This window comes from Oryctolagus cuniculus, chromosome 9, assembly GCF_051225735.1.
Source record: "Oryctolagus cuniculus isolate XC-2025 breed Fujian yellow rabbit chromosome 9, ASM5122573v1, whole genome shotgun sequence".
In the NCBI taxonomy this organism is placed as follows: Eukaryota; Metazoa; Chordata; class Mammalia; order Lagomorpha; family Leporidae; genus Oryctolagus; species Oryctolagus cuniculus.
This window is the reverse complement of record NC_142875.1, coordinates 123,369,172-123,611,694: the sequence shown is the minus strand read 5'-3', so window position 1 is coordinate 123,611,694 and position 242,523 is coordinate 123,369,172. Positions and strand designations below refer to the sequence as shown.

The 242,523-nt window shown below is 48.8% G+C and overlaps 1 protein-coding gene, 5 long non-coding RNA genes and 1 other non-coding gene across 23 annotated transcripts; 6 read left to right on the top strand and 1 right to left on the bottom strand.

The window, feature by feature from the left end:
* The first annotated feature begins 2,825 nt into the window (after positions 1 to 2,825).
* Positions 2,826 to 20,038, top strand: LOC149124753 (uncharacterized). Of its 6 annotated transcripts, none has more exons than XR_016213606.1 (5): positions 2,826 to 3,014; positions 6,328 to 7,065; positions 7,537 to 7,733; positions 18,765 to 18,951; positions 19,066 to 20,038. It is a non-coding gene; the product is annotated as an uncharacterized LOC149124753 (long non-coding RNA). The 6 variants fall into 6 exon arrangements; XR_016213604.1 differs by having other exon boundaries at positions 2,826 to 3,325; XR_016213605.1 differs by having other exon boundaries at positions 2,826 to 3,607.
* A 15,478-nt stretch (positions 20,039 to 35,516) lies between these two features.
* RASSF8 (Ras association domain family member 8) lies at positions 35,517 to 130,165 on the bottom strand. Of its 9 annotated transcripts, none has more exons than XM_051850353.3 (5): positions 129,975 to 130,165; positions 54,979 to 55,185; positions 41,899 to 42,788; positions 40,291 to 40,435; positions 35,517 to 39,397 (listed from the first exon to the last, which is right to left on the bottom strand). In XM_051850353.3, the coding sequence occupies exons 2-5, from the start codon at positions 55,079 to 55,081 to the stop codon at positions 39,276 to 39,278; spliced, it is 1,260 nt and encodes a 419-aa protein (XP_051706313.1). In that variant the 5' UTR covers positions 55,082 to 55,185; positions 129,975 to 130,165; the 3' UTR covers positions 35,517 to 39,275. The 9 variants fall into 9 exon arrangements, with proteins under 9 accessions (XP_051706313.1, XP_089160841.1, XP_051706311.1 ...); XM_089304715.1 differs by having other exon boundaries at positions 54,979 to 55,180; positions 129,975 to 130,124; XM_051850351.3 differs by lacking the exon at positions 129,975 to 130,165 and adding an exon at positions 129,326 to 129,681.
* Positions 46,906 to 52,586, top strand: LOC149124752 (uncharacterized). Its single transcript, XR_016213618.1, has 2 exons — positions 46,906 to 47,083; positions 48,889 to 52,586. It is a non-coding gene; the product is annotated as an uncharacterized LOC149124752 (long non-coding RNA).
* LOC149124750 (uncharacterized) lies at positions 129,075 to 151,081 on the top strand. The gene is made up of 3 exons (XR_016213620.1): positions 129,075 to 129,197; positions 134,638 to 134,765; positions 150,720 to 151,081. It is a non-coding gene; the product is annotated as an uncharacterized LOC149124750 (long non-coding RNA).
* On the top strand, positions 130,312 to 133,451 carry LOC149124751 (uncharacterized). Its single transcript, XR_016213614.1, has 2 exons — positions 130,312 to 130,935; positions 132,092 to 133,451. It is a non-coding gene; the product is annotated as an uncharacterized LOC149124751 (long non-coding RNA).
* Positions 151,082 to 164,935: 13,854 nt separating the features above from the next.
* Positions 164,936 to 207,827, top strand: LOC138843660 (uncharacterized). Of its 4 annotated transcripts, none has more exons than XR_016213612.1 (7): positions 164,936 to 165,245; positions 165,722 to 166,386; positions 167,206 to 167,832; positions 168,130 to 168,291; positions 168,622 to 169,172; positions 169,328 to 169,456; positions 205,742 to 207,827. It is a non-coding gene; the product is annotated as an uncharacterized LOC138843660 (transcript). The 4 variants fall into 4 exon arrangements; XR_016213611.1 differs by lacking the exon at positions 168,130 to 168,291 and having other exon boundaries at positions 164,949 to 165,245; positions 165,722 to 165,965; positions 166,147 to 166,386; positions 205,742 to 207,824; XR_016213613.1 differs by lacking the exon at positions 168,130 to 168,291 and having other exon boundaries at positions 164,945 to 165,245; positions 168,622 to 168,744; positions 205,742 to 207,826.
* Positions 207,828 to 207,993: 166 nt separating this feature from the next.
* LOC149124749 (uncharacterized) lies at positions 207,994 to 211,410 on the top strand. Its single transcript, XR_016213621.1, has 3 exons — positions 207,994 to 209,586; positions 209,889 to 210,032; positions 210,536 to 211,410. It is a non-coding gene; the product is annotated as an uncharacterized LOC149124749 (long non-coding RNA).
* The last annotated feature ends 31,113 nt before the right edge of the window (positions 211,411 to 242,523 follow it).

The following is a 242,523-nucleotide window of genomic DNA, read 5'->3' as shown; positions in this document are numbered from 1 at the left end:
TGGAAGTCAGCTGTGTGAACTTGTAGGTTCTGAGACTGCGGTTCTCTGCCTAAGCTTTACTTGTTGCCTTTAACTTCCAGATCGTCAGCAAGGTCCCATGCAAGATCATTTATGCCAAAACCTTCAAATACTGCATGTACTTCTCCATCATTTTATTACAGAAAAGCAACTTGCTAATGGCTTTAGTGCACAGAGAACGACTCAGTAAATTTTTTCTCATAAATAAATTTGTGATGGGGAGAATACTACTTTCTTTCAGGTTGATAAGGAGACCAGAACAAGCACTCAGCATTTTCATCATGGTTAGCTCTGGCCTCTGTCTCTAGTGTGTAAGCCTCACAGACTCAGCTTTGGGCACCCTGAGGGGTGGGGGTCAGCAAACAAGTTCTGAACTGGGTGCCACCTGGGAAGTTGCCACACCCAGAGGCCAGCCTGGGTGCGAGGTCCCGGCCTCCCCAGGGGTTGCAACACACAACTTCCTGGGCCTCTGGGGTCTGTCAGCATCTGGCTCCGCTTGTCTGCGGGGTGCTGTGGCGAGTGCAGGAGCGTCAGCCATGACTGAAGAGCTGCAAGTCCAGGGGGTGACAGGCCCCTAGGTGCCGTAAAGGAATGGGTACAATGGGAGCCTGATCTGAGTCAGAGGCCTGGAAAGTAGCTGGGTTTTGCAGAACCAAGAGCAGGGCGAGTGCCTGGGGCCGTCTCCAAGGAGAAGGTTCTGGCACAAGTGTGGTCCTGGGCTGAGCTGCAGGACAGTTTCACTGGTTCTGTTCGACTTGAGGTCAAAGGAAGGATTTCCTGACTTCTCAGTCTGCCGAGCTCAGCTGCCACGTGGGCTCTGGCCAGTGCCTCCTGAGGATCCGAAGCGTGGGCTGGGGCCGGGGCCACTTCCCACTGCAGAGGGAGGCATCCCCAGCACATCTCCCACCGCAGTGGGAGAGACAGGAACGCCTGCCGGGCAGCTGGCTCACCCCTCTGCCCACCGTTCTGTGCAGAAACTCGGATTCTGACTGCCTCCCCGCCAAGTAAAGGAGAGATAACCCACGTTCCCTACTTGGTACCCAGAAGGAAAATGGGGGGGGGGGGGGACGAGGCATGCTAAGGCCAGCTTTTCAAAGCCTCTTGGAGGAAGCTGATGCAAGCAACAAGTCCAAGGTCACATACGTTCTAGCAAGAAACCGATTTTCGGTTCTAACACTCTTAGTACCATGACACCATCGTTTGAGCAGTGAGGAGAGACAGGCTGAGGCTTTCTTACAGTGACTTGAGCTAGTGCACGCGACATCCTGGAAGGCAGAGTGTGGTCACTGGTGGAGAAGGAATTATCCCTGCGATCGCCTTATGGCATAGAGCATGCAATAATCACGAGACACAGAATGACAGTTCTGGGGAAATAATATTCAACGCCCCGTGCAAAACAAAACAAAACCAAACCAAAAAACCCACCAATCTGCTGCCTGCTCACTCTGGAGGCATCCAGAAATGTGCCCTTCCTGGCCTGGACGACCCCACGTGACCTGGGGAGCTTTCGACCCCTGCCTCTGCCTTCTCTGGCTGTGCTCTCAGGGTGGTCCGTGAAAGAAGAGACCTAGGACCACCGCACTCCAGGCGGCCGGGGGCGCGGGCAGCGTCCAGCACGGAGCAAGCAGGACGAGGAGCCACGTGCTGCGGCTTTCCCCCGGGGCATTTTCAGGGCGGTGTAAACTTCAGCCAAGGCTTCCATTTTGGGGCCTTTTCCGCACGGGTGCGCACAGAGACTATGGCGTGCCGCACCCCAGGGGCACTGCGTATAAGCCACGGAGCTCCGTAGTAACTTGTGCCTGTGTACGCAGCTTTAGAGAAACAGCCTGAACGCGGGAGAGCACCCGTCTCCGACTCCCGGAGACCCAGCAAACCGCACCTCAGGCCTCCGCGGACCTGCAGAGCCCCGAGGTCGCTGTGCAAGCCGCCCGTGACGGGCCCGCACCCGCGGCGGGCTCTGTGGACACGGGCCGGGGCGGCCCACCTGCGGGCTCCGTGCGTGCGCGCTTCTCAGCGGCAGAGGCTGGCACGCGGGGCCGCTGCGTGGCGGGCGCACGGAGGCAGGGGCTCCGGTCCTCAGCCCCGACAGCGTCAGCGCGCGCCACGACTGCCAAGCGAGAAGCCCTCTCAGGTTGCCTAGCGATAAAGCTGCCGATGATATCATCCTCCCGCGGGCCCGCCCGGCTCTCCCACGCCCGGGTTCAAAGTACAGCCGCGCGGGGCGAGGGCGCCGGGGCCGGCCGCGGCGCTGTCACGCGCGCGCGCACATGTCCGGGCGCACGCTGAGCAGCACGTGAGAGGGGGGCGGGGCGGCGTGTGCGCATGCGCGCTGGCCCTCGGCGCCCCGGGGCGCTCCAGACGCGCCGGCCTCCGGGAGTCCAGCCGGGCCGGGGGGTGGGGGACGCGGGGCTTGCTTCCCGGACAGCTGCGCCACACCCTTCCCCGCGGCGGCCTAGGGTAGTCATTCCTCCGGAATTAGCCCTGGCTCTGGGACGGGGGACTCCTCTGACACAGCAGTTTCCGAGCCGCCGTCCCGGGCGCGGGTTAGAGGAAGGTCGAGGGCAGCCGGGGGCGCGTCGGGGCCCGGACGTGTGGGGGAACCCCCGGCGGGGGGAGGGGAGGGTGGGCGTCAGGAGAAAGTGCTGGAGCGGCGTCCTTGGCAGGCGCGTGGCCGCCGCGGCTGGCGGAGGCGTGGCGACTTGCACCGGGTGCTGCAAATTGAATGGTGGCTAATGCAGCGCCAGGGGGGTGGGTTGGTTGGGAGGAGGTGCGCCGGGACTTTGCCGCCAGAGCGTGAGGTAAAAGAAGGGGTTTGATGGCGCTCAGGGGTTGTGCGCGATTTGGAACGATGCGGGGGGGTGGGGCGAGGGGACGGCTCTTGAATAATTACGGTTTAATAAGCTGTTCTCAGACCCCTTCTCTTAGCGACAGTGAGCGTGGATTTTTAGGTCTGGTTTCACACTTCCCGACACGTGCCTATGGATCCAGGGCCCCCAGTGAGTAATCGGTTTGCAGGAAGTTGGAGTTGCCCGTGTTGGAGGTGTGCGTGTGCGTGTGCGTGTGTGCGGGGGGGGGGGAGTGTTGCACAAGTAGGGACGCTCCCCTCCCCCGCGAGCCTGGTTTGGGTCACGTGGTGGAAAGGGCTCCCAGGTGCTGGCGTCGCGCTGGGACAGGTCAGGTGCTGGTGTTTGCTGCGGAGTTGCCGGATGGCGGTGCGCTCTCCGGCCTGAGGGGTCCGGAGGCGCCGGGCTTCCGCTGTGTGCTTTGCAGTGACGTGTCTGCGCGGTGCAAAGATGTTTTGAAAGCCGTAAGTATCAGAGGTTTCAGAAGTTCACAGACAATGCAGATAATGAAAACACTGTGCATGGGCTTTCAAAAATTTTTTGCCCCCAAATTCACTTAAGTTTTAATCCATTTCCCATTGACTTTCTCAGATCCTCTGGTCTTTCTTCAGGACCTAATACAGTTCCTGGCACACAGCAGGCACTCAGAAAATGACTGTGGAATCCAAACCTCCTCCCTGTTCCCACCGTTATTCTCTTGGTTCAGACCTTTTCCAGTCTCTCTGCTGGCCCTTTCCATGAACCTTGTGAGTGGCCTCTGTCCAGCATGTCTTCCCCAGGGCGTGGGCCACATGGCCACCACAGCTAACTTTCCAAACCCAGAAGGTGCCTTCAAGAACAGTCAGTGGCTTTCTGCCACCAGGACCTGGGGTTCAAGTACAGCAGGGAAAGCACCCATCCAAAATTCTTGTGAGTGTGCAGGTGTGCTGCTTGTATCCCTGCCGTGTCGGCCACTCGCTGGGCAGCAGCTCCAGGCCTTAAGGGCATCAAGGCCCCAAGCCCCTCTGGGGCTTTGCAGGAGGGAGCTGCCTGCTGATGACCCCACAGTCTCACAGCCTGTGCCCCAGCCCCTTAGCCTGGATAACATCTCCAACTTCAGAGAGTGTTGCAGGACCAAGCGGTTAACCTAACACAGCTGTGAAGCCTAGTGACAAAGTACATCCCTTACAGCAAGAGAGTCTGGTTTTCCCAGGGGAAGCTGAGATCTAAATTTTAGGTGAACACTGCTTTCAACAAGCTGACAACTACTTTTTAAAACTTGAAAGCACTGAGCATTGCAGAAGGGACAGACCTGCAGAGGTGCCTCGCAGTCTGGAGGGGGCCATTTGGAGATCTCTGCTTTAAAGGATGGAAAAAATACAAAAAGACCTGCCATGGGGCTTCTTCAGGGCCCAGACCCCGGGATGCAAGTAGCCCTGCTGCCATTCTTATGGGTGGAGGATAGACTGGGATTCCTCTCTGTCAGTGATGCTGTCACAGTGGGTCTCTTCACACGGGATTGTAGTTAGCGGGGCTCTGGCTCCTGGACTTGCCAACGCTGCCGTGTCACATAGACTGGTGGCCTTCAGGGCGCTTGGTCAGGGTCAGACTGTTTACTCATTCTTAGTTCTTCCTCATGTTTCCTTTGTGAGCCCCCCATTCATCTGTCTCCCAGCTCTGCTTCCCTCCACACACGGCTGTAGGAACCCTGACAACCCCTTCATCAGAAGGCCTTGGAGTGGGCAGAAATCTCCCCTGTTCTCTCCCTTCCTTGCTGGCAGTGGCAGAGGGATAGGTGTCCAGAGCCAGCCCCTCACACAGTGGCTTGCCTATGAAGTTCTGAGACTGTTGGAACTTCCCACGGTCTCCTCTCAGGGAGACGGGGCTCCCAGGGCTCTGGGTTCAGCCATCACGGCACTCCTGGAGTCTGGAACATTGGCTCGGACAGGGAGGACCCAGGACGCCATATGGATGCAGTCCCCTTGTAAGCCCAGTCTCTGAAACATAGCTCTAGAGGCCAGACGACTGCTGGAAGCAGATGCTTCATGGGGCATTGATCTAGAAGGAGTGGTTTCCCTCACCCTGAGGGAGGCTAAATTTGGAGGAGATAATCCAGGGACGAATGGGGCTGGCAGGCCACGGAGGCCTCCCGGGTCAGGCTGGTGCCATCCAGCTGTGAGCCTGTCTGCTCTGATGACAGCTGGTGAGGCCAGCCTTGTGGGACTTGCCCAGGGGCACAGAGGGAGGCCTCCCTGCCAAGGTGTCATACGGGTCCCGTCCTCTTCCCCAGGACCCCAGTGAGAGCCTGCTGTTGTGGGAAGGTGGCTAAGCTAAGCCCTCTCACCTGTTTCAGGGCATTTGTTTCCTGTAACTTTTTAAATGTTTATTTTAAATATTTTGATAGTATTTTAATAACTGTATAAATCATCTTATATTGATCTTTAATCTGACCCTTATGTTTTAAATTAGTATTTCATATCCTGTTTGAGTTTATTTGATATCTTATTACCCTACTGACTTTAAACCTTTGCTTATTTAGAATTTCATTAGTTTTAATTTCACAGATTACTTAATTTTAATATTATTTTTTATTAAAGATTAAAAAAAAGGTTTATTTATTTGTTTTAGTTTGAAAGGCAGAGACAGGGAGAGAAAAACGAGCTTCCTTCTGCTGCCTCACTCCCCAAGTGCCAGCAATAGCTAGGGTTGGACCAAGTCAAAGCTGGGAGCCAAGAGCTCCATCTGGGTCTTGCATGTGCGTGCAGGGCACCAGCACGTGGGCCACCTTTAGCTGCCTCCCAGGGTGTGCGTTAGCAGGGAGCTGGTTGGAAGTGAATGGAAGATCTCTCCTCTGTTTCTTTCCCCCTCTCTCTGTAGCTCTGTCTCTCAAATAAATAAATATTTTTAAATAACTACTTATTTTAAAAGAGGAGGGAGTGGAGGGGAGTGGAGCAAGAGAAAGAGAGAGAGAATGTCTCCCATCCATTCGTTTACTCCTATGAGTCATTACCTTCTGCCTCCCAGGGTGTGTATTAGTAGGAAGCTGGAGAGTGAAGCTGGGACTCAAACCTAGTTCCTCCCAAATGGGACGCAGGCATCCCCAGATCCCCAGCTCTGGCTTCACTGCTATGCCAAATGCCCGCCCTTCATGTTGCTTTAGACACAGCATTCTATGGAGTCTTTATTTTGATGCTATGTCATTTAAAATTTGTAGTTTCTAATTGTTTTAATTTATTTTGGCTGCAAGAAACAAACTCATTCTAATGACACCAAGGGATGGACATTTAATTCTAATGACTATGCAGATAAGAACCTGGAGTCCCAGCCAGGATGGGAGGGCCTCGGGAGGAGCTGGAACCCTTGTGGTGTCAGCTGTCATAGGCGCCAGGACCATGCCTCGCCCCAGTTATTTTAAAGGTTCAGAAGCAGATGCATTGTCTGTGTTGGAATCTTTATTCTGTACTCTCTTAACATATGTGACCTACAGCATTTGACCTTCAAAGGCAAGAGGAGAATTATATGGCATCCAGGAATAAGAAACCGCCACTCCGGTTGCCCCAAATGCTGCCTTAGCGGTCATCATAGAAGCCAGAGGAGCAGGGATTGTGCTGCGCTCTTCCCACTGTGGCCCAGCAGCCGGCAGCGTCGGCCTGGCTCCGGTGCTCCTCAGACATTCTCCATCTCAGTTGCCACCCCGGGTCTGTGGAATCCTAGTCTGCACTTGGACCTGATGGACAGGAGCATCCTGTACGTGTTAAATTGAACTGCACAGATCCATACAGTTCTGAAGCGAAGAAAGCTGTAATGCAGTGTTTACACACCCAGCCAACCACTTTCCCTCGCATAAATGCAACAGATTTAACCTTCTCAGAGCTGAAAGAACTAAGGCGGGGTTCTCAACCCAGGCTGCTGCCTTGAACCTGGCAGCTTTCTTGGTTTCCCTCGCCCCCCCTTACAAAGCTCCTTTGTACATAAGGATGATCAAGGATCTTTAGAGAGAATGCTATTGCATGGATCCTGCCCCTTGGACCTCCTGATTGAATCGATCTAGGATGATGCATGGAGTTCAGTAGTTTGTCGGACGCTCCCAGGGTCATTGCGATATGTGGCCAAGGGTGAGAATCCTGGAACCAAAGGAAACCAGATCCATGAACCCTTCTTGAAAAGAGTCCACATGGATAGACATCAGACAACAAAGAAATGACTCAAACTAAACAGGAGTGAAGTAAGTTTGAATAAATTTTAAAATAAGCCACAACTAAGTAACTAGGTCTTTTGGTTAAAGAATATAACAATTGGAACTTTAGAAGGCACAACTCAGGCTGTCCATCCCCTAAATTTCTATGTATGCTTGTTCTCTCTCACTAACTGTATTTTTTTTTTTTTTTTTGGTTTTATACCATCAGCTTTCTGAGTTTCAAACCACTGATTCTTGCTCCCCCTCTTCCCATCTCACCAGTGGCAGGCTTACTTGACAGTGGAAATGAACTTGCCTGTCTGTCCTCAGACTGGTTTTCTAGAAGGGACCAGAAATCTGAGGGGAAGCTTTGTGCTATAGAATCGGAGTGCGAGGCATCAGTGTGAGCTCACGATTGTACTCGTGTTTGTGTTATTATGTCGCGTCATCCATCTCAGCGGGTCCCGCCTTGCAGATTCCCTCACGTCAGCTGCCCCAACCTCTGATTTCTTCCTCCAGGGCTTGGCAGGATATTCGTGCTCTGCTCAGATTCCAGATCACTACGCTGCAGTCAGGACGATGTCTGCAAGCAGAGTGCCAGGGCCATCATGGGGCTCCCTCTAAGGTTTCCCTGCTTCAGGGATCGATTGCAGACTTGCGCCGCCCATGCTCCAACGTCTGTGAGCTCTCGCCTTACGTTCTGTCCAGTTTTACAGGTAAGGCAAGAGATTCCCCATCACAGACAAGTGCAAGTGTCGGGCTATGTGCTTGTAGTTGATAATAGTATTATATTAAAGTTAAGTGTCCTGAAATTGACCATCGCACTGTGGTGATGAAAGTATTCCTAGGATATACAGGATGAAGTACTTTGGATAAAAGGTTATGATGTCTGCAACTTATTCTCCAACGGTCCAGTGAATCTACTAGTATAAATAGCAGTAACATGTAGATGGATAGGGAACAAGAGGGATGTTGACAGAGCATATATGGAACTTGCTATCTGTGGTGAACCTGGGTGAACTGTATTTGGGAGTCTTTGATGCTATTTTAGATTTGCTCTATAAATTCAAAATTTTTTCTGAAATAAAGAGTAAATAAAACATCCTCTAGAGTATGGACAGGACTTGAAGACTCATTTCAAAAGGTTAAGGGTATGAAAGAAAAAAAGAAGTAGGATTGCAGTGTAGAAGCCTTGTGGAGCCCACCTTACTCAAGGGATCCGGTGACAGCCGTGGGCTGCCAGGCACCCAGTGAAGTTAAGTGATGAGAAGGGCTCTTGTCCCTCGTGATTTTCTCACATGGATAACTCAAATTAACAACTAATGGGTGTCTTTAATATACCATTCTCTAAGTACCTTTTTTTTTAAATAAAATATTTATTTGTTATTTGAAGGCAGAGTTACAGAGAGGCAGAGGCAGGAGGGGTAGGGGAGGTCTTCCATCTACCAGTTCATTCCCCAGATGGCCACAATGACAAGAGCTGCACCCATCCGACGCCAGGAGCATTTTCTGGGTCTACCACATGGGTGTAGGGGTCCAAGGACTTGGGCCATCTTCTACTGCTTTCCCAGGCCATAGCAGAGAGCTGGATTGGAATTGGAGCAGCCAGGACTCGAACTGGTGCCCATATGGGATGCTGGCCCTGCTTTACCAGCTATGCCATGGTGCTGGCCCCTCTAAGTACCTTGGGGTAGGTCTTCCATCTGCTGGTTCACTCCCTAATTGGCTCCAATGGCCCAAGCTGTGCTGTTCCAAAGCCAGGATCCAGGAGCTTCCTCCAGGTCTTCCCACGCAGGTGCAGGGGCCCAAGGAGTTGGGCGATCTTCCACTGCTTTCCCAGGCCATAGCAGAGAGCTGGGTCAGAAGTGGAGCAGCTGGGACTCTACCCAGCTGCTCATACGAGATGGTAGTGTCCCAGGTGGTGGCTTAATTGTGATGCCACAACATCGGCCCCTGCCTACTGTTATATCTTGTGTTCTCTAGTCAAAGAATTACTGGATTGACAGCCCTTGAATAAAGTTCCCTTTCTACTATTATCAGCTGTGACCAAGAGAAAGGCTCGCTGGAGTACACCATGGCAGCCCCACTCATCACTTGTTGAGGACAGGAGAATTTTCCTCAGAAATGGCCCTGTGCATGGGAAAGATCATTGCTGACACAGCCAGCACCACAAGTCACATGTTGCATGCAACTGGGGGCAAACTCAGACCACTGGAGAGAGTGGATAATCCTGAGTGGTATTTTTAACCAAAGTGATTCTCTTGCTGGGTGACTCTACTAAGTTGTCATTATTTTTAATACGTTCAGTGCTCTCTCCTTGCTCCCTACCCGCACCCTAATCTGTGGCCCTGTGAATATGTTTCCCTTAAAGGAAAGAAAAATTGCAAGATGGGAAATGGGGAGATGATCTCAGATTATCCAGGTGTGCCCAGCTAATCCAGGAGTCCTTCAAAAGTGGAGAGCCTTTCCTGGGTCAGTGAGAAGAGACGGAAGGAGGAGAGGGGGAGCTTTGGAGTGCTAGGACAACTCAAGCTGTCATTGCTGGCTTGCAGATGGAGGTGGGAGGCCCAGAAACAGACCTCCGTCCTACAACCCCAAGGCTGGAGTTCAGCCAATGGCCAGAATGAGGAAGTGAGGGATCGCCCCCTGTGGCCTTCAGAAAGAAATGCAGACTGCCGTTCCCTCACTGCAGTTTGCTGGGACCCACCGAGGCCCTCCAACCTACAGAGTTATGAGATAATGAACTTGCACTGCTTTTCGCTGTGTGAAGTGTATGGGAATTCATCCTATACATACCAGGCCAATAAGTTTATGCTAATTCATCATGGCTGTAGTTGAAAACCAATACAGTAGGTCTCGTAGGAAGATGGCATTTTGTTTTACTTTTTATGAATTAATTTTAATTGTTTGCAAGCCAGTGAGTTAGAGTCAGGGAGAGACCTTCTCTTCACTGGTTCACTCCCCAAATGCCCACAATGGCCAGGGCTGGGCCAAACTGAAGCCAGAAGCCGGGAACTCAATCTGGGTCTCCCATGTGGGTGGCAGGGATCCAGGTACTTTAGCCATCACCTGCTGCCTCCTGGGTTGTGCACTAGCAGGATGCTGGAGTCAGGGTCAGAGCTGGGATTTGAACCCAGGTACTTTGATAATGGGATTTGGGAGCCTGAACTCTTAGGCTAACGATTGTCCCAGAAGGTGACATGTCAGTGAAGACTTGAAGGAGGTGAGAAAGGGAGTCTTGAGCAGATCTAAGGAAAGAGCATTGCAGACCCAGAAAACAGCAAGTGCAAGGGCCCTGAGTTAGAAGCTTGTGCAGCATGTCCTTGAAGAGTAAGGAGGCCAGTAAGCCTAGTACAGAGTGAGCTGGGAAGAGAGGCAGGGAGAGGACGTGAGAACAGGAGGGTTTGCCCTCTGTGCTGTGAAATCAGACTGCCTGCACTTCCTGCCCTGTGTGGAGCCAGGTGTCCACCTTGACCTTCTTCTGATGGAGAAATAGGGCACTCAGCCCACTGCACCTGCTGCCCGACTCCATCCACCAGTGGTAGTTTTCAGCATCCTCACTGCTTGGTTCCCTCACCTCTGATACCACGTCCTACCACTGGCCTAACAAGGCATCCCCAATGGCCTTGTGTTCCGGAACTGGTTCTCAGACCTAAGGAGTGGCTGCCTGTGGATCTGGTCACTCTGAAAATCAGCGTGGCTCAGATGCTGTGCAACCAGCATGGTTTCTGAGCCTGATTTTCAGATATTAGGATTCCTGTCATGGAAAGTTGGTCGTGGCGAAATCAGGTGTGCTGACTTTTTCATAGGACCGAGTGTCACAGCCTAAAGGACATCTGGGATTTTCAGTGCTCACCGCCCCACCTTCACGGTTTCCGTTGTTGAGCTGAGAGTCTGAGGATATATTATTTTGGCAGCCGTTAGGTGAATTGGCCACGTTTATATCTGTCAAGCTCCAGAGCACTGTTAGCAAGCATTGCAGGTCACATTTCAGGAAACTTTTTTTCTGCTTCATGTGGGTCTACAGTAGAGTGGGTGTGATTTGTCTGAACACTGACAGTTTCTGCCCAAGGCCCCTGAGGTTCGTTGGCCTATCCTTCCTCATCACAGTGGAGAATATGTGATTTCCTGCTTGCACAGTAAAGAGAGTAACTGAGTCAGAGTAGGACAAAAACATTGTCTCCTCATTTCTACTTGTGCGTTGTCCTCAGCAGTCCCTACCCATGATAGTTCTGACATATTACATTTACTGCTCCTGGTGGGGAAATTGTATTGATGTCGGGCGTGGATCACTAGATCCTGGTTGATTTTATTAATCCAGGTGTCCCCGTGAATCCAAGTATCCCCAGTACCCAGCACCATGCCTGGCATTCCATAAATATTTTAAAAATTCACTCCTCCACCTATCTTGTCATAAAATGAATGGCCCTTGTAAAGTTTTTAGACTTTCAATATTGAAAATAAGTAAAATGTTGTGGCATTGACAATTTTATGCAGTTGAGAAAAGTGTTGCCTTATCTCTTAAATTTATCTATCAATCGATCTACATTTCATTTGTGGGGGGGGGGGAAGGGATAGATATCTTTCATCCATTGCTTCACCCTCCAAATGCCCACAACAGCTGGGGCTAGACCAGGCCAAAGCCAGGAGCTGTCATTTGGGTGACAGGGGCCCAAACACTTGGGCTGTCTCCTCTGCTTTCCTAGGCGTATTAGCAGGAAGCTGTATTGGAAATGGAACAGCTGGGATATGAACTAGCACCCATATAGGATGCCGGTGTTGTAGTTGGCAGCTTTACCTGCTGTGTCTCAGCGATGACCCCCCAGGTGATGGCTTAACTGCTGTGCCAAATACCTGGCCTGCATTATGTTACCTTTTACTTCATTCATTGTTGGAAAATATTGTTGAGAAACTTGAGTCTCATGGGAATAATAGACTGGACATATATTAAAAATGGGTTGTAAATTAACTAGAGAAAACTGAAATTTAAAAGGGGGCCTAAAGAGATAAATTGATGAAATGTTTTGTAACTGGAAAAAAAAGACAACCTTCTAGATGGATTGGTTCAGTCGCTTGTAGTCTGAGGTTTTAGTAGTGGAGGCCTCTGATTGAAGACATTGACAGCTCTCAAAACTTGTTTGTCGTGCTTGTCGGTGTCAGGAGAGCAAGCCACACAGTGTCTCCGGGCTGGTTCAGTGCAGTGGGCCTGGGCAGAGAGCCATCCAAGTCACTGGATTCCTCACCTTGCACAATCTCCTATTGACTGAGCTACCTTCTATGGCCAGATCATCCGAAATCCATAATGCCAGTAGCCGACTGGATGAAAGTAAAAAAAAAAAAAAAAAAAAAAAAAAAAAAGCCTGCAAATGATATTTTCCCCACATGCAGAGATGTCTGTCCTGCAGGAGGCCTGTCCTGCTGCAGCACAGCTCCTTAGGTGCAGTGCCTTGAACAGCAGACCTTTATTTCTGACAGTTCCTGGAGCTTGGAAGTGTCCATCAGGGTGCCAGCAGGGTTGGGTGCTTAGGGAAGGCCTCTTCCAGGTTGCAGGCTGCTGACTTCTCCTGGAGGCACACACAGTGGGAAGAGGCTGATCGGCGTCTCTGGGCTCTTCTCCTAAGGTCATGGTCCCAATCCTGGGGTCTCTACCCTCATGACCCGGCTGTCTTCCAAATCCCACTTCTTCACACCATCTTATTGGGGCTTAGATTTCATCACATGAGTGTGGGGGTGGGGTGTAAACATTCAGTCCATTCCGAGGAGGATGGCAGGTTCTCTTTGATCTCTCTGTGGGTCTTGGCATCTAGGACAAAGTATTTATTTATTAAACCTGGGAGTACTTCCAAGTGGAGCCGAGTATTCTTGACATACTATTTTAAGGATATTGCTTAAATCCAAATGTGCTCTCTCCAGTATTCACTGTTAAAGAGAAGACATATCCGGATTATACAGATCCTGCACATCCAATGAAAGGCATGTATCCGGAATGTGTGAGTGCAGAATCTAAATCCACGAGATCCACAGGTAGTTGTACAGCCCTGCTTTGTCACCTAGTAGCAGAATGTGTTCTGAGAAATGCATTTTTTTGAAATGTTTACTTATTTTTTTTTGAAAGTCCGAGTTACACAGAGGAAAGAGAGAGAGAGACAGACAGACAGAGAGGTTGGTCTTCCAACCGCTGGTTTACTCCTCAGTTGGCTGCAATGGCCAGAGCTATGCCGATTCAAAGCTGGGAACCAGGAACTTCTTTTGGGTCTCCCACATGTGTGCAGAGGCCCAAGGACTGGGGCCATCTTCTGCTGCTTTCCCAGGCCATAGCAGAGAGCTGGATTGGAAGTGGAGCAGCTGGGATTCAAACCACTGCAGACAGTGGCTTTACCTACTATGCCACGGCGCCGGCCCCGAGAAGTGCATTGTTCAGGTGGTTTGATGATTGCGTGGACGTTGCAGAATGTACTTAGGCAAACCGGGAAGGTCTAGCCTTCCACACATCCCAGCTGTGCGGTATAGCCTGTTGCTCTGAGCCCTTACTGCGTGGTACCATGTTGAAGAGTGTCAGCTGTTGTAACATGCAGTGTCTGTGTATCTGATCATAGAAAAGGTGCAGTAAAGGTATGGTGTAACAGTAAGTGACACCTGTGGAAGACGCATATTAGGAACGGAGCTTACAGGCCCGCAAGCCTGGCTGTGGGCGAGTCTGTGAATGTGAACGCCAAGGGTACTGCTGGTCCCTGCTGCCGCCTTTACAAACACTGGACGCTCAGGGCACACTGAATTCTTCAACTTTGCTCCTTTCTTCAGTAATAAATTGGCCTCATCTTACTGTAACCTTTTTCCTTTGTAGCCTTTATGGTTTTTTTTTTTAACTTTCTGACTCTTTTGTAATTACACTGAACTTAAAACACACACATTGTCTGGCTGCACAAAAATGTTTTTCCCTTATATTCTTATTTGAGGAGCTTTTTCTGTATTTAAATTATTTGATTTGATTTTTTATTATCATTATATTTTTTTGTTAACTAAGTGAAGACATACACACATGAGCCTAGGCCCTTGTAGGGCTGAAATCTTGTTCACTGTCTCCACCCCCACATCTGTTCCCACTGGAAGGGGCTTTAGCCCCAGGAGCTGCCTGTGTGTGAGGACAACTCCTCCTCCTGGACACTCGCAGAACCTGCCTGCAGCGCTTGTCAGCAAGCTATCCACAGCAGTTTCCTCAGTGTCTTCATCAGCGATCTGCCCAGAAGCAGGAGAGGCACCGTGCACTTTCTTGGTGTTTGTGAGAACCTTTGCTGTTGGAGATCCCTGTTGCCTAAGATTTTGTGAGAAGGCCTGCAAGGGCTCATGCAGCAGCACCATCTGCAAAGACAAAAACAAAGGCAAAAACAGGCTGAGTGCCTGACCCCGGTGCTCTGCCGCCCTAAGCTTCGTGCTCAGTACAGGTCTTCTTGCAGGTTCTTCTTGTAAAATTCACCTCGCTACAAAAGACCTGGGGTTGGCAGTCCTGGGCTGCCCCCCTAGCTGTGTACACCTGGGAAAATCACTCCATCTTTCTGTTTCCTTATCTCAGTAATGGGAGTGGTTATGGGATAAGATGCGCCATAGAGTGTTGAGTGAAAGTTAAAGCCCTAAACAAACATTACTTGTGATTTGCTTAGGAGGCAGCCTAGCACTGGGATTGAGAGCGTGGATTTGAAATGAGGCGTCTTGGTTGCTGTGACCTTAAGCAAGTTGCTTCTCTATATTTATGTTGTCTTGTCTGACTAAGGGGACAGTTTTCATGAGGGTAGCATCCTTGTGTGATGTTACAAGGATCAGGTGACAGAATGTGAGACCTCCCTGTATGTGCTCGTCTTTCTGGCTGAGATCGGTGGTCACGCAGCGGTGTGGAAAGATGAGAAGGAGGGAAGACGGGGTGGCTTCTGTCGGGCCCGTGGCCGTGTGCCCCTGCTTCACTGCACCTCTCTTGGGAGCAGCGTTTCCATTGTATGCTGGGGCCCTCCGGGAGACGTGTCCCTGATCTTCTTACCCGCCCCAGTGTGGCCAGACTTTAGCCCCTGTCACTTGCTTAACTGGTGGGTGTTAAAACTGTCCGGTTAGGACTGTGTCTCCATTAGACAGTTTTTCCCCTGAGTGATGTTAATGTGTTTGATTCAGAAAGGAGACAGGAGAGTGATGTGTGCCTCTACCTATGAAAACAATGCACTGTTCTACGCATGTATGTATACTGATTCACTGAATTTGTGAGGGAAGTCTACCATTACCTGGGTGCTGAGAAGTTAAGCAACTTGGCTCCTGTTCAGGCCGCCAACCCTCACCAGGCTGTTTTGCCTTTGCTGTTACCAACAGTGTGCAGGGGCCTCCATAGTAACATTTAATTATTTGAAAAAATAGCAGAGGGTCATTTCTTTCTATTTAAAAAACTTACTAAGAAGACTGATTGCAAACAGTTTTTCTTTTTTTGGTTAAAGATTTTACTTACTTATTTGAGAGAGTTACAGAGAGAGGGAGAGACCGAGAGAGGTCTTCCATCTGCTGGTTTATTCCCCACATGGCCACAATGGCCGGAGCTGAGCCGATCCAAAGCTAGGACCCAGAGCTGCTTCTGGGTCTGCCATGTGGGTGCAGGGGCCCAAGGAGTTGGGCCATCTTCTGTTGGTTTCCCAGGCCATAGCAGAGAGTTGGATTGGAAGAGGAGCAGCCGGGACATAAACTGGCAGCCATATCGGATGCCAGTGCCACAAGTGGAGACTTGGCCCACTATACCACAGCGCCAGCCCCATGATTACAAACAGTTTTTAAGATCACATTAATTTAACAGCCATGCAATTCTGATTCTTAAAAAAATAGGTGTATTTAGGTTAGAAATAAAGAGCGTCTCACCATTATTTTTTTCATATTGGAAGAGATTTTTAAATAAGTTGCTTAATCCCCCTCTAATGTGTACTTTATATATCTTTTAATCTTTAGCATTTTTTTCCCTTGCATATCAACTCAGATTTGGCTTATTGGGATCTACACTGCCCAGTATGGTTGGAGTACACCTTGAATGCTTCTGAACTATCCGGTTGAAAGTTTCGCTCTGTCAGTTGCTTTTTTTGCATGTTGTAATACCAGTTTTCCCTAGAAAGAGATTTTCTTTAGTTTAGCAATGACTTTGGTAATATTTAGACATTATCTGTTTAACAGCAAAATGCCTTGATCCTAGTGGGTACTTAAGAAGAAATAACTGATTAATAGGTACTTATGACAAAGTCTGTATAAATATCTATAAATATCTGTGTTTATATCATATCAGAATACTCAGCTTACAACTGACTTTTAAGAAAATTATTGATCAGAAACACATTTACCCCATGGCCCTAGCTAATGATAACTTTCTGTTGCCATTTCCTGCTGTTCAAGTAGCAGGGGTCTGGGAGGGGGGAAAGGGTAGGGACCCACACGTGGCAGGAGAACCCCTAAAACCTTAGCTCTCAGACCTAGGAAACTGAAAGGCCCCTGTTTTCCTGGCTGGAGTTGTAGCATAGTGGATGAAGCCACTGCCAGTGATTCTGGCATCCCATATGAGTGCCAGTTCACGTCCTGGCTACTCCACTTCCAATCTAGCTTCCTGTTGATGACCTGGGAAAGCAGTAGAGGATGGCCCAGGTGCTTGGGCCCCTGTCACTCACATGGGAGGTCTGGATGAAACTCCGGGGTCCTGGCTTCTGGCTTCAGCCTGGGCCAGTGCTAGCTGTGGCAGCCATCTGGGGAGTGAATCAGCAAATGGAAGATTTCTCTCTCTCTCACTCTTGTTCTGCAACTGACTTTGAAAATAAATGATAAATCTTAAAAAATAAAAAGCTCCCTTTTTATAATTAAAAAAAAATTGAGAGGGAAACACACAGAGAGAAACAGAGACATACACATAGACACACAGAGACAGCTCCCCTCTGCTGGTTCACTTATCAATGCCTGCAAGCACCAGGTGGGAGCTAGGGCTGAAGACTGGAGCTGGGAACTAGATTCAGCTCTCCCCCTGGGTGGTAGGGACTGAATTCCTGGAGCCATGGCTGCTGCCTCCCGAGGTCTGTGTTGGCAGAATGCTGGAGTCAGGATCTGGAGCTGGCAGTTGTTGAACCTAAGTGCTCTGCTGTATGTTAACCATGAGGCTAAGCACTGCTCCAACCCCCCTTTTTATTTTTTAAAAGATTTTATATATTTATTTGAGATGTAGAGTTACATACAGTGAGAGGTAGAGACAGAGAGAAAAGTCTTCCCTCCATTGGTTCACTCCCCAGATGGCCGCAATGGCCAGAGCTGCGCCGATCTGAAGCCAGGAGCCAGGTGCCTCCTCCAGGTCTCCCATGCAGGTGCAGGGGCTCAAGGACCTGGGCCATCTTCCACTGCTTTCCCAGGCCACAGCAGAGATCTGGACTGAAGAGGGGCAGCCAGGACTAGAACTGGTGCCCATATGGGATGCCGGAGCTGCAGGCGGAGGATTAACCTACTGTGCCACGAAGCTGACCCCAAACCCCTTTTTATAAAAAATATTGTAATAGGCTTCTTTGGTAGCCTTAAATGAAATTCATAGAAAATATAGTCTATAATATACATTAAAAATAATATACCTACACTTTGGTTAAAAGCAGAATTAAAAGGCTGTAGATTAGAAGGTCTTCAAAAATTCATGAAAAAAATGCATCTAAAAAACTATGCATGGATTTCAGTTTTTTTTGCAGCCAAAGAGACTTACATTTTAATTCCATTGTCTACCACGTCTTTGAAGTGCACTTGTGCATGTTTATGTGTTGTGTATACATTTCTCTATGGAAATGTACATATGTTGCTATACTGTAATGCATAATAAAGTAGTCACATGCTTAGATTGATAATATATTTGAATTTAAAAAATACTGGAAAATCTTTGAATTTTTTTATATTTGACAATTTTCTTGAAAGGTTTATTTATTTGAAAGGCAGAGTTACGAGAGGGAGAGGCAGAGAGAGATACTTTTCTTGCACTGGCTCACTCTCTTAAGTGTCTGCAATGGCCAGGTCTGGGCAAAACTGAAGCAAGGAGCCAGGAGCTTCATCCCTGTCTCCATGTGAGTGCTTGGTGTCCAAGCACTTGGGGCATCTTCCACTGCTTTCCCAGGCACATTTGTAGGGAGCTGGATCGGAAGTGGAGAAGCTGGCTCTTGAACCACTGTCTGTATGCAATGCTGGTGCTGCGGTTGGCGACTTTACCTGCTATACCACAGCTCTGACCCCTATATCTGATGTTTTGAATGAAGACTAAGAAGGTATATTTAAATGTACACTTAGAATGCCTGTGAATCAAGAGTGATAAACAAATTGAAGTGACTCAATGTCATTTGTGGAAATGCTGCTAGTGACATCAGCACCAAAGAGGGGTTGACAAAGCTTTGTAAAGATCTCAGTGAAATAAACACGCTCTTCCCTCAACTCACCTGAACACTCAGTTTTACTAAAACAATGCTAAAAATATTTTGCACTTGTATGTGAAATAGATGTGGTATTCAATGTTGTAAGTGACATGGGACAATAATTGTTCATTGCTTTGGGTTGAACTGTGAGATTTTTAACATATTTGACTTCCTACCATATTTTGAAAATTAGGATTTTTAACAGATAAATCATGATAAAAAATGTGTTGATATATGTCCACAATGTGGAGTAGTTAAACCAAGCTTTTTAGCATACCCATCACCTCACTAATTTTTTGTGGTGAAACATTTCAGGTTTCCTTTTAGCCATTTCGAAGTAGTAATGCATTTGCAATATGCAGTACTTTACCCATAGTCATCCTGCTACGCAGTGCATCTCAGAACCTTACCTCTGCTGTCTGGCTGGAACCTGGTGCTCTGTGACCAGCATCTCCCCACTGCCGCCCAGCCCGAGCCTCTGCTAAGCACCGTTCTAGCCTCTGTGAGTTTGACTTTTAAAAATTCTACACTTAAGTGAGATCCTATGGTATTTGTCTTTCTGTGGCTGACATTTCTTTACATTGTTTTTAATTCTTTCTTTTTTTCTTCCACTTAGGTTGACTTATTTCATGTAGTATAATGTCCTCCAGATTCATCCGTGCCATCACAAATGACAGAATCCCTTCTTTTTAAAGGCTGAATAATAATACAATCCCATCAAGGTGGCATGTACCAATGCCATCTCATAGTCCAAGTGATCAATTTCAGTTCACAATTGATCACACTGATAGGTCTAAGAGTCAAAGGGATCACACAAACAAGACTAGTGTCTGCTAGTACTGAGTGATAGAATCAAAAAGGGAAGCGGGATACACAGCAGACTCATAGAATGGCAGATGTCCTAAATAGCACTCTGTCCTCAGAATCAGCCCTTAAGGCATTCGGATATGGCTGAAGAGTCCATGAGAGTATTTTAGGCATGGAAAGCCAAGACACTCTGGAAAAAAAAAAAAAAAAAAGACCTAAATGGAAGATCTCCGCGAGTGAGATCCCAGTGGAAAGAACGGGGCCATCAAAGAAGGAGGTACCTTTCTCTGAAGGGAGGAGAGAACTTCCACTTTGACTATGACCCTGTCAGAATAAGATCGAAGTTGGTGAACTCAAAAGGCTTCCATAGCTTTGGCAACTCATGACTAGAGCCTAGGGAGATTACTGACGCCATAAACAAGAGTGTCAAATTGTTAAGTCAACAATAGGAGTCACTGTGTACTTACTCCTCATGTGGGATCTGTCCTTAGTGTGTTGTCCAATGTGAAGTAATGCTATAACTAGTACTGAAACAGTATTTTACACTTTGTGTTTCTGTGTGGGTGCAAACTGATGTAATCTTTACTTAATATATACTAAATCGATCTTCTGTATATAAAGATAATTGAAAATGAATCTTGATGTGAACGGAATGGGAGAGGGAGCGGGAGATGGGAGGGGTGTGAGTGGGAGGGAAATTATGGGGGGGGGAAGCCATTGTAATCCATTAACTGTACTTTGGAAATTTATATTTACTAAATAAAAAAATTTCATTAAAAAAAGGCTGAATAATATTCCATTGTGTGTGTGGGTGTGTGTGTATGTGTGTGTGTTTTAAAGATTTATCTTTATTTACTTGAAAGAGTTACAGAGAAAGGTAGAGACAGAGAGAGAGGTCTTCCATCCGCAGGTTCATTCCCCAGATGGCTACAATGGCCGGAGCTGAGCCAATCCGAAGTCAGGAGGCAGGCGCTTCTTCTAGCTCTCCCACGCGGGTGCTGGGGCCCAAGGACTTGGGCCATCTTCTGGTTTCCCAGGCCATAGCAGAGAGCTGGATCGGAAGTGGAGCAGCTGGAACTAGAACCAGCACCCATATGGGATGCTAGCACTGCAGGCTGGGGCTTTAACCCGCTGCGCCACAGCGCCAGCTCCTCCATTGTGTATTTACACCACGTTTTCTTCATGTATTCATCTGTTGATGGATACTTCAAATTGATTCTGTATCTTGGCTTGTTGTAAACAGTGCTGTGGTAAACACAGAAGTACAGCTCTCTGATATATTGATTTCATTCCCTTTGGATATATACTCAGTAGTGAGATGGCTGGATTAAGGTAGACCTATCTCTGGTTTTCTGAGGCCCCATCATACTGGTTTCCTTAGTGGCTCTAAGAATTGACGTTCTTACCACCAGTGCACAAGAGTTCTCTCCCTCCGCATCCTTGTGGTGCTGGTGTTTTTCCTAACCACCATCCTTGCAGGTGTGTGGTGGCACCTCATTGTGGTTTTAATCTGCCTTTGCATGATGATTAGTGATACAGAGCAGTTTTTCATCAGCCCATTAGATTTGTGTGTCTTCATTTGAGAAATGTCTGCCCAGGTCCTTTGTTCACTTTTTAATCTGATTATTTGTTTTCTTGCTATTTTATTTCCTCACTGTATTACATGGAAATTGCTTCTTATCCTTGGAACTACCAGAAAGATCCTTGCAAACTCCCACATGCCCCTAGTGGGTGGAATTGGCTCCACTGCGAACCACCATCCTGGAGGTTTGTGGTAAACTGGAATAGAAGGAATTTTATTAAGTCTTACCAGAGACTCTGGATGGAATTCACAGTGGCTTTCTAGCACATCATTCCATGGAACTTTGAGGCTATTATTTTTTTTATAAAATTTGTATTTGGAAAATGGAACATTGCAAGTCATCTGTAGTGCAATGCTGTTCTTTGCTTTGACGGAATAACTTTCCGTGACCTTGCAAATATACCTATCTTTGCAAACAGATTCTTGTCAAGTCTAGACTTTCAGATTCTGGTTCATATTTAGGACATTCTGAATCCTGAGTGACTCAAGTCACATTACATGAGCCAAGTGTGGATTTTGTACTGGCTCCCTAATCCCTAATGTGGTATTATCTCTCCAAAAGTCTCACTCTTCATGAATGAGAAAATTGTTATCACTTGATAGATGCCTGGTGGCCTTAGTGAAACGAGTTGTTCCTTTTGGTCAAATTCTCATCAGATAATAATGACCAATTACTACTAGACTGAACAGAGAAACTAAGTTTAACGAGGTCTATACAGCTATAAAAGGACATTTCATAAAGTTTCGGGACAGTATATTTTATGAAAGAACTGTGTGGCTCTCAAAATATTTTTGCATCAAAAGAAACATCATTTAATTACGTTTTCCACAAATAACTTAAAAATTTAAAAAAAAAAATGAGAGGCAGGCAGACCGATGGCTCTCCAAATGCCCACAGTAACTGCGATGTGTCATGGCCGGAAGCTAGGAGCTGGGAATGCAACCTGGGCCTCTCCTGTGGGTTGTAGGAATGCAATCGTGCGAGCCATCACGGCCACCTCCCAGCCTCATCAGCAGGAACTCCTGCGTGGCCTGGGGGTGTCTTAACCATTGGGCTAAATACATGCCTCTCTGTGAACTTCCTGAATGGCACCGTGACTCTGTTGCATTAGAAATGATCTTTGGAAATGAGCAGATGAAATATATTCAATTCTATTTCTTTTGGGGAGGGGGGGCAAAGTCATTCCTTAAGCCCTTGGAGTAAGTGGCTAATTCTCTTTCAAAAACAACATGGCAAAGGAATGAAAATAAAGTTAAAAAGCAAACTTGTTAAGTGATGAGTATCTGTATTTTCTCAGGGTCTCCCTCAAGTCAGGGTTCCCTTGATACTGCTTTGGAAACCTGAAAGTTTGACGGGCGGTAGCTGCTGCCCCCTAGTGGAAGACTCCTTGATACTGCAGACATCAGTAACCAGGGAAGCCACAGCCAAATGAATGGGAAATAAATTAAAGTGCCTTGTTGAAACGATGCAGATACTTTAGAAAGTTATAGTATGTGTTATTTCAGAATGAGTATTAGAACACCTTTTTCTATAATTGCTTGCAGTAATAGTCATTTAATGTTTTTCTGTCATTGCTTCAAGTTGGACTTTATTAACATCACTCTCAGTTTTACCCACTTGCTGGCTGGCTGTGTCATTTGCAGCACCCAGTGCTAAATGAAAATATGGTACCCTTGTATAACAAACAAGGGGAAAGTTGCTGCTAAAGGTACCTTTAGGATGCCTTTTCTTTTCCTTTGCAGTCTTTCTCTCGGCTTCTTAAATTTTTTAAAATTAGCTGTTTAATGCCATTCAAAAGAAAAATTGGAATTTTAATTATTGATATGTATTTTACCATACATCTTTATGTTGTGGAATGCCAGTTAGTACAAATAGAAGAGCAAATGTAACTTGTATTAAGTGCAAAAATCACTTTTGTTTTGGAATTACTGGAATTACACAGATTTGTATTTTGTAGCTCACATATGTATTTATATATATATTATATATAATATATGTGTATTTTCCTTCTTATCAGCAGAGTGGAAATACTGTACAAAACGACTCTCCACTGTTTTTATTTCACTTCTTGACTTATACACGTTCAACCCAACGGTCCGTACCTCTGGCTCCCTGGTGAGGAAGGACTTAAAGACAAAGGCCTGTTGGCTTCCCTGTCCATCTGTCCCTTTCCTTCTATGCCCACGTTTTTGGCATAAGTGGTTGGATAAGTAGCAGAATTAAGAAAGCAGGTGATGGGGCTTCTAGAGCCTTTATATTTCTGGAACAGCTTAGTCTTCTCTCTCTGTTAGAAATAAGTTGTGGTTCAGGAGGGAAGAGTGGCCTCTTGTGGCTCTGCTTCTGCTGTGGTTGTGGGGGTTAATGCCCCCTTGCACTGGCTTTAAGTCCTGCTGAATTCTCCTGCTCTGTGGGCCCCCTGGGACTCTGTGTTCTTGGAAGATGGTGAACTCCATCTGCAGGTGGGGAGGCAAGGAACGGTGGAATTGAATTGCGTGCATCTCTGCTCTCAACATGCCCTGTGTCCCACCAGACTCCACTTAAAAACACAAGTTCATAAATAAAATTACTGAGAATTTTATGTTGCTGATAGCAGAGTGTCAAACCAAGCACAGGAGCTTTCTGAGTGCAGGCCCTTGTACAGTTGCACAGGGTGTTTGGGCAAGCTGTGTAAGCTGTGTAACTTCAGTCAGTTACAAAAAAAGAACAGCCCCAGTCTGTTGCTGCTTGTGTGCACATCCATCAGTTTCAAGTAGGACTGTGCAAATCAGGCTGTTTGGAAGATTAAGGAGGGACTTTTCTTGTACACATCCAGTGGTTAACAGTTACCCACAGGCAGAGACAGCTGACCTGGGATTCTGTTGTAGGAGTCACGTGCTTGGGTCCTGGCCTCCATGACGCCGACTTGCACTCTGGTTCAAGGTCAGAGCCATTGCTTTGAGGTGAGGATAGAGATGTTAAGAGCATTCTTGACTATATCTAACGAGGTGTTTTGAAGGACTGAACAACTGCAGGGTATTTTCTGTAACAAAGCCAGACAAGGTTTTCTGATTCCTAAGCATGAACACTTAACAAGAGGCAGAATTGGTTCACTTTCATTTATACCATACTTTTAACTACACAGAGTAATTAACATACTTAAGCGGGTAGAGAGTGGAATTTTGTACCTGGATACAATATGTAATGATCAGATCAGAGGAACTGGCATATTTGTAGTCTCAGGTACATTTCTTTGTGTTGGAGACGTTCGAAAGCCTGTCCATTAGGTACTCTGAAATAGCCAGTAAATGGTAGTCAACTACTGCAGGTACAGAAGTCAGTCCTCCTGTCCCTCTGCGCCTCTGCCCGTTGACCACCCACTCTCCCTGCCTTCCCCTGCTCTTCCCAGGCTCCGGTGACTGCTCTTCTGTTCCCTGCTTCTTTGAAATCAGCTTTGGATTTCTCATGTATGTTTTAGCTTTCCGTGCTTGCCGAACTGCCCTTAACCTAATACCCTCTGATTGCATCCATGTCACTGCAAAGAACAGACTGCCTTTCTTTTTAAAGGCTTAATAATATTCCAGTGCCTATAGGTAGCACAGTTTCTGTATCCATTCATCTATCAATGGATACCTTAAGTCACTTTTAAAACTTGGTCATACTTAAGAATAGACAAAGAGATTTTTCTTTAGCTTTTTAAAAAGTGTGTTAGGTATGCTTTCCAAGAGGACTGATTTTTAGTTGAATATTTGCACCTTATCAAAGAGTCTATCACAGTGCATTTGTTCTGAAAGTGCCGCCTTTGGAGGATGTGTGAGTGAAGGAAGGGAGAAGGTCGAGGTCCCTGCCTTCCAGGACCCTTCTGGTTGGTCAGAACAGAACCCAAGAGATAATCAGAAACTTGTTATCCAGCTTAGATTGCTTTACTAGTCAGTACTAACAATCGGCTTTTCCCAAGTCATACAAAAGTCTTTTTACAAACATGGCTCATCCCTTATGTCTTCTCAAAGAGCAACCTGATTCTCAGTCGACACTTTATTGATTGACACTAGTCCCTGGGAAACTGAATTATTTCCCCTGCTCTCTCCACTGTATCTCCTTTCTTTGGGATGCTGATTTTATGTCCACCTGACTGGATCGTGGGTGCCCGGAATAAGGGCCAACCGTCAGTTCCAGATGTTTGTCTGAGGGTGGTCCAGAGGAGATTACCAGTTGCATTGGTGGGCTGAGGAAAGCACGTTGCCTTCCCCAAGTATTAATGGTTATCACTGGTTAAGAGACGCTGAACACTGAGACATCTAGAGTGAAAATCCATCTAAGTTGTGATTTGGGAACGGACAACAAAAGAAAATTTTTGGATGCAAAATTTTGACTGTAATAACTTTGTCTTTCATAGAAGTTTAATGTGCAAAGTCATTGATTTTGGCTGAAGAAAACACAGCAGATACAAAAGAGCCAAAGATAGAAAGTTCCTCCAAAAGTTCATGGAGAACGGCAGTTAAAAGTTAATGCCAGGCCGGCGCCGTGGCTCACTAGGCTAATCCTCCGCCTTGCGGCACCAGCACACCAGCTTCTAGTCCCGGTCGGGGTGCCGGATTCTGTCCCGGTTGCCCCTCTTCCAGGCCAGCTCTCTGCTGTGGCCCGGGAGTGCAGTGGAGGATGGCCCAAGTGCTTGGGCCCTGCACCCCATGGGAGACCAGGAGAAGCACCTGGCTCCTGCCATCGGATCAGCACGGTGCGCCTGCTGCAGCGCGCCGGCAGCGGCGGCCATTGGAGGGTGAACCAACAGCAAAGGAAGACCTTTCTCTCTGTCTCTCTCTCTCTCTCACTATCTATTCTGCCTGTCAATAAATAAATAAATAAATAAATAAATAAATAAAAGTTAATGCCCATTCTCATGAGCTCTCTGAACAACCTTTGCATGACCATGGAGAATCACAAAAAATGCAGTAGGAAATAAAAGTAAAGAGTAAGGTTTAAAAAGCAGTCAGCACTAACAAAGAAGGGCGAGCTTTGAGTAAACCGCTTCTCAGAGCTGAGAGGAACCACAGGCCTCATGAGGGCCGGCCTCTGTGTTTTGCAGAAGATGGGGATGCCAAAGCCCACGGGAGTGAAGTGGCTCTCCCTCCTTCCTCCCTCTCTCCCTCCCTGCCTTCTCTCTGTCTGGATTTTTATTTATTTACTTGAGAGGCAGAGGTATAGACGGAGAGAGGGCGAGACAGAGAAAAAGGTCTTTCAACTGCTGGTTTGCTCCACAAATGGCTGCAGTGGCTGGAGCTGGGTCGATGTGGAGCCAGGAGCTTCTTGAGGGTCTCCCACGTGGGTGCAGGGGCTCAAGCATTTGGAGCATCTTCTGCTTTCACAGGCCATAAGCTGAGCTGGATGAGAAGATGAGCGGCTGGGACATGAACCTGGTGCCCATATGGGATGCCGTCTCCGCAGGCAAATGCTTAGCCTACTATGCTACAGTGCTGGCCCTGAAATGGCTTTTCTTTGCTTTTTTTAAAAAAGATTTTATTTATTTATTTGAAAGAGTTACACAGAGAGAGGAGAGGCAGATAAAGAGAGAGAGGTCTTCCGTCCACTGGTTCACTCCCCAACCGGCCGCAGTGGCCGCAGCTGCACCAATCCGAAGCCAGGAACCTCCTCTGGGTCTCCCACGTGGGTGCAGGGGCCCACGGACTTGGGCCATCCTCCACTGCTTCCGCAGGCCATAGCAGAGAGCTGGATCGGAAGTGGAGCAGCTGGCTCTCTAACCGGCACCCATATGGGATGCTGGCACTTCAGGCCGGGGCGTTAACCTGCTGCGCCACAGCGCCAGCCCATGAAATGGCTTTTCAATGCCACACAGTAAGGGGCAGAAAATTGGATCTGGAACCTGTTATTTTTCATGGTAACTTCTATTCTTTAACCTCACCTGCTCCAAATGTTTCCTTTTCAGTGTGGAGGATTGGTAGTCAGCTCTGCGTCGCTGTGATGAAACACCTGAGGTAGAGAGAAGAGGTTGATTTGGGGTCGTGGTTCTGGAAGTACGACGCACAGACAGCGTGGTACGGGCGGTCCTGAGGGCCTGCTGGATGGCTGCACATCATGGCGGGAGGGTGCATGCTTGTCTGTGTCTGTGAGCTCATTCTGCATCCTTAGAGAGCCACCAGGGTTCAGTTCCAGGCTCCCAGCCTAATGGCCTAATTCTAGTTCAACCACTTCCCAAGGCCTTGTCCCTAGACATCATAGTTAGATTAAATTTATCTTCTCTGAGTACCATTAATGTGAGACTTTGGAGAGTAAAGTATGTGAACTCGGGGTTAAGTATTCACATAAATGGCAGGGGTCAAATAAAAATAGAGGATTGAGGGCAAAGGTCCTGAATACAGGGAAAACCAGGTGGTGATTAATTGTATATGAAAGGGCTTTACACGAATGAAAACCAGAATATTAATATTCATATCAGCATTACCCCCCAAATTTGAAAGCCTTCCAGATATCAGAGTCTCTCAGTGTAGAGAGAAATGTTTTTTGTTGACGTTGAGTATCAGGAAGCCAGATCCTAAGCTTTAAACAGATGGGACTGTGTGGGCTACTTACAGATAAGGTTTATAGTGTCATTGGAGCAAGCTCTGACTTTGTAAACACCGAAGGGTGTAGCAGTCAGCTCTCCATACAAGAGAACCAAAGGCGGGTCCTCCTGCAGAGGGCATAGATGACCAGGCAGAGAGGAGAGGCAGCTGTACGTGCAGCGAGTAATCCTGCAGGGCGGCTGCGTGGGGGGCTGGAGGAGACGCAGCGCCAGGCTTTCACTGCCGGCACCACCAGGCCAAGGCTGCGGCTCCTTCTGCACACCCACCACTAGCTCTGGGCCACTTCGGGGAGGGGGTAGCCCTTTTTCCAAATCAAGTGCTTGGTCAACAAAGGTTGAGGAAAGTCTGTTAAGCATGGATGTCTCTGAGTTGTGAGAGAACAGACAAGTAAAAGAATCGTTAAAAAAAAGTTCTTTGAGTTGTTCAATCTTGGAGGATTTATTTTAATGCCCTCGTATCATCCTGTTGTCTGTATACAATTCTGTTTTAGACAGGAATCCTTGCGAATCCACCTGTTATTAGGCAGTGACTTCTATAGTCTGAATGTTTATGTTTAAACTTCACGTTGGGTAAGTGTAAATAGCCAGTGGGTGTCAGTGAGTTGGTTTTCATTTTTAAGTTTTTTAAAGCACAGGTGCAAGGCCAGTACTGTGGTATAGTAGGCTAAGCTTCCACCTGCAGCACTGGCATCCCACATGGGTGCTGGCTCATGTCCCTGCTAATCCTCTTCTGATCCAGCTTTCTGCTATGGCCTGGGAAAGCAGTGGATGATGGTTCAGTGCTTGGGCCCTTGTACTCTTGTGGGAGACCCAGAAAAATCTCCTGGCTCCTGGCTCCGGATCAGCCCAGTTCTGGCCATTGCAGCCATTTGGGGAGTGAACCAGCAGATGGGATACCTTTCTTTCTGTCTCTGTCTGTAACTCTACCTCTCAAATAAATGAAATATTAAAAGTACAGGTGCATGTATCCTGGTATTCCCTTGTCTTAGTGGAGTCCTTGGATAGGTTCTCTAAATTTTTGCTACAGTGTGAATTGGGTAAAGAAATCCTTAGCCTGGACAACAATGCTGCTTGACAGTATCATCAACACCATGGGACATTTTTAAGAGCTTAAGATTGGCAATTGTCAAAAGGCATGGAAAGGAGTGATATGGTGCCTAAGGTGCTTAATCTTCTTCCTGGTTTAATCCAAATAGCAATTCAGCACCAGAAATGTACAAAACCAACCGCCCCCGCCCGTCACTGCTGCGTACTCCAGCATCGCCCAATTCCACTCCCTGTCTGGATTCTAAAGGCAATTCATCGTCTTGTGCCTTTTACTGTCACATGCTATGTTGGTTGCTATAGCCAAACATCAAAAATGTGAAAAATGTGTATATTTGTGTGTAAGGATAGATCAGTAGATACACTGATATATAGTAGGTTTCTCCAGAGAGTCTTTGTCTTTGTCTATTGAACATCACAGCTTAGCCTCGCCCACTGAAACGTGCTCTTACATTGGCCTACATTAGGGAAAAATCACCTGGCATAAAACCTATTTTAGAATAGTGCTGTCTCGTGTAATTTATTGAATATTATTTCGGAAGTGAAAAATAGAGTGGTTGTATAGGTACACTTTTTTAAAAAAGGATTTATTTATTTGAAAGGCAGAGATAAAAGGAGGGAGGGGGAAAGAGAGAGAGAGATACCTGTCTTCCATCTGCTGGTTCATCCCCCAAATGGCAATAACAGCCAGGTCTGGGCCAGGCCACGCCAGAAACCAGGAGCTTCTTCCAGGTCTTCCACACGGGTGCAGGGGCCTAAACCCTTGGACCGTCTTCTACTGATTTCCCAGGTGCACTTCCAGGAGCTAGATCAAAAGTGGAGCATCCAGGACTTGAACTGACACCCATGTGGATGCCAGCCCCGTATAGGTACTCTTTCACAACATTAAGTAAAAAAATAGTAAGTCGTGGACTCTGTGTATGTGTGTTTGTATATAAATATATACATGCTTATGTATATATATAGATATACATAAATACGTATGGAAAATTAGGAACACATTTATGGATGCGTACACATCTGTATATCTATACATTATAATATATCTGCTTTGTACATATGTGCATAGAGAAGGGGGAGATTTATTATAAGGAATTGGCTAATGTTATTGGAGGCTGGCACATCCAGGATTTGCAGAGACATGTCCAAGTTGAAGTCTGAGGCAGGAGACTGCTTTAGAAACAGGGAGAGCTGGTGTTGCAGTTCTAAGGCCACCAGGCACAAGATTCCTCCTGGACTCCGCGAAGGGCCATCTTTTTGCCCTATTTAGGCCTTCAACTGATCAGACAAGGCCCATTGGCTTGACAGAAGCATTCTGCTTGAGCTGGGCTGTTGACTGAAGTGTTAATCTCTGAATTACTTCCCTTAGCACTCGCACCCCCAGGATCACCCCTGCTGTTGAAAATGGCAGGTCTCCTTTTGTAAAGGCAGAATAACACTCTGCATATGTTGGTGTGTGCATATACATACACACACATACACATTTCTGTACATATTTCTATAAAATCTGTGGCAGACACTTAGGACATTGCAAAGGATGTGGAAGTGCGGGTGTCCTTCACAGGTGGTGACTTCACTCTCTGTGGGGAATGCGACCAGCAGGCGGATTGTTATACAAGGTAGTTCTGGTTTTACAGAAAGGAAAATACTACATGATCTCACTTGTATGTGAGATCTAAAAATAAAAACCACAAAAATAGAAAAATGGTAGTTGCTGGAATCGGGGGAAGGATGGAAAGTTACACGTCAAAGGTTACAGGGTTGCAATTATATAGGACTGTTAGCAGAAAAGATCTACTATACAATGGGAGTGCTTAAGTTAATATTATATTGTATTGGCCGGTGCCGTGGCTCACTAGGCTAATCCTCTGCCTTGCGGTGCCGGCACACCGGGTTCTAGTCCCAGTTGCCAGATTCTGTCCCGGTTGCCCCTCTTCCAGGCCAGCTCTCTGCTGTGGCCCGGGAGTGCAGTGGAGGATGGCCCAAGTGCTTGGGCCCTGCACCCCATGGGAGACCAGGAGAAGCACCTGGCTCCTGCCTTCGGATTAGTGCGGTGTGCCAGCCGCAGTGCACCGGCCGCGGTGGCCATTGGAGGGTGAACCAATGGCAAAGGAAGACATTTCTGTCTCTCTCTCTCACTGTCCACTGTGCTTGTCAAAAAAAAAAATATTGTATGGTGCTGATTTGCCAAAAGAGATTATAGGCATGGTGGTAGAAATACAGGTAACTACATGGGATGATGGGTATGTCCATTTGCTAATTTCTGCACTAACCATGCCACTATGGTATAAGGGTACTCCACAAAGTTCATGGAAAAATGGAATCAAAAGTCTGGGTTTATATTGGTGCGAATTATTTGAAATCCAGGTATGGGTTTTTTGTAATAGGCATTTTTCATGATCTTTTTCAAGATCCCCTCTATGTAAGGGGGGATGATGCCTGTGGTGCCAGCATCTCAGACGGGCATATCCTGATGGTTCATATCCTGGCTGCCTTCTCCTCTGATCCAGCTCTCCACTATGGCCTGATAAAGTAGTGGAGGATGGCCCAAGTGCTTGGGCCCCTGCACCCACATGGGAGACCTGGAGAAAGCCCCTGTCTTCTAGTATCAGATCAGGCCAGCTCCGGCCATAGTGGCCATTTGGGGACTGAACCGGTGGATGGAAGACCTTTCTCTCTGTCCCTCTATCTGTAACTCTACCTCTCACATAAATAAATCTTTAAAAAAAGTTTTTGCAGCATAATAAACTTAATGTTGTAGGCCAGTTTTTCAGGATCTTTCTGAAGTACCCTTGCATGTAGTTTTTACATCTCTTCCTGGTTTCTTCACTTAGGATAATATTCTCTCATGTTCGTCTGTATTGTCCCAAATGGCAAGATTGCTAGTTTACAGGCTGTACACTATTCTACTGCATAAATACCATCATTTCTGTTTCCATTCATCCAGATGGACACTTGGGTTGATTTCATATCTTAGCTATAACAAATAGCGTTGCAATGAATATGGAAGTGCAGATGTGTAAGGAAGTTGATTTAATTTCCTTTGGGTGTATACCCAGCAGAAGGGATTGCTGGATCATATGATAGTGGTCTTTTTTTTTTGGGGGGGGGGTGGCAATACTGTATATTGCTTTCCATAATGCAATTTATGTTCCTTCTCCCAGAGTTGCCTTTTCTCCATACTCTTGCCAACACTTGTTATCTCTTAAAAATCTTATTGAGGGAGAGGAATAGGAAATGGGAGGGGAGAAACAGAAGAGGAGAGAAGCCAGGGGGAAGGGATAGAAGGTAAAGGAAGACAGGTACAGGGGAGAGGGCGAGGGCTCCTATCTGCTGGTTCACTCCCCATGTGAGTCAGGAACTTACTCCAGGTCCCCCACATGGGTGGCAGGGAACTTGCAGGAAGCTGGAATCCGAAGCATGGCTCAAGATTTGAACCCAGGCACTCAGATATGCGACATGGGTGTCCTAGTTGGTGTCTTCACCACTCGGCTAAACACCTGTCCCTCTCTTAGCTTTTTTTTTTTATTATAAATCTTTTTTTTTTTTAAGATTTTATTTATTTGAGAGGCAGAGTTAGAGAGAGAGGGGGAGACAGAAAGAAAGGTCTTCCCTATCCACTGGTTCACTCCCCAAATGGACACAAAGGCTGGAGCTGGGCCATTCTGAAGCCAGGAGCCAGGAGCTTCTTCCAGATCTCCCATGCAGGTGCAGGGGCCCGAGCTCTTGGGCCATCTTCCACTGCTTTCCCAGGCCATAAGCAGAGATCTGGATCGGAAGAGGAGCAGCCAGGACTTGAAGTGGCAACTGTGTGGGTGCTGCAGGTCGAGGGTTATCCGATTACACCACAGGGCCAACCCCTACTCCAGCTCATTTAATTTTATGAAAGTACCTGACAACGGTTTATTTTGTGAAAGATCTTCAATCTAAAAATTCTTATCTATAGGTTAAAAAGGCACATTAAGTCTGGAGGGGACAGCTAGCAAGAAGCAGCATCTGTTTATCTCAGGGTTGTTCCTTTTAGCTCCTATTTTGGAAAACAGAGCAGGCTCAGTTTGTGTGTATTCATAGAAGGACATTTTACCTTGAATTTTCATTTGGGAAGGATTAAAGGTAATTCAATTCGGATCTTAAACATTTGTTTACGATCTTTAACATAGCCTCTTCCTGCACTCTGTTAGATTAGAGCTTGACTGAAGCAGTCGTTGGTGGAAGGGTCCTGGCTGGCGGCCAGGAAGGCCTGCACATCCTGAGTCAGTGGCTTGCACACAGAGCCAGACCTCGGGGTTTCCAGGCCCTTCCGAGAGTCGCCTCCTGCAGCCCGACGCTCCCTCCTTGTCTGCGCCACCTGCCCACACGTCAGGGCTGTATTCCAGGGTCGTCTTGGAAGAGGCCTCCACAAACCGCCCAGGTAAAGCCCAGTGCTCCCCCCAGCTGCTGGCTCTTCCTGCCCGTGGTACAGACAGCAGGCTCTCCACCAACACGACTGAATGGAAACCCGTCTCCTCTTCCAGAGCCGAATCCGCCTCCTCTACGGAGCTGCTCCGGTTTTCCCAGTCTCTCCCTTCCTGACTGCTATTTATCCCACTCTGCCCTCAACAAAACTGACCTCATTTTTCACCCGACATTAAAGACCATACCATCTTCCTTAGTAAAGTGTTCAGAGATAGTCTTGATAGAGTAAGATCTTGTACATGTATTTTGAAACCCAGCTGCATACCTAGAAGTTAGGAGAGATTTCACCGACAGCAGAAAATGGGAAGAAGACAGGCTTGAGTGAATCGTCAGGTCAGTGATTCCATTAAGATGAGGTCTCAAAAAAGCCTAACCAACCCCCTCCGTTCAGGTTTAGGTTGTAGCGGATCATGTTCCTCCATGCTGGATTGATCAAATCACAAATGTACTTTCCTGGTCCCTCCTGGTAGTGGGCTACAGTGTGTTCAGGAGCGAGGAGGCTGGACCCTGGCAAGAATGGGGAGCATTTCATCTCAGGAAGTGAAGATGAGAAGGTCTACCTCATGTTTTCAGGTATCTGAGTGTTGTTATGTGGGTGAGAAATTGTTTCTCTGCGTGGCTTTGCGCCGAGCTGAAATGACGAGACCTCTTTGGCTCAGTGAAATGGAGTTTGTGGAGGTGGGTGGGGTGGCACTGGTGGGCTCAGGTGGAAGTGGTCTGCCGCTCTGCTCGCTGCGCTCCCCCGTGAGTGCAGTTGTAGCTGGCCCGTAGTCTGCGCTCGCTGCTTGCTCCAGCTCCCTTTGCATGGGACTTGCTGCTCGTTTTCATGCTTTGCTTAAAGTGTCTCTGACTTGCTTTGTGCCTTCAGTATTTTGCTACTGAGAATTCAGTTTATTCATTGGGTTTTCTCGGCCTCTGCTCAGGGAGCTTGTAGACATGGGCTTTGCCTAGTCTGAGCCTGCGTGGCCGCCTTCCCTCCTCCCTTTCGGGGTCACTGCACATCCTCCCCTCACTGTGGATGTGTACCCGTGGCAGAGGAGCAGGAGTGCTGGAGGCACACACAGACCTGAGCATGGCTGGGCACACAGTTCTGCATCACAGTGGGTGGAGACTAACCTCGTGCTCAGAGCACGTCCCGAAGTGCTGGCCGTTCCTGCAGGGAGCAGGGAGCGCGCCAGGGACACTCCCCAGGAGGGTGCTGCTTTGAAAGCCCCCCAGCCTCTTGTATATTCTCTCCTCCCTTCCTCCTGCGCCTTGCCCTTGCTCACCAGTGCCCAGGACAGAGTCTCTCTGAGCACTCGTCACCGTGAGAGCCCCGGCACCGTTCCGCCACCACCTACGCGGGCAGGTAGCGGACAGACCCCATTCTGCACCCCCGTGTGAACAGCAGGCTCCTTTGCCACGGTCTCCTTAGGATGTCCACAACCTGTTGCTCTTCATTGCTTGGCATAAAGTAGGTGCTCAATACAAATTTGTTACAAGAAAAACTCCAACAGCTACTTTGCTACTTCAGGTGACCGTCACTCTGGCCTGGACTCCTCTAGGCCTCTCATTGTGACCCTCTTCCAGTGAGTTCTCCATGGCGCCAGCAACAAGGCTTCCTGATGGGCTAACCTGACGCTTTCATTTCCACGCTCACCTCCCACCCCCATGGCTCTCAGCATCAGGTGAGGCCTTCCTGCTCTGATGTCCCTGCTCCTGGCCCTTCCTGGCTCTCCTCTTCCACAGGGTCGTCCCACGCCCTGGGCGGTGTGTGTATTTCCAGAGCTCTCTATAGCCTTGTCTCTGACGCTACGTAACATGCTGTACTGAGTGTCATCTCACATGTGAGCCTGTGAGCACCTTAAGGTGCAGAGTAAGGCGCAGTAACTTCTGCCCAGTGTCGCCTACAGGAGGGACACATCACAAATACACGGAGAGCAGCAGGCCAAGAGCCCAGTGGACAGGAGTGCGTATCCTGCACTACCACTGAAAGACACGTGAGTTCAGGGGACAGGACAGACACATGGAGAACTACGGTTCCCCAGCGATGACGCAGAATGATGAATATTCTAAGTTTCTCACTTACTTATCAGAAAGGGTGTAATGTTTTGATGGAGATGTGATTTCTACTTGAAGACATCCCTGTCAAATGCGCACACCTCCCCACTGACGGGGGCAAGGAAGCGCACAGGCTTGGCACTGTGAAGGCCGTGGAGGCCTCCGAGGCTGCAGCGCGACGGCTGTGTGAGCCACTGCTCGCTCTGTGACCTGGGGGACAGGACAGTCCCCGGACGGCTGTGGACGTCAGCGTGGGACCCGCTCCTCACACGGCCCCTGGCACGCAGTGACTGCTGCGACGGCGGTTCTCTTCCTCTCACCTCCAGTTTTAAGCAGAGTTGAGAATTCAGAGATACGGAACAGATTTTTCATTTCATTTTAGAGATAGTTTCATCATTCAGTTTGACTTGGTTGAAGCAGTTACTTTTTGAGATAATTCTTGAGGTACAATAACGCCATATGTAGAAAAAGTTAATTTGTGTCATTGATGTGCAGGTCTTTTCTCTTTGGCGTCTCTTTAAAAAGGAAGTAAAATTATACTTTAAAATGTTAGGTAGATAAGAAGCAAACCAACAACCGCAATGCTTCAATGAGTCCTGAAAATTTATTTGGGAGAATATCATATATTGATCTTCTGTTTTACAGCTCATGATAATCATCCGAAAATACACGTTTTGAAACGAAAGTCCAAAGAAAATAATTACATACAGTACATGTTTTATTTGTACATAAGCAAAGCAGTTGCTAAGAGCATATTTCTGTGTCCACCGTGGTGGACGTGGCAATTCTCTGTTCAAAGCTGCGGCGGCTCACGTCCTCCGCGGGTACACGAGGAGCGACAGGCTGGGAAGGGCGCACAGGGCCGTCACCAGGTCTGGCTGTAAACTGACTTTTTAAAATCTTTTCCCTCCCCCCATATATATGTATATACTTTATTGCCTTTATATTTCTGCTGGTTTAATATAATTAGTATACTAAATAGTGATCTGCATTTATTTGGTTTCTAAAAATATATAAAATGCCTTGGAAGGAGCTCCTGCAGCTTTCAGGTGGCCCCGGGGCTGGCCCGGGGAAGCCAGCCTGGGACCCGGGAAGCAGCAACACTGAATAAATAGCGATTGTTTCTCGATTCCATACAGCTGATGGCCTTTGCCCCAAACTGAAAAATACTGTCACAAAGAGTATAAAAACACAGCTTAAAAAAACTGACATAAGGGAAAAGTAATACTTACGAGCTGAACTTGAACACAGTATCCAGAACTACTACACACAGCGCCAGGGACAGGAGGAACGTGGACAGAGTGCGTATTTACATATAATTTAAGGCCCAGTTACTCAAAGGCAATGAGCAGGGGAACTGACCATCCGCCCGTGCCCCTTTCCATAGTCAGTCCTCAGCCCAGTCCAGTTCTGACCTGCAAAGATACTCACAGAAACTTGGCTTCAAATGAAGAGCTCTTTTTTTGCTAAACACTTTTTTGTTCTTATTCACAAAGAAAACTGTCTTTAACTGCAGGGGTGCATTTATGTCTGCTGTGGAAGTTCATGTTTACTCTCAGGCGTTACTCTCTTTCACAGTGCATACTATAACTTCTCTGATATTTGTACTGCATTACATAGGCATGTGTGTATTTCATCCTGTCCATCTTGGTTTAGCTGTTGTCTGTGACGAATTCGGACCACAGGGATTGTTTTACCTCATGGGTGCTTGAGGGAATTTAATGGGTAGTTCTACTGATAAGAACAGAAATCTCACAAAAAAATTCCCTGTGCATCAAGATCAAACAGCAAATGGCAACAAACCAAAATCTCTCTCGAGGGCAATGCCACAGCCCACTCCAGAGCATTCTCTGAGGATGACAGATACTCAGGAAGGTCAAACAGCTCAATGCTATTTCAATTTATTCCTTGGTAGGAAAAGAAAATATTTTTAAATATTTTTAATACTTGTAGAAAATCACAAAACTTTTTGCACTATGATTTTAAAAAAACATACAAATTTATAATCCATTTTAGTATGTAGAATCTGAGTATTTCCCCCAGATGCAAAATTTTATATTTGGTATTTCTACATACCATTGTCTGCTCTCCCCTCCAAAATGTATCCAAAGATGTGGCACTTAATCTCAGTTGTATTCACAAGTAGACTAAAATATTTGAACATGTTCCAACAGTAATGAGTTTTTCTCCCCTGTTTTAAAAAAGAGGCTTAGAAAATACTCCTTCGAGATGTGCTTCCGGAAGCCATGGAACTGGTTGAAGAGTGCAGCTGCTCAGCGTTCCCCCCAGTTCACACGTGTGTCCCCCTCCCTGCAGGACATGGCACTCGCACAGGACGCCTGGGCAGCCTGCAGCTTCTGCTGAAGTCGTCAGGGTAACGGACAGAATCCAGGCCTGCCGCAGTGGGCAGCACGCTGCTTGCCCTTCTGTACGGTGAGGAGGTGCGTCCTAAGAGCACTGCTGTAAAATACTGACGTGTGTGTCACAGTATGCAAAGGTAAACTGTGCAACCGCAATACGCCTATAATTGAACGTTTCTGATTTAAATAGAACACAATTTATAAAATGGTTTTCTTTGTGAACAAGGTCTCAGTTTCTCTAAACAACAAAATGACTGTATAGGATGGGACCTTTTAAAAGTAAGGCATATACTGGGTGTACATAAATCACTATTATCAAAAAAGCTACAAATTATTTAAACTTTTAAATTATCCTAATTTTAAAATATATGTAGATATGAAATAACTTACCAACTGAGAGCAAATGTGTACAGGTTGTGGTTACTTAGGTAAGAATCATTTATTTCCCAAGTTATTTGCAAAATAGTATAATGGCAAGATCAACTCAGTAACTCCAAGAACCCAGAGAAAACGGTATCTTCAGTTGAGGTCTACTGTTCAGCTGGACCAGAAAAGGCAATACTGCATTTTTACTTTCAATTCTCTAAAAGCTTCTATATATTTAAAATAGCCATTCTCAGAATTTTTCATAGGAAACCTAAATAAAGCAGCATTCTCAGCATTCATTAAACCAAAAATAAGTCAACTATGAGAAAACATCCAAAGTTGCCTTCATGCATAAGACCTATCTTTTTGTTACCGTGACATTACTATATTAATCCACTTTTATTTTATTGCATGTAAATAATACAGAGAATGTATTTCTTTCAGAGTTAAAAACTACTTTAAATTTCAGAGTAAGGTCTTAATCCCGTTGTACCAAGTCTGATCAGAGGGAGAGTGAAAATGGCTCAGAGTTGACGGCATCTGTCTGATATTCTTTCTGAATTTTAGTCACAAAGCCACCACTCACGGGAGAGGTGCTGACTCATTTTTGGTTTTATAAATGAAAAGTATCTGTTAAGAATGGAGAGTAACTCCTGTTAGAGTCAGAAAATGCAAGCACCTTCTAAACCTGGCTCCCTTTCCTTATACAGCATGGTCCACTGTCCTCTACCTTCCCTGTGTCCCAGTGACGGGGACATCAGCCTGTCCACTGACAGACCACACCTAAAACGTGGGCTCTTCTCAGAGATGTCACTGCCCTGGTCCTCAAACGTGCGGCACCTGGATGTTACAGGTCATCGCTGAGTGCCCAGCAGTGACAAGGCAGGGTAGAAGCAGGTATGAGTGGGACCCCCCACGCCTGCTTGGATACATGTTTGAAAATAACCTTTTCCTTCTATAGTATCTGAAACACTGCATACCTTTTACACATACAGTTCATCTCATGGAAAAATACTTCTGTTCTGCTTTGTGATCCCTTAAATATTTGGCAAACAGCATAGAGCAAAGGTTGAATTCCAGAATACAAAGAAATCCGAATGATTCTGCCTAGCGCTGCAGTGCTCGGGCAGGTTCACAGACGTGAATGCGAGTGGGTTCTCGTGGAGGTGGCTGCGATGGCGGAGCACCCCACGACTCCACGTGCGTAGCTGTACGTCAGCAATGCATGGACGGAGTCTGGCAGCGTGCACTCAGTCACACAGTACGTAAGGTAACTAAGTCACAGGATAAAGTGATACAAAAATATTACAACATGGACATTTATACGCTTCATCAATGAAATGGAATAAATTAAACTAAGCCAGTCACATGTTTATTTATGTGTTCACACAGAATACTACTTCTCCATTGCTCTCAGAACGCTACACGTAAACCTGAAGGCTTTGCTTCACAGCTGCTGGCAGGACAGGTCAACGCTGTGGGTGTGTGCAGACGCAGCCGCTCCGAGTGGTACGCAGTGTAGGAGAGAGCAAAGACATAGATCCTCCGTTCATCATTGGCACAAAGCAAAGAAGGGATCTGACCGTCCTCGGTACCTCTGTTCTCCCGACAGCCGGCGTTATACGTAGATGCCTTCGGGATTAAAGCCGGCCGAGATGGGGTTCTGCAGGATCCGAAGGTTACTGGGCAGCTGCCGCGAGGAGCCAGGGCGCTTCAGGGACCCAGACTGCAGCGGTGGCTCTAGACAGCAAACAGAGTCCCTGGGTGAACGCGCCGCCCCGCAGCGCTCTGCAGCGTTTCCCCAAGGGGCGCCCGTACTGCCCTGGGCTGGACAAGGTAAGGCCCCTCTTGGAGGGAAGTTTATTTTTTAAATAATTGATTGAAAGGCAGAGAGAGAGCACAAGTGAGACAGACAGTGAGGGATCTGCCATCTGCTTGTTCTCTCCCCTGATGCCCCCAACCGCTAGGGCTAGGCCAGGCCAGGGAGAACAAGCAGCCTGGTCTCCAGCCAGGTCTCCCACAGCAGAGGCAGCAACCCGGACTCGGGACCTGCAACACAGACAGGACGCAGGTGTCTGCACCAAACGTCTGACGGAAATCAGGTTCTGTTGAGCTGGACAGTGCCGTGAGCACTGTGCTGCTTTTCACTGGGGGTTCAGACCATGTGCACAAGTTGCCTTGTACATACCAGTACAAATTAATAATAAAGACTTTAGGGCAAGAAGGGGCTTAGGAACTGAGAAAAGCTAAAATCCAAATTAACAGGCTATGACTCATACACATCAGAAAAAAGTTTCCTAGAGGCCCATCAGGAAGCAGGCGTTCCGGAGCAGTGAGAGAAGCCGCCCCCCAGTGTGCTGGACTGCTGGCTCAACTTCCAGTTGTTCTGCTCCGAGGGCCCGAGTGCTTGGGCCTAGTGACCACAGGAGAGTGAGCTGGCAGATGGAGGACAACGCCCCCTCATGCTGTATGGGACAGGTTTTCCCAAGCCATAGGAAGCATGCCAGCTTTATTTTCCAGCGACCCACTTGGGAATGAGGTGAGAAGGGCAGAACACTATTCTGAATGCAAACAGTGCTTCCAGGTTAACCCGTGCAAACGCAGAGGCAGAAGCACACTCATCAGCTACTTACCTCTCTCCACGTCTGCATGGGACGCCTCTATCTCGATGGGCTCGGCTGGCAGCACTGTGACTTTCGTGCCTGTCTGCTGGATGAACTGCTGGAGGTTGACCTGCCGCAACTCTTTGGTCAGCTGCTCCAGTTCCTGCTCTCTGTCCTAGATGGAAAGGATTTTAACGTTGACTGTTACTGCTGGCCAGTTGAAGACACGCTGATGACAGCGCACCTGCTCCAGGGAGGGAAGCTGGGGTAGCTGCCTCCTGCAGATCTGGCATGGTCATAGCACAGGCCAAGGAGGCTGCCACCGCTGTGCTGCGGCAGGTGCCAAATACTAGCAACTTCAGTCTGTCCTCCCACAAGTGACGCTTTGCCAGGACAGGCCGCCCACTGTCTGAGTGGCTCGGCTCCTCGCCCTCCCCTCTGCCACACTGACAGAGAAAAGAGCTGTCCCCAGCCCGGCTGAGTGTGTCTGCAGGGTCCTGGAGCAGACATCGCAAGCACGGGGTTGTCCCAGTGGTCATGTGAGCAATCTGGTCCTCAGGCCCTCGTCAGTGCCGGGTGGGATTCTCCCGGCTGCACTCTCCTTAAACAGCCTTCTGCATGACACATTCCTGGTGGCCACAGTTTTGATGGTGGATTTACCCCTCTCACACCAGGTCTTCCTAGAACCTCAGCTTTCTCGGGTTCTGGAAGTGGTCGTATCCTAAAGCTGCTCCTCTCTGGCACTGGGACGTGCGCAAGTGCCACGTGGGCATCGAGGCAGGAGTGCACCCAGAGGCCGCCTGGCACGGACTGCATTTTGAACAGTAAACACCGGCACGGTCCAGGGCTGCTTCCGCATCAGACATGTTCTGTGCTGCACCCCCAACAACGTGGTGGCCACATGTGCTATGGAGCACTTGAAATGGGGCCAAGGGTAATGAACAACAGAGTACATTTTAACATTATTTCATATTTCAGACTGCCTTGATTAATTTTCATTGAAAGTGTAAATAGCCACATTCTCGTCCATCCTGTCTGTGTGTCATCTCACCTGCGAGGCCAAACACATGAACACATGTTTGCAACTCCTGTGACACAATCAGTGTTTGAGAACGGGAACCCAAGAAATCCAAGCTGCGTGGTCAGGGTGGGGGTGGTGAGAGAGCAGTGTTTCTGTGTCCAGTGAGGGCAAAAATGAGCGCATCATTTGTGTCCCTGTCCTTGGGAATGCAAAGGATGGTGCTGTGGGGGTAAGGGGAGGGGGAAGGGCCTAGAAACATCTGGAAAGCAGCTGGGAGTGGCCATAGCAGAGAGGTAAAGGAGAGGCAGGCGGGCAGCCAGCCCCACAGTCCTTGGTGAGCCCCTTTTGGCTTCTGAAAGGTCAGAGTCAGGTCACACTGGTGCTCTCACCCTCCGTGGCCAAGTCCAGCTACCCGGTGTTGTGTGCAGAAGCCTCTGCCATGGAGCAGGGCGTGGTATGGCCTTGGTGCCCCTCGGGGTTTGGTCTCACCAAGCCTGGTCCTAAGTCACAAGGAGCCCACGAGACTTCTAGGCAAAGCTGGGATTTCTACTCCTTGACATACAAGGAGGGCAGACTGTTTCGGAGAGTTGAGACGCTGTGTACAGAAAGGCTCTTACCTGCAGCCGCTTGGTCGCCTGTCCCAGCGATCTTTCCACAGCTCTGATGCCGTTCTCCAGCCGCAGGCTCTGCTGCCCTTGGATGTCAATCTCCCCTCTGACCTTGCCGATCTTGCCCTTGACCTCTTCCTCATTGACCTGGGCCTCCTGGACTTCCCGCTGCAGTTGCTCTGCCTCCAGGCCGCTCTCCATGGCCTGGATCTGGGCCAGGTGGTCCTTCAGTTGGCTTTCGCAGTCGGCTATTTTCTGTCTGATTTCTCGGAGCTGATCCTTCAGCTGCTTCTCATTTTCCTGTTCAATCTGTAATTCATTTTCCCAGAATTCCTCCTCCTCAATTTCTACATCGTTCCTTTTGATCTTTTGCTCCAGGCGGACAATTTCCTCCTCGAGGTTAGAACTGTATTTTTGCTCCCAGAATCGTATTTCTATTTCATTGGATTCCAGCTGTTTCTCAATCGACTGCAGCTTCTCGGTCTGCAGCCGGATCAGCTTCTTCAGCTCGTCGGCTGTCGTCTTGCAGTTATTCAGCACCTTTTGCTTAAATTCCGTTTCTTTGCCTTTTCCGAAAATGTCCATTAATCCTTTGGCACCTCCTGTGAATGTCAGTGATTTCCTTTTGGGTTCTCGCCTTTTGATGGACTTGTCAATCTGGGGCCTCAGTTTGGCTAAGGGGGGCAAACTCTGCCGGTACAAAGTCCTCTCGGGAACGCGAGCCACACTGTCCGAAGTGGGTCGCTCGCTCAGAGACGGCCCTGTGCGCCGCAGGATGAGCTGGACGTCACTCGCGTACTGCCCCCACTTGTTCAGGGAGATGATCGGGTTCTCGTGAGGGGCCAGGTGTCTCTCGGTATCTCTCCATTTCTCTATGAGAGTGTACCTTCCAGTTCGACCTGGGCAAACAAGACAGTAATGTGGTGTCAGAAGGGGATACAAAACAGCCACAGATGCGACAGAGGACACCCCCCGCTACCTGTGTGCTGACTCTTACTTATTTGAGAGGCAGGAGACTGAGCGCACACACAGAGTTCCCATCTGCTGGTTTTCTTCTCAGATGCCCACCATGGGTGGGGCTGGGCCAGGATCAACACACTGCAGGTCTCCCATGTGGGTGGCAGGAACCCAATTACATTAGCCATGGTCAGGGTCTACACTGGCAGAAGGGTGGAGTGAGGACCCAGAGCAGGGAGTGGAACCCAGGCCCTTGAATCTGGGGTGTGGGCCTCGTAAGCACTAGCTGAAAAGTTTGCTCTAAGTGTGTGCTGCTCACTGGCACCAAGGGCCAGGTTTCAGAATTGAGCCCACACTGCCTTTAAACCTTCATGGACAACACAGAACCTTTCAGGATATGAAACAGTATAAAACTCTAGGGTATGAACTGCATGTACTCTTCAGACTTGCTTAAAAATTCAACGCTGGGGGCTGTAGTGGGTAAAGCTTCTGCCTGTGATGCCAGCATCCTGTATGGGCACCTGTTCAAGTCCTGGCAGCCCTACTTCTGCTCTAGGTCCCTATTAATGGCCTGGGAAAGCAGCAGAGGATGACCCAAGTTCTCGGGCACCTGCACCCATGAGGGGGACCCAGAGGAAGCATCTGGCTCCTAGCTTCGGTCTGGCCCGGCTCTGGCCATTTTGTGTCTCAAATCTTTAAAAAAAAAAAAAAAAAATTCTGCACTTCAAACTTGAGCAAGACTCTTACATGCTTGTCAGATGCCTGAGTGTCTAGAACTTTGGGACAGCACTGAAACAGCCTGGTTCCAGTGCAGACAGAGGGCCAGAAAGCTTCACATGCAGCCATGAGGAGCTGGTCCCAGGAACTAGGTAAAACCTCAGAGGTGGGCTACACCGCCACCGCGCAAGTCCCTCTGCTTGCTTTGCACGTCAGCACCAGGGAGGATGGAGGCCTCACGTCACCCAAAGGGACACAGGACCCAAGGGAGAACCAGCTCAGAGCAGCTGCCCGAGTCTCCTCTGTCTCCCCCGGTGGGCGTGGCCATCCCACAGCTCACCCCGGAAACCAGCTGGGTGCCAACAACCCTCTGAGAGTGTATACCAAAAGGGGTCTGACGAGGATAGACATGTTTAGTTTTGAGAGTAACAGTTTCAAAGATTTCTCTTTAAAAAAAAATAAAGCAAAATGATATTCTTATAAACAAAAACAATAAAGTCACATCTATAAGTTTAAAAATAGTGATTCTAAAAAGTAATTATGGGGCCGGTGCTGCGGCTCACTGGGCTAATCCTCCGCCTGCGGCGCCGGCACCCGGGGTTCTAGTTCCAGTTGGGGCACCGGGTTCTAGTCCCGGCTGTTCCTCTTCCAGGCCAGCTCTCTGCTGTGGTCAGAAAGGCAGTGGAGGATGGCCTAAGTGCTTGGGTCCTGCACCCGCATGGGAGACCAGGAGGAAGTACCCGGTCCCTGGCTTCAGATTGGCGCAGGGGAGTGAACCAACGGAAGGAAGACCTTTCTTTCTGTATCTAACTCTGCCTGTCAAAAAAAAAAAAAAAAAAAATAAGATGAAGTCTCAGGAGACAGTGTCACGTCCTAAGACTGAAAAAACTTGCCTAAATGTATCCATGTGGGGTGGGGTGGGCGGTCAGATGGATTCTCCCTGTTTTGTTCGAAGTGTACGTGAATAGTTAACATTATTACAAGCAGTTGCACGTGCCCTGACCCTGCCAGCCAGCAGGTACATCAGCGTGTGTAGCTACTGAATGATGGCCCCCGCTATTTTTCTTAAGCTTCAGGAGCCTCTGAGCCGACCACAGTTTTCCTTAATTGCAGTGTCCACGAGCAGAGATTTGGATACGTACAGATAGACACGCGCTTTGCCACTCGGAAGCAGCTCTCAGGAAGGATCACTCGGCTTTAAGCTCCAAGCCACAGCCTTGAGGCAAGCTTTTTTTTTTTTTAAGGATTTACTTGAAAAGCAATTATGGAGAAGGAGAAGGGAAGGGGGTGGGTAGAGAGATCCTCATTCTGCGATTTGCTCTCCAAATGGCTGTAAAGGCTGGGGCTGGGTCAGATCACAACTAGGAGTCCAGAACTCCATCTGGGTCCCCATGGGGGCAGCATGAACCCAAACACTTGGGCCATCACTCACTGCTTTCCCAGGCACATTAGCAGGGAGCTGGATGGGAAGCAGAGCAGCCGGGAATTGAACCAGCGCCCCTACGGGATGCTGATGGCGGTTTCAAAGCTGGGTGAATGACTTTCTGGGTGAGTGCTGTCACTTCACTCCTACAGCGTCCCGCAGATTCTGAAGGGCAGGCATTCGTGAGCACAGGCTGCATCTAACCTGCGGCTTAATGTAAGACATTTTTTCTGCACACACAAAGGGCTGATCCGGGACACGCTTTAAATAGTGATGTGTCGTGGCAATCATCTGACTTTAAACAAATCCTTCTAAGCCATTTCCAATGGTGTGTAGAGCTGCACACAGGAGTGGAGGCAGGGTACTGGAGCCGGAAGCCTGTTCCGGTTCAGCTCTGTCACCTATTTGCACGATTTGAAACAATTAAATTTCCCTTAACCAAACCCTGCTTGCTCTGCATAGGCTGAAGGCAGCACCTCTTTCTTTAACAAGGTGCTTCTCAGAGTCAAATGAGATGGTACAATTTCACAGTGCTTGGGGCTGGTGTTGTGGCATAGCAGGTTAAGCCACTGCTTGGGGTGCAAGCTTCCCATATTGGAGGACTGGTTCGAGTCCCAGCTGCTCTGTTTCCTAGCCAGCTCCCTGCTGATGTGCCTGGGACAGTACAAGTCTCGGGCCCCTGCCACCCACATGGGAGACCAGAATGGAGTTCCTGTCTCTTGGCTTTGGCCTGCCCCAGCCCTGGCTGCGGTGGCCACTTAAGAAGCAAATCAGATATCTTCCTGTCTGTGTCTCCCTCTCTCTGTTGCTCTGCCTTTCAAATAAATACTAAAAAAGAAAAAGTTTTGGGGAAAGGTTAAAAAAAAAAAAGCTATACAGTGATGTGTGACTATCATCAAAATACCCAGGCAAAGGAGAATGAAGAAGCGAGCTTGCCCTGCATCGAGGTTTTAGAATTAAAAAAAAAAAAAAAAAAGTGTTCCTAACAGTTTCCAGGTTAAAAATGAGTGTAACTGCTCCAAGCCAAACCACGCGACACATGTGCAAGGTTAAGGCTGCTCACTTCCCCTCAGGTGGGATGCAGCCTCTCCCTCCGTGACCCGAGGGGCTGCCCTGCACCGTGGAGCCCCTTCAGGTCTAACAGCCCAGGAAGCATCTTCCAGAAGGAACCGCAGCATTCCATTACCCAGGCTACATTCACATTTCTAAAGCCCCTCATTTGAGATCATAATGAAATATAGGGCCCATTTCCAATGCTTAATGGCACAGTTGTTCTCTGAGAATGTGGAAGATACAAAATTATTTAGAATTGCTTTTACTGCCTGTGTTTCCTCTCTGTTACATAATGCACATTTAGCACTATTAAGCAGAAAGAAAAAAATTCCATTTGGCAATATAAAACTTTTTTGCAAAAAAAATGTAAATGAACAGATTTGATTCTATTATAGAAATTGGATTTTAAATATTTCATATAGGAATTAAATCCCATAATCATCATTTTTAATACCAACACTTGGCAAGGCCTTACCGATCCTATTTCATTAAGATAGATCTGGATTCCTCCTGCAACACTACACAGGATTTTATTAAACGAGTACATTTAGTTCTACCTTGCACACTGACTTGAAGTAGCCTTGAAACTAACAAAAAGGACCATCTAACCTACCTCGCCAGCCACCCAGCCAGCCAGCCAGCCCGCCCACGGCATTTGTAGTTTAAGCCGTTTGAGCTATCCTGGACTATGTGCTGCTGTCAGGTAACTGCAATTGCATTAAAAAAAAAATGATAAATAAAATACTCATTACAACTTTAAGCAGCTGAAGCACATGAAACTAATCCAATAATCATTAACTTCATATAATGAGAAAACCCGCAAGTTTTAACACATCTATGGAATCTTACTGGATGATCAAGATAAACAGGATAATGGATTACTTTCACCTAATTAAAAAATCTTTACTTATTTTCATTATATTTGAAAGGCACAGAGACAGAAACAGAGAAGAGAGATCTCCCATTCACTGGTTTACTTCCACAGATGCCCACAAAAGCCAATGTTGGTTCAGGCCCAAGCCAAGAGCCTGAGACTCAATCCAGGTAAGGACCCAAGCACTTGGGTCATCATGTGCTGCCTTCACAGTGGGCACTGGCAGGAAGCTGGATCAGAGGAGTAGCCAGGCCTGGAACCAGGCACTCCAATATGAGATGCGGCCATCCCAGTGGGATGTATCCTAACCACTGTGCCAAATGCTGGCCCTTTCTTTCACCTAATTTCAAGTAGAATTTTGGGGGCCAGTCCTCTGGCAAAGTAGGTTAACCCTCCTTCTGCAGCCCCAGCACCCCCATATGGGCACTAGTTTGAGTCCTGGCTGCTCCATTTCCAATCCAGCTCCCTGCCAATATGCCTGGGAAAACAGCAGAAGATGGCCCAAGTGCTTGGACCCCTGCACCCACATGGAAGCCCATTGCGGTCATTTGGGGAGGGAACCAGCACATGGAAGACCTTTCTGTCTCTCCCTCTGTCTCTAACTCTGCCCCTCGAATACATAGATCTTTTAAACAATAAAGTGAAATTTTGGCAATGTCTCAGGCATGCCATCTCAAACATACAGCTCCTAAAATGCTAAGTGTCTTTTCTCATGGCAATGAGTTGACAGATGGCTGGCAGCATCAGGATGGGGGCCGGGCACCAGGAGGACCACAGGACAGGACTGGAGAACTGGGACCTTCAGCTCCAGGCCCCATCCTCGTGGAAGGCTGGGCCAGCACCAACAATGATTCCATCCATTGTGCCAGCATAAGTAAATTCCCACAAAAACCCAAGAGCACTGGCTTGGGGAGCTTCTTCTAGAGGGTTGTCCATGTGGAGGTTCCTGGAGGGTGACCTGGAAAGGGCATGAGAGTCTGGACCCCTTCCCACACATCTCACCCTCTGAGTGCCTCCACGCGGGTCCCAGTAGCCCTTAGAATAAACCAGCACACTTGTTTCCCTGGCTGCTTTGAGCGGCTCTAGTCAGTCACTCAGATCCCATAACTGGTCCTGGGAACCTGATTTAGAGCCAGCCGGTCAGAAGCACAGGCCAAACAACCTGGGCTCCTGATTAGCGTGTGGAGTGGGCGTGGTCTCGGCAGAGCCACGTCCAGGCAGACAGCGCCAGGACTGAGCTAAAGTCCAGGACACAGCAGGTGTCGCTGCTGAGGGGCGACTTGCTTGCGGGTGAGGAGCCCTCCCTGCCACATGTGGTCACAGGCCTTCCGTGCTGACTGCTGATTGTGTCACTCTTCCGTTCTAAGACAACGTGGGTACTTTGCAAATGCACGCCCACACTCAAACATGCGATATGGGCTGCCTACAAACTGTGTGCCCTTATTTCAAATCATTTTTTTTTGACAGAGTCATAGACAGAGAGAGAGAGAAAGGTCTTCCTTTTTCTGTTGGTTCAACCCCCCAAATGGCCCCCATGGCCGGCGCACTGCGCTGATCTGAAGCCAGGAGCCAGGTGCTTCTCCTGGTCTCCGATGGGGTGCAGGGCCCAAGGACATGGGCCATCCTCCACTGCACTCCCAGGCCACAGCAGAGAGCTGGACTGGAAGAGGGGCAACCGGGACTAGAGCCTGGCACCCACAGGCGCAGGACTAACCAAGTGAGCCACGGCCCCGGTCCCTCAAATCATTTTTTTAAAAAAATGCAACCGTTTTTACAATGTTAGGAAACTTCTCTTTAGAGTCATAAAATCATGATCCCCAAAGTAACATTATTTAGTTGACAAATCTATATCAAACATCAAATATTTCTCACAAATAGTGCCAGACCCTGGGGATATGGATTCTGGGAAACACCCTGATCGCTCTCTTCGTAGGTCTTAGTTTTAATTACTGACATCTGAGTTTATCTTCCGTAGCAAATCCTCCCCATGCCATAGGCGAACCCTGGACATTATTCCAAAGCATATGACGCAGCTGGCACGAACCACTTCAGAACTTAATGCTAGCACAGCGCCACGTTTTTGGACATATTAGAAAGAATGCTGGTAACACCCGACCTGCCCTTTCTCTAGTGAATATGGGACCTACGGCACCGAGTCTTCCTGCTGACAGCGCTCTACTTGAGCTGCAGACACTGCCGTGACAATTTCCTCAGACCCAGGCCCATCCCCGCATCGGACACAGGCTAGGGAGCGTAAGCAATCTCTCCTCTCAGGTCTCACGCTGGCTGTGATGGAACTCGCCTGCGTCGTTCTCAGTCTACAACATGCTTCTGTGTTATTTTCACTGCACAAACACTGCACATCCTCACCTATTAATGAAGACATCAAAGCTTGAAGAATTTTAAGCAATTTCTGGATGACATATATTCTGCAAATATGTCCATGATTTTTCTACTGTTTTATTCAAGCCCTGATTGCCAGTATTAGGAAAACTACCATCCAGGAATGACCTTACCTCAGTGATAGCACAAAAGGTCATTTCGGAGTACACCTGTGAGTTATGCATTCAGCCCACAGCTAAATCAGTTACAATGTATTGAAATAATGAAAGGAGCACCTATGATTTGTTAGGCACTGTGCCGGCTACTTTACATAAATAACAGGAAGCGCACCACTGTAAACCAGTGTGGGTTAGGGGCTACTGGTCATGCAGCAGAATCTAACCCATCCTGATGCATGCCTTGAATTACATGTACTCATAGTTATTAAAATAATTTCATAACTTCAAAATATAGAAGCTTCTTAGAGCTGATTAGACTATCATAACTATTAAAATTACATACATGGCTATAAAACAGGAGTATACTAAGATTCTATTTACTTGTTTCACTATGATTCAATCCATGACTTTCTAATAGCTGTCCACTGAGATTCAGGGGCTAAAAGTAATACAACACAACAGTAGCTAAGAGCAGACTTCTTGCCACAGTGCCAGCCCCAACCCTGGGGGTTTTCTGTGTGACAGAGGTGATCAAGTTCATTTATAATGAGCCCCTTTCAGCCATGCCTGGGTCTATGCTAAGAAGGTGGCTCTGGGTGGACTCCTGGGTGGCTTCAGAATACGACTCTTGCTGGGAGAATCAACCATGCGAACAGAGCAGCCTGGATCTTTCCGTCCCTCTTCCTACCTCCAGGAAGGGGAAAGGAGGTAATTATCAATGGGCGATGACTTCCTCCAGCATGGTCATGTCAAAGGGCCCCTGTGAGAACTTCCACAGGGTGAGAGAACATTGAGGAAACCCTGCAAGATATAGGCACAGGCAAAGGCTTCCTGGAAAAGACCCCAGAGGCACAGGCAGTCAAAGCCAAAGTTAACAAATGTGATTACTTCAAATTGAGAAGCTTCTGTATGGCAAAAGAAACAGGAAAGTGAAGAGGCAACCGACAGAATTGGAGAAATTACTTGCAAGCTGTGCAACTGAAAAGAGAATTAATAACCAGAATCTACAAAGAGATCAAGAAACTCCACTGCAACAAAACAAACAACTCAGTTAAGAGATGGGCAAAAGACTCAAACAGACATTTTTCAAAAGAGGAAATCCAAATGGCCAACAGATACGTGAAAAAATGTTCAGGGTCACTACAATCAGGGAAATGCAAATCAAAACCACAATGAGGTTTCACCTCACCCAGGTTAGAATGGCTCACATTCAGAAATCTACCAACAACAGATGCTGGAGAGAATGTGGGGGAAAAGGCACACTAATGCACTGTTGGTGGGTGGGAATGCGAATTGGTAAAGCCACTATGGAAGATAGTATGGTGACACCTCAAAAACCTGAATATACACTTATCATATGACCCAGCCATACCACTCCTGGGAATTTACCCAAAGGAAATGAAATCAGTAAACAAAAGAGCTATCTGCACCTCCATATTTATTATAGCTTAATTCACAATAGGTAAGACATGGAATCAACCTAAATGCCCGTCAACAGAAGACTGGATAAAGACATTATGGGATATGTACACTATGGAATACTTTGAAACCCGGTCATTGGCAAAAAATGGATGTATATGCAAAATATCATACTTAGTGAAATAAGCCAATTCCAAAGGGACAAATTCTGTATGTCGTCCCTGATCTGTAAGAACTAATAGTGCACATAAAACAAAAGCTGTAGAAGTGAAATTGACACTTTGAGAAACAATGACTTGAACAGCCCTCATATTGACTGTCGAGGAACAGTTTTTATTTTTTAATTTTTTTCTCTTCTTCATACTCTATGTTGAATTCTTTTTTTATTTGACAGGTAGAGATATAGACAGTGAGAGAGAGAGAGACAGAGAGAAAGGTCTTCCTTCCACTGGTTCACTCTCCAAATGGATGCCACAGCCGGTGCTGTGCCGATCCGAAGCCAGGAGCCAAGTGCTTCCTCCTGGTCTCCATGCGGGTGAAGGGCCCAAGCACTTGGGGCATCCTCCACTGCACTCCCGGGCCACAGCAGAGAGCTGGCCTGGAAGAGGGGCAACCAGGACTAGAACCCGGCACCCATATAGGATGCCGGTGCCGCAGGTGGAGGATTAACCAAGTGAGACACGGCGCCGGCCCCTATATGTTGAATTCTTAACATAGAGTTAATCATATGTATATATAGTCAACTGAAAATAGATCTCAGTAAAAAATACAAGGGGGAATAAGCGGAGAAGGAGGAAGTTTGTAACTGTAAAGCTGTATAGGTCTGTATATAGTCCTACAGATTTACTTCTAAGGGTACAGTTAAAAACTTGTCATGGAACCCCAAATCTCATTAAAATTGGTGGTGAAAATGCCATCTGAATTGTTAAAGTGATCATATAGATAGGATTAAATATTAAAGAGATCATATAAATAGCATTAAGTGCCTGGTAATAACAGAATTAAAAAAGGGAATGTCCAACATGGGAAGTAGTCCACACAGCAGACTCATAGAAAGACAATTGCTTTAAGTACACTCTGACCTCAGAATCGGCACTTAAGGCATTTGGATGTGGCTGAAAAGCCCATGAGAGCAAGTCAGGCATGGAAAGCCAAGACGCTGTGCCAAAAAATATCCTACATCATGAAGGATCTCTGTGAGTGAAACCCAGTGGAAAGAAGGGGCCATCAAAGGAGGATGTACTTTTCTCTGAAGGGAGGAGAGAATTTCCACTCTGCTTATGGCCTTGTCTAAATATTAACAGAGTTTGTGGATTCAAAATGCTTCCATAGCCTTGGTGGCTCATAAAAGAGCCTCGGGTGATCACTGACATCATATATAAGAGTGTCAATTGTTAAATTAACAACAGGAGTCACTGTGCACTTACTCCCCATATTGGACCTCTGTCCTTAATGAGTTGTACTATGAAAATTAATGGTAAAACTTGTCTTCAAATAGTACTTTATACGTTGTGTGTCTGTGTGGGTGCAAACTGCTGAAATCTTCACTTAGTACAGAGTTGGTCTTTTGTATATAAAGTTAATTAAAAATGAATCTTAAAGAAGAATGTGATGGGAGTGAGAGTGGGAGGTGGGATGGGAGGGTGGGTATGGGGGGAAGAATCACTATACTCCTAAAGCTGTACCTATGAAATTTTCATTCATTAAGTCAAAGCTTTAAAAAAAAAAATAAAAAAAGAGTGCCCAGGTTTCATTCCTGGCTCCGCTCCTTGCCAGGTTCCTGCCGATGCACACCCAGGGGGCAGTGGTATGGCCCTCTGGGACTGTTGTTACAGCAGCAGTTCCCCTGACACACTCTGTGATTTCTGATATAGGCTGAGCATCCCACATCCAAAAACCCCAAATCCTCTAAACTCTGAAACACTTTGGACACGACGACACCACGAGCAGAAACCGCCACACCATGAAAGCTCTGTTTCAGTACAAAAGGACTGAACATATCGTAGAAAATTATCTGCACAAAAGGCTCTGCACATAAGCTGTTCACAAAACATGAATGAACTCCATGCTTAGCCTTGGGTCTTATCCCCAGGATACCTCATTATGTATATGCAAATATCCCTCCCCTCACCAAAACACAGTCCAAAACAAATCTGAAATCTGAAATACGTACGGTCGACGCTTTTTGGATAAGAGATATTCAACCTGTAGTATAAACAACGTCAACATACTCTCCAATTTTTTTGTTAGTGTTTAGACTGTAAATACTAAAAGCTCTCATTACTAGACAGACAAATAGCCAGGTGTGTATCAGAAGCGCAGTGAGCTGGATGCAGAACAGAAGCCAGGAGAAACGGCAGCTCTTGGCTGGCTGCTGCCTCAGTCATTTTTTCTGATGAATTCTGAATTCAGCGAAGTATTTATGATACTGAATGGAGCTGTTTTAGTCAAGCTTGGAGGAATATCATAATACATCTACATTCAAGTTGCTAACTTCTCAAAATAAGTCTTGGACTGAGTAATTGAGGCGACAAAAATGGGAGGTTTCATTCCGTTAAAATTTGAGCGTGTGCACAAACAAGGCCACACCTTAGTCCAGATGGGAAAAACACAGACCTGGCACATGTGCACATTTTCCCCCTCGACATTCTGCAAAACACAGGTGGTCATCTTGTGGACAGGTGCAGTGAGAGCCACTCACTACTCGGACTTTTTCTGCAACAACTACTCATTGCTCACTGTGATTATTTTGCTGGGCACTGCCCATGGCTGTGGCACCTGGTAATCCCAGACTTCACAGGAAACAGATACACTGCAGACAAAGTGTGTGCAGCTCTTAAAGGGGCAGTTACCCAGAGCTGGCACAAGGGAATACGCCATCTGAGTACACGCCCTGTTTCCCCCTCGCTCTAATAATGAAACCTAAGTCTACATATCTATTCAGGTGCCAGGGGACTTCGTTGGTGTGAAGCCTAGCATTTCCGGCATTCCTTGCCTCTGCTAGTGCGCTACAGCACTGCAGGAGAACATCCAGAGATGCCAGCTTTATAAGAACACCCGCATCTAGAGCAGAGTCTTGTCAACTTCCGGCAGTAGGTCGGCCCCCAGGCAGGTGGCACAGTCACCTCCACCCACGGCTGGGGTGCCTGAGCTAACCAGGCACGCTTCCACTTTACACCAGCCAGCAAGGCACGCGATAAACTTGAGCTAAGAACCTCAAAAATTAAGAGGCACTGAGCACCGTGCACGGTGCTGGACACAGGGTTCCTCTTGCTGCACGTCTGCGGAATGAAGGACTTTAGATGCAAATGCAGACCCTCACCCGCTTTACCCGCTTCACCGAGCTAAGTAGGCCTCCTCGCGTACTACAAGGACTTCCCGCAGCAAGGAAGCAAAATAGAAGCACGGCTGAAATGAAAGAACTCGATAGAACCAAGAGGGGGCGCTAGCAAACACGCCGGACAACCTCACCCTCGCTGTGTGCCATTTTCAAAGCACACAGGATCGTTCCCGAAGGACTCACGTTGTTCATTTTGTTGTGTTTTCTCGTCTAAAAGTACTCAGGGGTAACAACTTGGGCTTTTTTTCGCCTACTAGCTGGCACAGGTCAGGCCAGCATTCGGGAAACCCACATGCCGCAGCGGAGTGCAGCCTTGAGTCCTGACGACGCCCCTTCTGATCCAGCTCCCTGCTCCTGCACCTGGCCGCCGCCTCCCCACAAGGGACACCTGGATGGAGTTCCAGGCTCCTGGCTTTGGCCTGGCCCAGCCCTGGGTGTTGCAGCCGTCTGGCAAGCAAACCAGCGGATGGAAGATCTTTCTCTCTCTGCCTTTCAAATGATTCCATGAATGAGTGAACAAGCAAATAATAAAAGCAATGAAGAACACACCTGTAGTTGCAGAAATCACAGGTTAGAACAAGCAGCAGGAGAGAAGACGGAGCAGATTCTAGATTTAAAATCACTGCGATCTGGAGGGACGCAGGGAACCAGCATCCTCACGGGTGTGCCTGTGCTCACCATGGAAACGAGCGGGCAGCATCCGCAGAGACCTGCATCACTCAGACACACACACACACACACATGCACACACACGTGCGTGCGCACGCGCACTGTCGCCGCCCCACACAGTGCACAGTCCACGTACCTATTGCTTGAGCTAAGGCTATCACGACCTCCTGGCAGGTCGTGACTTCGGTGACCCCACACACAATCCTCTGGACTCCGTCCACCCATACTTTCAGTTCCATGGTGCACCGCTCACACGAGGGCCGGGAGAGGGCTCATCGGGCTGTCAGGTCATGTCTCTGGCTACGGGAACAAGGCGGAGGCAGAGGCGGTGCCGTCAGCTGGACTAGGGGGAAAGAAAAAAGATGGTTAATAACAAGGAACCTCAGCATCTCTCACACAGTACTATCATGTATAAACATTACACAGAGCACATCACATGTCAATACATCAAATCCTGCCTCTGTGCCGGGCCCAGAACGCACAGGCGTGGCTGCACACACCTGGCGCGGCGCGGCGCCGTTTCACACGTGTGACCACTGCAGGCATTAACACGTCACGCTCCGCTGAGTTAAACAGCCTCGTTTACTTAACCAGCCTCGCGCCTTTTATCTTTTGGAAATTTTTCATTCGGGTAACTTCTGAGGTTGAGAAAAAACCAGGAGAGCAACAGTTTCTGTCACTGTAGGGAGCGTGAGTAACGCAGCCCAACCCCACGAGCCTCGCCATCCTGTCCAGGGAGACGGCTACCTCCACGTGCCCTCCCGGCCCTCCGTTCCCAGGTCTGGCGCTGTCCCCCCTGCCCGGAAGACGCCGACGCCAAGCTCGGCCTGTCGACGAGGCGCTTACAGGAGCTCGGTGGAAGGAATGGGATCTCGAGCCCACGGCTGGCAGCTCCCCCCTCCATGGACCTGCTGGCCTGGACACTTTTCTGCACTCCGAAGTTACTCCGACGACATACACCGTCACTTCGCGCGTTTCTCACTTGGCTGCGGCAGCGCATGCCAGGCAGAGAGTGGCATTCTCACGCGCTCGATACAAAGCTGCCTTTCTTGTATTTGTCAGAATGCTACTGGCCTGCGAAACATCAGTTACACAGCCGGCTTCCCCGTGGGCTTTCAGAATCCCAGTTGTCCCTGTGCTCAATCCTTAACTGACCTGCGATTTACTTGTTTGTTGTCGTTTTGTTGTTTCTTTTATAAAATACCTAATGGTTTTGAGATGTAAGGAACACTGATGTGATTAAGAGAATACATGGGTGTGTTTTAGGGTTTGCAATGGCATGGATGCTTCAGAATGAATTATTAAAAAATTTAAACAATTATTAAATCATTGCTCCTGCCATCGGATCAGCGCGGTGCGCCGGCCGCGGCGGCCATTGGAGAGTGAACCAACGGCAAAAGGAAGACCTTTCTCTCTGTCTCTCTCTCTCACTGTCCACTCTGCCTGTCAAAAAAAAAAAAAAATTTAAACAATTATTAAATCATTAAAAAGCTTATTAAACACACTGGACACCTTTCTTGCGAAACCTCATTCACTACAGACTGGAGCTTAGGCCTGTGCCTTCTCTGAAGGGACCTTGCCCACTTCTGGGTCACCTGCTCATTGGGGTGGACGAGCCAGAACACAGGTGCTGGGAGACTCGGCCTGACGCCGCTCCCCAGGGCAGGTGCACACTTTCTGTCACCTGGCAAACAGCACAGGCCCGGCTGCAGGCCCACTTCCCCGGGCACCGAGTCAGCGTGGCTTCCCCAACTCCCGTCTGCGCGGACCGAGAAGAGGCCATCCTCCCACTTCGGGACAAAGGGGCGCCGCAGCCAGACACAGCAGAAAGCCAGTCAACAGTTCCACCAGTTCCCTCGTGGCTGGAGCTCCCAAGCCTTTTACATCTCGAGAAAGAGCTGCACGCGGGGCTTCAGACAGTTCACGGAGCAGGCGACGGAACCCGCCACGCGGGCGCACTCGTTCCATGACACCACGGACTTGGACCTCTTCCACGACCTCTCATATTACTGATTCTCGGGAAGAAAATTAAGGTTGCAAAGAAAAGGCCACACATGACTATATCGCTTTACTAAATTAAAAAAAACCAAACAGCTGAGTATTTAAAATCTACTTACAATCCAGTCCCTTATTTTTCACTAAAAAGACTTCATCTCAGGAAACCTGCACAGGGAGGCCGCAGCTCTCCCCGGGAGCCCCTCCTCCCAGACGGAGCAACCTGTCACTCAACAGGAACCCGTGAGACGCGTTTTTCTCCGCGTCGCTGAAGAGCGCTCAGCCTGAGATCTCCCTGCTTGACGCGTTCTTCAGTGCACACAGCACAGGCGCAAGGTCCCCCAGCCACCCACCAGAGCACCCTCATCTCCTACAAGAGACGTCCCCGCACCGCACACTCAGCTCCTACAACAGACGTCACCAGCACCTGCCACTTCCCCCACAGTCTTCTCTGCTTCTGTGAGTTTGACCACTTTAAATACCGCATACAAGTTCTCCATCCCTTTTTTAGGTTTTACAATAGGACCAAATGCTCTCCTATCAGAAATATCATTATTTCCCTTTGACCTTTTAAATGAGTAAATACAAACCAACACCCCCCCCCACACACACACGTGTTAACTGTTACAGGGTACCGTCAACCCTCGTGAAAACACTGAGCATCCATAAGGCTGCTTAGTCACATAAGCGTGCAGGACCCCAGCCCCATCACACCTCCCACGGCAGCTCAGCGCCCAGAGACGACTGGCACCTGCGGCTGTGTCTTCTCACCACCAGCAGCATCTTCCAAACCTGGAACCTTCAGAGGTGGGAAATGTCTCAACAGTTCAGAGCAGTGGGCCAGCCGGCCCCCTGTCTTTGGGAGGACCACTGATTTTTTAGGGAGAACATGGCTTCTCCAGGTTTTGGGCCATACTGACCATCATCCCCCACAAAGTCACAGTCACTCCCGAGTTGTTGGAGGGGCCTGTCCCTCCGTCTCCCCAGCAGGAGCCCCCGGCACTCCCCTGTTGGAGCTGCAACCCCGACGTTCCCAATTCCCACAGCGGCACACCCAGCCCCAGCACACCCCAGAGGAAGACGGAGGCCTACGCTGTGGGTGTAGATGGTGCATCAGCCCGCACTGCAGCCGACGACCCAGGAAGCGAAAGGGCTGGTGTTCTAGCCGGAATTTGGAACACATTGCCCCGTGGAGACAGTGGTGTAGACACAGTAAGATTCTACTGCAAACGTATGTATTTTTAAACATTTATTTATATTCTTTGAGAGGCAGAGAGAGAGTAGATAGAGAGCAAAGAGGAACAGTGAGAAAAACTGGGATCCTACCTATTGGTTCACTCTCCAAATGCCTGTAAACACTCCAGTTTGGGCTGCAGCCAGGAACTGGGTCTTAGGTCTCCCCCGTGGGTGGCAGGGACCCATGTACTTGAGCCATCCATCACTTGCTATTTCCCAGGGTGCATATTAGCAGGAAGCTGGAAGCAGGAGTGGAGCTGGACTTGAACCCTGGCACTCGATGTGCGATGTGGGTGTCCCAAGCGGTGTGCTCACTGCCAGCGTAAACGACCCAGGCGCTGCTTTGACGATGAGGTTCCTGCACTCACGTCACTGTAGGTGAATCTTACTGATTTGGGCGCACGCTGGCAGGGAACACACCCACTTCTGATGTCCAAGTGCCCCGAATGAAGCGCCTGCGTTTGCAGACGCAGCCTCGTCCGCTTCAGCCTGCTGCCGGCCAGCTCTGGTTATCTGCAGAGTCCACGCGGGGTGAACTTGCCCACTTGCTGACATGTGGAACCCTCCAGTCAGCGGTGCTCTCCTGCTCCTGGCGTGGGCACAGGAGCAGGCCGTGGAGTCCCCGACTGAGACTGGACGAGGGGACACTGCTCCCAGGACCTGCCGTGTGCTGACGAGGGTCCCGCGTTGCGCCTGCGCGGTGCTGTGTGGCACGTTTCGCTGGTGGTGTCGCTGCTTCCCCAGCCCCTGGCACAGTGCGGGGCCGAGGGGCTGCCCAGCGCTCCCGACGCAGGGAGGCCGCGATGGGTCTGCGGGAGGAAACCAGCGGAGCTCGTGCGGGCCGCAGCTGTGGCTCTGGTGGCTGGGAGAGCAGCAAGCGTGGAGCAACGGCGCAGGCTGACGGGCTGCCTCCACGGGGCCATGTGCACCGAACGTCAAAAAGTACACGGAAAATGGACACCATGAAAACACTAGGCCTGGAGTCCCAAGGTGTCTTTTTTTTCCTCTTAAAGCACCACAAGTAACCTAGCATAGAATTCCACTTCCACCAGCTTTCTGAAGGGTTCTCTTCCTGAGTGGTTCGGACTCCCTGCGGCCAAGGCTCGTGGAGACCCGCCCTGTGCTTCCCCAGCGGCAGACGGTCAGCACGTGCTGATCCGGTGTTCACCGGAACCTGACGAACACAGCTCCTGTGAATAATGACCGACTGCCTATTTTTTAAAGATTTATTTTCATTTTATTTAAAAGGCAGAGTCAGAGAGGGCAGAGAGCATGCTTCCATCTGCTGGTTCACTCCCCAGATGGCCACGATGGTCAGGGCTGGGCTAGGCCCAAGCCAGGAGCCTCCTCCGGGTCTCCCACGTGGGTGCAGAGGCCCAACGACTTGGGCCATCTTGCGCTGCTTTCCCAGGTGCATTAGCAGGGAGTTGGATCAGAAGGGCCGGAACCAGTGCCCATGTGGGACGCCAGCACGGCAGGTGGCAGCTTTCATCCACTGAGCCACAGTTCCAGCCCCCAACTGTGTATTTTTAAAGACTTTTTCTTATGATAGTAACCACCAGGCTACTGAGGAAATTCTATCACTCACTAGAGACTAGAAGCAAACTCACAGGTGGCTTATGGCCAACTGTGATACTTTGTTCATTGCTACTTTCACTCATTGTGTATCGGAGCATTCTTCTTAAAAACAGCAAAGAGACAGCTTGGCCTGAGTTAGACCTTCACAGGCAGGCTGGTGCTGTAACAAAAGAACACTGATACCGGCTGCCAGTGCTTCTGGCCTCACAGAGAAAGACGCTCAGCACAAGGAACCTGGTGTACACAGCACCGTAGTTATTGCAACTATTAATAACCAGATAGTAAAATCCTCATTGAAATAGAAAACCGATCACAACAAAAACAAACAGAGAAAAACCCAAGTCCTTAAGGACATGGGCGTCTGGCCTACCAGCTGGAGACGCTATGTCTCCCAGCCGTGGCCCCTGCCTCTGGCTGCCTGCTAGCATAGCCCAGGGAGGCAGCGGGTTACGGCCATGTCCAAGACCTGAACTGAGGTCCTGGCTCCCGTCTTCAGCCCAGCCCAGACCTGGCCACTGCAGGCATCTGGGCAGTACTCCAGGAGATGGGAGCTTGCTCTGAAAACAAACACAGAGACGTACAAAGAACCCACCAAAAACAGCAACAAAACCCCTGGAGCTCAGTCCGCCTCACCCTAAAACCAGGCCCGCACGTGAGCTTATGCAGAAGAGCTGTTGCAGTGAAACCAGTCTTAGTTCGGGAACGTTCAGTCAATCCGAGAGGCCGGGGACTGCCAGTGGGTACGAGTTTCCCGTGGGAGGTAGGACCGAGCACGTTGTGGGAGGACAAGTACAGAGAGTGAAATAACCAGGAAAAAGTGGCAGGAAGGTAAGAAACCCACCCTGGTCCACACAGGGAGTTTGTGAAGACCTGCCCCAGGTGCCGGTCACCGGTCACCTGCCCTCGAACCACAGCGCTCAGGACAAACGCTGACCACACGCTGGTTCCGGAGAATTCTGGAAACCCAATCACACACGATTCCCCGTTAGGAAAGCCACTGTTTTGCTCCAGTGCAGTCCTGCAGCGTGGGTGTCAGAGTGTGCTGTTATAAGAAGGTGGAGGGCAAACCCGGCGCGGGGTGCGGACCTCAAACCTGGGCTGTACAGAGAGAGTGCTTCCCGAAGTGCGGGCCTGGGAACAGAAGCGCTGGCAGGGCCCCGCAGGGGAGCTGGGCTCCATCGTCCTGTCCCGCGGCTCTGGGGGGTGGTGCACAACGCACAGCCAGACGCAGACCCCACTCACCAGCTCACAGTCACTCAGCCCATCTGGGACTCCGCGTGGCGGCGGTGCTTGCAAACAAGGCACACAACATCCACAGAATGTCCCGTGGAGGCATGGGAGACACACTGCCAGCCGTGAGCAGGTGGAGAGGGGTAAGCTCGGTCAGGTCTCATTTGCAGCGACAATGAGAACAAAAGAGAAAGCAGAGCCAGCCTCTTCTTTAACGTGAAAAGTCCTCACTGGCACCATTACGCATTTCCTCTAAAGACACTTGTGCACGTCTTCCTTTCAGAGATTTGTCTACATCACAGTACTTCTTCTTCGACTGACTGTCTTAAAAAGTTCACCGCTGAGGGGCTGGTGCTGTGGTGTAGCAGGTAAAGCCGCAGCCTGCAGTGCAGGCATCCCACAAGGGGCACTGGTTCCAGTCCCAGATGCTCCACTTCCCATCCAGCTCTCTGCTATGGCCTGGGAAAGCAGTAGAAGATGGCCCAAGTCCTTGGGCTCCTGCATCTGTGTGGGAGACCCGGAAGAAGCTCCTGGCTACTGGTTTCGGATCGGTGCAGCTTTGGCTGCTGTGGCCATTTGGGGAGTGAACCAGTGGATGGAAGATCTCTCTCTCTCTCTCTCTCTCTGTCTCTCCATCTTTTTTTTAACTCTTTTAAATAAATAAGTCTTAACAAAAAGTAAGGATACAAAAGCTGACAATTCTAAACACTGCACATCCCATTGATTAAATCAAGTACACCCGAGCCTTTTCCTGCCTACTGTCATCCTCAGGTTTCAGGTTTTAGACAGACCCTAGGACTGGACTCAGTGACTCTGGTGGGGCCAGCCTCCACGGCGGGGGCCCCGAGCGAGGCACACAGACCGCACCCTGATCAGTACATGCGACTTGCTTCTCTCTCCCCTTTCTCTCCACCATTCCAGCTTTGCCGTATTCTTCAATCACGACTCCGCCTGGGAGGCGCTAGGGAAGCTGAGGACATCCAACCTGGGGGGGGGCACGTGGCGCCCTCTCTCCAGCTGCGTGAGGTCACTCATGTCAGTTCAGTGAGACCAAATGGGTGAGACAGCTTGGCTTTCAGAGCCGGCAACCCTCTCGCCACCAACCAGTACCCGTCCCCTCACCGAGCAGACAATGCTGAGGCCTGGCCCAAGTACCCCCCGCAAGCACGGCGCGTGCCCAGGCGCCGGCAGGGACACTCTACAATCACCCCGCTCCGCACGTCGCTCACACCAGTGAAGCGGAACGATCAAGTTCTGCACATACTGAGGTGAAGCGCGCAGTACAGAAGGCGCTGAGGGAGCTGCTCCTGTGAACAACTGTGCAAGCTGAGCCTGCAAGGGGTGACTACGCACAGACGCAGCACTAACATGCACAAACTGCCCGGTTGGGGCCGGCGCTGTGGCGCAGCGGGCAAAGCTACCACCTGCAGTAACGGCATCCCATATGGGCGCCGGTTCAGGTTTCGGCTATTCCTCTTCCAGTCCAGCTCTCTGCTGTGGCCTGGGAAGGCAGTGGAGGATGGCCAAGTGCTTGGGCCCTGCACCCTCATGGGAGACCAGGAGGAAGCTCCTGGCTCCTGGCTTCGGATCGGTGCAGCTCCGGCCATTGCGGCCAATTGGGGAGTGAACCAGTGGATGGAAGACCTCTCTCTCTCTCTCTCTCTCTCTGTCTCTCTCTCTGCCTCTCTTCTCTGTGTAACTCTGACTTTCAAATAAATAAATAGATAAATAAATCTTTAAACAAACAAAAATCATGCCTGATCCACTCTTACTAATTGTTGCTGATGCTTACAGCAGGCAGAACAAGATGGCATCCTACAATCTGACTTCTGAAAATCTTTTTTAAAAGATCTTTATTTGAAAGGCAGAATTATACACAGAGAGGGATAGAGAGATGGGTCTTGCACCCTCTGGTTCCCTCTCCAAGTGCAGTGATGGCTAGGGCTGGGCCAGGCTGAAGCCAGGAGCTTCATCCGGGTCTCCCACACGGGTGCAGGGGCCCAAGTACTCAGGCTGTCTTCCACTGCTTTCCCAGGGTCACTAGCAGCAAGCTGGGGCTGACCCCCGGGCTCATGGGATGCTGGCGTCCAGTCCCACAACTTGACTTTATAAAAACTCTTAAACAAGGAACATAAAAAGAGTATATTATTAGGGTCTATTTCTTGCTGTAGAATTTTTAAAAAACCAAACGAACCCACAAGAAGCCATCTGCTTTGCAATGAAACCTCCTGTGCTGGTCCCAGCCTGCTCTGTGGCCCTCCAGAGATACCTGAGCACCTGTGAAGTCCCAGTGCTCCCATCATGCCCTGACGCCAGCTGCACTGCTCAAGACAGGCATTACTGTCCAAGTCTTCCTGCAGAAAACCCGAGCTGCTGCCGGCACCGTGGCGTGGCAGGTAAAGCCACCACCCACAGTGCTGGCATCCCATACAGGCACTGGTTTGCATTCTGGCTGCTCCACGCCGATCTGGCCCCCTGCGAATGTGCCTGGGAAAGCAATGAAGGATGGCCCAACTGCTTGGGCCCCCGTACCCACATGGGGGACCCAGAAGAAGCTCCTGGCTTCGGATCAGCCCAGCCCTGGCCGTTGGGGCCAATTGGAGAGTGAATCAGAGGTTGGAAGATCTCTCTATCTCTCCTCTCTCTCTGTAACTCTGCCTTTCAAATAAAAATTAAATATTAAAACAAACAAACAAACAAAACCACATGCTTTCTGCTCCATGTGCCAGCACACGGCTTGCTCTGAGCAACCATTAGGGAGCTGTAGCAAGCAGTGGTGTCATGTTCTTCTGCTGAGCAAAGTTGCTGGGAGCTCATGACAGCTGTCAAAGGTAGACGCATGCGCAGATCTGTGACACTGCTCCGTGAGCAGCTGCCTTGGCCCCTGTACTATAACGCAGGCAACACCTGCGAGTTAGCCCCCAGCAACCACAGCTCCCATGGTCGTGGCAGAGACAAAACGTCAACCACTGCATATAGGACGGTGCCTCCCAAAGTGTGCAGAAAACCCCCCTTCAACACCTGTGTTAATTCTGTCCTAACTTCTGAGGTCTAGTAGGAACTGTACACTTGGACCCAGGAGTCAGCCACTCAAACTTTCCTTAGCCTGTCATATATTTGTTTCTTTCTACTATTTCATCACAGAATTAGTTTATGTTGTGGCTTCCACATGAGCTGATGTAAAATAGCTAACTGAAATAATTTTATGGATATTATTTTTTAAATAATCAGTGAAGGCAATGCTCAAGGACTTCATGGTTAGGGAAGAGCAGACAGAAAAATTATACAAAGTGATGTCTGCTGTAGCTTAGAAATGGAAAAAAAAAAAAAAAACACAACCAGTGAAGTCTAAATCTCTCCTGACACAGCTGTTAACACCTTATCACGTAAGCCCAGCTCCTTCCTCCCTAAAAATAAATTAATCAACACAGACACAATGTCACCAAGTTAAGATAGACACACGCTACCCCAGAAATGCAGGAGGGTTTTAATAAAAAGAATGTGAGGCATTTAATGAAATCAAAACAGAGGAATCGAGAAAGTAAACAGCACTGACTCTGCACACCTCGCTCAGGCTTGCGTTTGTAAATTACCTCCTGAGGAACTCCTCCAAGATTATGAAGACAAATCGACACCCGGAGGCTCCCACCCCTCAGCCCGGGAACACACGGACGCGCTGTTTCAAATTTATCCACATACGTTCCGTGTTGCCCAGATGACGGATTCTTAGAGTGCTAGGTGTCCTCCTTTACCCGGAAAACCGACAGCAAACCAACTTTGACCGACCAAGAGCCCTCGGAGAGCACTTCCCAACTGCGGAAAGCGGAACTGCAAGACGAAGGCTGACTCTGGTGCCACGTTGTTTTGAAACCCACGCACAGTGTTATACTACACACTTTGCACGGATGTGGGGGACCCCCTGCATTTATTCCAGAAGACAGTTCCACTAACCCAGCGGGCTTCCACGCGCAGCTGCTCCCGCAAGCGCAGGGGAAGCGGCAGATCTGACCTCCTCTCCCGCGTTCCTGCGGCACAAATCCACCAGCAAAGGCAGCTCCTCCTCTGCTCTGCCCCTTCCAAGGCCAGACCAACACCTGGCCCTCTCCCAGGTGAGAGTCCCTTCAGCACCCCCTCCCACCCGCCCGGCTCAGACCTCGCGGGGCCATCCTGGAAGCTTCCCACTGCTCAGAATTTCCCCTCCGTGTGGCAGAGCGACGGTGAGAGTCAAATTGTTCAATTTTGGGGGCCCAAAGGCAAGGAATCAACTATCTGTGCTTAGCCACTGAATAAAAAAATCCTATTTAGGGAGATAGATTTTTTCTTTTTTTGTACATCAATACGAACATATTTAAGGTTATGATTACACAACCAGAAAAGCAGAAGCATAAGAACATTACCAAAAACATAATAGAAAACAGACACTGTTAATGAGCAGCACTCAGAGAAACACACTGGGAGAATGATGAAAGCCAAGAAGACAAATTCCGATTTCCTGTGAGATGTGACGTCAGCCGCAAGCGTGGTGTCCGTTACAGCGCCACCACGTCAGCCTGTGATGCTCGACTACACAGGAAAGAAACACGAACGCCAAAGAGGCCTCTCTCTCTCTGCCTGTCAAGTCAAGAAATAAATGCAAACTATAAAAGAAATTCACACGGTGAGAAGAACCAACGGAGGTCGCCGACTGTTCCTGTCTGTACCGGGCCCGCCGAGAGGTTCCGCCCAGCGAGCCAGTTCCTTCTCCTTTCTCTCTCCCCAGGAAAATTCAAATATGGGTAAGTCAACGCGCAGAGAATTCACCAAGGTAGGCAAAGCAGCTGCCGCCGTCATTCTGTGACCCCCACACTCTTCTCCCTGCCCTCCCACCCCCCAAAAAAACCACCCACCAGACATTTGAGGTTAACTGGCCCAACGGGTGTGCTCTGGAGTTAAGGCACAGGAAGGCGACGGAGTCTCGGGCTGCTGCAGCCCTAGCTTCTTGAACACCCAGCTTCCCTGGGGGGGCGGTCTGCACTGAGGTCAGAGCTCTGCCCCCCTGCATGCCCACCAGCCCGAGGCACGACAGAGCAGCCAGCCCAGAGGTCAGAGAGACCGAGACAGACAGACAGGGCAGATTCTACGGAGAGGGAGGGGCGGTCTCATGCACCTAGCAAAGCTGATTTTTCCAGGGATGCCAGGCTGAGCGACCGTCGGAACACGGTCTCTGAACCTGACCCGGGCAGCCAGCCAGGGAACACCCACAGCGTTCAGTTCTAGGCTCCTAAGGCCTCACGTCCTGGGTGCCGTCTAAACACGAAGAAAAGGAAAAAAACGAGAGCAAGTGAGCTCAAAACCCAGTGAGGGAAGGTGGTCTGGCAGCTGCAGGGGCTCCACCAAGCTCTGAGAGGCGGCGGGGACGCAGCTCGGCACCTCCGCAAGCCCAGGAGGCTCCAAGGTCAGAGTGGGAGAAAGCAAGCGGAGGCAGAGCAGCGGCCCAGGCTGGCCAACCACACCACCGGGCTCTGCCTGGGAACCGGGCACACCCAACGGGCTCGCTTTCAGATCCCTGTGTGTGTTTACAAGACATTGTAACACAGTGCCCTGAATTATTTCCCCAAACTGATTGAGGGCATTTATTTTTTAAGATTTATTTATTTAATTTATTTGAATGGCAGAGTGAGAGCGAGAGGAAGAGATGAGAAGAGAGAGTGAGAGAGAGAGAGAGAGATCTTCCATCCACTCGCTCACTCCCCAAGTTGGCGCCAACAGCCAGCGCTGAGCCACACTGAAGCCCGGAGCCCGGAACTCCATCCGGGTCTCCCACGTGGGTGCAGGGGCCCAGCACTGGGGCCATTGTCTACTGCTTTCCCAGGTGCCTTAGTGGGGAGCTCGATGGGAACTGGAGTGGCTGGGACTTGATCACTGCTCATCTTGGACGCTGGCCTTGCAGGTGGCGGCTTAACCCACTGCACACAACGCCTGCCCCCATGGTGCCATGACACCATGGTGATGTGAGTCTGTGTGTGTGCATGCGTGTGCATGTCCTGGGGCGCAGTGATGGTGTGTGCTGCAGAGGCACCAACACGCCAAACACCTGGTTCTAGACGGATCAGCTCAGAAGCCAGGGTTCCCGGGGAGAGCCCGAGAGCACGCAGGTGGAACCGGGCGGAATTTATGGGCGCTCGCCACCGGGGAATGTAAAATGCTTGCAGGAAATGCTCAGATCCACACTTCCAGGCTTATTTATTTTTGTGGTCTTCAATACTTTGTTTCTAACCTGTAGTCAGTTTTATTTCCAGAGGGACTGAGGCTGCTCTCCCTGGTCACGAGGTCCTGACACCAAACCTGACTCCACGAATTAAAGGTGCCACCTGCAGGGGAGGCCTCCGGGGCAAACTGCTGTCACCGCGGGCCGGGGCCAATCAGAGCGGGAACACACGGCAGCCGTGGGGTGCAGGACCCAGCCCTTGCTCAGCTCGGAGGCTCCTTCCCGGCATCCACGCCACCCTGCCGCCTGTGTGCGTCCTCGCTGGGCCCACAGAGGCATCCTGGCAGCCACCGGCACGGGAGGGCTGTCCAGGCCACCAGGCTTGCCTGCTTGGGGCAACTCTCACCTGAGGCCACTGAGCCAGCGGGTGCCAACGCTCATCTCACTGCTGGTCATACACACGCGAAAAAACAACGCACGAGAGTCACTCAGTAAGTACAACTTAGGAATACATGCTGCGAGTGGGATGTTCAAAGTTGGTATTTATTTGAAAGGCAGAAACACACACACACACACACACACACACACACACACACGGAGAGAGAAGGGAGGAGAGAGGCAGAGAGACACACGCACTTCCCATCCACCTGTTTGCTGCCCAATTGCCTGCACTAGCCAGGACTGTGCCAGGCCAAAGCTGGCCGCTGGGAACTTGACGTGGGCCTCCTGCCCGGGCAGGGAGGCAGGTACCTGAGCCACCACTTGCTGTCTCTGAGTGTGCACATTAGCAGAAGCTGAACAGACGGTGGAGCTGGGGCTGGAACCCAGGCATTCCACTACGGGATGCACGTGTCCCACGTTGGTGGCTTAGGTGCTGTGTGAATACCTACCCTGGGTTCTTGGTAGTTAAAACCTACATACTCTACCCTATTTCTTTTTTCTTTCTTTTTTTTTTTTTGACAGGCAGAGTGGACAGTGAGAGAGAAAGAGACAGAGAGGAAGGTCTTCCTTTGCCGTTGGTTCACCCTCCAATGGCCGCCACGGCCGGCGCACCGCGCTGACCTGATGGCAGGAGCCAGGTGCTTCTCCTGGTCTCCCATGGGGTGCAGGGCCCAAGCACTTGGGCCATCCTCCACTGCACTCCCGGGCCATAGCAGAGAGCTGGCCTGGAAGAGGGGCAACCGGGACAGAATCCGATGCCCCGACTGGGACTAGAACCTGGTGTGCTGGCGCCGCAGGCGGAGGATTAGCCTAGTGAGCTGTGGCGCCGGCCACTCTACCCTATTTCTATGAATAAGCCTGGGGCCAGTGCTGTGGCTCAGTAAGTTAATCCTCCACCTGCAGTGCCGGCATCCCATATGGGCTCCAGTTCTAGTCCCAGCTGCCCGTCTTCCACTCCAGCTCTCTGCTATGGCCTGGGAAAGCAGCAGAACACGGCCCAAGTCCTTGGTACCCTGCACCTGCATAGGAAACCCGGAAGAAGCTCCTGGATTCCGATCAGTTTAGCTCCGGCCGTTGTGGCCATTTGGAGAGTGAACCAGCAGATGGAAGACCTTTCTCTCTGTCCCTTCTCACTGTCTGTAACTCTACCTCTCAAATAAATAAATGTTAAAAAAAAAAAAAGCCCCAACTTACAAGATACAAGTTCATATTCCACAACTGCTCAATTTTGCATTTATTTCTAAGGAGCTCACTTTCTCCAGGGCATAGGGACCAAAGCGGGCGAGGTGTGGCGGCGGCGCGGTGGGACCGCTGGGTGAGCAGGAGCCGCAGCTTGACCGCCTAGTGCAGAATCTGCCAGAGGCCGGCGTTCAGGACCCTGGGACTCCGGGCTGCTCTGCCCTTCCCCACGGACAGCACAGCCCTCAAGGCCGCCTCACACCCCGGGCCCTGAGGGCGGTCTCCCAGCTGTGACTCCTGTGCCAATCAAAAGGGATTTAAAGACACAATCTGGCAACCCACCGGAGCCCTAGGAGCACAAAACCCGAGATAAAAACCAAAAAACTGTCAACTCCTTATCCCTGCGATACCACTTAACACACAGACACATTTTAAAAATTCAGGTTCTCCTGGACTCTACTGCATATTAATTTCATGGTGATCTTGGCTCTTTTAAATAAGACTAAGACCTCCTCACATTAAAATTAAAAAAAAACAAGCTATTCTAAACTGTTTATATACGAAAACTTTCTAAAAATTACTACTGAAAAAGTATCTAATTTATAACAACAGATCAAAGGTAGAGTGACAGAGAAAGCCCAGAGAACAAGATCCATCCAACAATGGATCCTCAAACAGCTGGGGCTGTGCCAGGACAAAGCCAGGAACCCCATTTGGATCTCTCACACGGGTGGCAGGGACCTGAGTACCTGGGCCATTTTACACTGTATTCACAGGCTTATATATATTTTTAAAGATTTATTTATTTATTTGAAAGGCAGAGTTACACAGAGAGAGAAAGAGAGGCAGATAGAGAGAGAGGTCTTCTACCTACTGGTTCACTTCCCAACTGGCTGCACCAATCGAAGCCAGGAGCCAGGAGCCAGGAGCTTCTTCCGGGTCTCCCATGTGGGTGCGGGGGCCCAAGGACTTGGGCCATCTTCTACTGCTTTCCCAGGCCATAGTAGAGAGCTGGATCAGAAGTGGAGCAGCTGGGACTAGAACTGGTGCCCATATGGGAGGCCGGCATTACAGGCGGCAGCTTTACCTGCTATGCCACAGCGCCCACCCCCTTCGCAGGCATATTAGCAGGAAGCCGGATCAGGAGAGCAGCGGGGACTGGCACCAAACTGGAACTCCAATATGCAGTGCCCGTGCATGGGCAGTGGCTGAAGCCACAGTTAACGCAGTACTGCCCACCACAGCCGCTCCGCTGTGCAAGAGCCCTAGAGCTTGTTCCTCCTGTCTAACTGGAGCACTGCACCTGCTGACCAGCCCCTCCCCTCCCCCGCCTCTGCTGCCCACTCCTCCACTCTCCACCTAGGAGACCAGCTTCTTGAGATGCCACACGAGTGAGATCATGCATACTTGTCTTTTTTTGTTCTTGTTGTTAAATAACTTTCTACTTACTGCTTGGTAAGTATTTTTCAGTTAAGCTATTTTGCCAAAAGCTTTAAGCCAGATCGGTAACCAGAGTCACAGACTTCCCCCTGATGTGCCTTTGCATCACAGAGATGGGATTCAAAGAGGGTTCGGAACCGGTTTTGGGAGGTTTTTCCTATGGTCACAGCGTCAGAGGCTTGCTTTGTACACATATCCCACAGTTCCTCGCCAAGATGGACAGCCTACCACGGAGACACACACAGAGTTCAGCGCACAACCCTAACCCCAAGGTCTCCCACCTCGTTTCAGGAAAAACAGCAGCAGTACCTACAACACTGCCCCGGATTTCTAAAAGGCATGGGAATGGCTTATGCATGAAAATGCAAATGAGCGAACCGTGACACGCAGGGATGAGCTCGGGCAGCCGTGACACGCAGGGATGAGCTCGGGCAGCCGTGACACGCAGGGATGAGCTCGGGCAGCCGTGACACGCAGGGATGAGCTCGGGCAGCGAGGTGCTACCGACTCCCTGGGAAGAGGGACCCTGCAAGCAAAACAAGCTCAGCAGAAAACTCCCCAGGGCAGGCCAGAGAGTTCCCGGATACGCGCTGCCCAAGCATCCCCGGATGCTGCGTGAGTCGCTCCCTCCCCAGGACAGGGGAAGTTGCTCCAGGTACGCAGGCTGCTGGCTTTATGCCCGTGGGCGTCTTGGGCCCACGCATTCACACGCCACACACACAGGCAGGGCCCAGTGTGCGGCGCTGACTTAGCTTCAGCTCCACGTTTCCATGACTGTGTGCGAGGGGCCGGCACGTGACAGGCTCACCGGCGTACACGGGTGAGAGGGGAGTAGTGGCACAGAGTGCGCAGCCTGCAAAGTCTGGAATATTCCCTGCGGTCCTCTCCCTGGGCGACAACGCGGAAGGGGGAACTCTGACATCCGGGGCCCAGAGCCGAGGCTGCTCCTCTGAGTTCTCCATCACAAAGGCGGCCGTGGCACCTGTCTCCCTGCATGAATGAATACTGAGGAGTTTCCGATACTATCTATTTTGTTTAAGATTTATTTTATTTATTTGAAAGAGTTACAGAGGGGCCATTGCTGTGCCATAGCAGGTAAAGCTGCTGGCTACATTGCCGGCATCCCATATGGGCGCCAGTTCAAGTCCCAGCTGCTCCACTTCCGATCCAGCTCTCTGCTATGGCCTTGGAAAGCAGAAGATGGCCCAAGTCCTTGGGCCCCCGCACCCACATGGGAGACCCAGAAGAAGCTCCTGGCTCCGGATCAGCACAGCTGTGGCCATTGTGACCAATTGGGGAATAGACCATTGGATGGAAGACCTCTCTCTCTCTCCTTCTCTGTGTAACTCTTTCAAATAAATAAATACATAAATCTTTTTAAAAAAAAAAAGTTATAGAGAGAGGCAGAGGCAGAGAGAGAGAGTCTTCACTCCCCAAATGGCTGCAATGGCCAGAGCTGAGCAGATCCAAAGCCAGGAGCCAGCAGCTTCTTCAGTGTCTCCCACGTGGGTGGAGGGGCCCAAGCACTTGGGCCATCCTCCACTGCCTTCCCAGGCCACAGCAGAGAGCTGGATCAGAAGTGGAGCAGCCGGGACTTAAACTGGCGCAGAGAAGGAATCCCGGCACTGCAGGCCAGGGCTTTAACTCATAGCGCCACAGCGCCAGCCCCTCCAATGGATACTTTGATAGCAAACACTTTTGTCAAGGACAGGAAAGCAGTGACACACACACTGGCTACTGCTGATCTGCTGAATTTCTGTCGCCACTGCTCGTCTGTGCTCAGCCTACACTGCAGCGTTAGGAGTTCTGGACAGGACTGCGTCTCAGGACGGCACCAATCCTTTATAAAGCTCTTCTGGGAACAGCAGTGAGCAATCAGCGTTTCCCTACAATCCACAGAACCTCCGCATTATTTAGTACTGTAGGCCACTGAGACACTGTTTCGATGGGATGTATCTGCACTGCAGTAGTGCAGCCAGGGCGTGTCCGATCCTGCACAGACCAGTGGCGAGCTCACCCCGCAGTCACCGAGCCCACAGAGCTCGAGAACAAGGATGCAGGGCCGGGTCATCTCTGCTCCTCACGGTCCCCCTGCCTGGGACTGTGAGTGATGACAAACACGGCAGGATTTACTCCATCAGGGAAAAACCCTGAAAATCGTGTCTGCAACAAAACTGGGTTTCCTTTTCTCCTGAATAAAACAGTTTTACTCATGGGGACTAAACTTTTTTATCACTAAGCGCAACTAACAATCACTATAATGCCTTTTCAATTCATGTCCAAGAACAAATGAATTAAAATCGGCTGAAAAAATTCAGACTCCTATAGTAATCTGCATCCCAGGAGGGAGACACTCTACCCCTCTCTCTCATTTTTACCTTTTTATTCCCTTAACAGAATGCCTCTCTGTAAGTTGCCCTAAATCCTTTTCAAACAAATTGAGGGACAAATAACGCAGCCAGCAAAGACTGACATGAAGACGAAACTGACAAGTGTGCTGTCATACAATGACAGACTAAGCAAGCTCAGAGTACACGCCTCTGAGAGGTAACCAATTCGATACTGCTTAGACGGCTGTTCAACAGAAAGGACCAGGGGCTGCCCGCAGTGCCGGCACCCATATGGACTACAGTTCGAGTCCCGGCTGCTCCACTTCCCATGCAGCTCCCTGCAACTGGCCTGGGAAAGCAGCGGAAGATGGCCCAAGTCCTTGGGCCCCTGCACCCATGTGGGAGACCTGGGTGAAGCTCCTGGATGTGGCCTGGCTGAGCTCCAGCCATAGTGGCCATCTGGGGGGAATGAACCAGTGGATGGAAGATCACTCTGCCACTCAAAAAAATCAGTCTTTTTAAAAAGAGGACTATAAGGGCACAGCCTGAGGCCGACAGCTTCTTTCAGCAACAGGCAAGATTGTTCTAACAGAATGAGCACATTTAAAGCCACCGGGAAGGTTTTGAGTTTTAATAACATAAACAGTGCTAGGGAGTTGGGCTGGTTAAGAAAGCACGTTGAGAAAAGATTTTTTGGGTATTGTGTTAAGGTGAATCATGAATACTGGGGTCCCCTGGTGTGGGACAAGGGACAAAGGAAGCAGCGTTAACCAAGGCAGCAAAAGAACCCGGCACATCGCGGAAAGGGGCAAGACACCAACCGAGGAACGCCACTGGAGCCCAGAAGCAACCGCCTCTTGAACTTGGGCCTTGCGGTTTTAGCCACCAGGGGTCGCCCTCCCCCAGAGAGATGGCAAGCAGGGCTTCTGAAGCGCCTGCTGCCGACTGTGTTACTTGTCGGGGGGCACAGACCCAGGGGCCGGCAATACCCCGGTGGTCTCCCCACCGGAAGCCTTCTGAGGACGGCCCCCCTCCGCCCCCCGAGAGCAGACAGCGCCGGGAGTGTAAGACGGGAGCACTGAGAGTAGCCTGGGAGGCCGACGGGCTGGGGATGCGGGTCCCCGGGGGGGACACAGACTCGCAGAGCCGCCGCCGCCCTGTGGGAGACAGGACGGAGAGATCTGGAGGGGGTTTCCAGGCATGCGACTGCTTTATCAACGTAACCACCCCTGACACTCTGAAGTTCTAACCCAACAGTGCTTCTTCCAATTGGTTCTGCAGGTCGGATTGAAGCTCTGTGTAGCCAACGTGGCTTTAAGGCTCTTCCAAGGCTCACTGTCCTTGTCTGGTGGAGAGGGAGAGACTGGAGTCCAAGGGGGCTAGACCACCGAGTTTCCAGTCTCTCAAGTCAAGTCCCGTAGGGACGGGCGCGTCCACCTTCTCTTCTGTTGGTTCAACTTCCTCGGCTATGGGCAGAAGGAAAATCTCAGGGCTGCAGCGCTGGGTCGTAATGTCACGTGTGCAGCCAAGGGACGGTTCTGCAAGGGCTCTCACGGTTACCAAGGGGTTAAGCCCTGGCAAACCACTCTTCACTTCTCAACCCCTGAGCACCAAAGCGAATTCCAAGAGGCAGAGTACTGAGCAGGGCGGTGGCAGGTGTGGTCAGGGCACCGGAGAGGTGCCGGCTTCCCAGCGACTTTCTTCCCCAAGAACAGAGGGAAAAAAACACGGTCTACACACAACACTCGAGACGGGAAAAGGCTCAGAAAACAAAATCACCAACAATCCCACAGAACCCTGGGAAGGAGAACGCGCTCCCTGGACAACGACTGTACTCACCAGAAGTTAAACTCCCACACGGTGGCCACCGAGTGTGTGTGTCTGCCTTCAGCCCAGTCGGCCAGGTCTCTCCGTGGCTCCCCACTGACACGGCTGGAACGGCTGCACTGGCACCTGAGGCCACGCCATCCGGCGTATTCTGCCCTTCTCGGCCCCAGAGAACCGCACCAGCGCCTTGCTCGCTGGCCAACACCCTCAGTCTTCTAACCCCGCACTCTTCCGTGGCTTCTCCTGCCTTTCCGGTCACTGTCTGTCCCCGTCTGGGGCTGCTCTCCTATAGGCCGACGTCAGCGCTGTCCTGGGTCCTTCTCCCAGCGCCTCTCCTGGGTCACCCAAGGTGCTGCCGCGGCATCCCCTTACTAGCTACGGGTCCACGTGGCAGCCAGTGCTGGGTTTTTCTGAACCATTTAATGACAAATGACTTTCACACAGTCTCCGGGAAGTTCCCAGCTCCAAGGTCACGACCATACGGCAGAAGCATGACAAGGAGATACTTCATAGGTTAAACTTTAACCCAACACATGCCCATTCATTTGCCCATGTTTTTAAATTGAAATCCGTCTCTTTAAGCAAAGGCCTGCTGACCTGCCACCTCCTTGCTGCTGAAATCACACCTGGTGGTGAACTGCCTGTGCTGTTTGTTTCAACAGCTCTGCTGAGGTATCACTAGCAGGCCCCGTAATTCACCCATTTAGAGCACATAACTTGATCGTTTTTAAACTATCCCTAACACTGAGCAACCGTCACCGCGGCCGCGGCCATGTCAAAAATCCTCATTATCCACCAGCCCAAGGACAACAACAAACCTCACACCCACTGGCTCCTTTCACTTCCCACCAGCACTCCAGCCCCTATGACCTGCCTCCCACAGACACTGTGTGGGAACGGAAGCGCGTGACTTGTGGCCACAAGTGACTGGTTTCTTTAACCGGGAATGCTTTCAAGGTGTGCTGATGCTGCATCACATGTCAACAACTCACTCTTTTCTATGGCCAGATAACCTTCCAGAGGGTGGCTGTTCCACACCGATTTATCCGTTCAGGGCATCTGGGTTGCTCCCCTGTTTTGGCTGTTAGGAATCATGCTACTCTGAGCACCCGTGTACAGCCTTTGCCATGGATCTGTGTTTTACCTGCACTTGAGTCCATGCCTACGGGTACAAGCGCTGGGCCCTACGGGAACTCTGCTTCACATCCCGAGTGAGTGCCAAAGTGGCTGCACCACCTTATATACCCACTCTTTCCACCGGATGTCACCATCACTTGCTATTTTCTATTATAGCCAGTGTGGAGGCATGAAGTGGTCTCTCACTTTGGTTTGGATTTGCCATCTGCCTGAGGGCTAAGAAGGTAAACATATTTTCACTGCCGCATTGGCTATTTGGGTCTTTTTTGGGGAAACGGGTGTTTAGATCCATTGCCTTTTTTTCTAACTGGACTATTTATCATTTTTTTCTCTTTTTTCCACTGAGCTGTCTTACACACTCTAGAGATGAGACTATGCACAGCTGATGTCTAGTTGATCTATTTTTTCTTTTGTTGCTTGTACTTTTGATGTCTTACCTAAAGAACCACCACCTAATTCAGAGACAAGAGGGTTTATTTCTATAAGTTTTATCATTTTACTTCTTACATTTAAATCTTTGATCACTTAATTTTCAAATATGGTGTGAGACAGGAGTCCAACTTCTTTTGCATGTGGACATCCAGTGTATCCATGAACATGGGATATGTTTTCCTTATTTGCGTCTTCTTTAATTTCTTTCAGCAAATTTTCAGTGTGTACCTTCTAAAATCCTTGTATGAAACTCATCCCTAAGCATTTTTTCCCTGGTTTTGATACTACTACAAATGGAAATGTTTTCTGAATTTCATCTATTGTTTGTTCAATGAACATGTACTGTACAGTCTCTCTAGAGAATTCTCTATTTCTGTTGTTATACTTTTGAATTTGTTCAATCTGCTCCCTTTTGGTAATGTCCATCTCTCTGTTGATGGGGTCACTTTGGTCAAATGCTGTTGTAACAGCTTCCCTGCCTTCTGCAAGCGTGATTTTCTTCTGTTCTCACTGTCTACGTAATGGCCTCCTGTGACCCTTTTATGTTAAACTTGACTTCTGGATGCCTTCACAGATACTTTCTGACATGCACTGGTTTTCTTGTGCAAGGGGCATACTCTCCTCTTTTTGCTGAAACCTGGACATTTTAGCTAACATACTGCATCTGCTCTAGATGCTGACACCCTTCCTCCCCCTCTCGGCTTGTTTCTGTTTGTTCATTTGTTATGTGACTATTTATTTTGGGAAATCTCTTCACGCTGTGTGAAGCCTGGGGGGGGGGGGGCCTCCCAAGAGGGCACGGCCTTGGGTCTGCACACAGGCACCAGGAATGGCAGTCTCTTTGCACATCTCTCCCGCTGAGCTGCCTGCCCCACAGGGTACCATGCCAGCTCTGGGGCTCTGCTAATGGCTGGCTGATTCGTTTTCCGCCTTGCTCGCTGTGTAACTTGCTTCCAGTCCGATCCAACCAGACCCACGTAGGGGCGGGGGCAGCTCTCTCAGGTCAGTCTTTTGAGGTTTGTGCTGACCCCAGGAGGGCTCTTTTGAGCTCCTTCCCCGATTTTCTCTTTGTGACCTGATGGCCTGTGCTGAATGCAGCCACAGAGGAGCAGCAGCCACCTCTTATTTGCTTACCACCCACATGCCCCTTGCTTTGTGAAGCACACTGCGTCTCAATTAGAGCCAGTTCCTCTGGGGAGCGCTTAGCGCTCTCTCTTCTCACGGACTGACCCATGCACTGACCGCCTCCCTCACTGGGCAGAATCTCTGAACCACGGCTCTGAGGCCTGCAGGGGCATCTGTGGCTTTCTCCTCCTGGAGTGCAACTTCTGCCTTGTGAGCAAGGTGGGGGCAGGTGGCTGGGGTCCCTGAGCTGGGGCCTGGGCGAAGACGGGAAGCCATATTCACCTGGAACGTAGTCTCCATGGCCCGAAGCTGGAGGGTACAGTCTGTCTGCACCGGGCTCCACGAGAAGAAAGCCCATCTTCTTAGCTATGCTTGCTGGGAGGGGAGCGCCTGTCCCGCTGGGGTGGGGGGTGTGGTGCAGGGATGGAGCCTGACTCAGTACCCTGTGTGCTGCGGGAAGAGAACACCTGACACTGGGCAACCTGCAACACACAGAACGCTCCTGGCTCATAGCACTGGCGGCTGGGAAGCCCAGGACCAGAGCAGCAACGTGGGAGAGGGCGCTGCTGCAGCGCCCTCATGTGGTGGAGGGGAGAAAGGCAGGAGAGGCTAAGGCGGCACAGGAACCTGGCCTTCAAGGGCATCAACCTGCCTGCTGCAGGTCTGCCCTCTTCTACCATTACAGCGGCAATTGAATTTCGCCATCAGTCATGGAAAGGACAAACTCCAATCGTCGCAGAGTGGGGGGCGTGGCTTATGCGCCAGGCTCACTGTTCTCACTGTGTGTTACGTTTTCTTCATTTGCTGTATGCCCTTAGGAGAATTTCCAGGGACTTCAATTTTTCCCTCCTCGAACAGTTTTCACTAAATTTATCTGCTTTGCCGTGAAGCGTCCCTTCTTGCCAGTCTCAAAGTAGAGCTCCAGTTTCTGCACTTTTTGCTTTTCAAGATTTATTTATGGTGCTGTAGCGGGTAAAGCCACCACCTGTGGCACTGTCATCCCATATGTGCACCTGTTTGGGTCCTGGCTGCTCCACTTCCAATCCAGCTTCCTGCCAACATGCCTGGGAAAGCAGTGGAAGATGACCCAAGTGCTTTGACCCCTGCACCCACATGGGAGACAGGGATGAAGCTCCTGGCTCCTGGCTTCAGCTCAGCTCAGCTCTGGCTGTTGGGGCCATTTGGGGAGTGAACCAGCGGATGGAATATGTCTCTTTCTCTCTTCTCTCTTTCTGCCTCTCTTTCTCTGTAACATTGACTTTCAAATAAATAAATCTTCAAAAAATATTTATTTATCTGAAAGGCAGACTTACAGATAGAGGGGGAAGAAGTCTTTCACCCGCTGGTTTATTCCCTAAATGGCCACAATGGCTTGGGCTGGGCCAGGCTGGAGCCAGGAGCCAGGAACTCCATCCGGGTCTCCCACATGGGTGGCAGGGGCACAAACACATGGGCCTTTTTCTGCTGCTCTCAGGCACGTTAGCAGGGAGCAGGATAGGAGATGGAGCAGCTGAAACTCAGATGCTGGCGCTGCAGGTGGCCGCTTTACCCGCTGGGCCGCAGTCAGCGCTGGCCCCTCGTTTCTGTATTTCAAGGTAGGAGGAAGAAGCTTCTAGAAGTAAACAGCGTGACTAATTCTCCTAGGTTTTCAAATGTATCCCAATATTTGTTATAAATAAACATGACTGTATACAGCTCCACATTTCCACACCCGTTTATGCATGAAGGACACTCACATGGTTCTGTCTGCTCGGAGAGGCACAAAGCACTGAGGCTGTGCTGCACTGACATCCTTTCTAAGAGTGATGGCTACAATGCGCCAGACTCCATTCTTCTCTAGCGCCTAATTTCATAACTTTTGCATGCAAATGGCTGCTGCGCTCATTAAGGTCGGCAATTTAGGAAATACACATATTCCGATTATTGCTAATTCTCAGAAACATTCTTGAACTCCTCTTTTACTAGTTCCTGCTGTGTTTATTATACCATTAAAAAGTCTTACTTTTCATGACCCTACTTTCTTAAGGAAAAAAAAAAAAACCGCATTCCTAGACTCACTCAGGAGCAACGCTCTACTCGTGCTGGTGGCTGCCGTCCTGGCCCCAGGGACATGCCAGTGCTCTCAGCCAGGCTGCTCCGAAGGCACACCCACAGCGGGAGCTCCCCATCCCGGCGGGCGAGCCGCCTCCGCTGACCCTCTGCAGTCTGCGGGTCACCAGGAGCCACCGACCTAGGCACAGGGGTGACCGCCCCGCGATAACCTGAGCCGACCAGCTCCCCACGGTCCCTTCTGTGTCACCCACAGGGGACCCGGGAGACCGGCTGGACGTCACCACCCTAGCAGTCTCATTGTGCCAGAAGGCATGGATGGATGGCATTCGCCAGCATTCGGGCCACTGCTGACAAGAGGCAAGCTTACTGGGTGTGCCTGCACGTAGTTTCTCAAGCCAATCAACAAGCAGTTCTCTCGCCAAGAGGCCACCAACGGACACACAGCCTGGCACCAGATCAAAGCCGCCAGCACCCTGTAGATGTCTTCAGGGCGCGCGCGGGGGGGGGGGGGGTGTGACAATGCCCCCAGCCTGGCCCAGCCCATTCGAGGCCATCTTCCCTTGGAGTGGCACGGGCCCAGCACGGCCAGCACGGCTCCGCCCGCAGCCCTACCCTGCTGGTTCTGCTCAGGAGTTCCCAGTCTCCGTGCAACTGCACCTCCCTCTGAGGGGTCGCAGGCACACTCCGGCTGCTAAGGCTGGGGCCGTGGCTGCCTTTATCAAGTGCTCTTGCGTTGTGCTTTGCGTTTTCAAGGGCACGGATTTTGCTTCTGCTTTCTGTCTAGCAGTTCTCGCAGCTCCCAGTTCAGGAGAAAGCAATCAAGCTGTGTCCCACCCAGGAGCAGAGCCCACAGGGAAGTGGGACGTTGCTTTCATCCGGGGACCTCTGAGACCGGGCTGGATGCCCACCACGGCCTCCCGGCGCCGGCTTCGTCCTTTCTGCCTCTCCTAGGGAAGCGACCTGGACAGGCACGTACCCGCCCAGCACGGGCCGCGCGGGCCGTCCCGTCCCCAGCGGACGGGGTTCTGCTTCCACAGCACCTGCTCAGCTGCTCCAGAGGCGCCGGGGGTGGCGGCCCCAGCACCCGCTCGTGCAGTGTACAAAAGCCAGCAACGAGCAGAGGGCTCCCGGCTCCCGGCGTGGGTGGCTTTTGCAGGATGTGTCTCTGGCGAGCTGCACGGCTGGTGAGTTCCGTCAGCAAAAGGCCCTGCTGGGACCTCCCTGCCATCTCGGGAGCCACAGCCGGGCCCTCTCGCCAGACACCGGGTCCTGTCTGCTGAGTGTTCGCTCCCAGCCCCGGGGCGGTGGCTGCTGAGACCCCAGCCCACACACTGCACCTGATGGTGCTTCTCTCGCTAGAGCACTCTTCCCCTCTTACCTACCTATCTCTAACTCTCCATCGCCTGTCACAGGTACAGACTTTTATACTAGATACTCCCTGTCCCAACTGCCACGTGGTTTCTCCCCTGGACAGGCCCTAATCCGATGCACAGGCATATGCAATGGATGCGTGGTGGAAATCTGTCTTCAAACTGCTCAATGTGCACCTTACGATAAACATCCCTACCAGCAACCAACAGGACTGAATTAATAAAAAGAGAAAGAACCCGGAAAATCTCTGTGGTTAACGAAGTTTACTTATAGCTGTATAGATTTTCATTCCCATAGGAAAAGCCAAAATATCAAAAACCAGAAGAGTTTCTAGATTTAAAAGATATTCACCTAGAGAAAACAATTCCAGCTGAAAATACTAAATCTAAAAGTACGAAGCAAAAACGTATACTTTCATGAAAAAAGAAAAACCTACGTAGGATGAACACAGCAGAGGAAGCGAAGGGTTGGGTCCCTTTACCAACTGCTAGAAACCAAAAAAGAAAAAAGGACAGTTCTCAACCACTGAGCTGCAGACAGCATTTTCATTATCTATGCAGTCTTGTTAATGCAAGTACAGAAAAATGATGTCCTTGTACATGAACTTCCACGCCACAGGATGGACACAAACCACGTAGCATCACGCAATGTGAAGAAACAGAAGCCATCTCCACACATCATCTGGACTGGCATGGACAGGGGCCAGCAAACAACCTGCCCAGCAACTGAACGCTCGGATAGAGGTTGTGGATGATTTTCCCCCATTTTTGTATTTTGTCTCAGTAAGGACCTAGCACGGCTGCCCAGCTGCCCACTCAGTGTACACCCGTGCAGCGCCTGGCAGCCGATAACGCTCTTTCTCGCAGACCTGACAGGGACGACCAGCAGCAAGAAGGAGCCCTGTCCGACCAGGGCTCCAGACTGCGACTTTCTGCAATGGAACATGAGATCAGTTAACTGCCAGGAAATACCCGGATGGGACGGGACACTCCAAGGTTACTGGAGTGAGCTCTTGAAAACCTGAGGCCAGGGAGAAGCTAAAGGACCTACTCTCTGGTGACAACGCCAAGTAAGCTCTGGTAAGAGCTCCCGGCCAGGCAGACCTGGCCGATAACCCAACCCAAACGCAACGAGACAAACAGAAAACAGAGAGCCAACAGCCCTCAACCTCCAGGGTTTTCAAAGTGCAAACCAAACGCGAAATGAATGAATTTCCCATGCTCCCCAGCAGAGGCTCTGCCTGCCGCTAGTTAAGCAAACTCTTTCGCTGAGGTCCTGACCTTCCCATCTGGGGGAATATGACCGCTAGACAGATGAAATACAGGACGAAAATAAAGATAATCAGTGATCTGGGAACAAATTATAAGCCCCGGCCGGCCACGGGCACTTGGAAGTCGTCATTAGTCAGAGCCGTGGGGTCTGTGGTGGGGGCAGGGAAGCAGTGCCTCCTGATTTCAAGCAAGCAGAGCCAGGCCCACCGTCATCAGGGAGCGAGCGAGCCGGCCTCCCCGAGGACAGGCGGAGTGCAGCTAGGGACGCACTCATGCACCCTCCCACTTAATTTCACTTATTTTTTCCAAAACACACTTAAATCGGCATTTCTTCCAAAGCAAAGCTCTATGTTCCTCCCTCAACAACATTACTATAAAAATAAGCTGGGGGAAAAAAATCTCCATTTCTTTGCAAGCTGCAGTGTGTAACTTAAGGCAGAAGGTTACAGGCCTTAGAGATAACACACGGAAGATAAAAGCAGTTTTCCGGGGCCTCGCACAAGAGCCGGGACTAAAGCTCACCTCGGGCTCTCTGCTGGCCGGCTGGCCTGTCGATGAGTGTGTGTCATCTGCTGCTTCTCCGTGCTGTGTCAGATTTCAGGGGACAACCGTGGAGAGAGTACTGTAAGAAATCCACACACCAGGCAGCAGGCAGGGACCAGGATTTACGAGCCTGGGTACGGCTGGCGCTGCCTCGACCCCTTCGCCCGATCCCTGTGCCAAGAGTAGCCCTCGTAGCAAGGGATCTGCAGAGAGGCCGGGACATCGCGCTGGCCATATATGGGATTTTTAAAAAATGCCGTCTTCAAACGATATCCACGCTGGCACATTTCAAAAGAAACAGAATCAAGAGAGGAAGGAGGCAGAGAGAGGGTACTCCCAATTCGAACGAGTTTTTATTTCCACAATGAATGCCATCACATGGGGTTTTCAGTCAAGTCTTAAAGGATTACTATCTCAGTCTATCCCTAGAATGCCATGACTTCACAGCCAGTTCCTGCTGGCTACAGAAAAAAAGACCTAATTCTCCTTGTAACAACCCTCTGGCACTGCCAAAATTTGTTTATTTCAAATATGCAGATGAGAAACCATCTTCAGCTAAACACACGTGATGACTCAGTAATTTTTCAGGCTTGCCCTGAAAAACTCTACATCCCCGGGACTGCTACAATGTTACCAAACTCGGAGGTGCCTGTGTTAAACTCAGCTGTCACACACACGCGTTTCTTCCTCCTATGAAACAAAGCACTAATTAATCTTTTTTATTGTTTTCCCAATGAAATTTAGGAGAAAGTTCATCACGAGACAGCCAGCCAAGGATGGTGCCTATGTTTTGACTCTTGCCTAGCAACTCTGGCTGAAACGGATTATCAGGCTTAGCAAGGACACGCACCGTGATCAATTGGTCATGTCTGCCACGGCACAGGCAAACAGCAAACACGTGACTCACTTTTACCATCCCTAGTACGGAAGATGTTGGTTAAGAACGCAATGCAGTGGTCAGTTCAAGTCCTGCCAATACCACTCTGTAGATGTAGGACTATAAACAAGTTACTAGTTTTCCTTGGCTCTAAAACGTGAATAATGATTCTTCAATTTGTTAGGGCTAAGGAACAGTGAACACAAAGAGTCAAAAAAGGGTCTAGGGGCCGGTGCTGTGGCATAGCGGGTAAAGCCACCGCCCCAGTGCTGGCATCCCATATGGGTACCAGTGTGCACCCCGGCTGCTCCACTTCCAATCCAGCTCCTTGCTAATGCACCTGGGAAAACAGCAGAAGATGGCCCAAGTGCTTGCTTGGGTCCCTTGCATCTACGAGAGTGGGAATAATCTCTTGGCTCCTGGATTTCGTTCAGCCCAGCTCTGGCCGTTGCAGCCTTTTAGGGAGTGAACCAGAGGATGGAAGATGTTTCCCTCTCTCTCTGTGCAGCTCTGCCTTTCAACGTAGTTGCTTTTGGATTCTCAAAGATGCACTCTTGTTTTGATTCTACAGGTTTGGGGGTAGGAATGGAACCAAAAGATGGGGCACAGCACACCGCCTCCGAGTCCCAAGGAAAGAGACATCACTCTGACACAACTCCTGGACAGCACGGATCTCCGTGCCAGTCGGAGCCCCTGCATGGAACCAGGAATCCCATGCTCACGATGCTAAATAACCTATTTATGTTAGCACAGCTACGCTTAAGTGCCACGAGATGTTGGGGATGTGATGTGTTTTCCAGGCCACACAACCGCAGTCCACGCAGCCCACACCCACACGGCCCTCTGCAGCCGCGGTGTTACCTTCGGGCAGCGCAGGCACTTGGTTTTCCCACTTCCCCCCACCTGAAGGCCTGGCAGCTCGTGGCAGGCAGGCGGTGAGTGTTCACACCCTGTGCCGGGCACCGGTCCAAGACTCCAGAGGGATCAGCGTGCTGCATTTTCCGAGAGGAAGTCACAGCGCAGGGCAGTTGCAAAAGCCTGCCCCAGATCCCACAGCTGGGTGGAGCCAACGCCAAGCCCTCCCGACAGGCGATTCTGGAAGCCGGGTTTCAGCACAGTCACACGCTCGCCATCCAAGCAAACAGAACGGCAGGCAGAGCGCGTATGGCACCTGCGTGTGTCAAGACCCACGTGCGGTGCCCACAACGACAAGAGCTGTGTAGACGCCGCGCTGGAACGGAAGCTCGTGAGTCCAGGTTCGCCCTTACCCACCACTGCCACTCCCTTCTCACAGGTCCCAGGGCATGGGACGCGGGGTCTGGTGCGGGGATGGCACCTTGTATCCCGGCCCTCACGTGGTGGAGGCCTCTCTATGTGAGGCACCAACCCCCCTCACGCGGGCTCCATCTTCATGACTCCGCACCAGGATGTGACGACCCCTTCGAGGCCCCACGTCTGCCCTCCACCATCCCGCGTGGCTCAGTGCCCTCGGGTGGCAGGGGGACTGCAGGGACAGGGAACCCGAGCCCGTGTGGGTAACCCACCACCACCGCAAGGGGCTCTGCCCACCAGGAAAGGCAGCGCTCTCCGGGAGGCGCCCGAGTCCTCTTTCTGCAGAACAAGTTCTGAGTAAATGCTCCAAGGAGCCGGATCCTGCGCTCCTGGCTGCTGTCGGCATGCGCTGACTCCACGGTCACTGCCTGCTCCGTGTGGTTTCGGCAAGGATTCCATCCCACGGGCACGTGGCTGACCCAGGTCTCGGGGTCGCTGGGGCCAAGGAAAACCCAAACAGCACCAGGGCTCATCCCGAAGAAACTGCAGCAAAAACTGGGTCTCCCCTGGGAGTCTTCTACGAGCTGCAGGGGGTCTGGGGGGGTCTCCTTAGCTCTGCACTGGGCAGAGCCCCCGGATCCCAGGGGATCCTGACAATACCCAAAAATGACAAATGAACTCCTTCAACGGCTCTTTCTGGCCGCATGACCACGAGGCACCCTCGCTTCCCCACCCCTGTCCCCAGTCCCTGCCTCCTGCGTTGGGGGTACCCCCAAGTCCCTCATGCTGCCCCTTGGTTGTTTGGAGGCCCCCAAGGCACTCATTCCTGCTCCCTGCTCCCTCCCATGAGCAGCGACACTGTGCTCTGGCCCAGAAGTCTCCGTCTCCCCCACGTCCTGCTCCGGCCCCGCAGGTGGTAAGGGAAGCGGACTCTCACGGTCAGCTACAGCCCGTGCAATGGGTCTCCAAGCCGGAACGTGAGAAGAGATACTCGGAAAAGAGGGCTTCCTATCACCCTGTACACAAACCGTGGTGTCCGTTTCCAGGTACGAACTCCAGGAGGCAGGGCTCTGGGATGCCAGCGCACGCCCTCCTGGGGTCTCCCTCGCATCCCTCCATGGGGCCTGCGCCACTTGGTGCACGTGGTCCCCGAGGGTGAACTGAGAAACCCAGCTGCCACCCAGTTGCTGCTGACAGGGCTCAGGCCACGGCTTCTTCCCTCCACGCGGAACCTCCCACTCGTTTCCCACTAAAACCCAGACCAGTGGCTGTGCCGGACTGACTCCCTTACACGGGGAGCAGTGAAAACCTGCGGAGGGGGAGGCGTCTGGCCCCAAGGCCACGCACGTGGCCTCCCGGGCAGCCGGCACTGCAGGCCCAGCACCTTGGACGGGCCTTCTCGCCATCATGTTCTCTCCTGGGTCCAGGAACCAGACAGAGCAGCTCCCTCCAACCCCCTTCCCGCCACCTGCCGCTCCACTCTGCAGCCAAGCTCTGGAGAGCTGGCCACACCTGCCATCTTCACTCCCCGTCCCTCATTCCTGCCTGACCACAGCCCATCGTCCCACCAATCACTCTCACCAAGGCCGCCCGGGCCCCGCCCCCGCTGACGGTCCAAGCGTCACTCCCTCCTCCTGCTGCCAGGGGCACTGCCCCTTCCTGCTTTCCTCCTGCTGGCCTGTGCCTCCTCTGCCCCTGGACATGGTAAGGTTTGAGGATCCCACGTCTCAGAGACTGGCCCTTGCGTCTTTGTCTTCATTCTCGGGGTGGTCTCATGCTGTTTCATGACTTGAAATGCAGACACCTGCCCAGTCTCTCACTTGTCCTTCCAGTTGGAATTCTGTTCCCCGACTGCAACCTCACACTCGGGGGCTTGTTCACTTTTGCCACGCTGATACCCACTAGACATGTCAAAATAAACACGGCCAAAGAAGAACTCCCCATCCCATAAGCTGCCCTAGTCCACTGCACCCACAGACTTCTCTCTGCTCAAAGCAACAAAAAGGCATCTTTTCAGGCGCTCGGTGCAGAATGTCGGGGGTTACCCGTCACCCCTCCCACAGCCAGGAAACCCTGCTGGCACCGCCTCTGCCTACCCTGCCCTCAGCTTTGTCTGAACTGCTGCAGCAGCCTCCTATCCGGTTTTCTGCTTCTGCCTTTGAGCTGTCCCTACCCCCAAATAGTCTATCAACACAGAGGCCAGAGAGAAGAGAAACTAAAGAAAACTAAGACGCAACGAAGCAACCTGGGCTTCAGTGCAGCAGAGACAAAACGGCATGAAGCAGCCGATGCCTGCACCTAACCCACGGAAATGCAGCACTTCTATTTCTATATTTTTTTAAGAAGATTTATTGAAGAGTAGAGTTGAAAGAGATCGGCCGCAACAGCCAGAGGTGGGCCGATCCAAAGCCAGGAGCCAGGAGCTTCCTTTCATGTCCCACGTAGGTACAGTGGCCCAAACACTTTGGCCATCCTCCACTGCCCTCCCAGGCCACCAGCAAGGAACTGGATGAGACATGGAGCAGCCGGGATTCCAACCACAGCACACATGGGAAGCCAATGTTGCAGGCGGCAGCTGTACCAGCCACACCACGGGTCCCGGGGCATCAGTTCTAAGTGCATATTGCTAACAGGTGTGTTGACAGGCAGCTCAAATACTACAATACAGAGCACTGCTGCCTGTGATGGTTTTCCAAGGCGGGGGACAATTGTTCAAGTTCAGAACCAAAGACGCTTCATCCCTTCAGGTCACAGCTGTAATCCTACCACGCTCATATGACAACCATGTGAAAGTGCTTTGTAGATACATGTAAAAAGCTACATGCAACTGAGGGCTTCTCACTAGGAGCAGGGTGGGGCACTGTGAAGTCACTGTGTAGAACTGCTCTGAGCACTACAGGACGCGTGGCGTCTGCCACCATCCAGTCAACGCCAGGAGCGACCGTTCAATCCCTGTGACAGCCCCAACGGCCCTCACCGATCTCCCAAATGTGGCTGATGGTGCGATCACCCCTGCTTAAAAACACTCTTGTAGAGATACCGCCAGTGATCCTGCGGACATTTCTTGACTCTGCAGTTGGATGCACAGAGGTAAGAGCGACATGTTGAAAAGCACGAAGACCCGTCCTGAGTGCAGGATTACAGCTCCTTCCCTAGAAGCCCCGGAAGCTCCTTCTCCTGACCTGCTGGGGAGCTGCGATTTCCTGTGGAAAGGCCGGGGAGATGAGAGCAGGCAGCTAAGCATGCCAGGTAACGCCACATCTTGGGGACGCTGCAGCAGGACACACATGGGGAACAACCAGCACGTAGGAAAGAGCGCGGCATGGTTAAAAATCCAAAGATCTGGGCCCTGCGTTGTAGCACAGCAGGCTAAGCCGCCACCTGTGATGCCAGCATCTCATATGGATGCCGGTTCAAGTCCTGGCTGCCCCACTTCCAATTCAGCTCCCTGCTAATGCGCCTGAGAAAACAGCAGAAGATGGCCTTGGGCCTTGGGCCCCTGCCACCCACATGGGAGACCTGGAAGAAGCACCTGGTTTTGGCCTGGCCCTGCCCTGGCAGTTGAAGCCACCTGGGTAGTAAACCAGCAGATGGGAGATCTGCCTCCCCTGCCCTTCTCTCTCTTTCCCCCACCCTCCCTTCAACTCCACTATGCAAATAAATAAATAAAATCTTTCCCAAAAAAAGATCCAAAGATGCGGCTTCTCCCCGAGGCTCTATGAGTAAGGACATTTTCATCCACTCCACAGGCTTTATTTACTGGCCATGCACTGGGACCCCCAGGATAAACGGCAGAGTTTTTCTGACCCAGGAGAGAGGGAGTAAATCAGTCTCTGGCTATGCCTTGGAAGACTTAGAGAATCTCAAGTCTGATGTTCAGAGCACCTTCCACGTACAACAGGAAGCGAAGCGTCCGTGTGTCTGCTCGCAACACGCCCACGGGCAGCACGGGGAAGATGCAAACAGAAGCGGACGTCCTGGTGGCAGAGAAGCAAAGCCAACCCGCCCCTGGAGCTCTATTTCATTTCCCACATAAGAATGTAAATATTACTGGAGGAAATTACTATGTTATTAACAGCAAAATCACCTCTTCGGCTTCCTGATGTAATAAAAACGGGCATACAGCCAAATGACCCTGGCGCAAGACGGAACAGAAGTGGTCGTTAATACCAACCCCGATTTTTCTGACCGCGTTATTTGTTGTACCAGAAACGCCGGGATCTGTAATCAGTTTATTCCTTACATAATTCCTGTCCTGGCACGGCAGCAGGCGCAAAGAAGTCACGTGGCGAAATCACCCAGTGGCTGGGGCAGCGCACAGGAGAGCGGCTCGCACGTGACGGGGGCCACCACCAACGGCTCCCGGTGCTCTCCCCCCACAGCCGGTTCTTAAAGCGAGAACAGTTCAAAGCAGCAGTATCCTGCTGAAGAACAAGGCTACGTCCAGCATGTAACTTCTCGACATCACAAAGGAACTACCGAGGACAGGAGCCGTAACTTCCCTCCTTACAGGCATCTGTCAAGTTTACTGCAAACCGCCAACATCTCTACTTATCCTCCAACCTGAACTTGGCTCACGTGTATGCTTCTGATCCCTCTGATGAACCGCGAGGTCCAGTGGCCCTAAAACGAAAGGCTGCTTCCAGCAAACTAGAGGCAGAGGATTTTTTCATTTCAGCCGCCTCCTGCTTGTCCACACTCACATCCAGCCCCGCTGTACTCGGCTCTCCCCCAACACCCACGCTTCTGGGGCTGCCCGGGCTGCGCACCTGCTCCTTCCTGTCTCTCAGAGGTCTTGTAACTCTTCAGACACCTGCGACTCCCTTTTGATCCCTGTCTCCAGGGACACCCACAGATGCCTTCCACGGCCTCTGCAGTCACCCAGGGGCGCCCACAGCAGTGCTGCCTTCCTCCTGCTGCTCCTGAAGTCACGACAGGATCGTAACCATTCACTCGCTCCTCCCCGAAAGCCTGACTGTGAGGTCACGCCAGGTCTGAATACGGAACAACAAGGGCATGCGATGGCGGCAAAGGCTTTGTTCCTTTTACAGAAGCCCCAGATCTTCAGGTGTGCAGCTCCCTCCACTTTGATGCTATCAGACATCATTTACATATGACAAGGAACGCGTGTCTGGAACCCCCCGTGTCTATACGTACCACAGCAGTATCCGTGTTACATGCAATAAGGAAAATATACCTGCGTGTAGGTGACCGACCAGCCTAGCAACTTCAAGGTGCAGGGAGATGTTCTTCCCAAGGAACCCATCTCTGCAGCTGATGCAGGACACAAGCGCCTCTGATTCACGCACACTCTTTCGACTAAATGCATATTAAACTCCATACTGAAATATTTTACCAGGAAACAAAGCATGCCACAAAAGGAGATTTTATGGGGCGGGGAGGTGTATTAATGAACAGCACAGCCCACACTTCTCAGTGTCAGAAAGCGCTACCGTGGACAGTGCAGCCCAAGCCTAGGCTGCGAGTGGAGGGGCCGTGTGTGCAGCTCACTCTACCACCGGCAGCGCCCAGGAAAGCGGACCACGGAGGAACACTACGGACCATGGGAAAGACACGTGGCAGAGGTGTGTGTGCTCCAGACTGAGCTATCAGCACAGGGAATCCACAGGGAGGAGAGGAAATTAACAAGTGTACAGACAAATTCATCGGAGACAGGTATTTTGTTTTTTTAAGGAATTTATTTACTAGGACCAGTGCTGTGTCCAGCGTAGAAGGTTAAGCCTCCTCCTACAGCGCTGGCATCCCATGTAGGTGCCGGTTCCAGTTCTATCTGCTCCACTTCTGATCCAGCTTCCTGCTAATCGTGCCGGGGAAAGCAGAGGATGATAGCACAAGTACTTGGACCTCTGTACCCTCGTGGGAGACCTGGATGAAGCTCCTGGCTCTTGCCTTTGGATAGCCCCAGCTCTGGCCATTGCAGCCATTTGAGAATGAACCAGCGGATGGAAGACCTCTCAGTCTCTGTCTCTGTCTCTCTCTGCATTTCTAATAAAGTAAAAATAAGTATCTCTAGAGAGGGAGAGGGAAGAGGGGAGAAGGGAGAGCTGAGAGAAGAGAGGGGAGAGAAGGAGAGGGAGACAGAGACCTCCCTCAAAGGGCTACAGCTGGACAAGGCCAAAGCCAGGAGCCAGGATGGCAGGGGCCCAAAGGACGGGGTCCATCTTCTGCTGCCTTCCCAGGTGCATTAGCAGGGAGCTGGATCAGAAGTCGAGCAGTTTGAAAAAATAAAACTGACACATCACTGGCCCAACTAACCAGAAAAAGAGAGAAGACCCAAATCAATAAAAGGAAATATAACAACAGATACCATAGAAATAAAAACAATCATTAGAAATTATTACAAAGAGCTTTATGCCAATAAACTGGGAAACCTAGAAGAAATGCATAGATTCCTGGACACATAAAGCCTACCTAAACTGAGCCATGAAGACACAGAAAATCTAAACAGACCCATTACCGAGAAGGAAACTGAATCAGTAATAAAGGCCCTCCCAACTGAGAAAAGCCCAGGACCAGAAGGCTTCACTACTGAATTCTACCAGACATTTAAATAACTCTTCTCAAGTTATTCAAAACAATTGAAAGGGAGGGAATCCTCCAAAATTCTTTCTATGAAGCCAGCATCACCTTAATTCCTAAACCTGAAAAAGCTATAACAGAGAAAGAGAATTACAGACCAATTCCCCTGATGAACACAGATGCAAAAATCCTCAACAAAATTCTGGCCAACAGCATCCAACAACACATCAGAAAGATCATTCACGCTGACCAAGTGGGATTTATCCCTGGTGTGGAAGGATGGTTCAATGTTCGCAAATCAATCAATGTGATATATCACATTAAGAAACTTCTGAACAAAAACCGTATGATTACTTGAATAGATGCAGAGAAGGCATTTGATAAAATACAGCACCCTTTCATGATGAAAACTCTAAGAAAACTGGGCATAGAAGGAATAGTCCTTAACACAATCAAGGCAGTTTGTAACAAACCCACCGCCGTAGTCCTAGTGAATGGGGAAAAGTTGGGAGCATTCACACCGAGATCCAGAACCAGACACGGATGTCCACTCTCACCACTGCCATTCAATGCAGTCCTGGAAGTTCAAGCCAGACAAATAAATCAAAGGGACTCAAATTGGGAAAGAAGAAATCAAACCATCCCTATTCGCAGATACATGATTCCATATGTAGAGGATTCCAAAAGACTCCAAACCAAGAGACTACTGGAACTCACCGAAGACTTTGGTAAAGTAGCAGGATATAAAATCAACACACAAATCAACAGACTATATACACAGACAATGCAATAGCTTAAGAAGAACTTCTACGATCGATCCCATTAACAATAGCCACAAAAGAAAATCATATACCTTGGAATAAACTCAACCAAGGATGTCAAAGATCTCTACGATGAGAATTACAAAACATTAAAGAAATAGAAGATAAAAGAAAATGGAAAAATCTTCCATGTTCATGGATTGGAAGAATCAATATCACAAAAATGTCCATTTTTCCAAAAGCAATCTACAGATTCAATGCAATACGAACCAAAGAATCAAAGAAATTTTTCTCAGGTCTAGAAAAAAATGCTGAAATTCATATGGAAACACGTTAGACCTCAAACAGCTAAAGCAATCTTGTATAACAAAAACAAAGCCGGAGGCATCACGATACTAGATTTCAAGACATACTACAAGGCAGTTGTAATCAAAACAGCCATGTACTGGTACAAAAACAGATGGATAGACCAATGGAACAGAAGAGAAACACCAGAAATCAACCCAAACATCTACAACCAATTTATATTTGATAAGGAGCTAAAAGCAATCCCTAGAGCAAGGACAGTCTCTTCAACAAATGGTGCTGGGAAAACTGGATTTCCACATGCAGAGGTATGGAGTAGGACCCCTACCTTACACCTTACACAAAAACCTGTTCCAAATGGATTAAAGACATAAACCTACAACCTGGTACTATCAAATTATTAGAGAGCATTGGGGAAACCCTGCAAGACATCGGCACAGGCAAAGAGTTCTTGGAAAAGACCCCAGAGGCACAGGCAGTCAAAGCCAAAATTAACAAATGTGATTACTTCAAACTGAGAAGCTTCTGTACTGCAAAAGAAACAGTCAGGAAAGTGAAGAGGCAATGGACAGAATGGGAGAAATTATATGCAAGCTATGCAACTGATAAAGGATTAATAACCAGAATCTACAAAGAGATCAAGAAACTCCACTGTAACAAAACAACCAACCCAGTTAAGATATGGGCCACGGACTTAAACGGCATTTCTCAAAAGAGGAAATCCAAATGGCCAACAGACATGTGAAAAAATGTTCAGGATCACTAGCAATCAGGGAAATGCAAATCAAAACCACAATGAGGTTTCACCTCACCCTGGTTAGAATGGCTTTCATAAAAAAATCAACAAACAAAAAATGCTGGCAAATATGTGAGGTGGGAATGTAAATTGGTAAAGCCACTATGGAAAACACTTTGGAGATACCTCAGAAATCTGAATATACCTCCCATATGACCCAGCCATCGCACTCCTGGGAATTTACCCAAGGGAAATTAAATCAGCAAATAAAAGAGCAATTTGCACTCCCATGTTTTTTGAAGCTCAATTCATAATAGCTAAGACATGGAATCATCCTAAATGCCCATCAACAGAAGACTGGATAAAGAAATTATGAGATATGCAGTCTTTGGAATACTACACAGCGGTAAAAAAAATGAAATCCGGTCATTTGCAATAAAATGGATGAATCTGTAAAACATCATACTTAGTGAAATAAACCAGTCCCAAAGGGACAAATACCCTATGTTCTCCCTGATCTGTGTTAACTAACAGAGCACCTAAAAGGAACCTGTAGAAGTCAAACTGACACTTTGAGTAGCAACGACTTGAACAGCCCTTGTCTTGACTATAGAAAAATCCACTGGTTCATTCCCCAAATGCCTGCACCAGCCAGCTCTGGGCCAGGCTGAAGCTGGGAGCCAGGAACTCAATCCAGGTCTCCCATGTGGGTGGCAGGGACCCAAGCATTGGAGCCTGCTGCTTCCTGGGCTGCGCATCAGCAGGAAGCTGGAACCGGGACCCAAAGCCAGAGACTTCTAATACAGAATGCAGGCACCTCAGGTGGATCCTTGATCACCGTGCCAAAAGCCTGCCCCAGTGAACATTCAGACATGAACGCTCACATGTACACATCTCGTTTTCTGCAAAGACACCCAAGAAACCACCGACAATCATTATCTCTGGGTAGAGGAAACACGATGAGCAAGGAATTATCTCACTTGACCCATATTCTGTAAACCTACGATAACAGGTTTTTTTTTTTTTTATTTAGTAAATATAAATTTACAAAATACAGTTTATGGAATACAATGGCTTCCCGCCCCCCATAATTTCCCTCCCACTCACACCCCTCCCATCTCCCACTCCCTCTCCTATTCCATTCACATCAAGATTCATTTTCAATTATCTTTATATACAGAAGATCGATTTAGTATATATTAAGTAAAGATTTCATCAGTTTGCACCCACACAGAAACACAAAGTGTAAAATACTGTTTCAGTACTAGTTATAGCATTACTTCACATTGGACAACACATTAAGGACAGATCCCACATGAGAAGTAAGTACGCAGTGACTCTTATTGTTGACTTAACAATTTGACACTCTTGTTTATGGCGTCAGTAATCTCCCTAGGCTCTAGTCATGAGTTGCCAAGGCTATGGAAGCCTTTTGCGTTCCCCGACTTCGATCTTATTCTGACATGGTCATAGTCAAAGTGGATGTTCTCTCCTCCCTTCAGAGAAAGGTACCTCCTTCTTTGCCCTGTTCTTTCCACTGGGATCTCACTCGCGGAGATCTTCCATTTAGGTCTTCCCCCGCCCCCCCCCCCCCCGAGTGTCTTGGCTTTCCATGCCTAAAATACTCTCATGGGCTCTTCAGCCAGATCTGAATGCCTTAAGGGCTGATTCTAAGGCCAGAGTGCTATTTAGGACATCTGCCATTCTATGAGTCTGCTGTGTATCCCGCTTCCCATGAGGATCGTTCTCTCCCTTTTTGATTCTATCAGTTAGTATTAGCAGACACTAGTCTTGTTTGTGTGATCCCTTTGACTCTTAGACCTATCAGTGTGATCAATTGTGAACTGAAATTGATCACTTGGACTAGTGAGACCAGGAAGAAGCTGCTGGCTGCTTGTGGCCATTTGGGAAGTGAACCAGTGGATGGAAGATCTCTCCTTCTCTCTTTTGCCTTTCAAAATAAATAAAAAACAACGTAAGAAAAAAACAAAAAACTGAACAAATTTTTCATTCTACATCAGTTTGTGTTCTTTTTAGAGCCAGTAAAAAGTATTTTAATTGGGTAATGTTTTCTTACTGACTTGAATTCTTTATGCATTCACTTTGTGAAACATTATGCTGCTATGCGTTGTATTTACACGGATTATAATGTAACCATATAAAATGTAACACACAGAGATATGAATGAATGCATGAAGACTACTGGGCGACTGCATTTTGCGATCTGATACATGTGAAACAATTATTTTATTTATTGCTAATGCATTTACTTGAGTCATTCCCTTACTTTACCCTTTTTTTTTTTTTTTGCATATTTTGGTATCTCCTTAAGCCAAGACCAGATTATAAGTACCTTCTCTTCTAGTATATTTCTTACTATATTTTAAAAATATTTTCTTTAGTATTCAAATTTTGTTTGACAGAGTAGAGAGTATGAATGAGAGAGAGAGAGAGAGACAGAAAGAGACAGAGAGAGGGGAAGATAGAGAGAGACTGATTGATTTTCCATCTGCAAGTTCACTCCTCAAATGCCCACAACAGCTGGGACGGGGCCAGGCTGAGGCCAGGAGATCCATCCAAGTCTCCACCTGTGCCCACCCGTGCGGCAGGGACCCAGGCATTGGAACCACCCGTCACCCCTGCCTCCCGGGGTGTTGGCAGGGAACTGCAGTGAGTCAGCCAGTTCTCCCGCCCAGGCCTCCCACAGAGGATGTGGGCGCCCCAAGCAGTGTCTCGGCCACCACACCGAACACCCCGGTTATTTCTGCATTTTTATATTCATTATTCGCACTGCGACTTTTCAGCAGTACAACATTGCTCTGAGCTTTCTCTTTTATTCCAAGATTCTGACTATTTGATCAGCATCTACTGTGTGTAATCAACACCCAGCATTACAATTCTTCCTTCATCAACATTTTTGATGCTTCCTATGTCAAAGTCAAATTTGGAGTTACTGACCTGTGAGAAATTCCTGCTGGCACTTCAATAAACATTAAACTTGCAAATCAATATCCAGTGGTTAGAAATCCGCAACAGCCTTCCCAGTCTTCCCCAGAAACACGGAAGCTCCACCCGCTCACGGTGGCTCCATCTCTCTTATGAGCTGCCTGCATTCCTGACGAAGTCCCGTCCTCAGCTGTTTCCTGCTGCTGTATGGAGGGGGCTTTTCTTCCCATTCTTTAAGTATTTTTTCTATACAAAAACGCCATGATACTTACATTATTGGCCCTGCAATCTTCCTAAAATGCTATAGTTGATTGTTTTGGAAATTTTTTATCTTCCTTTCCAATAATTTCAAATACCTTTTCTTCCTTTCCAATAGTTCTTCAATCCCTGTTGTCTTTTCTTAATACACTGCTTAGATATTGGTGTTTCTTATAATCAGAGCGATGACAGCTAACGCATAATTAGGAAGCTGCTCATTCTAACAGACAAAATGCTACTGCTGGGGCTAGCACCGTGGTGTAGTAGGTTAAACCTCTGCCTGTGGCACCGGCATCCCACATGGGTGCAGGTTCCTGGTCCGGCTGCCTCTCTTCCAATCCAGCTCTATGCTATGGCCTGGGAAAGCGGTGGAAGATGACCCAAGTGCTTGGGCCCCTGCACGCCTGCACCCTGGCTTCTGGCTTCAGATCAACCCAGCTCCACCTGTTGTGGTCATTTGGGGAGTGAACCAGTGGATGGAAGACCTTTTGGTCTGTCTCTGTGACTCTGCCTCTCACATAAATAAATAAAATTTTAAAAAAAAAATGCTAGTGTTGCCGGCGCCACGGCTCAATAGGCTAATCCTCCGCCTTGTGGCACCAGCACACCGGGTTCTAGTCCCAGTTGGGGCGCCGGATTCTGTCCCGGTTGCCCCTCTTCCAGGCCAGCTCTCTGCTGTGGCCAGGGAGTGCAGTGGAGGATGGCCCAAGTGCTTGGGTCCTGCACTCCATGGGAGACCAGGATAAGCACCTGGCTCCTACCTTCGGATCAGCACGGTGCACCAGCCGTGGCAGCCATTGGAGAGTGAACCAATGGCAAAGGAAGACCTTTCTCTCTGTCTCTCTCTCTCACTGTCCACTCTGCCTATTGAAAATAAAAAAAAAAATAAATAAATAAAAATGCTAGTGTTTCACCATTATTAGTGTTTTGGCTGTTGGTAGAATTTTTTATTTTGATCCAAATCTTGTTTATAAGATTATTAGTACTTCCTATAAAATATTAAAGAAGGATATCTCTACACAATGAGATAAAGGATTTCCCTTACATCCTCCCAAGTACATGGATATGTGTATTTTTAAATTAGTTTGCCCATTAACTCTTCTGATTTATTTTCCAAGTTTTCTAAATTAATTACACAGATACCCTTACACACATTCCCATACTCTCACCCTTATTTCTCTGATTTCTCCTACAGTTTGACTTATTCATTGTTTGGACAATGTCTTTAATTCCCAATCATCTTGACTAGCGTTAGTATCTTGGAGAAGGCAAAAGAGAAGCAAAGACTAAACAAAGCTGTTTCCTGAAAAACCACATCCTACTGTCCTTTGTGGAAGAAACCCTCGGAATAACGTCTGGAGGTAAAAACTCAGATAATGAAAGAGGACACCCCACCCTATTCACTGCAATCATCAAGACTGCAACACACAATGTCTTAAAACAACAAGGCTGGGAGAGGCCGAGCATCCCCAAACTTGCGCTTCCTGGAGGCCAGCTTCCAAGACTCTCCACACAACACTAGCCGGCCAGTAACTGCGTGTGACAAGTTCTTCCGTGTCCACCCAGCTCTTTCCTGCCTATTGCATTAGGCAACCACCAACCCAAGCGAACCTGGAAATCTTAACAAACGGTTCGTGATACATTCTCAGAACACGTCAATCACAAATACAGAGAAACTTCACGTTCACTCCTCCCCGGCAGTTTCCAAGGGCTTAAACTGCTACCCATCTCTACAAACAAATAAAATAATGAGGTCACAATGGATGGCTGCTCTCCTGGCCAAAAAAAAAGGGGGGGGGGCGGCTGGTGTTGGTGGATGATGAATGCCATCGGAATGCTTATTGTCACAGGAATTCTTCAGGCCTGGATTCCAAGTAGCGGCTTGATGCAGGTTACCATGACAACGTAAATGACAGAAAATGTGCCCCCTCTTCTACCAAAGTTGTTTTCTCTGCAAGCTCATTTCGAGCCTTCCAGAAATGTGCGTCCTCAAATGATCTAAACAACCACAAACACATCTTGACAAGTTTCGTTCAGAACTGACCCTACCCAAAACCCTTAAAACCAAGTAGAAGCACGTTGAAAAAAAAACACATAAATTCCATTCAGAAACCTAACTTGAATGAACGAACACACACACACACACACACACACACACCCCGCTTAAACCATCCAGTGCTGAGAGTGTTATGAAACTGCCAGCTACCCACAGAGGTGCAACCCATCAGCACCACATGGAAGATGAGGGAGCTAAGTCCTGTTTATCATTATTGCCACTCCACGAATGCTTTTTATGGGAAGGCACCAGGAAGAGGGGCAGGGGAAGACAGCAGTCCTGCTCTGTGCAGAAAGACAAGCAAACAATCTGTGAAATTCATTGTTTTACCCAATCAGTGTTTTCACACAGAATACAGGCTTTATAGGTTGTTCTTCTGCAGCTTCCCATTGGCTAAACAAAGGTGCCTTGTCATACAGCGGAGTGTGAATTACTCTGTCACTCTCTAAGGGAAACACAGGCTCAGCAGAAACCACACCATTATGGAGAAAATGGGATTTAGTGGCAAGAGAGATGCTGATGGCCAGACATCAAAAATTCAGAGACGCTCCAAGGAAACACGACTTTAAGACGGCTTCCGAGGGTGGCAACGTCCTGACTTCAAAGCTGGGGTTGCGGCCCAGCCGAGGCACGGGGGCCACACGTGCACACTTCCTGCACCAGGGCTTGGGGCGGTGGCTCCTCCGCCTCCCTCAGCCCGCACAGACAGGACGTCTAACTGCTCAAGGGCAGCTCTACCCCAGACCCTGCCTTCATTCCCAACAAACAAACCAACTTCATGCGAGAAACGGAAGCCAAGCAGGAAGCTCCAGGAGTCTTCCCACTGCTGCTCAAGGAGCTGAGGCTGCCCATTTTGTGCATGTGGGGCGTTTGAGAAGACAAAGCCCAAGGATGCGAGATCCAAGCAGCTCACAGGCTCCCACCTGTCTTAGCGACGCCTCCGGTGAGCAGACTCAAAGGAACAGGAACGTTCACAGTCACGCTCGCAGTCCCGCACTGAGCCCGAGTCCAGCTGCCCCGAGTGCAGCCGACAGGTGAACCCTCTGAAGTGGAACATCACGGGTGCATGACAGCCAGCTTCACGGCACGGCCTGATCGGGAGTGAAAGCTAAAACTGAGACCAGAGTCCCCTCCAGCCCCAGGGAGGACTTCAGTGAGGGGAGACCCACGGGACACTGCTCTCCTCACGCCGTCAGGCCTGTTAGGAACGGCGGCAGTACGTTAGCAGCAGGCCGTGAACGGGACTTCTCAGCTCCGACAGGCACACGGCAGGACGGCCTGGCAGGGCGCAGACGACAGAACCAGGAGGAGCCCAGTCTCTCTACGTGATCTAGCCATTTCTAGAAGGTTCTACGGTGCACTTTAATTCACGGAGAGACCCACCGTCTAGTCCAACAGGCAAGCCGCTAACTTCTGCAGGACAGAAGCGTCCGAAGCAGCAGCATGCGGCCTGGTGCCCTTGAAGAGCACGTGTACCCCCAAACTGTGAGCGACAGTTACCTGCCCACGGCAACAAGGTCAAGGGATCATCCCTCCTGGAACCAGGAGTCGGTCAGATGTCCAGAGGGCCAGCAAGCACGGCAAAGGCAAAGTGACCCAGAACCGGCCCGTGTCTCCTCAACCAAGGGACCCCTCCTTACTCAATGGAGCCGGCCTGGGCGTTACGGAAGAGATGAGACTCGCGCTGCAGGGACTCCAGACGTCCCATGGCTACTACGGAGAACAGTCAGACCGAGCAGCTGCCCATCAAACCCTTCCGACCTCCCCCTGCAGGAACCCCTTCTCTGCTCCCAGAGGCTGCACATTAACACCCTAGAAGCCCGAGAGCAGAGCGAGAGAGGAAGTTTGCTTCTGACTCCCGATCTCCAGCCTCAGGCAGGTTTTAGGGATGTTTCTGATGTCCACCCACACGCGGACCTGGGAGCCACACACGCCGAAACTGAAAGCAGCCCTTTGCCAGAGTTACAGACAAGGATGCTCCGGAGGCCTTCGCTGGTGTACGCAGGCTGTGCAAACCTCCGCAACCGTGGAAGACGTTTGTCCAGGGCCCCTGAAGGGCTCAGCACTCTTCTGGGATGCAGGCAAGGGGCACAGCCCTCCCGATGCACCTGCCACGCTGCAGGTCATTGTCGGAGGGCGGGCGGCGGCACACCAGGCGCTGCACCAAGGTCCACCCCGGCACCTGAACAGGCACACGGCCTTCTCGACCATCCTGGCTCATCTTCGACTTGCACATTTTCACGTCCACTCATCAGGGAGCAAAATACTCAAGCCCGGGAGTTCAGACGGTTCTCCCCTCCACTCACTCCCCTCTGAGTCCCCTGCGCCCTGGCACTTGGGGCCTCGCCTTACTGTTTGGTTTCAAAGAGCATGTCTGTGCCTTTGACAAAGGACTTTTGAGTTGTTTCTAAAAAGCCATCCCTGGACGTGCCCATCCCACCGCTGCCTTCTACTGAGATGTTCACAGCAGCTTCCTGCAAGCAGACGGCACGCAGATGCTGGGAACACGGCCTGCAGCGGGGGCTAATGACAGATCTCGGGCTTATCTGTCCCCGAGAATAAAAACAAAGACACACCAGGGTCTTCCCTGAGGAGCGTGGCTCAGGACCCCTGGCAAACCCCAGGAAGCGGGTAATTCCCCGCCGCTTCTTTGGCCACTTTGCTGCCTGATGCTGGGACAACGTGGGACGTTGGCCACGACGCTCCTTACAGACGAAGCCTAAGCAAGCCATCTTGGCCACGGGGCTGGAATTGACGCGCTCTGTGTCTGCCACGTTCAGACTGTGCCCTTCGCAGATGCGTCTGTGTTTATTTATGGAAAGGTTTACTTTAGCAACAAGACCAGCCTCCATCAGCCATTTTTAAAAATACGCCCAGACACATTATGAACAGAAAAATACCACCTCGAAATGTTATGATTCTTACATTCTTGGTCACGAAGCGAGACATCAAATGGGAGACAGCACAGGGAGAAAGAACTTCTGGGCCCAAACCTGGTGCACCGTGTTGGAAGACGGATGCATTTCTGACGTAACTCAGGAAGGGGGAGGCTGTCCAAAGCTCCCCACTTCTGCAGCCGGGTTAACACCTGGATGGCAACGTTGTCTCCGAATCCGGTTACTGCACTAACACTTCACGAACCTTAACAGCGGTTATAAAAAATGCCATCGGCTTTCTGATTGTTACAGCTGCCAGGCAAAGGTGCATTAGTGCATGCCTGCATGTGTTACAAAGAGTGGCGGCCACATGAAACTCCTCTTCTACAGAAGAGAAACAGTCCTTGAGCCTACGAGATACTATAGAGCTCCGGCTCCATCGGCTACACCAGGTGCTGAGGTAGGGCCTCTGGCTTCAGGTGGATCTCCCTGCCTCCCGCAGGACCGGCTCCCTGTGCTGACAGCGCCTGCCCCAGGGCACTGCCATCGGGACAGGACGGCTGGGTCAGCTCTGCTGGGTGAGAACTGAGAACCAGGTGAGCGGAGGCTACCGAGGCAGCCATCTGGAATCCTGCTCAAAGTCCCCACACAACAGCTATGCAAGGTTTTCTTTTCTTGATTTTTGTTCAACTGAGAGACGATGTGAGTGAGCGAGTGAGCTCTCAGTACTGACGCACTCCCCAGGTGCCTGCAACACGCAGGGCCGGGCTGGCTAAGTCCGTCTCCTGCGTGCGGGCTAAGAACCCAACCTCTTGAGCTATCACCACTGCTGTGGTCTGCACTGGTGAGGAGCTGGAGCCAGAGTCAGGACCTGAACCTGACACCCCAGGGTGGGGCACAGGTGTCTTACTGCAAAGTCAAATGCCTGCCTGCCCCCAACTCCTTTTGTTATATGAAGGGTAGAGACACACTATTCCTGACTGCGAATACACACGCAAGATCTGGCAACTGTGAGAGTCCTTAGCAGACAATGAGACACACACCAGCTTAAAGCGGGATGGGCACAGGGGTGTGCAGGGCACTCCCATGAGACCCTGGCATCCGGTCAGACCACCGTGGAGGCTGCAGCCCATGCACGGCACACCCAGCCCCACCCCACCACTTGGAGCCCGTCCTGGCTGAACTCCAACTCACTGCACGAGAGAAAGCCCCAGCTGCAGCCAGGGAATCACCAGAAAGGAAACCGAAGAGAAAGGTTATGGAACTAAGCAGCCCTGGAGCCAGGACGTGAACTCAGAGCCCGGGACGGCCCACCGGGTACCTCTGCGACAGCACCCAGCCTAACCCAGGCATTTAGCACTGCCACCTGCCACCTGCAGCCTAAGAGGTGTTCAAGAGAGGCTGCTGATGGTGCGCAGAATTCGAGTGTTTCAAAGAATGGCAGGCAGAGTCCTACCCAGCTACGTGATTCTGCTCACCCACGGCCATGTCCAAGAAACAGACACCCACTGTGCAAACGAGTAGTGGCTGAAATGGACCCATAACCAATGTACACCAGCAAGCCCCATTCTGGGGAAAAGAGGGAGACGAGCAGTGGGGGCCGGGACTCTCCAGTAGTTACTTTGGGTAAAATTTAAACTGCGGCTATGAGACCCTAACAAGAAGGTCGGGGATCCTCCCATCTCTGGACTCAGCAAGGGGGCCCCCTGGGGTCCTGGCTTCCTGTCTCTCACACTCTTCCTCCCTCCATGACCGGAGCGAGGCTGCACAGCCAGCAAGGTACGGCCGAGATGACATCAGCAAAGACACGCAGCTTCTGCCTAGCTCGTCCTCGCCCTGAGATAAGCCAGTCCACACGAGGGACAGGCATCCCAGTGGCCCTCTGAAGAGGCCTCCTGCCGACAAGCAGCACAAATGTGGCCGGCGTGGGGGTGAACCACTTTGAAAGGGGAGCTGCAGCCTTAGCTGTGTAGACCTGCAACCCTAGCTGTGTGGACCACACACAACACACCTGGGCTGCAGTCTCATGCCACTCACCTAGGCCCTTCCTGGACACCTGATTCCAAGAGGCCAGCTGAGATCCAGGGAGGCAGAGAGGGAAGGGAGGGATGGAGACAGCTACTTGTTAAGTCCTAGGTTGTGGGCAACTTGTTATACAGCAGTAGATAACGGATACACCTACTGTGAGCCCCACAGCCTTTGTAAAATAGTCTGCATGAACACACTCAGAGCTTCCTGATGTCAATTTAATACAGTACCAGCATCGTTTCTGCTACAGCACCTGGACAGACACATTTTGTGAACCTTACTAGACAGGACAGGAGGACTGTTTGGATAGGGGCTCCTTCCCAGGTAATACTTCAACGTCCACACCAGAGAGCTGTGTTCACAAGGCTCACCTCTGGGTCTAGGTGTTCATCAAATTGCCTAGGTATCTTCTGTTGAAGTTTTATTGTATTACTTTATGTGAATCAGAGAGAGAGAGAAAGGAAGAGGGAAGGGACCTGCACTGTGGCACAGTAGGTTCGGTCTCCGCCTGCAGTACCTGCACCCCATATGGCCGCCGGTTCGAGTCCTGGCTGCTCCACTTCCGATCCAACTTACTGCTAATCGCCTGGGAAAGCAGAAGATGGCCCAAGTGCTTGGGCCCCTGCACCCACGTGGGAGACCCAAAAGAAGCTCCTGGCTTTGGATTGGCCCAGCTCCAGACACCGTGGCCATCTGGGGAGTGAACCAGCGGACGGAAGACCTCTGTCTTTCCCTCTCTCTGTGTGTAACTCTGTCTCTGAAATAAATAGATCTTAGAGAGACAGACAGACAGACATGAGGGAATAAGGACGAAAGAAGAGAAGCCAACATTGTGGCGCAGGTTAAGCCACCACCTGCAGCAGGCATCCCATATGAGCACTGGTTCAAGTCCCGGCTGCCCCACTTGTGACCCAGCTCCCTGCTGATGTCCCTGGAAAAGCAGCAGAGAATGGCCCAAACACCTGGGCCCCTGCACCCACCTGGGGACCGGGATGCAGCTCCTGGCTCCTGCCTTTGGCTGGTGCCAGCCCTGGCCACTGTGGCCAGCAGGGCGTGATCCAGCGGATGGATGCAAGAGCTCTCTTTGCCTGTCTCTTTTTCTTTCAAATAAACAAAAATAAATCTAAAAAAAAAAAAAAAAAAAAAAAAAGAGGGGGAAAAGACAAAGTAAGGAAGGGATGAAGGGAGGGAGGGAGCAGACACAGATGAGAACACAGCCAAGCACGTTAACACAAACTGTTGCCCTCCAGACCCACAAACAGGTGGTGCCGCCACCCCCGCCCACGGAGGAGGAGGGCCTGCTCCTGGGATTACAAAACACAGGCCTGGGCCAAGGCTTTAAGATAAAACACTCGGAAGACCCCACGGGCAGGCCAGGAGGCACAGAAAGCTGAGGAGGACACAGATAAGGAAGGGCGTGGCCCTCCCACAGGGGACCCCCTGAAACTCCAGGGCACCAGGCTTAGGGCAGGGGGCGCTCTCTGCTCCCCGGGAGTCGGTGTGGTCAGCGCAGGTCCACTCTCCTGCTGTTCCCCCGGACCTCCTGGAGGGTTCCAGTGGGGAGCACAGAGCCTGGCGACCCCCACACAGCCAGACGGCAGCCAGCTGCTCCCAGCATCCCTGCCCACAAGCACTGAGCTCACCCCCCAACTCTCCTCTCCTGCTCCCCCCACAAAGAAAAGGACTGTTGGGGGACGAGGAGAATTTTTTTTTTTTAAGGAAAGAAAAACACCTAATTAAAACCAAGCAGCTTGCAGCTCCACCCTGTACTTTCACATTGGCGTACGTGAAACCCCCAGCACTGACGGCAGTCACCGCTCCCCCAGGGCTCGGGCATTTTCCGGCATGAAGCTCTGTGTCGTGGGGCACCCACCGGCTCAGCAGCCCCTCGGCCACCCGGCGAGCGACAGGAGACGGCTCCAGGAGACTGGCAGTTCCTGCCGGAAGGCTGCCTACACGGATGTTTTTAAACTTCCCCCTATTTTTTTTTCTTCCCTAACAGTCTCAGAAAACTAATAAACTAATTTGAAAATAAAAAAAAAAAGAAAGAGAGAGAGAGTCTATACCACAGAGATGAGCCAAATGTCAGAGAGGGAATTCACTTTTAAAAATAGCATTCATTGATTTCAAGGACACATAATGACTTCCATTCTCCTTTGCAAATGAGCGCTGCCTGAAAATCTAAAGCACGCATTTTAAAAAGCAAACAACAGAAACCTAGAAAGCGAAGAGTGTTGCACTGTAACAACTTTAACAGTGGAACAAGCATTTGGGGCAGTGGTTAAGACGCTGTTGTGGATGGCCAAACCCCACATGGAAGACCCGGGTTCCAGTCCGGACTCTGCACTCGAAAGTGCATCCAAGTACCTGGATGTCTGTCACCCTCCAGGGAGTCCAGGATGAAGCTCCGGGCTCCTGATCTGGGCCTGGCCCAGCCCCAGCTGTTGTGCGCATTTAGGGAGTGACCCAGTGGATGGAAGACTTCTCTCTGCCTTTCAAGTAAAGTGAAAACAAATAAATTTAAATTCAAAAGAGACAAGACCCTTACTTAGGTATACTGGCATGACTAAGTATATTTCAAGGAATCTCCTAAACTGAGCCACTTCATAATGTGTGTGAGTCTTGAACAAACATCTCATCTCGGCCGGCGCCGTGGCTCAATAGGCTAATCCTCCACCTTGCGGCGCCGGCACACCGGGTTCTAGTCCCGGTCGGGGCGCCGGATTCTGTCCCGGTTGCCCCTCTTCCAGGCCAGCTCTCTGCTATGGCCAGGGAGTGCAGTGGAGGATGGCCCAGGTGCTTGGGCCCTGCACCCCATGGGAGACCAGGAAAAGCACCTGGATCCTGGCTCCTGCCATCGGATCAGCGCGGTGCGCCGGCTGCAGCGGCGGCCATTGGAGGGTGAACCAACGGCAAAGGAAGACCTTTCTCTCTGTCTCTCTCTCTCTCACTGTCCACTCTGCCTGTCAAAAAAAAAAAAAAAAAATCTCATCTCCATTCAAGAGCAGGAGCACCTGAGCCCCACCAGGCTGCAGGGGGCATGGGCCGCCCTGCTGAGGTCTGAAGGCCACGTCAGCCTGGGCCTCATGCAGACCATACTGCACCTGTAACCCGAACCCCAAGGTCTCCTGCCTGCCCCTGACAGCTCCGGAACCACAGCGGTCCAGGGCTCTCTCTCCCCTATCAAAACCTGGTACTGCCTGAGCGGCTGTGCTGCTCATGCCCAGCGTGGCCGCCTGCTGGTGGAGAAGCCCAAGGGGCAGGACTGTGCAGTTCATGAGGTGCCCACCGGATCTTGGTCCATGCACAGCGTGAACCACTGTTCTCAGGACAAGCAGCACAGCGGAAACACGCAGGGGCGGGTGCGTCAGAACACCTAAGGGGCAGAAGGGACTAAAGGCAGGAACGCGGGGAACTGGGAACCTCGTCAGGGTTGCGAGAGGCCAGAGAGGGCCGCCAAAGCTGCATCAGACTACAGGAGGCGAGTGCAAGAGGATGTCCATGGAGCTGAGCTCTCCATGGTCCAGAGAGGAACAGTGTGGAGAGGAGCAGCAAAGCTGCCCTGGTGTGCCCTGGAGATGGGGAGGGGAGAGCCTTACCCCATGCGCTGCAGTGAGGCACAAGAACCCACAGGCCTGCACAACCCAGCCTGCTCTGGCAGCGTGAGGTCATCCATGCTGCATGAAACCCAGCGGCCGTGGCCTGCGTACGTGCCAGGGCTGGTGCAGACCACAACAAGCGGTCTGGCCCGAGCTGTGCCCTGATGTGAGCCTGGGACACCCTCAGGGTTAGAAACACGTCACTGGCACGGCCCCTTCTGTGTGCTCCATCGTCCAAAATGCTTTATGCACATCAATGCATTCGATTCCTTTAATAATCCAGGAAGAGGGAGTTTTCTCCTTTCCAGAAGGGGCAGGAGGCCCAGGGTGGTGCAAGAGCTCCTGGTCGGGGGGGCCCCCAGCTGAGCGACAGTGGCTGCACCTGAATCCAGCGGATCCTGAAGAAGCCACTCGTCCCTAAATCCCACATCTGCAGGATGGAGGTGAGGTCCTCATCCTCCCAAAGGGAGCCAGCCTCTCCTCTGCAAAGCACCTGCCAGCCCCTCGCTGGACGCTGTGTCAATCTAGAGGCGCTTCCAGGAGCTCTGGACGGCAGACGGCTTGTCTGGCCCCACGGTGGCCGTCTGCTAGGCTCTGAGCTGTGCCTTGGTGTACTCACGGGCCGGCAGTTACGGCATCACAAACACACACACACACCCTTCCAGCAACCTTCCAGGCTGTGGGAAAGTCTCACAACTCATTTCTCACGGGCGCAGCAAAGAAGCGCATTTTCTGGGAGGGAACAGGGTTTGCGCTTCTCACTAATCGGACAGTAGTCGCCGCCTGCCTACATGGTCTGCATCCGGAAGACACAAGGCTCGGGACCAGGTGTGGGGCTCCTGTTGCCACCTGGGACGCGTCCCCTGGACACACTTCTGCGTGTTACCATCAAAAAGTCAGCACCCGAAACTAACCAAAAATGGCTTCTCAACGAGCCCCCGAGACCGATTTCCTGTGCCAATGCCGCCTTGCCTTTCAAAAAAACTCATTTTCATTGGATGTTGGACACATACAAGAATACTGAAAAACATGAATAAACCATAAAGAATGAAAAGGAAAACAATTCAAGTTTCCACAACTAATTATAAGAAGAAAAAGCCAATTAGTATTACTGCCGAAGCTCCCTTTGCCACTCCTCCTAACCTACCCCTTTCGCACCCCTAAAAGGCAAAAAGTCTCCTAGATTCTGGGTGTAGCCTTGGCCTTTCAAAATTAGTCTGTACCCACGTTTGGATCTCTAAACACTGCCAACGATGCAGTCTTGCCCGCATGTCTGAACGTCACGTAAATGGAATCCGACCGCGTAAGCTCCTGGGGAGTTCGCTTTCTTGCTCAGTACCACGTGGGTGCATGGACCAGCAGCTAGTATTCACCTGCAACGGTGCAGGAGCTGGCCGCTGGCCGACACACAGGTGTGGGCTGAGGCTCGCTGGACGAGCCTCCGCTCTGACCCACAGGTGACCACACTGTGCTGGGTGCTCCTTATTTTTCAGGACCACTACATCAACCCACCCTATGGGTGACCTATGCCATACTATGTTTTCCATAATTGGTGCTCTGCTTTTTCTCCCAGCTTCCTGTTTGTTTCTTTTGGCTTGGTTTTTGGCCACCCAGAGGGCTCTGGACCATGGTGGATGTGTGCAGGGTTGTAGGGTATATATAGCTCCAATTGCACTAAAATTAGTTTTTGTCAAAGTTGTGGTCATGAACCACTGTGGTTCATAAAAGCTTCTGGTCAGTTCCAACAACATATTTTTTTAAACAGCCACAAACAAATTAGAAAGGAAACACAGCAGAGGACATAATCCTTAGTGGCATGAGAGCAGTTTCTGGAAACCCTGGCTTAAATTGTATACATGCAGCATAGCCTACACCTATCAGTATCAGCAAATGAATTTCTCACTGTGGGTTGCAGTCCACTTGGTTAACTCTCTCTTTCGCTATATCTAATCTGCATTAAACTTTTCACTCATTTTTCATTCCAAGGATATGCTTAGTATCTCCAGGCTTTAGGGTTTTTCCTGGACTTCTTGTCCTTTTTATATCTGTTTGCTGTTTACTCATCTTTTTAAATCTTGGGTGTTGAAAATTATTTTTCATTCTTTGACAACTACAATATTTGAGACGGCCGGAGGTCTCACTCTGTGACCGCTCCTTGAGCTGGTTCTATGCGTGACATCTTGCGTCTCCAACTACAAACCTACGAGAACATGAGCGGTTTCTGCGGCGAGCTGCCGGGCACTGGGAGGAGGCCAGGTAAACAGCGGGGATTGCAGGTCTCCATCTGTGAAGGCGGCCATCGCTGGGCGCCACAGCTTTTCGGAGGTATCCACTAAGCTCTGTTCCCAAGGCAGGATGTGGGCTTCATTGCCTGTGTCCAGACAACAGGAGACCAAGAGCAACAAGGCCCAAGGAGCGGCATTCAGCAAGCGTCTCCCACAGTGGGCCGGCCTCGCCCCTGCGTCCTCACGCTCACCCGCAGGCCGACGTTGGGTCCTTCTGTAACTTCCTGAAGTTTCAAGCTGCCGCTTTATAGAACGCAGCCAGTACTCTGCTCGATTCACAGCTGATGCAACAGCCGCTCACCGTCTCTGGTCTCACGGGCTCCCAGAAGTACAACGCAGCAACCTGTCCCATAGCCACCTATGCCTGTGACAGCTGACAGCACGCTCCGGCCCTCTTCACAGGAACCACGCTGAGACAGCTTTCCTCGTTCCCCTGCGCCTCGCTGCTGTCTCGAATCCAAATGCAGAAATCCAAACTCTGACGCATTACGTTTTAGCCCTTTTAAAAAATTTTTTTAATGTTTCAAGCTGTTGTAAGGATTCTGAGTCTCTCATTTGACAACACTGCCTACACCTTGGCACGTTTCATTCGCAAACGTGACTGCCATGCGTGCGCATTTTCATCCCCCGTTGAAAAGGACGGGGCTTGTGGCTGCCAGGCACGGGCTCTGCACAAAACCAGATTCCTGCGCAGAGCGGCGCCAGCTCGCCCACTTCCACCCAAGATGCCTGCCTGGCAACGAGCAGCTAAGAAACAAAAACCGACGTTATTTTACCTTACCCTAGGCGTCATTTATGGCTGATCACAAAGATGACCGCAGTCTACAGCCTCGAAACAGAGACTGCAATGGCTCTCTGCCGCAGCACAAATTAAACCTGACATGAAGCACGAGGATGGCTTTGAGGGACGATCACAGGGAACGGGCCGACCCTGCTGCCGACGGCGCTGGCGGCCACAGCCGGGGCCCTCGGGAGACTCGTCCCGAGGGTGGTGCTTGCCTGGTGGGTTGACTTGACGAGAAACAGCCAGGCATCCCGGCCTCAACCTGGCTTGGTGAGAGAGGGTCCAACACTACAGAACACATTCACGCTACGGGGGGCGACTGCGGGATTTGCCAGCTGGGACAGAGTGGCCTGGGACAGTGCCGGAGCAACAGGAGGGCGCCAGCACTGACCCCGGAATGCAGGACACGTTGTCCCCTCCAGAGGCAGCTACCTCAAGTGTCTCCCTACACTGCCTGAGGAAGGCCCCCACCCACTGCGTCTCCACTGCCGGCCAGGATCCATGCTCGTAGGCTAACACACTCATGACGCCGCCCAGCCCCTGGCCCAATGCTGTGTTTAACATGTCGGTAACTCAGACAGCTTGATACAGTCCGTTTTCAAAAATATCTTAATCATCTGAAAAGCAGAGTTACAGAGGGAGTTAGGTGCAGAGGGTGCTGGTTCACTCCCCAAATAGCCATAATGGCTGGGCCAGGTCTCCCACATGAGTGCAGGGGTCCAAGCACTTGGGCCACCCTCTGCTTTTCCCAGGCCATTAGCAGGGAGGAGCTGGATCTGAAGAGCAGCAGCCGAGAGTTGAACCAGCGCCCTAAGGATGCCATAAAGTGCAAGTGGCGGTTTGCCCCACTCAGCTACAACACTGGCCCTGATCCAGTCATTCTTACATGGAAAGTTTTAGAAATTTAAGTCATCTAATCTAAAAACATTCACTGACTTGAAATATCTCATGTCATGTTTCTTTTTTCTTTAATTAGAGCCATTTACAATTACCCTTATAATCAGAAATTTCAACAATCTTTCTGGCATCTACATGCCCTGGGACACTAGCATATAAGCGAGGACATTAATGACTGAGGCCCCAGCCACGGCTCAGTTTACCCGCTGTTCCCCAGATACTCAAGTATTCGCTGCTCCCAGGCCTCAAAGCCACCTGCCACACCCACTCCATTCGAAGGGCCAACATGAAGACACCATTCGAATGCACAAATCCAGCTTCCAGAAAGTGCTTTCCTTGGCCAACACAGTGCTGGGATATTTTTAAGGAATGGAAATCACCCCAGACACTCAGATGTCACTTCTCTGGAAAACCCCCTGAGCTCTTCCAAGCCCTGGCCCACCCACATTTCCTGCGGGCGAGAGCCTGCCGGAGCCGCAGCAGCTGGCCCCTTGGCCACAGTACTAACTGTTCACACTGCATCCTCAGGTCACTCCCCCTCAGGGAGTGTGCACACCTTGCCATGACACACACACATCCCACTTAACACACAGGAGGCCAAGAGCCCCAAGACAAGGCACTGTGCACGCAGGGTCCCCAGCACCGCAGCAGCTGGTCCGGTGGCTGGCAGGCCAGCGACACTCTCGGTTCCCTGTTCTGGGCACGGCCGCCCTCCCTGTCCCACAAGGCGCTTGGCTCGGTTTCCGCAGCCTGCAACGCATCTCCATGTGGACAGGGAGTCGAGGTCCAGTGCACGTGAACATGAAAAAAAAAAAAAAACACGTGTGAAGGACCTCCCACGGCCCCTCAACCTGCCCACGGCACGCCTCTGGGTGGAACCATGGTGCCCTGGGTCTGGAATGAATACAACGGAAAGTTACAAGGAGGTCGCTTTTAAAGAACAGGGACCCAAGGGTGAGTCAACGAGCAAATGACAAATGCAGCTGGGCTGTGCGGCCTCTGAGTGGCCTACAGGAGCCACCAGGAGCCACCTGCAGGATTTCCAAAGCACTGCCCTGCCCTCCCCGCCGGGCTGGGCAACAAGGTGCTCGGATGCTTTTGCTGAGCAAGCAGAAGCCATGGGCAAGACGCAGCCTCTCACCCTGCGCAGGAAGCCTAGTGGTTAGGGTGCTCAATTTTTAAATTAAGTTCTACATTTAAACAGAAGATGATGGCCACTGCTGTGATAAGTAATGCTTTTGTAGTTGCTGCTGAAAGCGACTGTGCAAGTTTTGGTTTTCCCTCTTGAGACAAAAGACAAAATTATGTTCTGACTGTGACAGCTCAGGGGGCTCCCCCTGGAGACCCCTAGAAACAAGCCAGAATTGCCTCCATGGGCTTCCAGCCCACAGGGGAGGGGACCTAGAAAGCTGGAGGACTGAGCCCAGCACCTCCTGCCTGGCTGGTTTACCCAGCACCTTTCTCTGCCACCTTTCCCAGAGACCTTGCTGCACCTACCTCCGCCTTCCCACCATTCCCTGGAGGACCCCCCCACTGCAGATCGTCCGCCCCGCCCCCACCAGACTCCCCAAGGGCAGGGAAAGTCCTGCAGCCCTGCCCCGGGCGGCACATAGGTTCTCCCCTCCAGGGAGGCCAGAGCAGTGCTGGGGCTGCCCTGCGGGGAGAAGTGGCTCCCTCTCCACCTGGGCTGGGCGGCTGCAGAGGGGACAGCCGGGGATAAAGAAGTCTAGGCTTCAGGACGGGCAGTGGGATGCAGGTGCGCTAATCCAGGACAGGTGCTCGGGGCTGGCACGCCACCAGCACTCAGACTGTGTCACTGCTACGGCGACGTGAAAACCAATCCCCAGCTCCTCACACTCCTCGCTTCCCACCCTGCTCTGAGCACACAGCCAAGCCTTCCCCTGGGCCAGCTCCTCCGCCCTTGACCAGGGCTCCCTCGTGCCTGGACAACGCCCTCTTGCCCCGGGCTGCTACAGGGCAGGCTCTGGAGGGCGGTGTGGGTTGAGCACGGGAAGCAGGAGTGGGCTGCGCGGGTGCCTGCGGTCAGCTCCCCTGTAAGCGCCTGCTTCCAGGTCATCCCCTTCTGGGGCCCCGCCTACGACCTGCCCCTTTTCCACACCCTGCAGCTCACTCCAGACCTGGTGTCCTGTCAGCCATTGGAGCCTTCAGACTCCCAGAGAGCAGGCACAGGTCTCCATCACCACGGCAAAATCCTGCCACTGTGGTGTAAGTAAGCAGCTGCACTAGTGTTGCTGTGTACACAACTCCCCGGCAGGAGGTAGGGAGGCCCTGGCCCCAGAGCCAAGGCTGGCAGCAAGCCCGCCCCACTCCCCCAGCCTGGCTGAACACCGCGCCCTGACCCACGTGTGCTCGCTGAGGACCACCATCCATCCAAGAGCACCTATTTAATGGGTGCCTCCCATGCTCCATAAAGCCCCAGGTCCCCAAGCGTTTAGATCCCATACGGGTGCAGGTTTGAGTCCCTGCTGCTCCACTTCTGATCCAACCCTCTGCTAATGCTCCTGGGAAAGCAACTGAAGATGGCCCAAGAGTCTGGGCCCCTGGGAGACCCAGAAGCAGCTCCTGACTCCTGGCTCCGGTCTGGCCCAGCCCTGGCCATTGCAGACATCTAGGAAGTGAACCAGCAGATGGAAGATCTCTGCCTCTCTGGAACTGTGCCTTTCAAATAAATAAATTAAAACTTAGAAAAAAAAAAAAACCCATACTTTAAAAAAAATCTTTTTCATTCTAGGACCTAATGGCTTTACTACTGAATTCTACAAAATATTTAAAGAGGAATTAACTCCAGTACTTTTCAGACTATTCCAAAATGTTGAACAGTATGGAGCTCTGCCAAACTGTTTATGAGGCCAGCATCATTCTGATGCCAAAAGCGAACAAAGAAAACTACAGACCCACATCCTTGATAAACAAGGACACAAAGGCTCCCAGCAAAATACTAGCAACCAACTCCAAAACCACATCAAAACAGGCACCTATCACTACCAAATGGGATCTATCCCCAAGAGGCCAGGATGGTACAACATTTGCAAATCAATAAACATCATAAATCACATCAACAGAAGGAAGAACAGAAACCCAGCTGTTATCTCAGACAAAGCACTTGATAAGATTTGACATCCCTTCACGAGAAGAACCCTGCACAAATTAGGTATGGAAGAAACAGGCCTAAAAGCTGCAAGTACTTCCCCTCAGATCTGGAACAAGGCAAGGAAGTCCACGTACACCACTCTGATTCAGTATGGAACTGCAAGTGTTGGCAAGCGCAAACAGGAGAAAGCTCATCAAAACCGGAGAGGAGGAAGCTACACAATCCAAGTTTGCAGATGACACGATCTTGCACGTGGAAAACCCTGAACACTCCAGCAGAAAGCTGTCAGAGCTGACAAGCCACAGTAAACAGAGACAGCATATTCTGCATGTTTCAAAATAAACACACCGAAACCAATCGCTTTTTCATATGCTAATGATGAACTTACTGAAAGAGACATCAAGGAACAAATTCCATTCACAACAGCCATACACACAAATCAGAAATATACTAATGAATTTAAGCAAAGAAGTAAAAGATCTCCACAATGAAAATTATAAAATACCAAAGAAAGAAATCACCACGGACACAGAAAAACGCAAAGATGTGCCTTGCTTAGTGATCGGAAGAATCTGTATCATTAAAATGTCTGCACTACCTGAAGAAATCTAAGCTTCAATGCAACCCCTAAAAAACACCAATGACATACTTCACATCTTTTTAAAAAGAATTCTTTATTTCAAAGGCAGAATTAGAGGGCTGCTGCAGTAGTGTAGCATGCTAAGCCTGTGCCTGAGGCACTGGCATCCCATATGGGCGCCGGTTCTAGTCCTGCCTGCCCCTCTTCAGATCCAGCTCTCTGCTATGGCCTGGGTAAGCAGTGGAGGATGGCACAAGTGCTTGGGTCCCTGCACCCACCATGGGAGAGCTAGAAAAAGTTCCTGGCTCCTGGCTTCAGACTGGCGCAGCTCCGGCTGTTGCGGCCATTTGGGGAGTGAATCAGTGGATGGAAGACGTCTCTCTCTCTCTCTCTCTACTCCTGTCTGTAACTCTGCCTCTCAAATAAATAAAAATTTTAAAATATTAAAATATTTTAATTTGTACACTAAGCTGACAAGTCATATTTACTAAAACAGTAAACAGTGAACTTACATCTCAAGCTTGCTGAATGCCCGAGAGACAGAACATAGTTTTCCTGCTCAACATATGAGGTCAAGGACAAAAACTGCAATCATCCAGGTTACCTCCGGGGACAAAAATCAAAATGATCAGCTGAGTGAAAGGCCTACCAGGAAGTCAGGCTGCCTGTGCACAAGCTCCCGCCTTTGGGTAACTTAGGCACCTGGGGAGGGGGTAGCACATCACAGCAGAGCCACAGCAGACCCCTCTTCTTGGTCAGCTGCCCGCCTCAGGTGTCTCCTTACAGGACAGAAAGGTGGCTGATGGAATAAGGGACGCCAGGGCGGCTGAGGGGCTACCTCGCGCTTGCTCAGATGAGAGGAAGCGACAGAGAGGGGCTGTGCTGAGGAGGGGGCAGCTTCAAAGGTCACCAACCAAGTCACAGCTTCCTGGGTAACCTGTGCCAAACCCCAGGCGGGAGCGTCCTTGTCAGGCGGGGGGGGGGGGGGGGGGTCAGCACTGCACACAACACAGCAGAGGGGGCGAGACTGCGGGGAGGGGCCGCCTGGGACCAAGTGCCTGGGGAAGAGGTTCCCGTTCTCGGTGACGCAGACAAGAGCCTTCCGCCCGGCTCCGGCCACACCAGCAGCCCCGCTTCTCCCCACTCCCAGCAGCGTAGCTACCCTCACTGACTCGGGACGCTGTGCTGCTTCCCAAAGCGACTGTGCACGGCTGTGCTCCCAGGCCAGCCCCGCCAAGCTCCTCCGGCTGCGGTGGGCTCTCCCGGGGCCCCCACCGCCTCCTGCCTACCCTCACTCGCTGTCCACAGTCATGCATCTTTATCTTCCAGGTAGCCTCTGCTCCCTGCAGTGACAAGACCTCCCTCCCTCCCTCCCGCTGCTGCAGTACCTTCTCTCCTCCAACAGGGCTTTCTCTTGTCCAACTCTGCTTCGCTCAGGGGCCACTCTTACCTTGCTGGTACCGACTGCTACAGGCACTGTGGAGTGACTACAGACAGGGAGGCACGCCAGTGCGCGGAGCTACGGGACAGGAGCAGCACCCCAGTCCCAGGTTCACCCAAGGCAATCCCAGCATCCCAATGTAAAATCTGTCCCTAACTCAGGACAAAGGCAGAGACGGAGGTTCTCACAACCCAGCTTGCCACCAACCCCCGGACCACGTGACACCCTTTCAGTGGAGACGGGGCGGGGCTTTGGTGGTACCACTTCTAACCTTGACCCCTGCTCCCTGTGCGCAGCTCCCGTCAGTGACACACCTGTGCCCTACGTCTTCTGTTCCACCGTCCTTGACGCACACTCTGCTTCCTCGGGCGGACCTGGGAGGATCTTCCCAGCAGACTCACTTCCCGTGGCGTCCAAGGAGCCTTATCTCTGTTTCTATCTGACAGCACACTCCCAGAGGTTTCATTTAGATGCCCCGCCCCTCCTTCTAACCAAGGATCTGGGAGATAAGACCGCTTTTCACCGAGCTAGCAGAGAGCACTCTGCAGATACCCTTGGAATGAACCAGTGCGAGGACGTCAAGGCACCGCCCAAGTGCAGCTCCGTGCTGGGCGCGCAGGGCCAAGGGCTCCCCGTCACTGGGTGTGAGGGCGGCTGACGAGCAGCCAGGCAGGGCTCAGCTGTCACTGGGGCGCTCCTCCTCCTCTGCTCTGTTTTTCCCTCTTCCCTGGATCAAGACAAAATCAGGGCCCTCCTTCCCCAGGTAAAACAGGGTCAGCAAGTCTTCCGGGTGAAAACGCACACGCGTGCTCGTGTTCCTGCTGCCACCTTGGCTGGGCCCTCCCTTCACTCCCCTGGAACCCCCGAGCCACCACCTTCTCAGGAATCTCACCCCAAAATGACGCCTGCAGAAAATACACCCCCCACCCCCGGCCTCTCAGTTCACAGAGACACAGGTGGCCATGGGACAGGGGCTCCATCTCTGCTGGTTCCAACTGCTCCGACAAAACACTTAGACTGGACAGCTAAGGGGCAGCCAGAGCTTTGCTTCTCACAGGTCTGGAGCTGGGAGGTCCACGGGGTGAGACCTCACTCAGATTCAGGGTCCGGTTCTGACGCCACCTTCTCCCGGCATCCTGTCACGGCAGGAAGGAGGACTGGCCAGCTCTCAGGGCCTGACTGCCAGGGCCCTGCTCCCGTGACCTCACCTCCTCCCACAGCCTCACCTCCTAATGCTATCCCGGAGGTCAGGATTTCCACGCAGGAATCCAGGGGAACACAAACACTTGGGGGTCCCACCTTTCTCTCCCACTGCTTGAGAAAGGGCTGCACTATCTCGCAGGTTATCTCAGGCCAACACTCACCATCGGTTTATCAGGAAGATAGCATCACACCCAGCTGACCCACTGAGGAGCAAACCAAGGGTCAAGGGACTCACTGTCGGCATGCGGCGCCATGGGTGCTGTCCTGGCCCCAGTGACAGCGGCCAGCGTGGGGTCTGGCCAAACCTCCTGTCCAGTAAGCTGGCCTTTGCCTCTTTGCAAGAACAAATGCCAGGGCCTCCATTGTGGCGCAGTGGGCTAAGCCACCGCCTGCAGCGCCAGCTTCCCAGAGTCCCGGCTGCTCCACTTCCGATCCAGCTCTCCGCTACGGCCTAGGAAAGCAGAAGATGGCCCAAGTGCTCTGGCCCCTGCACCTGCATGGAAAACCTAGAAGCTCCTGGCTCCTGTCTTTGGATCTGCTCAGCTCCAGCCATTGCTGCCATTTGGGGAGTGAACCAGTGGACTGAAGACCTCTCTCTCTGTCTCTCTTTAACTCCTTCAAGTAAACAAATAGAATCTTAACAAAACAAAACAAAACAAAAACAACTGCCATCCTTCTAGAACAATACATGTTCAGTACTGAAAATTTTAGGCAAACACAGAAAGATCAAAGAGGAAGACTCAAAGTTATCTGTAAGTCTAAGAATGACCAATCTATAACTGTACAACTGCATCCTACAGTGGCGGGTGTGAGGGTTCAGGCACAAAGGAGTGCAGCTGCGGTTTGGTTTATGTAAGGAACAACAACAGCAACACCCAGGCAGAACTAAGCAGTCATCAGAAGTTAGGAGCACAGGGACCGTTGGGGACACCGACAATGTTTACTGCTTCATCTAGGCACTTGTTGCACAAGTGTGCTCGGTTGTGAAAATTCTGTTAACTATGTATTTTCAAAATTAATCCACTGACGTATTACCACGTTACAGGCAGAGGGAGGAACACAGAGCTATCTTCCATCTGCTGGTTCATTCCCCAGGTGCTCTTGACAGCCAGGGCTGGCCAGGCTGGAGGCAGGGGTGCAGCAGGGACACATGTGCTTGGGCCATCACCTACCAGAACCTTACAGTGGCTGGGGCTGGGCAAAGCCAAGTCAGGAGCCCAGGAGTCAACACAGGTGTCCCATGTGGGAGGCAGGGACCCAGTGACTTTGAGCCACCACCTGGTGCCACACAGAGTGTGCACTGACAGGAAGTTGGAGCCCAGAGTGAGAAGCAGGACAAACAGCCAGGAACTCTGCTAAGGGCTGTGGGTGTCCCAAGTGGGACCTCAACTGCTGCACTAAATGTCCACCCTAGAACTGTGTAGCCAGGCATGTGTGTATCTCTGCACACAAAAACATACAACTATACATGAACACACACGTAACATGTTCAGTCGCCACCCGCGCCTCGTGCCCCTCGGCCTGTGTTTGAGTTACGGCCTTCTGTGGTCATTTACTTACCAACAGCAGCCTCATGGCTTGATGAGAGGCTGTCCCGGGGCAGGCACAGTGCTCCAAGGGGCTAAGCAGGCACTGGTGATGCCAGCATCCCCTTATTAGAGCGCTGGTTTGAATCCTGCTTCCTGCTAATCCACCTGCGCTAAGTACTTGAGCCCCTGCCACCCAGGGAGACCCAGATGGAATTCCTGGCATCTGGCTTCAGCCTGGCTCAGCCCCAAGACAGGAGGCCACTTGGGGAGTGAACCAATGGCTGGAACGCCTGTCACTGTTGCAAATAATTAAATCTTCAAAACAAAAATTAAAAAGCAGCAGCCTCCCCAAATCACAGAGCACATCAGGCCCCCGCTGAGGGACCTCCACGCCTAGCCACGTGAGGTCCACGCAATCCCAATGCTGCTGTCGGTGACACTGCCAACTCCCAGGGTCCTCCACGCTGCTGGGTGCTGATGGGCAGCGGGGCACGGCTCTGCTTGACGGTGGACACACCCCACAGCACAGGGCAGTCTCAGCTCCAGCCAGGCTGAGCCCGGGAACCCAAGGGGATGCCGACGAGGGCCTGACAGCGAAGCCGGATTCTGTGTTCAAGGCCAGCCCGGGCCTGCAGCGAAGGCAGCGAGAGGCAGACGTGGAATCCCACCCTCCCCAGACCCCAGATCCTAGCGACACCACCACCAGCAAACACCAGGCCCAGAGCCAAACTCCATGAGTGAGGCCTGGCTGGGGGCGCTGGTTCCGTTGTGTTTGCTGGACTTGGAATACCACCGAGAAGCGGCGTTTCACCTGTCCCAAGTAATGGGGAGAAATCAGGTTGGCCTTCAAGGTGTTAAGGGATTGTAACAGGAACAAGAGGAGGCCCAAAGGAGACAGCTGAGAGCAGCGATGATACACTATGATTCAGGGACCACACTGGACGACTGGGGCGGGAACTGGGCAGTCATGGTCAGCAGGGACACAGAAGTGACATCTTCACAAATGTCCCCATTTTAGGGGCCGGTGCTATGGCAAGGCAGGTTTAGCTGCTGCCTGTGGCGCCAGCATCCCACTGGGCACCGGTTCCGGCTCTGCTGCTCCAGCTCCCTGCTAATGCACCTGGGAAGGCAGCGGAGGGTGGAGGAGACAGCTCGGCTGCGCAGGCCCCTCACGTCAGAGACCAGGCTCCTGGCTTTGCCTGGCTCAGCCCTGGCCGTTGCAGCCATTAGGGAGTGAACCAGAGGGAAGATCTCTGTTTCCCCTACCTTTCTGTAACTCTTTCAAATACATAAATAGAATTATAAGAAGAAAAAAAAGAACAAACAGACATGTTCCCACTTTGATTGTGCAACAAGATAATCAGTGCCAAAGACCGAAACCCAGCCAAGTGTGGGCTCAGAGGGCTGCCTCAGGGGCTCCCCAAGGCCCCAAAGACACCGTGGAGGAGTCCCTGGCCTCAAGGGGCCCTGAAGGTGGATAAATCCGCTGTGGGTTAGGAAAAGATGCCCCCTGGGCACCAGCAAGGGCGCGAGTGCCTGCACAGCTTCAAAGAACCCCCGACCCTCCTCGAGCCGCACTGGGGGCAGCCAAGTGCAAAGCCTGGCAGTCACTTTGAACCTGTGTGCCTCTCCAAAGCTCACCTGCGTGAAGTGCGGGGCTGTGAAAGCGACAGCGCCAAGCGGAAGATGCACGAGGCTGCCCCACGGGCTCCCCCAGGAGTCAGCTGCTCCTCCCGTGAGGGGACAGCCAGGCTGGCTGCAGGCCGAAGAGAGGCTGGGCCATTTGCTTTTCTCCCATGTGATGCAACAGCGCGTCCAGACGTTTCAGCATCAACGCGCAAGACGACTTAACTATCAAAGTCTTGCTGGACCCCACATCCGACGGTGGAGAGGCCAAAGGGCACACAGGCAGGGAGGAGGGACAGCCACCCAGCTGGCCCCGGGGCAGCGGAAAAAGCCAGGTGTCAGAAGACCCGCGTGCCCTGCTGGCCCCGGCTCGGCGCAGCTTCAAGAGGTCAGCAGCAACAGTGTCACCTGGTGACACACGGAGGACGGGGCCCAGCAGGCAGGAGTGGTCAGGGGAGACGATGGACTGGAGGCAGGGCGCTGGAGGCAGGCACAGGGCTCCAGCTGTGCAGGGGGTAAAGCCGGCAGCATGTGCATCAGGAAGAGGCACGTGACTTGGGGGCAGGGCCACGCGGGCGGGGGCAGGAACAAGCAGAGTGAGTGAGACCACGCGCCCCAGGATCCCGACACTCGCAGGACTTGAAACTTGGAAAGACAAGCAACAGCGCAGACGCAGACGTTCACGGGGTCGGGGGTGGGGACGCCAGGATGCGTGCAGGCCCCCTGCTACCCAGTCCAGGGACCGCACGCTAGGAACCCGTGGGCCTGGGGGCAGGGCAGGGGCGAGCTGGGAGTAAGGTCAAGGGCAGCGGCTCCCAGCCAGGACACTCCTGGCCAATGTGAGGGACCGGTCGGCACCATCCACAGAGTGCTGGAAACACCCACGCCTCAGTCTCCCTAACAACCAAAACATAACCCCTCCACATTCCCAAACATCCCCCGCCCCCGAGAACCCTGGCCGAGGGGAGGGGAGGGGAGGACGCGGCAGACGACCAGGGGAGATCAGAGAGCAGAGCAAAAGGAAACCCAGTCCTCCTGCCCGCAGGGCAGCCTGCTCCCCCTGCCCCACCTCCTCTCCCCGGCCTGCACCTGTCTGGGCTGCCGCTCAGATGCAACGCTGCGTGCTTCTTTCCAGCGGGACTCCTGGCTCTGTCCCTGCTCCCCCTACAGGCCCCTTCCCATGTGCCTCCTTTTACTTAACAAACACTTGAACAATGAATGCTACCTGCCACGCTCTGGTCTTCACAAGCATTCGCTTAGTTAATCCTCAGAATCCCACCGGGGGCAGCATCCCCATGATCCACGGTTCCCGGCAACGCACGGGGAAGTCACAGTACTCACCCAAGGTCACAGTGCCGCTGGCAAACGCAGGGCTGTGGCTTTAACCGTGGCAACCGGCCCCGGAGTCTGCTCCTTCCTAGCTTTGCACCAGATGCTCGGCGGCTTCTTCTTCCTCTGTTCCAGACTCGCGACTGGCCTTCCACGGTAACAGCCAAGACCCTGAATCCAGCATCCTGCAACTGGGGGCCCCAGGGCCTCCTCACCCCACCTCCAGGCACCGCCCCTTGCTCCCCTCCTGCTGCCCACGTCTGAGGCACCTGTACGTACCTGCCCCAGGGCCTTGGCACGCACGGCATCCTCATTCCTGCTGCACCTGCCCCTTCACTTCACTGCACCTGTGCTCGCCTGAGAGCGGACTTCTGCCCACGCAACACCTCCACCTCCTCCCAGCGTCCCCAGCCACACCCCTTGCTGTGTTTCTATCCCTGAAGCATTTCTCATGTTGTAACGACGGGGAATTCCTTGTCCATTTACTCTCTGACTCCCCCCTAGGAGAGTGTGCTCCCCCTGGGAAAAGCAGTGTCCTGTCTGTGTTCTCTGCTGCGTTCCTGCGCTGCGAGGGGCGTGGGGTCCCGTTCTGAACCAATGACTACAGGAAACTCGAAGGAGAGCGAGGAGGAGCCGCGAGCAGAGGGAGCCAGCCCCCTGGCGTGGGGCGGGCTGCAGCCACCTCAGCTACAGAGGCACCCCTGGCGCTGGCATGCAGGTGCTGGGGCCGGCCCTGGCGTGAGCTGGCGGTGGTGAAGCTCCTGGCTTCAACCTGACTGCTGCAGGCATTTGGGGAGTGAATCGGCATGGAAAGGTGATCCCTGGCACATTGTGAAAGAAGTGTTTTATGTAGTTGGAAGGCCGGGTTATACAGATAGAGGGAGAGACAGAGATCGTCCATCTGCTGGTTCACTGCCCAAATGGCCGCAACTGCCAGGGCTGGGCCAGGCCAAAGCCAGGAGCCTGGAGCTCCACCCGCATCCCCCATGCGGGTGGCAGGGTCCAAGTGCCTCGGTCACCTTCTTCTGTTGCTTTCCCAGAGGCACTAGCAGCGAGCTGGATCAGAAAGGGAGCTGCCGGGATTCGAACAGGCACTCCCACTGGAGGCCACTGCACCACAATGCCAGCCCCAGCAGACAGACAGACGCTCTTTCAAGCACATGAAAATAAACAAATATACTTAAAAAAAAAAAGCCACCAATTAGGAGAAAAATCTTTACACAGCATGTATTTGACGAAGGGTGTAGACCCAAAATCCAAAATATTAAGAACTCTCAAAATGCAACGATAAGAAAACAATCAGCCCAATAAAAATAAGGGCAGAACAACTGAACAGATGCATCACCAAAGTTATAGACAGTAAAGTGAAAGACCACACACACACACATACACACACGGCACAACATCACCAGTCATGGGGAAATGCAAATTAAAACCACAAAGAAGTGCCACACAGGACTGGAATTAAGAAGCCTGACGACACCCAGTGGTGGCACGGACACGAAGGAACTGGCACGCGTCTCAGGACGGCAAGGACACCAAGCGGCACAGTCACGGCGGCAAACAGTTGGCCGGTGCTTAAACAGCGCAGTCCTCACCCACGCTGTGACCCAGCCACCCCACGCCTGGGGAGGCACCCGAGACAGACCAAAGCCTAGACCCACACGAAGGCACTCTACAAGAGGAGGCCACTCTGCAAAGTTTAGGGCGAGCAGGATGCAGAACAGGAGCTCACGGTGATGCTTCAAAAAAACTGGGTGGGTACACACATCAGGAAAGAACTACGCGCTGGCGCCGGGGCTCACTTGGTTAATTCTTCGCCTGTGGCGCCGGCATCCCATATGCAGGTTCAGGTCCCGGCTGCTCCACTTCCGATCCAGCTCTCTGCTATGGCCTGGGAAAGCAGTGGAAGATGGCCCAAGTGCTTGGACCCCTGTACCCACGTGGGAGACCCGGAAGAAGCTCCTGGCTCCTGGCTTCGGGTCAGCACAGCTCCAGCTGTTGCGGTCATCTATGGGGTGAACCAGAGGATGGAAGACCTCTCTGTCTCTATCTCTGTAACTCTTCTTCTCAAATCAATAAATAAAATCTTAAAAAAAAAAAAACTACATGTAGATTTCCAACTTTTTTTTGCATCAAAGCAAACCCACACTTTCAATTCCATTTTCCACAAGCTTTTGAAAATGTCCTCATACTCATAAAAGTGTTGTTTTTAATAGCCAAATTAGAAACAATTCAAATATCTGTCAACAGATGAAGACATACATCACTGCTATTTAGTCACAGAATAGAGTACTACTCAGCAATGAAAAATAAATTACTGCTGCATATATAGCAGCATCAATCAATCGCCAAATAATTACTGAATAGAACAAGTGGAAACAACAAAAAAATAAGAACAGTAAAAATTAAACGATTCCATCAATGTAGAATTCTGGACTATGCAAGCTACTCCCAGTTACAAAGCACAGTGGTTCTGAAGGCCAGAGAGGCTGGGAAAGGGGAGACGCTCTGGAGGATAATGACAGCACCTGCATGACGGTGGACACGCTTATGACCTTGACCGAGGCGGGGGCTGCACGCTGCGTGTACAGAGCTCAAAGCCTGCAAGGCCCCAAAGTTACATACGTGCAGCTTGCTGCATGTCAACCGGAGCTCAACAAAGCCTTAAGAAAAAGAAAACAGGAAGGAAGTCACTCCAGACCTCAAAATAAGGAAAATACAACACAGTGTTTTCTGGTATCTAATGCGTCCCGTGTTAGAATCTCCTGTAGAAATGGCCAAGCTCCCAAGTCCTCAGGCCCCTGCACCCACATGGGAGACCCAGAGGAAGCTCCTGGCTCTGAACTGGCCCAGCTCCGGCCCTTTCAGCCATTTGGGGAGTGAAGCAGCGGACAGAAGACGTCTCTCGTTCTCTCTCTCCTGCCTCTGTTTCTCTAACTCTGCCTTTCAAATAAATAAATAAACAAATCTTAAAAAAAAGAAATGGCCAAGCTTTATCTTAAACATTACAAAATATTCCCAACCTTGCTTCTCAATGGTATTTCTGCAGTAGGGCCTCACAGATTACAAATCCAAAAATTTAAGTAAAAATGAGAGTAAAATCTTACTTTCCTGTCCAGTGTCTATCCATTAAGGAAATTCTACTTTTTCAGACACAGACTTACATTTGGACGAGTACTTGAGTCTTCAGTGACTTCCCCATAATAAAATTACTATAATTAAGGATAAGCGTGGTTTAGCACTCGTAAGTCAGTGACAGGCAACCAGACTGACAAAATACATCCCTCACACACACATAAGTCCTGGGAGAAAATTATCACCGTCTGCTCTTGCTACAGCCTGCACTTACACCTGATTTCTCTACAAAGAATAAAATACACTACTGAATAAGAAAACATTTTCTAACACATAAAACTTGGGCAGCCCTGGAGTTCATCATAATGAGCTCTGTGATATATTTGAATGTTTAAAAAAAAAATCCCTGCCAAAAAATATGTTTTAAATACCATAGTAAGGTTGTGAAATCCATGGCTAATCATTATTATTGGTGCTAAAAAGCTCTGGGCATTTGTTCAAGGTCAGCCAGGTAACCCGTGGGCGAATACAAAGGCTCCCAGCAGGGATGCCTCTCTTTCCCCCACAGTGGTGACTCTGGATGCCAATGTCCTGGGGCCACAGAGGGCCTGCACAAAACAAAGCACACGTGTGCCTCTCCCGGCCTCACTCCCGGGATGCCTGTGTGTGGGTGATGGGGCAAAGGGTGCGGCTACATGACGCCATTGGGCTAGAACACGGGGGTGGGCAGAACACGGGGTGGGCGTCCAGCGAGTGCGGCAGCTTCGGGTGTTTGGCTGTGAGCAGGGGAGCCGTGCATGCCTCCTTTGAGTGCAGGGAGCTCACGACACTCTTCTCAACTTCGCTGCTCCCTGGGACGCACAGCACCCAGGCCAAACCCAGTCTCCAGGCCACTCAGGGCGGGGACTAGCAGCTGAGCGCCCAGGGTCAGTGCTGCCGGGCCTAGAATCCACTCCCAAGTCTCCGTAGACCTCGTGACTCAAGAGACACAAAACCAGCGGCGTGGAGGGCAACGCTGCTGCTTGGGATGCCTGCATTCTAAATCGCAGTGCTGGTTCGAGTCCCGGCTACTCCGCTTCCCCTCCAGCTCCCTGCTAATGTGACTCTGGCAGGCAGCAGGGGATGGCTCACCTCACGTGGCTGAGTCCCTGCCCCCAAGGGAGAGACGCAGGCTCCCCCCCCCCCCCGGCCCAGCCCTGGCTGTCACAGGCAACTGGGGCGCAAACCAGTAGATGGAAACTCCGCCGGCTCTCCCTCCCTCCCTCGTCACTCTGTCTTTGGAATAAATAAACTTTAATAACGGAGCTCTGGGAGTGCACCTGTTCTGAGAGTGAAGGGGACTCCAAGCCAAGTCACGGCCCCACGCGGCCCCACGCCACTCACAGAGCCCTGTGGACACCACAGTCACAGCACAGCACCTCGAGTATCTTCAGAGCCCAAGCACAGCACAAAAGCCCTCAAACCAACCTTTACGCCTTCCGTGGCCTGGGAGGGTCATGGGAATTTTTTTTTTTTTTTGCTACGACAAGGAATGGTTTGGTGAGCAAGAAAAAAATAAATTCCAGGCCTCCAGGTAGCTCCCACATTTCGATGATGGCTTCCCTCGTGCACCTGTGCGGCCATAAGCGGTCCGCGGCCAGGTGGGCGGCCTGACCATCACCAGCCTCCCGCCTGCTCCCGGCGCTGGGCAGGCACCAGCAGCGCACTAATGCTGGCCGTGTTTTCCTTTCAGTAATCCTATCTGATTAAAACAAAAACCAAAAAACAAAAACCAAGGGTCATTATTTTAATGATGTGCTTAGAAAAAGGATTACCCGCAACAGCAAATCACAAGGGCGGCGCTGATTAGAAGGTGTCTTGCGGTACCACTAACCCCGAGCCAGTGCTCCTCGCCTGGACCCCAGGTGTCTTCCTACTCCACCCCGAGCAGCGAAGCCGGCAGGAGGGAGCCGCGGGGCTCACTCGCCTGTCCCGAAAAGCAGCTCCAACAGCCAAAGAAGGCCATGAAGACACCAACGGAACCCTGCTATTTCTACCTTAGTCCTTCCGGAGAGCACCTGTTACCTTCACCCGGCACTGCTCCATCCACCAGGAACTATCCCCGTCCTCAAGGGCAAAAGGAAGCCATCAAGCAAATGGCACATGACTGTCCATGGCGGTGAGTATTAAGTGAAAGATGATTGCTGCATTAAGGCGGCTGACCTGAGGACAGGGTGACTTTCCCAGAGAAGACAGCAAACTTGAGTGGCCAGCCAGTGGGGTGGGGGTGAGGCATGAGAAATTACCCCAGGAGGGGGCCCTGACCCCAGGGCCAAAGCATGAGCAACAGCCCTGGGGCCAACCTGCAGCAGATCCAGCTGGGGGCAGGGGTCAAGTCAGGCCCGCCCTGCAAGTCACGTGGCAGGTTTTGTATCTAAACCCGGGAGTCTGTGTGCTTCCAGACAGCTCTGAAGACTGGAGAAGAGGAAGTGCCTCTCCCCTACCCCCTTTCTTCTTCAGGCAGGAAAACAGGCGGACAGGGGTGCAGGAAGTCAGGCCCCAGGGACAAGTCCAGGTGGCTCAGACTGGGATGGCAGCACAGTGGAGACGGAACTTGGCACAGGTTTCAAAGAGATTTTTGAGAGAAAAAAGGACCAGACTTTGGGACAAACTGGTTTGGTGGGGCTGACAGAAGAGACAAGGGGGGAGAGATAGGCTACACCTTGGATGGAACATGCAGGAACAGCTGGAAAGTCTGGGCGACCCAGGGCTCCGCTCTGCGGAGTGCCAGGCCGGTCCGTCTTCTTGCGGCCCCTCTTTTAGAAGGGGGCACCTGCAATGCAGAGAACACAAACTGTGGACCACAGGCGCCCAAGTACCACGGCCACGCTCACACACTGTGGAGTGACAAAGTCACACCTGCCACTGGATCTGGCTGGATGCCTGTGAGGCCAGCCCTCCTTCCCCGGTACGACCCGGGCGTCTGCAAACTGCACTCTGGAGTTTTCTGTGCTCCTGAACCGGACGGAGCAAGCTAGCACCGAGCATCAGGACACTGGCGCTCCGTTATAAACAGACAGTTCCCAAGTCCTCTGACCTGCAACGGGCTTCACAATGATTCACGCACAAGCCCGATACCAAGGACCTCAATGTCTTGTCATGAACCAGCAAAGCCACAACACCAGGAGTAAGCCGTAACAAAGAGCAACAAAATCCTATAGCAGACGGCATTCTCAGCCCTCCTCATTTAACCACCAAGGTAAGAGAGATCACTTCGTAAGGAACCCCGAAGAATGAGCCATTTCCCAGAACGCATGGCACTGAGGTCAAAACTGATACAAGCCACCAAATACCAAGGCCACAAAACAATAACGCCATAAAGAAACAAGCCTACACCATGTCGGACTTTCAACGTGTAATTTCTAAATAGCTTGACCAGGTGCCCAATTCGGTCACCACCAAGGGCTGCCACACTGTCTTTGCGGCTGCTTTCACCTGCAACACTAACACTTCTGCAGACCCAAACGCCCCCTCCTACCCGCACAGGTTTTAATCTGTTCCCTCTTGGGGGCTCTCTCCTTTCTCGCCCGCTGGGGAAGCTCAGGAACCAGGCGTGCGCCCCGCACCTGGAAAGAACTTAACGCATCACAGCTGATTAATGGTGCGTGTTGGGCGAAGTGCCGCCCAGCGATCATGAGGAGGAGGAGCGGAAGCGGGAGGCGAGATGTTCTCAAAGGTTTAATCATCTCCAATATGATGCGGCTGGGTGTGATCCTTCCAGGGGACACCAGCCTTCCTCTTTAAGAAGGAAAAGGTCACGTGGAATTCTCACGGCTGGGGAGGCGAGTTTCCCATGCCCGTGCACAAAAAGTGCCATTGCCAATGCCTGCTAAGTGATAAAAGTCACACACGCACACTCACTGGCGTGCGTCCTGGTCCTGCCTGCTGATCGCCTGTGCTCGGCGCGCACCTCCCCTGCAGCCCGCGGGCTGCGCTCACTACCGCCCCACCCGGCCCCCGACGACCCCTTTGCAGCAAGATTTCAACTCCCGGCACACCCAGGCATGCAAGACCGAAACCACAACTCCCCGGACGACACACGGGAGAGCGGTTAGCCCCGGGCACAGCAGAGATCCGGTAGTTGGCATCGAGGCCTCCCGGGGACCCCGCCGGTCCATCGGCGAACGGCCGAGCCGGGAAAACGCACGCACCAGGCTAGGGCAATTTTTTACTGCCAAGCCTTGAGGTCTGGACGGGGCCACGCCGACAGGTTCGAGTGCACTGCGAGGCGTGCCCTGCACCCATTTCCCCTCCAGGTCCCTCCAGGGCGGGGGAGGCAACACGGACCCGCAACTCCATCCTGCGACTGCACGGCTCCGGACGCCAGCTCACGCCGGGAGCGTGGTGGTGTAGCAACACCAAGCGGCTCGACCGTGCCAACCCAACAGCGCCACGCTCCGAGACCGGCGACCCAGGCCGCACACGCGCCCGCAGCCGGCAAAGTTCACTCGCGCCGACCTCTCCGCCTGCGACCCCCCAGCAAAGTTTCCAGCCCACAAAGCCAGCTCGAGTCCGGGTCCCCTCCTCCCGATTCCCCCTGCCCAGGGGCGCCGGGGTGGGGGTGGGGGCGCAATCCAAGCCCCACACCCTCCACGCCCCATCCCGCCCGAGAACGCAGCTCCCCCTAAGCCGCCAGCCCGCAAGCGAGCTGGATTTCCACCCAGAGCAAAGGAAAAAAAAAAAAAAAAAGCCAGACAGACATTTCCCTTCGCAACAAAAGTGGCCTCCAAAGTCCCCTTGCCAAGGACACCGAGAGGAAGGCGCCGAGCAACCAGAGACTCGCACTTGTGGAGGAGGCGCACACGGGCGACGCCAGGCAAAAGGTGACCGCCGAGCGGGGCTTGGGGGGCGGCGCGGGCGCCCCGCGGCTCCCCGAGGCCGGCGAGGCTCGCAGGGAGGCTGCCCGGGGCCGCGGCCGCCGCCGCCGCCGCCGCAGAAAGTTAATACTCACTCAGTTTCGCAACTGCGCCGCCCCCGCAGGCCCCCGGCGGGCCCGGCCCGGGCGCTGGGGACGCGGCGGCGGCGCCCGGAGCCCGTCCCCGGGCTGCGCGCTCCGCGCCGGCCGGAGGCCCCGGCTCCGCGGCGTCCTCTCTCTCTCTCTCCCTCAGTGTCTCTCTCGGAAGGCGTCCTGCCGGGCCGGCGCTAGCTGAGCCTCGGCCGCCGGGGCTCGAGCGCGCGGGCAGCGGCCGAGCCGCCGCGGACCGGCCGGCGAGGCTCGGCGAGGCGGGCGCTGCGCGGGGAGCCGGACGGAGCGCGGGCGGCCGAGGCGCGGGCGGCTCGCTCCCGCGGCCGGTGCCTCCGGGCTGGGGGCCGGGCTGGGGGCCGGGCCAGGCCGGGCCGGGCCGGGCGGCTCCGCCCCTCGGCCGGGCCGCGGGCTGAGCGCGCGAGAGGCGCCCCCCTCGGCCGCGCTCGGGTCGCCGCGGCCGCCGCGGGTCTCGCGGGCCCGCGGCGCGGGGAGCGAGCCGGTAACGGAACTGGGACGCGGCGCTGCATTGTGGGAGCTCCGAGGGCCCCGGGGGCCAGCGCTCGGCCGGCCACGGCGGCGCGCCCCCTGCGCCGGGGCCGAGCGGACGTGGCGGGAGGGCGCGCGCTGCACTGACCGTGGCCGGAGCCCAGCCTCCGCGGCGGCGGCCCGGGGCCGGGACTCGCTCGAGCTGCCCTCTGCGGGCTCCCCGGGAAGCCGGCGGCTCGTTCCGCGGCCGAGGGAGAAGAAACGAGAGCGAGGGCGCGCGCCCTTCCATCTCCGCCCCGGACTGGGTTTGCGCTGCGGTGCACGCCGAGTGGCTGTGATTGCGCGGCCCCCTGCGCAGCAGGCGGTGACAGAGGCCGGGCGGGGGTGGACACACACACACACACACACGCACGCACACGCATGAATCAGCTGTGAGTAACAGAAGTTTAGAACGAGCCGGGCCGGGCTTGGCTTGGCTTCAGACGGAAATCGGTGCTTGAGTGTGGCCCCGCAGGTCCGTGCGTCAGCTTCACTAGTCCGCTGCATGCTTTGGGGACAGCACGCGACGCGTGCTGCCGCTGGCCGGCTCGCAGCCTTGGGTATGGGCTTGGACGCCCGCGCGCCCGCCGGCCCGCCGCAGCAGCGGCCGTTCAATCGGCTGGGGTTGGGGTTGGGGTTGGGAGTGCCGCGCGTGGGGGAGCTGCGAGACGCGGCCCCGGCCCCCTTAATTCTCCAGGCACTGATTCTTCTCCCAGACACGGATGGCAGACTTGCACAGCTCACTGCAGCGCGCGTCCGCCTCAGGACCTGGGGTGTGTTTTTGTTTTAATTTTTTTTTTTTTCTTTTTGACCCTGGGTTTGGTTCTCTGGGTTTTTGACGTTTCCTGATTCCACAGCCCATTGATTTCCTCCACCTCGCAGGTGCGCCGGGGAGGGCGGGCTGGTAAGACCTGAATGTTGGCGGATCCACGTTTGGCGGATCTGGGGAGAGGAGAGCTTTGTGGCCCCAGTGTGCACCCTAAGGCGACGCCACGCGAAGGGGCTCTGTGGGCCACGGGGTGGCCTTTGACCCCGGGTGACTCTTGTCAAAGGAGTTGTTTAGCCCTCAGGTGAGCCTGTCCTGGCCTCTCACTCCCTTGCCGACTCTTCCCTCCACTGCACACCGATTGCCCAATTGGATGGAAAAATTCGGTCCCCATCTTGCTGTGGCCCCTGGCGGCCTGTGGCCGTGCTGACTGGCTGTTCCTCCTTGGAACTGCCTTCTTGGGCTGGGCAGCCCTTGTGGTGAACGGTCTCCCAGGGGGGGGTGTGGGGGGCGGTGGGTGGCAGACAGCACTGTGGCTGCTATCGGACCAAGATGTATGATCTCCAGGAGCAGCTGGGCCTTAATCGAGTTTCTGTTGATCCCTGGGTTTCGTCACACAGCCAGAGGTGGACGGGTTGATGGAGGCAGGCACCCATCTGCCGCGTGACCGGCATTTAAATCCGGGTAAATTTATGATGCCTGGCTAGCCACGCCCACTCGCAGAGAAGCGCTTGCAGGCACCGATGACCACTCCACAGCACGGTGGACCTCACTGGCAGCTGTCGAAGTCTGGGAATTGGCTTCGGTGGAGGCTGGACAGACCACCTGCCCCAGCCTCTCTGGTGTGTTCTGTTGTGAGCGGTGCACAGCTTGCTTGACGCTCCCTCACCTATGCTGGGATCTGGGATCCCTGATAGCCGTCCTGGGATCACACCCCTGGCCCTTGATGGGATTCGCCCATACCTCTTCCTCCTGGTTTCTAATTTTTTTTTTTAAAAGATTTATTTATTTATTTGCAAGTCAGAGTTACACAGAGAGAGGAGAGGCAGAGAGAGAGAGAGAGAGAGAGAGGTCTTCCATCTGCTGGTTCACTCCCCAATTGGCTGCATCGGCCAGAGCTGCGCCGATCTGAAGCCAGGAGCCAGAAGCTTCTTCTGGGTCTCCCACGCGGGTGCAGGGGCCCAAGGACTTGGGCCATCTTCCACTGCTTTCCCAGGCTGCAATGGCTGGAACTGTGCCAATCCAAACCCAGGAGCTTTTTCAGGTCTCCCACGTGGGTGCAGGGCCCCAAGGACTTGGGCCATCTTCTACTGCTTTCCCAGGCCATAGCAGAGAGCTGGAGTGGAAGTGGAGCAGCCGGCTCTCCAACTGGTGCCCATGTGGGATGCCTGCACTGCAGGCCAGGGCATTAACCCACTGTGCCACAGTGCCAGCCCCTCTAGTTTTGTTTTTTTTTCCAGAAAGGAAACTGAGTGGCTCCTTCAAGCCTTGCCATATTTGATTTGTAAGAAAACAACTTGATGCTTGGACACCTGCACCTGCATGGGAGACCCAGAGGAAGCTCCTGGCCCCTGGCTTCGGATCGGCCCAGCTCTGGCCATTGTGGCCAAATAGGGAGTGAACCACTGGATGGAAGACCTTTCTTTCTGTCTATCCCTCTACTTTGTCTGTAACTCTGCCTCTCAAATAAATAAATTGGAAAAAAAAAAAAAAAACCTTGAGAGGATGGGTTCAGAAAAGAGGTGAATCCGAAAGGAGAGACAGAGACAGACCCAGCAGTGTGACAGCATGGGGGTGCCGCGGGAGGAGGCGGCCCCGGGTGCTGGGCCCATGTGTGTGTGGAAGAGCCCTGTTGCTACTCTAAGGAATCACCACAATCCTAGGGACGTGAAGGGGTTGCTCGTCTTCCAGGCCCGGAGGTCAGAAGGCTACAGATCAAGGCGTGTGCTGTGTTCTTCCTGTGGCTCCGGGGAATCCACCTCCTCGCCTTTGCCAGCTCGTAGGGCTCACACCTGCACTCCTGGGCTTGTGGGGCTTTCCAAGGCCTGAGCAGAGCGTCTCCAAGTGCCTCTCTCTCCCGCACCTGCTTCATGGTGCGTGTGTCGGGGGATATCGCTAAGAACAGAACTTGGTGTCCATCTACTGAGAAGAGAATAGTCGTGGACGCATGTCTAGCCGTACGTGTGTGGGCTGGACTGAAGTATTTGAGCAAAGAGACAGGAAGTGGCTTTGCTGCTTGCCAGATCGTCACTGGGATACCTGGTTTGACTGAGATGGCGTCACAGCAACTGGTGACCTCAACTAAATACACACGCACGCCAGGGCCCGTGTCCCAGGTTGGTGCTACCAGGTGCTAACATGCCAAGGAAACCTCCTGTGCACCTGCAGGTCCTGAGGGAAAATCGTCCCCCTCCTTTGCAGGCCAGGCAACTGTTCTTTGATGTCCTGCAGAGGCCTTGTGCGTCTTGAGGCCGGAGACTGTGTGGTATGGGTTCTGTATTCCCCATGCCTGGCGAGGGCCTGGCCCAGCCCATGAGCTAGATAACTACTTGAGGGATGCACATGTGACCATGGCGGTTAAGACGTTTCTTGGGATGCCTGCAGCCCATATCAGAGGGCCTGGGTTCGAGCCCTGGCTCTGCCCCCGCTTCCAGCTTGCACCCTGGGAAGCAGCAGACGATGGCTCAAATGACGGGGTCCCTGCCACCCACGTGGGAAGCCCAGATTGAGTTCCTAGCTCCTGTACATTTGGACATTGACCTGGAGGTGAGGAGGGCTCCCTGTATGTCTCTGCCTCTCAAATAAATATTTAAAGTTCTACTACTGTCAATGATGAAGGAGTGCTAATACAACAGAATGAACTTACGCGACCCACTCCTTCATTTTATCTTTGTTCTTTCAGCTTCTGAACCAACTGGGATCTCCATTCTCCTCTCAATGAATAACATAATTTTTAAAAATGTAACAAGCTATGCTAACTAAAAAATAATAGAAACATAATGGTGCTACTCTAGGCCCTGGAATTAGAGATTAGAGCAATGAATGTGGTGTCACCTTGGCCTGCGAACTCACAGTGAGTGCATCCAAGGAAATAGATGTGCAAGAAAGGAAGGGAAGAAGGGAGGGGGAAGAAGGAAAAGGAGGCAGAGCAAGCTGGCCTATCCCATCCTCTCTTTCTTTCCAACAGAAATCTAATGGTAGGCCCACCTGAAAATTTTCATTGCACTACCTTCTTTGCAGATGGGGTTGACCGAGTACCAGTTGGTGGTATTTGGAGGGAAGTTATATGGAATGCCCAGAAAGACTCCTGTGTTTATGAGTGGTGGGGTACTGGCAGGGCTGGCAAAAGCCCTATTGTCTGGAGCATGGATGTAATCGCTGGAGCTACAGCCACAATCTTGTGACATCGAGACTACCATGAAGTCCAAAGTCATATGCTAAAGAAGACAGCAGACAGGTGAACTAGAGCTATTCCTGCGAGACCTGTACCACATACCTTGGGATTCCTTTTATGGGAGAGAAAAATTGCAGGCTGCTCAATGATGAGCACACGCAGTTGCCAACTGATTGAACAGACAAGCTCGGCATGGGGACATGGGGGTCTAACACAGTGTGAAGTTCTCTGAGTGTTCATTTGAGAAAAGGGTGGTGTTTACCTGGAAAGGGGAAGCTGCTCCGGGGCTGGGAAGCAGGGGTCCAGCACGCATGTTCCAGGCCCTGTTTGCAGAGGTAGAGCTGATGCACCTGGGACGGTAGAGGATGGCGTTCAGTTCTGGGGTTCTTGTTTTTCTGATTACCGAAAGAGAAGACGTGGTAAAGCCCAGGAAGACGTGGGCGCGCTGAAGGCCAATGGCAGGAGGGATTTGTGGACGTACTGATTACTGGAGCAGTTGGAGTGATTTATAATCTCTATGTGGCCTTCTCTTCTTGAGAAAATAATATATTATGCGTGTCTTCATGTGTTTAGGTCTATTCCTTCTAACGGTTGGTGATTTTATTTTTTCAGTTTATACGAATGGGGTCATTTGGAATTCTTTGGCTTCTCATCCCAAGCAGCCATTTAACCACTGCTGGTGATACGTTTAGAAGGCAAGAGGCACGATTCTCAGCTGTCGCCCTCAGCGCCTGTGTGTGGTAAGCAAATGCAGTGTCCCTTCGCAGTGCCAACAAGCGTCTTGTTCACATCCTGTAAATACTGTCGCTGTTTGGTCAGTATGAAGGCTTCTTCAGGCACAACTGACAATTTTCAGATTCGCGGGAATTTCCGATTTAATGATAGTTTCTTCTTTCAAGATGGGCTTTTCACTTTTTATTCATTGACTCTTTAGTAGAGCAATATGCTTTTGACTGTAATGTAAATTTAAAAGCTATGTTATCTCAAAAATAATAGAGATCTTTTTACAAGCTAAAAAAGGAACCCAAGTAACATTTCAGTTACTAAATCGTAACAACCCCTTAAAAGACCTGCAGTAGGCCGGCGCGGCGGCTCACTAGGCTAATCCTCCACCTTGCGGCGCCGGCACACCAGGTTCTAGTCCCGGTCGGGGCGCCGGATTCTGTCCCGGTTGCCCCTCTTCCAGGCCAGCTCTCTGCTGTGGCCAGGGAGTGCAGTGGAGGATGGCCCAAGTGCTTGGGCCCGGCACCCCATGGGAGACCAGGATAAGCACCTGGCTCCTGCCTTCGGATCAGTGCGGTGCGCCGGCCGCAGTGGCCATTGGAGGGTGAACCAACGGCAAAGGAAGACCTTTCTCACTGTCTCTCTCTCTCTCACTGTCCACTCTGCCTGTCCAAAAAAAAAAAAAAAAAAAAAGGACCTGCAGTAATCTGGTGAGACAACAAGACAATGATCAGTATATTTTGTTAAATAATCAGATACCACATAAAAAGCATAAGGTATAAATGGAAGTTATAATAGGTTATGCAGAAGGAATACATCCAAATATATTTGGACATGGCTTTAAAATGACTGGGTCTTTAAGTGGAAGTTATTTAAAATGATAATCTCATGAAAATTTTAAAAACCTTGTTTTTTTTTTGGGGGGTGGGGTGGACTGGAAGAATCGATTTAGCGAGCTGAGATTAGACCAGGAGGTGCTGATGCTAGGGGAAGTGCACTGGGGGCGACAGGGGTGAGGCCCCAGATGTCAGGGACTTGTTATCTTCCTGAGTACGGGCAGTGCAGTCTGGCCAGCCTGGCGTGCTTCCAGCCTCGGTGCCATTCGCCGTTTCCCTGCGCTTCCGCAACGCCCTAATTGAGGCTTCCAGTGATGACTCGAGCCTGAACTCTGAATCAGAGCAGGAAGATCAGATTATGTGGTGCTTTGCCTTCATGTATTTCATTATAGTTTTATTAGTTGCACGCCGGAAACCTGATCTGTGCTGTAACACTGTTAGATGAACCAGGGTTTCCGGATTAGGCAGAGTTTACTACTCACGAGGAAGCAATCCCCAGACAAAAACCCCAGGCACATTTAGAATGTGGAACTTAAGGGTCCGAGTGTGCAGTTAAGATGCCCACATCCCATATCAGAGTCCCCGGGCTCAATACCTGGCTCTGGTTCCAGACTCCAGCTTCCTGCCAACGCAGTTGCTGGGAGGCACCAGTGAGGCCTCAAGTAGTTGGGTGGGAGAGACCCGGATGGAATCCCTACCTCCTTAGCATTTGGGGAGTGAAGCAGCAGATAGGAGAGCTCTCTCTTTCTCTCTCACTCACTCTGTGTGTGTGTGTGTGTGTCTGCCTCTCATGTAAAATACATAAAAAATGTTTACAAATGTGATCCCTATACTTCTATAGGAAGAATAATTATCACAACGTAATTTGGAATCATCCAGCCACATTTTCGAGAATACTGACGATGTGTTGGTTAATAATAAATGCAGTGCACTACTTCTTTGGAGAAGTATAATAACTCACGTTCTGTAGTAAAAACAAATGACCTTAGAGTGTAAATAAATAAATCTTCCATTTCGGAGCTGGTGGAATGCTGGTGGCCTATTGCACACTGACTGGCATTAGTGTGAGGGCCCCAGACTGCCTCCCAGGAGCCAACGACAATGGAAGGTCACTACTCAGAGTTCTGCCGAAGCTGCTTACGACCTGTGTGACCTTGTTTCTCGAGGGGCGTGTATTCAGAGTTCGACTAGGGATGCTAGGACATTCCTCCTCTTCCAGCAGTGGGCTTGGGGGCTGCCCTCTCTTCATTTACCCTTGTTGCCAAGTGGTAGCCAGTAAGGGAGGAAGCAGGGATGCTGGGGAGATAGACCTACATTGTTGGGGTGGGAGGAGGGTCCCCTTGGCCTCTGTCTGAAGCTCACTCACCTGTCTGTCTCTGCTGTGGTTTGAGCATAGTTTGTCCTCACCTAAACTCTCATTGTGACTCGGTGCCCATGTGATGGTGTTGAGAGCTAGTGTATTATTTTTTTTGTAAGATTTTTTGTATTTGAAAGGCAGAGTTACAGAGAGACAGAGGAAGAGACAGAAACAGAGATCTTCCTGCCGGCGCCGCGGCTCACTAGGCTAATCCTCCACCTGCAGCACCGGCACACCGGGTTCTAGTCCCGGTCGGGGCGCTGGATTCTGTCCCGGTTGCCCCTCTTCCAGGCCAGCTCTCTGCTGTGGCCCGGGAGTGCAGTGGAGGATGGCCCAAGTGCTTGGGCCCTGCACCCGCATGGGAGACCAAGAGAAGCACCTGGCGCCTGGCTTCAGATCAGTGTGGTGCGCCAGTCGCAGTGGCCATTGGGAAGTGAATCAATGGAAGACCTTTCTCTCTGTCTCTCTCTCTCTCTCGCTGTCCACTCTGCTTGTCAAAATAAAAAAAAAAAAAATCCACTGGTTCACTCTCCAAATAGCTGCAACAGCTGGAGCTAGTACGAGCTGAAGCCAGGAGCCAGGAGCTTCCTCTGGGCCTCCCACATGAGTATAGGGGCCCAAGCACTTGGGGCATCTTCCACTGCTTTCCCAGGCACATTAGCAGGGAGCTGATTTACGAGTGGAGCAGCCAGGACTTGAACCTGCACCCACATGGGACGCCGGCACTGCAGGCGGTGACTTTACCTTATGCCACAACACCAGGTCTGAGATGGTGGATCTTTAGGAGATGGGGGCCTGGTGGGGCGTGGTTAGGTTGCAGGAGTGCCACCCTCACAAGGGATTCAGGTAGGTCCTATGGAACCAGGTCTGTGCCCGGGAGAGCGGGCTGGCACACGTGTGAAAGAGCAAGCCTGCCCCCTTTCTGTCCTGGACAGATCCGCTCCTGCCCTGTGATGTTGTCTGCCGTGTGCAATGCAGCTGGAAGGCCCTCATCAGAGACCAACCACTGGCCCACCCGATCTTGGGCTTCCAAGCCTCCAGAGCTGAGTTACACAAACATCTCTGGGAAGTGCCCAGCCCCAGGGGGTTTGTTACAGGAGCACAAAACCAACAAAGATGCTCCTTTCTTGTGTCCCACCTGTGTGCTTAGCTGGTCCTGGCCAGGACTCTGCTGCCCCCCAAGATTCCTACTTCCCTGGCCTCCCCACCATCGCTCGGCTCCCCCTACAGACAGATGGCTTTTCCACCCTTCTGTTCGGTGATTGTTCAACTTCATCTCTGACATCTTCAAATGAGCGTTTGATGGCTAAATAGGATGGCAGGCATGGTGGGTGGGGATAGACTCAGAATCCTCCCACGTTCCCCTTTCTGAATTCACCTGAGGGGCCCTGCCCAGCAGGGATGCTGAGGGTGGCCTTTGGAGGAAACGTGCCCTCTCCTGCATTGCAGGGCAGCGGCCAGCACAGGTGCTGGGGATGAAGACGGCGGCAGGGAACACCACAGGTGCTCCGGGTGCAGCACCGCTGGGAGGGGCACTCCGAGGTCACAGGTGCTTCCTTCTCTGCCCTTCCCAGGCCCTTCAGCAGTGAAGACACTGCTGTAGGCTAATGGGAGATCTGTCAAGGAGAGAAGTGAATGGTGCCATCGTCCCATCTCTGCCGCCTCCCCAGGCCGCCCTCCCCTCCCTGTGCCTCTGTGGAGGTCCCAGCTTTCCAGATTTCATGGAGGAGCCAACTAATGCAAGAAAGAGAGAAAACCAAGAACTTGAACCCTAAGGCCTCGTTCTGAGAGAAGTAGGGAAGACAACAGGGCAGACCTGGGGTGGAATCCTGGCCTTGATCCTTACTGCCTGGGTGCCTGTGGACTGGCTGCCGCTTTGCGGAACAATCAGGGCATAGCGTGCAGGGGGAGGAAGTTGGTAGCACACCAGGGCTCCTGTGAGGCACAGTGCCTGGGATATACGTGTTGTCATCATAGTTAGGATGCAATCATCGTTACTATAGTCATTATCTGGGGGGCTTTCATCTTAGCCGGGAATTAGAATCTCCTCTTTCAGTAGGCTCTGTGCTAGCATATTCCATCCGGGGTTCCCTCCACGAGCGCCTGCAGCCCAGGGTGCATATTGAAATCGACATGCTCAAATATTAGCCTTTGAAAAATCCTCACAGGAGGAGCCCGCATCGTGACACTGCAGGTTACGCCGCTGCCTGCAGCTCCAGCGTCCAGTGCCAGTGCAGGTTTGAGTCCTGGCCACTCCGCTTCCAGGCCAGCTTCCTGCAGCAGATGATGGCCCAAGTACACAGGCCCTCTGCTGCTCATGGGGGAGGCCAGGGTGGGGTTCCAGGCTCCTGGCCTTGGACTGGCCCACAGCTGGCTGTTATGGCCATTTAGGGAGCGAGCCAGCAGACGAAGTTCTTTACTTTTCCTGCTCACCCTCTGTAACTCTGCATTTCACACACATAAACAGTATTTTACAAACATCCCAGAAGGACCCTGTAAAGGAGGTGCTGCTGTTACACCTGTGTTACAAAGCAGGAGGCCAAGGCTCCCCCTGGACAGATGACGTAACTTGCCCCGGGGTCCATGCTTGGATAGTGGCAGAGCCGGGATTTCACCCCAGGAGGTCAGGCTTCAAGCTCTCCCCTCGGCCAGTATGCAGTTGAAGAGTGAGGCTGAAAGAAGAAAGCCTAGGAAGGATGCTGGCTCGAGGGGGAAGATGGAAAATTGGATTTTTGGCCAGATGCACCGAGGGCGAGCAGTGAGACAGGATAGGGCAGGTACAGTGGCATCCAGGCTGCATCATACACTGGGCACCTTGCTGAGTTAATTGACCTCCTAGATCATTTGTGCATCATCGATACGTTTCCAAGTCGATTTCTGAGCATATGGGGAAAGTCGCTTGGAGATGCCTCTGACAGAGAACTCCATGCCTTTGAGAGAACTCTCTTCCCAGTCTTTTTGTCAGTTACCAGCCCAGGAACCCTCCTAGGAAATGAACTGCTGAGTGCTAGCTCGAGTTCACAAGTTAGCTCTGTGACCCTGGGCAGGTGCCTTTGCCAAACTGCACCTCTCTGGGGAGCAAGGATGCTCTGACAGTGGTGGCTCCCCGTGGAGCCCCAGCCCTGACTGGCAGCCCTGGCTGACTAGTTGGCAGTCCCCTTGCCTGGTCCACTGCTCTCGGCATGTTTCTCCATCCCCTCTCTGGGACTATGTGCTCAAGCCGTGTGAACACACTTCCGGGGTGAGGAGCGGGGCATTGTCCTTTCAAGAATGGCTTACAGAACTACCTCAAGTCTCACGTCTCCCTCTAACATTCTGATTTGGTGCCTTTTGGGGCAGAGGAGGCAAAGTGGAATGGACTTCTGCTCTCGTAGGCACCTGAGTGGCAGTATTAATGATGCCTGTGAAAAGCCAGGAAAAACCTTGGAAAAGGCGTTCGGTAGACTTGTACTAGGAGCAGAATCCTCACCGAGTTTAATCCTGTCGTGTATTTTCAGACTTAATTTTGTGAGTTCACTTGTAGCATTCCATTTATGTGTCCATTTCTGAGCACTGTTTTCCAAAACGCACTAATAGCCATGAGAACTTTATAATCAGGAATGAAGAAAGAATTGCTAGCCTAGGAAGAGAGCCTCGTGTCACTTGACATACTTTGTCACTAGAAACCCAGAAGTTGGTGTGCTGATAGGGGGCCATGACTGCGTGGCACCCTGAAGAAAACTGAGCAATCTGCCAGTGACTGTAGATGGCAGTGGATCATGAATTCAGCCCTGGGTGCTGTCGGCAAACCAAGAAAAGGAAATTGTTCTCTTCTGCTAGGGAAGAGATGTTTTCGGTTTTATCTCTTAACTTTAGCCCTTGATATTCTAGGGAAGTGATGGTTAAAACAAAAAATGCCACTTATCAGCATCCAAGGAGCAGAAGTGAATCAGAGGGAGAACAGCATGCCAGTCGCCCTTCTCATTGGTATTAAAGGAATAATATGGATTGTGCCAGGGAAATTCTTGTGGGGGAAGGGTTTTTTTTTAAATCTATCTTCTTTTTTAAAAATATGTATTTATTTATTATTTGAAAGGAAGAGTTAAAGAGAGGCGGAGAGAGAAAGAGAGAGAGGTCTTCCATCTGCTGGTTCACTCCCCAAATGGCTGCTCCAGCTGCAGCTGGGTCTAGCTGAAGCCAGGAGCCAGGAGCTTCTTCCAGTCTCCCACGCGGGTGCAGGGGCCCAGTGACTCGGGTTATCTTGTACTGCTTTCCCAGGCCATAGTAGAGAGTAGAGAGCTAGATCAGAATTGGAGCAGCCAGGATTCAAACTGGCACCTCTGTGGGATGCCTGCACTGCAGGGGCTGGCTTTACCCACTATGCCTGCCTGCCTGGGGAAGGGCTCTAATCCTGTCTGGCCACAGTATCCAGAGCAAAAAGAAAAAAAAAAAAAGGAGGGGGATGGGGAAGGGAATTTTTAGGGAAAAAACAACAAAAACATAAAATGAGATACAGGAGCTGAAATTCCTGACCTTGGCAGTCAACACCCAAAACACATGTTGTGCAGACAAAGGAAGCCAACAGAGGCCCAATGTATTTATTTTATTTGTAAGGGGTGGGGATTTCCCATCTACTGGTTCACTCGTCCAAATGCCCCTGATAGCCAGGGCTGGGCCAGACTGATGCCAGGAGCTAAGAACTCAGTCCAGGTCTCCCATGCAGGTGGCACGGACACAAGTGCTGGACCCATCGCTGCTGCCTCCAGGATGTCCATTTTCAGGAAACAGAGTCAGAGCAGAGCCGGCACACAAGCCCAGGCACTCCGATATGGGGTGGCAGCATTGCGACCTGGCTCTTAACTGCTGTACCAAATGCCCGACACCTCCTCACTCCCCACTCCCCCCAACAAAGGCGGGCAGTTTTCATCACTCTGGGGCTCGTAGGCTGGGATGAGCAAAGGGAGGACGTGGTGATTTGGAAGAGGAACTACTTTGCATGTAAATATTTTACTGGGAGAGTTCAAAGACATCTTCAAGTTGTGTTTCAGACATAGCACACGACGAACAAGAAGGTTGAAATTCAAGTCTGTAAAGCTGAGGAAAAATAGGTTACAGGTGATCTCCTGACTTTCTTCATTTAGACAGAACTTTCCAGGCAGAGGAGAAGGTGCATTTGGCGGTAAAACGGGTTTGGAAGAGGTTTGAAGGGCCGTAAGTACTGGATTATATTCCTTCTAGGCCCTGGACAAGCCCCGAGGACGCGTCTCTGTTCCTTCAAACCTGCTCTGCGAGAGGCACTGCATCTTTCCATTCGGTAACTGCAAGGCAGTTGTCAGCGCTTGAGTCAGAGGTCTGAGCCCAAGCAAGACAGCCACACAGAGGACAGAATAGTGGGTGGTGAGCAGGGCTGTAGCTGCAGATGCCGCTGGTCCCCTTTCATCCCTTCCTCCCTCCCGGCTTTCCCAGCGCTTCCCAGGAAGGCCGCAGAGCGAGCACCTGGCGCAGGCACGTGGCGCAGTGCAAGGTGCGTGGTGTGGCTGTCTGTCCGCAGCGGGGACGCGGGTGCTGGCTTTGGGAGACTGGTTTCCTCTCCTGGGGCCCGGTCTGTGAATGTATGGAAGGCGATGACAATAGTGAGCATTGCCTGTGTCTGCGAGTTGAGGGCTTAGCTGTGGCTGCCGCAGGGAGGCCTCCGTGGTGGTCCCTGTTCCTCCTGGTCTGTTTCAGGCTGATGTGGACACTCTAGTGAGGTGCTCTCCTGTGGGTGGTATTTGTGGTGGTGACAAGGAGTTAGGTGGGAGATCAGAAACCCAACCCCCCAGTTAAGGGTAGGGAAAGACGGGGAATGACACCCTGGCTGTGATTCTGGGATGAGTCCCAGCACCCAGTGCAGCTGCTAGTCCCCAGGCAGTGAACAGCGGGCAGAAACCGTGCACCCTGCAAAAGTGTGTGTGTGTGCGCATGTGTATGTGTGTTTTGTCCATTCTGGTGATAAATCTCTTCACTAAGAGGTTACTACTGCAAGTGAAAGCCAGGTAATCCAGGCTGTGGAAATCCATGTCGTGGAAAAAGCGGTGGGGGGAAGCAGTGTGTTATTCAAAATCTCAGCCTGAACTTGGCATGTTATTCTAATGGGAGGTCTGTGGGGCAGGGCAGAGGCTGAGCTGGGGAGAACTTCGAAGGATTTCTTGGTGTTGCCCGTGAATGCCTGCTTGTCACTCGGTTATGTTGGCCCCAGGGTCACCAGACTGTGTAGGACAGCCGTCTCCCTAAGTCACGTGCCAGCTTCTCCCCACTCTTTTATTGCTGAGTGCGGAATTTCACAGCAGGGCAGCTATGAGATGCCCGCTCAGGGCAGTCTTGCATGTGTTGCATAGTCACGAAGTCACCAAAGACTGCCCTGGACATCTGCCTCGCAGCCCAACCTAAGGGGCAAAAATTCACATTTTTCTAGCATGTAGAGGTGCAAGAGGACTCAATGCTTCATTTTCCAGTGGAGGAAGCAAATCTGATGGGGACTGGCATTTGCTGCTCAACTTCATGCTGATAATTAGGGTCAGAGTTAAGGCTTGAGATAGGATGCAAACCATAAAAAAAAGAACCTTCTATATGGTATTCATTTTCATTAAACTTCACTTCTCGCCCTTGTCTCATCAACTCTGATCTCTCTGCAAAACGGTTACTGCGCTGTGCCACAACACCGGCCCCCGACTGTTTATTTTCAAATGAAAACGGAGACATTGCTGAAGCCGAACCCAGCTCCTAGTGTGGATGGAGCACGCGGACGAGCAGCACAGGTGTTCTGGGGGTGACTCTAGGATGGGGCTGGCATCTGGATCCAGATGACCCCTCGTTGTTCCAAAGCCTGGAGTGGCCTCTACACTTAGCAAAGCTGTGTTAATCCAGAGAAACTTTTCTGACACATGAAAATTACATGAAATTGCAACATCGGTGTCTATCATGAGAGTCTGGTGCACAGCCGCGCTCATTTGTGGTTGCGCTGCCGCGGGCTACTGACTTGTGGCGTTCAGCAGCTGTGACAGTGAGCTTCAGTATCTTATCTAGTTGTCTTTTTAAAAAAGATTTATTTATTTATTTGAAAGGCAGAGTTACAGAGAGAGAGAGAAAGAGAGGTCTTCCATCCTCTGGTTCACTCCCCAAATGGCCGCAGTAGTTGGAGCTGAGCCAGTGTAAAGTCAGGAGCCAGGCGCTTCCTCCAGATGTCCCAAGTGAGTGCAGGGGCCCAAGCCTGTGCACTGATGGCTCATACAGGGTGCCAGTGTCGCAGGCAGCGGTTTAACCTGTTATGCCGCAGCGCCGGCCCTGAGATGCTAGATCCTCAGTTTAAAGGCAATGGTGGGCCACAAGGCAGAGGATTAGCCTATTGAGCCATGGCGCCAGCACACCGGGTTCTAGTCCCGGTCGGGGTGCCGGATTCTGTCCCGGTTGCCCTCTTCCAGGCCAGCTCTCTGCTATGGCCCGGGAGTACAGTGGAGGATGGCCCAAGTTCTTGGGCCCTGCTCCCGCAAGGGAGACCAGGAGCAGCACCTGGCTCCTGCCATCCGATCAGTGTGGTGCGCCGGCCGCAGCGCGCTGGCCACGGCGGCCATTGGAGGGTGAACCAATGGCAAAAGGAAGACCTTTCTCTCTCTCTCTCTCTCTCTCTCTCTCTCTCTCTCACTGTCTACTCTGCCTGTCAAAAAAAAAAAAAAAAAAAAAAAAGGCAATGGTGAGCAGCTTGATCCAAATAAATAATTTTTTTTAAGAGCTCTATTTTGTGAAATTTCCTTCAGCCCCAGATTTGTTCTAGAGTGGGACCAGGGAAAACAAATATGAATACAGAATTCCCATTCTTTGCCAAGGCAGTGGAGGCTGATCTTGGGATTTATCATGGAATTAAGTAGGGCCAAAGTCAGCATGAGAACTCAAATTTCTTTTTTTATTTCTTTTTTGTTTATAAAGCAGGGCTACTTTTTTTAAAAATATATTTTTAAGAGATCTATTTATTTATTTGAGAGGCAGAAAGGGAAAGGCAGAAGCAGAGAGAGATAAGTCTTCCATCTGCTGGTTCACTCCTTAAATTTCCGCAATGGCCAGTGCTGGGCCAGACTGGGACCAGGAGCCAGGAGCTTCATCTGGGTCTCCCACAAGGGTGCAGGGACCCAAGTGCTTGAGCCATCACGTGCTGCCTCCTGGGCTCATTAGCAGGGAGCTGGTTTGGAAGTGGTGTAGCTGAAGATTCAGGACTGTCACCATCATCCTGATGTGGGAAGCAGGTGACCCAGCTATTCCAATAATGCCCATCGCTGGTTTACCTCTTTCAAAACAGAGTGAGAACTAGTTGGAAAAGTCATCAACATTTATTTCCGATCCATGATCCAAATTTAATTGCTTCACATCTGCTATAAGCATGTTCTCTTGTCAGTCTGATGCCTGGTTACGGAGTCAGGCAGCCAGGAACTGGTAGAAAAGGGGGACAGTGTTCAGTGAGGCATAAGGCAGGTCGTGCAGGTGCCAGCTGAAAGCCGAAGCTGAAACCTGCATGCACTGATGAAGGTCTAGGTAAAAGCTTTCGTCATAATTTCGGTTCAGGAGGGAGACTGACAGTGCATTATTGCATTAAAAAGAGAGAGGCGGTCAGGCACCTGGCACAGTAAACATGCCACTTAGGGTGCCTGCACCCCGTGTCTGAGTGCCTGGGTTCAAGTCCTGGTGCTGTTTCCAATTCCAGCTTCCTGCTAATGCACACTCTGGGAGGCAGCAGGTGACGGCTCAAGGACTTAGGACCCTGCTACCCGTTGGGGGAAACTGGGTGGAGTTCCAGGCTCCTGGCTTTGGCTTGGCTTGGTCCAGCCAGGGCTCTGTGTGCATCTGGGAGTGAACCATCGGATGGGAGATCTCTGTCTCTCTGGCTTTCAAATAAATGAAAAAAGAAAAAGTGAAAGGCATTTACTATTAGTTCCAAATATGTCAAAAGAAAATTATTTTTCTGTAGTTAATACCTATTGTATCCTTTTAAGTGTGTTTTGTAAGAAATCATTCAGGATTATGAGTTCCACTAAGAATATTGTAACACCTACATTTTATAAGGCTATTAAGGTTACAAGTTCTTTTTTTTAAAAAAATAGTTATTTATTTATTTGAGAGATAGAGTTACAGACAGTCAAAGGGAGAGACAGAGAGAGAGAGGTCTTCCTTCTGTTGGTTCACTCCCTAGGTGGCCGCAACAGCTGGAGCTGTGCCGATCCGAAGCCAGGAGCCAGGTGCTTCTTCCCAGTCTCCCACGTGGGTGCAGGGGCCCAAGGACTTGGGCCATCTTCAACTGCTTTCCGAGGCCACAGCAGAGAGCTGGACTGAAAGAGGTGTAGCCGGGACTAGAACCAGCGGCCATAGGGGATGCCGGCGCTGCAGGCAGAGGATTAACCTACTGTGCCATGGCGCTGGTCCTACAAAGTTCTTTTGTGACCCTTTTCCCTACCTCTAAAATGTTCCGATTACGAGAAATGAATTCATTCTTGCTGTGTTCTGAGTCTATTTTTGTTTTTTAGCCATGGGCCCCTCTTTTAACGTTCATATTTTATAAAACAAAATAACACATCATTTTGTTGACATCTATTTTTTATTCAAGAAGCATACAAATATCTAAATGACAAATGTTATTTTTGCCTTGTGAGAAAAACAAGGCAAACCAACAGATATGCAAACAAAAATATTTGGCAGTTTGTAAGAAGTACCATTTGTGCTCTCATCGCTCAGGGCTGTAAGAAGCAGAGTGTGGACGGTATGATTCTATCCTCACTCGACTTACATCAGTGATGTTAACCTTGCTTTCTGCTGCTTCTGTTACCGTCTTATCATGTGCCCCTGGAAGAGTTTTTTTTTCCCTGAAGGTACATTTCATCATAAGCAGAATTTGATTTGAATTAAAATGGGATTATCCTGGGACACTATACCCCAGAAATGTGCTTCTGAGGGGGTATTGTGTTTCTTGTTTTCCTCTAATAGACATATCGAAGGGCAGAATAAATTATCACCCTTTTGGAAAATAGCAACCTTTGGAAATACATCTGGCTTTGGTAAAGACATGTTTATGTTTGAATGGAAGATCAAATGAGCCTTGTACATTTATTAACATTTAGAGAAACTCCCTTTCAGAACCAAAGCAAAAACAGTTGAAAATATCTGGACTTTTGTTTTTGGAATTCCTTTTGCTTGCCTAGTTTATTTACTATATTAAGGTAAAATACTTTACAACAAGACATTCTGTAGATTAACTTTTGTAGCAGGGTTACAGGTAGGTTGAAAGGCTATGAGAAAGAGAGCCCATGGGTGAGCGTTTGGTGTACTGAGGTTAAGAGACCTGCGTCCATGCATGAGAGCCTGCGTTCCAGCTTCTTGCCAGTGTGCACCCTAGGAGGCAGCAGGTGATGGCCCAAGTACTTGAGTCCCTGCCGCCCACATGGGAGACCCGGATGGAGTTCCTGGCTCCTGGCTTTGGCTTCATCCGGCCTCAGTCGTTGCAGGCATTGGAGGAGTGAACCAATCGGTGGCTCAAAGAAGGAAGTTATCTGTCTCCCAGCTAGCAGTGGCAGCTGGTGGGCAGCTCGGCTTCAGAAGGTCATTGGCGACCCAGGCTGGCAGTGGCTGTGCCATCAACAGTTGACCTCTGGGGTTACAATTGTCGTCTCTCCCGCTGGCCGCACAGGAGGGAGGGAGGGCGTCCCTCGACCGACATTTCCTCTTCCCCAAACAAGGCAGAAGTTCCTGGAGTCACCTGCACTCCTGCTCCCCTGGGAAAGGCCGGTCACAAGGCCGCAGGAGGCACAAAGCAGACCCGAAAACACAGCCAGTCCACGTGAGCAGGAAGAGGGGAAGAACGGGAATGATGGAAATGGAGGCCTTGGCTACTCTATGTGAAAGACTGTAAAAACCACCGCCAGCATTGCCAAATCTGTAGACAGTTATGCAAACACACTAAAAAGACGTAGGAAATAAACAGGTTAATTTTTTTTTTCCTGCTATGAAAATACAATGTTCTTACAAGGTAAGAACCAAAGCAGTGCGCCCTGCTTTTATGTCGCCACATCTAAAAGGTTTGTCACCAGACACTCAGAGGAAGGAGCCAACTTAAAGTAAATCATGTTCAATAGCTGGAAATTCATTGCAGAAACAATGATCTGAAAAAGGCCAAGTTCCAGCATTATTTCCAAAGGACCCGGGTGCCTTACCTGGTACATCCGCAGTGATCGGCCGTGGACGACAGCACTGTCCCCCAGTCCTCGAAATGGAAAAGAGGTGCACTAGAAACCATTTGAAACCACATTTTTAATGGGGAAATTAATTTTAATTAGAGAAGGATGCAGGGAAGCCTGGGCAGGGAAATGAATTCTTTAAGTGAGGTCAAAGTCAATGTTCCAAAACGCGGTGCAGTGGTTCTGAACTTGGTACATGCACCAGAATGTGTGCCTCGTCCTTTCTCTCCATCAAGGTTTAATACAAGGCCCATGAGGATGCCGGCTCAGACCTGCGTTACAGGAAGGTTAGGGGAGCCAAACAGGAGGGAGAAAGCAACCGGCAGGAGCATGGCAGGGGAGGATTCTACTCAGCCAGCAGGGAGGAGTCCCCCTGCCTCTGTGTCGCCATGCACTTGGAGAGGAGCCGAGGGCAGGAGCAAGGCGAGGGAGGCGGAGGGCAGAGGCTGACCCATGGGCGAGCTCTTGGAGGCGTGAGGATGACTGGAAAGGAGTTTTCCCGTGGTCCAGCCACTGTCTGCAACGAGGGTCCCAGATCAAGAGAGGCAGCGTGCAAGTGACCACACGTCCAGAAGGAATGTTCAGGAGCTGGGGGAGTTCAGGGAGACTGCCCGCTGTTCCGCCTTCCTTTCATTGGCACAGAGAATGCCCGTAGTTTAAAATTAGGAAATGGGGGGAGGATCTCAAATGAACACTAGACAAATCTTTACAGCAGAAGATTCTTATTTTTATTTATTTATTTTTTGACAGGCAGAGTGGATAGTGAGAGAGAGAGACAGAGAGAAAGGTCTTCCTTTGCCGTTGGTTCACCCTCCAATGGCCACCGTGGCTGGCACGCTGCGGCCGGCGCACCGCGCTGATCCAAAGGCAGGAGCCAGGTGCTTCTCCTGGTCTCCCATGGGGTGCAGGGCCCAAGCACTTGGGCCATCCTCCACTGCACTCCCTGGCCACAGCAGAGAGCTGGCTTGGAAGAGGGGCAACTGGGACAGAATCCGGTGCCTTGACCGGGACTAGAACCCGGTGTGCCGGCGCCGCAAGGTGGAGGATTAGCCTATTGAGCCGCGGCGCCGGCTAGCAGGAGATTCTTAAATTAATTGAGGAGAAATCAAAGATCCCTCTGAACAGGGCCCGAATGCAGATACCAGCCCTGTTGCGTCTTCTTTTAGCTGTTCTGTTTCTGTTCAGTTTAATAGTTCCTCTTGTGCTCACAATGTGACTTGGAAATGCTGGATCGATCTCTCTTTTTTAAAGATTTATTGGATTATTTGAAAGGCAGAGTTACAGGGAGGGGGTGTTGGGGAGTAGGGGAGGAGAGAGCTTCCATCCACTGGTTCACTCCCCAAATGGCTGCAATAGCCAGGGCTGGGCCAGAGCAAAGCCAGGAGCCGGGAGCTTATTCCCAGTCTCCCACATGCGTGCACAGGTCCAAGCACTTGGGCCATCCTCCACTGCTTTCCCAGGCCATCTGCAGGGAGCTGGATCAGAACTGGACCAGCTGGGACTTGAACCGGTGTCCATGTGGAAGTCAAGTGTTGCAGGCGGCAGTTTTACCCTCTACACCGCAGTGCTAGACCCTCTATTTGTCTTTTATAGAAAAAGCTTGCAGCCAGTTCTCTAGAATATTTACAGTAAGCATGTCCAGTGGGCAACTGGATTCAGTTTTGCGGGTTATCCCCAAGAGCCAATAGTTTCAAATGTGGGACTAGACAAGAAATTTAGAGAAAAGAGATGGACAGTCAGCTGGTGGAGAATCATGTAGCACACGTTGGGAGAGGAGAGTGTCACACCAGGGAGGCAGCAAAGGCCCAGGAGGAGCCTGGTGGGTTTTCCAAAAGACAAGCCAGGAGTGAGCTCTGGATGAGTCTGTGAGTGCAAACATCTCAGAGGGATGAGCTGAATGGAATCGTTAAGAGAGGCGTTGGATCTGGTCTGAGAGTCCAGTGGTAGCCTCTGGGAAGGGAATTTCTATGAAACAACACGAGAACTGAAGCCCATCTCAAGAGCTCAAGCAGCCAGCATATTTACCTCGGAAAGAAGACCAAGAAGATAATCATCGGAAGGAATTGCAAAACCGAGGGAGCTGACTTCGGTTTGCTTGCATTTTTCTCATTCTTCCTAGCAGAGCACTGTGTTGCAGGCCCAGCACCAGCATCCGTGGATAGAGGTGAAAGGGGAGACCCGGCAGAGCCAAGACCCAGGGGTGTGAGGAGGAAATATGGGTAGGGCGACCCTGCTGAGCAGGGCACAGTTGCCTTGCTCTCTGGGGCGATAGCAAGGAGGACAGGCAAAAGCCCAAGGGAGACACGCGGCTGGATGTGGAAGGGCCTGCGATGCTGGCGAGAGCAAGCCCAGCAGCCTGGGATGAAGGAGCGGAGACTGTGCTGGGCGCCTCGGGGGCTTTGCCAAGGACCGACCTACGTGAAGCCATAGGAGGCCCACCGTTAGGGCCCAGGGAGGCTCCTGAGGAGATGCACTTGAAATGGATTTATAACCAGATCTCTTTTCTCTAAAGCATCTCTTTTGTAACCTTTCCCTCCAAATTGGTAGCTTATGTACGGAGATGGCAGAAGATGAGATGTCGAGGGGCTGGAAGTCATGTGGAAGACTCAAGAGAAGCCAAAGGGTGGAACAGGGTTCCAGAAAACAGCGTGGGCCAGGCCTTCTGGCACAGCCGGTGAAGCCACCGATTGGGACACCACATCCTGTAGGATGCCTGGTTGGAGTCTGGCTATTTGCTGCTTCTGATGCAGCCTCCCACTGATGCATCTGGGAGGAAGTCGATGACCCAAGTACTTGAGATCCTGCCACCCCCATGGGAGTCCCTAATGGAGTTTCTGGTTTCTGGTTTTGGCCTAGCTTAACTCTGGTTGTTTAGGGCATTTGGGAAATAAACCAGAAGATGGAAGGGCTGTCTTTGTCTCTCTCTTTGATACTCTGCTGTTCACTAACAATCTTCTCTATTTAAAAAAGAAGACAATGTTGAAATGACTTATCCTAGAGCCCAGTTGTTGGTGTGGTAATATCCAATTCGTGGGACTTCATGGGGGGCAAGGGAAATGGGAAAGACATGATTAGCTAGGACTGGAAAAAAGAAGAGAGCAGAGAGACCAGAGATGAGATCTGTAAGAGGAGACAGAGCTTAAGGAAGGCAAAAACCAAGGAGGACTTCTCTCGTCACCACCACCAAGTGTAAGGCTTTGGCGCATTGCTGGGAAGGTGCGGGCGTGGCCATGCTGGAGGGTGCTGTGGGGGTTCAGAAATCACCTGAAGATGCCTTTGTCCCCCAGGGAGACTCGTTGTCCCCTGGAGGCCTCCTGGGGTCCTGCAGGTGGAAGGAGTGGACAGGTGATGTCTGAGATGCGTCGTTGGGAGCAGATGACAAAGAGCCTTCACGAGGGAACCCTAAATTGGACCTCAGGGTTTAGCTGAAACTGAGTAGTGCTGAGGAATGGGGCTCGACAATGACTCAACTCATTGATTTTGGTTCCCTGGACTCCCTCCCTCGCTCTCAGAGAAGCTGAGATTGAATGAGTAACAGCTGTGAAATACTCCCTTGAGAAAGAGACTCCTACACACTAGTAAAAACTAAATGCTGTCCATTACAGTTTAGGTGAGTGGTTTGCTTCACCCTTCAAGATGAATGGCATGAGGAAGAGTGACATTTCTCCCCAAAATGTTGCATATTAATATTTATGGTAGAATCAGGAATGTCTACACATTTTGTTGATTGAAAATTAATTTGCATAAGTGTGGTGTCCCAGGAGGGAAGTTAATGAATACCTGAGCTGTTTAATTATTTGAAGTAGCTATGTGTTGGCTCACTCTTGCTAGAGGATAATGTACAAGCATATTGAACAAATTAAATAATTGAACCCATGATTTGGGGGCCCTTTGAAATGAAAAACATCTTTTTCTCAGATTCCATTTCACCTTCCTGCTCCTGCCCCAGCCCCGGACTCCCCCATCCCTGCTGCTCCTAAATATTTTTTCCAGAGATTCAGCAAAAATAGGAAGGGAAAAAATTCACATATTCCCGAAAGCAGCTAATTTCCAGGTTTTCATGACATCAGACTCGTAGCTCTCCCACAGAGAAACAAATTGGATGACAATTTTAGGATAATTGAATTGCTTGATGCTTTTCAAGTTGTTAGAAAATCAATGTTGTGAAAACTAGTTTTTATTTTCTTCAGTGCTACCTGTAGTGTCCTGTGTTAGGAGATTTTCTGTTTACCCATTAAAGACCAGACGCAGAGTGAAGACTTGCAGATCCGTAAGAGGTTTCTGTTATGCAATGGCTATGAAAAGGAACGCCTGGTAAACAAAATGAAAGTTTTGTTAAAGTAGGAAGTTAAAGTAGGAAGGATCACTAAAATTGAAAAATCGAAAGGGAAGGTCAACTTCATGAATAGCCAAGCTTTCGTTCACCATCGTACTGGGTAAAAAACAACAACAAAACCATCCAGAAAAGGAGTCAGAAGATGATGAAAAGCTTAACAAATACAGGTGGAAGCGATGATGGTAGCAAGAACACTTCCCAAGGTCAGGGTGATTAAGACGTGGTCTTGAGGTCTGAGCCACTTACGAGACAAGAAACAGGACAGATGGGGATCAAAACACTACACACATTGCAGATGATGGCTGCAGGGGCACCGTGGCTTGGGAGCGCAGTGACTGTGAGCTTCTTAATCCTGCGTCTCGGACACAGATCGCTCCACCGTCTAGCCAGATGGCCACATGCTTCCTCCTCAGGGGTGAGGGCTCTCCTTGCTGAGCTTCCAGTGTGGGGGAGAAGACACCCATCTGTGTCTCAGTGGGGGCTCTTCCCCAAAGCAGGGGCGTCTGGCTGGCTTCCCCCACTGCCCTACCTACTCTGCTCGGATTTACCAACCCCAGAATCTACTCCTCATTCCCCGAGGCCATGGAGAAGGGGCAGAGAGGCCAGCGGGGCCACCCTCCCTGAGGCTGCCAGCTCCAGGGACACATCAGGATCCAACCAATGTCCCCTCGCTACAGGTGCGAGAACCTAAGTTAAAAACAGGCTGTTTTGCTCCACAGCTTGGCCCCTCTCAATGGTTCTGTTACTTCCAGAAACAAAACTCACCAGAGATCGGGGAGTGAACTTAGATTCGCCATGGACTGCATTTCTTGGGCCTGCTGATTTGAATCACCGGTGCTGGACAAGTGTCCACTGCCTGCAAGACTTAGGGTTAGAACTGGGCCTGGCTGGGGCTGGGTCCACGTCCCCAGGATAGACTGGTTGATCTAAATTTCACACATGGCCTCCAAATCTGCCTCTCTCTAATTAGGAACATTTTGTAGTCTTCTGGCTACAAAATGATGACTGATGTCCATGATTTTCTCCTAAGGAAATTGTGTGCGATTGACATTTGCACACATTCAGAAAGAGAACAAAGTTAAAGAGCAGGATGCTTCTACCCAAACAGAACGTGCGCTCAGGCTGAGCTCTCGAGCGGGCGGGAACACCTGCTCAGAGCCCCGGCTCATCACATGGTTGAAGGTTGGGCTCTGCCTTCCTAGGTCAGGAGTCTCTTCAGTTCCCCCCAGGATCAGTGTTCCACTGCACGCTGACAGCTCCGTTAGTGGCACAGTTGCCGTCACAGGTGCAGGGCGTCTCCTGGTTCCATCTCAGTCAGGCACCTCCTTGGCGCAGGGAAAGGTCTTTAAATTGGAGTTGCTGGGGACCGCCTTGGGATGCCTGCACCCCACCTCGGGCTACTTTGGGTTTGAGTCCCAGCGCTGCTCTGGATTCCAGCTTCCTGCTCATGCACCCCTGGGAGGCAGCCAGCGATGGGTGAGATGGCTGGATCTCTGCTTCTGACTTCAGCTTGGCCCAGCCCAGCCCCAGCTGTTAGGGGCGTCTGAGTAGTTAGCCAGTGAGAGGAGCTCTCTGTATTTTCAAAATTAAAAAAAAAATAGGTTATAAAATGCAATATGGGTATATACAAATCATCTCTAGGGGCACATTTCAAGCCTGATATTCTTTTTATTTGACAGGTGGAGTTATAGATAGTGAGAAAGAGAGAGAGACAAAGAGAAAGGTCTTCCTTCCGTTGGTTCACCCCCAAATGGCCGCTACAGCTGGCATGCTGTGCCGATTTGAAGCCAGGAGCCAGGTGGTTCTCCTGGTCTCCCATGCGGGTGCAGGGCCCAAGCACTCGGGCCATCCTCCACTGTCCTCCCGGGCCACAGCAGAGAGCTGGACTGGAAGAGGAACAACTGGGACTAGAACCTGGTGCCCGTAAGGGATGAGGGCGCTGCAGGCGAAGTGAGCCACGGCGCCGGCCAGCTGTTTTACTCATTCAGATTTTGTTCCTGCACTGCTACCTTACGTCACTTGACTCTTACACCAGGGCCTCCTTTCAGCTCCAAGGCCGTGCTTGTGCCCCTGCACTGCGCGCTCCCCGCTCTGGGAGGCAGGCACCCGCCGCTGCACTTCCGAGCCCTGCTCCTGCCTCTGACTTGCGAAGTGTTTCACTCCCACTTCCAACAAGCTGCTCTATGTGTCCCTGCTGCAAGCAACTCGGATATTTTGGAAAGAGGTTACCTCATAACCAAACAGCTAAATCCATGCACTCGCTGGTCCTCTCTCGCCTTCAACTCTGCAGCTACAGAGAAATGACAGAATTTCACGTGTTGGACTCAGTATCATGCTGTTACTAACCACTGGTTACTCGATTGTTCCGCCTCTCTCAAAATGTTCATGCGGATGATGGTGTTGTTATCTTTTTCTTAACAAGGAAGTTACTTAGCTGGGCTATGAACTCACTTTTTCTGTCATTTAAATCTATTTAAGAATATCTCGGCCGGCACCACAGCTCACTTGGCTTAATCCTCCACCTTGTGGCGCCGGCACACCGGGTTCTAGTCCTGGTCGGGGCGCCGGATTCTGTCCCAGTTGCTCCTCTTCCAGGCCAGCTCTCTGCTGTGGCCCGGGAGTGCAGTGGAGGATGGCCCAAGTCTTTGGGCCCTGCACCCACATGGGAGACCAGGAGGAAGCACCTGGCTCCTGGCTTCAGATCGGCACAGCGTGCCGGCCGTAGCGGCCATTTGGGGGTGAACCAATGGCAAAGGAAGACCTTTCTCTCTGTCTCTCTCTCTCTCTGTCTCTCTCTCTCTCTCTCACTGTCTAACTCTGCCTGTAAAAAAAAAAAAAGAATATCTCATTTTATAGATAATTTCCTACTTTTTCCCTGCCTCCGTGACGTTTTTTACCTTTAAGGTGTATTGTGGTTTTAAGAAGTGGCATGAAGTCTTTCAAGCAGTGTCAGTGGCAGGTTTACAACTGACTTTTGGTGCTACCTTAAAGTATAGGATTTTATTCTGAGTGTCTGTTTAATTTTTATTTATTTAGTTTTATTATTTGCAAGGCAGTGGGGGAGAGAGAGACAGAGAGAGAGATGTCTTCCATTTGTTGGTGTATTTCCTGGATTCTCCTAACAGCCATGATGGGGCCAGCTGAAGACAGGAGCTGGAACTCATCCCGGGTCTGCAGACTGATATGTGTGCAGGGGCCTGAGTCCTTGAGCCGCCCCTGCTGCCGCCCAGGGTGCACTTCAGCAGGAAGCTGGAATCAGAAGCAGAGCCAGGGCTGAGACCCAGACACTCTGAAATTAGACGCAGGTGTCCTGAATATTGTTTTAACTGCTGCTCCGAATGCCTTCCCTAAAAATACGGCATTTTAGAGTATGATAATAACAAGTATGACTGTGAAAAATGACAGTCTAGTTTCCTGTATACTTCTTGCTTGCTTGCTTCCTGGCCAAATTTACTAATTAGTTTTGTAAATAAAATTTTTAATTGAATCCACTGCTGCCAAGTTCCCTGGGATTTCAAACCTCTCTGCTTCTTAGGCCTCTTACATAGATTTTTTTAAATAAACAACTTTTTAAGGCTATAATAGTGATTCATGGACCAAATTTAGGTAAGCTTAATTTTCTATGATCAATTGGGGAGAACAAAAAGTTCAAATCCTCTCATTGACGTTTAAAAACAGAAAGGTTGCAAGTACATAATTAGTTTTAGGTTTATTTTGATGTTTTTTAAATCATATACTTTAAAAAAAGGATATTTCTTTTTTTTAAAAAAAGATTTATTTATTTATTTATTTTAAAGAGTTACACAGAGAGAGAAGGAGAGGTAGACAGAGAGAGGGGTCTTCCACTCTGTGGTTCACTCCCCAATTGGCTGCAATGGCTGGAGCTGTGCTGATTGGAAGCCAGGAGCCAGGAGCTTCTTCCAGGTCTCCCCTGTGGGTGCAGGGGCCCAAGGACTTGGGCCATCTTCTACTGCTTTCCCAGGCCATAGCAGAGAGCTGGATCGGAAATGGAGCAGCCAGGACTAGAACCTGCGCTCATATAGGATGCTGGTGCTGCAGGTGGCAGCTTTGTCCACTACACCACAGCGCCGGCCCCTAAAAATTTTTATTTCTAAAGCAAAGAAATATTCCCCTTTGTAATTGACATATGAAGAGATACTTTGAGAGTAGGTAAAAATCCTATTTCTCATCAAAGTTTTTATCCACTCATTTTAATACCCATTGATGATTTTCTACTTTCATAGTTTTTTCCTATATTCACTGGTTGGTATTCTACCAGAGGAAGCACTTTGTCTTCTCACGCATTTAGTTATTTGTATGGCTGTTGATTCACATTCCTGTTCCGATCCATGCAATAGATTGTTGTTCATTGCTATTGTAATATATTTTTCTGCTCAAATTATTCTAGATTGGGCCCTGTGAAAGCCCTTAATGATGGTCCTTTTGATATATTTCAGCAGATTTTGAGGGGAGGAGTCATTATATTCTGGTGAAACAGGGTGCTCCAGGTTCTTCCTGAACTTCTTCTGGTCCAGCCCTGAAGTCAGCCGTTGCTTTAAGTAGCAATGGTTCCCTTTAATAACAAAAGGTCAAGATCTGGGTATTAGGTGTGCCCGTGGCTGGCGGTATGTCACTGTCTCTAGGTGCTTTCAGAGAATAAGATAGACAGATACAGAGACAGAAATATAAATATAATATATGATAGGTGAGAGCCGATTGAGATCAAACCATAAGTTCACAGATTGGAACGTGATATCTCTAATTCCAGGCCAGTATCACAAGCTGTGTTGTAGTCCAGCGGTGTACAGTAGACACAATATGAGACACAGGTGTAGTTATAAACTTTCCAGTTGCCATGTTTAGAAAAGTAAAAGAAACAGTTGAGATCAGTGGTAATACAAATATTTCTTTAACCTGATATATCCAACATTGTCTCAACATGACACGTTACTAATGCAGTATTTCCCTTTTTTTGCACAAAGCCTTCCGAATCCAGCATGCATTGGACAGTTACCCACGTGTCCCGAGTTTGCTGTCGTCCGGTCAGGCATTCAGTGCCATGTGCTGCTGATGACCGTCTTCCCGGACAGTGCACTGTCTTCCTCTTTGACGTATTTGTTCTTCCAGACTCTGACAATGAAAAACGTGGCTTCTATTGCTTTCAAAATATTGCCTGATTTTTTTCAAGCCTATAATACAAAGAAGGTAGATCAGGTTGGCCAATTTATACAATAGGGAGAAAAATAAAACCTATTAAAATTTAATTTTTAGGCCGGCGCCACGGCTCACTAGGCTAATCCTCCGCCCCGGGTTATAGTCCTGGTTGGGGCCCCGGTTCTGTCCCGGTTGATCCTCTTCCAGTCCAGCTCTCTGCTGTGGCCTGTGAAGGCAGTGGAGGATGGCCCAAGTGCTTGGGCCCCTGCACCTGCATGGAAGCACCTGGCTCCTGGCTTTCAGCACAGCGCATCAGCCGTAGCGGCCATTTGAGGGGTGAACCAATGGAAGGAAGACCTTTCTCTCTGTCTCTCTCTCTCTCATTGTCTAACTCTGCCTGTCAAAAAAATTTAATTTTTAAAAATTGTTCTAGGTGAAGACCATGCAGTAAGAGCTTTACATCTTGACTGTGCCATTCAGTGGATTCTCACCGATGCGTGCACCTCTGATTGCCAAAGCCCCAGCCTCTCATCACCCCAGAAATTTCCCCCTTGCTCTCAGAGAAAACCTCCATTGGCCTTGTTACATGGTTAAATGTTGTCAATACTGACATAAGGGAGTTTAGTAGGGGGTTAAGCTGCTACTTGGGATGCTGGCATCACATATCTGAGTCCTGGCTGCTCTGCTTCTAATCCAGCTCCCTGCAAATGAGCCTGGGAAAGCAGCAGAGGATCACCCAAGGGCTTGTGTCCCTGTCACCCATGTGGGAGATCTGGATGGAGTTCCAGGCTTTTGGTTTTGGCTTGGCCCAGCCCTGGCCGTTGTGGCCATTGGGGGTGAAATCAGCAGATGGAAGATCCATTGATCTCTCTGTCTTTTTCTCTTTCTCTATAACTCTGTCAAATAATTAATCTGAGAGGAAAAAACACTTAAAGTGTTACTGACTACTCTATGCTATGCTGAAGCCAACAGTAATACTTTTAACTACAGATTGACGTGAGAGCTCATCACTGGTGTCTGTATTGTTTTGGTTATTTTTTCACGCTGACATCTTCCTTCTAAGCTCACTGTTATTATTTTTCTCCTTCCTCTCTCTGATTGGCTGTTTTTGACTCCTCCTCCTCCAGCCGTCACCTCAGACTCGCTTCCTCCTGGAAGCCCACTCTGACCTTCCACCGTGATGACCAACTGGAGGCCAGATGGACACTCCAAGTGTCCATCCATCTCTCCCAGCACGACTGGCGTCGCTTGGCCTTGTGGGCTCTGGTGTCTTGGTCCCTCTTCTCCTCCATCCTGAGCGCACTGAGATCCAGAATCCCTTCTCACTTTCCTTTGTGTCCCTGTTGCCAAAGCAGGTGTGGCACAGTAGGACCTTGGCAAGCACTGGTCGAATGAATAGTGACAGGTGAGATAACTTACGCCAGGTCCATAGTGAGGAACAGGCAGAGCGAGAGTATGAACTGAGTTTGTTTTTTAACTTAATTGCTTGCTGAATTTCTCTGGTGTGTTTTACTTGAACTGAGAGAAAAGCCGAAGAGATTGTTCATGGTCCGTTTGGTTAAAGAAAGGAGTTAGTATATCTCTAGAGATCTGAGCGATTATTGCAGAAACACGTAGTTGGGGCCATCGCTCGATCCTGGTGCAGGTGGACGGCAGAACCCAGAGACTCCCGAAAGCCTGCCGAGCTGGGGCAGGTGCAAGGTGAGAGCAGGACTGGTGGAGATGGGGGAGGCTGGGACCCTCCCTGCCTGGGGGGGGGGGGGCTGTTCTTTGTCATCAGTAGGCCAGAGCACTGGCATCAGTCACAGCACAGAGAGTAACATGATTTCACCCCTAATCTACATTTTAGGTCATTTTGCCAGACTTTTCCGTCTCCATGGTGACGAGTCGATCTATTTCCATGCCTGGGTTATACTCGATACACTGCAGTATTTATAGACAGACAGATGAGGACAGTAGTCATTGCTAGTCACTGTCAAACAAAAGAAAGTTCGCTGTTTTCCCTCTCCAGCTATCGTCCCCCGTGACAGCTCAAGCTTCCTGCTCCAGGAGTTCTAGCCGTCAAGTTGCAGAGTGAGGGCAAACACTGAATCAAAGCGGCAACAGCAGCACACCCACCATGCCCACGCAGCACCAGCATTCCCCATCAGTTCGCACTGTCTCAGCACGTGGAGCGTCTGGCTGTTACCCAGACTGGTGCATGTGGGTGAGAATGGCACTGGCGGTAACCCCAGGTTCTTGGGGTTACCCCTTGGTGTGTTTCTGTTTCCTGGGCACAGCAGCAGGAGCCGCACGCAGACTGGGGACAGATGGCCGACTGGGCAAGATTATGTTCTTATCTCCCGCCACGCTGACAGTCAACAGCCACAAGCTTTGCCCATGGGATGGGCTTTTACCTTTCCTAAGCACGAAGACCTCGCCTGCTGGCCGCCCTTCGGCTGGGTTTCTGTTTGGTCTTGCCGTCTTTCTGGTTCAGTTCAGTTTTCCAAGTAATGTGGATAAAGTGGGATCAGATTTCATCTCAAGAATATATTGTGTGATTACAAAACATTTTAAAATCAGATACCTAAACATTTCAACAGCGTTATCAAATTTCTTTGCAGGAGTAATACGGAATTGTTTCATAGCCTTAATCCAAAATGGCAAATTATGGTTTTAAATGATTAAAAAGGAAATTCTGTTGAATCTCCTATAAGAACAAATAATTTAAAACTATAGTAAAACTGGTTCGTGTTCTCCTGCGACATCACAAGTTAATTTACTGATTTAAAAAAAAAAACTGGCGCCCTTGTGGTGCTATTCATCCAATTTAGATATAGACATGGACTTTGCTAGTTCAAACTTTATTAATACATTTAATCTTACATTTGTATTAATAAGATCATGGTATTTTTTGATGGATTTTAATTTGAAAGAGAGAGATCTCAAAATCAGGATATTAAAAAGGTAGATATTAATGTTACAAGTGAGTCAGGATCCGCGTCTGCAGAGCTGGAGAGCCAATATCAGCCCTGCATTTGTGTGCACAGGTGCGCTCTTCATTAGTGAGGTCGGGTCTGATCACCCTGCTCCCAGGGGCCCCCTGCATGGGCAATAGTGATCTGTGAGAGTTCAGAAGCAGAGGGGCTGACCTACTGCGGGCCCCAGCTGGGCATGTGGGCAGATTCGCTGGCAGCCTTAAGCTGTGAGTGCTGGTTTAACCTCTCCCTCGATTGTTGGTGACTTCCAGATGCCATACAGAGGATGTATTCTATAGGGCACGGCCGTAGGAAGACCAGTCATGACTTTGCTCAGATTGTGAGAAGTGCGTGTGAACTGGTTTCTTTGTGTGTTATTATATGATTTATCTGTCTACAGTGTACAGGTAAGGGATGTAGACATGAGATGCCGGCTGTTTGAGTTGTTTTTCCACATGTATAGATATATAGAAAAATAATAAATGGACTCTTCATTTGAGATCTCTTGAAAAAAAATTTCAAGTATGTTTTCAGTTAATAAATAAATAATTAAATTCAGATTTTTATAAAGCTATCACTTCATTTACAGATATTTCAGTATGTAGCTCTGAAAATGACTTTGTAAAGAATACCTTTTATAATTATAATTCTCATCCCTGAGACCTTGCTAGTATGAATTTAAATTTTGAAAACTTGGGCAATAAATCAGGCTATCACTATAATTTTAAATAATAATACTGTCTGAGTGCTAGAAAAGTTGCCAAAAGCAGTGTTTAAAGAGAAATTTATAGCACAAAATGCTTACGTTAGAGAAGAACATCTGTCTCCTGTCAGTGACCTTACGAAGCTAGTAACAATCAGAGCAAACGATTCAGAATAAGCAGGAAAAGGAAATAATGAGAGTAAGGGGGTGGGCATTTGGCCCAGAGATGAGGAAGTCTGCAGCTGCCGTCAGAATGCCGAGTTCTGGTCCCGGCTTGGTCCCCCGTCCCAGCTTCTCATCAGTGCAGGTCCTGAGCGGTGGCCCAGGAGGACTCAGTGGATTGATGGATTGAGTTCCTTCCACCTGCACGGGAGACCTGAATTGTGTTCCCAGCTGCTAGCTCAGGTCCCTAGCCCAAGTCTACCTGTTGCAGGCATTTTGGGAGTGAATCAGCTGATGGGCTCCCTGTCTGTCATACTGTCTGTCTCTTTCTCTCTTTTACTGCCTCTCAGATAAATTTTAAAAAGAAAAAAAGAACAGAATTAATGAAAGAGTAAGCAGAAAAATAATAGAGAAATTCAGTCAAACTAAAAGCTTGCTCTTTGAAAACATCAATACAATTGATAAGACTTATCCAGACTGAACAGGGGAGAGAGAGAGAGAGGGAGGAAGGGGGAGAGAGAGAAAGAGATACTGATGACCAGTGATACAAATCAGCAAGGAAGCATCATTACAGATTCGATGAAATAAACTATATTTCTTCGGCACTCAATGAGTCTATCCTTAATTTTGGTTTCCATCAGCACCAACATATAAAGGATAATAAAGGTACCATGTAAAAACTTATACAAAATTAACAGTTTCCTAAAGAGATACAAACCACCAAAGTTCACTCAAGAAGAAACAGAAGACATGAATTTTGCCTTATATCTATAAAAATAAATTTGTGTTCATCTAACTGGGTCCACACTCACTTTGTGTCACACCAAAGCCACCGTGCAATGAGGAGTTTGAGCCTGTTTAACAACACTCTCCTACTACTCTACCTACTCAACTCCAAATGCATTTAGAAGCCTGAAGTCCAGTTTTCTCTCCCTGCTGAATTCTAGTCAAATAGGGGTGGCTTTGCTCATGCAAATGAGAAAAGTGAATTCCAAGGTGGGGACAGCATGCATCCTGGAAAATGTCACAACAGAGATAAAATGTGAAGGGTGAGGAACAATTCCCAATCATTCTTCTGGGCGAGAACGTTCTTGATGCATTTCTATCATGGCCTCCATTTTTTGGAAGCATTTCAGAAAACATGATGGAAACCACAGCATAAAGTTCTTTATTTCTGTGCCTGGAAAGCACAGAGACGAAGTAGAGACGAAGTGAATCTCCAAGAAACAAAAAGGACCAAGGAAGGTGACAAGAAGGTGTTCTTTGTTTTTTAATATAGAAGATTTATTTTATTTATTTGAAAAGGCAGAGTGACAAGTCGGGAAGAGGGGAGGAGAGATTTCATCTACTGACTCACCCCCCAAATGGCAACAGTAATTGAGGCTGGGCCAGGCAGAAGCCCGCAGTCTGGAACTAGATTCAGGTCTCCCACGTGGGTGGCAGGGAGCCAAGCACTTGGGCCATCCTCTGCTGACTTCTCAGGTACCTTCGTGGGAAGCTGGATCAGAAGCAGAGCAGCCAGGGTTTGAGCCGGCACCCTGATGGAGTATTCCCGCATCGCAGGCACCAGCTTGTCCTCTGTGCCACAATGCCAGCCCGGCAAACAAAGTTTTAGTTAGAGCAAACTCTCTGGGGAAGGTTTTTAAAAAGTCATCAGCATCATAGGATTCACAGAGAAAACACCAGCTTAGGGACCTAAAGTAGAAGAAGATAAATATTTTCTAAATGATACAGAATTTCATAAAGTGAGGTTACCTGGACCTAGAATTGGCTTTATTTAAAATTTCATAAATGAGTGTGAATTTCAAATTCACAAACAGTATGCTATTTTTCTAGGTTAGAAGAGGCTTAGGACCCAGGGGAAATCTGGGTGGTGTCTTAGAGCCCGGGCTAATGTGCAGGAGCACAGAAAATAAATGTCCTTCCGAGAAACACTGGTCATCAAGAGTGAGATGGAAATAATTTAAGCTGTACTCAGGAAACGTTGAGTTTCAAAGTTCAGTCATACTCCTGACAAAGGAATCTGGGAGTTGCTGCAAATCATTTCCATTCTCCTTCATTTTAAGAAAAAAAAAAAGGAAATGAGATGCATAGGAATAAAGAGGACATATTTGTGTGTGCCTATGAAAATATTTTAATTCTGTTAGACATTTTCTTCACGCTCCAACCCGTGCCATCAGCCACCATAAACTGCCTGCGAATGCCACCACACTGCTTTTCTCTCTCACAGTTCCTTTAAATTACAGGAGTAAGGAGTCACTGCTTTAAGAAACTCATCAAAGAGCATCTCTGAGCACAAGGCAACAATGAGACGCAGGTTGTAATTTGTAATTACATCTGTGAGCGCAGTCCCGGATTAGCTTCGATTCCAGCCAGCGCAAAGTAATTATGTGTTCCAGACTGGAGTGCGCTGATGCTCTGCCTGAAAAGCTCACGCCCGGCAGGCCCTGGGTGCAGAGGTTAAGGCACCCGCATCCCATGCTGAAGTTCATGGTTCCAGTCTCTGCCCTGCTTTCCACCCAGCTTCCTGCTAATGCGCAAACTCTGCGAGGCAGCAGATGACGGTTGAAGTCCTTGGGTCTCTGCCACCCACAGGGGACACCCCGATTGAGTTCTGGGCTCCTAGCTTCGGCCTGCCCCAGCCCCAGCTGTTACAAGCTTTTGGGGAGCAAACTAGCAGATGGATCATCTCCTCTCTCTGTCGCTCCCCCTCTTCGTGGAGGAACGACACAGGACCCTGCGCTGTTCTTTCGTCTGCTCGGCCCTCCCCGGGTTTGCTGCTGGTTCTTCCCGGGTTGGCTACCGTCCCTTCCACCTCTGTGGAAGGGCGGTTCCCCCTAGCCACTTTCCCCACTTCGCAGGGGAGCGGCACACCGCCGGCCGGCTCTCTCGGGGGCTGCACAGGTGTTCCTTCAGATAGATGTTCCCCTTAGATGTTCCTGGTGCATGTTTTCTCTCTCCTCCTTTATAGTCCTCTTCCACCAATCCCAACTCTGCTATCCACATGCCGAGTACGCTGCTCTCCTCCAATCAGGAGCAGGTTCAGCTCCTGGAGGTCATCACTCAAGTTGGCAAGAGGCAGCTGCATAGAAGCTGTTTCTCCCTTCTCAGCGCCATATTGTGGGAGAGCAGATGCATAGAATAAGTCTTAATTCCAGTAACTTAGTCTAGTCCGAGTTGCTCCCCACACTCTCTTTCTCTGTTGTTCCACCTTTCAAGTTAATAATAATAAAAAAAACACTTTATGTAGATTTCCTACTTTGCTCTAAGAAAAAATCAGCTCCCAATATTATGCCATAAAGGGACACCCTAGGGATCATATAGCAATAGTTAAAGCAGGTTAGCTTTACAAAAATCAAATGGGTACCAAGCTGAGACCCACACAGGGGTAATCGCATATGTGCTTCCCCGTATCTCTCATGACCTGTTCAACTCTGAGTATATCCTATCAACAAATTCAGGCTCGATCCTCTCTGTGGGTGTTAGTAAAGCAGAGTTTGGAGGATGGAAATGTCTTCCAGGCTCAAGAAAACCAGGCAGAGGAAGACCAAGCAGGAACACAAAGCCCCCATTTCCCACGTGGAATCCGTCAGCCACAGATCTTCTTTGGTGTAGGCATCACCCAGCTCAACACACGTGCAGGTGCACGTGACAATCCTTGCTAGATTGCCTGTGGACTCGTTTTCTTCAGTGGCCTGTACGGTTATGAGGTTGGGAGAATCCCTGATCAAGGCAGATGTCATGGCTGCCTCTTCTGATAGGTCGGGCTTGGGTCAGGCAGTGAAAACAGAGAAAGCTCACGGGGTGGGGTGGGGCACAAGGCTACTGGATCATGAGAGAGATGACAGATGGTCAGATTCTTCTGCTTTCCTGCAGAGAACTCGAAGGGAATCGTTGTTTAGTTACCTTATCTCAAATCCCTACGACTTGACACATGAAAGGGACTCTTAGTTCTGGACAGTTCTCAAGGGAGGAGTTTGCGTGATTTTTGTGTCAGAGGAAACAAAAGCTGGACTTAGTAAGTGTGAGAGCACAAACGTTCTGGGAATGCGCACTAGATGCCTTCTAGCCCAGTGGCTTACATCAGACAGTCGCTGAAGCCTCAGCTTTGGCGCTTCGGCTGTTCTCCTAAAGCGTCTATGATAGTGAGTGCTCTTGTCCTGGCCAGAAAGATGACCCTCCTGTATGCATCAAGTGCTTCTTGTGTCTGACTCTGCTCGTTACCTACCTCCCATAGGCATTTGCGATGAATGACTTGAGCGGAGAGTATGCAACTGATGCGCCGTGGGCCCCAGGCGCCTTTGAAGAGGGAAACGTGTCCAGAGCTTGGAGTGGGAAGAGCTGCATGTTCCTACCCGTGCCGGGTGTGTGGCCTGGAGATCTCCTCCCCCGTCTGCGTCTCTTCTTGGAGAGAGTAGTGATAGGAAGGACCGCAACAAGGAGGGCCTGCTCACCTGCGGGTTCATCATCAGGTGCAGAGGGTGGGTTTGAAAATACACTGCTCTCTGTGAAGCTGCCCACTACTGCTCAGTTTATTATTGTTTTCCGTGTTGGCTAACAATGCGCACACCATAGTTATTTCTGCCGCCAGTCTTTCAGCCTATCCTACTGATGGATTCCGAGTTGTTTCAGTTGGGAATTGTATCCACCTCTGCTTTCTAGATGGGAGTAGCACAGAAATTCAGCACTTGAACACCTAGGAGCTGTCCCGTCATTGCTTCCAGTGCTGGCCCTGGCCTGGTCTCTCGCATCCTGCAGAGCAGTGGAAGCCTGGACTGGCTTCGGTCCTGCCTGAAATTGCATCACTCAAGATACACATGAGCAGCTAAGTATCTGAGCGTGTATTTATGTGGTTTTTACTCCGGCCTTCATGGAACACTCAACAATTCTGAATGGCCTCAGGTAGGTCCCTGAACCCTCCCCAGATGTGATTGTTCTTTTATAAAGTGAGGAAGGTTAAACTGTGTGACTTGGACTTTTTTATGACGTCACTGTAATTCCTAGATGGTTGGGGGAAGGAGGTAGGTGCTGGGCAGGGTCCTATGGGTAACAGGGATACCATCTTTTCTTTTTTTGACAGGCAGAGTGGACAGTGAGAGAGACAGAGAGAAAGGTCTTCCTTTGCCGTTGGTTCACCCTCCAATGGCCGCTGCGGCTGGCGTGCTGCGGCCGGCGCACCGCACTGATCCAATGGCAGGAGCCAGGTGCTTCTCCTGGTCTCCCATGGGGTGCAGGGCCCAAGCACTTGGGCCATCCTCCACTGCACTCCCTGGCCACAGCAGAGAGCTGGCCTGGAAGAGGAGCGACGGAATCTGGCGTCCCAACCAGGACTAGAACCAGGTGTGCCGGCGCCGCAGGCGGAGGATTAGCCTAGTGAGCCACGGCGCTGGCTGACATTGTTTTGAAACTATTTGTTAGTGCAGCCTTACTTGTTAACTTGTTGACTTCAGGGTGCTTTAAGCAAGTTGAATATTAAAGAAAGAGACTGATTTTTCCATCTGTTAGGTATGACCATCTCTTTTGCTTTTTTATACTTTATTTCTCCCCAATTTACTTTTGATTTTTTTAAGCATTTGTAATTGATATTGTAGTCTAAGGCATAATGGCTCAACTACATAAAGAGTTCAATAAAGAGTCAGAAGACCAAGTCCAGTAGGAAAACAGGTGAGGACCATAAGCAGTCCTCAGATGCAAAGCTCATCTCTTTTTCAACGCTTTCAGGAACGTAACATGTGAGAGTGACTACGCTACAAACCGAGATGATGCAGAGCCGTGGCACCTGTGTCTCCGCTCCTCCCTGGCTGGGGGCTGCCCTAGGACAGCCAGGCAGCGTCCTTTGACCAAGGGCAATGGCTGGGTGAGACTCAGCTGGGAGTCATGAGCACGCAGCTCTCCCAGGTGCAGAGGGGATGCGAGGCTCCACGTGGAAGGGGGCTGGGACGCACCCCGTGTGCACCGTGGACCCTCAGCGTTACTGGGAAGCGGCAGGCATTGGAGAGGCTGCCTGTGCTGTTTGTGTGTGCTTCTCTGCCTTGGGAAGACAGGCGGCGTCATGGAGAAGGACGCGCAAGCGAGGAGGAGGGAGAGAACGCCCACCTGCGTTGTCTTCCCCGAGCCCCCTCCGGTGTGGTCTTTGGCTTGGCTCCCAGAGCTCTTGAGAAACACTGCAGGAGGTGTTCAGCCAGGTGGACTCAGACTGCTGAGCCTTGCGGGGGGAGGAGATGACTGATGGCCTGTGGCTCCCTCTTGCCTGCCCTGGAAGAAAATGTCTCACTCCTCGCTTGGGAACTGAAGGCGCCATGTCCCCGCGAATGGAGGCTGCCTCCTGCTCTGCCACCCACAGCGTAGGTAAGTTCTTTATTATTCCCGGAGTGGCGACATGTTGCAGGAGCAGAAACAAGCGTTCTAGAAGCCTGGTAACCAACAGTGTAGGACTATCGCACCGTTCTCTCTTTCTCTGTCCTTCTGCGAGCCTTGTGTGTGTGTTGGGAGAAACCTGGGGATTTGTTGTATGGGTGACAATATTGCCCCTACACACTTCATGTCTACTTTCTGTATATTATTGCTGGGTACCTCGATAATCCCGCGTGGGCATCCATCCTGTTCCATGGATGATGGAGCTGCTCCCACTGCTTGTGTCCACAGCCAGCGAGTGTTAGAATGCACACTTGAACCCCTCCGTCTGCATCCCACATCCACGTAGTCTTGCTGCGAGAACATTTAAAAGTGATTTGAAGTTCCTCGAATCTCATCTGTGGCGTCCTGGGGCAGATGGGAGCCTTGAAAGGCAAGAATATGGCAGCTTAGGTGGGTAAACAGAGCTCTGCTCGTGGTCCTGCCCACACTGCTGCTGCAATCCCCGTGCGCAGCCTCTGTGTAGGGGCAGGTGCTGATTGCTCACACAGCCACAGTGACACACACAGGCTTTATTTAACTGGAGAACTTTAATAACTGGCTTTTTTGCCTTGCTGGAAACAGCCTCTAATCTTCCTGGTAGAAAGTGGTGCATTCACGTCTCAGAGCTGGTGTGGGCTTCAATTACAATAGCATACTTAGCTTCTCATTTGTTATGTGGTCTTAAGTAAGAATATGCAGTGTCCAAACTTACATAAGATTGCCTTTATGTGCTTTGTATAGGATTTTTCCATCACACCTAACACTGAAGCTGGTAGTCGTAGCCGAAGACGGAAACACTTCCTGCTACAGTTTTCATGGGGGCACCTGGAGAGAATGCCTGGCCCTAAATGAGCACTCTTGCTGGTGAAGATGTTTGGATCGAGGGTCCTTGGAGTCATCTTTTCCAGCCACTTCGAGGCTGGGGGGTTGGGAGGGGGAAGACAAACAAGGCAGGTACAAGAGCAGGAAGTCCTTGGAGCAGAAATTAATACAAATCGCTACTCTCCCGCCTCCCAGGGGGCTTTCCAAAGCGCTTTCTTGCACACGTGGTGCACATTCGGTGTCTGCCAAGCCCAACCTGCAGCCTGGGATGTTTGTTAAATAGTACCAGGTTTTACAAAACCAAGGCAGGTTGTCAAAATCAAATCAGGCTGCGAGTGCTGATGCAGGGGCAGGCCTTGACGGAGGCATTGGGTTACTGAAAGATGAGCTTCATTCTGAAGCACTAAGTGGCTGCGGAGGAAATCGGAGATACACAACCTAATGCTGTTAAAGACCTGCAGAGACAGGAAGTGAGTCACGGGACAAGACGGGACCGAGGGGGTCAGTTCCTGCAGGCTCAGAGACTTGTTAGGATCTGTACCCGAGACAAAAGGGGGAAACAGAAACCTATTAGTCCTTACTTCATTCAGTTTTTTCTTTTCTTTCTTACATTGGTGGTGCACAGCTGATGAAGCCTTGCCTCTGGGCACCAAGTGACTTGAATAGCCAGAGTTGTCTTCTGAACTGTGATCGTAGACAAGTGGATTCTGGTTAGGACATGGTCTGGCAAACTGTGACAACAGCAGCCTTACAGGTAAACCTGGATGCTACGTAACGGTGAGAGGCCAGTGCCACTGATGGTGTGCAGAGTTCAGTTGACAGCCCCCAAGTGCACTATGGGGGACTTTATATTTATTTGAAAGGCAGAAGGAGACAGATAGAAGATTTCTATCTATATTTTACTCACACACCTAACATAATGCTGAGCTCAGAATAGACGGTAAGCAAATACTTAGTAGTGGATGAATGAAGTCGTGTGTCTATTAGGAACTGCGAAATGGTTAGTAATAATTGCCTGACAATTTTTAAAAGATAGAGGTTTCCTCATGGTTGTAGAATGATTGCTGAAGCTCCGACCATCATATGTCAGCTAAAAGACAGGAAGAGGGAAGAAAAGCACACAGATGAGTTGGCTTTTTTTTTAAAGAATATGCATGGGAACTTGCCCATGACCACTGCATATTCCTTATGGGTCACATCTCTTAATGAGGGAGGCTGAGATAAGTTGTCTCCAGCCAATGAGAGTTGTCATATTGAAAAATTTTGATTGATTCAGTGAAGATGAACATGGGATAGACAACTGTCAATCGCTCCCATAACTAGCTGTCAGTGATACCTCCTAAAGAGATTGTCTTAATCCACCTATGAGGTTAGATGGTCTTACAGTATAATGCAAGTGTGTGTGGGGGTGGGGGGGGGCAGTCAGTGGTGCGGAATTGAGATGAGCAAACAGGATAAGAATCCGCATCAGTTTATCCCAGAAAGGAGAGCGGCTTAAGGACCGGGAGCTGTCCGCTGGGTGGAGGAGGATATACCAGGAATCAGGTGAGACCGAGAGGGCCGTGGTGGTGTTGGGCCACGAGCGTCACCTCCAGGCAGGCAGGAAGGAGACAATCTGCAGCTGGGAGTGGGGTTTGCAGGCCCAGGCTCGGCAGCTGCAGCACGGGCAGGTGCAGGGGGCGGTGGACCGGCCCAAGGCCTCGCAGAGGACACGGCGGATCGCTTACCCCTGCACGCACTGCTGGTGTGGAATGTGCCGCCCGTGTCTCGCGGCAGTGCTGAGCACAGGTGGGTTTTCTTCTTGCTGTGAACCAGTGTTGGGGAACAACGCTGGGGAAACCAGAGCGGGGCTGTGACACTTCCCACCACCCGGCCGCTCGGGCCCCCCATGAGCGCGGGTGGGTCGTCGTCCACGCGAGGCAGTCTCTCCTAATACACATTCCCCATGAACTTTCTGGAGACCGCATGTAGGACTCAATTTCAGTTATTTTTACACCAAAATAAAATCATTTTCAATTCTACTTATTCACAGACTTTTTCGAAGTGCCTTGGTCATTGCAATACCTTATCTATGGTCATCTATCCTTGAAATTTAATGTTAGAATTTTCTCATAAGCATTCAACATAGCTTTTATAATTGCTTGCTGAGTTCTTAGTGTTTCAGGCAATACTTCCAGTGTCCTTCCAATCACACATCATGATCATGTTTCTAAGGAATCTTAATAACACAGCACTGACCATTAAAGACACAGGTTCAACATTCCTAAGTGTGTGTTTTCATTTTTGTGAATTTTGTTTCTACTTGTGTCATTGGATTCATTCTTCCCAAAGCAGAGTTCAGGGCTTCAGCAGTGGGGTGAAGGAAGCAATCACTAAGTCACCACTGAATCAGTCAGACGTTTAAGGCAGGCTTACATCTTTTCCAGCACAGGGAAAGCTAAGAGCTGGCCTTTGGCATCAGGTGGAGAAATGAGAACCCAAATGAAATTTTCTGATTTTGTATCTGGGCTAAAATGACATAGAATATCTATAAATAGTGACTGTCTTCTAAAAGGAAGCCCTAGGGGTAGGCATTTGGTGGAGAAGCTGGGACTCCGTTTGGAACACTCAATACTGGAGTACGAGGTTCAAGTCCCAGCTCTTAGACTTCGGACTCTGCTCCCTGCTAGTGGGCTGGGGAAAGCATGAAAGCTGATCCAAGTGCTTGGGCCGCAGCCACCCACGTGGGAGGCCTGGAAGAAGCATCTGGCCTAGGCCCGGCTCAGGCCTGCCCATGGCTGCCATCTGCAGAGTGAACCAGCAGATGCAGTCTCTCTCTGTCTCTCTATATGTATATTTCTCTATCTCTGCAACTCTGACTTTCAAATAAGTAAATAGATATTTTTAAATGGAGTCCAAATTGTGGTGAGAGGAGTAGGGTAGAGTGGGAAGGTAGAGATTGATCCAGTGTCATCTCGTACTCGATAACTCTAGAGCTAAGTTTGTATTCCAAACAACTTAAAATATCCCTAATGTCATATGGTTGAGGAATGCAGTTTAAAGAGTGACAACTGGAAGAGCATGGGTCTCCTAAGAGAAAAATGAGTCACATCTGTGTTTGTCCTAATAATTTTGCTGCAGTTCCATAATTCACTTCTTTGATTTCACAAAAATGAGGATCATGGCTGTTGATTCGGGGTATCCCAAAGTTGTCATTTGAAACTCTTACTATGAATTCATGTTTGGATTATTGTGTTGAAATAAGAGGTTAGACGATCCCGTTTAAGCTGTGGCTGCTACTTGGTCCACGGTGTGGCAGCTGCAGCAGTAGAGAACATGCGTTGTGTAGGTGGTGGGAATGTGAGTCATGTTACCCCCTCTGTTTCCCAAAATGCAGTTACATTGTTTTTACAACAAAAAGAAAACCCGTCTGTGCTTGGCACTGCTGCTAAGAAATATGTAAAACACGTTCAATGGCTGTGATTCTCTTTTTTTGGGGGGGGACAGGCAGAGTGGACAGTGAGAGAGACAGAGAGAAAGGTCTTCCTTTGCCGTTGGTTCACCCTCCAGTGGCCGCCACAGCTGGCACGCTGCGGCCGTCGCACCGCGCTGATCCGAAGCCAGGAGCCAGGTGCTTCTCCTGGTCTCCTGTGGGGGTGCAGGGCCCAAGCACTTGGGACACCATCCACTGCACTCCCGGGCCATAGCAGAGAGGGCAACAGGGATGAAATCTGGCACCCCGACTGGGACTAGAACCCGGTGTGCCGGCGCCGCAGGCGGAGGATTAGCCTAGGGAGCCGCGGTGCCGGCCAATGGCTGTGATTCTCTACTCAGAGCTTGTAAGTCTCTTCTCTTCAAGGCCCTTCCACTCTGCTCCACCATGAAAGTCAGAAAGCAAAGCCCTAAAAATCGTGTCACTCTCCGGAACAGCGAAGTCTCTGGAATCTTCTGGTATTGGCTGCAGTTGGACTTCCACATATTTATTCGTGCGCTGATGATTTGATACTGGTGTCCAGTGTGTTCTGATCAAACCAGGGTAGTTAGAATTTCCATCTCCTTGGACACTTACAATGATTTTATGAGCATAGTTGGACACATTTATGGGATGGAGTATGTATTTCAGTACATGCAGTTGTGCATAAAATGTGTGCTGGGTTGCTGTGGATTCTGTCACTCTGCTGTGGGATTCTAGAACTTTCTCCTTTTGTCTCCCTGTTTGGACACCCATAATTCAACCTCCTTCTACCTCCCTTGGTTTTACCCTTCCCAGCCTGTAGTAAACACTGCTGCACGTTCAGGTAAACATTTGTTATTTCCACACATGAGAGAGAACACAAAGAATTGGCCTTTGTGTCTGATTTCTGTTACTTGACATCATGTCCTCTGGTTCCATCCATTTTGGTGGTCCGGCATCTTATACCCCAATTCCAGACCATTTCTGTATCTCCTCAACCCCTTGAACCTGTGTTCTCCAGGATTCTCTGCTCAGCCCCTTCTCCTCCCTCTGGGTTCTTTGTCCTGACTTTTACCACCATCAGCAGAACACCTGCCTTGAAATCCCACCCCCAGAGTGCACCAGGTGCTTGTGTGGCTTTGTTCTTGGACATCACACTGGCATCCCAAGAACAAACTCATTTAACTAAAAAGGCTTCACTGTTACAGGTTCTTCAGTTCACGCTAACCACATCTGTGCAGCCACCAGCTCAGAAATCTGGAGTGACTTTGATTGCTCTTTGTCCTTGACCCTCCCTGGTGGGAATACTCCGGTTCTGTGGATTCCCTTAGTTCTCTGCTCAGTCTCCCCCTCCGCTTCACACCCATGCTTGCTGCTTCAGTGACTTCTCCATCACCAGTGGCCTGAATTAATACGGTGGTCTCACACCTCTTCTTTCTTTCTGTGCATTTTTGAGTTGTGACAGTGGCTGATGTTCCAGGAGCAGAATCCAGGGCAGCCATCATGGTGGATGCCTGCAACAGCCAGGGCTGGACCAAGTCAAAACCAGGAGTCCGGAACTCAGCCCAAGTCCCCTACATGGGTGTTGGGAACCCAGTTCCTTGAGTCATACCTCCCAGGGTGTGCATTAGCAGGAAGCTGGAGGTGGAAGCCGAGCTGGGACTTGAACTGAGACACTCCTATGTGACATGTACGCATCCTTTAACTGCAGTGCCAAGTACCTGCCCCCCATGACCCATCCTCTTCACTCCTGAGTTGCTGTCCTGTTCTCTCCAGTTTCTAGATCACCTTTGTTGCGATCGCCTGGCCTACTTAAAGCTTTGCAGTAAGCTCCCGCCTCTCTCAACAAGAAGAGTTCAAGTTCTTGGATGTGGTAAACAAAACCCTTTGTGCATTCAGCTCAGTCTTAGCTTTCAGTGTCACTTCTATCCACCGCCTTCCTGGACCCAGACACACAGGGCATCCATCCTGCCCAGGCTCCACGTGGCCCTGCCGCAGTGCCATTTCTGCTCTCTCTCTGTTGATGGGCTCAGCCATCCACTGCTGTGACCTCCATGCAAAGACGGGGAGATCTGAGGGACACAGATGCTTTGCTTCTTTGATTATACACTCTCGCCACATTGTACTGTGCCTATTTGTGTTTCTGTCTCCAGCACGGGGACCATAAGGCTGTGGGAGGCAGGGACCGCATCTCGCTCAATAGTTGCCTCCCTGGTGTCGGGTGTATGGTAATTGTCTAAGAGATGGTAAGTAAGCAGATCTCCAGGTCCCGGGCCCCTTGCAGCTCCCATTGTGCACTGCTTTCTCCTTGTACTTCTTGAACAAAGTTCTCGCCACCATGCAGCTGCTCTGCTTTTCCTCCAGCCCCGGGTCCTTGCATCTGACCCTCTGCACTTCCAAGTGGCAGCGCTGGGACAGGTCAGCCCCAGCTCACACGTCCACCAGCACTTCTCACTTCGCAGATCAGCTCCTGGCTCGTCAGGCTTATCTCAGGCCCCGGGGGTCAGAGACTGAGACTACGTTCCCTCTCTGACCCCCGTGGCTCCCTCCGCGTCTGACCTTTGTCTGCCTCTGTGCTCTGCCCTTCTGTTGCGTGAAGGAGTTGTGCTCCATCTCCCACTCTTGCTTTCTGTGCTCGGGTAGAATGATAGCACTTATGGTGATGAGAACTGACATTTGTCCCAATAGTTTATTTTGAAAGATGTATTTGTTTATTTGAAAGGCAGACTTACAGGGACAGAGAGAGAGAGGTCTTCCAGCTGCTGGTTCACTCGCCATTTGGCCACAATGGCTGGAGCTGGGGTGATGTGAAGCCAGGAGCCTGGAGCTTCTTCCAAGTGTTCCATGTGGGTCATAGCAGGCATAGCAGAGCTGGACCGCAAGTGGAGCAGCCAGGACATGAACCAGCATCCATATAGGATGCCGGCACTACACGCAGTGGCTTTACCTGCTATGCCACAGCGCTGGCCCTGTGCCCCAATGGTTTTAATGACTGTTTACGTTCTCATAATTCTCCAAAGCCTGTCTAGTCCTCACTTTTCTGAACTTCAGATTTGAACATTCAGCTGCCCATTTGATGAGAGAGTGTGTGTGTGTGTGTGTGTGTGTGTTGCACAGTTTGTTTAAACACAACAAATGCAACATGGAATGAATTATCTGCCACGTGGCTCTCCCTCCCCCGTCTGCCCCACTCCCTCTCCGTGGAAGGCTTCTGTGAACTTCTCATGTAAACCCCTATAGTCTTGAGTCCCCACAGCTGCCAGATGGGGGTAAAAATAGACACTAAATGATGAGGCTGTTAGATGACTAAATGAGGTGCATGGGACCCAGCACGTGGTAAGAGCTCCCAGGCATTTTTTTAAACATGATTTTGTTCTTTTGTTCTTCTCTTTGCCCTAGAACTCAGCAGTGCTGTGCATATTATAGGAGCCCAACGGGCAGTTGTTCGAGTGGAATCTAACAGAATGATTTTACGAATGAACCAGACACTAGGTAGGCACGGTTCCGTGTTAAGAAGGCACAAATAGAACAGAGGCCTCAGAGCAACGTGGCGGTGTAGAAAGAGGGTGGCGTGCTGAGCAGGCTGGACCCGCTGGAGCCCTGTTCAGATCCAGCTGCAGGATGGAAGTGCTGACTCCTGCAGCTGCTGGGTGTGACACAGCTAACATCTGGCAGCTGCTTGTCCCTCCAGTGGTTGTACTTAGGCTAGGCAGAGTGCATTGCCCCAAGGTGCTACCTCCGCCGCCATCGAACAATGGGTTGGAGGGGTTTCCCCGATGTGTGACTTGCTTACCTCAAGAGGATGGAAGCAGCCAATCTAGATGTGACCTCATTGTGGGTGCTCGGGACCTGCGGTGGCTCTGTGGGGTCATCCCCGGTCTATGCTCCCTGTTGGACTGGGTGAGGCACAGCTGAGTTCCCGCAGCAGCTGAGTTGGTCTCTATGTGCGATCCTGCTGCTTTCAACAGCTCCACAGGCGTTGACCCCAGAAGTACACCCTGTAACATCCTGTGTGCAAATGTCTGCCTTTGATGAGGATCTGCTTCCTGGAGAATTCAATCTGCAGCTTTCTGTGAAGGATGCGAGTTGATGAGTTAATTTGCAGCCACACTGAATATGGGGTGTATATGAAATGCCTGGCAGCACGCCTGGCACCCAAATGGAAGACAGGATGTACAAGAGGATTTGGAACCGGTGCCAAGACAGAGCTGAAGGGGCTGCTCCCAGCAAGTTTGATGCTGAACAGGTACCCTGGATGTCCTACGCTGTGAGAGCTGTAGGCTCTATCTGTGTTTCCCATCCCTGTGTCCTACTGGGAAATGCAAAGACAGAAGGTGAAAGTGTTTGCCAGGCCTGTGCTTTGGGCACATCCCTGGGGAAGTTGGGAAACACTTAATTGTGATCAGATGTGAGTAAGCCAAGTATTAGACTGCATTTCCGTTAATAATGAAGAGCAGGAATATTAAAAACGTATCACTTATGCATATTACACTTGAATTTCACTTTCAAATTTCACCTTCTCGAATAAATCCCATGAACTGACCAAAAAACGATTTTAGTTACTAAAGCTGACACAGGGATGTCGCTAATCATACACAGATTCTTTTTTTTTTTGACAGAGTGGACAGTGAGGGAGACAGAAAGGTCTTCCTTTTTGCCGTTGGTTCACCCTCCAATGGCCACTGCGGCCGGCGCACGGCGCTGATCCGATGACAGGAGCCAGGTACTTCTCCTGGTCTCCCATGGGGTGCAGGGTCCAAGCACTTGGGCCATCCTCCACTGCACTCCCTGGCCACAGCAGAGAGCTGGCCTGGAAGAGGGGCAACCGGGACAGAATCCGGCGCCCCGACAGATTCTTAACATGGGCAGCCAGGACAGGTATGGAATTCTTTAAAACTGTAGGGTATATCGTAGTTTCTGTTTATGAATTGCAAAGGAAGTAGATTTATTTACACATACTGCTGGGGTGGGTGTTTGGTGCAGTGATTAAGGTGCTGCCTGGGATGCCTACCTCCCATGTTGAAGTGCCTGTGTTGGAGTCCTGGCTCAGTTCTCCATTGCAACTGCTTATGAATGTGCTTCCAAAGAGGCTGAGCCCTTGGGGCTTTGCCACGCACATGGGGGACCTAGGTTGAGTTCTAGGCTTGGGCATTGGCCTGGTGCAACCCTGGCTTTTGTGGGCATTTGGGGAGTGAGCCAATAGATGGAAGAGCTCTGTCTGTTGCTCTACATTTTAAGTAAATAAAAAATAATGTCAAAAAAATAAAAGTATTGCAAGTATATAAAAATAAGCCTTGCAAAGTGATCCAAAATAAAAATGGAAAATCCTTCAGTATCCCACTACCCACATTGCCACACCTCAGAGCAGTCCTCATGAAGACCCTGGTATGTTTCTGGCAGAAGATTTATCAGATACATTTACATTCATAATTAAAAAGTGAATATGCTACATGCATATGGAGAGCAAATGTCCCTGTAACATTTCTAAAGCTCATATAAACAGATGTAAAAACCGCCACTCTCTCACCCACACATCTGGTCAGTTGAGTTTTCTGGGTACAGAGCAGCAAGGAGCCAAATGGGATTGCTAGGATGTTGGCATGTTTTTCTTCTTTTCCAACACAAGATCCTATGAGAACACGAGTAGGATCATGCGTGTCTTTGTGAGTTGCCCTTGTTTTGAAAGTGGTGATACCTCCTCGTGCTGCAGCCCAGTGAGAAGGAGCTCTTCTGGTCCCCTGGGTGGGTCCCGAGCACCCACAATGAGGTCACATCTAGATTGGCTGCTTCCATTCTCTTGTATAACTTACAATGCAAGAATTATTTAAGACTTTCCTAGTATTTCTTGGAGTTCGTTTGTATCTGTCACAACTTGTGCCTGCTCCCGTACAAATAAAAACTGTTTTTCCTATAAATATAACATAGAAAGGCCTCAGTTAGCGCTGAAGAAATAATTAGGGAATAATTAAGGTTTGCCTTGAGAAAGAATTCCAGATTTTGAGGCTTGTAAAACCATGAAATGAGCTACCATAGAAATGATAGCTGTTTCCTTTGAGAGTTCTAGAACATAGAAAGTGTGAGCATAAAAGACTGGAAACCATGCAATCAATTTTAGTGAGGCTGCGTTTTTAACAACACGGAAGAAAAATCTACGCAGACATAAAATACATCAGGACTGGGAATGGCTTAGATCTGAGTGCACTTAGAGACAAGAATCTGGACAGATACATTTGGACAAATACAAAGATCTGATGACAAGACCTGGACAGAATCCCTTGGATTAAGAAAGTCAGTGTTAGTACTGCTTTAAGAAAAAATATTTCCAGGGTCCGGTGCTATGGTGCAGCGGGTTAAGCAACCATTGCAGCACCAGCATCCCATATGGGCACCTGTTCAAGTCCCGGCTTTTCCACTTCCTGCCCAGATCTCTGCTGTGGCCTGGGGAATCAGTAGAAGATGACCCAAGTGCTTGGGTCCCCGCACCTACATGGGAGACCTGGATGAAACTCCTGGATCCTTATAAGTTTATTTTTTTCAGGTATAATTAAAAACATGGCTTTTAATGATAGATAGCCACGAGTTCTTTCATAAGAAACAAGGGGCTAATTTATATTCATGTTCCTTTAATAAACAGCAAGTTGTTGTATTTGCAGCAGTGAGTATAATTAGGATATTTATCTAGCTTCCTATGGACTGGTCACAGGTCCTTACGTCCGTATTTGGAGATCACTCTTGTCATTAAAACATCTCCTTTAGAGTGAGTGGCATCTACTTCAAAGGTTTGCCTAGGAAGGAGTGACAAACTCATGTGGTTTTTATCTGCACTGGAGAAAACTTTCTGTCAACCGGCAACTACAGGATTCAACCCCCATAGACACTGGAGAGTAAAATGAGTCTTAAAATAAGCTGCAACAGACTGAGAGCTTTGTCTGCAGTAAGGCAGGATTTTCACAGAGAGTGAAAGAAAAACTACAGTGAGAAAATTGGCGATGAAATTATGGTCCTTGAGCTAGTAGGTCTGAGAAGCAACCATGACAACAATCTTACTATCGGGCATCCTGCAGGCCCCAAGCTTTTACCTTAGGACTGTATTCTTAAAGAAGTGGGAGAACTGGTAGTTGGAGAGGTGCACAGTTACCTGGGAAGTGAAGGTACAGTCCAGGTGCTTTGGTTGCCACCACCTGAATTGGCCTATGGGGATACATCAGGAAGTTCATGAAGAAAATGGAATGAAAGTTTATTTTGGTGCAAAAAGAATACATGCATAATTTGATCATGCTGTATATTTTCCATACGCTTTTTGAAGTCTCTTGAATTGTAAATTACCTGCACACACGTTCATAAAGCAATGTCTGTCTGCAGTAGCTATTGTGCCTTGCCTGTTGCTTACTCATTCTTAGCACAGTGGACCATGCCCAGTTAAACTCCAGCAAACAAGGAAACATCACCCTGGGGAGAGAACATTGTTCTTGTTCCTGTCAGCACAGGCGGTGCCTAGGACAACCCCACAACAAATCTGGCTGCCAAAGTCCCAGGGTCTGAAGCTTGAAAGATCCAGGATTTTACACTAATCTCAAAACTCCTGGCATCTGAGAGGTTCGAGTCTCAGAAAACTAGAAACAAGAAGGTAAGTACCTCTGAAACAACGCTGGAGCTACTTGAACAGGTTCTTCAGGATTAGCACTGAAATCTGATGCAAATGCAAACATCCTCTTGATATTCAGGGAGAAATTAGAGCTAATGAATTATATATGCAAGTCTTTTGTTGCGATTCTCTCTTGTAAATATTGTGATAGTCTTGCATTGTCAACATTATTGGAAAATCTTCTTTATTGCTGGCTCGAACATATTTCCCTACTGAGCTTCTGTGTGCTTAGAATTTGGATGATGAATGCATTGATTAGTTTAAGATTCTGAACTTTCAGAAGATGTTAATCATAGGAAATAGACAAAGATATGGTATAATTCTGTGTTAATAACAATACCCTTTGAAATAGACCACAAACTTTTATTTTTTGTCAGACTTCAAGTTAGCTCTTGCTGTCTTAAAAAGATAGACTACAAATTTTTAGCAGACAGCAAAAGTGATGAGGAATTTTTAGACTTTCTGTCCAATATTAAAATATTCACAAGACAGGGTAAAATATGTTCTCTTAATATGTATTTTTCTCTAATATTTCAATAAAACATTTCAAATTATGGAGCCACTCCCACTAATTCAAAGTCTAAATATAAATGTTTCTGGAGTCATTAATGCATTAGCACATGGGTTGCTTTGACTTATGTAGTTGAATGCATTATGCTTTCTCTTGGGAGGAAGCAAAATACTCGGAAAAGGACAACTTGGCTTGTGTGAACCATTTATTCTAGTGCAGGATGGATTTGTGCTTAGGGCTCTGCATTTGAGCTAGGAAACATTTTTGGTTTTGTAATGTAGATTGAAGTTAAGGTATAATGTATACTTTTTGTATAACTATTTTTTGTGAATATTAATATCTTTAATGACTTACAGTTGTAGGCTTGATTGTGTTGTCAAATTTCTTAACCCACGGTCACAGGGACCAGAGATGGTCATTTAGAAAACTCAAAGGAAAAATGCAAGATAAGATTTTTCATCAGGGTGTGTATGAATGCTATATCCAATAGAATATTCCAAGTGGGGACACTTGAGCCAAGTTTCGTTAGACATGGCATTCTTTTCTTGGAATGCATGGCACGTGCTCATTCTACCTGCTGCACTGTGGGTGGTTCATTGGAGCTTGCAGCAATAATCTAAGAGACTCTGCCTACCAGTGTTAGTCTTCAGATAGTTGGCTGCCTTGCCTGGAATTGTTTTATTTGCATGAGCGAGACTATAAACACATGGGTTTTAACATTTATTATTATTTTTATTTAAAACTCAGAGGGATAGAGACCTTCCGTCCACTGGTTAACTCCCCAAATGCCCACAACAGTGGGGGCTGGTCCAGCTGAACCGGGGAGTTTGGAACTCACGTGAGTGGCAGGGACTCAAGCCCTTGAACTGTCGCTGCTGCATCCCAGGAAGCGAGCATCTAGCAGGAAGCTGGAATCAGAAGAGGAGCCGGGACTTGAACCCGGGCACTCTGTTACGGGATGCAGGCATCTAAAACAGAGTCTTAACTGTTGTACCAAATGCCTGCCTTAATACACAAAGGAGATTCTAAGGACCTAGGATGCCAAACAGTTGTCTCTTCTCCTCCCACCTTTTGTTTTTGCTTATCCTTTCTTCTTCATTTTCTTTAAGCGCATAAATCCTCCCCTAGCTCAGTCAAGGGAGTTCGTCGCCATTATTCCTCAGCTCCTTAGGTGCTGCAGCACTGGACTGGGGAGGTTCTAGAAGGCCAGGGTGCTTTCTGAAGATAGACTTCATCTCACATAAGGTGGTCCTGAACCACTCACAGTAGCTGCTCCCCACCTCCTGCACTTACGTGACACGTGGTCCCACCGAACGCGCTGGGGATGAGAAACTGTTCTCTATAGAAGTGACATTCAGGGCCATTGCCCCCACTTGGGGTTGTCCCCAGGAGTTCGAGTCTACAGGCAGTGCTGAGCCTGCTCAGATGGGCCAGGTTTTGTGCTGCTGTTCACTGCCCCTCTGCAATACTTAGTGTTAAAGAATGGCTCTGTTTGCTTTTCAGTGACCGGTAACAGGACTCTCTGGACAGAAGCAATACGGTTTGGAGAATGTAACTTGATTTAGAGAAACATCAAACCTCTGTAGGACATATTTATTAAATTCTAACTCCTCTGGAAGGTCTTAAGTCTTAATGAATCATATTTTAAAAGGAAAAATAATGTTGAAAGGGAAGCAGGAAAGTGATTTTCCAAGTTGAACATAAGTGAAAAAGCTTTTTTTCTCCCCATTTCTCCAAAGTGAGAATTAGAGGCTTAGGGCTAACCCATTAGTTTGGCTTATTTCACTTCAGGATGTTAAACATTGACCAAACAATCCCGGGTGCTGGCATTCAGTGAGATGCTGAGGCCCAAGACGAAGAAGATACCATCTCTTTGTGCAGGGAAGTAGGTCCGTTGGGGGAGACAGGCACATAAACTCGCTTTGAAAAACATGAAGAGGATTACGATTGAGTTATCTGCAGCACACCCTTGGAACACAGGGCAAAGGCTGTGAGTGTGGCCAGGGACCCGCGCTGCTGGTTGGAGATAATATCTGAACTGGGAAGTAGGGAAAAAGACTTGCAGGTACGGAGAGAAGGAAAAGGTGTGATGGGGAGATCAGAAGGCAATTTGGGCCCAGCAGAGGGGGAGGCGACAGACAAGGCTGTGCTCAGTGGAGAGTCAGAATCAGATAGGAACCCTCAGTGAACGCCGTGAGTGGAAGGCTGATGGACTGTAGGGCAGGTAATTCCTTCCCCCGGGGCCCCGGCCGAGCTGAGAAGGAATTGAGACCAGTAAGAATAAAGAGTCTATGGGGTAACTGTCAGAGAGGAGTCCAGCCTGGGGCAGAAGCACTGGAGGACATGGTGCAGAGAAGGTTTGCTTTCTGCACAGGGAGGCGAAAGAGGCAAGATTTTGTGCATTTATAAATCAATGGAGAGTCTGGGTGGGAGCTGGTATTACAGCATTCCTTGCCTGTTGTTGGAGTTAGCTGGTCAGCCATCCTGCTGGACTGTTCCACCTTATCAGCCTGGCTTGTGGTAACATTCTCCATGATTATGGCTGGGGAGTGGCCAGTTAGACTGGCAGGTGTTCAGTAACCATCTAAGAAGGGAGATGTCGAAGCGGAGGGGCGAGACTTGCGGTGCCTTGACTAAGGTTTGTTGTCATCGAGTGGGGAATGGTGGAGGATACGGCTAGTGGCCCAGGGCTGCTCAAGTCACTGAGAGCTTTGTATCCCGGAGGGAAGAAGCCTGCAGATGAGGCGAGGAAGTAGGAAGGGGGTGGGTGTATGTCAGGGTCTGAGATGCTGGCCTCTAGCCAGCTGACGAGTTAGACTGCTGCTTGAAGCTCATGTTGGTTCACCTTGCTCTCTAAGTTCCATGGGGACCTAGGTGGAGGCCGAGCAGATACTGGGTTTGTGTCACAGCCAAGAAACTAGATGCTTAGGGTTCACTAAGATTTTTTAAGAGAGGTGCATGTAAACTTGCCCACCTTGGGCCCTCAAGGGAGATGCTATCTTTATTATATTGGGCAAAAAAACGAAACCTTCTCTGTGACTTGAAGGAAGATACTGCATCTTCCAAAGCTGATTGCTACACAAATATCCTCGAGAAGACAGCCCGGGGCAAAGGCTGTTAGGACTCAGCTCACAAGGTGTGCAGAAATGTTAGAGACTTGAGGAGTTGGTTCCCAACAATTAACAATACAACAGATGCAACAGTGTTGGCTCCAGGCATGTGTATCAACACACCAGGTAGTTGTATCAATCTGGTGGCAGCAGAGGGATGGGGCTAAGAGTTACTGCGATGGACCAGGAGAGAGCTGAGGAGTGCCCAGTTTAAGAGGGGGCAGGGATGAATTTGAGAAGTGTCCAGCAGGCCACTCTTGCCATCTGAGAAAGAGGAAATGTCCTAAAACTGGGGTCACAAAGCTTTTCCTGTGAGGGCAGGGGGCGGGGAGAGCGGTGTCAAGGGCCAGATAGCAAATATGAGCGGATTTCTCACAGGTTGTGGGAAATGGAATTAAAAGCTAAACTTAATTTAGTGTAAAAAAAAAAGTGAAATCCATGCATAAAAGTATCTTCACGGAGTTCATGGAAGATGCATGTTTTTATAAACATATGCATGAATTTCAAAATTTTTGCAGCAAGGTGAACTCATGTTTTAAAGTCTGTTTTCCCGCAATCTGAAGTATGCTTGTGCGTTAGGTTTTATGGGGATCACCTGACCCCTTCTCTCCACGCTCTGCTAGTGTAGTGTGCGTGCAGTGTAGCCTTTGCCAAGATGAAAGGCATGTCCCTGTGCCAGTAAAACTGCGGCTGTGCAAACAGATCCACGAGCTGGAATTTTCCAACCCCAGAATGAACACCAGGTTTGTATCTTATTTGACCAGATAGATGGAAGTGCTAATACCTGAGAGAGGAGATTGAGCCATGTGTGTGTGTGTGTGTGTGTGTGTGTGTTTGAGTGAGTGTCAGGAAAGTGAGTGACATCTACCCATAGATGTGCAGGAGACAGCGGAGGATGTGTATAAATGTATAGGTTTGTAGCTGGAGACAAGGTCAGTGGAAGAAGCAATGGCTGATAAGTTCTCAGCATTTATACTCAAGTTAAAACCCCGGAAGTGGGAGTGAGCATGTGGAACGGGTAGGATACCACTTGGGACACCTGCATTTCCTGTTGGAGGATCTGGGTTCATGTCCCAGCTCTGCTTCCAATTCCAGTTTTCTTCTAATGCGCACCCTAGGATGGAACAGGTGATGGCTCAAGTCATCCACATGGGACACCCAGCTCCTGGCTTTGGCCTAGCCCAGGCTCAGCCGTTCCAGGCGTTTGGGGAATGAACCAGCAGATGGGAACTCTCCCTCTTTTTTCCTCTGCTTCTCAAAAATAAATAATAATTTAAACCATTGAAGTGACTGTGGTAATTCAATGAGAACATGAATAGTAGTGAGAGAGGTGGATCAAAGGCAAAACACTAGGGAAGCATCAATATTTAAGGGCCAGGCTGAACTCGGGGGGCACTCACGCACTTCTTCAGATGTAACATCTGATTTGCGAGTGTCTGTGTATAAAAAAGGATTAGAGAATTCACTTTAATGTTTCAAAAAAACAACCTTTCCCCAAACCCTTAACTCCAAAAACTCTCTAAACTTTGCATGTCATTCGTCCTTTGTAAGGATAATAAAAGGCTTCTGTGAAATTTCAGAGACATTAGGTTTTTTTCTTGCCAGTTGTGAATTATCTGAGAAAGACCTTGGTTAGTCAAATTGAGGTTCACATGACTTCATTGGAATCCAGCTTTTCCTTTCATCCGGGTAAGGCATCCGGTGGGTTTGTCCCACTGCAGCTGTGGATTACTTACTGGAACATCTGCAGACATTTCTGAGCTCCTACAGTGTGCCTGGCTGTGAGTCCTGGCTCTGCTCTCCCCGCCCCCAGCTTCCTGCTAATGCACACCTGGGAGGCAGCAGGTGATGGCTCGGTTCGTCTCTTGCCACCTAACGGGGAGACCAGAATCGCACTCCTCGCTCCTGGTTTCGGCCTGGCTGGGCCATCACTGTTGTGAGCATGAGGGGGAGTGAACCAGTGGATGGGAGCTTGCGCTCACTCTTTTCCTTTCAAAGAAAACAAATCATTTGAAAAATACTTGCATTACAAAAAAGATAAGATCACGTGATAAAGACAATCGTGTCTAATGGTTATTTAATCTAGTGGACAATAAATAATTTAAAATCTTTGAAAAATTTATGACTGTTTTGAACTGGCTGAGAATTACATAAAAAGCAAGCAAAAGAAGAAATTCAAACATTTTTTCCTTCCTAATTTAGTTCCAAAGTAGAAAAATCTAACATATAGGGGGTGTGATGAATTATACTGGCACAGAGATTTCTTATTTTTTTAATCAGTGCAATTAAGCCAGACCAGTAATTAGTTTCTGCACGTTACAAGCATATATCTACATGTGAAGGGAAAGGAGCCCATGCCTTTGCTTGCTTGAGTTATTACTTCTCAGATCAGATACAGAGTCTTGGTTGTACAAACTAATGGAAATGAGTACATTCTTCAGTAGTTTTTGATTAACTCAGTGGGAAGAAGCTATAATTTTTTTTCTCAATTTTGATTTTAATTCAGATAATTAAAAGAGCCCCTAGATTATTAAAAGCTATTCTATTTACTATTGGAAGGTCTATAGACTGATCCTTTGAACATGTATTATGGAAACAGGCAGTGCAGAATCATAGCTGAGGTTATGTGCTGTATTTTACACAGCACTTGCATCGGTCAAGGTCGGTGGTGGTGAAAAGTGCCTCTTTCTCTTCCTCTTCATCCATGAATTGACTTGACTGACGAGTCAGCTAACAGATTGGATCATGTCTTTGGCAGGCGCGTGTTCTCGGGGCTCCAGCAGAAGTTGGCTTGATGGGCCTCTCACCCACTCCCTTGTTTTCAAAATCTGCTTGGGAAGCCTGTTGAATGCCACGGGAAAGCTGGGCCGACTGCTGAACGGCTGTGACCTGGGATCTGCAAGGATCTCTCCCTCGGGGAACTGGCCAGGTCGCCGTGAAGGAAGAGTCGAGGAGACTGAAGGTCATTGAATCTGTAAATTGCTTTTGGAAGAATGGACATTTTGATGATATTGATTCTTCCAATCCATGAATATGGAAGATTTTTCCTTTTTTTTTTTGTATCCTCTTTTTCATTCTTTAATGTTTTATAATTCTCATTGTAGAGATCTTTGGCATCTTTGGTTAAATTTATTCCAAGGTATTTGATTTTTTTGTAACTATTGTCAATGCGATTGATCTTCGAAGTTCTTTTCAGCTGTGGCGTTGTCTGTGTATACAAAGTCTGTTGATTTTTGTATGTTAACTTTATATCCTACTACTTTACCAAACTCTTCTGTGAGTACTAATAGTCCCTTACTGGAGACTTTTGGATCCCCTATATATAGAATCATGTTGTCTGCAAATAGGGATATTTTGACTTCGTCCTTCCCAATTTGTATCCCTTTGATTTCTTTTTCTTGCCTAATGGCTCTGGCTAAAACTTCCAGGATTATATTGAATAGCAATGTGAGAGTGGGCATCTGGGTCTGGTACCAGGTCTCAGTGGGAATATTTCCAACATTTCCCCATTCAGTATGATGCTGGCCATGAGTTTGTCATAAATTGCCTTGATTGTGTTGAAGAATATTCCTTCTGTACCCAATTTGCTTAGGGTTTTCATTATGAAAGGGTGTTGTATTTTGTCATATGCTCTCTCTGTGTCTATTGAGATAATCACATTTTTTTTCCTTCAGTTTTTAATGTGATATATCATATTGATTTATTTGCAAATGTTCAACCATCCCTGCTTACCAGAGATAAATCTCACTTGGTACAGGTGAATGATCTTTCTGATGTGGTGTTAGATTCTATTGGCCAGAATTTTGTTGAGAATTTTTGCGTCTATGTTCATCAGGGAAATTGGTCTGTAGTTCTCTTTCTCTGTTGCATCTTTTCCGGTTTAGGAACTAAGGTGATGCTGGCTTCATAGAAATATTTGGCAGAATTTCCTCCCTTTCAATTGTTTTGAATAATTATAAAAGAATTGGAGTTAGTTCTTTAAATGTCTGGTAGAATTCAGCTTTGAAGCCATCCGGTCCTGGGCTTTTCTTTGTTGGGAGGGCCTTCATTAGTGATTCAATTTCTGTCTTGGTTATGGGTCTGTTTAGGTTTTCTGTGTCTTCATGGCTCAATTTAGGTATGTTTTATGTATCCAGAAATCTACTCATTACTTCTAGGTTTCCCAGTTTATTGACATACAGCTCTTTGTAGTGGTTTCTGATGATCCTTTCTATTTATGTGGTATCTGTTGTTACATTTCCTTTCTTTTCTGTAATTTTATTGATTTGGGTCTTCTCTCTCATTTAGTTGGGCCAATGGTATAAGAATTTTGTTTATTTTTTCTAAAACTTGCTCTTCATTTTGCTGATACTTTGTTATTTTTCATTTTTGTTGATTTCTAATTTTAATTATTTCTTTTCTTCAGCTAGTTTTGGGTTTAGTTTGCTGTTTTTCTAAATCCTTGAAATGCGTAGATAGTTCATTTATTTGGTGCCTCTCTACAATTTTATGTAGGCACCAGTAGCTATAAACTTTACTTTTAACACTGCTTTTGCTGTATCCCATAAATTTTGGTATGTTGTATTGCTGTCTTCATTTGCTTCCAGAAATTCTTTGATTTCCTTTTTGATTTCTCCTATGACTCATTGTTCATTCAGAACATGTTGTTTATTCTCCATGTGTTTGCATATGATGTAGAAAATCTTCAGTTGTTGATTTCCAACTTCATTGCATTGTGGTCTGAAATGATGCATGGTGTAATTTCAGTTTTTTTGTATTGGCTGAGATTGACTTTATGGCCTAGCATATGGTCAGTCCTAGACAAAGATCCATGCACTGGAGAACAAAATGTGTACACTGTGGCTGTCAGGTGGAAGGCTCTGTAGATACCTGCTAGGTCTGTATAGTTTATGGTGTCCACTCTGTTGTTGCCTTGTGGATTTTCTGTCTGGGTGATCTGTACATTGCTGAAAGGGTATTGAAGTCTCCCATTACTGTTGTATTTGAGTCTATATCTCCTTTTAAGTCCCTTAACATTTCTTTTAAATAACCCTGTGCCCTGTAATTAGGTGCATATACATTCATAATACTCACGTCTTCCTGTTGAACTGATCCTTTAATCATTAAATAGTGTCCTTATTTGTCTCTTTAAATAGTTTTTGTATTAAAGTCTGTTTTGTCTGATATTAGGATGGCACACCAGCTCTTTTTTTGGCTTCTGTTAGCATGGATTATCTTTTTCTATCCTTTCACTTTTAGTCTATGAGCATCTTTGTTGGTAAGGTGTGTTTCTTGTGGGCAGCAAATGGATGGGTTTACTTTTTTAATCCATTCAGCCAGTCTGTGTCTTTTAACTGGGGAGTTGATCAGTGACTGTTGTTAAATACCGTCTTTGCCCTCCCATGTTTCTTTAAATAGTCCTGTTTATGTATTTTGGATTTCGTTTGTATTTTTGCTGGGTCCTTTACTTCATTCATCTTCTATTGTAATGCTGTTCCTGTTTCTGTGTGTGGCATATCCTTGAGCATCTTTTGAAGGGCTGGGCGAATAGTAAAACATTCTTTCCGTTTCTGCTTGTTGTGGAAGATCTTTACTTCTCCTTCATTCATAAATGAGAGTTTTGTAGGGTGCACTATTCTGGGTTGGCAGTTTTTTTTTCCTCTTAGGCCTTGAAATATGTCTCACCATTGTCTTCTTGCTGGAGGGTGTCTGGGGTGAGTCTAATTGGGTTTCCTCTGAATGTGATTTGTCGTTTCTCTCGTGCACATTTTAGCATCTGTTCTTTGTGTTTTGCTGATGTGAGTTTTGGCATTATGAGTCATGGTGAAGTTCTTTTCTGGTCATGTCTATTGGAAGTTCTGTATATTTTTTGTACTTGGATATTTCATTCTCCGAATTGTGGAAATTCCCCTTTATGATTTTGTTAAGAAGGCCTTCTAATCCCTTCTCTCTTTCCACACCTTCCAGAATTTCTAGGATCCATAAGTTTGGTCATTTGAATATTATAACTCTCCAACTGTAATTGTTTTTTTTGTTTTTTCTTTTTGACAGGCAGAGTGGACAGTGAGAGAGACAGAGAGAAAGGTCTTCCTTTGCCGTTGGTTCACCCTCCAACGGGCGCCGCAGCTGGCACGCTGCAGCCGGCACACCGCGCTGACCCGAAGGCAGGAGCCAGATGCTTCTCCTGGTCTCCCATGCGGGTGCAGGGCCCAAGCACTTGGGCCATCCTACACTGCACTCCCGGGCCACAGCAGAGAGCTGGCCTGGAAGAGGGGCAACCAGGACAGAATCCGGCGCCCCAGCTGGGACTAGAACCCGGTGTGCCGGCGCCGCAGGCGGAGGATTACCCTATTGAGCTGCGGCGCTGGCCTGTAATTGTTAATTTTCTAATTTTTTCTTCTTGTATTTAGTCTGACTTATTTCAAGAATTTTGTCTTCTAGTTCTGATATTCTTTCTTCTATTTTATCTATTCTATTGCTAAGACTTTACTTTCTATTTGGTCTATTGAATTCTTCATTTCCAGTATTTCATTCTGGCTTCTCTTTAAAATCTCGATTTCTTGGGAGTGTTTTCATTTAGATTATGAATTTGCTTCTGATTGCTTCTAAGTAATCTATTAATTTTCTGAATTCCTTTTCTAGAAGATCCTCTATCCTTTCCTTAGCCTCTATTAATGAGGATTTGTATTGGTCCTCTGGTGAATTCCTAAAGTCTTCCTTATTCTTATTCAGGATTTCTCCTTTGTTCCTTGGTATTCTGGTTGATTTTATTTTTAAATTGAATTCCCTCTGCTATGAGCTGCTGTGTGTCTGTTTGGTGCAAGTGGAAGCACGCAGCCTGCCTCCTGGAGCTTTGCTTACTTCTAGATCTTGATGGAGATGGGTACCAGGTCTTTGATGCACTAAATCCCACCTACTGGGGGGCCGGCAGGCTTCTCACTTGTGCGTGAAACTAGCTTGGATTTTCACTGTTCCGGGCGACTCCTCGTTGCACAGCTTGTGCGGTGGGGAGGAAATCACTGAAATGTTGTGTCCTTGTTCCCAGGTGGGGCCTGTTGTGAGGTGGCCCCCACAATTGATGGGGGTGTGGGTGGGTGGTCCCCTGCTTACACTCGAAATGTAAACAATCACTATGGTTTCTCCCCACTGGCTATAGGCCTGGTTTGGGGGAGGGGGTGAGACACAAAAGAACCCTGGCACGCCCAGACTCTCTGCCCGTTTCCCCTACAGTTTCTCCTTCTTCCTGCTTGGAGTTTCGAACAATGCAGTTTGCCAAGCGTCCCCTCCTGCCACGTGGACTCACTGCCACTCCGCTCCTCTGGTTCTCTGGGGGTGGCGGCGCCGCCTCCTTGCCCAGTCCTTGCATCGCTTCTTTGTTGCACGTTTGCCACCTGTCCCACCTCTGCTCCCACAGTGTGGACCTGAGCAGTCTCGGGTGGACTCCTGAGCCACTCTGCGTGACCTTCTCTTGATTTTGCCACTGGCTTGTACCCTCTCTGCTAACTATCCAATGCACGACTCCAACAATCGTTTTAAATAGCTAGGTGCCCTAGCATTGCGTTCTTATACATTTACTATAGTCACACCTTCCTGTTGAATTGATCTTTCAGTCATTACATAATGCTCTTCTTTGTGTCTTTCAACAGTTTGTATGTTAAAATTTATTTGGTGTGGTGTTTGGATGGCTTCTCCTCCTCATTTTTGCTTTCCATTAGAATGCATTATCTTTTTTCGATTTTTTCACCTTCAGTCTGTGTGTATCTTTGTTGGTGCGGTGTATTTCTTACAGGCAACAAATGATGGGTCTTGTTTTTTTGATCCATTCAGCCAGTCTTTATATTTTAATTGGAGAAATGAGACCATTACATTCAAGGTTGTTATTGACAAGTAATGACTTGGCCCTGGCATTTTTCCGTAAATATTCCTTTTGTTTGTTTTGGATTTCCTTTTTATATTTATTAGGAGATTTTCTGCTTTCACATTTTTTCGTGATGCTGACTATTTGTATTTCTGTACTTAAGTATCATTTGTAAGGCTGGACAAATGGTGACACATTGTTTCAGTTTCTGTTTGCTTTGAAAGATCTTTATTTTGGCCGGCGCCGCGGCTCACTAGGCTAATCCTCCGCCTAGCGGCGCCGGCACACCGGGTTCTAGTCCCGGTCGGGGCGCCGGATTCTGTCCCGGTTGCCCCTCTTCCACGCCAGCCCTCTGCTGTGGCCAGGGAGTGCAGTGGAGGATGGCCCAGGTGCTTGGGCCCTGCACCCCATGGGAGACCAGGAAAAGCACCTGGCTCCTGGCTCCTGCCATCGGTTCAGCAAGGTGCGCAGGCCGCAGCGCGCTGTCCGCGGCGGCCATTGGAGGGTGAACCAACGGCAAAAGGAAGACCTTTCTCTCTGTCTCTCTCTCTCACTGTCCACTCTGCCTGTCAAAAAAAAAAAAAAAAAAAAAGATCTTTATTTTGCTTTCATGTATTAATGAGATCTTTGCAGGGTACAGTCTTCTGGGGTGACAGCTTTCCTCTTGTAGGACTTAGACTATATTTTTCCATTCTTTCCCTGCCTGTAGGGTTCTGATGAGAAATCATCTGTGAGTGTATTTGGAGATCCTTTGAAAGTAATTTGGTGTTTGTCTTGGGCACATTGTAGGATGTTTTTCTGTTGGAAGTTTGACTATAATGTCTTGTGAAAATCTTTTCTGGTCATGCCTATTAGAGTTCTATGTGCTTTCTGTACTTGGATGTCCCTATATTTTTCTGAAGTAACTCCTAAGACATATATGCTTGGTTGTTTTATAATATCCCATAAATGTCAAACACTATCCATGGTTTTTGAATATTTTCTTATTTTTATTTTTGTATGACTATTTCTAAAGAATTGTCTTATAGCTTGGATATTCTTTGTTCTGCCTCATCAAGTCTGTTGTTAAAACTCTCCATTATATTATCTATTTGACATTGAATTCTTCATTTCTTAAATTTCAGTTTGGTTTCTTTTCAGTATCTCTCAGCAGAATTTTCCATCCATTTTTTGTGTGGATTTCTTTTTACTTTTGAAGATTGATTTATTTATTTGAAAGAAATAGGGGAGAGAGAGATCTTCTATCTCCTGGTTCACTCCACAGATGACTACAATGAAATGAAACTGATTTTTCATTTCCAATATTTGTTTTTGAGTAATATTATAATTATTCTTTTGAATTACTTTTCAGACATTTCATGAATCTCTTTGTCTTCACCTTCTAATATCAAAGTGCTGTGCTCCTTTTGGGGAGTCATGCTGTCTTCTTTGTTCCTATTTCTTAAATTCTATATTTACTTTAAGTATCTATTTGTTTGTTTGTTTGTTTTTTGACAGGCAGAGTGGACAGTGAGAGAGAGAGAGAAAGGTCTTCCTTTTTGCCGTTGGTTCACCCTCCAATGGCCACCGCGGCCGACGCACCACGCTGATCCGAAGGCAGGAGCTTATCCTGGTCTCCCATGGGGTGCAGGGCCCAAGCACTTGGGCCATCCTCCACTGCACTCCCTGGCCACAGAAGAGAGCTGGCCTGGAAGGGGGGCAACTGGGACAGAATCCGGCGCCCCGACCGGGACTAGAACCCGGTGTGCCGGCGCCGCAAGGCAGAGGATTAGCCTAGTGAGCCGCAGCGCCGGCCGTACTTTAAGTATCTGTGTAAACTTGTTGGTCTTCTCCTCTGAGGGTTTTTATCTTTGAAATGTGGCTTAGTGGAGTGTCTGCCCCTTCACACAGATATCCAGCAGCATGAGCTGGGTGGGCTGGGGAGCTCTGGTCAGTGTTCAAGGGTGGGGCGAGGGTCCAGGATGAGCACAGTTGGGTGTGGTAAAGCTCCTCTGTTATTAGCAGGAGAGAGGGTATTATCCTGACGACTGGTGTGTTCACAGCCTTCGCCCCTCTCTTCCAAGATGAGACGGCTGCCCAGGACAAGCCCACAATGCCTGTGCACCCCACTTACTCGAGTGCGTGAACTGCACGAAGGATCTGCGTGCTCCTCCGCGTGAGCCCGGAGCCCTCTGCAATGACTCAGCCCATTGCTCAAGGAATTCTGAGTCTGTGAGGGGAGACCCAAAAGTCTGCCCAAAGTCCAGCCACACTCTGCGACCCACGCTATAGGCACAGGGAGTGCGAGATCCACGCTCAGTCCCACCAGCCTCCCCCTTTATGGAGAGAGCTGTGGCGTTCCTGGAGCCGGCTGCCTACCCGTCAGAGGTTGGTTGGTGCTCCACCTGGGCAAGTGCAGCCCAGTGCTTTGATAGACTGAGGGAAGATTAGCACCTCACAGACCACCCCCACCAAACCTCCAGCCCAGACTCAAAGTCAGTGGGGACTATGGATTTATCCCTTAATAAAAATCCCTCAGTTGTGCATGAACCCCAGAAATCCCTACTCCACTTACTAAGATGTCGCTCCTCCCTGCTGGTCGCTGTGTGCCTTTGTCCAGGGAAGGGAAGAAAGCCATGTGCTCTCCCTTCATGGGGTTAGGTGGGTGCCCTGCCCCCTGCTAGCACTTCTGGCTGGACTCAAAGTCAGTGGGGACTGCAAGGTTCAACCTCAGGTAATTCCACTAGTGGGAGGGACATTGAAAGGGTAATTTGGTCTTGCCCTTTAGTCTGTTAATATGGTACGTTATATCAATTGTTTTTTCTTAAATATTTATTTATTTGAAAATCAGACTTACAAAGACAGAAAGACCTTCTTCCTGCTGGTTCACTCCCCAGCTGCCCTCAATGGCCAGGTCTGGGCCAGGTGGAAGCCAAGAACCAGGAACTTCACCCTGGTCTCCTAGATGGGTGGCAGTGCCCTAAGTACCTGGACCATCTTCTGCTGCTTTCCTAGGCGCGTTATCAGGGAGCTGGATTGGAAGTGGAGCAGCTGGGACATGAACCAGGGCCCATATGGGTTGTGATGTCACAGACAGTGGCTTTACCTTCTTTACCACAACTCTGGCTTCATATTGGTTGTTGCTAATGTTAGATCAACCTTCCAATCCTGATTGGTCATGTGTATATCTCTTCTTTCACGTTGCTGGATTTGGTCTCCTAGTGCTTTGTGGAAAACATTTCCATATTAATAATACATATTGGTTCCTAGTTCTCCTAGTTGGTAGAATTTTGGTATCAGAGTAGTGCTGGCCTCACAGAGTGAGTTTTGGCCATTCTTTTTGTTTTATTTTTAAGTAGAATTTTTTATTAAAGATTTATTTCTTTGAAAGAGTTACACAGAGAGAGTAGGGGAGACACACACACACACACACACACACACAGAGAGAGAGAGAGAGAGAGAGAGAGAGAGAGAGATATCTTCCATCTACTGCTTCACTCCCCAGATGGCTGCAATAGCCGGAGCTGTGCTGATCCAAAGCCAGGAGCCAGGAGCTTCGTCCAGGTCTCCCATGTAGGTGCTGGGGCCCAAGGATTTGGGCCATCTTCTATTGCTTTCCCAGGACATAGCAGAGAGCTGGACTGGAAGTGGAGCATCCAGGTCTTGAACCAGCGCCCATATGGGCTTCAGGCCAGAGCTTTACCTGCTGCACCACAGTGCCGACCCCTGGCCATTCTTTTATGTATTCATTTTACGCATAATTTTTCCAAGTCAAACAATATCACTAGTTCTACTTTGGTAGTCAGAAAAATAAAGAAAAATCTTGTATTTACCTACATTTTTTTCTCTTTCTGTTCTTTTTCCTACTTGATTTTAAAGTATTACTACTACTTGTTTTAATTCTTGTTTCAGGAACTTCCTTCAGCTATTCCTGCAGAGTAAGTCTGTTGGGACCCAATTCTCTGTTTCCTTTTTCTGATAATGTCTTGGTGCCTTCTTTGCTCATGGATATTTTTGCTGGATAGACAGTTTTAGGTTGGCAGTTCCTTTCTTTCAGAACTTAAAAAATGTTGGGCTGCTTCTTCCAGCCTAACTAGTGTCCGTTGAGAAAATTTGTCATTTGAATTGCTTTTCCCTAGAGGTCACCTGTGTGTCTCTTGTTGTTTTGAAGATTAGTCTTCATGTTTAGTTACTGTAAGTTTGTGACACGTGTGGGTGTAGAATTGTTTGAGTTTCCGTCCGTGGCGTTCACTTTTTGAATGCATACGTAGTTAGATTTTTGCGAAAAACAGGGAATTTTCACCCATTTTCAAAGAGTGCCCTTTCAACCCTAATGTCTTGGTCCTCTCCTGCTGGAGTCCAGTGACAGTAGTTTAGATCTTGGGCTCTATTCAGTATTTTTTTTTCATCTATTTTCTCTCCATTGAGTTATTTATTGTGTTATAGCTTCAGCTTTATTGATTTTTTTTCTTGTGTCTTCTTCATTCTTTTGTTAGCTTATTTATTGAGTTGTTCTTTCTTGGTCTTTGCTTTCTTGTTCTGAAATTTCCATTGCTGGTTCTTCTATTTTTAAAATAGTGTTTACTTTTTAAAAAAATTTATTTGGAAGGCAGAGTTAGGAGGAGAGACAGACAGACAGACACACACACACACACACACACACAGAGAGAGAGAGAGAGAGAGATATCAGTCTTCCATCTGCTGGTTCACTCTCCAAATGGCCACAGCACCCAGGGCTGGGCCAGGCCAAAGCCAGGAGGCTAAAGCTTCTTCTGGGTCTCCCATGTAGGTGCAGGAGCCCAAACTGTTGGGCCATCTTCAGCTGCTTTCCCAAGTGCATTAGCAGGGAGCTGGATTGGAAGTGGAGCATCTGGGTCCTGAACCAGTGCTCATATGGGAGGCTGCTGCTGCAGGTGGAGGTTTAACCTGCTGTGCCACAACACAGGCCCCTGGTTCTTCTTACAACATGTGTTTTGCTGACACTGTGCATTTTTTCATTTGTTTCAGATGTGTTCATAATTGTGAAGCATTTTTAGAATAGCTGTTTCACAATTCTTATCAGATAATTGCAACATCTCTGTTCTTTTAGTGTTGTATCTGGTGATTTTTCCCTGATCGCTGAAGTTGAGGGTTGTTTGCTCCTCGGTGTGGAAGGGACTTTCACTTGTGTCCTAGAGTACTGTCCTGTGAAGTTGGGTCTCTTACCGAAGCCTTCTGATTGGGGAGAATTGACCCGACACTGTTCCCCCAGGGGAGATGATGGAGGAGAGAGACTGCTGGCATCATGACAGGCGCTAGTGCAGATATGGGTTCTCTGCTCAGGGTGTGGGGCTTCTCACCACTCTTGTGGGACTCAGGCTCCTTGCCAGGCCACTGTGACATCATGCAGACAGAGGGAGGAGTGCCCCTCCGGTGTTCCTGCTCCCCACGTGGTTCCCACCAGCAGCACTGTGGGGGAGGACTGTTCTGTCCCCAGTAGGCAGGAATGAGCATTCACATGGCCTCCCCGGCGTCCTCCAGCTCCCACTCCCTCCTGCCCTAGGATGTCTGCTGCCACTGGCAGGGGAGGTTGGTTGCTGTGACTGGGGGTGAAATCCTGGCTCCCTGGCAGACTGGGCTGTGCGCTGTCACAGCCCCACGTCACCTTTGGCGGAGGGTGGGCAGCCATGCTGCCTGTTCTTCTGTGGGGTTGGTTGGGTAGCACTGGTTCTTCGCTAACAGTTTTTGTCTTGCTTGCTTATCCCTTAATTACTCCTTTGTTCGAGAGAACTGGCTCTTGAGGCTTTGTATTTACTTGGTGTCCTGTTCCATGGCATGGACATGGACGTCTGACAAAAGAAAAGTTCCTAATACTACATGCTATGTCTGCTCAAGCTCCAAACCATTCTAACGTCTTCTGCCTTTGAGAGGAGTCTCATGTTTATCCTACACATGTCTAGAGTTCCCGTTGTTCTTCTTGGAGGCCTACTTTTGAACCACATAGTTCATAACTAGTGAACATAAGGGATCTGATTTTTGGTGTTACTTTATATAATTCATCAAATAGTGTCTATAAGTAAAACCATAGGATGAATAATTAGCAGAATCCTGACCTGCAGTACATGAACATATGGAACACTTGTGATCTACTTTCCCAAGTTACTTTTCATCAGGGACACGCCTGGTACCAGTACTTTGACAAACAATGAGTCAACGTACTCATTAGAAAAGATACCCTGCCGGTGCTGCGGCTCACTAGGCTAATCCTCCGCCTTGCGGCACCAGCACACCGGGTTCTAGTCCCGGTCGGGGCACCGGATTCTGTCCCGGTTGCCCCTCTTCCAGGCCAGCTCTCTGCTATGGCCTGGAAGTGCAGTGGAGGATGGCCCAAGTGCTTGGGCCCTGCACCCCACGGGAGACCAGGAGAAGCACCTGGCTCCTGCCTTCGGATCAGTGCGGTGTGCTGGCTACAGCACGCCGGCCGCGGCGGCCATTGGAGGGTGACCCAACGGCAAAGGAAGACCTTTCTCTCTGTCTCTCTCTCTCTCTCTCACTATCCACTCTGCCTGTCAAAAATAAATAAATAAATAAATAAATTTAAAAAAAAGAAAAGAAAAGATACCCTAGCCAATTGCGCTTGGAAAACTTCCCCTGGTTTTACAGGTGTAACTTGATGTGAGAGTTAAATTTCTGCCATGGTTTGGAAAGAGACAAATTGCCATCATTTATTATAAAGTAGTCTACCAAAGGAAAGATATAACAATAAAAATATCATTTTTGAATGCTTAAAAACCCATTCTGATTATAATTTATGAGTTAAAGATTATTGTCTCTACTTTTATGAGACTTGGAAATTGGAGGTAGTTTGGCTTAGATCAAATGATTAATAAGTGGTAGAAGTGAAATTTAGGGGCTGGCGTTGTGGCGCAGTAGCTTAATCCTTCACCTGTGGTGCCCGCCTCCCATGTGGGTGCTGATTCTAGTCCCAGCTGCTCCTCTCCCGATCCAGTTCTCTGCTGTGGCCTGGGAAAGCAGTAGAAGGTGGCCCAAGTGCTTGGGCCCCTGCACCCATGTGGGAGATCAGGAAGAAGCTCCTGGCTCCTGGCTTCAGTTGGTCTCAGCTCTGGCTGTTGTGGCCATTTGGTGAGTGAACCAGCAGATGGAAGACCTTTCTCTCTGTCCCTGTCACTCTCTGTAAGTCTACCTCTCAAATAAATCACTAAAATCTTAAAAAAAAAAAAAATTGAAAGTTAGCTGAATGATCCAAATGACCCAGTTGCAGAGCAAGGAGTTGCTGTGGGCATCGATGCTGAGCTGTCACACGTGAGGGCTAGAACCAGAACATTTCCCTGCTCAGTGTCAGCCGACGGCACGTAGGAAAAGCCATTACGTCTCCTGCTTCCAGTTTCAGTGTTCAGTTAGCAGTGAATGGTGATAGAGAAGAGGGATCTAGGATGCCACATTTTCACCTTAATCATGAACTATTAAAGACCTTCAAGTCAATATCTAGTTTTAAAATCCACGTTTTTGTCTCTGAGAACTGCGTTCTAGTAGTAACAATCAAATCTGGCCAAAAATAAGGGAAAGTCTATCACATTGTGCTGTTGGGTGTGAGTTACTACTCCAAGGGACTAGAAAAAGGCCTCCGATGTGTAAAATTTTTTCACTCAGGTCCTTTAAAGATGGATGGTGATCACTATTCAAAGCTCCTGCTCTGATGATGGTGCCTTGAAATTCTCAGAGGAGTGAGCTAGCGAGACTCTCCTTTTCCAGTTTCCTCTAATATAATAATTACATCTTGAATCAGAGCCTGGGGAATTAGAGCAATTGGGCAGAGTCAAATGACTGAAAACCCAGTTTCATTCCTCTTGCCTAGGCTGTCATTAGGGAGCCCCGTGGAGAGTCTGGGGCTAGAAATAATGTCATAGGTTATCGTAGGCGATCTCTGTGTAAAAAGGACAGACAAGTGGAGTATTCATCTAATAGTTTTGAAATCTTGCTTGAGAATATGCCTGTGTATGTAGAAAAATGAGTTTGACAAGCCTGATGGTTTCAATTTAGCAAATTTACCATGGCCTGCAAAGTTGACCCTAACTAAGGGGAGATCTGTTATTTCCATTCGCTTTTCTCTGATAGTGTTCGAACAGCTCAGGTGTGGCCTTTGTGTCCTCTGTTAAAAGGGGTGGCATGTGATGATGATGATGAGGTGAGAATGAAAATATCCAAATGTGATTTTAATGGCTGTTGTTCGTTGTAATGGAATTTTGATAAGACAGAAAGCCTGTTAAATCTGAACGATGAATGCTGTCTGCTTAATTGGAGTTCCTGCTGCTGTTAATTTCTTTTTCCTTTTTCTATTTTTTTAATTAACATAATGTGCTTTTTCAAAGATAAGACAAAAAATCACATTAAATAGCTTTTTCATATATTGAGAAAAGAAGAATCATGGGACCGGTATTGTGACATAGTTGGTTAAGTTGCCACCTGCAACTCCAGCATTCCATACAGGTGCCCACTTCCTGCTAACGTGCCTGGGAAAGCAGCAGAAGGTGGCCCAAGAACTGGGGCCCCTGCCACCCATGTGGGAGACCCAGATGGAACTTGAGGCTCCTGGCTTTGGCCTGACCCATCTCTGGCAGCTTCTCCCATTTGGAGTGGGAATCAGTGGATGAAAGATCTCTGTGGCTCTCCCCCTGTCTCTCTAACTCTGCCTTTCAAACAAACGAGATCTTAAAAGAAAAATCATTTGACAACAAATTGTAGGAAGTAGCATGAGCATGTATTCATGTTTGCAGAAATGTTTTTGCCTGTACAATACTGAATAAAGTTAAAAGCATTGCAAACAACTACGTATTTGAGAATGAGTGAGTGAGAGAGCAGGCTCCGTTCTACTGGTTCTCTCTACAGATGCCTGCGATGGATGTGGCTGAGGCAGGCTGAAGCTGGAAATGGAATCCAGGTATTTTGATGTGGGACGTGGGCATCTTAACCACTAGGCTAAACTCCTGCTCCCACCATGTTGTTTGTTTTGTTAAGTATTGCTTGTACTCTGTCCCTCTGGAAATAATTAAATAAATAATTTTATTCCAGGTATAGAAGATGGTTAGCTCAATTTCTTCGTGTGCTACTGGGGAAATGAGATGATTTGCACTGCTGGTGTTAGTTCCATGCTAGGATGGCATATGTGCGATCCGCTGTGACCTTGAGGTGAAGGTTAACTGAGCGCTGATGAAACTTGCTGGTGATAAAAACTAGATGGAGTCCAAGCATGAAAAATACAAAAGGATCTGATTAAAATTTGCTTCCTCTAAAGAGAAGATATTTTATTTGTAGGAGCCAGCGTGATTGACCTTCAACAAATATTTGCTGTATTCAGAGTTGTAAGGAAAACACTAATGTTTTGAAAAAGATAAAAATAATTAGTGTAACATTTTGGAGAAATTACATACAAATTAAATATAAATACAAATATATATATATATACACAAATAAATGACTCAGTACATTCAGCTGTAGACCGTATCTTTCCATGGATCATGGTTCTTACTGAGGATTGATTCCTCTGTGTGGTAGATAGCAAGTTTGGTGCTATGCTCTGAGTTCTATCTAGTTAACCACCGTTGGAGACTACCAGAATTGGAGGGTTTGTAACTGTGAGATTAGCAAGTTAGTTTTCCCTGCTATTGGGGAAAATGCAGTGAGATATTGTGTGTTTACAGCTTAGATGTAAGGGGCCTCAGAAGTTCACGTGGGTTAAAGGACAACGTGTGGGAGCAGGTATACGGCCTAGCGGTTAAGCCCACCATTGAAATGTTCACGTCCCACTTTGAGTGCTCAAGTTCAAGTCCTGACTCTGCTCCTGGTTCCAGCTTCCTGCTATGCACACCCTGGGACGCAGCAGCTGATGGCTCCAGTGCTTGGGTTGCTGCGACCATGTAAGAGAGCTGGACTGAATTTCCAGTCCCTGGCTTTGTCCTGGCCCAGCCCTCACTGATGCAAGCATTTAGGGAGTGCACCAGCAGATAGCTCTCTCTGTCAGTGTCTCTCAAATCAGAAGAAAAAAAAGGAGGGGGGGTACTTTGTATGAACTTTTTGAACTCCTGCATACTGCAGTTATAGAAGAATACATACAAATGAACAAGAAAAAATAAGTCATTGAAAAACGAGCAAAAGATTTGCAGCAATACAAAAAATGTGTTGAGCCTCAGTTATGAGTGAAATGTGAATTAACGCAAGACTCAACTATGATTTTTCTCATTGAATTAGCCCAGAATATCTAATCTGCAGAGTTGGTCACGAGGCCATGGGGACACAGGAAGTGTTGATGGAAGTGTAAAGTCGTACGGCATTTTAGAGAATAATTGGGCAATATGTAAAACTTTTTATGTAAATATATATAACCTTCACCCTCACAATTGGACTTGCAGAATCTATCCTATAAATCCATTATTCATACCCATGCTCAAATATATATGTATGTGGGTGTTCATTGCAGACTTGTTGAAGAAGGTAATAATTACTAAATGATGGTTTAATAGGCTGCTATGGATTCATTAATCAGGTATTTTTATATTAGGAGATCATGCCTGTCATTTTCTCATTACAATGACAAAAATACCTGAGAAAACTAATCTTACAAAGGACAAAGGCAGTCCCGCTCACAGTTTTGCAGGTTCAAGTCCAAAAGCAGGTGACCCCTTTGGCTTGGTGTTTTGCAAGAGGGGTGATGGGCACTGGCAGAGCACCTGATGGAGGCAGGAAGCCGAGGGAGGCAGCCTAGCTGGCCTGGGCTTCTGTCGCCATTCTTCTACTTCCCAAGGGTACCTGGTGACCTAAAGGCCTCTGACTAGGCCCACCACCCAAACACCATATTTAGCTTAAGTTTCTCCCCCTTCAATACCACTGATAGGAAGTTGGGGTTTAAACACCTGCGTGGCCTCAGGAGCCAGATCATGTTCATACCATAGTGGGGCCTCATAATTTAATGTCCCAAGTAGGATACTTTTAATAATGAAAGAGGGCATTACTAGTAATTAATCCAGGAAAATAGGGTAAGCCTCAGGATGTGATGCCTGCGCTTAGCATGCGCTGATGTGGAAAAATGTTCAAAACACATTGTGGGAGACCAGGAAAAAGCACCTGGCTCCTGGCTCCTGCCATCGGATCAGCGCGGTGCGCCGGCCGCAGCGCGCCGGCCGCGGCGGCCATTGGAGGGTGAACCAACGGCAAAAGGAAGACCTTTCTCTCTGTCTCTCTCTCTCACTGTCCACTCTGCCTGTCAAAAAAGAAAAAAAAAAAACACATTATGGGGTGAAGCGAGCGCTTTATCCCTTCCCCATATATAAACATTTGTAATCTTCCAAGGTGAAACCCTGGGTGTGTATATTTGTATAAATGCACACAGAGGCACGGAAAATCCATGCCACACTGCAGACTTGGACTTCTGGGAAGGAGCGTGGAACCAGGGAAAAGGGTTAAGCAGATCTTGTTCTTTTAGACTTAAGAGCGATGAAGTCCTTCCAAAAGTTAGGCCATTCACAAGAGTCTGTCTGCATCACTCCCTCTTAGCTAGTCGTGCTCATTGTGATTGGGTCTTTTAACCATCAAGCGAAGACTTTAATATACCTGTTTTCAAAGATGCAGGCTGTGAAATCACTTAATTTTTTCTGTAAATTTCATCTTTTTTTAAGAAAACACATTTATTTATTTGAAAGGTGGAGAGAGATTCGCGGAGTGAGAGACAGAAAGAGAGGTCTTCTACCCACTGGTTCACTCTGCAAATGGTCACATGGCTGGAGCTTGGCTGATGCAAAGCCAGGAGCTTCTTCCAGGTCTCCCATGCAGGTGCAGGCCATCCTCTGCTTTTGCAACTTTTACCAGAGATCTGGATCAGAAGTGGTGCAGCCGGGAATTGAACTGGCACCTATAGGGGATGCCAGTGCCACAGACAGCAACTTTACCCACTACACCACATGACTGGTCCCTTATTTTTTAATTTGTCTTTTTTTTTTTTTTTTTTTTTTTTGACAGAGTGGACAGTGAGAGAGAGAGACAGAGAGAACCTTAATTTGTCTTAAAAGCCGAGAGATACAGGTTGAGAGAGACAGATTTCCCATCCTCTCATTCAGTCCCCAAATGCTTACAGCAGTTAGGGCTGGGTCAGGCTGGAGCCAGGAGCAAGGAAATCAGTCTGAGTTTCCCATGAGAGTAGCAGGCAGGGATTCAAGTCCTTGAATCATCCTGGCTTCCCTCTGTGGTGTGTGTTAACAGGAATCTGGACTGAAAGCGGAGCTGGGGCTAGAACCCAGGCACTCCAAGATGAGATGCAGATATCCCAAGAGGCGGCTTCACCCCTGAGCCAAACGCCTGCCCCTGTGGAATCACTGTTAAGAAACATCTTTCTCAAGAGTGGCAGACAGTCAGCATTTTGTTCCTCGTGATGGAATCGAATGTGGTGATTTGGCGATCAGCGTGGATTCTGTGTAGCCTTAGGGATTTCAGATGGCTTGACAGTCATGTGAGGTGAAGCCTGGCTGTAAACCAGTTATTCTCCTAAACAAAATTGTGATTATTGTGCCTTATACACAATTTCTGTGCTGATGGAAATAATTCAGACTACATCGGACTTTGCCAGAAGCTTCCCGGTGGAAAAAGCAATGAGTAACGGCAGGATGCTTTCCGTGGGAATGATTTTGTCGGTCAGTCAGGTGTTGGGAACACTGTGCTGGCTTGATGGACAATTAGGCTGCACCAGCAGGGTACTCAGCAGGTGGTCATGGAGTTTCTGCCGCATGCCTGGACCTGGTCTAAGCCCTAGAGATACTAACCCTGACCCTGACCTCTGAGAACGAACCTGCTTTTCAGTTTTGGGAGATGGATGATGAACAACGTAAGTTAAAATAGGTAGCTTGTTAGATTGCAATGAGTGTGATGGAAAAATAGAAATTGGCAAGAGTGTCCTGAGAGAGTTGGGTGTCTTATTTTTAAATTGGTAAGAGGAAGAAAAGACCCAAAGGAGGTGAAAGAGCCAGCCATGAGGATGATTGGAACCACCGGAAGGGTCAGTGGTCAACATCCAGAAATGCCCAAAGACCAGGACAGGTGCCATCCGAGGAGCAAGGAACAGAAGAATTGCGGTCAGAGAGTTTGGAGTCTGCTCTGAACTTGGTAGGGCATTGCAGAGACTCATTTTCATGGAGAGCCAGATGGGAGGACACGGAAGGATCTGGAGTAGCAGTGATTTGTTGTTAATGGGATTGCTCTTCAAGCTCTTTCCCCTAGAAATTGCTTTCGTTCATTGAGGAATCAACGCACTAGGGTTCAGACTGAGTGATACATTCTTTTCCAGGTAACAGTTGATGAAAGGCATTTAGATCTTAATCTCTGATGACCACAAATGAAAGTAACATTAGGCAATATTGACGTGGTCTGTAGAACCAGAAAGCTAACAGGTTTGACTCCCATTGTTTTGGATTCGAAGGAGATACTTGTAATAGGCATGTTGTATAGAAATCGAGACACCAAATTGCTTAGCTCTGTGTCCTCGTTTCTCCCCCATCTCCACTGCCATGGCATTGGCTCTCCCGTGGTTGATGGTGGTAATAGCCTCCTAGCTGGTTAGGATGCTTTGAACTCAACTCGCCTTCTGTCACTACTCTAGCTCAGTAGTGTTTCTTTTTTAACCTTGCTTCCTGCTGCTTTCTTGCTCTGCCTTCTGTACATTTCCATTGTGTTATCTGAGATATTTTTCTAATATGGTAATGCCATTCTAATGGAGATGTTTCCATGACTGTGTGGAAGATGCAAGTCAAAGTCTAACTCCTTAGGGTGGTGGAGAGGCCTGGTGGTGGTGATCATACCTAGTCTCCCTTACCTCTGCCTCGCCTGCTGGTCTCTCACAGTATCCAAGTCCAGCTTTAAGGAATTACTCACCGCTTCCAGAATTGGGATGTGGTCTGCCTTGACTTTAGGACTTTGCACCTGCTACCCCCTTGGTTCCCTTCTGCTTGTAATTCCAGACCAAGTCTGTGTGTACCTTTTTTGGGAAGTCAGGATCACTTGCCTTTCCTGGAGGCAAACATGGCACATTTTGCAATTATTGTAACTATCGATGTATCCATTGGTTAACAAGCTATTTGACCTGAAGGTCTCAATATTTCTCATCTTTGTGTTTCTAAGAACTGACTTACAATAGGTCATAAATAAATGATCTCGGAAAAATGTCAGGGAAGCACATGAAGTAGAAAGGAAGGAAGGAAAATTGATCTGTAATGTAAACGTGACCTCTGTCCTGGATTGCAGAGAAATGCAGAATCGAGATGCTAACCACTGACTGAAGTTGGAGGAGACAGAGAGAAACTGGGTCAGCACGCTCCCTTGCCTCCAATTGACCAGCTGCAAAACAAAACAGTATATTGAAGCAGGATTTCTTTTATCTTCATTGACATTAGTGTTTAAAAGGAGGGTTTTTGTGTTTGTTTTTGCAGCATATACATGTGTTAAATCTGTATTTTAATGTGGTATTTTTTTCTTTAAAATTCCACAGCATAGGAAATAGTCATGGTGGCTTATCGATAGGTTGGACTAGCGGAAGAATTGCTCACCTCACAAATGACCGTTGCTACACCAGCTGAAGATTTTCATTCCAACGTAGGCTTACAAGGGAACACGGGAAAGTGTTCTTGCGATAAAGCTTATGACAGTTAAATGGAGTTGGGCACAGACTTTAAAAATGCATTCATTGATTTTAATAAATAGTTGACTACCTACAATTGGCCAGGCACTGACCCAGGTCATGGCCATGTGGATACGATTTTAAATTGAACAAATTCACTGCCCTTATACAACTTGGATTAGAAAGTCTTCGGTATCCATTCTGTAAATGAGCACGGAGTAGAATGCTGTGACCCAGAGACTGAGCAGCTCTGATTTGCCCTTGGAAATAACGGAACTCAAGGAAACCTGAAGGCTCAGCTTCCGGTAGCATGTCTGGCATTTTCCCTGTCGCCCCTGAACTGAACCAAGGAAAGCTTCCTGAGACCTGTTCTCACGGAGGGTGCGCTCTACTCCTGAACAGAGAGCAACATTTCGCAAATTCTGCTTTGGCTGAATTCCTCCTCCCAGATACAGGTTTTAGTGTCATACTGGAATTTCTTGCCTTTTAAAAAATTATTAAAAAATTAAAATTATTCTATCTTCAGGACTTAGACTACTTTATAATTGTGAGAAATTTTTTTAAAAAGAGAGTGGTATTACTTTGAGCAAGAGTGTGCAAGATTGAGGACCTAGTAAACTTTCTTCATTTACATTGAATTTAATGAGAAACTCAAGTAAATAACTTTTACAACCAATTTATAGGGTGACTGGAACAGTCTATTAGTAGTTATTAATAAATCATTTGCTACATTGTACTCATTATTGCTTTGGTATTCATAAATACCCAGTGTAACTACCCAACTGAAATAGCCGGTTGATTGTTCTCCATCATGGGTAAGAGTGGACATTAGAGACCATGTGTTAAATTGGTGATGGGTACAATTTGGACAATTAAGTTTGAAGTGTGAGTGTCCTAGTCTTGTTTCTATTGTTTGTCTAATTTCCAAGGAGTATCTAGTTGGTAGTATGTTGCTCCAAAAAGTTGAATGAATGTTTTGGAACTAGAGTCCTGAATACCAAATACACTAGAGTGATTTTTTGACCCAGAGGAAATCTTGGATTGTGATATGTTTTCTATTCCTGTTCTCTTTTAGTCTTCCTATTTTTTCTGTTGCTGTTACTATTTATATTACTAATGTTTTCTATTGCTATTATCACACTTTTCCATTACCAGCTCTTAAAATAGATGAAGAGACAAAATAATAATAAACAATCCATTTTGCTGTTTTGCCTCTTACTGAAAGTTTTGACAAAATGCCCCACTTATTTACCTCTCATGAACTTCCAGTGCACAGCAAACTTCACTCCCATGTGTGACCCTAAAAATTGCCCAGACTTCCGCTTTGTTCAGTTCTGTCTCGGGGCTCAGCCCACTGCTTCTCACAGCTTCTATGGCACTCCGGAGTCTGCGCGTGCCCAGTTTTGACTACAGTATAGTGAGTCTAACACAAAGACCGGTTCCGTCTCCTGACTTCCGTCTCGTGGTCTGCTCCAGCTGGCAGAATATGCATCAGCACAGCTCAGAGCCACTCTTAAATCCTAGTTTTAATTTTCCATATCCTAATGGGCATGAATCTCAGAAATTCTAAGCTGTCTTCCAGCTCTGCACCCACCTCTTCACTGCTGCTGATGTTGCTTTTGTTTAGGATTTACCTGCAGGTTCACCCCTCCATTCTTTTGCACAAAGTCCTCTGATTTTACTTCCTTCTTTGCTGGACTGCCAAACCCTTACTTTGTCCTAAAATTGGATTTTTTCTTCTATATATAAGTTTATATAAGTTATATATATATGTTTATATATATATATATAAGTTTCTTCTATATATCCACTATTCTGATACCTACTAGAATTGTTTGCTTCTGAATGCTCTCAGAGCTGTTGCAACTTTTATGTAATACTCATCAGTTTAAATTGTACACATAGAATTAGCAAATTACTATAAATTTTAATACTTTTTTAAAAATCTCAACTTCTTGTTTCTAAAGAAGTGTTTGTTGGGTAAATAAATGTGTTGATAAATTAAGCTGGAAAATGAACAAATGGTTAAATCTTTTTTAAAAGTTTTATTTATTTGAAAGAGTTACATAGAGAAGTAGAGACAGAGACAGAGATCTTCCATGCCTTGGTTCCTTCCCCAGGTGTCCGCAATGGCCGAAGCTGAGCCAATCTGAAGCCAGGAGCCAGGAGCTTCTTCCGGGTCTCCCATGTGGGTGCAGGGGTCCAAGGACTTGGGCCATCTTCCACTGCCTTCCCAGGCCACAGCAGAGAGCTAGATCAGAAGAGAAGCAGCCGGAACTAGAACTGGCGCCCATATGGGATGCTGACGCCTTAGGCCCGGGCTTTAACCCGCTGTGCCACAGCACTGGCCCCAAATTTTTAATTCTTGAACAAATAAAACACAATGGCAAATATTAGGGAAATATACTTAGGGACTCTAGGAAATGAGTCGGGTGTCAGCCATATTTGCATTGTTTATTTGTCAATAGAATAGGACATTTGAAAGACAGAGGAGCTTCTGGTAGGGGTATTTGAGACAGTACAGCTCAAGTTGGTGAAATGGGCTTAGGTATCTGGACGATGGCTTCATATCCTGGAACGACAGGCTCTTGGCTGGGGTGACATGCAGATTGTAGCAATGGGGATGAGCAAACATGTGTTCCCAGAGGTTAGTTATCCTGTTCAAAAGAGTTCTGTACTGGATTTGTAGAGAAAGGAAAAGAAACTCCCAGATAAAGCCATGATGGTGATCTTGTCGGTAAGCAGGTGGGGCATGGAAAGAAAACTAAGACTGAAGCAGCCGCTCAGTAATTCACATGGGAAAATAACTAAGAGGCTGAAAACATTACTTAGAGAATCAAATACCAACACACATGTAAAGCAGGTGGGTTGTAACTAAAGCAAATACACACTGCACATGTGTACACACATGTGATCTGGACAATTCCAAGCCTGATAGACACATTGTCATGAAATGTTTAATCCCATGCACCAAATAAACAATAATTGAAAACTTGATAGGAGGGAAGTATCATAGTAGTATATGTCAATAAGACTGCGCCTTTAAGGAAATCCAGAAAACATGTGCTTGCCAGCTTATAGATGGATAAGAGGCAGAAATGATGTTGAACAGGCCTCCGAGAGGAAGCAGATGATGTGTTCTTGATGTACATCACTCGGTTGGCACCAAGTCAGGTTACAGCAGTAATGCAGACATAATCTGGCCATCTGCTGGCATCATAGTCAGGGAAACACAGAACATCTGACAAGTGTTGACCCCTTTGATGAAAATCCCATCTCAGAGGGTGAGGGGAGATGTCAGCACTCATCCTAGAAGTGACAGAAACCAGTGTGCTGACCTTTATATACTTTATAGAAAATCATAGAAAATGTATGTGATTGTATGTTTGATGTGTTTCTTTAGGGGTGTGGAATGTTTGGTGTAGTGCTTGGGACACAGTACCCACACCACATATTGGAATGCCTGCATTTGAGTCCTGGCTCCAGTTTTCACTCCAGCTTCTTGCTAACGTGCACCCTGGAAGCAGCAGCTGATGGCTCTTGGCATCCATGGGGGAGACCTGGATTGAGGTCCAGGCTTCTGGCTTCAGCCTGGCCCAGCCTGACTGTTGTGCACATTTGAAGAATGAAACAGTGAATGGCAGATCTCTGCCTCTGTCTTTGACTTTCCTACAACACTACTCAATTTGTATGATGGTCTCTACACGGAGGACTGGGTAATGCGGGCTGCTTCTGAGGCAGGGATGGCGGGGAGAGGGCAGTGACATTCTTTTTCACCGTTTGCTTTGTTTCAGAAACTTTGAACTAGACAACTATATTGCCTAGCCAAAAATTAAATTACAATTGTATCGTTTAAAAAAGAAATTTAAGACAAAGAAAAGAGTAACAAAAGAATTACATGACAATACTCATACTGGGTGACAAGAGAGGAGACTGTTTAGATAGGTCATAGCACTTTGCACAAGCCCTCATTAACGCTTTTCTATTGTATTCTATGTTGTATCTGTTGGACTCCCAGGTGCACTGACTGCCCCACTGGGAGGGCTTCCGTCCACAGGCTCCTGCTTAGACCCTTCCACGTGGGCTCTGTGTTTACCAAGCATCAGCTGGATTGGATTCAGACTTGCCCTTGTCAGTTGTACTGTGCTGAACCTTTTAAAAGGTATAATTGAATTAAATATTAGACTGATGAAAATGTTAAGTGTGGAATGGAAGACAACCGCTGATTCTGGAAAGCTTATTGAGGTATTTTGGGAAGACTAAAAATGAGAGAAACAGGAGCTGTCAGAATGGTTATGAGCAAGATGACTGTAGAAGACTGGGAAAAAAATCCCAGCATTCTTAATCGTTGCGTACTCATCTAGTCATGCAGTGTTTGTACTTCTTCTATTCTAAATAAGACAGTAAGTCATGGATGGTGTGGCATGGCCATGCAGGTTTCAATCCCTGGTTAAAGAGAAGGCCTGGACTCTGTGCTTAATGTCTGGCGAATGAGGGTATGTATTAGGATTTAAAGTTCAAATTAAAAATTTGAACTACTTACGTGTTAGGATTGTCCATTTTAATAGATTTTTATGTTTAGCCAAGTGACTGCAGACCCTAGACTGTAAGCTTCTTTAGAAAAGGAAGCCATGTTTTTTCATCTTTGTAACCCTTACATTACAGGTATCTTAGAACATAATAGATACTGAAGAGACATTTATTGAATAATTCTTTCTCTCTTTCTCTTCGGATTTGCTCACCAGTAACAGCAAAGACCAAGCCAGGCCAAATCAGGTATGGAACTCAACCAGAGTGTTCCATGTAGGTAGCAGAGACACAACTGCTTGAGCCATCACTTTTGCTTTTAAGGCTACACTTTAGCAGGAAGCTGGATTGGAAGTGGAGGAGCTAATGAGGCACCTCCACTGTGGGGTGTGAGTATCCCAAGCAAGACCGTAACCACTGTGCCAAACGCCCACTCACTGTTGAACAGTTCTTATGTCAACATAATAACTTCTTGATACTGGAGGTCACCACTACAAAATTTTGAGAAGGATGGTGTGAAAATAGCACAAAGCAAACTGAATTCCTAAGAAATTTTCTAAGAGAAAAAATAAGTTAGCAGAAAGATCTGGAAAATCTCATCTTTGGTTACTGTAAGAAAGGAGAAGATGAAGAAAGTTTAGGTCAAAGCCAAAGAAAGTAACAAACAAGAAAAAATTAACATGGTGTTGGGAGTAAGTTCATTTGGAAGTTCATGACCATGCCCCACTCAACATTTGTTGGCTAAACTTCAAGAGGTCAACTTCTGAGTGACCTCTCACCAGATGGGAACTTTCTGTTAACCATTCAGCTGGTGCTAATTGTATGGCAGTTTGTTGTTAAGGGGAAAATTGAAGATTTCTTAGGAGGAAAAAAATATCTAAGTCATTTTAGAATTTGTGCTAACTTGGGTGGGGGGCAGACCTCATTTAGATGCCAATAGTGGGCCAGAACCTCCCAAAGTGTGTGCTGTGGAATGTAAGATTGCAGTAAGTTACATTCTCCACACGGCCTCATTTTTCTTGTTTTGTTTATTTTTTCAAGGTTGCTGTATACCCTACCAGATTCTTTATCTTTCTAGGGTAAAGATGATGAGCTGCTAAATGCTTGCCAAGAGAACTGTGTCTTGTTGTAAGTGTTGCTTACTGCTACAGGTGCACAGCTGTGAGCAGTGCCTGGCTCATCTAAGTGCCTCGTGAATAGCAATGCAGTTTGAGCAGCATGGAGAGGAGAGTTCCAGAGACAGCCAGGGACAAAGGTTCTGCAAGTGATCACAGGCGGAAATCACTCTGAAGCGTGGAGAATGCATCCATGCCTCTAACCTTTCCCACCAAATGGAGTAATTTTATTTATAAATATTTCTTAAAGTGACTGAGGTGTGAAATGAAAGGACAAAAGAAAAAGAGTTTGTTACACCTTTGCATGTGAAATTGTGGATCTCAGTGGCTCTCAATTCTGAGATAACTACGGGGGAGCCTTAAAGAGCGAGCACCGGGCCAGGTGTTTGGCACAGCAGTGAAGCCACGACGTGGGGTGCCTGCAGCCTGGATCAGCGTGTTTGGCTGGTGTCCTGGCTCCTGATCCCGCTTCCTGCCGCTGTGCACCCTGGGATGCCGCACGTGATGACTCAAATAGTTGGGTACCTGCTGCCAGGTGAGGGGCCCAGATGGAGTCCCAGGCTCTTGGTGTTGACCTAGCCCAACCCTGAACTGTTACAGCGTTTGGTGGAGTTAACCAGCAGGTGGTAGGTCTCTCAATTTGTCTCTCTCTCTCTTTTTTTTTTTTTTTTCAAATGAAGTGAAAATAATAAAAATTAAAAACCAACCAAGGACAAGCCACACCCAGCTAATTAACTCAGCATCTTGGGGCTGACAGCGGGGTGGGGGAAGGCAGCATCAGAAGTGTTTCTGTACCCTCAGGTGAGTGCTGTGCAGCGAGGCACGGGGGCAACAGGAAACTGTCTTAACTGCTTCATTTTTATGAGAGTCAACTGAACCACAGTGACAGGGTTGAACTGTGTTCATCTGCAGTCTCAGATTGAACAGACTTTTCAAGGATGATGTTTCATAGGGAACTCTAACTTCTCATAATATTATACATCTTTTTCTCACTAAGTAATTAATCTATTGATCCAGAGGTAAATTAGGGATATAATTCTTTCATAAAAGTAAGACTTGACTGATAGAGCCAGAAAATCATTACATATTGGAAATGGTCACTGCAAACTGAATAGACTTTTTTATCTGCTACAGTTGAAGACGGGAGTGCCGGATTCAAGTCCCAGCTGCTCCGCTCGTCATCCTGCTTCCTGCTAGTGTGCACCCTGGGAGGTAGCAGGTGATGGCCCAGTACGGAGTCTCCTGCCACCTACATGGAAGACATGCATTGAGTTCTGGGCTCCTGGCTTTGATTTGGCTCAGCCCTGGCTGTTGGTAGGCATTTAGGGAGTGAACCAGTAGATGGAAAATCTGTTTGTCTCTTTCTATCTCTTTCTATTTCAAACAGAATAAATAGAAATTACATAAAATCCTAGCTCTTGTATTTACCATCTTAAAAGAATCAAGACGTGTAGTATCTTTAGAAGGGATTTAAATTGAATTTTGCTCAGTGAAAGACATATCAGATGATTTAGGGAGATGTTTTCAAACCAGAGGGTTTATTTTTATTTTTTAATCTATGATTAAACTTGGCTGGGGGACTCTTGGAGTTAGTTCAGTGGTGTCCTGTACTACATGTTCCATTTTTTTATAATTTTTTTATTACTCATTGTTTTGCTTTATTTATTTATTTATTTGACAGATAGTTAGAGAGGCAGAGAGAAAGGTCTTCCTTCTGTTGGTTCACCCCCCAAATGGCCGCCATGGCCAGAGCTACGCCGATCCAAAGCCAGGAGCCAGGTGCTTCCTCCTGGTCTCCCATGCGGGTGCAGGGCCCAAGCACTTGGGCCATCCTCCGCTGCCCTCCCGGGCCACACCAGAGAGCTGGACTGGAAGAGGAGCAACCGGGGCTAGAACCCGACCCCCATGTGGGATGCTGGCGCCACAGGTGGAGGATTAACCAAGTAAGCCACGGTGCTGGCCCAACACATGTTCCATTTTTCAGGAGATGGTTGCTGGGGATTGACTATGATTTTGACCCTGAACTCTAGCAAGCATTTAAACCGCAAAGTCATAATGGTACTAGGAAGGTGGAAATGTAATCCAGTTATGGTGATTGTAGAGGTGGACCTAGTGGAAGATTCTTAGGTCAGTGGAGGCAAACCCTCAGAAGGTAAGACTCAGGAGAGACTTGATTATAAAAGCCCAAGTGTGTGCCTCTGTGTCCTGGCTCATGTGAGAAGTAAACATTTGGCTCACTTTCTAACTAAAATGTGTAGGATGTGCAGGATGTAGCTTTGAGTAGACAACAATCTACCATAACAGCTAGGTTACAGGTACCTGAATGCTTGTAGGCAAGCAGGATGCTAGTGGCCAAAATAGCTGAAGGAAATGCTGCAAAAATTGTAACCCCAGCAGTTACTGTCAGTGAGGAACCAGGGGAGGGACTTATGTGCTAGGAAAGAGATACCTGGGTGTGCTGGCCCACCAGGCAGATGGTCTTGCAAGATCGTTAATAAAGTCCCACTTTTGTTGCACTTCCTGAGTCTAAGTCCATCCTTTGAGTGGATGAATGAGGCTGTTTCACAGTTTGGGAGCTCATCCCCTGTGTGGAGTAGGGGCTCTGGTAGACGGGGAGATGCAGCCCACTTGGATTTTGGGTGTCCTGCTCTGCTTGGGAGCCAAGTCTGGCTGTAGAAGCCGTAGAAAAGCCAGAGACAGAAATGAAAATGCAGGTACTGTGGCACCAGGCAACCTCGTGGGTGAGCCAAGGTAGGAGGCATTGGAGTGTAACTACTGCCTTGGTGGTTGGCATTTTCAGAGGTCCAATGTGTGTGACGGAGACACATCCTGGATAGGAAGCAAGTGTGAAGTCTTGATCCACAGTTTCGTTCTCCTGCAAGGGAAACAGCTGGAGATGGACAAGGTGTGTCCTGGGGTCTGCAAGAAGCTTCCACAGTGTGGGGTGTGGGCTGGGGTTCGAGCTCACAGGAGAACTCAGAGGTGGCTCAACAATGGGAAATGAGAATTCTAGGCCTAGGGACTGGGGGCAGCTGAAGAGACCCTGACATTCCCCCAGAAGGTCCACTAGGGAGTATTTTGGGGAACTGGGAGTATGTCCCTCAGACCAGCAACAAAGCAAAACAAAAACAAAACAAAAGAAAGTGGGGGTATGTATTTTTCCTTTATTTGACCTAAAGACCCAATTAATGAACTCTCGGTCTTTTGGCCAAAGCTTGGTTCAGATGAAGACCAGGCAATCCAGGCTCCAGTGTTCCACATGAATGGCAAAATCCCATTCCTATAAGAAGAAATAGGTCATGCTTTCTGCTGGATGTCTATGTTTCCCTTCAAAAGAGGAGGGTCCCAGAGTAAGGCCTTGGGATCCCCTTATCATGCCTGCCTCCTCCGGGTGTCTCTCAGGGTGGAGGACAGGAAAATCAAGAGGCAGCCGCAGAAGCATCGGGGCAAGTAGGACCAAGGATCATGAGAAAGTCAAACCAACAGCTCCTAAAGGCCCTAGAAAACTTCCGTATTCTCCCGCATAGAGGGGTGGATGCAAATGATTAGGATAGTATACTCCTGGGGAGGGGTCTTATCAGCCAAACCAAAATTTCCAAATGTTGATCCCATGTGGATTAATAGTGAGCCCAGGGATGGAGCACACAAACAGGATCTCAAAGAGCTAATAATTAAAGGAATCAAAGAGTCTTCTCCACGGCCACAAAATGTCTCTAAGGCATTTGAAATTCAACAGGGAAAAAAAGGAAACCCACTCTGTTTTTCTACGGAGATTTGGAGGGCAAATGAGGAAATAGCCAGGACTGGATTCAGAGGACCAGCGGGATCAAGACTTTTAGAGTTATCACAAAGAAATTACAGAAGGTTAATGGATAGAATGAAAAATCAATCAAGGAACTAAGAGGGAAGCACAGAAAGTTTTCATGAGAAGAGGAAAAACAAAACACAAAAAAGCAAAAGTCATGGCTTGCACTGTAGAAGAGGTAGTTAAAATGAGACTGGAGGGAAGCAGCTGTGTCAAGAACGTACAGATGAGACGTGAAGGGGAAGAGAACGTTTTTGGTTGCCACTGGAGCCATTTTTCCCTGACGTGCCAATCAGAGGGTACAGAATTACCCAGGGGAAAATTGATGGTGTTAGAGATAAAAGGGGAGGATTTCCAACATTTAAAAAAGATGTTCATCAGACAAGGACCAGAACAGATTGAGGGGTCATTTTTATGTGTAGCTGAGGTAGGAATTAATCTCTGGGGCCAAGGTCTGATTGTGAGGTTTGGTTTAGGATTAGGAATAGACGGGGGGCAAATAAAATTATGCAAAAATGTGAAGGTGCAAACTTACCTAGCATTTTATCAGCTCAAACCTGTGAATTGTATGCTGTCAATCAGGCTTCAAAATTAAAACATCTGGACACAGAGGTGCCTTATTAACAGTAGGGGAAAGTAATATGGAGGCCCTAGTTTACTAAAGAGAATACTTAAATGTTTGTTCTCCTAGGCTTTAAGGTTTTTCTGAAATTTCTAGGGTTTACAACTTTTTTGGTAATGCATTCTTGGTGAAAAACATTAAGATACAAAGAAAAACTGAAGAAATGTCATAGAACATTTGTGGAAGGTAAATGCTGTGTGAAATTAGGTTGGCTCTTAGAAGTCCAAATGGCGGGACTCCCTGGTTCTCTTCCTGTTGGTTTGATGATGTTGATAGTACATGCTGATCCAAGGTTTTTGTGCAGATGGCACAGGCAGGGGGCAAAGGTCAATAAACCTGTACTTGCATCTTGAATATTACTCAGCCCTCCTTAGGCCCTGGGCTGGGTGTGGTGGTATCGTCCATAGAGGAGCCTCCATGTCCTGTAACCACCCAGCGGGACAGGAACTGTGTTAGCTCAATTGACCATTCCCCTCACCACAGCATTCCACAAAATACCCAAGGGTGGTGAGAGAAGGCTCTCAAAGAAAAGTTAATGTGAGACCAAATTTCGTAAAAAGAAAAGAGAAGGGATTGTGAGAAGTAAACATTTGGTTTATTTTCAAAGTGAGATTTTTAGCTGCGAGTAGACAACTAACGTAACAGCTGGGTTACATGCACCTGACAGTTCTTAATGCAAACAGGGCGTTCGTGACCAAAACAGTGAAGCAATGCCAGGAAGACTATAACCCCGTGGTTATGCAGGCAATGAGGAACTGGGGGAGGGACCTGCACGCTGGGAAATGAATAGGTTGCTGTTGCTGAAAATGAAACCCAGGTGTCTTGTCTCGCGAGATCATTAACCAAGTCTCACCTTTGCTGCACATCCTGAGTCAGAGCCCATCCTTTGGACAGGTGCGGCTGCTGCTCATCGCTCACCTGTGGTCCTTCCTCTGCAAGTGCTCCACCCCTGCTACCCACCACCCTCATCAGACATGCAACTAATGGCTGCTTGGTCTTGAACCTGAACCTCAAAACTGTGAACTAATGCCCTTTTCTCCTTATAAAGGTAGTTACTTCAGGTGTTGCAGGTAACGAAAAGCTGACTCATACCATGGTTCACTGAGTGATGGGCTGCCCAGTATGGGTACCAATTTCCCAACTGCTCTGTGCTGACTTCAGAAATAGGCAACTGCTTTGTTACCTTTCTCTCCTGCATCTTGCTTGCTGGCTTGCTTCCTACCTTTCTTTCAAGATTTATTTATTTGTTGTTTTGAAAGAGTTTCAAAGCCGGCGCCGTGGCTCAATAGGCTAATCCTCCACCTTGCGGCGCCGGCACACCGGGTTCTAGTCCCGGTTGGGGCGCCGGATTCTGTCCCGGTTGCCCCTCTTCCAGGCCAGCTCTCTGCTATGGCCAGGGAGTGCAGTGGAGGATGGCCCAGGTGCTTGGGCCCTGCACCCCATGGGAGACCAGGAAAAGCACCTGGCTCCTGGCTCCTGCCAGGATCAGCACGGTGCGCCGGCTGCAGCGGCGGCCATTGGAGGGTGACCCAAGGGCAAAGGAAGACCTTTCTCTCTCTGTCTCTCTCTCTCACTGTCCACTCTGCCTGTCAAAAAAAAAAAAAAAAAAAAAAAAAAAAAAAAAAGAGTTTCAGACAAAGGGAGATACAGAGGTCTTCCATCTGCTGGTTCACTCCCCAGATGGCTGCAGTGGCCAGAACTGGGCCATGCCTAAGGCAGGAGCTTCTTCTGGGTGCTCCATGTGGGTGCCAGGGGCCCACACACTTGGGATATTTTCCACTGCTTTTCCAAGGCCATTAACAGGAAGCTGGATTGGAAGTGGAACAGCTGGGACATGAAGATATGAGATGCTGGTATTGCAGGTGCCAACTTAACCTGCTATGCTACAATCCGGGCCCCTTGTATCAGCTTTTCTAACACCATACGCAGTCCGTTGGCTCGCTCTTTTTCTTTACTCTGTGCGGAAAACTAAATCGCGTGCCTAGGGCTCACACTACCCCTGCAAGGTGGACAGTATCTGTCCATCTCCAGTCACCTAGCCTGTGAGCAGGAAAGCCTTTTGGTGTCAGATCTGTTGGGTGCAGAGGCCAAGCCCTTCAGCACCATGTTTGCTCCTTGAGCCCTCCGCTGTGGCTGGGTTCCCAGGCCACACTTGGGACTGCTGTCCGCTAGAGTCAGATCCTGTTTCCCAGTCCATAAAATGGAGCATTTCTGTTCTACATGTGTATCAGCCCAGACCATGGGTACCACACCCGGGATAGGAGGCTTCCAGGGGTGTCCCTCTAAGAACTGAAGACATGCTGGAAATCCAAGCGTGCCCTGTTTGTCCTAAGGGCCAATTCGCTGGTCTCCCGCCAGTAACCTCTCTTCCTCCCTTAAGAGAGGGAGTTAGTTAGGGTCACCTTCTTTTTAGTTCTGATAAACTGTTCCTCAGGCGAGAGAGTTGAATACTTACGCTAAAATTTCTCAAATTGGAAGACCCCAGAGCTCTTCTCATGTTCTGCTCAGTTCAGGCGTCTTCAAAAAGTTTGTGAAAAATAAGCATTATGAAAAAGCTATGCATGGACTTCACGTGTTTTATAGCAAAATAAACATATCGTTTAGTTTTTTTTCTGTGAAATGTTTGACGGTCTCTCTGTCTCTCTTGTACACACATACACACAATTTACAGGCAAGTGTTGGATGCTACCATTGCTTTCTTAAAAGTGTTTCAGTCCCATGAAGAGGAGGTGGTTGGCTGTTCTCCAGCACTCCAAATATTTCACATTGGAACCGCTGATTTATTGCATGCATTTACATAATTTACCCCAAGAAGCAAAACATCACCCACTCACAAACTGGTTTACTGCCAGAAAAAATAAGTGCTGTGCTCCTCAAAGGGAAGAGGCAGAAAGCACTGGTGCTTGTTCTCGCTCGTGACTAACTTGGTGAATTGGTTCCCTAGTGGCCAAAAGGTGTCCGGTGGTGTTTAATTACAACTTATGGAAATTCAAACTGTCTGGCGCTGAGTCATATTGGACTCTCATCTATTCTCATTTGCATCAGAAATAATATTCTTCACTTCAAATGCAGTAGGTCTCACTTAGGTGAAGGGCTCTCTGAAGAACTTACTAACTTGCAGTGCAAATATTTTGGATAAATCATGAAGATGATCAATTATGTATAACTAAAATGAGGAAAATGTAATTATGGCACAGAGTCAGATTACTAAGTGTATTTTGTTATTAAGAATTCCAAATATTGCTTAAAGAAGCTTATTTAAAAGATTCAATTGCCAAAATTAAACATTTAAAAAGATAAGAACCTTAAAAATCTAGCTGTTGATTTCTGTGCACCTCTGTTGGATCCTATGGAAAGCTCTTCAGTCAATTATAATATGGGGTTTTATTGAAAGTAGGTAGATTATATTTAATTTTTCATTGTAAATGCATTCTCTAAAGAGGGTCCTTGAAGAGAAATTGGCAGCAAGTGTAACGAGTAGTTTTTCCCTTGCCAGGAAGAACTTAGTAACAAGAGATTGAGGACAAATAGAAAATCTGCTGAGCCTCAAATATTAGGGCTTGGAAAATAAACAAATATTTCTTGGCCTTTTCATGCTTAGATTATAAATGATATAACATGGATGTGTAAAAGTTGAAAGCAGTGTGTAAAATTGTAATTGAAAAAAATGTACAATGGAATGTATTCTCTACTTTTAAAAAAACGGTCTCTTTAGTGCGTGTCACGTGCTGCCCTGTGGGAAATGCCAAGTCCGTGCCAGAACAGACTCGCCTCTGGCTCAGAGGCATGAGCAGCAGCTGTGCAAATAGCTGGAGCACTAGAATGTGCTGTTGAGGGGCTCCGGTTGACAGATCACTGGACGAAGTCAGCACGGTGGACATGCAGTGGCTTTGCTGCCTTACGTTCCTTCTGCTTTAACTGAATGCATCTGTTCTTTTTGGGGAACTTCCCTGCACCCCGAGTCTGCCTGGTCGCAGTCAGCATGCCTACGGTGACTAGAATCGCTGATGCTATGAATGGGGCCGCTGCATGGTCCGTGCCTGGCCAGGAGTGCTGCTCCGTTTGGCCACTATGGGATGGATTCCGAATTGGCTCTGGGAGTGTATTAGTCAGCTTTGTGTTAGGCAACTCACTTTATAAAGAGAAAACAAGTTTATTTAGATTGCAGTTTGGGAGGTTCAAAGTCCAAGATCTCGGGCACTCCATGGGCTTGCCCTCTGGTTAGGGTATCTGATGGCAATGGCAGGAGAGCCCTTTGGATGAGTGGGCACATGTAGAACATGAGCAGAAGGAAAGTCCCACAATTCCCTTCAAGGGCATGTCATCAGTGACCTAAGCATCTCCTTCCTGGCCGCACCCCCTGAGGTTCCACCACCTCACAGCATCACCAGCACGTGCACCTTTGAGTCATATTCAGCCCCCAGACCTTAGCAATGAGGCAGGTCAGTGGGAACCATTCCAGAGTTTCTGGAGCTATCAGAAAAGAAGCGTGCATTAGGAAATCTGAGTTCATAGGGCATAGAGATGAATGAAGCTCATCGTAGCCTCTTGATTCTACACTCGGGAAATGTGTCTAGAAATGAATCCAACTCGAAGCTAAGAGCAACTCAGAGGTGGAGGAAGACAAACACCTGACATTTTAGCAGCTGGAGGTGCTCGACCGAAAGGGAGTAACTCCTTGAATCTTCTACCATGTGAGCTGCCATTTTTGTTGTTGCTTAAACTCATGTGATACTAGTTTTCTGTCCTTGACAAATAAGATATGTCATTAATATACTTAAATAGTGCTAGTAGTTAATAGCTACTTTGCAATTAGTGGTTGAGAAATGTAATTAGGTAGAAATTTCAAAAGGAAAAAAATTCTATGCATCAAATAGCATAAGAAGCAAGACTGTATTTGTGTTAGATCATTTCAGAATTTAATAAGATTGTATGACTGTAGGCCTGTAGATATTATTTCTTTCAACTCTGTAATTTAAAAATTTTTAGGTGAATATGATCCAGAAGGCAACATGTAAAATATTTACTAAAGATCATTGATAAATGCTTCCAGTGATTGTAATAAAAGTGAGCAGTGAGCTGCTAAAGGATCTGAAAGAACTCAGAGTTCAAGGCAAATGATGAATATTAACCAAATCAATGCATTTTTCATAATTTAATCCAGTCTAAAAGAACCACAGGAATTAAGTAGGAGTCTACTAATTTAAAAATAGTGATTTAGTTTTCCTTTAATTTCCTTCTTCCTGAAACCAAAAAGTACAGCTAAAATTTACAAATAGATGCGTATCTAAAAACATGACCCAGTTCTGTTTAATATTAAAATGTTAATATTGTTTGTTAACTATACCAAGAAAGAATAAACCACTGACTGATGTGGAACTTTGGTTAAAATTGCATACTCATCATTTTAACTTCTAAAGCAACTGTCAGTATTTTTTTGCATTAGCAAAGTTGATCATTAGGAAAATATGATCAAATCCATAGTTTGGCTTCATAGGGACCCAAGAGCTGGCTGACTCCGATAAAGGTTTCCCTCTTCTGTAAACTGACCATTGTGACATACTGGAGTCGCTGCACAGAAGCTGGGGACACTGCAATTGTCTTTAAAAGTTACACTTGGCAGTGGAGCAGGTGTGTAGCCAGCTGGCTAAGGGCCTGTGTCCCAGGTCATAGCACATCAATTCCCAGCTCTGATTCCCGACTCCAGCTTCCTGCTAATGCAGACCCTGAGCGGCAGTGGTCAGAGCTCACAATACTGACTTCCTGCTACCACGTGGGACACTTGACTCAAGTTCCAGGCTCCTGGCTTCCGTCCTGGCTTAGGCCCACCGAGCCACTGCAAGCATTCAGGGAGTGAATCAGCAGAAGGGAGCTCATTCTTTGTCTGCCTGTGTTTCTAGCTCAGTCTCTCTATGTCTCAAAAAATAATGTTCACTTGGGAAAATTAAAAACTAGATGCTCATCATTTTGACAAATATTTTTAAATTTGTGTCAGTTGGGAGGCTTAATGCTATAACGAGTACTCAAACAGTATATTTCACTTTGTGTTTCTATGGGGGTGCAAACGACTGAAATCTTTACTTAATGTACACTAAACTGATCTTCTGTAAAAAAAAAAAAAAAAAAAAAGAAATTATCAATTCCCAACTTGACTCTCACTGGGATTAAACATGACAATAGGTCTGATCTGATTTCATCATCATTTAAAAAAAATCATCTATTATTTTTCACTTTATGTTTCTGTGTGGGAGCAAACTGTTGAAATACTTACTTAAGGTATACTAAGCTGATCTTCTGTATATTAAGATAATCGAAAATGAATCTTGATGTGAATGGAAGGGGAGAGGGAGTGGGAAAGGGGAGGGTTGTGGGTGGGAGGGACGGTATGGGGGGGAAGCCATTGTAACACATGAGTCGTACTTTGGAAATTTATATTCATTAAATAAAAGATTAAAAAAAATTTGTGTCAGTTGGTTTATTTATAATCATGAATTTTGTTCATGGAATCATGGATTGGGTGTTTTGTGGGCAGCTTTGGAAAATTTTAAAAGACAAAAGGAAACTACTAGCGCTGTTCCTGAAAAACAGCAAACCACCATGGACATTTTCATACCTTGTGGAGATGGCCCGTAGATGGGATGAAAGCTGTGTTGGCTGACTACCATGACGTGGTGTAGGGTCCACTCCCGACCCTTCATCCTAAGACTCTGGCTTCTCCTGTGGCTGTTGTTGACTGTCCTTACCAAAGGTAGTGGGGTGTAGCACACCCGGTTTTCTGAAAAGCTAAGTGCATTCAGTCTCATTTGAAAAACAATGCAACCAAGACCATGACACTGGGTAGAAGAAAAGGCAGCCAGCACTGCGGCTCACTAGGCTAATCTTCCACCTGTGGCGCTGGCACACCAGGCGCTGGATTCTGTCCCGGTTGCCCCTCTTCCAGGCCAGCTCTCTGCTGTGGCCGTGCAGTGGAGGATGGCCCAAGTGCTTGGGCCCTTGCACCCGGGTGGGAGACCAGGAGGAAGCACCTGGCTCCTGCACCGGCCGTAGTGGCCATTTGGGGAGTGACCCAATGGAAGGAAGACCTTTCTCTCTGTCTCTCTCTTTCTTACTGTCTAACTCTGACTGTCAAAAAAAAAAAAAAAAAAAAAAAAAAAAAAAAAAAAAGGCAAAGGGACTGAATGAAAAAGAATGAACCCACTCTTGCTTGTGTTGGAAATTGCACGGTGAGTGGCAGGCAGCAGCAAGGCAGAGACCAGCCTAGAAATACTCAGCAATAATCAACCAGTATCTGTGTTTATACAGAGTCATCGCACTTTGCTCAGCTGGCTGCATGGTGATTACACACAAACCGCGACTCGAAAGAGCCCTGACTGTTAAGCATTGAGAATACAACGTGAACACTACGAACAGAAGCAAGGATCATTATTGATGCCGTGAGAGTCCTGGTCGTATTCTTCTCTAGACAGAGGGTCAGAGCATGAATAAAATAAATGACAGTTCTCAGAACTAATGTGGGACTGGATGTCTAGAGCCAGCTCAGATATTGACTTGTTGCTCAGTCCAAGGGCCTCTGGGCGAGAGCAGGTCTTGCACTACTGCTGTGGCCCTCTCTGGTCCCCGGCATGGTGCTCAGTCAATGGCTGCCTTCAGGTCCCACCCTTCCTTCAGGGCAGGTCAGGTACAGTCCAAGTGAAAACGCCCCTTTTCTCCTGTGTGGGTGTTCCTAGGATTCCTCTGTGTCCTTGCAAACACAAGCCAGGGCCACAAGGAGGCCACAAGTAAGGGATCGGAGGTGTACAAGTGGAGCAGATCCGGAGAGGAGTGGTTGGATGTTTAGTATCCTTGGGTATCTCACCCGCATTCTCCTAGTCCTGGTCCTGACAAGAGATGCCAATACACATATTTATGTAAATTATATAAAATGTAACTATAACAGATTGCAAATCAGACCGGGATCACATTGTGCATGTGGTCCAAAATGTACCCGAGTCACTGAACACTCACAAGGCAAGGACAGACGTTTGGCCTCATGGTTGAGATGGGAGCGCCTGGGTTAAAATCAGCTCTGGTTCCAAACTCCAGCTTTCTGAAGGCAGTGATGATGGCTCAAGTACTGGGCTTCCTGACATCCATGGGGGACACCAGGTTTGGCTCTAAGCTTTGGCCTGGTTCACTCCCAGTTATTGTAGGCATCTGGGGAGTGAGTCAGTAGATGAGAGCACTCGCGCTCACTCTCTCTTTTCTCTCTCTCTCCTGTGTCTCTTTGATGTTCAAAAAAATGTGTTATGTATGACAGGTGTTTTTCTTTTCTTTCTGAAGAGTCACTTATTTACTCAAAACAGCTATACAGAGAGAGAAGGAGAGGCAGAGAGAGAGAGGTTTTCTATCCGCTGGCTCACTCCTGAATTGGCTGCAACAGGTGGAGCTGTGCTGATCTGAAGCCAGGAGCCAGGAGCTTATTCTGGGTCTCCCACAAGGGTGCGGAGGCCCAAGCCCTTGAGTCATCCTCCACTGCCTTCCCAGGCCACAGCAGAGAGATGGATTGCAAGTGGAGCAGTGGGGACCCGCTATGCCACAATGTCTTTCCTTTTGAGTACATATAGATCTATGTCACTCTTTCAGATAGTTGTATATTAAAATAAGAATGCACTGGGGATGGTGTTGTGGCATAAAAGAATAAGCCCCTGCCTACGTTGCTGATCCCATATGGATGCCAGTTTGAGTCCTGACTGCTCTACTTCCAATCCAGTCCCCTGCCAACATGCCTGGGAAAACAGTGAATGACCCAAAAGCATGTACCCCTGCACCCATGTGGGAGTTTCGGATGAAGCTCCTGATTCCTGGCTTCAGCCTGGCCCAGGCCCGGCCATTGTGGTCATTTGAGGAGTGAAGCAGCAGATGGAAGATCTATCTCTGTCTCTCACTCTCTCTCTTTGTAACTGTGCCTTTTAATTAAATAAATAAAAATATTATATTTTAAAGATTTATTTATTTGAGAGGCAAATTACAGACACAGAGAGAGAAGTCTTCCACCCTCTGATTCACTCCCCAAGTGGCTGCAAAGGTGGAGCTGGGCCAATCCAAAGCCAGAGCTGTTTCTGGGTCTCCCACAACTATCTGATACACAACTCCCACTAAAAACTTGGGCCATCTTCCGTTGCTTTCCCAGGCTATAGCAGTGAGCTGGATTGGAAGTAGAGTAGCCAGGACTTGAACTGTGTGGGACACTGGTGGTGGAGGGGGAGGCTTAACCTGCTATACCACAGTGCCAGCCCCATATAAAGCCCAGCTCTGGCTTTATATGTATACCTTTTGTGTACTTTGCTAGCATATGTCATTACACATTTTAGTATATGTTTCCTTGTGAAGTGTAGCACTGTCAAATCAGACTTTCTGATGGAAATGTTTTCTGCGAAGTCTAGTATGGAGTCACTGGACATGTTTGGCCATTGAGTATATCACATGTTGCTCATGAGCCTGAAGAGTTGAAGTTTATTTAATTTTAAGTCTAAATTTCTCAGTAGTCTTTGTTGGCTTTGATCATGGGCTAAGGCCTCCATACAAATATGGAATAACACTTGTGAGTAAGCAGACTCTTCTCATTCTGAGCTTTAAACACTTGGAGTGACTCACCGTACCTATGACTTTGCTGTTGCTGTTGGTGGTAGTTTCTGATAGATAGTCTTTGTCAATGTAGCAGTCATTGCTAGGGGCCCATCCAGTAGCCCTTTGTGGTCTCCACTGCAGATACTGTAAAGTTAGCAGCTCACTTCCTCTCTTAGGGAGAAGGCTGCTGGGTTGTGAAAGGAGAGACACTTGGAATCCTGTGTGTAGTAGGTATTCCTGCACACATGAGCCAAGACCTCGGCGCTCAGGCCAGAGCTGTGGCTGCCTTCCCAGTCCTAAGTGGCCAGCCAGTGGATGCAGGGTTCCTGCACGGCATGGCCACAGCACAAAGCTGGAATGAGCCCGAGTCCTGGCTTGTGTTTTTGGCTCACTAACCCAGTCCTAAGACGGCCTCTGAAATTCTTGTAAACTAAACACAAAATGTTTTTATAACTTAAACCACCATTCATAGGGTTTTCTCCTCCTTTCCACCAGAAGAGTCCTCAAGTGGTATAAATCAAGAATGTTTAATTGTATTCCTGGCTTTATGAGGAGTTTTAAAACCAGAAAAGTGTGTTGTAATTGATCAAATCTCTTTTTGAAAAATGACTTTTCGGTAATAGCAAACACTTCAACAATGCCTACTATGTGAAAGCACTCTTCTAATTGTCTTACATTAGTAAACCAATGTAGTTTGCACAGTAACTCTGTGGGCTTGACATCGGTATTCATCCTGCTTACAAACGAGGAAACAGGGGGGCTGAGTGAACCGTGTAAGCTCACACAGTTAGCAAGCAATGGAGCTGGGATTTGAACCCATGCTGTGCTGCTGAGAATCCTGGATCTGCCTGTCACTAGTGTTTTCTCTAGTATTGAAAATGGCACGTGGACCACAGTGTGGGGAGCAACTCGGACTAGACTAAGTTACTGGAATTAAGACTTATTCTATGCATCTGCTCTCCCACAATATGGCGCTGGGAGAGGAGGAAACAGCTTCTACACAGCTGCCTCCAGTTCAACCAATAAACAGCAGGACCTGCTCCTGATTGCAGGAGAGCAGCGTACTCGGCGTGTGGGTAGCAGAGTTGGGATTGGTGGAAGAGGACTATAAAGGAGGAGAGAGACAACATGCACCAGGAACATCTATCTGAAGGAACACCTGTGCAGCCCCCGAGAGAGCTGGCCGGCGGTGTGCCGCTCCCTCGCGGAAGTGGGGAAAGTGGCAGGGGGAACCGCCCTTCCACGGAGGTGGAAGGGACGGTAGCCCACCCGGGAAGAACCAGCAGCAAACCCGGGGAGGGCCGAGCAGACAAAAGAACAATGCAGGGTCCTGTGTCATTCCTCCACGAAGAGGGGGAGCGACACCACAGAATGCATTTTTCCATTCTGTCACAATGCATTCCTAGTTGTATTTTTCCTAAAGGTGGCTGATATTTATTTGCCAAATTAGTGTCTAGTGATTATTAATTATTTTTCAGCATAGATAGGAACGCCAGTGAAATTCAAGTGTTCATGCTTCAGAGCAAGTATGAGCTGTGTTCTTACTCAATTTATTTTCTCCAGTTTCAGTTCACAAATTCATTTCTCAACTCTCAGTCTTTTTTATTTTTCTGTGATTCATCCTTCGTTATTGCTGAAGCTAGAATCGTAATGAGTGAATTAAGGAGATTTTTCCCGTTTCTGTTTCATATCCTGAGTTTGGCTGCATTTTCTGCCTTTTCCTTCCCTCCTCCTTTGATCAAGCGACGCTTTTGTTCTCTGTCATCCAAGAAGCAGCACAGACCAAACTGAAAAAGAAATGAGCAGTCCGTACTCCTTCCTACTCCTGGCCGCTTTTGTTTGTTTGTTTGTCCTATCCAGATTGCACGTGACTCAACCTGTGTGGACAAGGTCTTAAAATCCTGGTGGCATTCCACAAATCATACATGGCAGGAACAGAGCACCCAAGTAAATGTAAACCTGGATTATCTGAAACTCAGGATCCTGTGGGAATTACTTTTCAGCTTTGCAGAAGTTGGCAATAGAAAATTATTTTAATACTGGAAAATCTTTCAGGGTACTTACTCTGTTTTTCCTCCTTCATATTCTCTATGTATTGATTGAACATCTGGCAGTGTCTTGGGAAATGCAGTGAATTCATAATTAGTAAGAAGGAGTTTCTGGAAAAGGCAATATTAATGCGTGACTGTGGTCTGGCCGTCATCATGGGCTTGTCCTATTGACCATCTCTTTGGGATTTTCTTTGGGTGGACAGCGTAGACAGGTAGACTGATATGTAGTTCATAGACTTATCATCATCATTATCTTTAATTATTAAAGTGATAAATATATCAAAATTATACACATAATTAACAATATTTGAAGTGTGCATATTTGCCATTTATTATAATTTACTAGTGCTTAAAAATAATTGCTAGATGTATAATTAAGCATTGGTGACTATTTCATCTGTATTCTATAATCAATGCCACGATCCCAATCTCATATAAAATATGAATTTATATTTTTTTGCATGTCTTTGGCAAATGTATGTGAAAGAGATTGGCAGTATGTATCATGTAAGTAATGGGTTTCAATTTAGTTACGTGACACAGAAGGGCAGAAAAATAAAGATGACATAGGCAGGTGATTTGTATCAGTCACAAGGGCAGGGGCAAGGGTGTTTATAATGTTTTCAGCCACAGAAGAAAATAGAGTAGGGGAGCAGAAATTGAATGCAGGCAAAGAGCTTTAGACACATGAAAGAGAATCCACAAACTATGACTTTGACCTGAAATGCAATGGAATTAGTGACTAATATAAAGCCAGATGGATTTTGTTGCTATATACTTCCAGCTAATGCCTACTAGAAGCCTAAAGAGTAGGTGAAATGAATGTTTTTAAGGGTTGCTGTCATTTAAAAGACCAGCTAAACATTTTGTATTAAGGAAGTCAGCAGATTATAAGAGATTTCAGCAAGAATTCTCTTGGTCATTAAATTGTAAATTCTTGTTATCTAAATGAAGTCATCGACATGGTTGTTTTGTATGGGAGGAACACTCTGGAAGTTTCCATGGTTCCTGATTGACCAGTTCTCTGGTGTGTTCTCTTTTAAAAGGGGAATTCCATGATAAAATATGTTATAAAATGTTTTGAAAAAATATTCATATTCTATTATATATTCTATTTAACCATCAATGCCATTAAAATAAGATATAGGAATTCGTGGAATTTCTTTAAAAATAACAGAATAAGTAGACTGGAAAAGAAGATATTCTAGGGAATTTAGAAAGAGGATTTGAGTTGTTGGAAGTAGGTGGTGTTTGGAAACACAAATACACCCACATTTCCTGTTCTTTCAATTTCATGCCTGCAGGAGCACAGATGGGAAACAGGAAAAAGAAAAAAAAAAGAGAACCAAGTCTTTAGTGTTGTTATCTCATTACTTGTGTTCCAAAAAGAGTAATAGTCCCTATGCTCTTAAGTTTTTAAATTTTACTTTACTCCATACAGACATATAGTACAATAGTCTGTATAATACCCTCATAGACTCAATTAAAAAAAAAATCCCAGTATTTCCCCATTGTCTGTGCCATAGCTTCGTGGTGGTGAAGCTTGGGCCTCTCTGTGTGCTTGGGCCATTGTCAAGTACAGCATCCTGTGTCGGGAAGTGTTAGGTTAACTCTGAGCGCAGAGACCCAGCCTCAGGTCCTGTGTCTGCCCACTCCCAGCCCTGTTAGTTCTAAGTGCTGCCTGCGATGGGAAACTCTCCCTTTCTAACCCAATCGTGACTTTATTCCAGTCATTCTGGGGAGCATCTGCCTGGTTTTCTTATTTTTTTTACTGCATATTTTATTAGCGCAAAAACTCACTATGAATCAGGGAAAACTACATACTAAAATGTTCCTCTTGTTTGGAATTTGCATAGAAACTCATTACCATGACCTTGTGACCTGAGCAAGCTGGCAGCGGGGGGCCACGTGGCCGTGAGGGTGGACAGTGCAGTGAGGCAGGGCAGGTGGGGGTGCTGGGTGTGCCTCTGGGATTCTTCCTGGCCTCACTCAATCTCCGTCGAATATTTGAAAATATAAGGAGCACAGTCAAGAAAATGGATCTTGTGTGTTTTAAGACAGAGAACATTACATATTTATTGGATGTAAATCTGTGATTATGTATCTGCATAAAATATTAGATACGTATGTGACAGCTTGATTAGTTATTGTGCAGGGAGGACCCACAAACCACTACCTGGGTAAAGGACTTAGAAGAGTGCGTGTCCCCAGATCCTGGTCTTTCTGCCTTAGAGTCCTCACTGCTGTAGCTGTCAATTCCTTGATAGCTTTTAATGAAGAAAGTTATATGAAATTTGTGAATGTTAAATTTTTAAAACATTTAAAAAAATTTTTTTTATTTGAAAGGCAGAGTTACAGAGGAAGAGAGAGACAGAGACAGAGATCTTCAATCTGGTTCACTCCTCAAATGGCTGGAACAGCCAGGGCCGGGCCAGGTCAGGCTGGGAGACAAGAGCTTCTCCCCAGTCTCCCACATGGGTGCAGGGCACCCACGAGCACTTGGGCCGTCTTCCACTGCCTTCCCAGCAGCACTAGCAGTCGGGACTTGAGCTGGCTGCTGGATGGGATACGGGTGCTACAGGTGGTACCTTAACCTGCTGCTTCCCAGCGCTGGCCCCTGTAATGCATTGCTGTTACATAGAGTGGTCATGATGAGTGCAGAACAGCAGATGTTCTCCAGGTTGTGGGTGCCAGTTTTAATTTGTGGATGGGTGTCTTGATCAACCCGTGCTTTGCTTATTGCTGTGTTTATTTAATATATAATTTTTTTCTTAATTGATAGCAGGTATGTTTTAGTGAGATTGATGTAACCATGGTATTTTTGTGGACTTTTCATCTTTGTTGTCTTTTGTGGTGTCTCCTCCATTGTGACCAGGGGTGTCTGAGTTCTCACCTGTTTCAATGTCATATTGGGCATTCTGACTGTATTTACTTTTTTTATTTTTTATTATTTTTTTATTTTTTGACAGGCAGAGTGGACAGTGAGAGAGAGAGACAGAGAGAAAGGTCTTCCTTTGCCGTTGGTTCACCCTCCAATGGCCGCTGCAGCTGGTGCGCTGCGGCTGGCGCACCGCGATGATCCGAAGGCAGGAGCCAAGTGCTTCTCCTGGTCTCCCATGGGGTGCAGGGCCCAAGCACCTGGGCCATCCTCCACTGCACTCCCGGGCCACAACAGAGAGCTGGCCTGGAAGAGGGGCAACTGGGACAGAATCCCGCGCTCCGACCGGGACTAGAACCCGGTGTGCCGGCGCCGCTAGGCGGAGGATTAGCCTAGTGAGCCGCGGCGCCGGCACTGTATTTACTTTTTTTTTTTTTTTTTTTGTGACAGGCAGAGTGGACAGTGAGAGAGAGAGAGACAGAGAGAAAGGTCTTCCTTTTTGCCGTTGGTTCACCCTCCAATGGCCGCCGCGGCCAGCGCGATGTGGCCGGCGCACCGCGCTGATCCGATGGCAGGAGCCAGGAGCCAGGTGCTTTTCCTGGTCTCCCATGGGGTGCAGGGCCCAAGCACCTGGGCCATCCTCCACTGCACTCCCGGGCCACAGCAGAGGGCTGGCCTGGAAGAGGGGCAACCGGGACAGAATCCGGCGCCCCGACCGGGACTAGAACCCGGTGTGCCGGCGCCGCTAGGCGGAGGATTAGCCTAGTGAGCCGCGGCGCCGGCCTGTATTTACTTTTTTATAAACAATTTTATTTATTTGAAAGTGTTACAGAGAGAGGTAGAGACATAGGGAAGGTCTTCTGTCAGTTGAATAGCTCCCCCAAATGGCTGCAACGGCTGGAGCTGTGCTGATCTGAAGCTAGGAGCCAGGAGTTTCTCCCATGTAGGTGCGGGGGCCCAAGGACTTGGGCCATCCTCTGCTGCTCTCCGTGGCACATTAGCAGGGAGCTGGATCAGAAGTGGAGCAGCCGGGACTAGAACCAGTGCCCATAGGGGATGCCAGCACTGCAGGCAGTGGCTTTAACCCCTGCGCCACAGTGCCGGCTCCTGTGTTTACTTTTGACAGTATGTTATTTAAAATCCTTTATCTTTCAACCTCTCCATGTATGATGTATACTGGAAACAGAATATTACCATTTAAGAATTTCTTTTTGATAATTTTTCCATTTTAAATAGAGGAATATGTATATTTGTACTTAAGGTAATTACTGATTTATAGTTATTTTTCTTACAAGTTAATTAAAATAAGAGGTAGATAAACAGAGAGAACTCCCGTTCATTGGTTCGTGCTGGGCCAGTTCCGAAGGCAGGAGTCAACCTAGGTCTCCCACATGGGTGACAGGAACACAATTACTTGTGCCATCACTGCTGCCCCCACATCCAGAGTCCACATCAGATAAATCTGGAGTCAGGAGCTAGAGGCGAGTTTCAAATTCAGGCTCCCTGATGTCCGACGCCGGCATCTTCCCCACCAGGTCAAATACCTCCCCGCTACTTGCTTTCAAATCCATCACTTGAAGGTTCTGTTTGCACTTGTCCCATCTTGTTCTTTCTCCTCCTCTGTCTTGTCTTTATGAGATTTTCTGCCCTTAGATTGATGGTTGTGTGTTCTTTGGCTGTTATTTTATTTGGTAGTTAACTCAGAAATGTAAACATACAACTTTGCCTTACTTTTCAGGACAACTCAAGGAATTTAGAACAGTTTAGCACCTTTTTCCCCTCCCAGCATCTAAGCTATCTTGCCAAGAATTTTAATTTTTTATCTATCTATCTATCTATCTATCTATCTATCTATCTATCTATCTATCTATCCATCCATCCATCCATCCATCCATCCATCCATCCATCCATCCATCCATCCATCTATCCATCCATCCATCCATCCATCCAGTTACCTACCTACCTACCTACCTACCTACCTACCTACCAAGACCCCTAGGACTTTATTGTTGCAAAAGGTCAATATTCAATTAGAGTGCCCTCCACGGATCCGTCCTAGGCCGGCTTTTACTCTTTCCTGCATCACTAAACTTCCACCTGGAAACAATTTGATTCTACTTAGACAACATCTTTCAGCGTTCGTTATTTAGTGCTGACTGCTCCTGGCGATGTTTCTCAGTTTGGTTTGTCTGCAACATGCTTTTTCTTTTTCCTCAATTTTAAGGCTGTATTTCGGGTTGTAGGTTGACAGCTATTTTCTTTCAGTGTCTGAAAGACATCCATGTACTGCCTCACAGGTTCTGTAGTCTCAGGTGCTGTGAGTGTCTGCAAGGCTGTCTATCTGCTCTGACTGCTTTAGCGACTTTTCGCTCGTATGATGTACCTGTATGATTTTTTTCTTTTTATTTATTCTTCTTAGAGTTCATAGCGTGTCTTCAATCTTTCTGTCTTTGATCAGTTTTAGAAATTTTTGGCTATTTGATTTTAAATGTTGCTTCTGCTGCATTGCCTCTCTCCTTGCTAGGACTTCAATAGCAAGGATTAGAAAAATGTTCAAGGTATTTTCTTTGCCTCTCAAGGTAGTTGCTCTATTTTCCACTCTTTTATGTCTCTGTATCTCATCTGGATTCTTTCTTTGATTTATTTCTGTGCTAGGTGATGCCCCAAGCCCAGAGTTGTCTCAGGTCTGCCATTGGTGTGTTGTTCAGAGTGAACTGGGGTGTTTAAGCAAGGGGTGGTCACTTCATGCATTACTCTGCCTGGGGCTGGGATAGACTCAGATGGCTAATTCTATGGATGCCTATATTTGATGCTAGATCAGACTCTGAGCCCATGGTCCATCAAGACCAGTGCAGCACCTGGGTAGGACCAAAGCACGTGCTGCTAGGGTACACCTGCCACTGAGGTGGGCTCATAGCATGCTGCTGACTGGGATAGAAATGTGGTAGAAGAGGCCATGGGACTCCACTTGGCACTGGGGCGGGTTCAGAGATCCATGTGAAGCCACTAGAGACAGGGGGTGTTAGGATCTGCCCAGTGTGGAGTTTTACCAGGCTATACTGACTCCTAAGACACATTCCTCATTCCTGGGGTTCCTTGCTGTCTGTCCAAAGTCAGTGCAAGAGTGATAAAGGTCATCCCTTGGCCACCCCTGCTGCCACCATGCTGGGTCACATTTGGGTTTCGTAGTCACCAGGGCCTGCTCATGTTGGGGGTGTATGCCAGAAATGAGTGCATCACTCTAGGGCACAGGTCTCTGCCTGATGCCAGGGCAAGTCTAGAAGCCTGTCTGTGAGGAATGGCTTAGGGATCAAAGCCTTTGGGCTTCACTGGGCATTGGGTCTCGCCGTGGCAGCCTGGTTCTGAGCTCCAAGGCAAAGTCCTGAGTTCCTTCTCCAGCCTGCTCTCTCGCCCTGGAGTCCCGCTCTGCTCTCTCCAGGGCACTGGGGCAGCGGTGGTGGAGACTGTCCTGGGGCCACTGGGCTCACAAGAGTCTAAAGGCTACAGATGAGGCCATGTTTCCCCTAATGCTGATTGCGTATCATTGCTTTCTACAGCATCTATGCATTTTAGGTCATGAAACCTGATAATCTTACTTAAAAGTATACTTTATTAAAAATTTAGGGTTTTGTTTTGCTTTTAACGTGATTCATTAGCTTTGGTGGTAAAAGATACAAAATCATTCTTTAAACCTGTCTTTCTTGTCTCGAGGTTCACGATGTAATCATTCTTTATGTGTAGTCTCTACTAGTTCAGAACCTCGATGTGTCAGTTCCATTGCACTGTTCAGAGTGTTAAATGGCAGAAACTGCATATTTGTGTGTTTATTATTTTTCTTCACTTTGGTTATATTTAAAGTCTCACTACATTTTCCCCTTCATTTTAGTGCTGTTAAGTAGAAACATATACCAACAAAAATGATATGAAATAGAAACATAACTCACTAATGACCACTGTTGATGTTTTAACAGAATATTCACAATAAATCATTAGAACATAGATACGTTGCCTAAAAATCTGTCAGTTGTCTCTCTACAGCCTTTCAAACTACATAGTCAAGTACAAATTTCTGGATTATTTTTACCATATACTCTAAGCATCTAAAGAACTCTGTGACTCTAAACAACTTTAATAATTAGGATTTTGTGGGATTTTTTGGGGGGTTGGGGTAATGGGATCTTTTCAATGCCCTCAAAGACAGTCTTGCTTTCCCTTCATCTCTTCGTACTAACATGACAGGCCTGTGAAGAGATAGGACGTGGACTGTGGTCCACTCAGAGGACCAGTCCTCCCCCCAGGAAGAGCTCCTGAGCTAAGCATTCTAGACTCCATGCAAGCAACAGCATGGACAAGGAGCCGGCGCTGCAGAGGTGACGTGGATGCTGGGAGAAATGGCAAACACCTGCCATCAGAAAGTAAGTCCATAATTCATAGCCTGTGGTCTGGTCATCTTTGCAGAATTTTGTAAGCTAGTAAAATTTATTCAACTGCTTTCTTCCTCCAAGTCTGAATCATCACCAGGACTTAAGAAGGAAAAATGTGTTCATTCCCTTGTGCTTAAGAAACATTGCTACGTGTCTTCTGTTCTTACAGTTCAGGGACTAGATGGTTTATGTTACTGTGCAGAAACTGAGTTTTTTCTGGAGGTCTTGATTTTCAGCTTACTGGATACTTGATTTTATTCTGTTTTTAGATCTCCTTCTTGTGCAGTTTCTTTGTTTATAAAATTGAAGTAATAATAGTACAGACAAGAATGTGATAATTGTTAGCAGTTATTATGATTATGGCTTTGAATGAATATGCTACCGCAGCTTTTCCACCTCTCTACCTGATGCCTTCTGGGACAAGATGCCTGTGTCTGGTAGGGAAAGGACAGTGACAGCAACAATGGGAGTTGCTGTTCGATGGAGGACTGAGCCCTGTGTTGTGAAAAGTCCTGACCTTAGACATCTTAAGATGTAGTTGTAGGCATAGAAAATATACAACGGCAGTTGTGATTGTTGTGAAAATTTATTGAGCTATACAGTTAAGAAATATGTACTTTTAATGTGCAGTATCAATCAAAAAAAGTTGGAATAAAAAATACACAATTGCTATGGCAATCCTGTAACGTGGGTGTGAACACATAAATCTATTTGTCACCTAGTTGAAAATAGTCATTGGAATTAACAGCTTTCCTTTTGTGTAACCATGACACTGACAGTAATGATTACCCAGCACCACTTAACTTGTTTACCTTTCTTTTTTATTTTGTTTATTTGAAAGACAGTTATAGCAAGAGAGACAAAGAGGGATCTCCCACCTGCTGGTTCACTCCAAAATGGCCACAGTGGCCAGGGCTTGGCCAGGCCAAAGCTAGGAGCCAGGAGCTTCATCTGGGTCTCCCACATATGTTCAGGGGCCCAAGGACTTGGGCCATCCTCTGCCACTTTCCCAAGCACATTAGCAGGGAGCCAGATTGGAAGTCGAATAGCCGGGACTTGAACTTGCAGGTGGCGGCTTAATCTGTTATGCCACAATGCTGATCCCCACCTGTTGACCTTTCTAACAGTGGAATTGGTTCCTAAATTGAATAGAAAGGTAGGTCTTTTTGTAGGATAACGAAAATAATTCCCTTGTTGTGTCTACACTATTTAAACATAGACTATGTTATTTGAGTTTGACTTTCTAGAAAGTTTGAAGGAAATAACTCTTAGCTAAATTAATCTGTAAAGCCTCAAAAGGGGTTTGCTACATTAACCAATGACCAAAACTAGGAGAGAGTTTTTCCTCTAATTCTAGCAGAAAATTCCTGGGACAGAATGTCTGCCCTACTCTTACTGTATGCCCATGTAACCAATCACCAAGCCAACGCATTGCAACTTTTTCACTGTCTGCCTTGTAATAGAATAATGAATGCAGGTATTGTGACCAACAGTTGTTGAGAAAGCATGTATGTGGTGTGTGTGCATGTGTGTGTATGTGGTATGTGTGGGTGGTGGGGGAGGCAGGTGTTCTTTGTAGGAGATGAAGCTGGGTGGACAACTCCTAACCACCTGCACAGTGTGTAAAGAAGTTTGGGCATTGTCCTGCTAACTCGATCAAGATTTCAGAGTGGAGACCAGGAGGCTGATTAACAGGTAACGGCCGACACTTAGGTAGGACCAACAAAGACAACAGTGATGGAGAAGAAATGTCTGAAGAGACCTTCGCAGTGACTTACTGGCAGTGAATTACTCATTGTGTGTACAGGGCCCAGGAACTAGAGCCAGGGACCCAGGGGTGCTTCCAGACAGCCATTAGGGTGAGGTGGAGGATGCTGGAGACACTCTTCTTGGAAGGGAGCCCGCAAGGAGGCCAAACAGAAGAGGACGAATTCAGTTTTGGACACGTTGAGTTGTAGACAATGCTCATGAGTTGGAAAAACCCAAGTCAAACCAGACTACAAAGGTCTTTAAAAATGGATTCTTTCAACAAATCCAAAATTTGAATAATTGGAAAGTTCTACCGAAGAAAAGAAAAACGAGAGAAAAATGAGCTCAATCACTGAATTCCTTTTGGCAAGACAAACTCTTTGTGCACGTTGATACCTGCGCGACTGAAGCAGAGTTGGTTTTTATTTTGAGTATCTCTATTCTACTATATTTTATTATACTAAGAAATCTTCAGAATCTCACTTTTTTCCATTTTAAGAGTAATTAATGCCTGTTAGAGATGATTTGAAAAAGATGAAGTAGAATAATACATCAAGTGCAATATGAAGTAGTTGACAGATTGTCCCCTCCCTAAAGTAGTTTTAGTTATTCTAAATAACATTTGTCATTATAAAAAAGAGTAACAGGACAGAAGAATTAATATCACTTAAATCTCACTTCCTTGAGGTAGTCACTGTTAGTATTTTGACTGTGTTTTCACACACACATACACACACATTTATTTAACTGGGGTCATAAAATATTTTCTTTTTCATCATGGACCTCCATGTATTTTTAAAGTGTCTATTATTAGGTTTCTTCCTTGCCCCTCTACTTATATTATTATTTATTTTATTCCCTCTCCAAAAAAACCTATGTTAATGATGGGATGGGGTCTCTTTGTATTTGTCTCCTTATCATCTACTATCGCACTGTATACAGCAGGCATTTAAGAAAGAGCATGATAATAATTGTATTGCTATTAGTCCCATTTCATGTGTGAAGAGAGTGAGGGCCAGAGATCTCAGATAACTTTTCTAAGAGCACAAAACCTGTGACCTGGAAGATACTGGATCCCGGTATCCACAAACTCTAACCCCATGTGTAGTCCCGTGGGCTTTCTGCATGAAGTGGGAACTATGATAAGAGGGTAATTTGGTCTGGGGGACTTCTGCCATGTTCCCTGTCGGGAGTTCTGTATGCTGTTCTCATGTTACACCGTTACTCTTAAGAGACTTCTGTGGTGTGTTCTGGGCATAGGCTTTCACATTCCCGGTGGAGAGGAGGAGAATGAGACACAGTGATTATTGGATCAGGTGACAGAGTAAGGAGACAGTGCAAACAGTTCCTGCAGCCCTAGGCTACACGGTCCCCTCCCAACAAAGCCTGAGTGCTGATGGAACCCACAGAGTCCAGGTTTGGTTACAAAAGAGAAGCCCAGGACTCGCACTTGGTTATTTGTGGCTTTCAGGAGCCTCCAAGGAGGGCACGTGGTGCTTCGTCCAGAGCTTGCATGAGGCTGGGAATACACGGAGGCCCCAGGAGGGCTGTGAGGGCCCTGAGCAGGGCGTGCACCTTACCGTGCAGATGGCCTGCACCGGAATCCACATCTCAGGCTCCCCTGGGACCCAGAACCTGGGGGCTGGAGACTCTGACGTCCTGTAAAGCTGTCGGGTAACTTCTGTGCAGACTAAGGTCTGGGAGCAGCTGTGTCCTTCCAAAGACCTTCTTTGGCAGCTTGGCTTAGTGAGAGAGGCAGCCGCTTATGGTGGGCTCCGGGGAGAGCGCCTTCAGCTTGCTGATCTGGAGCTTCTGCATCTATGAAAAGAGGATAAGACAGTGTAATGTGCTTATGAGTATCTAGGACTGTTATAAGAATAATGAAAAGCAATTCATGTAAAGATTCTGGGACCCCAAGATTAGCCACAAACAGTATTATGCCCCAGTTAATCTCAAGACAGGAGTCTTAGCAGGGTATTTCACAAAGCATGATCTTGTTTAACTTTGTCTGATCTTCAGTTTGGAAACCACTTAGAAGAACTGGTGTTAGGGACCTGGCGATGCACAGTAATCATGCCCAAGCGAAGGTCAAGTTTTAACACTCCCTGCAAAGCACTGTGGCTTCCTCCTGCCATGCGTTAGGGCCAGATGGACGGTAGTGTGAGGGGCAGGCAGACTCAGGCAGAGCTGCTGCGCAGAGACGTTTGCCGGGGGTGGCGCTGTTGGCATCTGGTGATCAAAACTAAGTTGAGCCACGTGTCAGGTGGGGAAGCAGTGTTGCCAAGACAGACGGGAGGACAGCAGCGCAAATACAGACCTCGGGGGGATGATGAGGGGATCCCAAGGCAGGAGAAAGCAAGGTACAGGATCTTCATAAATCACACCTATGAGCACTCAGGTGATGGAGGAAGCCCTACATTTTCCCCAAAAGGGAAGCAAACAGAAAACTAAACTGAGTTAGTGCTGGCAAGCAGCATGGGACATTTTTGAAAAAGTGTTATTTATTTACAGAGAGGGAGGGAGGGAGACATACACACACACACGCACACAGAGACGTCTTCCATCTGCTGGTTCACTCCCCAGGTGGCTGCAGTGACCAGTCCTGGGGCCAGGCCAGAGCCAGGAGCTTCATCTGGGTCAACGCTTGGGCCATCTTCTACTGCTTTCCCAGGCCGTAGCAGGCAGATGGATCGGAAGTGGAGAGGCTGAGAATGAGCCGGTGCCCCTATGGGCTTCTGGGCACACTGCTGCCCTCTCCCCAACCCCGCCTCCCCCCATCACTGGAAATTTTTATCAGAGGAGTTGCCTAGATGTGGCTGGGAGTAAATCGTAATCTCTCATAGCTTCTGAGACCTCAAATGTGATAGGAACTCTGTCCCTCAAGGCCTGGTGCAGGCTGGAAATCCCCTGGTTTTGTAACAGCTCAAGAAAATGCTGGCTTCAGTTCAGAGCAGGCTGCATCCCAAATGAATTAGGAATCTTAACAAAAGAGCTTTTCTCTTAGTATGCATCTCATTGTACGTTATGTCCGCCTTATTCTTTCATGGAAAAAACCAAGTGACGAATAGGAAGAAACTGGCGGTTCTTATTCATGGAGTGCTTAGCTGAATCCTAGCTGGACACTTAGCTCAATCCTCTCTGGTTGTCTAGACCCCGTAGGAATCCTCGAAGGCAAGTGCTATCATCATGCCCATTTTACTTACGAGAAAGTTGAGGGGCAGATTGAAAATCACCTAGCTGACTGGGGTCAGAGGAGACACTGGACCCCAGGCTGTCTGTGCACGAATCAGCAGATTGAGAGAGAATGAATCTCGGTGGTTCAGAGAATTTAGAAGACCCTCCCTGTGGCAGATTCTGTGGCCCGTGTCCTTCTGTGCTTGTTCCACGCTCTATTCCTGGAACTGTCCCTTGGAGACCCAGCGGCGCACATGGCACTGCTGAAATGAGCCATCTGTCATGCAATGGTTTGGCGACAGAGCTGTGTTTTGAATCCTGAAGGCTTCGAGTCCCGGAGGACACAGTTCCGATGGGGGTTTTGCATGGGGCAAAGGTTAGCAGAACAGCCTCGGTGAACCAGGCGGGGCTCCCACGTGCCCGCGGCCCGTGTTGGTGCTTTGTTGCGGGGAGCGAAGCTAGATTACCCAACGCCACGGAGGAGACAGGAACAAAACGTTTGAAATGACATCAGACACTGCTCAGCTATAACCAAGACAGCTAAGCTGTGTTCCTTCTTTGTAAAAAATGATAAAATGTGTTGTTGAATTTAGTGTTGAAGCAACATTGCCTGTTTGATTAAAGTTGGTTGTTTTCAAAGGTGTGGAAATTCACAAGGCTTGAATTTCAGTTTGGGGAGCCAAGATAGGTCATCACTTTTTTTTTAACTGGTTGCACTGAGTAGGAGGTAGAATTTATTTTACATAAGAATGAAAATCAATGTGTGAAAAGATTCTGGGACCCCAAGATTAACCACGAACAGTATTATGCCCCAGTTAATCTCAAGACGGGAGTCTTAGGAAGGTATTTCACAAAGCATGATTCCGATTAACTTTGTCTGATTTTTCAGGCCACAGCTTTAACCCACTGAGCCACAGCTCGGGCCCCCAAACTAACTTGTAGATTTTGATACATCTGTGTAAAGAGATTTAGATCTGATTCTGAAAGTAATTTCTAATTGTGCCTATGCACATAATATTACCTTTTGAGTATATGGCAAGCATAGCATTGTCGTTACTCTCTCTACTTGCTAGATGTGGAAGTAGACAGAGTATAAATGGTCCCCCCCACCAAGGTTCTGTGTCCGTTAATCCCAGTAATCTGTGACTTGGTTGTGTCATGTGGCACAGTTAGCCTTTGAGAGGTGGGGGATGACCTAGACAGGCTGAATCTGGACATGTGAGTGCTTCAAAACAGATCTTTATCCTGGTGGTGGCAGAAGAGGGAGAGATCCCAAGCAGGATGGGGGTTTCACAGGCTGTTGTGCGCTTGAAAATGGAGCAGCCCAGAGGATGAGGCCCGCAGGTGGTCTCTGGGAACTGAGTGTGGCCCCTGGCTGACAGCCAGCGAGGACACGGAGCCCTCAGCCCTGCTGTAACCAGCGCTGGGATTCTGCTAGCAATCCAAGCGCTCTTGGGAGCAGATCTGCCTAGATCTTCCAGACGAGCACCCAGCCCCAGGCACACCTTGACTTCAGCTTTATGGGGCTGTTCGCAGAGAGCCCAGCCAGGACCCTTGAACACTGTTGTTCATTGCTACGTTTACAGCAGTTAGTCACACAACGAAGCGTCATTGTTCTGTCTAGGAAAATGGAACTCCTGGCTGAGTTATGGGCTAAATAAACTCCATCTAAGTCTTCGTCCCAGACTCCCTTGACCCCACAGCTTTGCCTTTGATCCTGTTCATGTGCAGACACTGGAGTTTATAGAAGCCAGGAACGTGGTGTGGCCTTCGCGTGCTCCTCTCCCGCAGCCTGGAGTGTTACTGCACCGAATTGGGTGTCAGCTGGTGCAGGATGTAGCTCCCTGAACACCAGGGTGCAGCTCACTTGCTGCCTGGTCTGTGCAGTGCAGCCAGGTTAAGATTTCCCCTGTCACTCATGCCCCAGCATTCTTTTCATTTACTAGGATACATGCATAAGCCAGATTGCAGTACAGATTGTTACAACTTGGGGTTGCAGATGCAAAAAAAGAAAAAAAAAAAAGGCTTCCCTCTAACATCGTGAACGTTTCCCAAAGGTTAGTGGGGAAAGCAGGGTTGGCTGCTAATGCGCTTGGATCAGGGTCAGCGAGGGTGTGTGCTGCTTACATGGTCACGAGGGAGGTGCCTTTGGCTACAGCTCAGTGTCAAGGAGAGGTCAAGCAGGCGGAGTCTGGAAGGTGTCCCATCCTCCCTGTAGGTCGGGGCTTTGAAGCGCCTCCTGAAGAGACCTTTGAAAACTTGATCCAGAACTGAAAAATTCCCGGCTTCATGTTTTCTCCTCCGTCCCTTCTGGCCAAGGATCTGAAAAGTGGCCATAGCTCTGTCTCAGGCTGATGCTGGCCTTACCCTTGCTTGGAAGGGCATCGCTTCCAGCCACTGGGTCCAACCAAGCTGAGGCGAACACGGGTTCCAGTCCCTGCCCTTTCTTAGTAGAAAGTGAGATTTCTTTTTTCTCATCTCTAGAAGGAGTAAAATAATTCTCACCTCCCAGGGTCACTAGGATAATTGAGTGGGGGATGCACTAAAAGCTTTGGTGGTGCCGGATGTTGTAAGGGCTCCATGTGACCACTTACTGATGTTAGTTTTACTCCTTGCCTCTCTGGAAAAGGCCAGAGTTACATACCCTGGCTAATTCCTGATGTGGCCCTGTAGCCAAAGATTTAATTGTTTGACTTCCAGTT

Excerpts from the sequence above, each read along its gene's own strand:
- RASSF8 (XM_051850353.3), bottom strand. The coding sequence starts at position 55,081 with ATGGAACTGAAAGTATGGGTGGACGGAGTCCAGAGGATTGTGTGTGGG. Across the intron at positions 40,436-41,898 it reads AGGCGACCAAGCGGCTGCAG|GACAGAGAGCAGGAACTGGA; the intron begins GTAAGAGCCTTT and ends CTTTCCATCTAG. Across the intron at positions 39,398-40,290 it reads CCATGCAGACGTGGAGAGAG|AGCCACCGCTGCAGTCTGGG; the intron begins GTAAGTAGCTGA and ends TTTGCTGTCTAG.